The sequence below is a fragment of the Martes martes genome (assembly GCF_963455335.1).
Source record: "Martes martes genome assembly, chromosome: 8".
Lineage (NCBI taxonomy): Eukaryota > Metazoa > Chordata > Mammalia > Carnivora > Mustelidae > Martes > Martes martes.
Genome location: NC_137895.1, coordinates 126900715 through 127124758, shown reverse-complemented (window position 1 = coordinate 127124758; position 224044 = coordinate 126900715). Strand labels below are relative to the sequence as shown.

The window sequence follows — 224044 nt, the reverse complement described above, 5'->3', positions numbered from 1 at the left end:
AATCAGTGGGGAAAAAAAAAATCAGTGGAGTATCTTGAGAATGACTCTCTATGTTTAAACAATGATCTTGACCACCAACACAATGCTAGATATCTATGAGGCATTCTTAAAAACATTACACAGAGGGGGGTGTGGGTGGCTCAGTTTGTTAAGTGTCTGCCTTTGGCTCAGGTCACGATCCCAGGGTCCTGGGATGGAATCCCGCTCTGATGGTCCTGCCAGCAGGGAAACTCCTTCTGCCTGCCACTCTACCTACTTGTGATGTGTGTGTGTGTGTGTGTGTGTGTGTGTGTGTGTGTGTGAACTAAATAAATAAAATCTTAAAAAAAAAAAAAAAAAGAAACAGTGGGAAAAAAATAAAAATAAAAATATTACACAGAATCTTGCTTCATTTCCAGAAATAAACAAACCAGTTATGTTTCAACATAAAACAAATATATTTTCTGAAATGCATACGGAGGGCATCACAGTCTTGCTCACAAGCATCTACACCGGCCTTGAACACCGACACCGGTGACCCAGCTCTAGTGCGGGGCCCCCCATCCACGCACGTGCACTGAGACAGGGGCTGCGCGCAGGTCCCCCAGACCGAGCCTGCGGGGTGCTGGAGCCTCAGGGGCTAACGCGGAACCCGAGTGCTCGGCTGATTGCTGTCCACCATTCCTTGGCCTGCAGAGGCTCTGTCTTCTCACATGACTTCTGGCCCTGTGCTCAGCCCATGACCACAGACCCCACCACTTCTTGGCATTCCCAGCCTGCTCCTGGCCCTGTGCCCTGCCTCCGTCATCCACCACGGCTGAAGCCCAAAGCTTGACAGTTGTGACTAATAGGGGGCAGGTCATCCTTTCAGCTCCGAGATGACAACCCCATCTACCTCATCTGAGCTGGTTTTACTCAAACAAAGGCATTCTCTTCCCAGCCCCAGCAACCTCAAATCTACACTAGACTGTGCATTTGCTTCCTAAGGTGAAAAAGCTAAAGAGAAATAAACTTCCTTCCTAATCCTTAGAAACAAATGGTAGCAAAAATCTACTAGAAATCACTTCACAGTTTGACCCGCCTCTTACCCTCTCTGTTAGCAACATGGCATTTTACTTTTCTAGAACATACGCTTAAAATGAGGAGCTGCACGAACCCTGTCCTCCACCTCTGAGTGTAATACTAGAATATGAGGGTAAAGTCCCAGGCATTGGAGACAGGCCTGCGTTTGAGTCCAGATTTCCCCTTTACAAACTGCAAGCCATGGACAAATGCCTTAACTTTTCTGAGATACAGTTAACGGAGACAGTACGTACCCCCTAGAGTTGTCGTGAGAATTAAATAGGATGATATATCTAAAATTCCAAGTACTTTGTATTAACCCAACTATACACAACATACAAATATATGGTCTGATGTAAATACCTAATGTTGATATTTTTCTTATTGCTCACCTCCGAGCTTACCCTTCAGTTTCATCTTAATGTATTTTAAATAATTACTGTTTCCACGGTCAAGTAGTGTTTGCCTGAACCTTGACTTTGTTACAAAGGTACAAAAATCTTGGTTTTTGAACTTATCCTAACAGAACTATGGTTAAAATAATTGTGGTGCTGTTTTAATTTGAACAGATGGCTTTTTTTTTTAATACAAATTATTTTGGTGACCATCTTTGAACTGAGTATAGTTTAAAAATTTTTAAGAAAGTTCTAATTTAAAAAAAAATTATTTATTTATTTGGGAGAGTGCAAGCACAGGGAGAAGCAGAGGGAGAAGCAGACTCCCCACTAGCAGAGAGCCTGATGTGGGGCTCAATCCCAGGACCCAGGGATCATGACCTGAGCTGAAGGCAGTTGCTTAACCGACTGAGCCACCCAGGCGTCCAGGAAGTTCCAGCTTTTAATCGGGAAGCCAGAATGATTGGGTTGCGCACCAACGAGATGCTGGGTCCCTGCTAGATTAGTGCCACAGGTTCATAGACACTCTTTATAGCAACATTCAAATCAGGCACCCAAAACAGGAAGAGTGCCAACAGAGCACAAAACAAAGAGAATTTTGATCTCACCATAACTCTCAGTTAACTTCAGCAGTTAAGACCAAACAGGTTCTACTCTCCCAGTTAAAGGCAGAGAAGTGAAATCTTAAAGCCAAAACTCAGAATCCAAGTAACTCTGACTTTTACAACATTGAGCTATCATTCTGGGCCCCACTGGGGCCCTCTCTAGGCCTTGCATTACTCAGCTACACACCCAGGCGAGACCAACAGGCCCCTTCTTTGTGTAGCTATGAGGAATAATGAGTTAATAAAAGAAAAGTAAACTTATCAGCAATAGCAAACAGCAAGATGCTTATGATTAATTTGGGGAAAAGAGACAGGCTGAGATGCTTGCCTTCATCACGAACTGCCCTTCTCTGAGGCAAGGCAGCTCACGTTCTAGCATTTGGAAAGTCTCACTGTGAAGTCAAATGTCCTTGAATTGATATAAAATCCAGGGCAGAGTTGATTCAATATAAAACAAGTTGAGCAAGTTTACATGGTGAGCAGAGGCTCTAGAAGAAATTACTAATATACATCACACTGTTCATTCATTCCTACTAAGGTCAACAGAATAATGATCACCACCACCTCCCCCCCAAGATATCCGTGCCCTGATCTCCAGAGCATGTGAATATGTTGCCATTCATGGCAAAAGGGACTTCATGGATTGATTAAATTAAGGATGTTGAGATGGGGAGATGATCCTGGATTGTCTCGGTGGGCCCCATGGTATCACAAGGGTCCTTATAAGAGAGGAGAAGAAGACACAATGACAGAAGTAGGGGGTGAGAATCAGAGAGCCAGGAGGTGCTCCGCTTCTGGCTCTGAAGGTGGAGAAGAGGGCAAGAGCCAAGAAATGCAGGAAGTCTCTAGAAAGTGAGAAGGCAAGGAGATGGATATTTCCCTGGATCCTCTGAAAGGCACACAACCCTGCCAGGGCTTTGATTTTAGCCTAGGGAAGGCTGTTTTGGACTTCCGGCCTCCAGAACTATATGGTAATTAATTCGTATTGTTTTAAGTCTCTAGATGTGTGACAATTTGTCACAACAGCAATAGGAAACTAATACACCTACTAGGTACCACTGCTTAGGTAATAGAGACTCAAAGATGAAAAGGCACATTCCTCCTTGGGGTATTTCTCCAACAAATACTTATTGGTTGCTCAAAGTCACATGATACCTAATGTTTTCTGGGCATCGACTACATGTCAGGTAATATGTTAGGTGCTTTGCGTGTGTTTCTCGGATCCTCATATCCATCCTATGTCAGCATCCTACAGGGTTAACATTTATAGGACATCATGTACTAGCCACTGGCCTAAATATTTAACGTGCATCATATTTAATTCCTATAACCCTTTGATGTAGATAATAATTATTCTCTCTCATTAGACACAAGAGGAAGGCTAAGGCTCATGGAGATTGAAAGTAGTTTCTCTGGGGCGCCTGGGTGGCTCAGTGGGTTAAGCCTCTGCCTGCAGCTCAGGTCACGATCCCAGGGTCTCAGGATTGAGCCCCCGCATCGGGCTGTCTGCTCAGCAGGGAGCCTGCTTCCCCCTCTCTCTCGGCCTGACTCTCTGCCTACTTGTGATCTCTGTCTGTCAAATAAATAAACAAAATCTTAAAAAAAAAAAAAGAAGAAGAAGAAGAAAGAAAGAAAGTAGTTTCTCTGGGTCAGATTGCTGGAAGGTGATAAAACTTTAAACTGGTCTGTTTCCAGAGACTGCCTTGTATTTTCCAGATGAGTAAACTGAGGAAAGTTAAATAATTTGCCAACACCACGCAGCTAGTCAGTGGCAATGTCCAAACTGATTCATCGTCCACTCACCTTCTTTCTGACTCTCCCTGCTTCCTTCCCCACTGGCTCAGAGCCTTCTGATTCTAATCTGAAATCAGTTTAGAAAACCTCACGTAGGGGCGCCTGGGTGGCTCAGTGGTTTAAAGCCTCTGCCTTCAGCTCAGGTCATGATCTCAGGGTCCTGGGATCGAGCCCCACATCAGGCTCTCTGCTTGGCGGTGAGCCTGCTTCCTCCTCTCTCCCTCTCTGCCTGCCTCTCTGCCTACTTGTGATCTCTGTCTGTCAAATAAATAAATAAAATCTTAAAAAAAAGAAATAAAAAGAAAACCTCACATAATGTAGCGACTAGATCCCTCCTAGCCTGATGCCCAGCTGACCAGTTGACCCCACAGAGATCTGGGGGTAGGACAACTCAGGCTGAACGGCTCATCTCCTCCTTGCTGTCATCAGCTCCCTTTTAGCTGGAGCTAACTGAGTTGTCCTAGCAACACTTTCTTCCCTCAGAGAAGAAGCCACTACTCAGAAGAAGCTACCTTCTCTTTTCTCTCCCCTCTTGCCATAATCTCTTCAGGACCAAGAGCTCTCTGTAGCGAATCTTCCATGCAGGTCCTAGAAAGCAATGGTTTTTTAGAACTGTGAGCTCCCAGATGAACACAAACCCCAAGCTGTGAACCTACAAACTGTGACAGAAGGAGCAGAGGGGAGGAAAGAGGCAGATGGGAAGGCTCAGCTGCTCCACTGCCTTCAACACCCTCAGTTTGACAGTATCCCGAATGTTCCATGAGTTGTATTCTTGCTGGTGGCCCCACAGAAGGCCATAGCACCTGTCCCCCCTCCCCCACCTAAACTACTGCACTTCCCATAGTATAGCCAAGCTGACATTGGGAAAAAACAGGGTTAATGAACACCTAAAGGATGACAATAAAGAAAAAAAGAATTAAAAGCATGTATCTGTTTTTAAATATATCTGAACTGCAAGTGTCTGGTGGTGAGAAATGCGTTTTTAGAGAAGAATACTAAGGTGCTCCAGACTTACTATAAATGGTTTGGACACATACCAAGTACCCTAGAAAGGTTTATCTAATTGAGTTGGTTTACTTGAAATCAACTGATTCGACAGTCTGGCCTATTTTAATCTAGACACACCCCTTCCTCCCCTGCCCTCTCTCAGCAGGAGGGAATCCTGTCCCTTCGGTCTCTCAGCAAAGACAAGATGGCTTCCTTATGAAAACGCAAACCCTCTCCTCGTTCAACCCGCCCGTCTCCCAGCTCCCTCAGTTCCTTCCCGTCAGTTCTAGGGGAGAGCTTGAGGGAAATGCCTAGTCCCTGACTGATCAAAACGGGAGTGGTGGACAAATGGAGGAGAATAAGAAAGACTTTCTTCAGTGCCTTGGCCTGGTCCTCTCCCGGTGAGTTCCCGCGGGAGTTCACTCCCCACGTGGTCTTACAAAGTGCTACCCAGCAGCCCCCACAGGGAGAACAGCCCAGGGATCCGAGAAGAGAAGAGCCTTGCATCTCTCCGGGGAGCGAGCACGCCTGGGGAAGGGGTAATGCCGTCCTGGCTTGTGGCCAGAAGAGCAGGAAGCGTGTAAATGGACGCCTGATTTCTCTTCTTGAGTGGATGGCGGGGCAGAAAGAAAAAAACCAGTGACTTCATTTCCTCATTTAAACATCCATGAAACATACTGATTATTTAGTGCCTCTGAGAATTCCTGGGTTCCCTTAGTTTTGGAAGACATAAAAAGAGCTGATTTTCTGCTGGAACTGTTGTAACAAAAACCATTTATAAAGAACGCCCAGAGCAGGACTGAGCCTATCTTGCTCCTTGTATCGCTGGAGGCCAGCATCGTACCTGGAATAGAGTCAGGAGCCCCATCCCTGCTCTGGACCGCATTTATGGAGCTCGCGGATGGTGTCATCATCACTGAGGCTCGTAAGGTGCATGAGGGAAACAACGCATGTCCCTTCGTTGTTTTGCCTACGACGGGTCTTGTTCTTTAGCTGTCAAACCAGGGCAGATTCTCCAGCATCTCAAATGTCAGACAGCTTGCTGCCTGGAGGTATGACAGGAATGTTGTTAAAGTTGGTTTCTCTTCATGACATCATTTCTCATTCCTTGTAGATACAGACTCTCCGGGCCAGCCAGAGAGACCTGTTGGCTGCCTGTGCTCGCGGCTCTCACTCCCTGCTTTCCTCTCCACCAATTCCCCTCTTCTTAGTGACCTCCCTATAGAACAAGGTTGTGCTTCTAGAAACCCTTCTACCTTACTACCACCCTGTTGATCCTTGAAGTCCTGAGTCTTCTTGACTTAGGAAGTGGCTAGATGCATCTATTGGTGTTTCCTATCAGGGATCCTGTGGATCCCCAGAGAGGCTGTAGACCTCAGGAAGGGAGGAATCTATCTCCCACTTCTTTACTGTCACATCCCCGCCGAGACCAGTCATTAGTATGGCCTTCAGTGCTCAGGACAAACTTGACAAGTGGTTGTAAGTGGGTTTGCTCATTACTTCAGGTGGAGAGAGCAGACCTCGGTTGTCCTCCTGGCTCTGTCTTGAGCCACGTGAGTGGCATTCGCTGGGGCTCTCCACCTGCCAGCCTCAGGGCTCCTCAATGATAAGATGAGAAAGTACTGGAATGACCTCTATGGGCTCTTTCAGTTCCAAAGTTCTACGTATTCATTTCTATCTTGGTGGTGATGTTTCCCCCAGCTCGCCCCATCCTTTCCCACCACCACCCTTTGACCCCTCTGAGACTCTCCCAACATCTTAAGCTGTCTGGGGGCACATTCGATGTTCAGTGACAGCCTGGCGAGCCTGAAAATCGGGAGCTGTCTGCGTCCCAGTCATGGCTTTCTGAGCAGATCCATGAAGAAGCTCCTGGTGTTCGATTAATTGTCAGTTGAGGAAGAAAGCAGCCTCGTGGAGGTTGCTTCTTTCCCACCCCTAACCCTAACCCTTGTATCTCCTCAAAACACTTCTGACCCCAGAAGCCCTCTCCTTGTCTCCTCCAGGCATGCCTGCCTCGTGCGAAACACGTGGACACTATTTCAAGTACGTGGCGAAGTAGAATGTCGCCCAGCAAAGTGGGTCCACAGGAGGCCCTGGGTATGCATTGGAGAAGACAGACTGTGACCTCGGGCAAGTGGCTTACCCTCCCTATGCCCCAATGTCTTCATCTGTAAAATGGGGCTACTAAAAGTACCCACCTCATAGGATTCTCATGAGAATTTCAGCATTTAAAACTGGGCCTGCCGCCTAGGAAGAGCTCCGTAGATATCAGCCATCATGATTATTATTACCATTATGAAGGGTCTATCATAAACCAGCTCTCAACAGGGCTTTCATCCGCATGAGGATGGAAACTCAGGCAGAGAGGTGAGCTCATGGCAGAGCCAGCTGGCTTGCTGGGAAACAGAGAAGCCCCGGGTGCCTCACGCCAGTATTTTTAGCGGTGATAGTGAGTCACACGCGTTTAATGTCAAAAAGACTTAAAATTGAAATAGCTTCTAACACCTCTCCGGTATTTTTACCGCACTGTTTTATCTGGGCATTAAAAAAAAATAGTTTTAATTATATCTTGCTCTGCAGGGGAAAAAAAAAAAACCACAAAGGTTTGTCATCTCTCCTTCTTTTTATGTGTTCTTCATTCTTAATGAACAGAGACCTCAACAATGATGGCATCAAGTGGAGGGCGTCTCAGTCAGGTGGCATCGCCCACTGGGCCTCCCTGTGCCCGATGTCATTACAGGAAATGAACGCATTGTGTTGAAGACTGTTTGTTGCCCCATTGTTTCCCAGGGCCGGGCCTGTGTGGGACTGTTTGTCCTCCAGCACACACAGCAGCCATTATGTCCCCTGCAACGTCCTTCGTGCAGCTGTGAACATTTGTGCCCAAGCCAGTTCGGCGGCGGCAGAATTCCCTCAGAAAGGCGTTGCGAACAACATCCCTAGTCAGGGCCTTCCTCCTCTCTGGGAATATCCTGGAGTCTCTGCTTCCTTCTCCCACTCAAGCCAAGGAAATCAAGCAAAGAGAGGCCCGCTTTGATGTAACATACGTACCTCTACTATTCACAGGGGGGTGTTTTTCGGATCAGAATTTCCGGTCTCCACATGGGCTGTCCTTTCACAGCTTTCTGACCCAGAGCCAGGAAAGGTGATGTCCAGGTGCAGACCGTGGCTTTCCCCAAAGGCAACAAAGTCTAATGACTGCCAAGCACTCTGTCCCCCTGTCCACCAAGTGAAGGGATGTGCAGCCTGGTCCTTGATGCCACCATAGCCATGAGACCAACTTGAGATGTGACTGTGAACACTCTGGGGCTTCTTCTGGCCCACCTACCGCCCACCAGAGAACACATATTTAAATCATCAGAGCACGAGGGGCCCCTGGGTGGCTCAGTCGGTAAAGTGCCCAGCTCTTGATTTTGGCTCAGGTCATGACCTCAGGGTTGTGAGATCGAGCCTCGTGTCAGGCTCCGAGCCAGGCGTGGAGTCTGCTTAAGATTCTCTCTCCCCTTCCTTTTCTGTCCCTCTCCCCTCCCCAAAATAAATCATCAGAGCATGAAACCTTGGCCCCCGGGCTAGAAATGGGCTTCAAGGGAGACTGAGGCAGGAAGCTCCCAGACCGACATTTCCTGTGGAACTCGTGACCCCTGTGGGTTTGGATTTGATGGCCTATTTGCCCTCACCTTGAGGCTTGGGTTGGCAAGGGTAGCCCTAGAAACTGTTCATTTCCTCTTAGGCATGACTCCTGCCATTTTGGTTGAGAAACGCTGGTGTTCAAAGGCTTGGTGGTGTAAAGCGAACCAACCATCTGGGCTTTTCCTGGGATCGCAGTGCTGATCTGATGGAACATTTAGCAAGAGGAGCCATAAGTTAAACATTTCCCATAAAACATAGACGTGTATGGGTATGTCTGTGTTCATATAAATATAAAGCTCTGTGTATATACTTATCAGTATAAATCCCTAACAAACACCATTTATCAATGTTTGCCTACGAATTTTAAAGTGGATGCAATTTAGAACATGACTTAAATACATACAAATACATAGGTGTACCTGAAGCTCCTTATTGGCTAGATTGCCAGGTCCCACTGCTAAATGTGACTCTCATACTCATTACCAGGGTGAAGGAGGGACTGAACTCGCTCTGGACTCTTATGACTCTGGAACCTTCTGGAGCTTATGCTCAGCTTCTGTGCAAAGGCTTTGGCACTAAAACCCTTACACTCTTCTCCCTTCTGCTAGAATCCATTGACCTCCCGCTGACTCTCACTGCCCTAGCAAAAGAATGTTGTCTCTGACCGCCAGTCCCTAGGACCCCAATGCCCTCCAGTCCCTTTGCTAAAGGAAATCCCTGTCTCTCTGTCCACAAGGAACCCAGCTGCCAGAGGTGTCTCCCCACTTCCAGCCCCTGAATGCCGTCTCTCTTGTAAGCAACAAAGCGGAGTAGAAAGATATTCATGGAAAGTCCTTCCCCGTGAGCCAATTTTTCCTGGGACGGTTACTCTTTTTCCAATCAAGAAAGAGTTCTCTTGATAATCAAGTTACTGATTTATTCTCAACTCTTCCCTCCCCGCTGATATTTGAGGCTTGGAGTGGCAACAAAAATAACTTCACATGGAAAACTAAGGATTACTCACTAATTATGTTCCTTTCCCACTCATCTTCCTTGCCAAGCAATCTTGAGTTTTGCCATATTTTTCTTTTCTTTCTTTTTTTTGAGGTGGGGGGGAACATTAAAAAGCAGAAGGAGGCAACAGAGAATGAGAACAGATAAGGCTTTAAAATAGGAGTGTTAACGTGGTTCCCTGCAAGGTGTGTTCCTTGTCTGGTGATCAGCAATCTAAGGTCTCTTGCTTAGGGTAGTGTCTGACTAGTAGGAGACTGGGAAGCGTGTGAATGATGGAGGGTGCGCCCAATGAAGTAACCGTCCAACATCATTCTTCTTCTTCGAGGTTTCTGGTGAAAAACACGTCTAAGCAAATGTAAAACATTTACTTTGAAAAAGCAATCTGTGAAATAAAATCCATAGCAATCGGTCGCTCGTTCAGAACGTATTCGCAAAACACTTTACACGGGAGGTTCTCAGACATGTATGCTCCCGGCACTCCCTCCAAAAAAGTCATTTTGAAGAGCTCTGCGCTGTTTTAAAGATAACATCCAGAATTTTTTTTTTTTTAACATCCAGAATTTTTTCACCGGAAGTTTAATTAATGGCCGAGGAGATCATTTCCAGCAGATTGTAAACGTTGATATTTTAAACTAAAAGTGCACACAACTCTCAAATGTGCCTGATGGAAGCGAAGTATGTGGACAATGTAATGACTCATTTTCATCCACTCACAAACATGGGAAGATTCTTGTTTAATATTTGGAAATGATAAAGCCTTTATTTTTCTCCTTGAACCTATATCCGTTCCACTCTGCCGGTTATTTGCATCTTCATGATATGGACACTTATCCTTGAGAATCTTTTATTCACTGTGCCATCACGCTTCTCTGCGACAAGATAGATTTGCAAACTGTGTTTCTGGCTGGAATGCGGAAGGAGGGTTGGAGACAGATTTATGGTCTGAGGGACTGAAGGACTCTAAGAAAGTACTCAGCGGCCTGATTCAACATAGTGCTCAGTATGAATGGAGCAAATAGCCTGTGCCTGGGACCTAGATGTTTCCACAGCTTCATCCCTAGTAAATACGCAGCAGAGTCTTCATGGATGAGAAGAGGGAGGCGTGTAAAAATTGGAAGTGGGTTATCATGCAAAACTCTCTATAAGACTCTGGCGGCACAAAGCAGCCCTAGTTGGGCCAGAGGCATGAAAGCGAGCCCTGAAAGTGGGAGGCAAGTTTTAGCCCTCTTCTGTGTAGAAGGCCATCTCCGCACAGGGCACCACGTGTGGCCACAGTGTGCGTGCCACCCCAGAAAGCAGCACAAGGAATCACCATCCGTACCCCCAGGCCAGCACCCACTCTGGTGGGCAAAACCCACTCCAGAACCAGCCTGAGGGCAACCTCTATGGGCAGCAGCCCCATTGGCAGCCCCGTGATAATGACATTGGTGGTCTCATCGTGGTGGGGAGAGCACCCCGAGAGCGCCAGTGCCTTCCGTGGTTGTGGTGACTTCACCAGCAGCTAAGGGTGACTTTGACCAGGTGTCAGTACGTTTGCTCAGATGAGGGGCTTCGCTGTGACTTCCAGGGCAATGTCCCCGGAAGAAGCCAAAATGGGAAAGCCAACAACGGGCCAACACAGGAAAGACTTCTTTGCAAACTCATGTGAACCACCAACCAGTCACCCCTGAAGAAAACTGGGATGAACTTTCAAGATTCCCAGAATTACTGCATTAGCAAAGGGAAGCCAGAGGTGAGAAAGTATTACTTTTCACTCAACATAACGCCGTTTTTACCTCAGACCTTTGTGACTTGGGCAAAGTTGAGGTTGGAACAGAATCTCCCCGAAACTTCCAGTGGGTCACTCCATCGCTGGACGAGAAGCAACAGCTGGAAAACAGAAGACTCCGAGACTGAATATACCAGGATGGCATCTGAATTTAACGCAAAGTGGGTCTGCCTTTACTTATTCTACAAGGCTTAAAGGGGGAATTCTCTGATGCAGGAGACCACCCAGTCAAATTAGGGGGAAAGAGCATTAGCGTCAGTCAAACCAGGGCAAAGGGTACAGATGGTGAAGGAAAGCGGAAGTTGCCCTCGGGAGGCTACCTTCCTATCCTCATACAAGATAAGGGGAGAAAAGAGCCTAGTGCTGATCAACAGTCTCTAGTCCCTGCCTAGAAAACACCGACCGCCAATAACCGTGACCTGTGTGCACTGCGGAGCTGATGTTAGTTGTGTTTTCAGAGAGTTTGAGGTTCTGTGAATGAGAAGTCACATATATGAGCCAAGTATTTCCCTGATGTGGAAGACAGGAGTCTCTCCATCACCTCTGAGCAGAATGGAGGGGGGCAGGCAGGAAGAGAATTGTCTAGAAAAAGACTCCATGCTATAAAACAGAGGCCTTGCTTCTAATAAATCGCCAAAAATGAAAAATCAGTAGGCAGCCAAGTCTGGCTGCAGCATGTTCTGAGAAGAATTTTCTGTATCCATCAGCACTCTCCCTTTGGTTCTTTTCCCCCAAGAAGCTGAGAAAACAATCCAGAACAGAAACAGCTCTGGGCTGGGAAAGCATCTTGGCACCCGAAGATGAATCAGCAGATATGCATGTTCCCAGAAGCCTCCCACCCCCCACCCCCGCCTAAGACCCCAACCCATATTGGCATGTAACTCCCTAAACCCCCCTCAGCCTGCATGAGGTGAGGCCATCCCTACCCAACACTTGAATCTATAGTATAGGAGTGGCGAATAGGGCCTCAAAGCCAAGTGTGTCACTCTGAACATCAGTGAGTCACGGACTTTGTCCACAGTCCATTACTTGGGTAAGTTCTCTATTACTTCTCTAGTTGTTTGGCTTCTGTCCACGAAATTGCAAGCTCCTTTCTCCTTCCTTTATATCAGCTGTAGTACCTAGGGCACAGGACAGGGCTTAATAAATACGCGGTTTGATTGATTGGATACACCTGATTCAATTGCTGAGCGGAAACAAGCCATTACCAGAGACAGTTTAGGAGAGCCTTGAAAACCTGACCTCTGCAGATGTGCCAAGCCGTTTACAGATGCGACCTCATTTACTGCACATTACAGCCCTGAGAGGTATTCCTTTTACAGATGAGGACATCTACAGTGGAATCAGGGGTAAAACCGGAAGTTGGATCTGATAGACTCTGGGCCTGGGGCTCTTTCCAGTACACCTCGAGTCCTCCTTAGCGAGAGAAGCTTCCCTGGGTCGGCTCCCGACGGCTCACCTCTGGCCCCTGTGGGCAGGTCCCTCCCTCCTGCCAGACCCTGGCCTCCCTCAGCACTGAGTAAGGGCTCCCTGCCCGCAGAGAAGCAGAACAAAAGTATGTCCCTTCTCACAGACCTTCTTCTCTGAACCCCAAGCTGGTCATGGCCTTCCAAACATATTGCATCTATTTATAGAGAAAGAATCAGATAAGAAAGGGGATTTCCTGAAGAGAAGGAAAGAGGAAATCGAGGGATGTCACGTGAGCACACGAGGCGTCCCCTGGACCCACTCTTTTCACATCTGGAGTACTCGCTTTCTTAGGCAAACTCGAGCTTTCTCACCTTGGAAAACAACTAATACAGAAAAGAAAATGGGTCTTCCAGAAAGAGTCTCTGGAATGTCATCTGAGCCTTGGTTGCTAAGGAATTCGCTCCATATCTTGTATCTGATCGCCAGCGTCTGCTCCAGACTGGTCAGTCGTGAGTTTCTTGAAAACCACAGTCACAACCTCCACATCCTGTCATTTGAAATAACAGCAGCAATGATCATAGCAAACATTTATATAATCCTTAAAATGCCTGAGACATTATTTTACTTTTATGCTCTCAGTGACCTGGCGAGGCTGCTCTTTTTGCACCTGCATTTCACAGATGAGGGAACTGAGGCATGAGAGACTTGTCTCTTGCCCAAGGTCAAAGACTAAGCCACGATGGTGCCAGGATTCAAACCTCCACAATCTGGCTCCAGTGCAGGCTTGTGACAACTCTAGGACAGAGATACTATGCTGAATTAGAAGGATATTATAGAAGATATATGAAATGCATCATCAGAAATAAATCAGATATCAACACAGCTGTGATGGACATCACAGCATCAGCATCTCACTTCCTTCTTGCTTTGCTTTTGCAAAAAAAAAAAAGAAAGAAAGAAAGAAAGAAAGAAAAAAGGTGGGGGGCGGGGATTCAGAGCCAAGTGCCCTTAAGGTATAGTGATATCTAGTCACTAGGACTAACTACTCCAACAACCTCTGTATTTAGGTCAAGTTTGCAGAAGAGCCCTCCAAATGACTCCTTGCCCATACTCATTGGCCAGTCCAAGTGTAAAACAACAGATCCTTCAGTTGTTAGCAAGCAAAGAAGTGTTGGGGAAGTCAACCGTGGGCAAGACTTCAGGCAAGAGGGGAAGGCTAGAACTGATGGACGTCTGTCATTTATATCATTTCCTGCCAGGAGGCAAGAGGTTGAGTTTACTGAAGAAAAGAGAAACGCTATATCCCTGTTCTCTGCCTTGCCGAGAAACATTTCCCTAGCAACTCCTTTGATAGCAAAGGATGGCCATTTTTGCCTTAAAAGACTCAGTCTAAAAGCTCGTCAGACTTCTAGTAAAATACAGTGGGCTTAACACAAGCCTGATAAATCTAATACAATATCAATAACAGAATGTCAGAAATAAAAAAGTAAAAAAGTCCAAGAGACCAAATGAATGATATGTTCGTATTTCCTTAGGAGACAAAAAATTTGATAGATGAGATTTTTATGCAGAAAGGAGAACCCAGCTGCCCTAAATGGCTTCCAGAGGGAGAAGGGAGAGAAGGGAGTCAGTTTGCCCCCCCGGAGACCTAAAAAGACTCTGGTCTTGGAGTCACCAAGCAGCGTGGAAGGTTGTGTGAGACTTACAAAGAAAACACAGATAAAAGAATGCAGACATGGTTCAGCTTCTGTCCGTTCCCCTGACAGCCAGACAAATTGCCCACCTCCCCCCCACCAACAAGCACACATATACACATGCATGCACACACACAGACACATGGACACATGCATGGGAAACAAAAAATTATTTTCCATCTGATTCTCTTGATTTAAAAGGGCATTGATGAACACCTCCCACAAAGGACCCAAACCATATATATCACTGGGAAATTTTAGAACATCAAAAACAAAGAGGAGACCCTAAAAATATCTAGAAAGGAAAAGTAAAGCATTTCACATAAAAAGTATCAGGACAGCAGAAGCTACAGGTCAATGGATCATTACCTTCAAAAAACCAGAAGGATTTTTTTTTTTTTTTTCCGGGCATGAGAGTTCTATATCCTGCCAAATTATTAACCACACGTAAAGATGGACTAAAAGATCTTTTTAGATATTTAAATCCTCAGATGTTTTACCTTTCATATGCTCCCTTGTCAGAAAAATACTGAATGATGTTCTTCAGAAAAATATGGGAGGAAACCATGAAACAGAAAGTACAGGAACCAGAAGACCTAACCCAGGATGACCGCTGTCCAGGGGGCCTAGAAACCAACCAGTCCAGGCTGGAATAGTGGAAGGGACGGCTCCAGGGAGATCTTCTGGATTATAAAAAAACAAAACTAATGTACTGGACTGAGAGGAAAGTAGAATCAAGAGGCATATTATCAAGCTACTGGGATATTTAGAATTAAATGATTATGCAAATTGAGAAAAAAAATAGTCAATTAATAATAATGATATTTTAGTTTTAATAATAGTATTTTCCCCTTCAAGGAAGTTTATTTCCAGGTCAGAAAAAGAGAAGCAGAGGCCGGCTCTGTAGGTGGGGGAGGCACAGTGGGTACCCCCCCCCAACCTCCCCCCCAATGGTATCCTGGCTTCCTCCAGGGAGCCTGCCAGGGATGGTGGCAAGAGCCTGGGGCAGAGATGGCAGAGCAGCGAGCCCAGAGGACGCAAGAAAGACCAACAGCCTGCAGACCCAGGTGGGACAGGTAAGGCCCTGCCTCCGGCCTTGTCTGTTGGGGCCCTGGACTCCAGAGGAGCTGGCTGCCGGGACTGGGAAGGCAGAGGCATGAGGACACTCGGCCACCCATATGCGAGTGGAGGTGACTTCAGTGTTGGCAGTTGGGCTTTCCCCGAGGCCCTGGAGCCAGGAGCACATCCCTGGTCTGGGGAGGGAGGGGGCCGGCCAGGCCCCAGCAGGCAGGGGAGAGGCAGCAGCACATCTCACACCCCTCCGGGGTTTGGATCGTGGATGGATGCCCATGGGGCAGGGACCCGGAGACCACAAGCTCCCGCAGACTCACGCGGCTGAGAGGTTAGCCACGGCCCCACAGCACTCGTCCCACGTGTTAAGGCACCAGGGTTAGACAGTTACTGAACTGACAGGTGAAAGCTGGAGGGTGGCCCGTCCCCGTGGGGCCTCTCTCCGTCCTCCCGGCATCCCCAACTACCCCCAACTACCCCCCTCACCCCCGCCACCATGAGGGGGAAAAGGAACAAGGTCCAGGGCAACTGCAAAGACCCAGGGGGACAGAGGCACCTGACTCTCTTGAAAAAGCCAAGGCCTCAAATGGGGTTAGGACAGGTGGGGGAACCTGGAGGGATATTCTAGGCTGGAGCCTCCCTTTTTTGCCACAGCAAAGACAGAAGAAGCAACAGGAGACCACCAAAGAGGCTGGAGACCGTTGGCTGCAGGGGTGGAGGGGGCACTAAGCAGGGGCAGCTGGGGGGTGACCAGCCAGTACCTTGTATGGGCTTGGTATGGGGTCTAGACTGGGTCCGAAGGGTAAGGATAGGCACATCTGTCTGTCCCTCGGCCCTACCTGCTTCCCAAGCCAGGACTCAGTATAACTATAATTCCAGAAACATTTTTTAATCTAAATAAGAAAAGGAATGTAATCCCGATGTTCTACTTAGCTCAGACAAAAACAAACACACAAAAAACCATAGTCGTAATAACGCAAACTCTGAATGTCGATTCACTCAGAAATTATGATATATAGAGGTGCCTGGACGGCTCAGTCCGTTCAATGACTGACTCTTGGTTTTGGCTCCGGTCAAGGTCTCAGGGTCCTGGGGTAGAGCCCCATGTGGGACTCTGGGCTCAGCAGGGGCATCTGCATTTGGATTCTCTCTCTTCCTCTACTCCTCCCCCCTGCTCTCTTTCTCTCTCCCTCTGTCTCTCAAATAAACAAATAAATCTTGAAAAATTATGGTATAAATTAGGAAGAATGAGAATTACTATTAGATTTCTAAAATTTTGTTCATGTGTTACAGTCATTAAAATTAAAATTAATTAACCTTAAAAGGCAGTAGGGACGCATGATTCCGGACATCTAGAATGGCAGATGCCATGTTTTTGTATTTGTTAAACCTTGCAGGGGTTGCTATTCATAGAGAAGGAAACAAAAATGTCTAAGAAACCAATCTTTTGTGGTTAGCCAGTGAAAGGAGAACACTTAATTACAAGAGGAAAGGCACAAAAAAGAGAAAAACCAAAAAGAGTTCAATGAGAAAAGGTGACCAGAAATGTATACGTGGCTTAATCATGGAAATAATCAATATGAGTTTATGAGGGAATTCAAGAGACAGGGTAATTTGGAGAGCTTATTTTCATTTTATATATCCCTGTGATGAAAGTAGCATATTCCATACATAGTTATTGTAAGTCATATCTATGTATATTCTATATATATCTCAAAATATGAACAGAGAAATGTATTATGATAGTTGAATTTGGTATTGTGAATGATCTTGGATTTCATCTCTGCTGTTACTGTTATAATTAGAAAAAAAAACATTTTAAAATGAGTTCTTTTTATAATTACTGTTTTCTGTTTACTTTTCCTTTTGAATTTATAAAATTATAACATTTAGAATTGGAAGAGACAGGAGATTGAATTAAGATGGTTAACTGAACACAGATGCCTAAAAATGACAGAAAGCGGTTACATGTTTAAAATAATAAACCCCCAGTATAACAGGAAAACAGAGATATTCTTGGTGGACCAGAAATAAGAAAGAAGTCCTAAATAAGAGAAGGCAGAGAGGATCGGGATTATAGAGGAAGGTGTTTCTCAAAAACAAAATAAAAGCCTGTTTTAGAAGGAAGGAAATGTTCTGGAATTCTCCAAGACACCAACCCTATGCTTGGAAGTAGCAGCAAGAGGGGAGCCCAGAGGCAAAGCTGGGGATAACTGGTAGAAGCGGTCAGATGAGACAAGGTCTGACTCCTTATTGCCAAGCAGAGTTTCTGCCTTCAGGCAGGGGCAATGAATATGAGCTTTGGAAGAATGTTTTGGAAACATCCAGAAATAAAGGGGAATCCCAATACCCAGAAGACTAACCCCTGGCTCACCTTGCTGCCAGTATGTCCCACTTGCGCATGAGAGTGCTAGGAAGCAGAGAAAACATTCGCAGACACGCTGCAAGGAGACTCCACCTCAACCGCGAGCTCACAGCTAAGAATGGTCCATCATTTGAGAAACACCAATATCCCATGAGTTGTACCAAACTCAGTAAATAGAAGCTTTTTTTTTTTTTCCCCCTGCGGACACAGGGATAATACTCTCAGACAGATAAGAGGGGATATTGCATTTCTGAAACCAAACAGGACCTTAAAAAAAAGAAAAAAAAAGGAAACACTTTGAGGCTTAGAAATAAAAACCACGATGGTCAAAAGAAGACTCTACAAAATCTAGTCTGTATGTCCCTTTCTACTGCATTTCGGACTATCTCTGTGTTAACAGGGAACTCACCATCTTATCAACCAGTCCATGCCCTTGTTGTAGAGCTCAAATTTAAAAGTTCAACAGTTCTGGGGCGCCTGGGTGGCTCAGTGGGTTAAAGTCTCTGCCTTCGGCTCAGGTCATGATCCCGGGGTCCTGGGATCGAGCCCCACATCGGGCTTTCTGTTCTGCAGGGAGCCTGCTTCCTCCTCTCTCTCTGCCTGCCTCTCTGCCTACTTGTGATCTCTTTAAATAAAAATATATTTTAAAAAAAAAAGTTCAACAGTTCTGTCTTACACTGAGTCTCGTCTCCTTGCTCTCAAATCCATTTGTTCTGGATCTTTCTCTGGAGCAAAATTAAGCTTTTTCTTCTGCAAGCACACTTTTCCAATATTTACAGATATTTATTACATCTCTTCTTGTCTCTAAGCTAAATAGTCAGTTATTCAACTATTCCCCACCTGACAGCTTCTTTCTAGATTATCCCCAATACCTAGGAGAGAGGCTCTTTAAAGCAAGCTTGAACCTGCCCATGGTATTTCAGAAGTGGCCTAATTTTCCCACAGTGGTATTATTACTTCCTCTGGTTACTCAGTTGCTATTAATAACATCTAAGCTGACATGAGTGCGGTGCTTTCCTTGAAGAATTCCAGGAAATGAGTAAGTAGGTCTGTTTCTGTAATGTTGAATATTAGGTTCATCTAGCTAGTAAATATTTATTAACCACAAGCTATGTTCCAGAGACTGTGCTAGGTACTAGTGGGTCTCCCAAGATGAGCAAAGCGCAGCCGCCTTCAGGAAGTTTCCAGTTTACTAGGGAACTTAAAGTACACGCATAAGTAACAACGTAGCAGCAGGAAGGGAACACCAGAGGGTTGACTAGGACAGACGCAGAGCTTTGGATCTGGTGGAAATGCATCATCCAAAAGCAGAAATCCTTCCTCATGAGCAGTATCTCAGGAGACTGAAGATAGAGCCCTGCTGTCCAGGTTCTTCGACTGGACTCGGACCCTCTTTGCCAAATTGTCTCTTCCTGATCCCTCCCGCATCCTGGTGCTTGGTGTGTGTCCCTTTGGGTTTGAGAGGCCTGGCTTTAAGAACCAAGCCTTCCAGGGATCCTGCGGTTGGTAAGTGCTCGGAAATATCGAGAGCAGTAATTGGGACAGATATATGTATTCCCATGTTCACAGCAGGACTTGTCACGATAGCTAAAAGGTAGAAGGCTGTGTCCATGGTTGGATGAATGAATAAACCAAGTGTGGTATATACATACAGTGGAATGTTTTTCAGCCTTAAAAAGACCGGAAATTCTGTCACAGGCTATGGCAGGAGGGAACCTGGCAGACATGCTCCTTGAAATAAGCCAGCGACAAAAAGACAAATGTTGTACGGTTCCATATATACGGGGTATCTAGAGTAGTCAAATTCATTGAAATGGAAAGTAGAATGGTGCTTGCCAAGTGATTGAGGAAGGAGGGACCTGGAGTTCGTGTTTAATGGATACAGAACTTGTTTTGCAAGATCCACAGAGCTCTGGAGATGGGTGATGGTGATGATTGTACAATGGTGTGTACTCGGTGAGACTGAACTGTACACTTAAAGATGGTAAAAATGGTTAAATGATAAAACATACGCACTTATGTTTTAAATATATGTACATATATTTTATCACAGTAAGAAAAAAGAATCAGTCTATCCTGGGCCCTTACATATTACAAAATTCAATTCTTCACCCCTTTTCCTGGATCTGATCCACAATTTTGCCTTCGCTTGTGTATTGTGTTGACTTAGAGACATTCCTGACATAGGGCTGCCTCACAGCTGCTGTGCCTGTGACGAAATGCTAGCCAAGGGAAAACTATGCTCCCAGAGTAGGGGCTTGTCTTCAAGGACTACAGCTGACAGACAGATTCTAGAATCTTCTAGGGCAAGACTCACATGCCACTCAGAGGCTCATCCAGCATTAAACCTGCATGGAGCAGGCTCAGGAACTAAACAAGGGCTGGTTTGGCTCTAGTCTGGACTGAGCCTGACATGAAGGATCCCTATCCATGTCTGGGCCAATCTGGCATTTTCCACAGAAACTCCTTCTGAAGGAGGTTTTGCCCAGCATTTCTCCTCCATGCCCAGGAGAGGAGCTCATCTCCATGGTAGGCAGCCACAGCACCTGGTGTTAGCATTTAAAAGTTAGAGAACAAGCTGACAGATTTGAAAAAACTGAAGTGACTGCGTCATAAAGAGTACTTTATTAATTTTGTTGACAAAGGTTGTTTCATTTGAATTATTTATGACGCTTTATAGCCCACTGGAGACTGCCCACAGCCCATTCAATAGGAGGCAATTGGCAGGGTAACCTGAGACCTTGGCCTACCTCTCGACAGTCAGATCCTCCAACGAGGAGACACAGGTCTTTTCAAGAAAGAAGAGTTATTCATTTATTCAATAAATACTTACTGATATTGATATGATCATTTTACGGTGTGTGGTAATAATAGGGTTATGACCATAAATGGGTCTCTGATTGATTACATGGAAATCCACTGGTTCTAGGTCCATAAACATTCTGTTTTCATGTGAAACCTACCTCACCACAATCTTATAAACCCCAGGTTTATGTTTATCTCCTGAGGATTCAGGGAGGCCACTGGTGACATGTTACGGGCCAAACTGTGTCCCATCCCCCACCACCTAAATCCTTGTGTCCAAGTCCCAACTCCAGTTCCTCAGAACATATTTGGAGATAAGGTCTTTAAAGAAGTAGTTAAGGCCAAACGAAGTCCTTCAGATGGGCCCTAACCCAGTATTTCTGGTGTCCTTATAAGAATAGGAAATAAAGACATGGATATGCACAGAGGAAAGATCACATGAAAACACAGGGAGAAGTCAGCCCTCCACAAGCCAAAGAGAGAGGCCCTGCCAGCACCTCGATCTTGGGCCTCAAGCCTCTAGAATTGCCAAAGAATAAATGGCTGTTGCTTGTGCTGCCCAGTCTGGGGTACGTTGTTTTTGGCTCCAGACCAAACTAATTTACTCCACCATTGCCAGTTCACCTCTCTGCCCATTTAATCCCATGACCTCAGTGACATCATAGGCAAGACGTCAGGACTGAACTGTTTGGATTCATGAAGGAGCCGACATAACCCACAGCTCATCAATCTTCCTGGCAACACGGTGTACTTTAGGAAGAAAAAAAAAAAAAACGTGGCGGGAGGGGGTGGGGATGCACCACACTACTACCCAGCGAGCCGCTGATCTACTGAGAAAGCAAATCTTGTATTACTCCCATTTCCTCCCAGAGGAGGACTCTTCCAGTTTAGGAAGGCTCCCCAAGGGCTGGCATGGCTGCCTTAATAGCTCAGCACCCAGGCATCTTTGTACCAGAGTCACAAACAGTTCAAGCAAACTGTGCCGTCTCTCAATAAGGACCTCCCTTTGATCGTGATTTCCGTGAATCTGAAAATCCCCCAACTCTAACCCCAAAAGAAGGATGCCATTTCCAGCAGTCAGAGAATGTAGGTGGTTAGCTCATTGGCTTTGTGCTCCTAAAGTGTCTGCCTTGGGCTTCTCCCTCACTGCCACCTCCAACACCCCCCACAGGAGCCATATGGTCACACCGCCTACTCAGCCTGGCCATGCCAACATTGGCTTTTGCTTCTTTAAGGGAACATGACAGACTCCAGGCAGAGACAGCTCTGGTTCAAACATCTTTCTGATGCCATGGACTCAACCTGTTGCCCAAATTTTCGTGCCAAGATTCGAACGGTTTTCCCAGCTTTTCCCCCTAATTTCCTGGGCCCTGTACGAAGTGTACTTCTTGGTCTGTTTCCCCCTCCCCTTTGTTCCAGGCTAGTCTATGCCTCAGCTGTCTGGCTTGTGGACTCAGTAGCAGCTCCAGCCATTGGCTATGACCATCCAGTTCTCACCTGCTCACCTGGACGGGTGGGGCCTGTGAGTTTTCCTGGTTGAGGTTATAAGCCTGTCTCTGTTATCAATCCAATACGAACCCTACCTTTCCATATCTCGTGAGAACTCCAGGCCAAGAACATGGTCTTAGTGCTTGTCACACCTTTACTCTTTTGCCTTTTACTGCCTGAAGTCTGACCCACGCTTATCTACTTCTCCCTTCCTCTCCTCTTATGGAAGGAATTTTGCCCCCAACTCAATGGCCAAGCAAATTTGGTACTTAGGGCAAGCCAGGCAAAAGATTCCTCCCTAAAGCTTTCTTCCATCAGTCTTACTGATAGCAAATTTGTGTGGCAGACCTAAGAACGGGGGCTACTTTCCGCTTTGGCATGTATGGTAGATGGCTCGAGAAATATCATTCACAAAATCCAAACTAAGGCAAATAATGCCAGTCCCAACCTCTGTGAGAACTCTCATCACAAGCACCCTTTTCTGTCTTGGGGGCTCATCAGCTTCACCACCTGTCTTTGAAATTCACACTCAGGCGGACTTTCACCAGCTCTTGGACTAGATGGCAGGTTTGTTTCTGTCATTCTGTCATATTGATCCCTCCCCCATACCCTCCTTCCCCTTCTGGTTAACCACATACATGCCGTGTCGCCTAGAATTCTGGGATTCCTTTCTTGGCTCTTCCATTTTGCCATACTTTCTTATCGCACTGTTTTAGCTGGTTCAAAACCAGAGGATCATGTGTGCAGAGCTGTTTACGCCCAAGGCTGTGCCTCCCGTTCTGCCCAGAGCGCGGACTCCGCAGAGCGTATCATTGGCATAAGGAACGCTAATTGCCACTCTGATAGATTGAGACAGAAAAATGCCTCTGGGACAATGCCAGACCCATTTTAGAATAGAGATCCTTAAAGTGCATCTCCAGAAACAGTCATTTTGAGAAAAGTATCCTTTTCTCTCCCCCCAGTTTTTACTTCCTTTGGCTTCATCCTCTTCTCTTAGGCCATTCTAGGATTGTTCTCAGCCGGGGCCCGAACAAGGCCAATCAAGCTGAAAAAACAGAGCACAGAATCAAGGTCTCTGCTGTTGTCAAGTTCAGGATTAGCTGGAAAAACCCTGCCTTTCGGGTCCAGTCCCCCTATCATGAAACGCTATTTTCCCAAGACATTCTTGTAATCTATAGTCATTCTCCAATCAGAGAGCGCAGTAGGGTGATATTTAATTCATGTCTGTCAATCACAACACAAAGAAAGGCCTTCAGCTGGCCACCGAGAGAATCCTGTGCGGATGGAACAAAGAGTCGGCGGGGCTCTGTGGTCCCAGCGGCGCACTGCGCTCAGGAGCCGGCTCCTGGCCGCGGCGGCCCTTGCGTGGCTTCCGAATAATTGTGGCTTTGGAAGCAGCAAGGCAGATTAAAGAGATTAAATCAACAGTGCATCCCTGCGACATGGTCAGGAGAGAGAATAAGGTTGGCACTTTCCTGCTTTAGCTCTTCAGTCGCGGATCAGCACGTCCTAGCCATTAGACCTCTGTGTCAGATCCAAATATTTAAATTTTGGAGTAATTGCTACCCCTAACCCTCTCGACTGGGGCTTGTGTTTAGCTCCGTGCTTTTTAAATGGACGTCTCAGCAAAACAGAGGGGTTGTCGTATGAACTAGAGTATGAAAATGAACAAAAACAAAACACAACAAAAAACCCAAAACAAAACAAAAAGCAAAACTTCCCTTCCATGCCTTGCATTTGTCGTTGGAAGTTGGAGGGATATGAATAATAAATAAATGAAATGAAACACTTCCGTGGTGATTGTCCCTAACACAAACACAGGATCCTAAGGCAGGCAGCAGCGGGACAACAAAGGCACAGTTCCTCAAGTTCAAGATTAGAGCATCAAGGATTTTTTTTTTTCTTTCCAAAAACAATCCTTGGGAAATACAGTGCGTCTGCCCTTCTCCCTGCCTCTCCCGTACTAGTAATGGAATCAAAAGGGTTTTGACTGTTAAGGCTAAGCACGGGGACTTATGGAACTCGAGGTAATGCAAAACCTAATCCGTATCTTTCTACTACCAGATATATACCCATCTTTACCTATAAATATATATGTAAAGGTATGTATATATTACATATATACATACGTATATTTACGTGTATTTTACATCTTTCGCTTTCAAAATATTTTCACATTTGTTCGCTCAATTTTAAGGAAAGTGAGGAAGGTTTTACTGGCTCTTTTGTAAACCCCTTTTACAAATGGAGAAACTGTAAGGGAGGGTGGTACAGAATGAGGGATTTGGGAGGGGGGCAAAAAAAAAAAAGCAGATGGGTTTGGGGGTAGGAAGACCTGGCTTTGCATCTCCGCCCTCCAAGCCCTGGCTCTCTGACTTTGTCAAGCTCCCTAACCTTTTTGATCTTCGGTTTTGCCTCCTGCTAAAATGGATATATCGTTCTCATAGTATTTCCCTACAATGAAATCAGATAACACAGGTGAAAGTTCCTGGCCCACAGCAGGCTCTTAAAGAGTAGTTTCCACTTGTCCCCGAGAGAAGGCTGACAGCAGAGTTGGAACTTTCGCCTCTAACCAGGATCCCCTGGACCACTGGGCTAGCTGTTTGTTCTGACAGCTGACTGGCGGTGCTGGCATGGCTCGATCCTCTGGATGCCCGTGTGTGCCCTCCAGGCCCCAGCAGCGGCAGCGGCAGCATCTCTTCCAGAAGTTTCCCTTGCCCTTTTCCCTGTATTTGCTGCCTCTGTCTTGGAAACTTGCAACAGGAGGGGTTTCAGGAAGAAGTTATCCCTGTTAGACCCAAGGGCTTTTATGTTCTACAACATATGCCTATCGTGCAAGGCTATAGTTAACATTTCAAAAGTAGGAAATCTCCAAGAAATGTGTCTACCTCGTAAAGGGTTCATGTTAAATAAAATGCAAGTTGGTATAACCCGTCTTTCCTCCAAGCTCAGTCTGCGAACTTGAAGACCCATTTTGCTTGTCCAAAGCCTCCATGACCTCAGTTGCAAAACGCAGTGTTCGAATGAGAGTGTGTCTTTTTATTTTCTCATTCTTTATGTAACCTCCATTTTAATTACTGGAAAATGGGAACAATACCTCACAAATTAAGGTTATTGAGCCTTTTTTTTTTTTTTTTGGTTGTATTTATTTGACGGAGAGGTAGAGCACAAGCAGGGGGAGCCCAGAGGGAAAGGGAGAAGCAGGGTCCCTGCTGAGCAGGGAGCTGAATACAGGACTTGATCCCAGAACCCTGGGATCATGACCTGAGCCGAAGGCAGACACTTTACCGACTGAGCCACCCAGGCACCCCTTTTAGGAGTCTTAAATGTGATGTTATATAGAGTAGGCATAAATCTCAATCCACAAATTCTGATGTGTTTTTTTTTAACCACATATGCTCTGGGGCGCCTGAGTGGCTCAGTGGGTTAAAGCCTCTGCCTTCGGCTTAGGTCATGATCTCAGGGTCCTGGGATGGAGCCCCACATCGGGCTCTCTGCTCAGTGGGGAGCCTGCTTCCTCTTCTCTCTCTGCCTGCCTCTCTGCCTCCTTGTGATTTCTGTCTGTCAAATAAATAAATAAAATCTTTTAAAAATAAATAAATAAATAAATAAATCACATATGCTCTGAGCCCTAACCACCTGGGTGCTAGAAATTTAACCTTAGAAGTGTCCTTACACATAACCCCAGACAGAGTTCCCGAGCCTTACACAGTACCAGGATGTCGTCAGGAGGGAGGGGTAAGGAATTCTAGTCGGCCTGGGAGATGTCTGTTGCCCTGCCCCACGTGGGCCTTTCAGTCAGCTCTCCCGCCATGCCTGGGATGAGGGGATGTGGGATGAGGCAGGAAAGGCCAGCACCCGCGGTCTCTTTCCCTGTCCGAAGCCTTGCCCCTTCCCTGGGTCTCTACCAGGAAGCAGGTTTTCTTCCCCGTGGGTCTAGAACCCTTTGCTTCCTGTTGCTGCAGTCAATTCCCCACCGCTATGGATGGTGGGAAAGTTTTTCACCATTTGGCCTCTACCTAGTTCTCCAACATGTCTTCTGTCGCCTTTCCACAGATACCCTCTAGGCCAGCCATGCTAAGCAACCACTGGCGTCGAACCATGTCCGCCATGTTTTCTCCCCTTATTGCTTATTATCCCATTCATTGTCCCCTAAGCCTGGAATATCTTCCCGTGCCCTCCTCCCAGCCTAAATCAGCCGCTATTCATTCTTAAGCTTCCGCTCACTTGTTACCTGGTGGAAAAAGTCTTCTTTTATGCTACCTGCAGACACTTCTCCTCACTGCATAGCACACGAGTACCATGGCCCCCATTCCCACTGTATTATAAAGGCCTGGGTGCAGGTCTGTTTGCACTGCTCAGCTGAAGGGAATCTGAGCTTCAGCCCCTACCTGAAAGAGAGCGAGTGCCCGGTGTAGATTTGGTAAGCCAATTTTCTTCGGCATAGCGGCCCTATCTTTTTTTTTTTTTTTTAATTGGACAGAGAGAGATCACAAGTAGGCAGAGAGGCAGGCAGAGAGAGAGGAGGAAGCAGGCTCCCCGCTGAGCAGAGAGCCCGATGCAGGGCTCGATCCCAGGACCCCAGGATCATGACCTGAGCTGAAGGCAGAGGCTTTAACCCACTGAGCCACCCAGGCGCCCCACAGCGGCCCTGTCTTTAGCCTTCCTCTTCCCTCTGTTCTCTCCTTATAACCCTTGCCCTCTGCGCTTGAATCCACGGCAGCGCTGCCCATAGTTGAGCCATTTGAGTATTAACGTGACCACCACGTGACCGTGGACTTGAATGAATCCCATGTTCCCACATTATGCAGCCAGGAAGGGATCTCAGTAGCCAGCCGATCCATTTAGGGCAGGACTCACCCTTAGGGATGGTCACTCAGTCTCTGCTGAAATAAATTCCCAAAGCTTTTATAGGAAGTGGACATGATGCAAACATCATGGAAGACTCTAGCATGTGAGGTCGACGTTACCGAGAAGGGCTCCCGGCACACAGGAGCGGACTGGCTCTGTGGTTGAGGGTAGGGCAGCCCAGAGCAGAGAGATGCTGAGAAAAAAAAGGGATTGTCTGTTTTCTCCAGAGCTTATTTCTCTTTCAGATTACAGCGCAGGTGAACAGGGAGGCTTGCCGGCCCTAATCTTGTGGGCCGCCTCCCGCGCGGGCTGGTGTTGGCGGGCATCCTGCAGGTGAGTAACTACAGCCTTCTGCTCCGTCTGCGAGGAGCCTTTGTTATCTCCACAGCCAGTTTTGGACTCTTAGAGCATTTGAAGAAGAAAAAAAGAGGCGAGGACAGTGGCTCTTTGTGTATCTCAAAGGCGGCACTGTTTCCTTGGGCTGGCACGGCCCACGAACAACGTGCTGCCCTTCACGCAAGGTTGGTTAGCTGCCCCGACGCGAGGTGGGCCCGGTGCCGGCCCGCAGGCGAGAAAGGCTGGGTTCCCCCGCCATGGGAGGCCGATTTACAAAGCAGTCAATGGGGAGCACCTTCTGATGGGTGACTCTTCTGCTGTCCCAAGGAAGCCAGTTTGGGGAAGTCCTTCCTGTCACCCGACCAATTGGTGACTCCCATTGCTTAGCAGTCATCGGTGGTCTTGCAACCAGAAGTGAGTCTCTAGGGATCTCCGCCGTATTTCCTTCACTTAGGTTCATTTTCAAAAGTTGAAAGCCAATAAAGAGTTTTATCTTTGTAAAGAGCGATTCTGCACTGTTCGTTCACTGATACATTTAACAGGCATTGGTTGAGGACCAGTTATGTACATTAACCCCCTCCCCCAACATACACACTACACCTGGTGCCGAGGTACTGACGGGAGCCACTCCTGTCTTCATGGAGTTCACAGATAAGTGGAAGTTCACAAAGATAAGTAACAAAGGGGCATCATGTGCCAAGGAAGTCCAGAGGAAGGTTCCCTGGGAGTCATGGAGGTTTCACGAGGAAGGCAGTGACTGAGTTGTCATGGTGGACAAAACGAGTCAGCCAGGGGCTGATAGTGATGAAAGGCATGCAGTGTTGTGATGGTAGTGAGAAAGTGTAGCACATTCAGAAGACTGGCATTCCATTCAGGAAGGCTGGAGTGTCAGGTGTAGGTATACCGGGGAGAGTGGTGGGCGATGTGGATGAAAATATAGAGAGATTTTGGAAACAAGCCATGGGTGCCGTTTGGATTTTAGATTTTATTCTAAAGGTAACTGGGGGACTTTGAAAAATTTTTGCTGGATGGTGACATGGTCAGGTACAGTGAGCCTGCCAATAAAACAATCCCACCTAGAAGGGAGCGCCTTGCCAGGGGGCCATGCCTGCCCATGGAAAAAGAAAGTCCCAGAAAGCTGGGACTCGTCCTTCTTCCCCACTAGACTGTGTGTTCCTTGAGGGCAGGCAGAGTTGCTCTTACTCCCTCCTGTACCCCTAAAACCTACCTTGGTAAATTGTGGTAAGCACTCAGAAGATATTTGTTGAATGAATGAACAAATGAATGAATGACCACATGAATGGTTCTTTCCTCTTGGATTGGAGGGAGCAAGTATCACCTTTCTTTTATGGGATTTCATATCAGACTTGCTGATACTTGACCACTCTTCTTTTAGTCTTATATTTTCAGGCTCCACGGCCTTAGATCCATCAACTATCTCTCATGCGACGGGATTCTTCTACCACTGTCCTTATGGAATTTGCCATTGGCTGTCTGATTAAAATGTGCTCTTGAAAATGAAACACAAAATTCCAGGTAAGCTCTGGCCTCAGAAAAGGCTCAACGGGCCTCTCCACCTGATTGTTCTTCAACTCAGTTTCACCGGGTTGTTTTGGCAATCACCTAACACTGATGACTCATATTGTGCTTCGAGTAAATTAGAATCTTGAAATATTTTCCATATGTTCTATTTTTAAGGCACATCTCCGGCAAGACAAAAATAAATTCTAAAATATTTCTCCTATTTGGTATATATGGTTTATATCATTTAGACTCAAGTGTGAGATGATACATTAACTCTTTGAAACTTCGACTTGTTTTCTTGGACCCATTGTTGCAGCCTATTAAACCCATATCAGCTACATCTTCCAGTCTGATATCATCTGCAAACATGATCGGTGTTCAATCAATACCCTAATTCAAACCACCAGGGGAAGTGTTTAACAGACTGGATCCCTGTAACATTCCAACTAGAAACTTCCCCCAGGTCAGTGTTTTCAAACTATGGTGGTGATCCTTTAGAGGATGATGAAATAATTTAGGGAGTTGAAATCAGCACTAAAAAAAAAAAAAAAAAAAAAAAAAAAAGCCTCAAACAGAATATATCAGAGTTTATTGCATGTAGTAAAGGTAAGTTGTATTTTGTGAAACTTTTGTCTCAGCCACACACATACACATACACACACACACACCCCCACCCTTCATATTCCCAGGGAGACACATGATAAAATTGCAATTGACCCTCTTGAAGCTAGCCGTGGCCATGTGACTTGCTTTGACCAATAAAATGAAACTGAAACTGTTGTGGGCCCCTTCTAGGAGGAGGCATTTAATGGCCATGGCTAGCAGTTTGGTGTTGCAATCCCCTTCTCAATTTGATTAGGGAAATTCTAGTGGCAAGGATGAGCAAAACCTCCTTGCAGACCCCTGTCAGACATGGAGCCTAGAGAGAAATAAACCCTTATTGTCTTGAGCACCCAAAATATGGGATTTATTTGTAACTAAAACATAAACTAGCCCACCCTAATATGTGGTTTATCATACACATATTTTCCTGTACTTTAAACCATCTTAGTCTTTGTTTTAATTTGTGTCTTTGTTTCTATAGTGATAAATCTTGATTTTTATGTCTCTGTACAGTCTATTGAGCTGTAATAATTCTCTCTTCTGATTTTCCAGTGTTTTGGGGTTTTTTTCTGTGGAAGAGTCACATCGCAAGAATCCTTCTTGAATGAATATCAATAGTGGGGCAGTTGGAAATCATACTTTCTTCATTATATTTGGCAAAGAAAAAATATACTTCTTTTTAGAGGAACTCCACCCTTCAGCTGCAACTCATTACTGTCTACCTAAATGCACTAAACTAGCCAGAAAGCAAATGTTTCCCATTACAAATGACATTTATCAGCTAGTCTCAGGGATAGGTCTCCTTCAAAATTGATCTAGTTTGGAAGAATGGTTATGAGTCACTACTGGATTTCTCAGTGCTTTCAAAGTGAAAAAATGCAATGGATGATATGATTAACATTGACCTAGTGCATCTTTCGTATATATAGATATATATATATCTGTATCTCAACCATAACATTTGTATTTCAAATAAGGCATTTTTATTTTACTACCAATGTTAGAATGCCTTCCTGAATATGTCTGATAGTCTTTCATTTGCATTGATACCTTATATTCTGAAATTTTATGTTTAACATATTCATTATTATATTTTCAGAATCTGTTATTTTATTTTGCATTTTTGCCCAGAAATTGAACTATATTGTTAAAATATTTGTGTTCTTATCATCCAGACTTTAAACCTGATAGAAATATAGTAAGTCCCCAACTTCCACATGGCTTATGCTCTAAAAATTTATAGTCTAATTTTAGGAGCTTAGATGACATTTCCCAGAAATAATTCTGAAATCCATGATTAATTCCCACCCTAGCCACCCAAAGCCAACTTAATCCCTAAAGTGGTAGAGATATATTTTTGAGTGTTTATGTGTGGGCCATCCTAGAAATCTAATCATCATATATAACAATGTCTGGGAAAACCAACTCTGGCATTAAAAAAAAAAAGGCACACATTTATTTGGAGAAAATACTTGTTCCCTTAAACTTTCTTTTTTTTTTTTTTTAAAGATTTTATTTATTTCACAGAGAAATCAGAGCTAGGCAGAGAGGCAGACAGAGAGAGGGGGAAGCAGGCTTCTGCTGAGCAGAGAGCCCGATGCGGGGCTCGATCCCAAGACCCTGAGACCATGACCTGAGCCGAAGGCAGAGGCTTAAACCACTGAGCCACCCAGGCACCCCTAAACTTTCTTATGAGAAGGGAAGAAATGTGGCCGCCCTAGTAACACATTCTTCTTTTTCTTACAGCTATGGAAACAACAGTCTGCTGACTTTTTTTTTGAGCTTAGAAGCATGGGAATCTTTTTTTTTCCTCTTCAGATAGCTTAGGTGAGCCTCTTAGAACATCAGGTATGGCCTGAGATGGATGGTAAAACAAAAAAGTCTTTGTAAATCAGATATTTCTTTCAAAATACTCATACTTAATTTCATGCGGTAGCTTGAAAGATATAGACCCATGTAGAGGCAATGTAATGCAAAATTATCTCATACAGAGTCTTAACTTCTCATTCTGATTTCTCAACCATAAAGTACTAATTACAATCTAATAGGAATACTGACCTAATAATTTTTAGTGAAATAATGCAGCTACAAAACTCATGCTCTAACCAATCCATCCCTACAATGCCACAGAGAGAATTGGAATGACTTTGAAATTCTTCAGTTTGGAGATGTGAAACAAATATTATCTGTTTATTTAGTGATAAATTGTAGCTGGGCTCTGTATTACCACTTTGACCCAAAGATGAACTAACTCAATATTGGATCAGTAGGGATTTTGTTTTTAGGCATTGTTTGCTCCATTTTGAAGGCAATAAAATGTCAGCCCATGAACAAGAAAGTGAAATAAAGAGGAAAACCTCTGACTCAATAAGGAATGATTCTGCCTTTGACCATATTAATATAGTGCTATAAATTCAAAAAAAAGATTTTTCCCTGCTATGAAAAAAAAAAGGAAATAAAGAGATCAAAACAGCATTTGAATTTTTGAAATCTGTTAAACATCCAGTTCCAGACATCCAGTAACACTGACAGGAGTCTTCCCATTATTTCTTGAAGAGGGAATCGATAATCACCCACAAGGTTAAATGGTCTCAAGAAGATCGTCCCATTGTAAAATTGCCTAGGAGACAAATGGAATTTTCTAAAAGTGACCAGGATTAACCTGTTTGCTAAGTGAATGGACAATGCCAGTGCAACAAAATGAAGTGCCATGTAGGAGAGTCATCAGAACCTTGACTTTCGAGTCAGGAGATCTTGGTTTTCATTCCTCTCCTATACTAATGACCTGGTCATTTTGATGATTGTGACTTAGTTTAACCTTCTGCAACTATATCTTACTTGCTCTCTTAGTCTTTTCCAACTTCAATTATATCCATATTTCAGTGACAATTGCCAGTCGGCTCAGTCAGACATTGGCCCTTCTAGATGCTAAGGAGTGGCAGCATCTAGTCTTAAGTAGCAGTAGCAGCAAGAGGCACAACTGTCATTCATTGGAAATAGACTACGGACAAGAGTCTAAGCTTACATGCGTTTTCTTACTTAATCCTCAAAATATCATTAGAGATTTTATGAAATTTGCCTGAGTCCTCCTAGCTATAAAATGCTTTATGCGGGAAGAAGTAAGTGAATATTGATTTTTTTCAACATCTGCTATAAAATTAACTGCCATAGCAACTTTGAATGAAAACATAAATCTAATATACTCATTCTTACTGGAAATTGGTTGTCTTGTATGTATTGGCAATACACAAAGATTTTAGTTTAGGTAACATTTGGATCCATTCAGGGGTGTTATGTGTACTAAATTACGCATAAAATCATACAATGTTAGAAGAATTAGGGGTCTAAAAGACCATCTAGCAATGTGCTGTCCAATATATTAGCCACTAGCCATATATGGCTATTTAAATTTAAATTTTAATTAATTAGATTGAAAACTTACTTCCTCAGACACATGTGGCTACTATATTGGACAGTACATTTATAAAACTATTTCTATCATCGCAGAAATTTCTATTGGACAGTGTAGCTTTAGCGACTACGTTCTAATTCAACCCCTATGGAGCAATTAGGTTGTCTTTGGTCACAAGTAGGAGAAAACCTGGCCCACACTGACTTAACCGAAGAATTAAAGAGTGGGGAATTTATTGGCCCACATAATGGGATAGTCCAGGCCTTGACCTAGAGGTTCTTGGGACGTTCAGGTTCCTCCTCCTGTTATTTGCTCATCTTTCATGTCTTATCTCTCCACACTTCCTCCCCTCCCTCTAATGCTTCAGCTTTGTCTTAAGGCCATTTCCATTCATGGTGACAATGTTCTTGGTGTTAACGGTGATAGAGTTCTAGATCTTATCAACCGACCCAGAGGAAGAATTCACTTTTGGAGTAGTTAGAAGAATTTAGGGGAAATAACTTCTATGAAGCCGCAGCATACACATAGTTTTGTGTCACTGATCCAAATTTGATGATGTTTATCTCTCAGTAATCCTTATGGCGAGAAAGAATATTTAAGATGGACCTAAATCAATCAGGCCCACATCTGGGTCAACCCCACTGCATTCACTGAAATTTCATGACTAACGGACAATGGATTTGCAAAGAGATTCCCCTCAAAAAACTCACAGTACTTTAAGCAAAAGAAGAGAATAGATTATAGTAAGTCATCCCCAAAATATCCACTGCTGCCTTCATTTTTACTCTATCCTCCAAATGATGTCTAAGGATGTGTTAAAACACCATGCTCGAGTTCATAGAACTTAGGCAACAGTATAACCTGGATTTGGTTTTTATATTTCTGAGCAGGACCCTTTCCACTATACTATGATGGCATCCCATCATGATATATATATAAAAGATGTATACCTTTGAGTAAGTATCATAGAAGGTATAAAATTACCAGAGGTACAATAGTAGTGGGAATTCAATTTCAAGAGCTTTGCCTAGACCTAAGGAAGAGAGACTCTAGTGAATGGGTAACCTCCCAACTATGCTACTCTGTAAATGGGCAGTTCAGTTAACTTCTACTGGTTAAACTTTTAACCACATTTCTCTTGCATTCCCTACAACATAAGTCCGTACAATAGCCATCACACACAGTAGAGGTCTCTGAGTCCAAATGAATGTTTTCTAAAGCTCTTTGCCAGATTAGACCAGAAGGTGTTATTTAGGTGAAGAATATTATTATCCAGTTTCACTTAAAGGGGAAGCAAGTGGTGCCAATAGTCATTAGTTACATTTCTTTCGAGTCTTTTCTCTCCGTTTTTAATAAATATGAAAGCTGGGTCTTATTATTTTAAATTTCTAAAGGTTATATAAATGTGGAAAAGAAAAATAACCTAACCTGCTCCTTCTTCAAATATAAATATACAAGGGGAGTATCCATACAAGTCTGTTTACAATTTAGAACAACAACAACAACAAAGATTGAAAAAGTCATGGTGATGAGTCCAGAATGTCCAAGCCAGTTTTCAGGCAGCTGGCCCTTGGGTTGCTAAGTATGTTTATTTTTTCCATTCTCTTCCGAAACCATAGTTGCTACAAAATCCCAGAAACACAACTGCACTGACTCTACAGAGCTCCCTTATTCCATCAAGCCCCAGTCACCAAACTGTGATTAAATGGGTGTGAAGAGTAAAACAGCCCAAGATTTCTAAAATGTCACATATTTGCAATTTGACCAAAGTGGAACCAAGCCTGTAGGCTTGTCTCATTACTTTTTGGCAAGGGAAAAGTGAATATCCATGGAAATGCTCTTAAAATTGTCCTTATTTTCTTCTGAAAAATGGTATCAATTTATACAGTAAATCTGAAGCCTAGTGTGAGGGGTCAGCATACCCACTGAATAGAGACTCTCAAAGAAGAATCAACCTACCCCATTCCCTACCCAGAACATTCTCTCACCTCTATTAGCTGCATAAGAAAGAGCTCTCGCTCCCTCAGAGTCACTGTTCTGTATCTGTGAGGCCCAGACATCAGGCTTTTCAGGACAATATTGCAATTCTTCTCTGAACTAAATGAACCAGACTCTTTGGTTTAAAAGATAACATTCTAATGACCATTGATTATGATGGGGTCAGTTCTCCCTATGTACAGATACCCATCATAGCAATCAGCAAACCCAATATTCTACTCACAGATTCCAACAACAGTTTTTACAGGTAGAACAGTTATTTTCTTGTTTGTCTGTTTTTTTGTCTTAGAAGTTCTTGAAGATGACAATAGCTCATATTGTTGTCCCATATTAACTCCTTATTTAAGACATCAATTGAGACCACAGCTTAACTATCTCCAATGTCTTTTTATTTTCTGGAGAAAAAGTAATTAGTAAGAAAAAGTAAATTAGTAAGTTGAAATCCTCTGAGCCTTTTCTGTACCCCTCATCACATACCTGTGCCTTTTGGGATGAATGTTTAACAACATTGGGAAAGGGGCTGTTCTGGGTTTCAGAGTATTATAGTATACGGATAAAACATTATCAGTATTTAAATATTCTTATATGACTTTCAGATAATAACAGTAAGTCACTGATTAGATGAAGTAGGTAAATACATGTATGAGCCTTTAGTCATGTTTAAACCCAAATAAATATGAGCATATTTAATTTACTTATAGAATTGATGAGGGAAACTTGACATACTCCTTAATTAGTGTCATTGCTCTGATAGAAAGGGAAACCCCTTAATAATATTTACTTATATATTTCATTTCAACACACAATGCTTTATGATGGTAAACAGTCTGAGCCCTTACTCTTCCTACATTATTGACTAATATCTATCATTATATCGACTAATATCAATCATTATACTATCAGGATCCAAGATAAATGTTTTTATAAGTTTCTTAGGGAAATAGACAATAATGAGATGCATAACAACAGTATAGTTCTGAGAACACATAGAATTTTCTGAAGAATGGTAGAAAGAATAATATGCACGGTGGTGTTGGGGGCTGACATCACCCATCAACCCGACATCACGGTCATTGGGGATGAGATCAGGGTAAAGATCCAGTTCTCAAGTTCCATGTTTGTGCAGCCTTGAGAAAGCCACTGAACTCTCTGAGACCTGGTTCCTTCATCTACAAAGTGAGGATAGGGGTGCCTGGGTGGCTCAGTCAGTTGGGCGTCAACTTGATTTTGGCTCAGGTCATGATCTCATGGGTCAGGAGGTCAAGCCTCGCACTGGACTCTGTGCTCAGAGGGGGGTCTGCTTGAATATTTCCCCCTCTGCCTCTCACCCTGCACATGTGGGTGTGCATGCTCTCTCTCTCTCTCTCTCTCTCTCTCAGATAAACAAATAAATCTTAAAAAAAAAAAAAGGTGAGGAGTGCCTGTGTGGCTCAGTTCGTTGGATATCTTCCTTCAGCTCAGATCATGATCTCAGGGCCCTAGGATCGAGTCCCACACTGGGCTCCTTGCTCAAAAGCAAGGGGAATCTCTTTCTCCCTCTCCCTCTGCTTGCAGATCCCCCTGCTTGTGCTCTCTCTCTCACTCTGTCAGATAAATAAATAAATCTTTAAAAAATAAAAAATAAAATGAGGGTAAAAATACCCTTCTTCTCTTTTATGGTTATCCTATGAATCAAATGAAGTTACTCAAATTATCTTCAAGTTTTTAGTGAGGTAGTGATCAAAGTCAATGGCCTTCTCTGTCTTTGTGCTACTCAAACTGTCTATATACTCGGTTAAGTAACTCAAACTCTTTCTTTGTATAACATAATACTCTATCGATTCTACTTCCAACTTTAGAAAATTTTTCTTATCCATATTCTTTGTTGACTTCCTCCTGCCTCTTAAAATTAATGTCCTTTGAAATTGTTTCCTTGGGTTTCTTCGGGCTTCTTCTCTACTCTGTGTACATCTCTCCATCTCTCTGTCTCTCTCCCTGATCTCATTGTTCCTTGGAGCTAAGTATCCCCTTTAGGTGGATGATTCTCAATTTCACGTCCCTAATACACAATTCTGTTCCAGGATCCACAGTTTCCAATTGCCTGATCAACTAATAGAACTACCTAGAAAGTTCACAGGTAATTGACACTCAGGATGGACAGCTACTGCCACAACATAGCTCTTGCTATTAGATTTCATGTTTCTATGGAAAGACACCATTTTTCTCTTTTATTCTTTCTCATCCTCAATTTTTATACTTTACTGATTTTCCTTTTAGAAATCCTGTTTGTATTTATTTCCTTCTTATTTCTATGCCACTGCCATGGCTCACACTCACCTTACCTTATGTCTGAACAATTGCAGTAGCCTCCTCACATCTTTCCTCATGCCTAACTCCTCTCTCTCAAGTTCATTGACTACATGCTGCCAGAAAAAATCTTCCTAAAGCACAACTCCGCACATATCACTCTTCCAAAGCAAACATTCTGAAAGAGTCCCAATTGCACATGACATTAAATTCAGACTTCTGATCTTGGTTCAATTTACTAACTCATTCAATGAATATTTATTGTTAAATACTGGAAATAAAACAGTGAACAAAACAGGCATCGTTCTTGCCCTCTCTGAGTTTTCTGTCTGGTATGGAAGACAAACATTACATGAATATGTGAACAAAAAGTTAATTAGAATTGTGAACACTTTATAAAATGGAAATAAAGTTTATTTCAAATGACGTCACCTGGCCTGGAGGATCAGAGAAGGCTCTCCTACAGAAGTTTTATGCGTATGCATCATATACAGAGAGATTTTCATTTCCTCGGGTCCTCTACTCATAATTGATTTTCGCTCAAATCAAGCATAATCAGAAACCCTGATTATGCATTCTTCTGTGCTTTGTTCATGCTGTAGGTTTTATTTATAATCTATTGCACATATCTTTCAAATTCCACCTCCCTCATCTGGCTTTCTAGTAATTTCCCCAACCAGCTGCAAGGTCTTGCTCCCTTAATCCACCATATCACTTTATGGTTAGCTTTCTTTAAATGTGTGTAAGAGTGATCCAGTGATCTTACTAAAGCCAAACTTGCTTGGAGGATACAAAGATCAGTTGTATTTCTAAGTACTAGCAAGAAACAACTGGAAAATAAATGAAAAGTCCATTTAAAATACCATCAAAAACTATAAAATAGATACTTCTGCTTCCAGCCCAGATTCACTCTTCCACCTGAAACAACCAAGCAACAGCAATAACAAAATACAGACAAACCAAAAACACAGACAAGAGTATGAAATGGGGGCGCCTGGGTGGCTCAGTGGGTCAAAGCCGCTGCCTTCGGCTCAGGTCATGATCCCAGGGTCCTGGGATCGAGCCCCGCATCGGGCTCTCTGCTCAGCGGGGAGCCTGCTTCCTCCCTTCTCTCTCTGCCTGCCTCTCTGCCTACTTGTGATCTCTGTCTGTCAAATAAATAAATAAAACCTTTAAAAAAAAAAAAAAGAGTATGAAATGATGATTTGAAACCACTGAGCATTAGGCAATGGAAGACAATGATCCCTGAGAAACAGGAAATGAACAAGGCGAGTGCTACAATGGCCTACGCACATGACCTTGAGAAAGTCTGAGCGCTTCTAAGTTTCTATATACAGAAAGAAAACCAGTCAAAGCCCAGTAGACTCCTTGAATTGAGGAGATGGAAGTGAGAGTCCAGAGAGATTGTGAGACCTAGAGAGTTCAGGACAGGGTAAACAGAGAGGAGAGTTTTTCACGAAAAGAGAAATCTAGTTATCTAAAGAAAGTGCCCCTCCAGCATGCAGCAGAGTACCGATCAATGGATCTATGTAAGGAAACTACTTGATGCTGGGAAAAAATCCATCCAAAGGATTGACGGAACAGAACCTCTTGCATACACATGACCAGGAGTAGTGACTGTTCCCACTAGACAGAGTGGAAAAACACCGTAATTCAGCAGGTGTTTCGTAGAGTATACAGAGAGAGAAGGCTCTGGCTTCCATAGGGAGGAATAATTGAGCAGAAATCTGGTTCTTCCTAACAAACTTAAAAGTAAGACCCAAATGAGTCATACTGCACCCTGGAACAAAGTTCGAGAATATCTATAATAATATAAAATATCCAGCACCCAACAAAGTAAAATGTTCTATGTCTGGCGTCTGATCAAATATTAGCAGGCATAAAAGAAATAGAAAAAAATAGAATTATAATGAGAAGAAATATTCCCCAATTCAAACTGACAGAAAACCAACATAGATGTGAGGATTGATAGACATGGACATTAAATCAGTAATTACTACTATACTCCATTTGTTCAAAAAGTTACACAAAGGAGGTGCCTGGGTGGCTCAGTGGGTTAAAGCCTCTGCCTTCAGCTCAGGTCATGATCCCAGGGTCCTGGGATTGAGCCCCGCATCGGGCTCTCTGCTCAGCAGGGAACCTGCTTCCTCGTCTCTCTCTCTCTCTCTCTCTCTCTCTGCCTGCCTCTCTGACTATTTGTGATCTCTGTCTGTCATATAAATAAATAAATAAAATCTTAAAAAAAAAAAAAGTTACACAAAGGCATGAAAGATGTATTTTTTTTTTTTTACATGGAAGATATTTTTAAAGGACCCAATCGAACTTGTGGAGATAACATACAATGTATGTATGTTTATATCCAATGTACTCTGGGTGGGGTTAACAACAAATTAGACATTGCAGAAGAAAAAATTAGGGAACTTGAAGATAAGGTGATAGAAACTATTCAAAATGAAAGACAAAATCCTGAAAGACGCCAGAGGGAAAAAGTACCTGATCTATAGAAGAACAGAGATAAGAATTATATTTGACTTATGCTCAGAAAACATGCAAGCAAGAAGAGAGTGGAGTGAAATATTTAAAATGTTGAGAGAAACACCAATTTAGAATGCTGCACTCTGCAAAACTATTTTTCTTTTCTTTTTTCTAAAGATTTTATTTGTTTATTTGAGAGTGCGAGTGTGTGCACACGTGCTCGTGCACAAGCAGGGGTGGGTGGGGCCCGGGGGGGTGGGGGAGGGGCCGCCAGGAAGAGGGAGAAGCAGGCTGTGGGCAGGAACAAGGAGCCTGATGCAGGGCTCAATCCCAGGACCCTGGGATCATGATCTGAGCTGAAGGCAGGTGCTTCACCCTCTGAGCCACCCAGGCACCCCGTGCAAAATTATCTTTCAAAAGTGAAGGAGAAAAACAAAAATTGTGGGGATTTGTGGCCTGTAGACCTGTCTTGCAAGAAACATTAAAAGAAGTTTCTTGAAGAGAAGGAAATACTACCGGTAAGAAATTTGGATCTACATAAAGAAAAGAAGAACATCAAAGAATAAATAAGTGATTTTTAAAAAAATTTGTTTCTTATTTTTTCTTTTTTCTTCTTTTTTTCTTATTTTTAATTGATCCAATAATAGATTACTGAGAATAATAATAGTAACAATGTATTCAATTATGTATGCTTATGTGTATATCATATACACACACACACACAGACACACACATATATGCTTATGTATGTTTATAGATGAGTGAAATGAATGACAGCAACGATACAAAGGACAGGAGGAAGAATTAGGATAACCTTTTTTATTATAAGGTGCTCACATTACTCATGAAGTAGTGTAGTGTTATTTGAAAGGGCACCTGGATCAGTTATGAAAGTATATTTATAATAATTGAAAACAGGGCATAACCCAAATATCCATCAAAAGTTGAATGGACAAATTGTGATATATTCATAGAATAGAGTGTATTTATACTCAGAAAGAAAGAAAGTACTAATATGTACAACAATATTTGTTAACCTCAAACGCGGTATGTTGAGTGAAAGAAGACAGTCACAAAGGTGTAAAACCTGTGTCTTTCCACAGGTGAAGTTAAAGAAGAAACAAGACTAACCCATGGTGACAAGAGTCAGAGCAGTGGTTGCCCCCGGATGTTGAAGATTAACCTGGAAAAAGATATGAAAGAACTTTCTGGAATGATGGAAATGTTGGTTGTCTTGACTGGGGTGGTGGTATATCAAAATGCATGCTTCAGATTTCTGTATTTTATTCTACCTGAATCTTGCTTCGAAAATTAAACAAATATGAACTTTGTCATGTAACATATGAATGATGAGTAACAGTTTACAAGGCTCGTTTGTGTTCCTCAATATTTCTTTAATTTTTTTAAAGTAGCTTCCAAGTTCTACTCATTAAACCCATGTCATTTATTCAAACTTAAAATGCATGTGCTTTTAAAGACATACACGTGTTTGGAAGCACACGCATATTCGGAGCCATTTCTTCTCTGAAGAGTTAAAAGTTTGAAGAAGTGGAAAATTGCTGAACCATGTGTAAAGAATCTGAGAAATTGTACGACAAATGCTGTTGAAACACGGGACATGAGATCAGACCGGCTTCCAGACAGAAGTGAAACTGCACGATAACAAAGATAGAGAACAATGAAGACAGGGGAAAATGATTAAAAATTAGTACAAGAATGAAACACTCTCGGACTGATCCAATAGAAGGAATAGATATGAATAACCAGCAAGCAATCATCGTAACTCGGGAAATATGCGTTACAACTGTGAGCCCTGCAATGACCTTGGGTCCTGTTCTCATACCACGCATACCTCTCATTCCACGGGACACAAATATGCCTTTCATATTAGAAAGAAGACTATTTCCTATATGCTCAGCCTTTCCAGTGGCCATCAACAAACGCAGAGACAGACATTTGGACAGAAGCTACTTATATTCTCTAAAACCTTTATTTCTTCCCAGACAAACTTTACATCATTCTCTGAAGGTTTATCCATTGGACTCATTACGTGCTGTATTTGAGAATAAAATACTTACGTGAGTGTATCATAAAATATATAATTTGAGAAACAAGGGTTAATATAATTAAGAATTGCTGAGCTCTGCTAGAATGGGGGGATCCGATGCTGGCTAGAGCCATTTTATTACAGTTTGTTTTATATCAGACTTATTTGTTAGCTCTCTTTTCTGCTTGGCTGTAAGCAACACGAGGATGGGGATTGTTGCTTTCACTCACCTAGGAATAGCTTTCAGAGCCTTGAACGTGACTGCGGATTAACCTTTACTCTATCAAAATGAATGGAATTGCCTTTCACATTCCCGAGAGCTCCAGGGTCTCTAATCTGGGTCCTTCATTATTCTTTTCAGGGTGTTTTGACGGTGAACACGAGAATATTTTTTATTCATTCGTGCATCTCTTACTTCTTTCTTCCCTCTTTCCCGAGGAGTTCACCAGCTAAATAGATAAACTGTTTCCATTTGTGGTATGAGCCCTATTTTCTCTCTGATTTCCTCCAACAGAAAGAGCAATAAATAAAACGGGGCAAACATGAGCTGTGTCAACACGCAAAACACCTGCAGACCCACAGCTCCGTGCTGACAAAGACTTACGCAACTTTGTAATGGTTTGTCCTGGGTCCAACAGCAAGAGTCCCCGGCAGTAACTCTCTCCCTGCCAAAGAGAGCATGACCCTCCTCGAATGGGGTAGAGAAATCGAGTATAACATGTATGCACTGTTGCTTCTGGGAATGACAGAAATAAAACATGTGGTTAGAATCTTGGTACAGAAAAAACACCGTACACAGATTAGCATATGACACAGAAAACTGTCGCTACGATTGCAATTAAATATATTATAGGATCTGCGGTTTTACATATAGTATAGCCCCTCTTCTGCGCGCACACACACACACACACACACACACACACACCAAACCAAAGGGGTGGCTCTAATTGTCTTCGTGTACAGATAAGGAAATAAGGAAATGGGCGGTGAGTGATGAAGGGATTTAGTAACCAAATCCTGTCCCTCCTTGATATTTGGGACTCCTGCACATTAATCACCTACTTCAATTAATGAAATGTGTAGCATTATTGCCCGTTAGTAGAACCATTCCTCAGCTGTAATACGCTACCGTTTAAAATTCACTGAAAGGACTTCTGGTTTAAATATTTCTCTCAATTGTCCCCTAAAATAGCTAAGAAACCACAGAAAGAGGAATCAAAAATTATCGCAAGGAAAATTAAGACAGGTATACGACTTACAAGAAACTGGGGGAAATCTTGACTAAATGAAAAGTAGATTTGCAAACATAAATGAGAAATACGGAGTGCTCCCCATGTGCTAGACACAGTGCTAAGTACTAGAAATGCATCATAAACAAACACAATGACAGCCAGTCCTTACAGAGCTTATAGTCTAGTTCAACTGACTATAATCTCCCAGACATTGTTTCATAGTACACCTAAACCACTGGGAAAGAGGTAAAACACAATTTTTATCATCCCTGTTATTCCTGTACCATGTTGGTACCAGTTGGAACATTGGGTAGGTGGATCCTGCCCTATGCAGCAGTTGGACTGCTCATTCTTCTTTCTTGCTCACTCTCCTGCCCCCACCTCTTTCTATATTTTTGGATTGTCTGGGATGCTAGGGATAAGGCCACTGTACTTGAGTCAGAATAAGTTCCTATCAGTGTTAGCCATTTTCATTATAGTTTTCATTTTTATAATTCAGAGCTGATCATAATTCTAGAGAGTGATTAGACAGAAGGTAGGGCTCAGGAGAGCTGGTGATAGTATATTGCAGGTATAGACACCATGTGTAAAGTTCCAAAGGTAGAGGGCCAAGATTGGAGAATCCCAGTAAGAGTGCTATGTTAGCCAGCTTCTCCAAAGAAATAGAACCATAGGATGTATATAGAATGAGATTTATTATAAGAAATTGACTCACCCAGTTTTGGAGGCTGAGAAATCCCAAGATTTGCAGTTGGCAAGCTGGGGACTCACGAGAGCTGATGATGTGTTTCCAGTCCAAAACCTGGCAGGCTTGAAGAGCCAGCATTTCAGATGAGTCCAAAAGCAGGAAAAAAGCAATGCCCTCGCTTGAAGGCAAGCAAGCAGAAGCAATTCCCTCCTACTCAGGTCTTTTGGGCTATTCGTCCCTTCAACTGATTGGACAAGGCCCACCCACATACAAGAGAGTAATCTACTTCACTCAGTCTATCCATTCAATATTAATTTTATCTATGTAAACATCTATAACAGTGTTCGACCAAATGTCTGGGCACTCCATGGCCCAGTCAAGTTGACACATAAAATTAACTATTACTGGTACCTCAAGGGGATATTAATTTTTCAAACACTCTATAGTTTCAAAGTGCAAGCAGTGAGATAAGATGAGTAGAATCACAATAAGCAAAAATACTCTAAAAGCTGGCAACCAAACAAGTAGCACTTTCACCCATTCTCAAACAATAGATCTAAGAAGGGAACATGATCTTCCCATAAATGTGGAGAGAGAGAGGCTGGGGCAGTCCCCACTGCTATCTGTTAACAAAAAAGTATGATTAAATTTCACCTTATTCAAGAATGAACAACGGAAGGAAAACTACATTCTATAAAATATAGTGTAAAACTAGGGGAAGAGAGTAATCTCTACAAAGTTTTGAAGAATTTCGGGAATCTCTTTGACTTCCTCAATAGAGTGCAGAAAGGGACGGTTTCAATGAATGGGAGCAGAAAGACCAAAGAGGAAAGAAAAGGACGAAAAGATGGCAGGATGGGATAAAAAGGCAAAGGAAACATAATGGGTAAAATAAGAAAACGTAAAATAAACAGCACAGGTAAAATTGTGTTTCATTTATGAAGATAACATAATGACTTCCCTGAAAATGCATGGGTTAAGATAAGCAGTGTTTCAGCCCTTAGTCATTGCTGTTATTTATGATTTCTCCGGGCATTCTAGTCATGACATAAGACAAAAAAATAAACAGATATAAATATAAGAAAGGGAGGGAAGCAGAAGCTATTAGAGCTAATGAGATGGCTGCATAAGTTGTCCAGTTATAAAATCAACATGCAAAATGGATCATTTTCCCTTATGCCAATAAAGAGTTTGAACACATAGCAGGCAAACATCCTAATCGCAAATCACTATAAATTCTAAAATATCAAAGAATGAAATGAAGAAATAGGCAGAGGTTACATGAAAAAATGATAAAACTTCACTAAAGGAGATAAAAGAAGACAAATCACTGAAAAAGAAGAATCTGTGTTTATGGATAAGAAAACATAATATTCTATTCTTACACACTGAGTGTGACTTTTTCCCATATTAAATTATCCATTTAATACTATTTCAATTAAAATCATAATGGTTTTTTTTTTTGCAATGACCAATCAAATACAAACAGCTAAAAAACAGATTAGAAAAATATTACTCAAGGAAGAGGCTTACAGATTATCACTAATAAAGAATACAAGTAAAAAATAAATTTTCAGGGACACCTGGGTGGCTCAGTCAGTTAAGCGTCTGACTCTTGATTTTGGCTCAGGTCATGATCTCAGGGTCGTGAGATGGAGCCTTGCAAAAGGTTCTGTGCTGAGCATGGAGCCTGCTTGGGATTCTCTCTCTCCCTCTGTCCCTCCCCCACTCCCTTTCTCACACATGCACTCTCTCTCAAAAAAAAGAGTGTGTGTGTATATATATATACACACATACACATATGCACTTACATGTATGTATGTAGTATATATAAATATATTTTATTTATAGTTAATATATTTTATATTTTTATTTTTATTTTATATTTATTTATATTATTATATATTTGGTTTATATATTATATTAAATATTAAACATATAACATATTTATATTTTTATTTATATATTTATTATAATATATATTTATATATAAATGTGTTATCAACATATTTACTTATATTTATAAATATATATTTATATATAAATGTATGTAAATGCATATGTATATGTGTATATGTACATATATATTACATATACACGTACATATATATGTATACATATATACATAGACATAGACATAAACATAGACACGCATAGACACACACACACACACACACACACACACACACACACACATTCAGCTCTGAGTTAGTTCTCAGCCTTCCAAATGCCTGGTGGGCTTTGAAATCCAGCCAGAAATTTGGAATCAACATGTTCAAAGATGTCCTTCCCCAAATTGCTCTCATATAGCCAATTTAACCACAAATCAAATGGATCCAAACAGTCCAACACTTCTCTTCCATTTCCACTGCTTCTACCTGAGTCAGGTTGAGGATTACTACCCCATCCCTAAGCTGTTGCCTGGCATTCACGGCGATCACTCTGACTTCGTCGGCTTCTCCAGACTCTGGCTCTAGGCCAGCGGTTCAGCCTCCAATCATGCTGCTGTTACCTGACTAATCCCTGTAAAGGGGGCCCTGGTCACATGCTTCCGAACTTCTAGCCATCCCCTGGTTGTCTCCTAAATATAATCTAAACTGTTCAGACCATATTAGTCAAAGTTCCCGTGCTTTGAGCCCTTCCCTGTCTACTTGGTTTGATCTCTCACTAACCTCCTGTCTCAACCTGTGGTCCAATCTGCTACTCCTTGGGCACTGAGGATGCATTCCACTTTGCTACATTTGTGATTTTACTAATTCTAGAAAGCTCTTTGCTCCCACCTCTGCATATCCAAATCTACTCCATCTTTTAATCTCACCTGATTTCTTATATCTACAGGTTTTCTTCCCCTCTGTCGATCCTTTGTTTCCTCGTGTACTCAAAGCATGAGCATTTAGAGACAAATTTTAGTCTATTTTCCTAGAATATAAATTCCCTGTAGGACATTGCTTATCCACTTAGTGTGTTTCATAGCTTCCGTCAAAGCACCTGACAAAAAGTAGATAACTGTCTTCTACATTGAACAAATTAATTAATAAACATAATACAACTCACTCAACTGAAAGTTTAACAAAAATTTAGTCCAAAGAAAGTGAGTGACATATTACTGAGCTATAAGGTCAAAAAGACAAGAAATAGAACTGGCAAACAATAATAGCGCTTGAATAAACTTTACTTTGTGGCTTTTCAAAAATGTTTTTATTTGCACAGTGTGCTAAACCTTTTTTTTTTTTGTATTTTCAACCTTAATTCTCCAATTTTTCATCTACTGATGTTGTTTACTTTTCAGAATTAACAGAAAGAAACCCATGCACTCGCATTTCTCCTCTCAAGTAGTACAGACAAGAGGAGAAAAATTCAAGAAATGTTTCATCTAATACTTTTCACTATCCCTTACTCTTCATATCTGGTACATTTTGCCTTTTAAGTATTTCTCAGCATCCCTTCCTTGTTTTTTGGCCACGATAAAGTATTTCTCCTCTCTCCTTTGGACTCTTGCAATGTCCTCATAATTGCTTCCTGTCTCCCCTCAAATATAACCTCCACAATATCACCAAACTGACCCATCTTTCATATGCATCTACGTTAATTGAGTATGAAAGCCTACATCTTAGAAATGAATCTAGATTTGATGATAGACATTGTGATCCCAGATGAAGTCAACCAAAGGACATATGTATACTGAGAAAAGATAAGGGCTGAGGACAGGTCAGTTAGGATCATGTACATTCACGGGGAAACAAAAGAAGATAGACCTATGTTAGTGAATTACAAGTAATCATAATAGAAGCAGGAGGAAAATCGTATGACAGTAGGGCCATAAACACCAGCAGAGCTGTTTCAAGAAAGGAGTCATCAACTGTGTCAAATAGTGTAGAAACTTAAGACAAGAAAGAGAATGCTCACAGGAGGCAGTCAAAAGGTACAAATTTCCAGTGATAAGTCCAAGGAATGTAATGCCCAACATCACAACTATAGCTAATAATACTGTATTACATAGTGGAAAGTTGCTAAGATAGAAAGTCTAAAGGTTCTATCACACAAAAAATGTGTAACTATATGTGGTGATGGATATTAACTAGACTTATTGTGGTGATCATTTCACAACATACACAAATATCAAATCGCTGTTCACCTGACATTAATGTAACATTATATGTCAGTTCCATCTCAATTTAAAAAGCAAATAATCACCCATCTGGATCCAAAAAAATGTAAGAAAGTGAATTACTTAAGTATTAAAATAGTATCTTTAATAGATATGTGATAGCAAAATCAATTACAGTTTTCAGTGAAACCAGATACTGTGACCTAAAAAGCTGTATAATTCAAAAAAGAAAGAAAGTGCCTACTGGGATTAACAATTCAAAAGTCTGGACTCCTTAGCAAGAACAGTTTTTTGTTTTTTTTTTTAAGATTTTGTTTATTTATTTGACAGACAGAGATCACAAGTCGGCAGAGAGACAGGCAGAGGGAGGGAGGAAGCAGGCTTCCCACCGAGCAGAGAGCCCGATGCGGGACTCGATCCCAGGGCCCTGAGATCATGACCTGAGCTGAAGGTAGAGGCTTAACCCACTGAGCCACCCAGGGGCCCCGCAAGAACAGTTTTAGAATGGTCAAGGAAAGACTAAAAAGAAAAGAGGTTCAGATATACATAGACTATTCATTTAAGAAACTTGAAGAGAAGATGACAGTAAATAAATAGTTGGAAGATTCACTTAATTTTGTTTTGAAATAGAAGACTTGAAGACATTTACTTTGCACATCAGTTACGTATCGCTATATAAAAAAACTACACCAAAACCTAGGGGCAATACCAGAAGTTCACCAGGCTGCAGGACTGCTGGGTGGTTTTTCTGAGCTAACTCACGCTCAGCAAATCTTGGCTGCGCTAGCTCATGCATCAGCTATCGGCTTGTAGGTAGGTTGGGGACTGGCTGGTCTAGGAGGATTTCAGCTGAGATGACTCATCTCTGCTCCATGTGTTTGTCGTCCTGCAGTAGGCGAGCTGGACTCGTTCATATGGTGATGGCAGGGTTCCCAGGAAGAGAGTAGGAGCGCACAAAGCTTCTTGAGGCCAAGACTCAGAATGGCACAGTGTCACTTTACCTGCATCTATCGGCAGAACAAGTCACAGGGTCAGGTCAGAGTCAGTGGATGAAGACGGTGTTGGTACACCGTCTCTTGATGGTGAGACTTGCGAAGTCACATTGCAAAGGACATGAATAGAGGGAAAGGGAGAGAATTGCACCACTTTTGTAGTGAGTCACTGATTCATACCCTGTATCATATCCCCCAGAAAAGGCAGGGACTTACCCTGCAGTAAGAGTGGGTTTCTTGGTTAGCCAGTCTGCTCCTGCTGGTGTGCGAGGATCTCCCTCGTCAACGGATCTCAATGGTCGCATTTGAGAGGGGTGTTGTGGAGGCCTCACCTTCTAAGAAGGACCAAGATTCAAACCCCTTATGAACTTTCACATTTCAAGAAATGGTTCAATGTCCTATCATGACAATTCTATAACTTTCTAATTTTTAAAAATAAGTTTGCTCAAAAACACAAGTTTCAGGGCACCTGGGTGGTTCAGTGGGTTAAGCCTCTGCCTTCGGCTCAGGTCATGATCTCAGGCTCCTGGGATCGAGCCCCACATCAGGCTCTCCGCTAGGGGAGCGGGGAGCCTGCTTTCCGCTCTCTCTCTCACTGCCTCTCTGCCCACTTGTGATCTCTCTCGGTCAAATGAGTAAATAAAATCTTAAAAAAAAAAAACCCAAAAACCAAAACAACAACAACAACAAAACGTTAAGTTTCTTCCTATTGTCCATGATCTTGTGAAGACTAAGATCATCCTTTATGAAATATATCCATCTAGGGATGCCTGGTTGGTTCAGTCAGCTAAGCATCTGACTTCCGCTCAGGTCATGATCTTGGGGTCCTGGGATCGAGTCCCGCATTAGGTTCTCTGCTCATCAGGGTGTCTGCTCCTCCCTCTTCCTCTGCCCCTTCCCCACCCAACTTATGCTTTGCTCTCTCTCGGTCTCAAATAAATAAATAAAATCTTTTTTTAAAAAAAAGGAAAGAAAAAAAATTCATCCCTTTAGTTATTCTCAAGGGCCCTGTTGATCTCTTTTACAGAAGCTGAGGAACCGTATTTTAAGCACTTTTATGTTCGTATCTTCCAACACAATTGTTTATTTAGGAGATTTTATTTAGGAAGCAATTTTCGAATGGTTTTATTCCCTAGAATCAGCTGCCATTGATCTGCCATCCCTTCTAGTTTATTTGTATGCATTATGAGAGCATTTATATTAATGCATGTCTAGTTTAAGATATGATTTGTTTTATAAAGACTGTAATACTTTCATTGTAAAATGTCAGCCTTAATGAATTACAATTTTAAAAAGTTTTTTTTAAAAAGATTAATTTTTATTTATTTTAGAGACAGAGTGTGATTGGGGGTTGGAAGAGCACAGGGAGAGGAAGAGGGCTAGAAGCAGACTCCCCGCTTAGCACAGAGTCTGACCCGGGGCTTGATCTCACCACCCTGAGATCCTGGCCTGAGCCGAAATCAAGAGTTGGATGCTTCACCAACTGAGCCACCCAGGCACCCCCACAAAGATTTTATATACACAAAAATAATGTTATACTTTCTTTTCTTTTTAAATCTTATTTATTTATTTGACAGAGAGAGATCACAAGTGAGCAGAGAGGCAAGCAGAGAGAGAGGGGGAAGCAGGCTTCCCGCCAAGCAGAGAGCCCAATGTGGGGCTCGATCCCAGGACCCCGAGATCTTGACCTGAGCTGAAGGCAGAGGCTTTAACCCACTGAGCCACCCAGGCGCCCCATAGTGTTATACTTTCACATAGTATTTCAGCTTATGCTTAAAAGTCAATATGATCCAGGCGCCTGGGTGGCTCAGTGTGTCAGGTCTCTGCCTTTGGCTCAGGTCATGATCTCGGTGTCCTGGGATCGAGCCGCACATTGGGCTCTCTGCTTGGCGGGAAGCCTGCTTCCCCCTCTCCTCTCTCTGCCTGTCTCTCTGCCTACTCACTATCTCTGTCAAATAAATAAATAAAATATTTTTTAAAAAGTAAATATGACCAATGTATATCTGTGAGGACTGATGAATATTATTCTATGCCATCTGAACATCATCCGCTACTCTAAATAGCTTACAAAAAGAAAGACTTGCTAAAATTTAGGGTCACCTATGTTCTTTCCCAGAAGACTGTAACTTATTAAATTGTGTTTTCAGTTCATTGGATACATAATTAGAGTTGTGCCCCAGAGCTATGATATTACATGACATCTCATGTTGAATATTAAATGAAAGTTAACATACGTATATTTTTGATGGACAGGCCGGTACTTGTGAATATAAATGTTAAAAGCCTCAAGGACATGTTAGCCCAAAGATTAAAATACAAAATGCACAGCCACTTCAGAAAAGACCTTATCGGCTGTCCTGATAGCTCTTGTCATGGTCGGTATGGTTGCTGTCCAACAGTGTGAAATAACCCGGATTCCTCTCTGGAATATTGTAGCACTGAGGACATTACCGTCGTGGCTTTCCTCTTGCTTGATCCTTTCGCCTTCCTCAATTTATTCTTCAGCACTTCCTCTTTCTCATTAAAGAATCCTACAATTCTTTTAAAATCAGTCAGCAAAGAAGGATTTCAAGCATAACTATGTAAATACGTGAAAGATCTTGTGGGTTCAACGTTCGGTTACAGTAAGAGCCAAGATTGTTCGTTGTTTTCCTCATTATTCTCCTGGATGGAGCTTGTTGTTAAGGATACAAAGAAAAGTAGCATCTGAAATAAATACAAAATATGATACCGTAGCTTATTTTTATGTTCAGATAGATTCTGACATCCCTATCTCTATTTCTTTTTCCTTATTTAACAGGAATGGTGTGTTTGGTCCATGGACATCCAAACATCCAATATTCTTTGTGGTGATGCATCAATTTTTTTAAAAAAGATTTTATTTATTTGACAGAGAGAGATCACAAGTAGTCAGAGAGGCAGGCAGAGAGAGAGGGAAGCAGGCTCCTGCTGAGCAGAGGGCCCGATACGGGGCTCGATCCCAGGACCCTGGGATCATGACCTAAGCTGAAGGCAGAGGCTTAACCCACTGAGCCACCCAGGTGCCCCGATGCATCAATTTTTGAAAAAAAAATTGTTTTTGTAATGTGAAATGTTAAAAATTTTCAAATAATATAGAAAGATATAAAATGAATCTTTGTCTCCCTACCTAGTTCCACTCTGCTGTTTGTTTATAGTCTTCTGACAACAAATGTTTTTTGTAAATATTTTGATGTGTAAATCACACACACTCATATGTATGTATATAATTTATTTTCCTCCTATGAGATAATTCTATGTCTATTATTGCCTTGCACATCGGTGCACGTATATTTGTCTAACTCATCTTAACAACCACATAATACTCTATTTTAGAGATGTACCGCAATTTGTTTAACCAACCCCATATTATAGCCATTTAGCCAAATGTCCCCTCATAGGGGAGAGCTTTGTACATGTCATCAAACTCACTTTAGAATCTTGTGTTTTATGTGTTGTACAACAAATATGAAAAAATATCAAAATACTTCTTACATTATTTGTAGATATCCTTTAAGGATTAGTGAATGACTGGGAAGTGCTCTAAAATTATTATTATGTTGCTAATGATTTGATGGTCCCTTCTTTGTCATTCACAAGAGAACGTTTTCCATCTTTACACTTTTAGGATGTATTTTACACTTTAAAAAGTACTGTAGGGGCTCAATCAGTTAAGCAACTGACTCAATTTTGGCTCAGGTCATAATCTCAGGGTCCTGCCCCACATCAGGCTCTGCGCTCAGTATAGAATCTGCTTATCTCTCTCCCTCTATCCCTTCTCCAGCTTGCGTGCTCACTCTCTCTCTCAAATAAATACATATAAAATCTTTTAAAAAATACTGTATACAAGTTTTTGGAATAGTAGAGTATTACTAAAAACCTTAGAAGAGTAAATACTAGTAAAACTGGTTTATATCTTGGATTTCGAATAGAATAATGAGGTTTCAAAAGACTCTCCCCTTTCTATATAGCCCTCTTTTCTTAATCTTGGGAATGACTGTAGAAATTTAATATTAAGTAAAGAAAGCGTGTCTTGCACATGCTTAGAAATTCAGAGAATCTGGACCAGATTGACCCATGACTCTGTAAATTGCTGAGACACTTGCATTTTCAGATTGGAAGAGCTTATCAAGCATTTATCAAGCATGAAGAGACGCTCCCCGATACATAGACTGATGACAGCTGGTAATTGCAAGGAAAGTAAAATCCTCCAGGCGGGGCCGGCGTGTCCAGCAAAGGTTACTTTAAAAAGGAAAAAGGGGGTCGGCATCGAATTAGTTTTCGGTCATATGAAATACCACAGGAGAATTAAGCAAATCTTACAATTTTGTGAAACTGTTATTTTTTACTACATTATCAATTTTATGGAAAGCATTATGGATTTTATTTAAGTAAAAATTATTGAACATGTTGTTCGACGCGTTTCACATTAGCACATTAAACCCTCAAACCTTGTAGGTGTTATCCCTGTTTGACAGATTGGGAAACTGAGGAAAGAGAAGTTGCCCAAGGTTGCAAAGCCAGGATGTGGTTAAGTCAGGATTCGGATCTTGGCCATGAAGCAACAGAACTTGCTCTCTCCACTACTACTGTATTTTGACCCATCATAAAAGATAATGTGGAACTTTCCTCTTGCTGATGCTAAATACAATCCTGTACATTATATGTAAAGCAAGCAGAAAAAGAGCACATGAAGAGATTTCTGTATCAACAGCCATTAGGGAAATGCAAATTAAAACCACAATGAGCTATATATATTACTCTATGCTTATCAGAGTGGCCGTATACAGTAAAAAAAAAAAATGATAACGCCAAATGCTGGCAGGTATGTGAGAAACTTGATTTCATACTTTGCTAGAGGGAAATGGTAGTAGTAAAATGGTAGAGTCACTCTGGAAAGTACAGGGGTAGTTTCTTGAAAAACATGTAACTATCATATAACCCAGCAACCAAATTCTTGGATATTTATCCCAGGGAAATAAAAATTTGCATTCATGCAAAAACGTGTACACAAGTGTTTTTATTAGTGACAGCCCAAACTCGGAAATAACTCAGATGTCTTTCATCAGGTGAACCCAGATGTCTTTCATCATGATATATCCATATCGTGAAATACTACTCACCAGTGAAAAGGAACAAACTGTTGACACATGTGTTCCCTTGGCTGACTCTCCAGAGAATTATGCTGAGTGAAAAAAAGGGGATCCCAAAAGGTCACAAACCACATAATTCCATTTACATAATATTCTCAAAAGGACAGAATTACCAAGAATTATGGAGGGATTGGGAGTGGAAGAGAAATGGGGGGGGGAGGTGTTGCTCAAAAAAAGGCAACCTGAGATTCTTGCAGTAAAAGAATTGTCCTTGATCTTGGCTGCAATAATACCAGCATCCTGGTTTATCATAGTTTTTTTTTTTTTTAAGAGTTTATTTATTTATTTGACAGAGATCACAAGTAGGCAGAGAGGCAGGCAGAAAGAGAGGAAAGGAAGCAGGCTCCCTGCCGAGCAGAGAGCCCAATGCGGGGCTCGATCCCAGGACCCTGAGATCATGACCTGAGCCGGAGGCAGAGGCTTTAACCCACTGAGCCACCCAGGCGCCCCTTTATCATAGTTTTGTAGGATGTTTCCTTTAAGGGAGACCCGGGTAAAGGGAGCGTAGGATCTCTGCATCATTTCTTATGCCTGCATGTGAATCTCCAATTTTCCCAAAATAAAAAGTTTAAATAAGAAACAGGTAATGTGTTCCAGTTATGGGATGAGTAAACCGTGGGATGAAAGATGCAGCACAGGGAATACAGTCTGGGATTTTAACAGCATAGTACGGTGACAGATGGTACTCACACCTATGGTGAGCAGAGCATAAGCTGTAGACTTGTCCAGTCACTGTGTTGTACACCTGAAACTAAAGAAATATCCTTGTTGACTACCCTTCAATAATATTAATTAAAAAAGCAAATAAGTAATGTGTCGAAATCTAGAAACCGACCCCCCCTCGCCTGCCTCTCTGCCTACTTGTGAACTCTGTCTGTCAAATAAATAAATAGAATCTTAAAAAGGGGGGGGGGCGCCTGGGTGGCTCAGTGGGTTAAAGCCTCTGCTTCAGCTCAGGTCATGATCCCAGGGTCCTAGGATTGAGCCCCGCATCCGTCGGGCTTTCTGCTCGGCAGGGAGCCTGCTTCCCCTCACCCTCCCCCCACCCCCCTGCCTCTCTGCCTGCTTGTGATCTCTGACTGTCAAATAAATAAATAAAATCTTAAAAAAAATTAAAAAAAGAAATCTAGAAAGCCATATTTGTGTTCAAGGGCAATAAAAAGACAGGCTCATATTCACCACCATAATATCTTTTACAGCAGAGGGGGCAAGATGGGGAGGGGTGATGTCATTCTTCAAATTAGAGTCTAAAAAGATAGGACTTATAAAAGCAAATGAAAAACCTATTAAAATGAAAAACAATATAATAAAATAAAGCTGTGTTAAGACTAGACAGTGGATGATATGACGATTACTTCAAAAAACCACATCTAAGGGACAGTAAAAGCATATTACCAAGAACATTTCCCCCTTCACCTTAAACCCAGATTAATGTTCATTGCTCCCCACTTAGTCCTGGACTGGTCAAGTCCTTCTTGCATTTTAAAGTTGTTTTAGTTTTAACAGTGCTTCAATATTCACTTCAAATGCCCATTAATGGGATTTACACATTCTTCTCCAGGAGAAGAAATCAAGCTTTATGGTTTCAGTAAAGCTTTTGAAGTACTAGGGTTTATTTGATTTTTTTCTTTTAAATGTAACCAGTCCAATTAAATTGAGTTGAATCTTCACTTTAGAAATATTTTCTATGGAAATAAGGGAGAAAGAAAAAAAAACCCCTCGGAAAGGTTGCATACCCTTCTGTACCTCTCAGAAAATCAAAGCTATTTTGATAAGTTTTAATTGCTGCCTCACCCGCCTTGTTGCACTTTATTCAAAACCAGAATAACTCCCTGTTGTGTTGCCAGATGGCTGAAGTGATTTCATGGCGACATCGCCCACATGTGCTTTAATGAAGTCTAAACAGAACCGTTCCCATTTCTGGACTAAATAAGCACTCCTGAAATGCCTTCTGCTCTAGAATACAAGAAAGCCTTCCACACGTTTCAATGCGTCAAGTTTCTGGAGGCTTCTGGGAAGTAGCTATACCCTTTAGCGTTTCCTTGCATCTGGAGCCATGATTACCAGCACTGACCCAGCACTAACTGCGGGATGGGACCACCCCCCAGCCCCGCCAACCCAAAAGAGCTTTCAAAACTACTGATGGTCCCACACCAGCCCCCAGGGAGGTGAATGACTAGCTCCAGTGCCCCCTGAGTCTCAGAAGTTTTTAAAGCTTCCAGAAGTCTGGGATTCCTGGGTGGCTCAGTCAGTTAAGCATCTGCCTTTGGCTCGGGTCATGATCCCAGCATCCTGGGATCCTGGGATCGAGTCCCACATCAGACTCCTTGCTCAGAGGGGAGCCTGTTACTCCCCCTGCTTGTGTACACACATACACACACTCTCTCTCTCTCTCTGACAAATGAATAAATAAAACCTTAAGAGAAAAAAAAAAAAAGCTCCCAGAAGTTTCAAATGTGGCCTAGGTTGAGAAGCACAAAGTTTCATGCTTTTGATCAAACCTAAGGTCAACTTAATCTGCCATGTTTATCAACTCACTTCCTAACCCAATGAAACTGCGTTGTTCAAAAATGTCATTGGAATTCTAAGTCATACTTGACATTCTGGTTCCAAGTTCTAAGTTCTCTCTTCAGTGATCAGACAGATCAATTTTAAATTAATAAAATAGTTGACTTGGTCTTGGTAATCATTCCACAATGGATATGTCTATCAAATCATCACATTATTCTATCAAATTTATCAAATCTATCGAATCAAGTCTATCAAATCATTCACATTATTCACTTTCAATTCAAGTTATACGTGTCAGGTATTTCTCAATAAAGTTAAAAAAATAAAATGCTTCTAAGTTTTACTAATTAAAAAAAAATAAGTAATTCGATATTGTAGCTTGGATATTTCCACACGAACTGGAGGTCTCTGACATAACAGCAGGTTGCAATTTGGCTGAAGCACAAGTTGGAAGGAGATGGGCCTCTAGGTTGGAGAGTGGGTATGTCCATGGCTCGATTCAGTTTCCTAGTATTCTGCTGGTTGTCGGGGGGCTCAGGGCATGACACCTTGGTCTCCCAGTTAGAAATGGCCTCCGAGTGAGAAAGAACGTGTTGGTGACTGTAAAGAGAGCAATTGACTTCTGGTAGGAAGACATACATCAAAACATTCAATTGTAAAATAGTCCCGGGCCCCTGGGTGGCTCAGAGGGTTAAAGCCTCTGCCTTTGGCTAGGGTCATGATCCCAGGTCCTGGGATCGAGCCCCACATCGGGCTCTCTCCTTGGCGCGGAGCCTGCTTCCTCCTCTCTCTCTGCCTGCCTCTCTGCCTACTTGTGATCTCTCTCTGTCGAAAAAACAAAAAAATAAAAATAAAAATAGTCCCATGTTTACGTAACTCATGTATTTACCTCCCCCACAAACACACACACACACACACACACGTGCACGCGTGCGCCCGCACTTATATTCTCCTCCATTTTCAAGAGCCAGTCATGTTTCTGTAGTATATCTGGGGGTAAAGAAAAATCTAGTTTATCTCATGTTTGTCCCCAAATCATGAAATAGCATAGCCGTGGCTTCCCGAGGCCCTCTTCCCTCCCAAGGCTTCTAGCTTTGTACTAAGCCTCTGTTCATTAGCAGCTGGTTGTTGCGGAAGACTTTGAGAGGACCCCATGTTCTTAATCAACTCTTCTACCATCATGCTGGTCAGAGGGGTGATTTGGGCAAAGGGCAAATGTCCATTTACCACTCCAGCCTTTGGTTTTCCACACTATCCCAGCCCGAGCCCATGAGAAGATGTCCTCAAGGTTTGCAACCAACTGGACAGAATTACAATTTAGGCAAAGGAACTTCAAATAGGAGGCAAGCTATGGCTATTCTCAGGCTGAGGCAAAAGGAAATGAAATGCACCAGTTCTCCTACAGCCTTCTCCTGGCCCATTCCAGTCCTTCACCTATCTTCCTTGTCTCAAGATCTACCTACCTATCTCTCTGTGCAGAAAAGCCTTTCATTGATTCTTTACAGTACTGGAAAGACCTTTCCCTCCCTCTGAAATAACTCTTTCCCCCCAGCCAAGGCTATAGCACCCAAACCCCTCAGAGTACGTTTCCCAAAATGGATTTGCAGCACACGTCCTCCTCATTTACTCAAATTCAACTCTACCCTCCTCTTTTAAAAATAGCAAGTAGTGGCAATTTGTATAGTGGAGGTGGTGCTGCTACTTTCTTCTTAAAAAGCTTTTGACCAAAAGTGTAAATGAGCTGGGAAACATGAATCTTATACCCTTTATGGGTAGCATTTCTCCAGGCTTCTCATTTCACTGTGCTAAGGGTAATTCTGCCATTAGATGTGTGTGTTTTCCATACATCTCGGTTCCTAAACATAGGCCAATCATTTATCTGGGGCTCAGTTGAAGAAACACTATTCCTCTATTTCTGGAGAAAACACGAATAGGGGCTTACTGGGTGACCAAATATCCATCCACACTTCCTAATGGATTTTCAAGAATAATGTTTATATGCACTTTTCTCTTTGAAGTGCTGGCTTTAGACCAGAGGTCAACAGACTTTATGCAAAAAGCCAGATAGTAACTATTTTAGGCTTAACAGGTGATAAGGTCTCTGTCACTCTGAACTCAAGTCTGCTGTTATAATATGAAAGCTGCTATAGACAAGATGTAGATAAATGGGTATGGCTGTGTTCCAATAAAACTTTATTTACAAAAATAGGTCGCTGGCCAGACTTTGTCCTTAGGGGGCTAGCTTGCCAACTCCTGCTTTAGACAATAACCTCACATAAAAGGTGAGCTCTGGCGGGCAGAATATTCTAGGGTTGGTTTTAGCATTCTAAGGCTCGCTGTTTTTGCGATCTTTGTACCAAAGTGAGGTGAAAGCCCTCATTCTCCCCGAGGCTAGGAGTCTTTGTGAGTAATGGCAGAAACATGCCCAAACATACTCCGCCACAGATACAATGGCTTACGTCCCCTCACACACATTCGCACACTCTCTCAAGGACAAACAGTTCTCAGAGACAGACAATAGTCTACATCCACATTAAGGGAAAGAAACAGTTTCCTAGAAGCAACAAAATCCGCACAGCTGTCCCTGCTCACTGCGGAGAGCACGTTCTAAATTACACCCCAGAGCATTTCAAACCTTTTCTTCTCATTTTCTTCCTCTGGGCCATGCCAAGGGGCCTCGCTGGGCATAGAAAATGCAGTCCCTTATGATGCCTTTCCAAACAATACAGTCCTCAAGCCCTTCGCTAATTGGACAACTGCCTGGGTTTTTAAATTATGGGTTTTTCTTTACCGTGTTCAAGGCTGTGCTCCCTGCTAATTGTCTCTGAAGGAGAGGAACTGCAGAAGAATTCATTTTGCTCCCCTCATCTCCATCCACCGTGAGCCCCCAGAGGTCATTGCAGCAAGTGCTTGTGGCACTTACAGTTACACCTGAGACCCTGGGGGTTGGTTGAGCTCTTAATAGATATTTTTGATGAATGCCAAGGGTTTGCCATGTTGATGTCACAGGAGAATAGGGAGCATCCCTACTTCTGCGACAAGTACCTGTAACACTTTCTAGAAGCCTTTCTTCATGGGGTCTTACATAGTACATCACACAGAAAGAACACCCTACCTTCTGCCTGTCCTTCTTCCCTTTTTTTTTTTTTTTAAGATTTTATTTATTTATTTGAGATGGAGATGGAGCAGGGGAGGGGCAGAAGAAGAGGGAGAAACAGACTCCCCACTGAGCAGGGAGCCTGGCGGGAATGCCAGTGCTCTAACCCAGGACTCCAGGACCACGACCTGAACGGAAGGCAGATGCTTAACCAACTGAGTCACCCAGGCGCCCCTCCTCCTTCACTATAATGGAAATTTGCTAAAAATATCTCTTCTCTCAGCCATACACAACCTCATCATCACTCTGTCTTTCTATTAACTTCTTTCTCATTCCCTGTCCCCTCACGTCACACAGCCTCCCAGCAGAAAATGGTCACTGAGACTTTCACTCTTGCCTGAGGGCAGAACCAAGCCACTCATTGGCCAGAACAGTTGGCAAATCTGTGTGACACCATTCCTCTCTTTTCTTTCTCTGTGTAAGGGAAAGTCCACAAAACTCCCTAGGAAATACTGTTTTTCTTCCTTTGTTTTTGGTTCCGGTGAATAACATTCTGCCATGTATTGCCTACGTGGTGACCCTCTGCAGTTGAACGTAGAATGGAAGGGTATTTTCCTGTCTGACTGGATCTGAATTTTCTTATAGCCTGATGCAGTGCATAGAAACTCTTACTGAATCAATTATGGGTTTGGTTCAAATGAAATTAGTTTTTTTAAACTACCAACTCATTTTAATAAATGCTTCCAAGCATTATTCTGTGAATGATCGATCACACATATTCTCCACATCCACGAATGACAAAGGGAAAATGCATGCATTTTTAAATGAAAGCAGGAGAGACAAAGATCAGATTTTTCTTCTTTTTCACTTTTTTTTTAAATTTTAAAGGTTTTATTTATTTATTTGGCAGAGGGAAAGAGAGATCACAAGTAGACAGAGAGGCAGGCAGGGGGGGTGGGGAAGCAGGCTCCCCGAGGAGCAGAGAGCCCGATGCGGGACTCGATCCCAGGACCCTGAGATCATGACCTGAGCTGAAGGCAGAGGCTTAACCACTGAGCCACCCAGGCACCCCTTCTTTTTCACTTTTTAAATCAAATATTATTTTAATCTAGAATTAACACATATCTACTACAAAATCCTGTAACATTACAAAAGTATAAAAAGCAAGAAATCGTAGTATTGTCCCTTATTCTACCCACCCTACTAAAAAAAGCCAGTATTTATAGTGAATACTCTTCCCAACTCTAGCCTGTTTTATTTGGGTTTTACTTGATAATATTTCATGGATATAATGGGAGATGATATTAGGTCTATCTACATCTGGTGCTCCTTTTCTAAGGGGTTGTTTTCTGTGTGCAGATAAAAAGTTTGGTTTTTGTTGATCTCAGGCATGGCCCTTGACTATGGCCAAAGAAATGTGAGCAGATATAGATCATCTTCAAGGAAAAGCTTTAAAAGCTAGCTTGTACTTTCATCATGTCTCTCGTTACCCTCTTCCATGAGATCAGAAAATTTTATATAGAGGTCGTTCTATTATGCTGAGTTCTAGAGTTAAGATGATATAAAGAAAATGACGTAGAGCTGATTTACAGTGGATATGTGAAGTGAACAAGAAAAAAAATCCTTTGAGATTTGGGAGTCATTTGTTAATGATAGCTTCAACCAGGCCTACCCAGCCTGATACAAACACATTTACATATAAACACATAAGGCTCTACACATTTTTTTAAGCAGGTGCATGGGATTGCATTCTTTGGATCAGCCATATTGTCTTTAATCAATCCCTATTTATATACATTCAAACTATTCCTATTTTGACAATCTCAAATGAGAAAATTTTGATATTTTTATTTTATGATTGGCCTTCTATCTGAACTCCTTGGTTATGAATAATTTGTCATTTGTTTCTATTGGATATCCTAGTTGCATAACTTACCAGTTCTAACTTTGGAATTTTTACCTCCTCTTCTTCATTTGTGCCTTTTATTTCATTCCCTTGTCAAAATGCTTAGGGTAGAGTTTTCGGAACAATATAAGATATAGTTGAGGAAGTAGGCCACCTACCTTATTGTGTTCCTGTCTTTAATGAAGATACCACTAGTGTCTCGTTGTATCATGACAACAGTTATGTTGAAGAAGTAAGTTTCTAGGTGTGTCTGGGTGGCTCAGTGGGTTAAGCCTCTGCCTTCAGCTCAGGTCATGATCCAGGGTCCTGGGATCAAGCCCCACATCGGGCTCTCTGCTCAGCAGGGAGCCTGCTTCCCCCACTCTCTCTGCCTGCCTCTCTGCCTACTTGTGATCTCTCTCTCTCTGTGTCAAGTAAATAAATAAAATCTTAAAAAATAAAAAGAAGAAAGCTTCTAACTATACTTTGCTAAGGGATTGTTTTTAGAGTTCATTAAATTAAATTTCGATTTTAAGATAACTGGGGATTCACACTCAGTTATAAGAAGTTACACAGGGAGATCCACTGTACCATTTCTCTGGTTTCCCCACTAATAACATTTTGCAACACTCCAGCACAAGGTCATAACCAGGCTATACACATTGATACAGATGTTCTCCTGCTCTTGTAGCCACATCTGCTTTTCCTTTTGATGTCTGCAGGGTCTGGAGTGATGGTACCTTCTGTTTCACTCCTGATATTTGTAATCTGTGTCTTCTCTCTTTTGTCTTTGTTAGTGTTGCTGGAGGTTTGTTAATTTTGTTGATCTTTCAAAGAAATAGCCAAATGTTTCATTGATTTTTCTCTTTGTTTTCTCTGCTTTAATTTCACTGATTTCTGTTTCTACCTTTATTAATTCCTTCCTTCTGCTCATTTGTGTTTATTTTGATCTTCTTTTTCTAGGTTTTTGAGGTGGGCGCTTATTGATTTGAGAATTTTCCTCTTTTGTAATATGTATGTTTTTAGTGCTATGCTTCTTCCTTCTCACCCCAGTTGGAGCTGCGTCTTACAAATTTTGATTTGTTGTACAGTTGTTTCTTGGACACCTAGGGATGCGGTGCCCACCCACCACACAGTAAGAAATCTGTGTATTTGACTTCTCCAAAACTTAACTAATAGCCTACTGTTGACTGGAATAACATAAAAAATTTGTTAACACAAATTTGTTAACACACATTATGCATGTTACATGTATTATATACCATATTTTACAATAAAATAAGCTAGAGAAAAGAAAAAGTTATTTAAAAAGTCATAAGGAAGGAAAACACAATTACAAGTCTATGCTGTATTTATATTAAAAAGTTTGCGTATAAGTGGACCCATCCAGTTCTTATCTGTGTCGTTCGAGGATTGACTGTATTTCCATTTTCATCTATTTTTAGACTTCCTTCAAGACTTTTTCTTTGAAAAAAAAAAAAAAGACTTTTTCTTTGAATCATGCATCATGTATAAATGCGTTGTTTGCTTTCCAAGTGTTTGGGTTTTCTTGTGATCTTTCTATTATTGATTTCTAGTTTGATTCCACTATGATTAACATGCTCTGTATAATTTCAATTTTTTGTAATTTGTTGAGGTTTGCTTTATGGCCCAGGAGAGGTTTTGGTGTATAGTCTGTGAGCACTTGCAAAGAATGCTTATTTGCTGTGTTTTTGTGAAGTATTCTCTAAATATTGATTAGATCCTGTTGGTTGATGGTGTTGTTAAGTTCTCTATGTCCTTGCTGATTAGTGTAGTTGTTCCAGCAAATGTTGAGTGTGTGTTGATGTCACCCACAAAAATTGGATATTTGCTTCTTTCTCCTTTCATTTCTATTCATTTTTGCTTCATATATTTTGGTTCATACATACTAGGCTTTCACTGATACCTCCTGGCTGGGAATGGTAAAAGAGTGTCTTGTTACTACTCTGGGCATGGCTTCCATTGGCACCATATTGTAATGGCTTCATTACCATTGAAGTACTCAAAGTCCCGACGCTCTCTGAAACCTCCTTAGACAACACCTTAGGGAGGAGGAAATATGCCACCTCTTTACTGCAGGATGCGGATGGAATTCCATCCTCCCCAGCCAATCTGCACTGACATTGTGGGCTGTGGTGGGTAGAGTACTCATTACAGCCTGGTGAGTGTGGTCTTCTAGGCTCTCTACACTACCTTTGCCATTTTGGGTGGAGATGTCATGAGGCCACAATGTTTTCTGTGGTGTTTCACTGGAGTGTTTGTTTAGAAACTTTCTTAGTTGCTAGGCTACCCCTTTCCTGGTCCTCTGGATAGAGAGAGCCTCTCATGGGATTTTGTGTGTGTGTGAGTGTGCCTGTGTGTGTGTGTGTGTGTCTGCATCTGTTGCCCTTTCCAGGTTGCCAACTTCTTCAGCTCCACTTGTGGGAAATATGAAGCAAAAAGAAATCCAGGAGGTTCATCATTGTGTAATTCCTAGCCAGTCTTCTTCCTTCTCTCTACTTTCCTGATATTCCTTATGATTTTTATATATATATGTGTGTGTGTCACATATATATTTTTTTCCAGTTTTTTTTAAACTGTACTTAGTGAAAGGAATAAGGGAAAGTACATTTAGTCCATCTTCCCAAAAACAGAAGTCCAGGAATTTTATTAGGAGTGAGTACTGAATGGTTCAGCTGCATCTACCTTGATGTACTAAAATGAAAAGATCTCCTGATTCTGAACAATAGTTCTATTTATGTGATGAACCCTTCCCCCAATCATGAAATATCATGTGATATTTTGCTTAAAGCTAATACTAATATCTTATTTAGGATTTTAAATATCAATATTCACTTGCAAAATTGGCTCAGAGTTTTCTTTGCCTATCATATATTTATCTTTTAGTCTTTAGAATATCATTTGTTGAAATTTTTCTGCTTTATTTGTGTCCTAGAACCATCTACATGGCATAAGAATTATCTATTCCTTAAAGATCTATAGAAAAAATTCTGTCTCCCAGAAGCCACTTGGTAATGGCACTTGCTTAAAAGGTAATTCTTTGAGAATTTTCCTGATTTCTTCCATTATTGTTGGTCTCTTTTAGCATGATTTGTCTAAAGTCAACTTTTAACATTTTTATTTTCCTGGTTTTCAGATATATTATCAAGTTCTTACTTTACTTCTCTTATCTTTCCTCCAGATCTGTGGTCATTTTCTTTATCAATTCTTATTTCCATGTATTTATATTTCCTCCCTTTTTTTCTTATTAAATAATAAAATAATTTATATTATTGCTTGTGTTACAAAGGTTTACTTGTAATTTCCACTGCTTTTTGCTTTCTAATGATTTGATTCCATATGTTAGTTCTGTTAATTCCTTCATTCTGCCGTCCTTAGGTTTCACTTTCTTCTAATTTCTTAATTTTTTAAAAATCATTATTTTCATTTTTTCTTTTTCAGTAATAAGGTGATATAAGGTTATGAATTTTCTTAGAAGTACAATTTTGATCACATTCCTCTGTTCTTATTATCTTTCTTTTGTTGATATTCTGACATTTTGGCTTCAGTCACCTTTGATATAAGAGTTGTTCAGGGGAGCATATGAACATCTCCAAAGGGTTGAAGGCTTTGCTTCCATTTGAGAAAAACAAAACAAAACAAGAACAAAAACAAACAACTGCTTCTAGTTGTACATGATAAAAATATTTTATGCTTCTCACACCTTGTAGAATGTATTGAGATCTTTTGTATGGTTTAATGTATGGTCAGTTTTTATTACTATTTCATGGGAGCCTGGACAGAAGGTAGTCTTATATTTTCAAAAGGAGAGTTTAACAGATGTTTATTATTTCAAGATTGTTAATTCTATCATTCAGGTCATCAGTGTTTTTATTTTTCTGTCTGCTCGATTTGACAAGGACTGAAGAAAGGCATTTTAAACTTGTCATTTCAAAAATAAAAGTAATGCATTCTCATAAATAATTTTTTTAATTCCGAATGGTAAACCATGGTACTTCTTTCCTTCCCTCCGCCATTCTCAGTTCCATACCAAAGACAAATGCTGTTAACAGTTTCTGGTTTTAGTATGTGTTGTAAAAATAGATAGATAAACTGTATGCTGCATCATGTATAAAATATATATGTTATAATTATATGTCTTCAGAGTTACCTTTTCATTTCATTTTATTTTTTTAAAGATTTTGTTTATTTATTTGTGAGAGAGAGACAGAGCACACAAGCAGGCAGAGGGGCAGGCAGAGGCGGAGAGAGAAGCAGGCTCCCAGTTGAGCAAGAAGCCCGATGCGGGACTCGATCCCAGGACCCCGGGATCACGACCTGAGCCGAAGGCAGTGGCTTAATCAACTGAGACACCCAGGTGTCCCTACCTTTTCATTTTAAATAACTGAAATTTTGCAGCCAAACCCTCATTCCATCTCTCTTTCCTTTCCCTCTACCCTCATCCTGAAGTTGATATATATCACTACATGATTTTTATACTTTCATTTTTTAAAGACTTTATTTATTTATCATTTATTTATTTTAAAGAAAGAGATAGATTGGGGACAGGGAGGGGGAGCAGAAGAAGAGGGACACACGGACTTCTTGCTGAGCACAGAGCCCCGATGTGGGGCTTGATCCCAGGACCCCAAGATCATGACCTGAGCTGAAATCAAAAGTCAGACACTTAACCCACTGAGCCACCCAGGTGGCCCAATTTTTGTACTTTTAATTCATATCTATATATTTATAAACAATATATGTTACAGGTATGGATACATATGTATACTATATACACACCATCAGATTGTTCCTCGTTTGACAGTTTGCTTTTTCACCCATCATTCTTTTGCTAGAAATTGTTATACGCTGATGTAGTCATTTATTTTAACTGCTAAATAGATGTGTACTGCCGGCAAAAAACCAATTTTATCCATTCACCTACTAAAGAACAGGTTATTTCTACTTTTCTAGAAAGGTGTACTTTATACATGTCTGCTTCCATGCAAGAGCTTCTCTGGCTGGGCATCCAGAAGTAGATTTTTTGTGTAGTAGAATATGGGCATCCTCAACTTCGTTAGCCAGCGTCCTAAGAAATGGGCTTTCCGAAGTGGTTATTCAGTTACTCTTCAGGCTGTATTTTATTGGGTGTTTAGCATATGCCAGGTCTGTTCTAATCAATAAACAGAAGACTTATTTCCTGTCCTCCTGAGTTTTACATTCTAAACCAAGAAGATAGATAATATATAAAAATATAAAACACCACATGGCAATTGGGGCTTTGAAAAATTATATAAAATACAAGGGGTGGGGCGCCTGGGTGGCTCAGTGGGTTAAGCCTCTGCCTTCAGCTCAGGTCATGATCTCAGGGTCCTGGGATCGAGTCCCACATCGGGCTCTCTGCTCTGCAGGGAGCCTGCTTCCTCCTTTCTCTTTCTCCGCCTGCCTCTCTGCCTACTTGTGATCTCTATCAAATAAATAAATAAAATCTTTTAAAAAAAAAATACAAGGGGTGGACAGAGAGCAGTTGAGCTGGGGTGGGTGAGTCAATACGGCACTATTTTTAACAGGTGGTCAAGGAAGACCTGTCCAATAAGTGACGTTTAAGCAAAAGCCTGAATGAAATGAGGGAGAGAAATCTGGTTGTCTTTTTGGAGAAAGCACCGGGAGAATAGCTGGTGTAAACAGTAGGTCAGCTGTGGGAACTGTGGGACCCGGCCTGGTGCGTTTGAGGGAAAGGAGGAAATTGCTGTCCCACCGGAGCAAATAGCCAGGGGGTGGACAAGCAGGGCCAGTCTAAACCATGGTAAGGACTTGGGCTTTGCATCCAGCCAGTAGAAGGTTTGAGGCAAAAAAAAAAAAAGTGACTTGATCTGACTTAGGTCCTAAAAGGGTGACCCTTGGCTTTGGCGTTGAAGAGCAGCCAGGAGACTGGTTAAAGACTGTCGTTATAATCCAGGTGACAGACGGGTATGAGTGAGAGCTGTGGAGGTCATCAGATTCTGGATATCACTGGGCGGGAGAGCTGCAGGGGGGGGGGGGGTTACTGATGACAGGATGTGGGGACTGAGAGAAAAAGGGCTCAGGGCTGCCCTGGATGTTTTAGTCTCTATCTGCTGAAAGAACAGAATGACCACTTAATGTGGGAGGAGTAGATGAGGCTCTTAAATCGGAGACCCCTACTGGATCCTAAGGTGGAAAAAACAGCCATTTCTGGGTTTTTGCAGACAATCCAGAGTTTGGGACCTGAGCAAGTAGTGTTGCCATCGACTGGTTTTATGAATTTATATTTCCCACCTGCAGTGTGTAAGAGCCTCTGTTTTCATCAACACTTCAACACTTGATGTTGTCACACTTATTTTTGCCAGTCTGATGGGTTTGAAATGGTCTCATTATCATTTCAATTTGCATTATCCTGATTCCAGGGATAGAGCATCTTTTATTATGGTTAGTGGTCACATGTATTTTCTCTTTTGTGAGTTATCTGTTTAACTTTTCTTTTTATTTATTGGTTTATAGGGGCTCTTCATAAATTTTCAGTATAAATCATTTGTGGGGTCTATCAATCATGTCTCTCTTCTGCGATTCTGTGGCTTGTCTTTCCACTTTATTTCAAATTAGTTACTCAACCATCCTGTCTTAAATAACTTAGGAATATCACTTCTATAAACCTCCATAACCAGTGAAGGAATTAGATCAGTTAATGCTCTCTTCCATTTCTCCCTGTTCCGCCTCTCCAATGTTTCTGTATGCTCATTTTTAAAAAAATTTTATTTATTTATTTGTCAGAGGGAGAGCGAGAATGAGAGAGTGAGCTAGGAAATGCAGGGGGTGCGGCAGGCAGAGGGAGAAGCAGGCTCCGAGCCGAGCAGGGAGTCTGATGCAGGACTCAATCCCAGGACCCTGGGATCATGACCTGAGCCGAAGGCAGAGGCTTTAACCCACTGAGCCACCCAGGCGCCCCTCTGCATGCTCATTTTTGTCTTAGTATATTATTACTTCTCACTGTAGTCCTTTCCTGTCAAGATTTATGACACATAAATTTTGTACCATCACAATGATAATCCCATTCTTTCAGCTGAAGCTTGTCCCTCCCATAGTTACTCTAAATCGCCCTTTAGTTGTTTACACTATCATACCGTGTAATTGCTTTGAGGACAGGTGATACAGTCCCCAATTCTCTACATAGTTGTGAGTGTCTTTCTGTCTTTCTACATGGTCGTGATCTTTAAGTCCACATTCTTTTCTTTCTTCGAAACTCTTCTCAAGTCAGTTAATGCTGACAAGAGTTCTGAGATCAGTAAGTGTTTTTCCTTTGGGTCAGAGGTCAGCAAACCTTTTTCTGTAAAGGGCCAGATAGAAATTATTGTAGTCTTTGCAGGCCACATGGTGTCTGTTGCGATTACTGAGCTCTCCTACTGTAGTGTTAAAGTGGCAACAGACATGAAAACAAGAGTGTGAATGTACACCATAAAACTTTATTCACAAGAATAGGTAGCAGACCTGGTTCAGTCTGTGTGCCATCGTTTATTTTTAGATGAGTCACTTCAGTTTGCTTGTAGGTTCCTTTTTTAATACTCAAAGTTTAGTAACTTCCCCCGGCTAATTAATTATTCTCTGTTAATAAATCTGGAAACGTGGTTCGTTCGTCCTTTTCATCTTGGGAATTGCAAGAAAGTTTTCACATAGCAGTTAGAACAAAGGGTAAGTGCCTATACCAAAAAGATCTTAAAAATATCACGGTCCTTATGTAAAGGAGTGGCGACGTACAAAATTATGTCTCTTTTAGGTAACAATGCAGGCACTTGAGGCGTGCTGCAATGTCTCGGCTGTCTGCCACCGGTGACTTTCCTCTCTGGGTCAAAGGCATATGCTCCATTTCTCACTATTTCTGGGAGTGTTCCCAGATAAAAAACAGGACACCCAGTTCAACTGGAATTTCAGATAAACGATGAACACTTTTTTAGTATAAATATGCCTCATGCAATATATGAGATATGCTTACACTAAACATTTATTCATTGTTGATCTGAAATTCCAGTTGAACTGGGTACAGTATTTTTATTTGCTACATTGAGGCAATCGTCATCTACAACCAACCACCAGGAAGGGGGAGGAGGACTAGGAAGGCACAGGTCCAGTTCTTCTAAGACACCTCCAGAGTAGCAGACACTCCTTCCTGCCAACATTTCATTGCCTAGAATTTAGACATGTGGCCACGCCTACTTAGAAGGAAGGCTGGGAGATGTGGTCTAGCCTGTTGATCATGCGCTCAGTGAAAACGGTATTCTTAAGAAGGCGAGAACAGCTCTTAGAGGACATTTAGTAGTCTGCCAAGTTATATTTGAAATACTTTTTTAGTTTCATTAGATGTAAACTCTTTGGTAGAGACATCAACTTCTCTAAATTCGATTTTTATTATTTGTCCTCCATGTTTCTCATCTCTTAACTGATTTCTTTAATTTTATTGTCTTTTTCCTTTGTGTTTGATGTGCTTTTAAAAAGGTTGTTATCACTGGGGGCACCTGGGTGGCTCAGTTGGTTAAGTGTCTGCCTTTGGCTCAGTTCATGATCCCAGGGTCCTGGGATTGAGTCCTGCATCGGGCTCCCTGCTCAGTCGTGAATCTGCTTCTACCTTTCCCTCTGCCTGCTGCCCCCCCTGCTTGTGCTCTCTCTCTATGTCAAATAAATACATAATAATCTTGGGGTGCTTGGGTGGCTCAGCGGGTTAAAGCCTCTGCCTTTGGCTAGGGTCATGATCCCAGGGTCCTGGGATCGAGCCCCACATCGGGCTCTCTGCTCGGCAGGGAGCCTGCTTCCTCCTCTCTCTCTCTCTTTCTCTCTCTCTGCCAGCCTCTCTATCTACTTGTGATCTCTGTCAAATAAATAAATAAATAAAATCTTTTAAAAAAAATAAATAAATAAAAATCTTTTTAAAAATTTAAAAATAAAAACAAAAAGGCTGTTACCCATCCCACTATTTTTCTGCCAGATATCCCTTCTTTTTCTTCCTTATTTCTAATTCATTTATTACTTCTACAATGGTATGATTTTTTCCTTCTCAATGTCTTTCCTTAGCTCTTCCAAATCCTTTTATATCTCATTTATTCTCTTGTCATTTCACTTTTAATATATTTTATTTCCTTCAGGGTGTAAAACATTTGTCACCATTTTATTCCTGCTTATTAGGGTGAGTGTTTTCTATAATATATTCTTTCTTTCTCGTTTGATTAATATACTCTTTTATTTCATCTTCTCTACAACCTCCCCTCATTTAAAAATGTTTACATCAGTCTTTTAATTTTCTTCCCATCCATCTTTGATCAGGATTTCCTATCTAGATGTTCTGTTTATATAAAAGAGAGTGGAGGAGGGGGCGCCTGGGTGGCTCAGTGGGCTAAGCCTCTGCCTTTGGCTCAGGTCATGATCTCAGGGTTGTGGGATCGAGCCCCGCATCGGGCCCTCTGCTCAGTGGGGAGACTGCTTCCCCACCTCTATCTGCCTACTTGTAATTTGTAATCTCTTTCATAAAATCTTTAAAAAGAGAAAAAAAAAGAGAGAGTGGAGGAATTATTTTTGAGTACCTTGGACTTCCCGTTAGATCCAGCCAATGAGGAGCTTGGAAGAAAGCACGAGGTGGACTCATGAAATGTAATACAAGACTGGGCTTTCTCATGGTTGCAAAAACTCTTTTTTTTCTTTTATGTCCCAATTTTTAAAAATTGAAATTTAATTGAAAAAATCTTTTCGGGGAAAAGTTATGCAAGCCTGCATCTTTCATACTTAAGGCCAGATGTGAATTGCCACATACTCCTGCGATCTTTTCCTATCTGAAGAAAGACGCCTTGGTTAGTTGACTTTTGGATTAGTAGGGAATGCAGGCAATTACAGGAATAGAGGAATGGAATCTACAGTGCCAGAGAATATTAAAAGACACCCAGACTTTTAATGAATTAAGTAATTCAGAGGTTTTTCGATGCCTCTCCTACTTTTGCTCTATGAAAATGGAAGGGAAAGTTAGCTCTTTTTTTTTTTTTTTTTTCATTCTTTTGAAAAAGATTCGGTTGCTCTGGATTAGGGCTATAATATCCAAGTCAATTGCTAGCACACTTTCTTAGTTAGAATGGTTAGGACTTAGCCTTCTATTCCAAGATAATAAAAGCATATTTCCATTTTCCAGTAATATGGCTTTCTACCCAGATTGAATGGTATTTTCACAGGATGTTCTAGCTCATATGTAGTTGGGTGGGTGGAAACATTTAAAAAAATGTGTCTCATATTTTAAGGAAAACTGGAATGCTTTTAAGTGAAAATCACGATTCTTAGGATAAAATAGAAACTTGTATATTTTTATGCTAGTGTTTCTTAAAATATGAAATATAATCTTAATAATGCTGATGAATAAGACTACTGTACCATTCAAGTTTAATTATGGAGATGCTGGTGCTGAAAAATAATTTGAATCTGGAAGAAAACATTTGATACATGACTTTGGATAAACTATGGGCTGATATTTTAGAATAACTGACAAAATGCAAGTGACCTTAATTTATCTCATTCACCAGAAGTGAAGTCAAGTAGAGATAGGATGTAGCATTTCTGGAAGGTGAAGGAAGAGCTCTCTTTTGGATAACTCTTATAATTTATACTCTCCATTTTAAGCATATGCATACAGGCATGTACACAAATCTTCTTGGATTCTGGAGAGTTGCTGGCCAGCCAGGAATTTCTTGAGGTATCAATCTTTATCAATAATAGTGATACAATCATCATTCCATTCTTGAATCATTTTATGGTGATTTCTTTTTTTTAAATATTTTTAATTTATTTGATAGACAGAGATCACAAGTAGGCAAAGAGGCAGGCAGAGAAAGAGAGGAAGCAGGCTCCCTGCTGAGCAGAGCCCAATGGGGGGCTTGATCCCAGGACCCTGAGATCGTGACTTGAGCCAAAGGCAAAGGCTTAACCCACACTGAGCCACCCACTGAGCCACCCAGGTGCCCCCATTTTATAGTGATTTCTGTGTGTGAAAGTTGTAGTAGGTATTACGGGGACTGAAAAGAAGTAAAAGCCCTACGAATTCTCCCCACAGAATTTTAAAATCTAGATGGAAAGGGAGACAATATTTAGTTACAGTTAAATGAGAACATAAGATTGTTTATGATCAAGTAAGTAATTCATAGCAACAAACAAATAAACAACAACAACAACAAAATCCAAAAAACCCCAAGCAGAATAGTAATCCAGGGGAGGAAAAGACCACAATAAGCTGAGGGCAGGGAAATTCTTCAAAAATATCTGTTGTGTATGGTACTTTTTTAGGCCCTGTATACACTGAATTAAGTAGTGTCACTCCCCTTTAGATTAGAAATTAATAACTGGTGATAGTCATCCTGGGGACAGAAATAACATCATGTATCTAGCCAAGGCAGAACATTAAATTAATAAATGATTTACATTATTATTGTAAAAGAGATGATGAAGAAAGAAGAATCTTAGAAAACTTATTTATTATGGAACATTACTCCATTCTCTTGATTATAGTAGTGAATGCCTTCCGAGAGAGGTGGGTTTTCTGGAACTATTCAATTCAGCATGAAAGTGTTTTTCCAAGAAATATTAGCAGGTAATATTTTTACTATTAGCAGAAAATTTTCCAAGAAATATTAGCAGGTAATATTTTTACTATTAGCAGAAAGCAGAAGCAGAAGAACTATTAGCAGTGTCTTTTTACTATTGTATGAAAAAGAAGTAAAGTCTAAGTATAGTCCTAAAACCGAAAAAAATGCTTACTCTTCTGAGGGCCATTGGTCTTAGCTGCCTCAGACACATAGTTTTGCAAATGCTTCATCCCAAATTACACATTTCATCTGTGGAATTCACTGGCAAACACTTGTGCCTCTTAGAATTGCCAACTTCTATATTCAGAGTAGAAATCATCCATAGTTTATACCAGAATGACATTAGACCAGGGGTCAAGACATTTGGTCCTATTTATGGCTTTGACATTTTTCCTTGATTGTGGTTCGCCAAAACAATATTATTATGTCATTAACATAGTCAAAAGTTATGTTTTAAGGATATAATCTGCATCTTTAAAAATGTCTTGCCTACATTGTCAGAATTATGATGTACAAGATTGTCTTGCAGATGCTATTAATATAGCTGTATTAATTTCTGAGACTCAATGGAAACTCTAAGAAGCTAGATTTTTTTTTTTTTTTAAGATTTTATTTATTTGTCAGAGAGAGAGAGAGCACAGCAGGGGGAGAGGCGGGCAGAGGGAGAAGTAGGGTCTCCGCTGAGCAGGGAGCCAGATATGGGACTCCATCCCAGGATCCTGAGATCGTGACCTGAGCTGAAGGCAGACACTTAACAGACTGAGCCACCCAGCCATCCCAAGAAGCTAGATTATTAATCAGCTTTGCTCAAAAGAGGAAAATATTAGCCTTTCAAAGTAAAACAAAGGTAGAATTACTGTTAGCTCTTGCTTATCCATGATATTTAGGATAAAGAAAACTATCAAGATATGAACTGTGAAGCCCACAGTTAATTCCAAAGCTCCTTTCAGTTACAGTGGTCCCCAAACCCATTGTTATACCAAATCTCTCACTGGAGCAGTTAACAAGTAGCCACATGATTTAAGTTTGGCTCCTTTTCCTTTCTCTTGCCCTCCCTCTGGTGGAGGTGTTAATGAGTGAAATGCCGAAGATGGGCAGCTAAAAGGGGAGCTCCAAGGGTTTACATTCTCCACTAATGACACCATCAGCCTTTGGAATGGCGAATGACTTGCTGATGACTGCCACTTTGTAGATGCCCAGATAGTGTCACATCTAAATGAGAGCTCAAGCCGTTAATAAAGTCTTATTGCAGCTCATGCCTTCAGAAGGGAATTGACCTCATTTTTAGCTGAGTCAAAACTGTTCCTAGTAAATAAAAATAAAATAAAGAGTATAAAGAGTTCCTAGTTGGGGGAACAGGCTAACCACTTGGCTTTATAACCAGACTGTAATCAGAATTAGGTTTTTATATTTTGAAAGCCCCTTCACCTGTATTATCTCATTTGATGCGCTCAACAGTCCAGTTAGCTCCAGAAGATTCTGTCACAGAGGTCCCAGGAGAGGACTAGGGCCCAGATGTCCCCAATCTTAGTTCTGTGTACTGTTCCTGTCCGTCCAGATAGCCTAACACACTTAGATACATATGATAGCAATGATTCTTAAAAATATTCTCAAATTTCAGAATATCATGATCATTCCCATCCTAACAGAAATAAGATACATATAATACTAACTTCTCATCACGGCTCTTAAAAACATTCCCCAACATGGCACATCATAATCATGCCTAACCCAGAGCTAGGATTCAATTAGTTAACCATAAAGCACAATAATTAGCACATAACAAGCTAACTAAAGGTTAGTTAATGTTGTTATTATTGTTCAAAAACCATGTTAGAGGGAGTACAGTGTTGTGTAGAAAAGCTTGGACTCTGGAGCTGACTCTGGGCTTAATCCTGGTGGTCACACAGTTATCTCACTGAGTTGTGTGTAAAGCTCAGAGGCGGTGCTATATAGATGGCAGTCAGTACTATTACTTGATAGCTCTAATATTTAAACATGTAAGTAGTAATTTACCTTAAGTCACAAGGTAGATGATGGAGCTAGCCTATAGTCTCCATGCTTCTTTTTATCCTTTATAGAAATGTCTTTCTGGGTTATGTCATTTTCCCACAATTTCTAAAATATATTTACCTCCTTTCACGTCTCCCTCCATGGCCACCATTTACTCTCCTTTAGCAAACTGAAAATCTTTTTCAAAATCAACACTTATAAAAATTTCCATTGCAAAAAGCTGAACCCTAGAAGTCCTCCGTTTAGCCATGCATGCCCATTTGCATTTGTAAGGAGCTGTTTTGTGCTGGAAATTGTTTTTTCTTTCTGGACACATTCTATAAGCCCACTAGAGGTAGGCTACTTGAACCCTGCATTTCTATTCACTTCTTTTTAATTTACTCAACAGTATCTAGAACAGGATACTGCTATAGCCCAGTGGGCTATTCAGTAAATTACCAAGTGACTGGCAGGCATTCCCTCTATTTTATTCTTTTTTGTTGTTGTTGTTCTTTGTTATTGGCTGACTAGTTTTGTCAGGAGCTGTCACGAACATGCAAATTTCATGGCCATATAAAGATGATCCAGGCTAAGTCTTTCCTCTAATTGAAGCTGAGGATTTAGTTGTATGTTCTAAATTCTTGGCACCTTCCACTCTGGGGAATATTAAAAACTAAGGCAGGTATTCAGACTCCAGGGGGTGTGTTTTTATGTGTTTGGTTGGTTGGTTGTTTTTTTTTTGTTTTTTGTTTTTTGTTTTTTTTCCCCCTCATGGAGAAACAGGACCCCAGGCAGCGGGCGGGGAGCAGGGGATGGGGAGGTGTCTTAAAATCTTCGGGGGATGGTGTCGTAAGAAAGAAGGAAAAGGTAAGCAGACCCCGTAGCTTCTTGGTTTTGTTCCTTTTTTCCCTCAGGACGGCGGTGGCAGCTGATCAGACACAATAGCTGGCAGTCCCCCGCCGGAGTGAGGATACAAATGACCCTCCACAGCACCAGCAGAAGGACTGGGAAAGGGAGTAGGGGTGTGTCTGGGAGGGGGTGAGGATGAGGGTGACGAGGTGACAAACGCCGCCGCCGCAGCGGGCTACCCCACTGCAGCCCGGCGAGGATGCGAGCGGGGGAGCCACCTCCCCGCGGGTTGGGGTGGGGGGACAAGTGGGGGTGGTTGGGGAGGCGAGGCAGAGGGGCGGTGGCTTTTCCTATTAGGGGAGGGGCAAAGGGTGGAGGGAAGCGTGAGTCAGCAGCCCCTGATTGGCTCGTGTTCTCCCGTCGCGCCTCCGGATTGGGCCATTTGCAGCGGGAGATATTGTGAGGCGCGGCGGGGCGGAGCGAGCGGCCCGGGGTCTGAGGCTGGCCTCGGAATGGATGGGGAGGGGCTGCGGCTGTGCTCTGGTCCCCGAGCCGCTGTGACCTGTAGAGTGGAGCGGCGCAACCACCTTCCCTCGGTTCCGCTAGTCGCGCCGACTTCATCCAACTGCCTGCAGATTTAAAAAAGGAAAAATAATTGAATGAACGCCTCGCTGCGACCCCCTTCCCCCAACACGAGAAGCTCTTTTGCTGTTGGGCGTGAAGGGACACTCCCTTATTATCTTGAAGTCGCACGTCGCATCGCTGCTTCTTTCCTCTCCCGCAGCCAAAAGAAGGGGCGAAAACTTGCCAAGATGCGTTCCCCGCAGCCTGGGACCTGGGACCCCTCAAAGTCGCGAATCCAGCCATAGCCCTGTCCCCCTCTCCGCCCCTGACACCAAGCACCTAGTCTTCCTCCCCGGTTGAACCCCGGTTCCTGGCCGCTCCCGCTCTGCGCTCGGCAGACTGGGGAAGGCAGGGGAGGTTTTGTGTGTGCCTGATTTTAGGGGGGGGCAGTGAGGGCTCGTAGGTCGGAGACGCCTTGGGAGGGGGCTGGCGAGTACCCCCTGCCCCGGCTAATCCCCCTTCTCTAGTGTCGGTTCCCGGGACCGTATTATTCAAGACAGAAAATATTCAGCCTCAGAGCCTCCCCTGGGGAGGGGAGGGGAAGGAGGTGGAGTGGGAGGAGGTGGATCCAGGGAGGAAGAAGCGAGAAATCCGCCCCCGGGAAACAGCTCGGCGCGGCAGCGGAGCGAGGCACTTCTGTCACTTGGCGATCGCGGGCGCCCGAGCGCGGCCCCGGCCCGGCCCGGCGAGGCGAGGGGAGAGTCCGGCGGCCGCCGCCCCGCCCCACGCCCTCCCGCGGCGGCCGAGAGCCCGGGGCCGGCCGGGGCAGGTCGCGGCGGTGCCTGGGAGCGGCCGGCCGGGGGCGGCGGCCTCGGAGCGCGGCGGCGGGCAGCGCCGGATCGTCCTGCCGCTCGGTGCGGCTCGCGCCGGGCGTGCGGGGCGCGCTGCCTGGGGCCGGGCAGCCCCGAGCGGATCCACTCGCCCCGCTTTCTCCGGTGCGTGTCTGTTTTACTTTCCGCCTTAGCCGAGAGGGCGCAGCGCCCGCGGGCGGGTGGAGAGCCCGGCTCGCCGCGGGCTCCCTCCCTTCCCGCCACCTCAGGCCACCCCGCCCGGCGCTGGCGCGGGGTCGGAGGGAGCCTGCGGCGGGCGTCCGGCGGGGGCGGAGGGGCCGCGCCCGCGTGTGCGGAGCGAGGGAGGGCCGGAGGAAGGAGGGAAGGGCACAAAGGCCGGCGGCGGGCGCCGGGGTCCGGCCGGCCGGCCGTGGAGGAGGGGCGCCTCCCGTCCGCTCATGAATATTAACCGAGCCTGCGGCCTAGCGCGTCCCGGCCGGGCCCCGCGCCCGGCCCGCGTCCCCGCTCCTGCTCGCCGCCGCGCCTCGGAAGCTGGGCCCGGCGCGCTGGGAAGGGTAAGCCCCTCGTTTTTTGTCCCCCCCCCCCCCCCGCCCCGGGTCTCCCGACACCTTTTTCAAAAGTGCATATTTGGGCCGCCCTTCCCGGGAGATCGAGATCACCGACCCGCCTCTGGAAGGGGCGGAGGAAATAGTGGTAGGTGGGTGGTGGGGTTTTTTTTTTTTTTTTCGTTGCTTTTTTTTTCTCTCTCTCTCTTTCCTAGGTGTCCCCAGGGAAAGGGAAAGAAATAGTGTGTCGACTGGTAGTTTGGGGAGCAGCAAGTAAATAAAAGTTGCCTGGGCTGCGGCTTCATTTCTGTCGCTCCGGAATAATGCCCCGGAGAGGGAGCTGCGCCCGGGTCCCACCCGCGGCCGCGCACACCTCCCCGCCCAGCCCTGCCGCCGGCCAAGCAAAACAGCCGCCTCCTCGGGGGCAGCCTCGGGGCGCAGGGGCAGGGGTGCGGGCGCCCAGACTCACCCGGCCCGCCAGCGAACGCCGGCGAGCTGGGCTGCCCGCCTCCGGGGCTGACTTTTTGTTTTTATTGGGGGGGGGGGTGTAGGGAAGCGAGCAGGGTTTTTGAAAAAGTATTCCATTTTAATCTCGTGGGGAGAAAACTTCCGTTAAGTGTTCGGATCTGGGTGATGCCCAAGAGCCTGTACACTGTCTCTTCTGCCCAGAAAATACATTAATTAAAATGCACTTGAAGAGGGAATTTTTTTTCCTGAAGGCTGCACACCAACCAGGCGTGTTTGTCGCAACCACCGTGCAGTTCTGATGTTTCTCATTCCCCCCCGCCCCGATTTATAGTTTTTTCCTTTTTTCTTTCTGTTTTATCTGGGAAGATTATTTCCTTTTTCCTGCGGGAGGTTCATCAGCAGGGACCGAATAATCTCTCCGCGTGTTGGAACCGCGAACTTGGTGTAGACTTGTGGCAAGGCTAAGGTCAGCGTCTGGAGAAAGTTCATGCCCTTTAACTATTCCCTGTTCTAGGAGAGATCTCTTTGGGGAGCTGACGCTCGAGCCTTCGCGACCCACTCAGATTCCTCTTGGTCTCCGAGTAGCGCTAGGAGGAGGAGGGGGACCGCTTTCTGCAGTTGGCCTCGTTAGCTGCCAAGAGGACCCGTCTTCTTTGTTTTTGAAGTCTCGAGAAATGGACCAAGACGGTGAAGTCAGTTGAAGTCCGAAGAAATCATCAGGGCGTTTTGAAGGGGCTTCATAAAAACGTTCCATTCCCAGGCACATTACCTGTTTCACCAGCCCTGCACCTCCTCGGAGCCTGGTGTGGAATTCTTCCCTTTTTGGTGTGTGGTGGCATTCCGCCCCCCAATGTGGACTCCAAAGGGTTGGTCCCTTCTATGTCATTTGAAATGAAATGATGGCCACACGTCGGACTGGTCTACCGGAGGGAGATGGTGACAAGCTCACGGCCTGCGGGTCCCCCACCTGTGAGGTAAGCGCAGGGGCAGCATCTCGGGCCACTGTCTACACTGTCTACAAGGTGTCCTGCGGAAAGAGAGTGGGGGGACAGCGGGGGTCAGCAGCCAGGGGCCTCAGGAGAGGCTTTGGGGCCTTTGGGCTGATTTGTGGGAGTGTCCCAGCTTGACCCTAGGGTGGTGCAGTCTTGCCCGTTTTTGCTTCCAGGAACTTAAGTGATTTCTTCTGCAAGAAGGGTTTCTTCACTTCGAAATGCCCCATCTTGCCCCATCACCTCCTAGTAGGGAATTCTCCCATTTCAGGTGACTGGGAATCCTGCAAGTGTCTCTGTTTTCCTTCAGTTCCCATCCGCCAGTGGTTCCCCAGTTGGGCCGGTTAGGAGATGCCTTTGTGCGTTTTGTGGGTATGTAGCCAAAACTGGCTCTCCGAGGTGGAGAGAGGGCAGCTGGTATGCTTGTTGTAACGGGACCTCAGTCTCACTTTGGCTTTGGTGGGTATTCTGGCTTGCTGTTGGTCTGGATCTCTGCTCTGGGTAGAAAAATAGGTCTTTTCCCGTGGACAGTTGAAGCACAGCCTTGAAAAACAGATTCATAGAGTCTGTAGAGTTGTAATTCCAAGTCCCTGAAGAATCTCCTGACATTCCTGTTCTTTTATTTATGCACTTCCTTTCACTGCTTAGAAGTTCTGTGAGCTGCCCTTGGGGTGTCAGGTGCCTTGCTTTGCCTTTGGACCATCATCTTTGGGAGGGCTCTGAAGATTATATGCCAGGCTTCCTGAAATTTTTTCAGCAGGCAGGATAGAAATCAGAAAATCCATTGATTTATGACACCCTTATGCCCTGTTACCTCATATTCTTTCATCTCTCTCTCTTTCTATATATATATATTTTTCTTTATGTTATATTTCATTCTCTAATGACTACATGGTGTTTAATTGGTTTTTGGTGGTTTCTGTAATTTGCTTGCTAAATGTACTGAATATTGTTACCCTTTAAACTTTAAAGTCTATATTGAGCCGTGTATATTTTTATTGACAGATTGAATAGATTATAGTAACTTCCTCCAAAGAGGCTTTACTCTCACTCTTTCTTTTGTACCTTGTAAGTGTTAAATTTTCACTTCATGCCCATCGAAACAAGGTCTAGTTATTGAGTGTGTGAGTTTTGGCGTTTTAATAAAAATGAGTCAAGTGAAATTTTTGTTTTTAAAGCATGCAGAGAAACTTGATTCATGTAGCTCACTTTGTACTGGATTAGGAAGTTTTGTGCAGAAAATACAGCGAGGTGGGTACAATGTGCCATTACTCTACAACTCCTTAGCACTAGACATTTACAGTTAGAATCAGTGTTTTACTTTTTGACACCTGTAAACACCTGCTTGCAGGTAAAAACGTGATTAAGTGTAACACCACAATCCTCTGATCATGGTAAACCATAATAACTCCTTTTGGAAGGCCTACCTGCAACTTGGTGATTGCTTAATGTGTATTGTAGTTACATAATAATATGTGCTGTGGTCCCAAAGCCTCATTTGTCATTGTCTTGTGAATACTTTAATGAGCATGCTATTTGCATTATATTTGCAAAAACTAATGTTATTTGATTTTTTTGGGGGGGTCATTGAAGGGGTGTCCCCAAACCAAGAATTTATAATAGATACATTTTGTCCTTGGCTAGAAAGCAGTGTTTCCAGTTGCAAACTTGGCTTATGTTAACACTGACAGTTATGTATTTTTTTTAAGGGCTGTGAAATTTGTTTTCATTTGGCTGTTACTGCTGCTATAGATGTGTTATGTGTAGTTTGGGAACCAAGAAAACATTATATTGCCTGTAGTTTGCTCATTTAAAGATTATACACAGAACTTGAACTTGATATTAACGTATCATATTGTTTGACTTTTTAAAGAATAGGTAGGTATTTTTTGCTTGTGGGAATAGGAATAAAGGGGCTTAAATGCTTTCAGACAGCATTTTAAAATCTCAGCTTAAGGAGTTGCCTGTTTCATTGTTGTGTATTTAACTCTCATTGATACTTCTGATGCACTTTAAATCTTGTGAATATTTTCTTAGTAATAAACGTAGAGTCACTATTGGAATACTTTGGGTTGATACATATTTAAGTCTTTGAACACGGCACTTGATCTCTGTGTTTAATTTTATTAGAAGTATTACATTCTAGAGTCGTATACTGTCATTCTTTAAAAACTTTTAGAAACCAATAGCTCTGATCCTAAATATGTGTTTGAATAGTAAATTTACATGTGTTTTTTGTAACAAAGACATGAGCACGTATGTCTTTTTTTTTTTTTAAAGATTTTATTTATTTATTTGACAGATAGATCGCAAGTAGGCAGAGAGGCAGGCAGAGAGAGAGGAGAAAGCAGGCTCCCTGCTGAGCAGAGAGCCCAATGCGGGGCTAGATCCCAGGGCCCCGGGATCATGACCTGAGCTGAAGGCAGAGGCTTTAATCCACTGAGCCACCCAGGCGCCCCGAGCATGTATGTCTTAATATTAATGTTGCTAATCAGCAAAAAGGCTTAACTGTGCATGACAGAAGAAATTGGTATAGTAAATTAATAGGAATCTCTGATTCATGACTTACCTAGTTAGTTAATTCCACCTTTTCTAAATAAGGGCTACTGTTCTGTTGAAGAACATTCAGAAACTTCTTGTTCGTCTTCTGTATTAGTCTAATTGTGTTGGTACATGAATAAATATAAGCATCTCTCCCCAAGGATATATTGGAAGGTTAAAAACCAAACAAGTAACAAATAGTCCTCTTCAAATAATGAATTGTGACAGTTCAGTAGAATATATCTTAGGATTGTGCAGTAAGAATGGCACAATTCTGTTTCATGCAGAGCTATAGACTTTGCATGTCTGCAAATAATCTTTCACTCACTCTGAGCCAGTGCGTGCGTTTTGGTGTGTGCCTGTGTACAGTCTGGTCTGTGAAGTGTTCCGATATCTCACAGAATCACTTAATTTAGACCCTGAATCCTTGTTGATGTGATCACCCCTTTCATATCCTATAGAGCTCATCCTTCCGGGATCAACTTGCCTCTTTTTTTTTTTTTTAAACCAGAGGTGAAAACTTAGTCTTCAGCTTTATAGACCACGTTATTTTTCCTATTTCTTTGTTTGTTTGTTTTAAGATTTTTAAAATGTATTTGACAGAGAGAGCACACGAGAAGGGGGAGCAGCAGAGGGGGCAGGAGAAACAGACTCCCCGCTGAGCAAGGAGCCCTACACGGGGCTGATCCCAGGACCCTGGGATCATGACCCGAGCCGAAGGCAGATGCTTAACCGACTGAGCCACCCAGGCGCCCCCATTTTTCCTATTTCTGATATTTATTTTACTCTTTACCTGTAGACCATAGTATTGCCCGGTAACAGAATTTTTAGCACTTTCATTGTCTGTTGTTAAAACAAACATATTTACTGATGCCAATCAGTATTATTTATTAATTATTTCATTTTTTGTCTTGCTTCTTCATCTAGACCAAGATTATCCTAGGATTAAATGTATTATAGCTGATGAAAGATAATCGTCGGTTGATCTTGGAATAGTGTAAATAACACAGCAAGGTATTTTTCAGTGGATGAACTATGAGAATTCATACTTTTGCTCCTCTTTCTGAAATACTGTGCACTTTGCTTTTATCCCAGACTCCCTTGTTCCTTCTCAGGCGCTCTCCTGCTCCCTCTCTTTCCCTCTCTGTCTCCCTGGGGTTCTTCTTCCTCTCTGCCCCTTTCCCGCTGGCTTTACCTAGAGCCAAGCTTTTTGCCATTCCTCTGGGCTCTTCTCTTTCTCACTCCCTGGGTTTCACTTGACGCTCTCCCATGGCTTCATCTGCATGCTGGGGCTCCAAATTTACAGCTCAATCCCAGGTTTTATAGTTGATCTCCAGACGTATGTAGCCTTTTGCCTATTTTACCAGTTTTTTTGTTTTTTTGTTTTTGATCCCCCACAGGCCGTTCACACTTAACAAATTCTACTCCGACCAGCAACCTTCCCCTCTTGCTTCTTTGAGTGAGTAGCACCGCTGTCTCCTTATCTGTCCCAGTCACAAACCAGGTTATCATCCTTGACCCTTCTCTCTCCTCATTCCTCCTATCCAAAGTCCTGTGGTGTCCGCATTCCACATCCCGCCACCACTACTCGAGTTCAGTGCTGAGCTGCTGGCCAGGCTTCCTAACAACTTTCCCAGGTGCCCAGCCTTGAGCCTTGTCACCTGCCAGTGCTCTGCCCATGCCGTAGTGACAGTGCTCCTCCTGAAATCGAAGGCTGATTGTGACGTTCTCCTGTGTAAAAACACTTTTCTGGCTTCCCGATGCCTTTGGAATAAAGTTCAAACTCCCAAGAAGTCTGCAGAGCCAGTAACTAATCCGGCCCGCCCTTCTCCTACGCGTCCTATACTGCCCGGCTGTCCCTTGCATAGGCTTCTCCACTTCTGGACCTTGCAGATGCTGTTTTCTGCCCCCCTTCCTTCCAGCTGCCCCTCCTCAACACCCCTCCCCTCCATGCCTGATTTTCCTCACCATTCTGGTCTCTTCTTCAACATCACTTCCTCAGGAAGGCCTTTCCTGGCCCTCCAGGACTGGATTACTTGCCCCCACAGTGCTCTCCCCAGACACCCTGTACCTTATCAGGAATAGTGCTAGCAAGTTTGCTTAGTAATCCGTATTCTCCCCCTGGCCTGCAGCCCCCATAAGAACAGGCACCGTGCTTGCTTCTCCTGTGTCTGTCTCATAGTAGGTGCTCAGTAAATAGTGTTGAATTAGTGAGTGAATATGTAGGAAGGGCTTTAATTTTTATTCGCCGTTCACTTAGATTCGGTACCCTGTACCTTCTTGGTTATCTCCCTGACTCCTTGATCCCTCCTTCTCACTTCTCAGTCCCTGGATTTCCTCAACTTTCTGGCCTGCTAAATCTTCGTATATGTCAGAGTTTGACCCTCTTTTCTCTCTGTGCTCACTTTCATGACTTTAAACATCAAGTGTATACTGATAATTCATATTTACACCTATGTATTTGTGTGTGTGCTTGTGCGTGTGAGTGTACGTGTGTGTGTGTGTGTGTGTGTGTGTGTGTGTGTGTTGTCTCCACCTGTGTGGTCTGTATATCCCTTGAATCCACCTGTCCACTCAGTCTGCACTGGAATAGTAATGAGGCATATGGAAAACCGAACTCCTGATTCTCTACAACTACTGCTGCGCACTTTCCCAGTTTCCTCCTCCTCCCAAGCATGAGCACTCCCTTCCACCTTCCAGGTCGGGCTTCTCAGAGTGATCTTTGATCTCTCTCCTGCATACCATGCAAATCTGGTCGACTGTCTGCTTGACTGTCTTTCAACTGCTTGCCAACCTGGAGCCTGTTCTCCACACAGTGACCAGAGCGGACCTTCTGCAAATCAGAGCACTCCTTTGCTCACATTCCTCTGATGGCTTCTCATTTCCCTCGGGGTTCAAAGCCAAAGTTCTTACTTGCCCTGCAAAGCCCTGGACTATTCACTCTCCCACCACCTCCCTGATCTCACCTCCTGCTGCTCTCACTGCCCTTGCTCTGTATGGGCCATTCTGGACTCTTGTGCACACACTGGGCATGGCATTCCCCAGAACCTTCCCGCCACTAGCTGTCCCCTTCACTTGGAGCACTCTCCTCCCTCAGGGGTCCACCGGGCTCACTTCCTCGTCTCCTCTCGGTTTTGCCTTGAGGTCACCTGAGTGAGGCCTTTGCTGACCATTGAGTTTATTGAATGCCTCTCCCCTACTCCAGGGCACAAACTGCCCTCTTTCCTTGCTATGGTTTTCTCCCCTGTCACTTACTCTCCATGTGACATGCTTATCTATCTGATCTTGCTTATTTGTTCAGGCAGATCATATATCTAAAATGTAAGTGTTAAGTGCAGTTCGTTTTGTTCAATGGTATTTTCTGTGCCTAGAAGAATGTCTAGCCCATTTTTTTTTTTTTTTTAAGATTTTATTTATTTATTTGACAGACAGAGATCACAAATAGGCAGAGAGGCAGGCAGAGAGAGAGGAGGAAGCAGGCTCCCTGCCGAGCAGAGAGCCCGATGCGGGACTCGATCCCAGGACCCTGGGATCATGACCTGAGCGGAAGGCAGAGGCTTTAACCCACGGAGCCACCCAGGCGCCCCTGTCTAGCCCATTATTGGCAACAAATATTTTTTCCAGTGAGTGAATGAATGAGTGAATCAAAACTGAGAAAAATTCCAAAATGTTATTGAGTTTGTATATGTGTACATATACATACTTAATTTGTGTATGTATGTATACATACAGTACTTAATTTAGATTGTACAGAAGTGTTTAGGGTATGAGTATTTTGTCTTCTAGACCTCCATTTCCATGAGGACTGTTGTTCACATCTTTGGTGCGTTTTTTCTTTGCATCTTTCCTCCCTTTGGGAAGCTGGTTACCAAGTAACAGTAACGCAGACAGTGTGTAGCACACGTGTATGAAATAATTTGCAGTAAGAGGTGAGATAATGGTAATTAACACACCAGTGGATGGGGAATCAGGCTGGTGGGGAAACTATAAAAAGATAACATGCCTGTATTGGTAAAAAAATTTTTTTCTTGAAATGAATGGCTTGCATATTAATGTTCTTTATTAAGTATTTTTTAATATCATAAGCATTTCATTGCAAGTTAAAAATGATCACGACATTGATTCTGACAAAATGTTAGCAGTTGTTAATTCTAGATGATGAGGGGGGATTATGCTATTGTTGTATTTTTCTCTTTTTTGCTTAATTCCAAAACTGATAAAAAGACACCATTTGTAGATTTTTAAAAATAGACAATATGTCACTAGTCTTGTGGAAATCTGGTTTCTAGAAAACCTACACTGCTTAAAATAATACTTAAGTACTTTATGAAAAGGATACACACTACTCAAAACAATACTGGAATATTTTTTTTTTCAAAGTATGTGTTTTTATTCAGGGCAGGCCTAGGATTCATTCTAGGCTCGTTGTACCACCCCATAATAGAACACTATTATTTAACTTTAAACATGTGTTCCTTTGTATACCTGAGTCTGTATGTCAGAATACCATTGCATGGCAAAAGCTTTATGCTGCAGGTTGGGATTAAAGGTAGAACGTGCCAGAAATCAGAAGAGCAGCCGTAGTGGCAGCAAGCATGAAGGGACATTTTGGCAGAAGTCCATGTTTGAATGAATTGAGTGGGACCCTATCACTAGACACAGGCCATCAACAAATGAGGACCCCGGCTGCAGAAGATTTCTCCATACATTGTCAGTGTTCCTTAGCGTTCATTTCTTCCAAGATAAACATTTTGCGAAGTCCTTATTCCTTGGTTCCAGAATCTCTGATCCTTTCTTCCTTTCTTTAGTTTCTACCAGGCCAAATAATTCTAGTGCAAAAGTGATATTCCATTTCTTTTGTTCTTTGCTCTGTGAAGGGGCCTGTCATCTTATGATAGTTAACAATATGGTGATTTCAGCGTGAGCAGCGCGAGTGTGGGTAGAGACGCACAGATGCGCCTCTTGAATGCAGCTACTTTCTGTTACAGAAAGACCATATGGGAGGCCCTTGTTTTTCTTTCTGGTTGATGTGATTAGATTAGGAAACCCAAAGGTTATTGGATTTAAAGATTGTCCTATAATTTATCTAATTTTAATTGACCATAAAGAATTAAATATGTTAAATCTTAGGAGTCTTCTATATGTTCTGTTGGTTTGGAGTAGGAAGACATCTTCATGTAAATCTTCATTTTGGATTGCTTCCACCAGAATAGTTTTTTAGCTGAAGCTTCATATTCTTAAAAAAAAAAAAAAAGTATTGTGCAAATAGTTTATTTCACAATAAAATCTGGAAGCTGGCCTTTTGTACTTCTAAAATAATCTGTGACTGGGCGCCTGGGTGGCTCAGTCATTAAGCGTCTGCCTTCGGCTCAGGTCATGATCCCAGGGTCCTGAGACTGAGCCCCATATAGGGCTCCCTGCTCCACGGAAAGCCTGCTTCTCCCTCTCCCACTCCCCCTGCTTGTGTTCCCTCTCTCTCTGTGTCTCTCTCTGTCAAATAATAAATAAAATCTTAAAAAAAAAATCTGAGACAAATGGATATACTGTACTTTGCTTTAAGAAACTAAATGTGATGGAAATTGTTTTTGTAAGTCCTCTTTTTTCTAGTTATCTATTCATATGCAAGGGATCCCATGGTGTAGATTCGTGAATAGGAGAACAGATTGAGAACCCAAATTTGGTATTTCTGAATGCTCACCTACCTTTGGGAAAGTTTGTAGGCAGACCAGAGCAAACTATTATTATCAAAAAAGGGCAAGTTGGAGAGTATATTTACTTTTCCTCAGTCACACTGGCTGCTCTTGAGTCTTCTGTTTGATCCTGAGTGTGTTTTTGATGCAGAATTGGTTTCTTCTTGCCTTTTCCCCTTGTTGCGCACCCCCATTCTGGCTGCGCATCTGGCGGTCATGAGGAGTGCTGCGTGCGCAAGCCTGCTTCCCATCCCACAACTTCCCTTTCCTTCTTCAAGTGAGGACAGAGTCTCTTGACTTAACACTCTTGTTCACTGCATTCACCTTTAATATATCTTGACAGAACTTCTTAAGGAAATCAAGATGTTCTTTTTTCTTAGAATGTGGAGAGTATCCTTAAATATCAGTAGATAGAAAACTGGATTTATGATTACATTTCTCCTGCATATGTCTTAGCTACTATGATCTTGGGGATTAATAGGCATGATTTTTTTTTTTAAAACCTCAAGATATTTAGGCATCTTTAATCCCCACAAGTTTGCTAATAAGTAAAGATTCTGTATTTTAAAAAACTTATGTTAGGTTGATCAATGAGTCCTACTTTTTCCTCTGGTTCTGCATATTGGCTTCTGGAAATGTATCTACCTAGTGAATGTGAAGGGAGGGAAATGCTCTGGACACCCAGTTTAAATCGAGCATTTATTGTAATGCTTTTAGGAAGCGTTTTCAATTTACTTTTTTTTGTTGTTGTTTAATAATATATTATAGACACCCTTCTCTGCCCACAGGAAGATATATACAATTGACTTTGAACAGCACAGATTCAAACTATGTGGGTCTACTTATATGCAGATATTTTTCGACAAAAACAAGACAATACTGTAAATGTATTTTCTTTTCCTTATGATTTTGTTAAGAACATTTTCTTTTCTCTAGCTAACTTTACTGTAAGGATATACTATGTAGTACATATAATATACAAAATATGTTTTATTTTTTTAAAGATTTTGCTTATTTATTTGACAGAGAGAGAGACAGCAAGAGAGAGAGCACAAGCAGGGGGAGTGGGAGAGGGAGAAGCTGGCTTCCCGCCAAGCAGGGAACCCGATGTGGGACTCAGTGCCAGGACCCTGGGCCCATGACCTGAGCCAAAGGCAGACGCTTAACGACTGAGCCACCCAGGTGCCCCTACAAAGTATGTTTTAACTGACTGTTTCTGTTATCAGTAAGGCTTCCAGTCAACAGTAAGTTTTGGGGAGTCAAGAGTTATCCACAGATTTTCAACTATGTGGGGGTCAGCACCCCTCTGTACATGTGGGTCTCTCTATGTAGATTGATAGTGGATAGATAGATAAAAAGACATATACCTACTTAGACACACACACATACATATATCTTACCAATTTTGTAAACGGAGGGAAAGAAACTTACAAAGCACTGTACAAAGGTATTTTTTAAGGATTGTAATATGGGAAAGAGGTAAGATTTATTTTGTATGGCTATGAAGAGCAGAGCTAGGATCAGTGGATAGATGGATGAGCCCATTCATTCAGCTCAGTCTTCAGAAGAAATAATTTTTTAATAGAAGGTAACTGAGATTGAATGTATTCTTTGCAGATAGGGTGACCTTCACTTGGGGAATAACAGACAGAATTCCTGAGTTGGTAGGAATTTAAGTCAGGCGAATCTGGGTGATCATTAGACTCACTTGGACAACTTATTCTTCTTTCCACCATTAAGCTAATGAATTAGAATCCCTGGAAGTGAGGCTGAAAAACCTTAACTTTTAAAAAGATCCCCTGGTGACCTTCCAAGTTTGGGAAACACAGGACGCAGAGACATTCATAGCTCCTTCCAAAGTCTGAATACTTATGATGGCCTGATTTTGGAATTTTTTCCGACCAAATTGAAATCAGTGTAAAGAAAACATGTAAAAATATGGAGAGAAAATTTAAAAATTGACTAAGCAAGTGAAAATTTCAAGATTAAAATTGTAATTATTTTCTTATATTTGTAATCATATATATTTCTACATGTCATTAGTATTCCTAAGTAATATTCTTTTTGGATAAAATAAACTTCATGTTAAAGAGCACTTTAAAATTCAACAGTGAAGGGCGTCTGGGTGGCTCAGTAGGTTAAAGCCTCTGCCTTCAGCTCAGGTCATGATCCCAGGGTCCTGGGATCAAGCCCCGCGTTGCATTGGGCTCTTTTCTCGGCGGGGAGCCTGCTTCCCCCTCTCTCTCTGCCTGCCTCTCTGCTTACTTGTGATCTCTCTCTGTCAAATAAATAAATAAAATGTTTAAAAAAAAAATTCAACAGTGATACATATCACACATTTTTGTGTGTGTGTTATACTTCAATCAAAAGTTAACATTTTAAAAGTGATAAGCTCTGACTCTGGTCATATTGAAGCTATCGTTCCCTTTTAGGTGTGTTATAAAAATAATTTGTTTAGTGTCATTTACGGAAGGGTATAATAATTTCTCTTGTGCATCTTATCATCAATTGTATTAAGTCTATCAAGAATAGGAAAAGTTACAGTGGAATAAAACATACATACTTACTCTCTCCATATGTGCTCTTTCATATTTATCGTTCATATATATCTGTGGTGCTCCTTATTTAACTATGCGTCATGAAGGGTTTTGCAGAAGATATTCTAACATAAGTAATAATAAACTAATCATCAACAGAATTCTCTCCACATACTCTTCCTCGTTTAACACCAGCAGCTCTTCTGTCTGTCGGTTGAATCAGTCTTGTCTTTCAATCTCGTGGAATGTGAGATGCACCGGATAACACAATGCAGATACAATGTAAGCTAATTACAGAGTCCAGTTGCCATTCTGCAAAAGAAGCAGGATTTCTTGAAGTCACTGAAAGTGATGTTGGAGAAGGAGCAAAGTCACTGACAAGATAAGGACGATCTGGCAGAGCGAGACCAGTAAGCAAATGAAGAAGGCATAACCGAGGTTGATAGGCATCTCGGAAGAGGATGATTTGAATTCAAAGGATTAAGAGAAGCCTTTGAGAAAACTGATACCCTTGAATGTGAGGGCATATATGCTATGTATTTCTTGTCTTCTAGGAAGTGATGTTTAGTTTAGAACCCCATGCTTGAATCTCTGTGTGCCAAGAGACACTCAAAAGCAGGCATGAATATATCAATAGAAGAAAGAATGGCAGTGGTGAATGGATTTCTCTTTTGCTTTTTTTCCTAGGCAGAGACACTGCCTCTGAGAGTTAATAGGAAATCCCAGCTTCCCTAGTTGACTTAGATATAAAACTGTTGAAACCCAAGTCCAACATTGCTTCTTCAAAGGTCCTTCTGTTATAGTAGTTGTTAGATACCCACATATTTTAGAGTTCTGAATATTGTCCATGCTTTGGTTTTTTAAAAAAAGGTATGATTGAGGGGCACCTGGGTGGCTCAGTGGATTAAGCCTCTGCCTTCAGCTCAGATCATGATCCCAGGGTCCTGGGATCCAGCCCTGCATCTGGCTCTCTGCTCAGCGGTGAGTCTGCTTCCCCCTCTCTCTGCCTACTTGTGATCTCTCTCTCTCTGTCAAATAAATAACTAAAATCTTTTTAAAAAAAAAAAAGTATGATATGTAAAAAGCTTACATATTTAATGTGTACAACTCAGTGAGTTTGGGGATAAGTATACCCCATGAAACCATTCCCTCCATGAAGGCCACAATTGTTATTGCTGTTTGTGTGTGTGTGTGTGTGTGTGTGTGTTAAGAATTCTTAAAATAAGATCTATCCTCTGAGCAAATTTTAAGTATGCAATATAGGATTGTTAGCTATAAGCACTAAGCTCTATAGTAGGTCTCCAGAATCTTGCATAAGTGAAACTTTGTACCCTTTGACAGTCACCTCTCCATTTCCCCTACTCTGTAGCCCCTCACAATGTACTCTCTTCTGTGAGTCTATTTCAGATTCCGCATATAAGTGAGATCATATAGTATTTATCTACTTTTCCATGACTCACTTATTTCACTTAGCATAATATCCTCCAGGTTCGTTCATGTTGTCACAAATGGCAGGATTTCCTCATTTTTAGGTCTGAATAATATTATCTTCCAGATCTTGATTTCAGTTCTTTTGGATAAGTACCCAGAAGTGGGATTGCGGGATCATATGATAGTTCTATTTTTAATTTTTTGAGGAGCCCCCGTATAATGACCGTACCAATTTACATTCTCACCGGCGGTGTGCCAGGTTCTCTTTTTTCCACATTTTCACTAACACTTACCATTTGCTTTTTTTTTTTTCTTTTTTTGCAGAAATAGCCATTCTAACAGGATGAGGTAGTATCTTACTGCGGTTTTGGTTTGCATTTTCTTGATGATTAGTGAGGTTCAAAACCCTTTACAAGTACTTATTGGCTATTTGTATGTCTTTGTAGAAATGTGTGCTCAGGTCCTTTGCCCATTTTTAAATTGATACACTTTTTTGTTTTGTTTTGTTTAGCTGCCTTCATTTCTGACTCTCATTAGTTTTGGTTACCTAAAGAACCAACGATGCCTCAACAAAATGTGCAGTTGGTTCAAAATTATACTGGTGGGCACACTATAGACTTGGTGGGAGAGACTAGGTACGCCTGAAGTCTTCCTTGGGGTGATATGAGCCAAACTAGAATCCCTAGTTGGAGATACTGACAGAACTTCATATCGTAATCATAGTTTATGGTTACTAGAACTGCATCTGCTTGAGATAATACAGATTGTCTTCAGTTTAGGTGAGGAATTTGGAAGAAGAATCATTTTTCCCTATTTATCCTTAACTTCTGTCATCATTCTTGGCTGTCTTTTTATTTGGTCATAATCTTGTATCTAACTCTTACTTTGAACTGGTTACTGAAACATTGTGTTTGGATCAGGTGGGATCTCTAGGAAAAAGGTAGGCAGATATTTAAGGCTCTGAAATTTTCATATATATTCAGGATGCATAAGGATAGCAAAAACATAGCTTAGAAAGTGAATACTACTTGATTTTGCCAAACTGTGGTGAAATGTTTAGCATATTCTTGACAGTATGTCTTTTCTAGTTGGCTTTGAATTGATAGCAGACCAGAGAGCGACTTAATGTCGGTCTCTGAAAAGGATTTCAAACATTAGAAATCAGTTTGTGTGATTAAGAGGGAAAACCTAAAATGCCGGTATCAGGAATAAAAAAAGGGGCATCATTCAGAGCCTGCAGACATTAAAAAGATAAAAGGGGACTATTATGAACAACCTTATGTCTGTGAATTTGACAATTTGGATGAAATGAGCAGATTCTGTGTAGGGATTCTGTACCCATTCAGACTTGTTTGTGTACATGGGGGGAGTGGGTCCCCAAACCAAGCTGTTCTCCAACACCAGCCGGGTATCCAACAATTCAACTCAGTTCTGACACTGGCTACCTGGAGACAACACCATAGCATCAGATTCCACAGATGAAGGGCTCAGTCCTGTAGGGCTGCCTCTTCACCCTTTAGCCACCAATTGCAAATCCAGCTTTGTTGCCTGACCCACCAGCTGTAGATCGGAGGTTCCAACCACCCCCTCCTTGGGTCCAGTTAGTTTGGTAGAGTGACTCACAGAACTCAGAGAAACATATTACTGACTAGATCACTTCTTTATCATTAAAGAATATAACTCAGGAGCAACCAGGTGGGAGAGATGCATGGGGCAGGGTATGGGGAAATGTGTAGAGCTTCCATGCCCTCTCCAGGCACTGCGCTCTCCCCAGATCATCTTGGGTTCAGCAACCTGGAAGCTTGTGAACCCTATCCTTTTGGATTTTTATGGAGGCTCCATTACATGTGCATAATTGATTACACGATTAGCCATTGGCGAATGATTTGGACTCCAGCCCTTTTCTCCTCCCCTGAGGTCAGAGGGGTGGGATTGAAAATTCCAAGTCTTTAATCACAGGTTTGGTTCTCTTGGCAACCAGCCTCCCTCCCATCCTTAGGTGCAATCCAAAAGTCACCTCATTAACACAACAAAAGACACCTTTGTTACTCTTACCACTTAGGAAATTCCAAGGGTTTTAGGAGCTCTGTGCCTGCAATGGGGATGAAGACCAAATATGTATTTCTTACTGTAAATCACAGTATTACACCTTGAGAGATACAAATTACCAAAACGGCCACAGGAGAAATAAAAAAGTCTGATTAGGGCCATATACGTTAAGGAAATTGAATTTGTAATTAAAAACCGCCCCACAAAGAAGACTCCAGATCTGGATGGCTGCATTGGCATATTCTATAACGGGTTTGTGGAAGAAATCATACCAATTCCATACAAACTCAAAAAACGAGGTGGAGGGAGCACTTATCATCTCCTTTTTATGAGGCCAGTGTAAGCCTGGTAATTACTAGGCAAGAGCATTATAAGGAAAGGAATTTAGACCATTAACCCACAGGGTTGTAGATACAAAAATTCTTAAGAAAATGTTAGCAAGTTAAATCTGTCAATATATGAAAAGGATAATAATGTCATGATTAAGTTGGAGTTATCGCAAAAACAAAAGATTGTCATTTTAATATATTAATAATTAACATTTAATAGTTTAACAAGCTACAATAAAGGAGAAAATTCATATGCTCATCCTCTCAGAAGATGCAGAAAACGCATTTGATAAAATATAAGACTCTTTCATCATCATAAAATCTCTCAGAAAACTGGAACTATAAATAAATTTATCCAATTTGATGAGGGAGTTCCGTGAAGAATATTGAATACTTTACTACTAAGGTCAGGAACAGGGTAGGATGTCTGTTCTCAATACCTCTCTGTTCAACAGTATTATCGAGTCTCACTTAGTGCAATACATCATGAAAAAGAAATAAAAGGAAGGAAGGAAAAAGGGAAGGAAGAAGCAAAACTCTTTATTTGCAGACAATTGATTGTGCACATAGAACATTGTAAGAGATCTACCAGAAATACTTCCCAGAACTAGTAGATTTTTCAAGGTCATAAGATACAAGGATACAAGGCTACTGTTCAAAAGTCAGTGTATTTCTATATATTAAACAACTGAGAAATGAAATAAAAATAGTAGCCTTATTATTTTAATGTCCTGAAGACAATGTAAATAAATGGAGAGACATACTATGTTTATTAGATTGGAAGACTCAGTATTATTAAGATGTGACTTAGCCACAAATTGCTGTAAAAATTCAACTCAATTCCAGCAAGGTTTAGCAGATTTTTTATTAGAAATAGACAAGCTAATTCTAAAATTTATTTGGAAAGGCAAAGGACACAGAGTAACCGAAACAGTTTTGAAAAAGATTAGTTTTATGTTATTTATATTACTATTTTATAAATACTTACTCAAAACTGCAAAAATCAAGACAGTATAGAATTGGTTTAATGATAGATATGTATAAAAATGGAAGGCAGTGGAGAGTTGGGAGACCCATGTAAACATGATCATCTGAATTCAGTGGGGTGATTTTTGAATGGTGTGCAAACAAGTAGATATTCATATGGACAAAAATGAACCTTTATCTTTACCTTACATCACACAGAAAAGTTAACCCCAATTAGATCACTGACGTACATGTAAAAGCTAAGGCAGTAAAACTTCTAGTCAGGAACAATATATATATGACTTTGGGGGTAAACAGAGAGTTCTGGGACAGGACACAAAAAGCACTAACCAGAAAAAACAAAACAATAAATTGGATTTCATCAAAATTAAAACTCGTGCTCTTTGAAAAACACCATTAAGAAAATGAAAAGTAAAGCCACAGATGGGGAGAAATATTTTTAAAAGATGTATCTGATTGAGGACCTGCTTCCAGACAACACAGTTTTTAAAATGGGCAAAAGTTGAACTACGTAAAAGAAGATACATGAATTGTGTATCAGTGCATGAAAAGATGTTCAATAGCATGAGCTATTGAAAAAAATGCAAATTAAAACTATAGTGAGCTACCACTGTATTCCCACTAGAATAGCTAAAATTAAGAAGATTAAAAATACAAAGGGTTATTGGGTTATGTGGGGCAACTGAACCTCAAACATTGCTGAGAGGGATGTAAAGTGACATAGACACTTAGCACAATATTTTGGCAGTTTTCAGAAGTAAAGCACACATGTATCATGTGGCCCACTCCTAGGTATTTACTCAAGGGGATTAAAAACAATGTCCACAAAAGACTTGTACATGAAGGTTCATAACAGCTTTATTCATAGTATTCCCAAATTTGAAACCACCCCAAATCCATCAACACAAATTATGGTATATCCTTGTAATGGAATACTATTCAGAAATTTAAAAAGAACGTACTGTTGATATGCTCAGCACCACGAATAAATCTCAAAATGCTAAGAGAAAAGAAGCCAGAGTTGGAAGAGTACATGGTTCTACTTTCCATAAAAATTTTGGAGCTGAGTAGACTAATCTACAGTGAGAGCAGATCAGTGGTTGCCTGGAGCTGGGAGGGCTTTGGCTGAAGGAAGCATTAAGGGAGTTGGGGAGATGAAAGTGTTCTTGATGGTATGGTGGCTGTGGTTCTGAATTCACTGAACTAAACATTTTAAAGGAGTGGCCTGAATTCACTGAACTATACATTTTAAAGGAGTGGACTTTCTTGTGTATACATGAAACGTCATTAAAATTTATTTGAAAGAACCAATTTGATGACACCACATTTTGGTAAGGGCGTAGAGCGGCAGCTGGACCTCCGATACATTCCTGATGGGAGTGTAAAATGGTACAATATTTTAAAAAACGTTTTGGCATTTTCTTAAAAAGTTCACCATATACCTACTTCATGATCTAGCATTTTCATTCCTACATAATTACCCCTAAGGGAAGTAAAACACATGTTCACACAAAAGACTTGCTCAGGAATGTTCATAACAGCCTTATTCATGATGGCTCCAAACCAGAAACAACTCAATGTCTATTAATAGGAAAACAGATTTTCACATATTCCTACTGTGGAATACTTTTTGGCAATGAAAAGCAGAAGACTGTGTGTACCTGCAGCAATATGGGTGAATGTCAGTATCAGTATAATAAGTAGCAAGATGGATGAATATTGCCCGTTGGGGGTAAAGGAGGAGACTTCCAGAATGACTAGGAAACTTCGTAGGGGTAATGGAAATGATCTGTCTTTTGAGGTTGGGGTGAATTACTTAGATACAGGCATGTGTAACATATCCTGAACTGTATACTTAAGAGCTGTGCTTTAGGGGCACCTGGGTGGCTCAGAGGGTTAAGCCTCTGCCTTCAGCTCAGGTCATGATCTCAGGGTCCTGGGATCAAGCCCCACATCGGGCTCTCTGCTCAGCAGGGAGCCTGCTTCCCCCTCTCTCTCTGCCTGCCACTCTGCCTACTTGTGATCTCTGTCGAATAAATAAACAAAATCTTAAAAAAAAAAAATTTAAAAAAAATTTAAAAAAAGAGCTGTGCTTTATAAGTGTTAAATATTGTGTGTATTTATGCTTCAATTAAAATATTTGGAAAATAACAATTACTAATACAAAACACTGCTGACTTGAGTAGCCCATATACTAAATTGGAACAACACAGAGAAGATTAGCATGGCCCCTGCTCAAAGATGACACATATTTGTGAAGTGATCCATATTTTTTTAAAGGGGAAAAAAATACAATGAGAAGTTAATAGACAAAACTAAAGGGGTGCCTGGGTGGCTCAGTGGGTTAAGCCTCTGCCTTCGGCTCGGGTCATGAACTCAGGGTCCTGGGATCGAGCCCCACATTGGGTTCCCTGCTCAGTGGGGAGCTTGCTTCCTCCCCTCTCTCTCCCTGCCTACTTGTGATCTCTGTCTGTCAAATAAATAAATAAAATCTTAAAAAAAAATTGACAAAACTAAAAATAATGGCTAAGACATTAAACACCTTGCTCACTACTGGAATATTAGTTCTGTCTTCTCTGACTCTCAAATTCTTCAACCATATATATATATATATATATATATACACACACACACACACACACACACACACACATACATACATATATATATTTAAAGATTTTATTTATTTATTTGAGAGAGAGAGCACACAAGCAGAGGGCAGGGGCAGAGGGAGGGGGGAAACTGACTCTGGCTGAGCAGAGCTCCCATTCCGGGCTTGATCCCAGTATCCAGGGATCATGACCTGAGCCAAAGGCAAACACTTAACCAACTGAGCCACCCATGTGCCCCCTCCCACTCTATTTTTTAGAAAGAAGGAATTCAAGATACTTTTAGTTTCTGTGATTTCTAAGATCTAATTTCAAAGCTCTTTTCGAGAACAGTCAGGGAGAGAGTTGCTGTACCTTTCAGAAAGTTGACTTCTTAAAGTTCTAATATCATATCATGTTGGATCATATCTTTGGACTTCTCTTACCCTCCTAAGTAGTTTGGCAAAATTCTTAAGTTGTGTTTCTCAATAGAGAAAAGTTTTAATTTGTTTTCCTTCATTGTAGGTAACTCTGAAAACTTACAAATAATTGAATATGAAAAATAATTGAAAAATTACATTTCCTATAGATTTTAAGTTACAAAACGTTGATACATCTTGGGTTTAATGAGACTGCAATACAAATATTAGGCAATTTAATTTTATCTAAACCTTTGATTTCTTTTGGAAGCCTACCTAATAAGTAAACTTCTCTGAATACAGTTTGTTAAAAAAAAAAAAGGTAGTTGATTCATTTGCTTATGAAGGTACTATACTTAATTACTATAGTATTAGATTTTTGTGTAGGTAAAAGCCCATGTTGTAACATTTCCCTTAGCTATGACAAATAATTATATTTTTTATTGGTTCAGAAATTCGTGATTAACTTTTTTTTATTGTGGTAAAATACACATAAGATAAAACTTACCATTTTAACCATTTTTAATGTGCAATTAAGTGTACTAAGTACATTCACAGTATTGTGTAATGATCATCACTGTCTGTTTCCAGAACATTTTCATCATTCCAAATAGAAACATTTTACTCAATGAGTTATAACTTCCTCCCCATCCCCCTAACCCCTAGTAGTCTCTATTCTACTTTTTTTTTTTTAAGATTTTATTTATTTATTTGAGAGAGAAACACACAGCGAGAGAGGGAACACAAGAAGGGGGAGTGGGAGAGGGAGAAGCAGGCCTCCTGCTGAGCAGGGAATGGGACTCGGGGCTCCATCCCAGAGCCCCGGGATCGTGACCTGAGCTGAAGGCAGACGCTTAACGACTGAGCCACCCAGGCACCCCTTATTCTACTTTTCTTTTTTAAAAGATTTTATTTATTTATTTGGCAGAGAGAGATCACAAGTAGGCAGAGTGTCAGGCAGAGAGAGAGAGAGGGAAGCAGGCTCCCTGCCGAGCAGAGAGCCCGATGCGGGACTCGATCCCAGGACCCTGAGATCAAGACCGAGCGGAAGGCAGCAGCTCAACCCACTGAGCCACCCAGGCGCCCCCTTATTCTACTTTTCATATGCATTTGCCTGTACTAGATAACTGGTATAAGTGGAATCATACAATAATTGCCCTATTTGCCTGGCCTGTTTCACTTAGCGTGAAGTTTTCAAGGTTCACCTGTTATAGAATGTATCAGAACTCTATTCCTTTTTATGGCTGAGTAATATTCTTTTGTATGTATGTACTATAGTTTCTTACCCATTCATCTGTTGATGTACACTTGGGTTGTTTTCGCCTTGACTAAAGGGAATAATGCTGCTAGAAATATTGTGTCTAAGTTTCTGTTTGAGTTCCCATTTTTAACCCTTTCAATTATATGCTCAGACGTGGAATTGCTGGATCATACGGTAATTCTATGTTTAATATTTTGGGGAACCGCCCAACTGTTTTCCACAGGGGCTTACTATTTTCTATGCCTACTAGCAGTGTATGAGCACTTCAGTTTCTCTACATCCTCACCAGTATTTCTTATTTTCCATTTAAAAATCAGTTTTTAAAAATTACAGCCAGCTGGTGTATGAGTGAAGTATTACCTCGTTGTGGTTTTCGGTTTGCATTTCCATAATGACTGATGATGAACATCTTTTCATGTGCTTGTTGGCCATTTCTCTTGTTTACAAAATGTCTTTTCTAGGCCTTTGCCCATCTTTAAATTGTTTTTTTTTTGTTGTTGTTAATTTGTAGGCATTCTTTATATATTCTGGATATCAGCCCTTTATCAGATACATGATTTACAAGTATTTTCTCCCCTTTTGCGTGTTTTCTTTGCACTTCCTTGATAATGTCCTTTACTGCATAAACTTTTAAGTTTTATGAAACCCAGTTTTTCTTTCTCTTTTGCTGCCTGTGCTTTTGACATCAGAAGTAAGAAATGGTTGCCAAATCCAAGGTTATGAAGATTTTTCCACAGTGTAATGAAGAGTTTTATAGTCTTAGTTCTTAAATGTAGATCTTTGATTCATTTTGGGCCAGCTCTTCTATATAGTATATGGTAAGGTCTGATTTCATTCTTGTGGGTATCTGGTTTTCTCAGCACCATTTGTTTGAAAAACTATCCTTTCCCCATTGATTGGTCCTGGCATTTGAAAATCAATTGACCACATATGTGAGAATTTATTTCTGGGCTCCCTCATCTATTCTGTTGGTCCACAGGTCTTGTACTATACCATAGGGTGCCAGTAGCACACTGTTTTGATTACTGTAGTTTTGTAGTAAGTTTTGAAAGTGGGGAGTGTGAGTCTTCAACTTTGTTACTGTTGTTTTGTCGTCGTTGTTTTCTTTTTTTTTTTTTTAACATTACTCAGTGCTCATCATGAAAAGTGTACTCTTCAATCTCCATCATTTTTAAAAATTAATTAATTGATTAATTAATTAAAGAGAGAGAGAGAGTGAGCACAGATGAGGGGAAGAGCAGAGGGAGAGAGAATCCAAAGCAGATTGCACTGAGCGTGGACCTTGCCAAGGGGCTTGATTCCATGACCACAAGGTCATGACCTGAGCTGAAACTAAGAGTCAGTTGCTTAACCAACTGAGCCACCCAGGTATCCATAGTTTTGCTTTTATTTCTCTTGAGACTTTTCTAGAAAAACTTTGTTATGGCCAATGTCAGGGAAATTACTACCTGTGCTCCCTTGAAGGATTTTTATGGTTTCAGGTCTCACATTTAGGTCTTTAATTCATTTTGAGTTTATTTCTGTGTGTGGTTTAAGAAAGTGGTTCAGTTTCACTCTTTCGAGGGTAGCTGTCCAGTTTTCCCAGCACCATTTGTTGAAGAGACTTTTCCCATTGCATGTTTTTTACGGTGGTGGTTTTGCTTTTTTCCAGATAATATTAACAGGCAAGGTCAGGAAAGAGTGAATTTGTTTCTATTAGATTAACTGTGAATATTTCTAGAAGACTTTGTTTGCCAGGGGGTCTCAGACCTAATTGGATTTTTTGGTTTTAGAGCAAAAATATAGACCATCAGAATAGATTCCTAATAGCTGGAAATAAAATAGTAATTAAGACAAGTACAAAAAAAAATTAAAAAAAAAAAGAGTAATTAAGTCTGTGCGGAGGGTGATATGATTGTTAAAGAGCCATATAGTTTATACTTGTTTTTGCCTAAAAATATGTAAATCAGAGAAAAAATTAATTTGTAGCCCTTTGCTTTCTAGCATGCAATATTTATTTGTCTCCAGTTTTGAGTGTCAGTCTTTTAATATTCTTTATTCCTGTTGCACTTTAGATATTTATACTGTTGACTTTTACTAGCCTTTTAGTTAATCTTAATATCCTTTTGGTAAGTGCTCGGCTGTAATGTTTGTTTCCCGGAAACATACAGTGAGATAAGTCAATTTTAGATAACTTTCCAGAGAACACTGAACCCTTATTAAGTACCTTAAGTACCTTAAAATTTCTGTGTACCTCATTTAATCCTGACAGCCACTCTGTATCAGAGAGTAAAAAGAAATGTTTTTCCGAAGAAAAAGTTCACTTAAACCTGAATGACTGTGACAGGATTTAGAGTACATACACTTCTTCCACATAATGTCTTACTGTCCGACCTGGAAAATTGACTCAAAGCAGATGGCACATCCATTGTCCCTTAAATATTTGTGAAGTCTGAAGTGTTTTCATGTCTGCTCATGTCCATTTTGCCTGAAATGCCTTTCTCATGTCTTGTCATTCATGTAAATCCCACACTTCCTTCAAAATTTGGCTGTTTTACCTGCTTGTAAAACTTTCTCTGACCTTAGTGACCTGATGTGAAAAAGATATTTCCAGTGCAGGATCGATGGTCTTGCTTTCTGTGTTCTTCCCTGTTCTTTTTTCCTTTAGGATTCCTGTTGTCTCGTTATCCTTATTTCCAGTGCTGTTTGTGCAGATTTGTAATCTAGTATCCAAAATTCTTGGGTTTTTCAGAATTCAGAAGTCTTCAGATTTTAGAAATGTAAGATAATGCCAGTTCTGGGACATCACCTAGCTCTGCTGAAAATGTATGAATATTTATCCTCTGGGGAATAAATCAAAGCTTAGAGCTTTGTGTCAGCTCAGAACAGGACAGGTTTCGCCATGAATGAGTTACAAAAAAATGTTTTGATTTTCAGGAATGTTTGAATTTCAGAAGTGTCAATATGGGATTATACATGGGTATTAACTGATTTTTTAGGAGTATAAACTCTATGTTGGGAAAGGATTTCCACCTCCTTTCAGAGGCCTGTGTGTGTATATATGTATTTATGTACTTATATATGTATATATGTGTGTGTGTATATGTATTATATATGTATACATATATGTGTATATGTATTATATATGTATACATATATGTGTATATATGTATTATGTACTTACCCTTCTGGTATCTTAGCTGGTAGATGCAAACGTACGCCAGAGGTTTCGAATCTTAGAGCAGCTCCAGTTGTCCCATTTTTGACCAGTGGTAGCCTCTTCAGGTTTTCAGCTGAGTCCTTTAAACATGAACTTGATTGTCTTTTGTCCTTACTGTAGAATGGGTTGTTCTAGTTCATCTTTATTGTGTACATTTCCTGCCCAGGACCTAGACTCAGCCATTTCTCTTGTAGTGGCGAATGATTAGTTCGAGATCACGTGTGGATGTTAGGGATGTTCCTTGCTCCTGGGTTGCTGTTGTTTATGGTCCTTTTTATATGAACTCTTGGATTTTGAAATAGCTTTAGACCCACAGAAAAGTTGCAATATAAAATAGAGCTGTCTTATATTCTTCACCCAAATTTCTTTAACGTACATCTTAAGTAACCATAGGACGGTTATCAAAACCAGGAAATTAGGACCGCTACGATGTTATTATTATTATACACTGTGTTTAGGAATGATTTATGAAAAACTTGATTACAGGAATGATTTATAAAAACTTGATTATAGTTGGGCCTTGAGCCTCTGGGTCTTATTTATTTATTTATTTATTTTTGTTATGTGCATCTGGGCAGTGGTTCTTAACTAGTAAGGTCTGTCACTCACCTGGGAGCTTCTGAACACCAGATGCCTGAAACCTTTCCTTCCCCTCTCCCAGAATTTTTCAGAATCTCAAGGTGGGGATAGAATAGATGGTGTCAGTGTAGGTTTTTGGGGATTTTGCTAGAATCCTGCCTGCTCCAACAGCTTAATAGGATCATTGAGGAAGGACGCAAATTGCGTTTTTGCTCACAATTGATAATAATGATGACCCTTTGGTTCCCAGGACAAAAGTTAATCTGATTAACTTAAAATGATTCCCATGTGATATTTCTAGTCCCAGAGATTCCTAATATGCTTAGAGTTGTCCTTCCACACTTATTGACTCATTCAAAAAATATTTATTAAGTACCTGCTAAGTGCCAAACATGAAGATATACCAGTGAGAAAGTACAGAAATGGTCTGGTCTCCGCTTCCATGGATATACATGAATAAAGAGAAAGTCAAGAAGTGAACACATAATTTTAGTGCAATTCATGCAATGAATATTGTTGTAGGAGAAGAGCAGGGAGCTATGAAAACAGAGCAGCCAGACTTCACCTAGTGCAGGGATCAGGGCAAGTCTTCCTGGGAAGATGGTGTTGAGCGAAGTCAAGTAGGAGTTAGCTAGGTAAAAAGAAGAATCTTCTGGCAGAGGGAGCAACCTCACTGTCTGGTTATGCTGAGTGGAGGCGGCTAGGGAGAATTTCCAGTGTCTTACTGGAGAAAAACTTATCAGACCAAGGAAGGAAAAAATATAGACACGAGGAGTGGCCTTTATTGGATCTTTTCAAGGCATTCAGGTTTTCACAGAAACACCATCTCTCATTTTTCCTCCTGTGTCATCGGTCTGTATATCATCTAAGCTACATAATAACAGGAACACAAATAAAACCGACATAAAGATGTTTGCAAAAATAAGCTGGTGTGTCAAGTGTGGGTCTCATTTGGTGGGAGCAGAAACAAGTGGTTAGAGACTGTCTTCCCAAACATAGAAGAGTTGAGCTTGCCATGGGCTTCGCCAGTGTTCTGTAACAGGAATTGAGAATTTTGGTTTGTCTGGTAGGTCACTGAGGCAGAGGTCCGTTAAGCCAATGTCTACTGTAATTATGGTTTGGGGAATAGATGAGCTCATGAGAGAGAGGAGAGGAGAGGGCCAAGGTCAGAACCTTAGGGACTACCAGCAATTAAGGGGAAGCTAGAGGAAGGAGAACAAGCTAAAGGTTTCAAAGAACTGGTTAAAAACAAGCGTTCCGGGAGCCGTTGAATCTCATCGTCATGCTCAGACGCTGCGCAGTCCTGCAAATTTGTTTTTTGTTTAGCCCGGCTTTCCCCAAACTTATTTCGCATTGAAAAACTTTTTGTTCACTCGACTCTTTCATACTCTGTATCGTATAGAACAAGTAGGAACATTATTTGGGCAACACTGCCGCAGGCAGAAAGGGGCAAGGAAGGGATTTAGGCGGGGTAGTCACAGGATTAGTCTGTAGTTTCAGAGATTCTTTTGGTAGACCTCGGGAGGTGAGATTCCAGAAAGGAGTGAGGCAGGGTGTTTGGGAGACCAGCTAGAGGCCCTTGGGGTAGTCCGGGAGACAGTTGATGAAGGTCTGAATTTAGGCAGTGACAGTGGGACTGGAAAAGCCATGGGCTCACTCCACATTTTCATTTTGGAAGACAGGATTTGGTGACCGATGTGAGAGGTAAGGAGGAGGGAGTCTAAGCTGACTGGTTTCTGTTTTGGTGACTAAGGGGCTGAGTTGTGCTGCTGCTCGGCAGAGGAGGGGCCGCTGAGCAGGTGCGGGTGCTCAGGGGGAAGGTGAGTTCAGCCGGGTGTAAGGGATCTTACCAAGAGTTTAGATGTGCAGATTTGGAGTTTGGGAGAAAGGGTGGGGCCAAAGAAAGGTTTGGAAATAATTCATAATTATAAAATCATGGGTCTGGAGGATGACATCATCTTGGGACAGCATAAGAAATGAGAGGTAGAATTCTGATGTGGACAGGAAGGGAAGCCCATCTTAAGAATATTAATAATCGTTACTTACCAGGTGTTCATTAGACACTGTTTTTTTTTTCTTTTTTAAAAGATTTTATTTATTTATCTGAGAGAGAGTGAACACGAGTGGGGGAGAGGGGCAGAGGGCCAGGCGGACTCCCCACTGAGCGGGGAGTCCCATGCAGGGCTTGATCCCAGGACCCTAAGATCATGACCTGAGCCAAAGGCAGATGCTTAACCCATGGAGCCACCCAGGTGCCCCTGTTAGACACTGTTTTAAGCATGTTACAGATGTTATTTTATTTCATACTAAAACCCCCATGAGGACAGGTGTTTTCTCCATTTTACAAATGAATGAGTTGCAAGAGAGTGGTAGAAGATACCCAAGACGAGGGACTTTATGAAGTTGTTAGCCGTGAGATGCACTGAGAGATGAAGAAAGGATTCAGGGATACCCTTCGGACTGAACGCAGTCCGAGGGGCATGGTTGCTGCCCCAGCTTTGCGTCGGGAGCTGGTTTTTCATGGGCTGCGGCCAACACTGATTTATTGTACCACCTTCCCAAGTTGTGTCTTCATGGACCTATAAACGCCAGCCCCTGGTTTCCAGAAAGGAGGAGAGAGCCATCATCTTTTTAAAACTCAGATGATAGTAAATATAGAATAAGGCTTTTGTGGAAAGTCTTCCCTTCATGATCGCATAATTTAAATGTACCAGTGTTTAGGAGGATGATGTAGTTCTGCCAGTGAGTTATTGCTGCTTAGACAGGAAAGGGAGGGGAAGCTCGGATTTGCGGCTCCCATCACTGCAGAGCTCTGGTAACCGCTACGGTGCTGACAGGAGCTGAGTCAGAGAGGACATGCAGAGTGTGCTCTAGGCAGCCATGGCCCAGTTCAGGATTTTCGACTGTATGATCAACCACAATTGGAGCTTATTGTGCAATCTGTACTGTGCTTGGAGCGGTCAGGTTTGTTTGATAAATATATATATAAATATATGTGTATTTTTGGTAAATTTTTAGTTAAAAACTGCAATAATGTATAACCAAAAAAAGAAAGAAATCAGTGAAAATGCCGGATATAAAATCAGTGTCTTCCTATAACTGAAAAGGTAATCTTTTAGACTGTTTCTTTTTGTTGAAATACTTACTTAACATGGCGTATCTCGACTCTGATCATCTGAATGTCTCTAAAAGAATTAAATTAACTCTTCAGTTGCACAGATGAGACTTAGGTTGGTAGAGCTTTAAGTGGTGGCGGGGGAGGGGAAGTTAGAATGAATTACTTAAAAAATAAAACTAGGAAAAATTAAAGCAATAAAATTGTAAAACAGAGTAAATGTTCTGTATTTTTAGAGATGTTTCATACTGTGTTTATAGGAAGGCAGGCAGGATTTTGGAAGAAGCTGCTTTTTAGCCAGCTTTTCAATTTTAATGAAATATGGTTCTCGATTTCTTTTGCTATGGGATTAAATGGAACTTCTTTCTTGAACTTATTCTGTTCCTGGACAGGCTTTTAGGAAATAGTTCTTTTGCAATAGAGAAACTTTGCTGGGTCTATTTTTTATGATAGTTGTCAGATGCTTTTGACTTTTCGTTCCTAAGAAGCAAAACCTCTTATTTCTCCCTTCAACCTTCAGTGAACATTGTTATTATCAGGGGCAGACTGCTTTTGTAAGTCATAAATCACATTGTATATTTTCAGCATAATAGCTTCTCTCACAAAATAGATACCCGGTGGTAGCTTTGTTCGAGTTATCAGTGAATCTTTAAAAACTATGAATTAATTACCTTGCAGGTTATTAATCACTTTGTGGGTATTCGTTTTCCTTATTTAAAAATGTTCTTTAGTGTTGTTTGAAATTCAAAAGAAAAACTAAAATATTGAAAGAGTGAATGATAGATGAAATATAACATGCCCCCTCCCGCCCCAAAGAACACGCAGCACCATTTCTCAGTTTTCCCATACCCACGGCATGAACAGAAGTTTATGAGACATGGATTTAGTTCCAAGTGGGACGTTTGGGTCTCTAGTGCTTTACTTTATGTCGTATTATGTCTCTTCTGGAATGGTGAGAGGATATTTTCATAGTTCAGGTTGTGTGCAATAGACTACATATCAGAAATTAGAGATGGAGAAGGTCATTTAGTCTGTATTTCTTCCAGCACAAGATTGATTCGTCAGTGCACTTTCTAGTTCTCTCCTAATGGATTTACATTACCGTAAAAATATGGATTTTGAATGGCTACTTAGAGAATAAAAGAAGATAGATACTGCAATTATCTTTGCATGTAAAATTCATAATATCAGGAACCTACCAAAGCTGAAACTTAAAAAAAAAAAAAATGAGTACTTAGTAACTGGTTCACTGTTATTACTAAACTTACTAGACAATTTTCTCATTTTAGATCTAGGACCTTGTCAAGACTTTGTTCTGGCTAATCCCAAAGGAATATTTGAGTTGACGAAATCTAAGGCTGAGTTGATCCAGTGAGCTTGCAGTAGAAAGTGTTCTTGGACCTGCGTTGGCTTGGATTTTGCAGGATTGCTGTTGCTGCTTTCCCTGTGGTTTGCATTCAACAATAGGCCATTTAGCTGTTGGCATCATTCAGAAGAAGAGTTTGCAGAATTTAGCAGAAAGTAAAAATGGCATGTGCTTACGTCTCCAGGGGCCTTTATGCCACCACTTACAAACTTGGTGCTTTGGGGGTGAGGTGGCAGGTTCCATAAAAGTGAAGAGAGTTGAAAAGAATCAGGTATAAGACAACAGGGGCTAGTGGAGACTGTGGCAAACTGGAGAATCAGCATCTGAAGATCGATGCCCTGTTGGACCTCCTGTTATCAAATCATTTAATTATCAAGAGGAACTTAAAATTAGCCTTCTTATGTGAATTCATCCTAATTTTTAAGTGTTGGTGACTCATTTAAGTTTTTCAAAATACCGAGATCTAAGCAAAATACATCTGTGGCCAAATGTGGCATGTGGCTTCCAGGTGTGTAACTTCTGGTTTCTAGAAAACTTTAGGGCAGCAGTTGATTTTATTTGAGTTTTACTGTTGAAGCTAAGCAGTGCCCAGGATGCTGCTGGAAGGTTTATGATAGAGGTAGGGAATTGTGGGAGAGAAATAAGAAAGGAGTAAAGGACAAGGCGGGATGAAGAGCAAAGGAGGCAGACCCAAGGAGGGCGCCACAGTTGGCACGGTTCTCAGTTGGCCGTTCTTGGGCATACTGCTCAGGAATTCTGATGGAAGGTCTATTATTTATTAACTACTTCTACACTGCTCTGGGGAGGCGGTATAGTGCTGTGCGGAAGGGTACAGACTTCCTCGCCCAAGAGCTGGATTCAGGGCCGGGTGCTGTCCTTGGCTCTCCGACGGCCCCAGTTACTCACTCACCTCTTGAGTAGCGTCTTCGTGGACTGCTGTGAGGATTAAATCCAGTAACCTGGATCCCACATGTAACACAGTGCCTGGTACCATGGTGCTTGATAATGTTTACTGTTCTTATTAATATATTCTAGGCTGATGCATATGTGTAGGGGTGATATCATATGAGATCCATATTGGAAATAAAAAGATGGGAGTGAAGAAGTCCCATTAATTTAATTTTTAAAATTTAAGCAAAATGCACGGTCACTTATAAAAATTGGAAGATATAAATCGATTAATATTTTGATATGTTTACTGCAGTTTTTTTTCCTGCCTGCATAATGCTGTCTTCTTCTATGTGTGTGTATTTAACAAGTTGTAACCATAGTATGCACATCTTGTGACATCGTTTTTAATGGCTGCATAATATTCTAGCTAGAGAATATATATATATATATATCTACTATAATCATTATAATATCCTTAATGTTTATTATTATCTATGTATAGTACATTATCATTATAATGTATTTAGTATTTTATATATTACACTATCAATATATTTAGTTATTTAACTGTTGCTGAACATTTACATTGCTTCCAGTTTATTGCGATTATAAATAAAATATGGTGAATACCTTGTGATTAAAACTGTTTTCCTGTTTAGGATTAGTTGCATAGGATACCATTTCAGAAGTGAAATTACTGGGTCAGAGTAATAACACTTTTATTTATGTATTTGTTTGTGAGTGATAATACTTTTAAAGGATAACTTTTATGAAATACATTTCCATATTAAGAAAATCTTGGAGTGTTCTTAGACTTTGGAGAAATGAGCAAATTTTAGATTTTTGTAGGTTATCATACCATCAATTCGCACAACACCATTAGGAAGGGTGGACCCTATGTTTCTTTCTTGGTGTATGAAATTTCAAATGCTCTAATCAATATTTAGAACTAGGGGCTGAATGTTGAGTGATAGTGGAGCTGAGTCATACAAGAAGTTGGGCATTAAGGCTTCACGTGTATGACATATCCAATAACCCAGTTCTTGGTTTTCCCTCAAATGCGGTGACAGTGCTATTGCATGGCCACATCATCTAGGGAACTCCGAGGGAATGCTGGGAAGCACTCAGCATGGAAGACCCGGGCATTATCATTCTTTGTATATATTTGTGTAGAGCCTACAGTCTGTTTTTAGCTCAGCAGCCAGTCTAATCCTGCTAAACGCTGGAATGTGTTACTCCACTCACAGCGGGCCTCCCCCCCACCTCGCTCCCTGCAAGACAGCAGGAGTCAGTTAATATAAAAGCCAAGGGCCCTTTGTGATCTGTGTGTTCCCCTCCATCATCTCCACGACCTCATTTCCATGGACATTTCCCCACCCCGTCTTCTCTAACCACACTGGACTCCTGGCTCTTTCAGTCCCAGGGACTTTACTTACCGTTCCCTCTTCCTGAAATGCTTCACTCGCAGACCTCCGCACGGCACGCCTTTTCATTTCCTTGAGGTTTTTACTCACATGTCCCCTTCTCAATGAAGGCTTCTGCTCAAATTCATTGTAAAATGTTACAAAGGGGAAAACAGCCACACTGTTAAAGAAGATACATGTTTTTCCTTTGAAAGAAGATTGTACAAATGATTGGAATCTTCAATTATTTATTAGAAATAACCGTTCTGTGTAAGTTGATTTCAGGGAAGAAGAGCCAGAGGAATCTTGGATTAAATTCTCTGAGTTGGAAACCAGGAGATAACCGTACTGGTGACACAGGTGTACATTTTTCATTTTTTCTTTGGGGAAACCAAATGGAAGCTGAAAAGAGAGGCTGCAGAGAACTTTTTTTTTTTTTTAATTGCTTCCCCCTTGAAGCTCCTTCCTCTTCTCCAGCTCCTCTCTTTGCTCCTTTATTGTTAAGAAGCAGTTGGTAGGCTCGGCTCACTTTGTTCCTTCCAGCTGTTAGAACACGCTGCTGCTTCTAACACCAGTTGGAGGAGGCTTTGCATTGATAAGCTGGGAAACTGGGAATAGGTCTTTTGACACCTACAGTACCTTAAATTCTTGCTACTCTTAAGTGTGACCCACAGACCAGTAGTTATCTGTTGTATCTATATGGCCACGAAGTTTGCGGAAATGCAGATTTTCAGATCCCACCCCAGACCTATGAAATCAGAATTGGCCTTTTAACAGGTTCCTCTGGTGATTCTCCTATACATTAAAGCTCTGCCTGAAGTGATGGCAAGAGTTAAATGTGGTTTTGTTTTGTTATTTTTTTTTAATTTATTTTATTTATTTCACAGACAGAGATCATAAGTCAGATAGAGATTACAAGAGGCAGAGAGGCAGGCAGAGAGAGAGGGGGAAGCAGGCTCCCTGCCGAGCAGAGAGCCCGATGCGGGGCTCGATCCCAGGACCCTGGGATCATGACCTGAGCCGAAGGCAGAGGCTTTAACCCACTGAGCCACCCAGGCGCCCCTGTTATATTTTTTTTAGAGATGTTTAATTCAACTGTTTTTCTTTAAATATTACTTTACATTGTTTCTTCCTTTCAAAATTAAGGGAACTGTAAAGTATTATGGTGTTATCACTTACTAGATTATTTCGATAATTATACTTACAAAATTCTAAATGGTTAATTCTTCCTCCTCCTTCTTTTTTTTTTTTTTTTAACCTGGGAGCCTGAAAATGAGGACTCCTGGTGAAGGACCCAGAGGATTTTAGCTTTGCTAGGCAGAACAGTGTAAATTAACTTTTTTCTTGGCTTGACCTCCAGGACTGCCCTCTCTGCAGCTTTGTGGCATGCGTCTGAGTCATCTCTGTCCTCATTATGCTCGCTGCTCCCTTCCATACAGATGGCCTTGTACTGGAGGTGCGTCGGTGCTGTCAGTGGGAAGTAACACGGGAGAAACTCGTCGGCGGGCCGGGCGGATAGGGGCTTAGCAGCAACACTTACCTGTGCCGGGGTACAGCTAACTTCATCACAGTGCTCGGAGGGCTGACTGCACAGGGAGAGTTTGCAGGTGAGCTCAGGCAGGCTGGGAGTTGAAGGAACGAGGCCCCTTAGTCATCATGAGGACAAATCCAAGCAGACCACGGCTGCATTTCCCGCAGCACGACTGGAGAACCCTTGACCTAAAGCTTCAGGACTGCAGCTCTCAGAATTACTGGGCTAGGGCACAGGCGGGGGAAAAAACAGCTCGATGCCCTACTCCTCCTCCATAACGCCGAGCCTCTAAAATGCTGAACGATGTCAGAAGGAGCTTTAGCTCGGTGTTTTGTGAGAGATAAAAATAGCTAACGTTTAGTGGGTACTTACCGTGTGTCAGACCCTTTATGCAGTTAACCCCCTTTAAATCTCATACCAGCCCTGTTGAGATGATCCGATTTTCACACTCCCACTTTACGGGAAGCAGATGAGCCGTGGGGTTAAGTCACTTGCCCAAGGCCGCACTCCAGAGCGGGTGCAGCCCCGGGAGTCCTTGCTTGTTGCGCCCGCGCTCCGCTGCCTCAGCCCTGAAGGCTGTCATGTAGTGGTTGGTGCGTCAGTTTTCAAAACTGGTACCCTATGGGGTGCCTGCGTGGCTCAGTGGGTTAAGCCTCTGCCTTCAGCTCAGGTCATGGTCTCAGGATCCTGGGATCAAGCCCCGCATCGGGCTCTCTGCTCAGCAGGGAGCCTGCTTCCCCCTCTCTCTCTGCTTGCCTCTCTGCCTGCTTGTGATCTCTCTGTCTCTCTCTCTCTCTCTGTTAAAAAAACAAATAAATAAAATCTTAAAAAACAAAAAACAAAAAAACCTGGTACCCTAAAGCTGTATGAAGAAGGTAGAGTAAATGACGAAAAGTATGTATAGATTTTGGGTTGATGGCTGATTTTGGGAGTGTGAGCAGAAGCGGACTGAACAAGGGCTTAGAGGAGCAGGGAGAGGGGAGGAAAGGGAAAGGAATGTCTGGGATGATGCATCCACGGTGCGGAGGGGGAGAGAAGAGGCCGAAGAGAGCAGGGTAAGACAGGTAAGAAAACCGAAGGAGGGAGAACTAGGTTTTGCAATAACTATTGATGGCTGTGAGTTTTGGTGCCTTTTGTCATGTGGGTCGTTGGTGAGTCATTTGGCTCTTCCTTGGTTCTGATATTGAAATTTTAGCGTTGCTAATATGCATGTACGTATATGAATATACTTTGAGTTGGTGACCGTGTGATGTAAGCAATGTAATTATAAACTGAGACTGTGTGAGCACAGCTTAATGTTGAAATAAAGTTCTAAAAAGCAGCATCATTAATGTCACTTAACAATATGCGTAATTGCTTCTGAGCTGAAAAGTGGTTAAGTTGGAATGTGGTTAAGTTAAACTTAGTTTAACTATGTTGACTTAGTTTAACTATGTAGTTAACTTAGTTAACTTAGCTATGTTAACTTAGTTTAACTCCATAGTTCACATCGATGGTTAACATGGAGCCAGCTGCCTCTAGAGCAGTAACTCGAGGGCCCAGCAGCACACTCTGTCATACCCATGTTTGGCCGAGATATTCTTCCGCCTGGGAGCTCTGGTTGATGGGTCAACTCAGGTTTAAATGAATAAGAAAGACGAAATAGAAGTCTCTGAAGGAAAAGACAGATTTGGAAAGGACAGACTAAATGGTGTGTGGATGAATGGAATGGCAGATTGATCTGTTTTGGCCTTTTGATGATAGTTGGACCTAATGACAAGGAGAAAAGGCACTAAAAATACTAGCTTTTGAGTGTCACCTTTCCCCACCTTTGTGGGGAACCGTTTGCTGGAGAAGTCGGACAGTCCCGTGGAAAGAGCAAGCTTTGGGCTGTGTGCTTGGTGAGCTTTGCTGCTGCTTGGTTGTGTGATTCTGAACAATTCTGCTAATTCTCTGGACTTTAGTGTTCTTATCTGTAGACTGATATGATGATTTCAGGGCTGCTTTCTTCCAGCTCTAACAAAAAGTGATTTTTAGAAAAGCAAGATATGTCTTACATGCTGCTATATATTTGAGGAATGAAGTTTTAACTCCTGTGTTGTGCCTTGTTTATTCATGATTGAAGGGGAATGTTGCTCATGTAGAGCACCATTCACTGTGACTTTTAGTTTAGGTGATGAATGGGGAAGTCTGTCATTTAATACAAACTTAGCGGTAGGTGCATTGAAGTCTGGGGTACCTACTTTTCTCAAAGGTGTCTGAACAGAAACAAATGGAGGAACTACAGAGTTTCCTAGTTTTACCAACATAGTGCCGTAGAACGTCCCCCCAAAATGCAGTACCCAATACTCTCAAACTCTAGGTTGAAGAATATAGCATTCAATGTTTCGGCTTTTAAAATGGCAATTAGAAAGCTGCATTCATAACGTGGAAAAACATGTTTCTGATTGATGGCTGATTTAGCGAGTACTGGAGAAAATGCTGCCTGAACAGGGAATAATCAGGTCAGGGAGAAGAAAAGGTGGGATAGGAAAGTGAGGAGACAGAAAAAAGTAAGAAACCAGAAAGCTGCGTAGGGTCTCTCTCTTTTCTTTTCCTCTTACGGGAAGGCCTTCTTCCCTTTATTGCCCCTGTTGTCCCACACCCCCTCTTGCCCCTTCCCCCAGATCCGTTTGCAAGTTCCCTTCACCCATCTTCCAGCAGCTAATAGCTTCAGCTGTGCACCCTCGCTGCCTCACTGTAGTTTGCCTCTCCGGACGTTACTCCTGTCTTCTGCGGGGGCAGGTGAGAGCCAGTGATGGATCGCGCCAGGAACCACACGTTTTATCACCTGTCTCTGCAGATTCCGCGTCGGGCCCCCTGGATGCCATTCTAATTTTTTTTTTTTTTTGCCATTCTAATTTTGATAAACCTTCCTGAATTTCTCCATCTTGACTCTCAAAGTTCGATGCTGCTTCCTGGGCTCTGCTGTTCTGTGATCCTGTCATTCTCAGTCCTCATTGCTCATTGCTCCTTTAGAAGCCCAGACGTAGACCGAAGAGAACTGTCACCCGCGTGGGACAGACGCAGCACGCTGCTGCGATGGGCTCATGACCCACCTGCTCTAATACGATCTCGGTTGCCTTGGGAAATGCGGTGTCCTCGGGCCCTCCCGCGGAATGTGGTCAGCTGGCTGCTTCTCTGGCCCGGCCCGTTAGACCCGTCTAGCATGCCCGGTTCCCTGGCCTTTAGAGCCAGCCGTCTGTCACCGTCAGCGGTTCTAGCATCTGTATTTCATTCAAGGTGGGACGGCGCGTCCGCCAGGCTTCTTGAAGCTGTCGCTGTAGTATATCCGAGCCTCTGCTGTCTCATTCCCTGTCTCAGTGTTAGATCCTGTGTCAAGTCAATGCCTCATCTGAACTGTTATCCAGCTTCCCGTTCTGCCCTGGATCTGACACCCTCGGAACGACTCCCAGCTCTGCTCTCGCGTTAGGATAACCGTATAGGTTGGCCTGTGGCTCTTTTGGCATATAATCCTATAATCCTACATCTTTTCTTTTCCTTCCTTTTTATTTTTTAGTCTTATTTTTAAGCCTTATTAGTGGGATCAGAGCAGCTTTAGTCTGGAGCTCATTTTGCCCCACTGGTGAAGCAATATACTTGGGAGTATTTTACGGGGTGCCCATGACTCATGGGGTTTCCCTGCTCCTTCTGGCGGGAGCTGCCGCTCTTCCCATCCCAGGGGGAGCTGCAGGAGTTGGTGCCTCCAGTTCTCCCCGCTGGCTTCCGCAGAAAGGCCCATTAGTCCTAAGCTGAAGACTGGTTGGAGAGGCCCCGGAGCTAACTCCTGGCCAATGTCCAGAGCTCCCCTCCTGTGCCACTTTCTTTCTCTTTCTTCTCCCTGTGACCTCTGGCCACCATGGCTGCATTGAACTTAGGGACACCACCAGGTGTGCCACGGCCTTGACACTTTCTGTGTGGTACGCAAGGACAGTAGTGCTCATTTTTTCTTTTTCTTTTTTCTTTCTTTTTTTTTCCCCCTGCAATCACTGTCCTTTGTTCTCTGATGTCCAGTGTCTGGAAACCATTGTTTCATGTATGTTGTCTAGATTTTTAGTTGTTTTAGGTAATAGAATGTGTTATCTACTGTGGAGAAACGGATTAGCTACCAAATTCAGTTGACTTAGAATAACATTTTTTATCTCAGTTTCTGCGGGTTAAAATTCCACGCATGGCTTCCCCAGGTCCTCTGGCCCAGAGTCTTTCAGTGTCTTATGAGGCCACACTCAGGGTCAGCCAGAGTGATATCATATCAGGGCTTGCCTGGGGAGGGATCTGCTTCCAGCTCACTCACGGGGTTGCTGGTGGGATTCAGGTTCTCATGGGCTGTTGGGCTGTGAGGGCCTCAGTTCTTTGCCGGCTGTTGGTTGGAGGCTGTCCTTGGTTTCTTGTCACGTGTTCTCTCCGGAGGGCAGCTCACAAAATGACAGCTTGTTTCATAAGAAGGAGCAAGAGAGAAGAGCCAGAGAGAGAGAGTACAGGCAAGACAGAGGTCATAGTCTTTTGTAATCTAATCTTGCAAGAGACATCCCATCACATTTGCTGAATTCCATTCATTAGAATTCACCAGTTTCAGCCCACACTTAAGGGGAGGGGATTCTCTGTAGGTGTGAACACCACAAGGTAGGGATCCCTGTTCTTTCTTCTTTTGTCTTTTTACAGTTGGGGTTAATTATAATCCATTTCAGAATTGGGAAGTATGTTGGGGATCCCCCCCCAAAAACCCTTGGGTTGATGATGTGCTTAGAGGACTTCCAGGATAGTACTAAACTATGGGTTCGTAACAGCCAAGGACACAAAGCAAAATCAGCAAAGGAAAAGGCATATGGGACAAAGCTCAAAGATAACCCACAAGCGTCCAGGAGTCTGCCCGGTGGAGTGACACACAATGCACTTAATTCCTCCAGCATCAAAATATGACAGTATGTGTGAAATGTCTACCAGGGAAACGCATTTAAGATGGTCTGCCTAGCGTAGACCGAAATTCCAGACTTAGAAGGGAGACAGGTATTCAGCAAAACCATGTTGTTTGCACACACAGGTTAGGCACCGTGAGCCACTTTCAGCAGTTAGGGACTAGTGGAGCCCCCTCCTGGAATCCACATACCCAGACGACAATCCAGGCCCCATCTGGTGAGCAGGCCTTTCTTAACGTGGGCAGTCTCAAGCCTGCTAGGTTAACTCTTCTCTGCACAGGAGGGAATGGGAATTTATGTTAAGTTTACCATAAATAATGGTCATCAGTCAAAATTGTTAAATAGTTGATTCGGGGCCCACGCCTAGTGGTGAGGGAGAAAAGGTGCTTTTTCGGGCCTTGAAATTAAAGGAGCTTAATTCAGGCAGTAATCCTAATGTGTAGCCAGCTTAGAAAATGATGAAGTTTCAGCGGTGCATTGATGTGTATCTGTTGCTTCCACAAATATTTATTAAGGACCTGGTTTTTACCTCGCTTCTGTGCTAGGTATTAGCTATAAAATGTTGATCATGTAGTCTGTGTCCTTGGAGATTATAATCAAGTAGGGCAGACAGACTTAAACAAATAAACACAGAAATAAGTAATTACAAATATAAAATTTCCTCAGTGAGAAAAGAAAATTCATTTTCTGTTGATTCAGTGCAGTTTGTTATACGTACCTGCTTTGCGCCACAGTTTTGGTGTGAACAAAACAAAGTTCTTGGGGCGCCCGGGTGGCTCAGTGGGTTAAAGCCTCTGCCTTCGGCTCAGGTCATGATCCCAGGGTCCTGGGATCGAGCCCCACATTGGGCTCTCTGCTCATCGAGGAGCCTGCTTCCCTTCCTCTCTCGCTGCCTGCCTCTCTGCCTACTTGTGATCTCTGTCAAGTAAACTAAAAAATCTAAAAACAAAAACAAAAAAAATGAAGTTCTTGTTCTTATGGACCTAACATTTTAATGGTGGGAGATGGAAGAGAAAATCGATCTATCAGTCAATCAAGCAAAGGTGTTCAGATTGTGATAAGTGGTATGAGGAAAAATAAAGGAGAGTGGAGTGATGGAGAGATAGATAAGGTGGTCAGGAAAAGCCCCCTCCCAACATCATTCTCCAAAAGATGTGTAGGCAGAATCCTGAAGGAATTAAGGAAGCAAGCGATATAAACATCAGCACTTGGGGAGAGGGAATTGCCCTTGGGGAGAGATAAAGCCCCTAAGATGGGAAAGAGCTTGATGTGTTTGACTTGTGTGGCAGAAGCCGGTGGGGGTGGGGGGAGGCAGGGAATTAGGTCAGAGTCCGATCCAGGACCAAGGTCATGAAGGGTCTGTAAGAGTTTTGGATTTCCTTCCCACTGTGATGGGAAACCTATTGTAGGGTTTTTAGCAAGATGATAACGTAATCAGATTTATGTTTTCACAAACATGTAAACATTTTAAATAGAAATATAGCAGTACACAGCATCCATAAAGCATAAATACATAGCTTGATGAATTTTACAGAGTGAACAGACCTATGGACCATTGACCAGATCAAGCTATGGCATATTATCAGCTCCTTAGTAGCCTCTGTTATGCCCCTTGGGGTCATTTTTCTCTCATTTAAAGATAATCACCGTATATTGGTTTGCCTTTTTTGAATTTTATGAATGTCGTCACGTTGTGTGTACTCTTGTGTTGACTTTTTTTTTACTTAGTATTATCTTTTTATTTATTGATTTATTTAATTTTTTAGAGTGAGGGAAAGAAAGATCATGTGGGGGTGGGAGTGCTAGGAGGAGGGGCAGAGGGAGAGAGAATCTTTTTTTTTTTTTAAATATTTTTTATTTACTTATTTGACAGACAGAGATCACAAGTAGGCAGAGAGGCAGGCAGAGAGAGAGAGGAAGGGAAGCAGGCTCCCCACTGAGCAGAGAGCCCGATGCGGGGCTCGATCCCAGGACCCTGGGATCATGACCTGAGCCGAAGGCAGAGGCTTTAACCCACTGAGCCACCCAGGTGTCCCTGGAGAGAGAATCTTAAGCAGGTTGCACACCTAGTGTGGAGCCTTACATGGGCTTGATCTCATGACCTGAGATCATGACCTGAGCTGAAATCAAGGGTTAGATGCTTAACCAACTGAGCCATCAAGGCACCCCCTACTTAGTATTATCTTTGAAGTTCATCCATGTTGTTGCATTAGGTGTAAATTTGTAAAATTGTATTTATAGTAGTCCATTGTATGAATATACCACAATTTATTTATCTATTCATTTGATGGACATTTGGCTTCTTTCCAACTTTTAGCCTTTACAAATAATGCTGCTATGAACTTTTTGAACATAGTTTTATATGTGTGGATTTCTGTTTAATCTACATCTAGGAGTGAAATTACTGGGACACAAGATACACACATTTTATGGCCAAACTTTAACAGATACTATAAGCAGTTTTTCAAAGTGGTTGTACCAATTTATATTCCCATCAGTAGTATCTGAAAATTCTTGTTACTCTACATCCTTGCCAATAATTGATTGTCAGTTAAAATAATTTCTTTTAGGTATTTTGGTGTATGGTTAGTAGTATCTTATCATTTAAATTTGCATTTGTCTGATGACTAATGAGGTTGATCATCTTTTCTTAGCTTAATGACCATTTGGATTCCCTCTTTTGGAAACATTTGTTCAGGTCTTTGGCCCATCATGCACTAGCTCTAAGAACTTGTTACCTAATATCTTTGGGTATACTATTTAAAAATCCATAAAAATGGACTAATATCATCCACTTTTCAGTTCTTTGAGTAGTTTCCACTAGAGCAACCAAAGCAAGTTAGTATCAGTCTCAGGCCTTCATTTATCAGAAGTCTTTAAGAACCGGGATGCCTGGATGGCTCAATCGGTTAAGCCGCTGCCTTCAGCTCAGGTCATGATCCCTGGGTCCTGGGATGGAGTTCCGCATGGGCCTCCTTGCTCGGCAGGGAGCCTGCTTCTCTCTCTGCCACTGCCTGCCACCCTTTCTCTCTCTGTCTCTCTGAAAAATGAACAAATAAATAAAATCTAAAAAAAAAAAAATCCTTAAGAACCATTTTTTTTTTTTTAAGATTTTATTTATTTATTTGAGAGACCGTGAGAGCGCATGCGAGAGAGTGCAACGAGCAGGATGAGGGGTAGAGGAAAAAGCAGGCTGTCCACCAAGCAGGGAGCCAGGGTCAAGCCTTGCTCAGAGCCGAAAGCAGACGCTTACCTGACTGAGCCACCCAGGTGCCCCCTTAAGAACCACTTATTAAATATTTTACTCATTGTCTCCATCTACTTGAATATAAAGGTTTTTAAAGATAGAAGGTCCAGACTGAGAGTGAGTGGAAAATCAGTCTTCAAAAAATAGGACTAGTTTATAAAAAGATAGACTCTTATTTCTTCCTGTGGAAATTGTAATTATTTAGTCAAAATTTGAATTACTTCTACAACAACGGTATCAGTATCATCAACAAAAATCTGGAAACTGATTTGGAAGATGGTTCAGCCAGCTGGTATATAAGGAAGTATACCCCGTGTCTTCCAGTGTAGCTGTAAACACCTGCGCTATAACCAAAGCAAAGGAGTGGAGAGTAAAGGAGGTAGAAAGCCCTCCTTTTAATAGATAATTCCCTTGTGGTTTTTCAGGCTAATCCAAATGATTACTGTTTCTTATTTCTAACATAAAATTTATGGTATGTTGGATTTGTATTTTTTATGACTGTTGTTCATATTTTATAATACTTTAAGATCCTCCTTATATGATATGCAGCTGGTATATTTATGCCTATTTAAAAATCGTAACAGTTTGTATTTTTAAATGGCTTTAGAGGCTTTAAATTGTTTTATCTTTGCTTTTCTGATATACTGTTAAATCATTCTGTGTTTTAGCCAATTAAAGGACTTTTTTCTGTGTGAAAATATTATCTATTAAAAATGATCCATTCTATAATGTAGTTTCCAGAAATATGTTATGTTGAAAGGCAGTTATATTTATAGGACATAAATTACGGAGTGATTAAAATAATTTATTGCCTTCCAAAAGGCTTTCTCCCAGAGTTCTTTTAAATAGTAATCTCCACCAGTGCCTCTAAAATGTGTATAAAACACTTGTTAATATTTAATCATAACTTTTTGCGAACAAATTATAAAACAAGGACCTCTTGCATTTGGAATTTTTTTATGTAGCTGGGTTTTTGAAGTAAATAAAACACAGTTGACTTTGACCAAGAAATAGTGACGCATATGAGGACTGTATATTACTACATTAGAAATTGGAGGGCAGCCCACTGGCTTCATCTCTCAGCCCTCTCTTCCCCAGGGGACTATGGATGCTGTTAGATCACATCATCTTGTTTGCCTTTGCTGGACCTGGCAACCCAAAGCTCGATGTCTCCGCCTGACGCTGGGGTACATCCCAGTGCTCCGATTGCTCTGAACCCGAGACATTTTGGCTCTCCTTCCTTGAGCGTCTTGTCTGCTCTTCGAGCTCTGGGGTCTGTTTCCCCACATGGTTGCTTCTGAGTTCCTATGTATTTTAAGCTTTTTTTCTAGTTCCCAGGGATTTTGCTTTGATTTCTGCAACCATGATTTAAGCTATTACTGTCAACCCTCATTTATAATCTTGTACGAGAAATGTGTTCTGAACTCCAGTGACGACATAATTCTTTTGTAATTGGGTCTTAAGCTGAAGACTCTATTTTTTCCATGTCGTTTATACTGTAGGTCTTTAAGAATAGGATGTTATATGCAAAGATGTTTAGTCTTACGACTAATGAAAGAAGCAAAAATTAAAACAGTAAGAACCACTTTTCATCGTAGCATATTTGTAGAGATTAAAAAATGATTACCCATTGTACGCCGGAATATGGATGTGGCGGGCTCAGATGTTGTCAGTGGGTTGTGACTTTGTTCTCTGTTGCATAGATAGTACTTTGAAATTTTGTATGCAAAACTAAAACAAAACTATTTGAGTCAGCAAAGCCATTCTTAGAAATTTATCCTAAAAAACTACTCATGGTTTTTCATAGGGATTGTCTACCATTATAATAGTAATAATATTAATACTAATAGTAGAATAAGAAAGTTTAGTGAACAGTGTACATACCTAAAAGAGGAAAGAATGAATAAATAAAATGTGGCTTATTGATATAATGAAATATTACTCAGCATTCAGTGTGTGGATAAATATATTAATATGGAAAGACATTCATAACATATTAAATAAAAATAAGTAGATATGAAGAACATTTTTCTAAAGTGTATATTTATATATATATTTACATACGAAAAGGTCTGGAAGGAAATATATACACCAAAATATTGATGTCAGTTTTCTCTAGAGGAGGAATGGTAGATAAGTGAAATTATTTTCTGTTTGCTTAGCTTCATTTTTCTAATTTGTCGTTAGTGAACATAGCATATTATTATATGTTTAATAAACATGAATTATGAAAGGAAAAAGAAAGATAGGTTACCTATTAGCTGTTATCCCCAAATTGCTAAAAACAGTCTATTAGTGGTGTAGTGTAGTGGAAAAGTTCCAAGATTAGGAGACTGGAAACATAGGTTCTAGTCCAAACTATGTCACTAATTAGCTATGAGACCATCGCAAGTCTCTCTGGGCCTCATTTTTAGTATTTGTGAAGTAAATTGGTTGAACTAGATCTCTGGCTTATAAGCTCCTTAACAGACCGTTGGAGTTTCTGTAGAACTAGCAGAATGGAGCAGGTCTCCGCACCAACTCGCCCTGCCCCTCTCCCGCAAGGAGTGCAGCTCTGTGTGTTTGATACTTTGTATACCAAGCTTCTGTTTTAGGCTACCTTTCAACCAAAGGTAAGGGAAAGGGAAAAAGTACCCTATTTCTAAGAGTCAGTAATTCTAAGTACTTTTTATGCTACTTCCTTTATGCTTCACACCATCTTTCTATTCATTGGAGTGCAAGTTCCTGGAGGGCAGATCTTACCTTAGGTATCAGGATGCCCGTGCACTCCTGGAAATATCAGACTATGATGGGCTACATTCATTGAGAGCTAGTGAGAAATGGATGCTTCATGTCTGATGTAATACTCTCTTCCTGACCCACCCTACCTCAGTTTGGACCATAATGAATAGTTTGGGTCCCCAATAATTGTGTAACTTTTGGCAAGTTACTTAATCCCTTTGAGACTCCGTGTTCTATTTTACGAAATATGATGAATGACCAAGTTGGATTATATTATCTCTGTTTCCTTCCAACTCCATCAAATTTTGTGAAATTATATAGTCTCCATAGTTCAGTCTAATGAAATTGAGTCAATTCTTTACGTTTTTTGGCCAGTGTACTGTCACTGATAATCCTAAATTAACTTAGATTTGGAAAATTTATGTGTATGTACATTTAACAAGATGAGTCCTGACATTCTAGATCATTCTAGTGCTTCAAACAAATCACATAACATGGTCTGACCTTCTATACCTATGTCTTCTCTAGCCTGCGTCCATGCTCAGAATTACTTGTATCTGCTCAGAGGGGACTGCATTATTCATTGGTAGCTAAAATGAGCTGAAATTGAAGCTTAAACTAGAGATTCCTGTCTGCCTAAAGGGTAGGGATATAATTGTTTTTAACCTAAAAATAAATCTGGTCTCTGATTCAGAGTAAACAAGATTTTATTCATATCAGAAAATAAGTAGCTTCTGAAAATAACTCATGTTAATAAAGCTGCTTTATAAGAAAATACGTGTAAAAATAGACATCTATATTTGAGTTTATGTGTGTTTCTCTATCTTTGTCTGCTTGATAGAAATAAAGCTGTATACATTTACTGTCTCACTTGAGAAATACGGGGGGGGGTAGTGAACAGGAGCGATTCCACAACAAGATTTTAAAGTAATCATTTTATATTATTTTTGTTTTATGTAAACTCTACTCATTTAATTCTTTCTGTAAGGTTTTTGTTGGGTTCTGGTATAAGACATAGACCCCTCCTCAGGAAACTGCTCAGGATTAAGAAGACAAATGTGTAAACAAGTAATTATAGCATGGTAGGATATGTTCTACAGTAAGGATGCTCTGTGGGATAAAGGGCCTAGGAAACTGCTCCAAGTACTGGAGTACACTGGTTGGGGAGTTCTTTGGCACTGACGGGGAGTGGACCATTCGGCACAGATGAAGTTTTCAGAATGTAACCTTGTAGCAAGGCACGTGCTACACAACACTGAAGGCTGATGGGAGAACTTATTAGCGCTTGCATGCATGTTCATTATACAAAATCTATGGTTTGTGTGGAAACAAGAGGACATTGGCCCTAGATTCCAAAGATTGTGTGTGTGTGTGTGTGTGTGTGTGTGTGTGTGTGTGTGTAAAATAATTTTTACCATAACTCCGACTTTTATATCTTACTTTTTTTCTTAACGTATTTTGGGCGTGCCATTCATTTCCCATGCCATTCACACTTTTTCACAATCGTGACTTCAGTATTTACATCATAGTTGTATTTAACTGTTCCTTTCTGTCACCTTTGTTGGAAAGTTAGTTTCCAGTTTGAGTTTATAATACCTTGGAATGAACATCTTATTATATGAATCTTTACCGTCATCTCCTACTATTTTGCTAGTGATGAGGTTAAAAGGTATGAAATTTAAGTCTCTTGATAAATATCGCCAAATAGGTTTACAGAAAGGTTTTGCTCCCAGGCAGAAGGGTATGGGAATTTGCATTTGATTTCATCTTCTGTAAACTGTAGGACCACGTTGTTGGGTTTTGTTTTTGTTTTTGTTTTTGTTTTTGTAGGTGGGGAGGGGCAGGAGAGGGAGAGACAAAATCTTAAGCAGGCTCCACACCCACCAGGGACCCAGATGTGGGGCTCGATCTCACTGCCCTGAGATCATGACCTGAGCTGAAATCAAGGGTTAGACCCTTAACCGACTGAGTCACCCAGGCACCCAAACCTTTTTTGGGGTTTTTTTTTACTGATCTATTTTAGTGTAGTATCTTTTTTTCCATGTCCTTATCTGGGTAGAGAGAATATTGTTAATAAGAGTCTTAACTAAACTTTAGATCAGTAAAGTAGTTCCCTTCAGAAATCCTTAGCAGAAAAGTGTTTCGGAAATTCAGGGTCTTTCCTTTATGATTTGAAAATCTCATGAAATGAGAATTTGGACACTGACTAACTTCATGTTTAAGGAGACAATTCTAGCAGTATAGTACTGTATTTGGAAAAGAGAGAAATTTGTTTCTTGCCCTAAATGATCAATTCTGTCATTGCATGTTTAATGATTAACAGATACTTTCTGGCAAGGTAGCAGCAAATGAGGAATGTAACTAAAATTATGTTCCTTGATTTTGGTAGATTTGTTTAAAAGGCAGTAGATTATAAATTCTCAGTAGAGCTCAGATAGGCTATGGGCAAAATGCTGGTCCTTGTATAAATTGTATTAAATGGTGAATATTTGCAGATTATAATGCTCTTGTTTTGTTTTTGGGTGCGTGCTAAATGTTGTGACTGACCACTTATGTGTTCTTTTAACTATGCATTTAGTAAATGATTTATTTCTTTCCATTCTTTGGTTTTCTCCTCTTTAGGAAGTTCCATATTTATTAAAATGCAGGAAAGGGAAAAGCAATTAAGCAGAAATTTTAGCACTGGTTAATACAGTATTGTACATGGTTTGTTGGAAAAGTACATGATTCTGTGCTCTTTTAGCTAAATAAAAATAAATAAGTTTATGTAAAGCAGATAGAAATAATTTTGGCATTTCAGTTATGTATAAATCTATTCCTAGCAAGCTCAGAAAGTGTTCAATAGTCAAACTGATAAATTTCTGTGAAGTATAATTTTTCCTGGGTAATTTAGTTTGGAATTTTGTTTTCTGTAAAATCTAAATTATCTAAGGCTTTATTAGAAAGAAAATGTTGGAGCGCCTAGGTGGCTCAGTAGGTTGAGCGTCTGCCTTTGGCTCAGGTCCTGATCCTGGGATCCTGGGATCCACCTCTGCATGGGGCTTCCTGCTCAGCAGGGAGCCTGCTTCTCCCTCTCCCCTCTGCTGCTGCTCCCCCTGCTTGTGCTCTCTCTCTCTCCCTCTGTCAGATAAATAAATACAATCTTAAAAAAAAAAAAAAAAAGAAAGAAAGAAAAGAAGAGAAAATGCTTGAGGAGCGCGTGGTTGGCTCAGTTGGTTAAGCCTCGGACTCTTGATTTCAATTTAGGTGATGATCTCAGAGTCCTGAGGTCAAGCCTGCATCATGCTGTGCACTCAGTGGGGAGTCCGTTTGAGAGTCTCTCTCTTCCTCTGCCCCTCCCCCTGTTCTCTCTTGCTCTCAAAGAAATAATTTTTTTTTAAAAAAAGGAAAAATACTTGAAGTATATTGCAGGTCATCCTTCTCTATGGATTTAAGTATGCCATGTAACATAAGGAGAAGATTTTATTAGATTAAATTAATACTTGAATTAGTTTTATATGTATTTAGTTTTATTTGCTATTAATAAATGGACTGATGAACTTTTTTTTTAAGATTTTATTTATTTGACAGACAGAGATCACAAGTAGGCAGAGAGGCAGGCAGAGAGAGAGGAGGGGAAGCAGGCTCCCCGCTGAGCAGAGAGCCCAATGTGGGGCTCGATCCCAGGACCCTGGGATCATGACCTAGGCCGAAGGCACAGGCTTTAACCCACTGAGCCACCCAGGCGCCCCAGACTGATGAACTTTTTAAAAAATGAAATATTATTTAGAAGTCCTGCAATTTTAAAAATATTTAGCCAACATTCTTTATCTGAAAAACTTAGTCCCAGTTAGGTAACTCAAAATTTCACTCTTAGAGTATATTAGAATCACATTGGGTTATTTTACATTTTGGGATGGAGAGCTGTTTTTTAGAGGAAAGATATCTACAATTGGAATTTTATGTTTTATGACTGTGGGAAAGTCACTTTACTTCTCTGAGCCTCATTTTTAATAAATGTAAATTTATGCCTGTCAGAGTTGTAGTAACAGTTAAATATGGCAACACTGACAACACCATGGGTGAGGCTCTGTAAAGGCTCACTGGATGTTATTTGAATCTTTAGCATCATTTATCCTCATATTTAACTGTAGTTAACACTTGAAGAATTTTTGGTATAATGATGTATTTTTTTTTTTAAGATTTTATTTAAGGGAGAGAAAGAGATTCCACCCGCAAGCAGGGGGAGGGGCAGCAGGAGAGGGAGAGAGACAAGCAGACTCCCCACTGAGCAGGGAGCCACGGGGCTCGATCCAGGACCCTGAGATCATGACCTGAGCCATTCAAATTCAGATGCTTAACCTCTTGAGCCACCCAGGTGCTCCAAAGATGTATCTTGAAGTAGAACTATTTCCACTCTTTATAAAGTAGAATTTAGGCTTTCATTTATTTAGGAAACAACACTGCAGTGTGTGCTGTGTGTGCAAAATACTTCATAAAAACATTTTTCATTTGATTTCTTTTTCCACAAAACCAAAGCTGTAAATTTTTTTTTTTTTTAAATGAGAGATGAGTTTTAAATATTTCCAAAGATAGCACTAAGTGAAACTCTGAGGGGGAAATATTGAGCAGAGTCTATGTGTGTGTTCAAAGAGAGAGAATCTCCTAAATCATATGTCCCTTTGGTGAAGCAGGATGGTAGAAATAAACTATGATAGTGTCTGCTTATGGCCACCGTCCAGATCGGATTTCTGAATTACACATTGGAATTTACTATATTAACAAGCCATCTTCTGGCATTAAATTATAAAGGTAAATACCAGGTAAGTACCATAAAGAAACCATCTAAATGGTATGTAAACCTATGTAAATGCCTTAAAGAAAGCAGGTAAATCCTATGTAAATCCTTCAAAGAAACTATGGTATAAAGGACATCTTTCCAATGGGGAGATGTTCTTAGAGCTTTTCTTTTTTTTTAACTGCGACAGCAAAATAACTGGAAAAAGCCCTATTACCATTTATAGGATAATGGAGAAATAAGATGTGTTATATTCACAATGGAATTTTATACATCAGTGAAAATCAGTGAACCACATTAGAGATTGTGTAGCTGTTCATCAAACCTTTCCTCCTCTTTCGGCCAATAGTTTATAGTCACATTCTCCAGTCTCCCTTAATTACTTTAATGAATATTTTAAATAACAGAATTAGAAAGTAATGGCAGAGACTGCTAAAGAACAAAAAAATGGACACAGAAAATATGCCAGTTAGATACAGTCATACCTGCTTCTGGAATCAATAGTAAGGAGGAATTCTTTCAAATTATACGGAAAGTTTTACAAATGTCAGATGACACATGAGAATTTTCATTCCAGGTGATACTTCGAAGGTGATTTCTCTATTTCTCTGTTTCAGCAAATGAACTCAGACTCTTACCCTGTTATCATGAAGACTTTTTTTTTTTTTAATTAGTCACAAGGAGAACCAAGGGGGGGTGGGTTAAATTAAGTGTCATCTAAACCCATCAGCACTACTGATAAAACAACTCAGAGAATATGTCCAGGATATGGGTCTAAATGGATCATTGGTTTTGAAAAGAAATATACTCTGATTTTTGTCATCTCTTCATTTTATGAGACTTATAATATTGTTACCAGGTTATATATGTCATAAGTAAATTAGAAATAACTTTTCAAAGTCATAATAGTAGTTTAAGCTATTAAAAATTTCTAGAAGTTTCCAATTTTTTTATTTACTTCAGATTTTAAAATAACTATCTTTTATGAAGTTGTAAAATTGAGGAATTAAGAATTTGTGTCTCTGAAATGTTGGGATCTGAAAATCAGAGAGAAGGAGACAGAAGTGAGAAAAGTGCATTTAGGTAAAAAATTACGTTAAAAACCATAACTTTGAATAGAAAAGGAAATCACATTAAAAAAAAATACTAGCTGTTTCAAAATAATCATAAATGAAACCATTTAGAAAGGACCCCTATCAAACAGTCACCCTAGATAGAAGATCCTATAGGAATGTCCAAGTAAATAATAAACTTAAAAAATTAAGAGTTCTATTTTAAAAATGAGGTCCAAGTGTTTAATTTGAAATATTTTAGACTAAAGTCATCTGAATTTTTCAGTTTCTTTGGTCGTCATCTTTTATCTCCTGAAATATTAAAATATTTACTGAAAACTAGAATTAATTCTAAGAAAGCCACATCTAGATACATTAATAATATTCAACATCAGAGTAGTTCCAACTGTTATCCTGGGTTGGCAAAAAAACAAACAATAAAACAACTGTAGGAGAACTCTATAAACAAGCTGAAGTAAAGGGTTGCCAAGCATACTTAGCATATAAAAAAAACTATTCAAGAGTCTTTTTAGCTCAATTGGAATTTAAACAAACCCCTAAAAACATTATATTTCCACATATGTTGAAAAATTTTACATATCAAGGAAGCCCGATATGTAAGGAATAATTCATTACAAGATTAACTCTGTGGTATTAGGACTATAGAGGAAATACTTTTAAAATAAGCAATAGCTAGTGTTCGCTTCGGCAGCACATATTTTAGTAAATAAGCAATATCTAGGGGTGCCCGAGTGGCTCACTCAGTTAAGCATGCTACTCTTGGTCTGGGCTCAGGTCATGATCTCAGGGTCATGACACTGAGCCCTGAGTTGGGCTTGGTGCTGGGCATGGAGCCTGCTTGTGATACTCTCTCTCCCTCTGTCCCTTCCCCTCCTGCTCTCTCTCTCTTTCAAACAAACAAATTGAATTAATTAATAAGCAATATCTAATATCTAAATGATTATTGTGGTTTCCTTTCTGCTCATACCATAGAGCAGAAAGAAGAGGCTAATTCTGTCACTTACTAGCCATTTATTTTTGACAAATTACTCAACCACTGTGAACGTATTTCTCCATCAGACTTGCTATGATCCATGTAAAAAAATCTAGTAGAAAGTTAAATGGATAGTTAAGGTTTTTCGTTTCAGATGGAACTCTGTTTTATATGCTGTTCTCCTAGTATCTGAAAAGTGGTTTCATGTACATTTTTGAAATAAGCCATTACTTACTGGCAATCTCTGCGGGTTTTTTTTTTTTTTAAACAGTTATCTAGTGCTTAGTATGTGTGATATCCTGCTTTAAACACTTTATAAACTTTAACTCATTTAATCTCATCAGAAGCATGTGAAATAGGCACTGTTATTATCACCCTCATAGGAAAGATGAGGCCCCGAGGCATGGCTCTGGTAGGGATCTTGTCCAACCTCCACAGCTGGAGAATCAAGGACCCAGGTAGTCTGGCTCCTGGGTCCATGCTCGTCCCCATGCACACGCCTTCTCCCTAAACAATGAAAGAAAAAAACGTCAAGCCAGATGACAACCGTAGCTATGATAACACTTCAAATATGTGGAAGGGAAAAAAAAAAAAATCTAAGGACCAGACATTCAAATCTTATGTTTCCTCAGCAAGTGACATCTTAAAAAGGCATTCCTTCAGTTTTAAAAAGTCTGGCCCTAAAATAAGGAGGAAAATCTTACTTTAAACAGCAGGCGCTACTAACACTGTCCGTGGTAAGATGAAGTAAAACATTTTCAAAGAAGTAGGAATAGGGCTCATAATCTTCAGTAGAGTCAGTATTAGGATCTTTTAAGGTGAGCACAGAACGGATGCTTCTGCGTGCTTTATCATGAGTGATACCTGCCGTATACTGGGGAGTTCTCTATTCTTCAAGTACAAGTGCTTACAACAGACAGCTGAGGGGTTATGTGTTTATTGTGTGTACATTCCTTCAAAACTCTCATGTTTACTTTCATGACAGCCCAGGATGATGTTTAGACTTTGTACTTTTTACCTGAGCTTTTAAAAAATATCTTTATTGAAGTATAATTTACATTATACTACACTATGCTGTAGTATAGTATAGAATTTTATAGAATACTATAAAATTCACCTACTACTGGCAGTGTACCTTGCAATTGTATTGAATTTATACAGCTGTGAAACCTTGATCACAGTCTACTTTTAGAACACGTACATGATCCTAAAAAGTTCCCTCATGCCTGTTTGCACGCTCTTCTGTGAGGTTTTAATTTCCTTTATTGTTACCTGATTGTTTCCCCCTTACACCTTCTTTTTCACTCCTTTAGGTTGCTTTGTCTAATTCTTATATCTGGGTAGTACTTGCCCTTTATTTTGGCTTCTTTTAACCTTGACTTATTATTTATTCACTCAAGTGACCTTGTTATGAAGTCTTTTAAGGGGATCAAATGACAGTTCTTAATCGACAGGAATTTAACTGCTATTGTTCTAGTTGCTTTTTTTACTTTTTGCATCTGATGCTGTGGTACACGAATTGGTGCTCACGGTGGGGAGGTGAGACGTGTGGAGAGGGGCAGGGATTAGGGGTCTTCTTAGTGGAGGGATCTGTGACTGCTGTGTCCTTCACTGTGTGCCTGTGGTTTGCCCTTCGTATAAAATGCAACAGATCAAACAGCTCTGTGGGTAAGTAGAAGAAAGAGCCGAGAAGGCGCATATGTGTATTTCTTTTCATCTTCTCTTTCTGTGTGGAAAGCAGTATAATCCTCCCTTCTGTCCTATAGGGAAAATATAGGAAGCTGGAGAGGACTCCGTGTAATGTTCTGGGAAGAAAGAATAACAGAGCAACAGAGCTGTGTTGCATTCAGAAATCTTAAAAAGTTTATAGGGATCAAAAAAGGAATTGCCTATTCTTCTTCATCCTACTCTCGCCATTTTTGTGAAGAACTCAGTAGAACAAGACCTAGCAGGCTTTAGTTCAGAACTTGAAGCATGAAATCATAATACAAGACGGTTCTTTCTATATTCAAAGGAAGAGAGAAGAAAACTTGAATATATTTGGGAGCTGTGGGGCCAAGTCATAATAATGCACTCAATATAAAATTAATACACATACAGTTTTTAAAGTGCTCAATTCAGAGTCCTGCAGGAAAATGAAATTTTAAAATATAATAAATTAGACAAAGAGCTTTTGGGGAGAAGGATTTGTGCAGGCTACAGAATAAAAGAGATGAAAAATAAAATGACATAGAGGAGATATGAGATATTCTGGCTTCAGATTCAGGAAACCATGATTTTATTTCTTGCCCAATAATAGTCAGGTCAATCACTTAACTAATCTACGCCTCAGTTTCCCCATGTGTAACATGAAAGGGTTTATTGATCTTAAGACTTAAAGAGTCTTTTGTGCTTTACAATTACATAATGAGATGGCAACCCATGAAAAGATGTTGATTATTATCCATTAGGGAAGTGCAAATTATAATCACAGTACCTGTCACTGCACACCTGTAACAATGGCTAAAATAAAAATAATGACGGTACCAAATGCTGTCAAGGAAAGCAAAGCAACTAGATCTCTCATACATCCGGGGACTATAAAATCTATATTCAATCTGGAAAAACAGTTTGGCAGTTTCTTACAAAGATGTTGGTACCTGTGACCCAGCTGTTGGATATTTATTCCGGAGAGATGGAAATTACGTTCACACAAAACCTGCCTGTGAAGGCTCATAACCTGTTTATTCCTAGTAGCCACAAACTGGAAACACGGAGATGTCCTTTACATAGACTGCGATCCATCCAGAGCTTGGAGTACTGCTCGGCCACATAAGGGGCGAGGTGTTGACATAGGCAGCAGCTTGGCTGAATCTCCAGAGAATTTGCCGAGTGGAAGGAGGCATTCCTCAAAGTGTACTGACTGTGTTATTCCACGTGTATGACATCCTTGAAATGGCAAAATGATAGAAATACGAGACAGAGTAGTGGTTGCCTAGACTCAGAGACTGGGCGAGGGCAGAAGGGAGAGGGTGGATTTGATTATGAACGAGTCACAGGAGAGATTCTGTGGTGATGGGGCTGTTCTGTCTCTTGACCAGTGGTGAATACACAAGCCCACACAAGTGACAAAACTGTAGCCTAGAACTGAACATAATCAGGATACGAGTGAATCTGCTCTGGATGAGATGAATGGATGGTATCCATGTCATTACCCTGTTGTAATATGTACTAGAATTTTCCAGGATGTTACTATTGAGGGAAATTGTATAAAGATCAGGGAGAGCCCTCTGTGTTATGTCTTACCAATGCATCTGAATCTGTAATTATCTCAAAATAAGAAGCTTAATTTAGAAAATGAATTATGTATATTTTATTTACCCTCATATCCTCACTGGGTGGAATAGTGTTGGATACATAGTAGGTGCTCAGTATTTATTTACTGAATAAATTGGGGGGTGGCTTGTGTGCATGTGTAAAAGGATTCTCTCATTGGATTCACAAAAGGAGGATCCAGTCACCACTCTAAATCTTAGCTATTTGGGTAATTCAGCCCAGAATAATAACCTTTATCCTGCAGATTTCAACTGATCATATGATCATGTTGAGACTCAGTTTGACTCTCCCATGTTGATGTTTGCTGTTACTTCCTTTTTCTAGCAAAATCCCTAACTCCTAGAAGGAAGGATAAACTAAACTAACTAAACTGCATTTATGATAAATTAGCTTCAGATGCACAGTCTTCATAGATGGCTTCAGTCTTGATTATGGTGCTTTGTAAGTCTTGAGGTCTTGTACTCCAAGTACACCAATTTTGTTCTTTTTCTAATTTGTTTTGGCTACTTGGATTCTTTTCATTTTAAAGTAAATTTTAGGAACAGCTTGCTAACTTCCAAACAAAAATCTCCTGGGATTTTGACTGGGATTTCATTGAATTTCTAGATCAATTTGGGGAGAGTTGACATTATAGCAATACTGAGTCTTCTGAATCATGAACATGGTATATCTTCCCATTTATTTAGATATTCTTTTGATCTCTCAGCAGTGTTTTGTAGTTGAATAGACTTCACAGATCTTTTGTCAGATTTGTCCTTATTATTTCATATTTTGAACAGTAGTTTAAAAATTTTTAGGTACCATTTGCTTACTGTTAGTATGTAGAAATACTGTTGATTTTTGTATGTTGTATACTACTTTCTTTACATTCCAGTGAATAGAACTTGGTCCCTACTGCCCTCACTGCAAGTGTGGTTGGAGAATGTTACTGTCTAGCTATCTTTCCAGAAACAAAAGAAAATGAAAGTAATAGGTAACAAGTAACAGTCTAGATACTATGTTTTGAAAATATTCAGGATTTAGAAGTCTCTTGGATTTATTTTCTTCTTAGTATAATTTTTAAATTTTAACACCTTCATATGAAGCAAATCATTGTAAAGGAATAGATAGGTTCACTAGTGAAACATAATAAAAAATAAAATCAATTTAAGCAATTCAAGTATTTGCTGTTTGATAAAAGTGACATTTGGAAACTGCTGAGATGAACTTGGAATTGTAATTTACTACAAAATCTTAGTAGTAATGCAGATGTAAGAGATACTTATTAGATTGGAAATTGGAGTCGCCTGTATATAAATGGAGTTTAGAGCATGAGACTGGATGAAATCACCAAAAGACAGAATAGATCTAGAAAAGTCCATGGACTGAGCCCTGGGTATTCCCAAGTTCAGAAGTTTAGCAGGTGATGTAGTAACAAGGAAGGCAGAAGAAATAGACCATGAGTTAGGAATAAAATCAGTATGGAAAGTCAAGTGGAGAAAAATTTTCAAAAAGGGCAGCACAATCCTTGAACCAGTCAATATGTCACACAAGACAAGAACTGAAAATCGGTTGCTCGATTTAGCAGTGTAGAAACCATTATTGACCTTGACCAGGATAGTATCAGGGAATTGTGGAGACAAAAGTTGATTCAGGGGGACCAAGAGAAAATGGGAGGGGAAAAATGGAGAGAGCTACCATAGTCAACTTTCAAGGAATTTTGGTCTAAAGGATCAGCAGACAAACAAGGTGGTAACTGGAGAGGGCTATGTGGTTCCACAATTTGTTGTTGTTGTTGTTTTAAAATTAAAGAATTTATAAAATGTATGTGTTCTGATAGGGTTATAGTAGAGAAAATAGACGATGTGAAAGAGAGGGGAGAATTGTGGGAACCACATCTTTGACTATTAAGAGGGATCTAGTACACAGGTAGAAGAATGGTCCATCGGAGCAGGATTGTACGGGAAGGAAGGGAGGAGAACATGGACCCTGCTGCAGGTGGTAAGTGGTAGATGTGGCGAGTGATTAAGTTCTCATCTCATGCTTCATGTTTTTTCAGTGTAGTCGCAAGCAGGGTCCTTAGCTACAGGCGAGGATGGAGGAGAAGGGATGAGATAGTCACGTAGCATGAGTGGACTGGAGAGAACTGTATTATTATTGACAGACAACACTAAAAGTCTTCCTTGAGGCTAGTGGTTATGAACTTAGAGTGAAAACAGCTTAGTTTTTTTGTTTTGTTTTTTAACGCCAGTCTTGTTCGGCTGCCTAGGTACAGGTCCGGAGTAGGCAATGTTAATTATTTATCCAGCATTAGGTTTTGTCAGGTAACTTTGAAGAAGCACGAGAAAGGTAAAGGAGTGAATTGAACCTAGCTTAGGAGGGAAGAGAGAACATCGGTTGGTGAGGGACAGGGAGGAGGTGGGAGGGCAGCCCCACATAGCAGATTTAGAAGTGCTGAGGAATGAGAGGAAATGAAGAGTGGAATCTTTGATTTGAAATTGCAGAGGGTTTTCAGTTACAATCAGATGAAAACCAAGAGTGGAGGAGAGGAGATCAGAATACTGGATGGCCAGGAGAGTGGAAGGATTATCTACGTGGATACTGAATTTGTGCTCAGAACTTGATGGCCTTGTCTATCAGGTTCTAATCATCTTTTGTTCCTGTTGGACTCATAACAGTTTCAGTGTTCTGCCTTAGTAAGAGTTACATGTCTTTTCTTTCATAGTTTCTTTTTTGTGGTGTTAGCGTCATTCCTTCTATTGCATTTTAAACTTAAGCCATTATAGTTCTAATTTCCAAGAGCTCCTTCTTGCTTCTGATTAACTTTCATAGCATCCCTTTCTAGAAAAAAATTCCGTTTTTGATGCTCTCCATGATTTGTTATAATACGAAGAACCTGATTCCCTTTTCTCCCTTAGGTTTGTTGTCTGTGCTCAGGTGATTATGTGTTTACATACGATTTTTTTTCCCAAGGGAGTAAGTGTATTGAGTTATCGAGTTAACTTTTAAATATCTTCTCATTTTAGGTATCAAAAAGTAAAGATGGAAAAGAACAAAGCGAAACTGTATCACCGTCCGAAGATGAAACATTCTCCTGGCCAGGTCCCAAAACAGTTATGTTGACAAGAACATCTCAAGGCTTTGGTTTTACATTAAGGCATTTTATTGTGTATCCCCCAGAGTCTGCAATTCAATTTTCATATAAGGTAAGAGAAATCATGGTACAAAATAATATCTATTTTCAAGTTACCGAAAAAAGTCCACAAAATATTTTCTGCCTCCTTCTTGTCTTCCTCTCAACCCCTCTTACCTTGTGTATGAAAGCGCCGTCCTTCTGGCACAGGGCATTTAATGCGAATGTTATTGGCACACTTCGGGGAGGGCGGTATGAATTGAGTTGAGCCTTGCTGTGATGTCACTAGAGTTTGTACGTAAATATTCATATATGGCTATATTTTTTTATATTGTAGGATGAAGAAAATGGCAACAGAGGAGGTATGCTATAAAAGTTTTAATTTTTCTCTGAATGTTTATCTACATATTTTTCTGCTCTTGAAGTAATAGTAAATGAGCTGATACTGTTTTTGGAGTCTAACTGTATAACTCTTAGAGGCAAAAGTCATAGAAATCAAATTATTTTACTGTCAACTTCAGAGTTTTGTGGATGCATTGTCTCATCATGATTTGAACATGTGATGACTTTATTTATTTTTTTTTAAAGATTTTATTTATTTATTTGACAGACAGAGATCACAAGTAGGCAGAGAGGCAGGCAGAGAGAGAGGGAGGAAGCAGGCTCCCTGCTGAGCAGAGAGCCCGATGCGGGACTCGATCCCAGGACCCTGGGATCATGACCTGAGCCGAAGGCAGAGGCTTAACCCACTGAGCCACCCAGGCACCCTTGATGACTTTATTTTTAATTATATATTAGTATTTATGTGGAGGAACAGAAATGATTGAGAGGAAGCTAATCTGATATTTTTATTTAATTAGTAATCATCTAAATTTAATAATTCTTTTAGGTAAGAAATGCTGTGTGTTTTATCTAATAGATTTATTGACTCAAATATTGAAAGGTAGAGTGTTTTAGGTCTTCTTGTAGTTAACCTCACTCCTGACTTAAGCTTAAATTTAATGAGTTTAAAAGGAGAATCAGGCTGGGGATAGGGTTATTTCTTAATAACATCCACATATTTTTGTTTTAATTTTATATGAATTCTAACAAGCTAAAATCTACATACAATAAAATGCACCCATTTTAAAAACTTTTATTTCTATGTAATTTGAGACTAAAAAAAAAAGTTGCCAGAATAGCACGGTTTCCATATATCTTTCATTTGACTTCCCCTAATGTTCAACAACTTACATAATCATGGCACAGTGAACGAAAGTAAGATATTTGCATTGTTACGATGCTGCTATCTAAACTACAGACTTTATTTGGGTTTTACCAGTCTTTCTCCTCGCGTCCTTTCTTTGTTACAGGATTCCACAATGCATACAGTTGCTCCCCGGGGACACATGGCAGTATCTGTAGCCATTTTTGACCGTCTCAATTGGTGGTAGTGGGGGCAGTGCTTCTGGCCTCTAGAGTAGAGGCCATGTGCACAATATCCTGTGGTACATAAGACAAGCTGTATTCACCGTCTGGTTGAAGACTTAATCCATGCCAGGCATCGTAGTATATGTTCTTATCCTATTTCATACTCATAATAATGCTGAGAGGTGTGAGCCAGTATTCCCATTTTGTAGATGAGGAAACCCAGGCTGAGAAAGACGTGAAATGACCTCCCCAAGATCACACCACTAAGGAACAGAGCTGAACTTCCAGACCAGGTGTCTAACTCTGAAGTTCATCTGCACTGAACTCTGCCAACTTTCTTCACTTTACTTAACTTTCCTTCATTTGTTTTTGTTTAAAAGTAAAACTGTCTTTTGGGGCGCCAGGGTGGCTCAGTCGGTTAAGCATCAGACTCTTGGTTTTGGCTCAAGACATGATCTCTGGGTTGTGAGATTGAGCCCCGTGCCAGGCTCTGCACTCAGCAGGGAGTCTGCTTGAGGATTCTCTCTCTCCCTCCTCCTGCTCACACGCACATGTGCTGTCTTTCTCAAATAAATAAATCTTTAAAATAAATAGTGCTATCCTTTAAAAAAATAATTTGACTTATGTAAAGTCAGGAATCAGTGGATGAAATAGGGTATATTTAGTATGTTATGAAATTCTGTGATATTTCTCTGCCTTGAGAAAATTAAAAAACAAAGAAGTTTAGGGGCCCCTGGGTGGCTCAGTCATTAAGCATCCACCTTTGGCTCAGGTCATGATCCCAGAGTCCTGGGATCGAGCCCCACATCAGGCTCCCTGCTCAGTGGGGCTGAAATAAATAAATAAAATCTTTTTTTTTTTTTTAAGATTTTATTTATTTATCTGACAGAGAGAGAGAGAGGGAACACAAGCAGGGGGAGTAGGAGTGGGAGAAGCAGGCTCCCTGCCGAGCAGGGAGCCCGATGTGGGACTCGATCCCAGGACCCTGAGATCATGACCTGAGCCGAAGGCAGACGCTTAACGCCTGAGCCACCCAGGTGCCCCAAATAAATAAAATCTTAAAAAACAAAAACAAAGAAGTTTGTTCCATATTTGTGGATACCTAAAGACAAAGAATTCATATAAAAGTCAGAGATATTCCAAGTTTAGAAGCCCTGAACATCTTATGGCAGCAGTCATCACTTACTACTCAATTCTGAATGCCTGGCTAGCAGTGGATTCGGAACATTCATTGAGTTAAGGAGTGCCTAGTGCTCTGCTCCTTTGCCTCCTAGGAACAAGGTTTGCTCCTGTCATCCCATTGGTAGTGGGTCACAGGCTAGTCCGTGGAGGCCTACTTCACTAAACTATAGCACTCATAATACCTTTTCAACTCAACCCGTCAATCAACCATGAGAATATATTTTATGTGAAAAATTTTCTTTATAGATCATTTGTTTGAGAATGCAACCAATTTAGAGGCAAACTACATTTAGTTTATTATTTTAATTCAACTGAACTTTATGATTTTTGTTATACAGTTTTATTTTCTCTTTAAACTTATTTTCAAGCATAGTGAGATTACAAAATCCTTTTATGTAAATTTTGTTTTAATGAAATGGGATCCCAGCCTTCAGTGTAATGATCCAAGTCAAAGCCTAGAGTCACTGGAGAGGAAGTAATTGCCAGACATTTATTCAAACTCCTAAGAGATCCTGTTATAATGCCAAAATTCTGTGAAACAGCTGAAACGTTTTGTTTTAGTGTTCTTTCCTTTTGGCAATTTAGTGGAATCTCTTTTGCCACTTAATTTTCTGATTATTCTCCTTACCCAACTTTCCCATTCTAATATGTTTCTTATATACTATATATGTGTACTGTCTTGTGTTTTAAAATTATTTTTTCTTGTTGATTAGTTTTCTGTATTATGATGCAAATAATATTTACAAGAAAAAGGCCATCAAAGTAGAAAAATATTTTTTGGTGAAAATAGTTGCTTGTAGATAATTGCTGTCTTGCTGCTGTTCTGTTGTCCCTTAAATCTCTGGAGAAGATATTCATAAATAACCAAAATAAGAATAAGTAAAAGTTTATAATTACTATTATTTCTTTTCTACTTATTCCGTGAGTAAAAATTCTGTCTCAGTTTAATTGTAGGGACATTTCCAATGTTTTAAAAATGTGTTTATCATTTTGTTAGGTATTTAAGTAACTGTTGGATTTCTACTTTGGGATTAAAATCTGTATTTAAGCATTAATAGTAGAAAAAAGTAACTGGGGATATTATAAATTTTCTCTGTAGTAAAAATTTGTATTTTGTGATCGCAGTTGTTTCTGACTAGACAGTTTTGTAGCCTATGTTTGGGTTTTTTAACCAAGGCTCTTTTAGTGGCAAGAAATAGAAACTTCCGGGGCAACTGAGTGGCTTAGTCGTTAAGCGCCTGTCTTTGGCTCAGATCATGATACCAAGGTCCTGGGACCGAGCCCCTGCCTGGCAGGAAGCCTGCTTCTCCCTCTCCCACTCCCCGTGCTTGTGTTCCCTCTCTCTCTGTCAAATAAATAAATAAAATCTTAAAAAAAAAAAAAAAGAAATAGAAACTTCCACAAAGTACCTCAGGAAAGATGTGTTAATTCTAAAAAACCATCAAGGCATCTCCAAATTCAGTGTCAAGGGCAACAGGATACCTAGGGAGCCACAAGCACCAGAATTAGGACCTGGAAAGCTACTAAATGCAGAGAGTAACAACAACAAAATCTTGCCTCTGATCTTCCAAAGACCCAGACTCTGGTATTTACTGGAGGTTGTAAATGACTTTGATTCTACCTGGTTTTTTCATGAGCCATCATCTGTGTAAGATACAACCCTGACTGTATGTTCTTCCTTCCTCTCTCATCGTCATACTTCAAAATCCCGGAGCACAAAATCTGATTGGGCCATTTCATCATTTTATGCCAGCTGCACAGTACCCACTGTGCCTAGAGACCAAACAGTCTTCCATTTAATGAAGAGGTAAATTCTGGAAAGCTGAGAAAATTGGGTATATTTTATGCTACTAATTTCCATTAATAGGCTGGAAACCTATTCCCTCAGAATAATATAACACCAAAAAATGGACCTGAAAGTTTGTTGTAAGAGGAAATTCTTATTATGGGCAGTCCATGCTCTAGAGTGTGGAGTAAGGCAATAGAAGCGTGTTTCATTATTTCTAAAAGGTGGCAATACTAAATGAGTTCCATGGGTCTTTGCTGACGTCATAGAGCATTAATTAAACCCCTTGGGACCCATTTTTAACTATATTGACAATTCCAATGATTTGAGTTTCTCTTGTAGGTAGGTAAATATACTAATTAGTTACATATTTTTATTCATTTTTAATACCATTCAGTAGACTATCCACAAGTGTCTGACATTATCTTAAAGTTACTTTAGGAACTAGAGATGATGGTGATGATGTTGAAGAAGAAGGAAGAGGAGGAGGAGGAGCCGGTGGTGATGGTGGTGGTGATGGTGGTAGTGTGGTGGCAGTGGCCGCCCCTGACTTACAGTGTGTCTTGAGATTTTGCACGGACTAACTCATCAACCTTCTGGGGTGCATAGTATCACCTCCAGTTTTTAGATGAGGAAATGGGGGCATGAAGTGTTCAAGTAACTAGCAAGGACAGTATTGGACTTAGGACCTGAAGCCATCTGGTTGTAGGGTTTCCTCCCAGTTTCTACTATGACTTCTCAGAAAATTCTTTTCTCTCATAATTCATCCTTGGAAATGTGTGAGAAAGAGGGTTCTGTTCTCTTCAAAGGTAAAGAGTGTGAAAAGCTTCTAATTCAACTTTCAGATACAGTTTTGGCTAACCTCGTATTAGCATTTCATACTTATTCTTTAATTTTCTTCTTCATCTTCCTAATCGAACATGTCCTGTTGGCTTAAGTCTGCTCAACAGCAAGGATACCACACCATTTGCTTTAATATTTGCAATTGATTTCCATCTTTGATGTTGTTAGTAGTTTTGATACCGATGCACTTTATGACTGATAGAGCTGTTGTTGATATTTTTCACTTATTTTTATGAAATGATAAGGGCACTCATAGGTATTTACTAAAGATCACTGAAACATTTGCCTGCAAAAATGTTTATATAGGGGGCGCCTGGGTGGCTCAGTGGGTTAAAGCCTCTGCCTTTGGCTCAGGTCATGATCCCAGGGTCCTGGGATCGAGTCCTGCATCAGGCTTTCTGCTCAGCGAGGAACCTGCTTCCTCCTCTCTCTCTGCCTGCCTCTCTGCCTACTTGTGATCTCTGTCTGTCAAATAAATAAATAAAATCTTTAAAAAATAAATGTTTATATAGGAGTATTCATAGCTGCTTTATTCATAATCAACAGGCAAACACTGGATTCAATCTAAGGACTCATCAACATATGAAGAGATAATGAAATTGTGCTATATCCATGCAGTGGGACACGCACAGCCTTGTGGCTCAATCTCCAAAACTATTTCTTATATTAGGTGAAATTCACAAAACATAAAATTCACCATTTTAAAGTGAACAGTTCAATGGCATTTAGTACAGAATTAAAGGACCTGTATGAGCATCTACCACCTCTATGTAGCTCCAAAACATTTTATTGCTCCAAAAGGAAGCCCATATCCATTAAGCTGTCATTCACTCTTCTCCCCTCCCCAGAGTCCCTGATAATCACTGGTGTGTTTTCTGTCCCTTTGGACTCATCTGTTCTGGATATTTTATATAACCTTTTCATATGGCTTCTTCACGTAGTGTAATGTTTCTGAGTTTTGTCTGTGTGTGGCAGGTAGCAGTAATTCATTCCTGGCTGAATAACATTCCCTTGCATGTACAGACCACAATACATGTATCCATTCATCCATCAATGGACATTTGCACTGTTTCCCCCTTTTGGCTACTGTGACTAGTGCTGCTACAAATCTGTGTGTATAAGTTTTTGTTTGAGTCCCTGCTCTCAGGTCTTTGGGATACATATATCTGGGAGTGGGATTGCTGTGTTTTAATGGTCATTCTCTGTTTAACATTTGGGGAACTGCCAAACTGCCTTCCACAGCAACTGCCCCATTTTTATGTCCCCACCAGCAGTGTGTGAAGGTCCCAATTTCTCCACATCCTCATCAACGCCTGTTATTTTCCATTTTTGAATTATAGCCAACCTAGTGAGTGTGAAGTGGGATCTCATTGTGGTTTCCTTTGCATTTCCTTAATAACTAGTGATGGTGAGCATCTTTTCATGTGCTTGTTAGCCATTTGTGTCTCTTCTCTAGAGAGATGTCTATTCAAGTCCTTTGCTCATTTTTTTATTAGGTTGTTTGTCTTTTGTTTTTGAGTTGTAAGTGTTCTATATATATTCTAGAGAGTAGATTATTATCAGATCTGTGATTTGCATATATTTTCTCTCATTCTGTAGATTTTTTCACTTTCTTGATAATGCCCTTTGATGCATAAAAATTCTTAATTTTGATGAAATCTAATTTCTGTACTTTTGCTTTTGTTGCTCATGCTTTTTGCTGTCAAAAACATTTTGACGAGTGAAAGAAACCAAGCACAAAAGAGTACAGACTGTCTGATTCCATTTGTATGAGAGGAAAGATAAATCTAAACCAGTTCATTGGGAAGGCACATAAGGGAAGTCTCCAGCATGATGGAGATGTTCTTTATCTTGATTGCGGTGGTTACATAGGATTATACATTTGTCAAAACTTAGGAAGTGAGCACTTAAAATGGGTACATTTTATCATACGTAAGTTGCACCTCTTTAAAGTTGGTGTAAAACAATGGGAACGTACACAACTTTAGTTAGATTTCCCCCCAGTGTTCAGCTATTTCAACCGACGCAGCCATGAGCATTCTTATGCATGTACTTTTGGGCACATATGTGCTTATTTCTAGTGGTCGTGTCTATCCAGGAGTGACATTGCTGAGTCATAGGTAATCATACAGTTACATTTAGTAGATATTGCTAAGTCTTCTTTCAAAGTGATTGTACCAATTTATATACTCAGCCATAGGGTGTGAGAGTCCCGGTCATGCCATATCCTCACTAACATTTAGCATTTGTCAGTCTTTTTTTTTTTTTTTAAAGATTTTATTTATTCACCTGACAGAGATCACAAGTAGGCAGAGAGAGAGGAGGAAGCAGGCTCCCCACCGAGCAGAGAGCCCGATGCGGGGCTTGATCCCAGGACCCCAGGATCACGACCCGAGCCCAAGGCAGAGGCCCTAACCCACTGAGCCACCCAGGCGCCCCCTTGTCACTCTTTTTAATTTTAGTCTTTCTAGTAGGTGTACAGTGATACAGAATATGGGTTAATTTTAATTTTCCTGACTAATGGGGTTGATTACCTTTTATTTGAATTTGATTATTAGGTATGAGTGCTCTTTATTTGGTTATTAGGTATCAGTGCTTTTTTTTAAAGAAAATTAATCCGTAAGAGTTCTTTTAATATTCTTGATGAGGATTTTATTAGTTTTATCTAATATCAGATATCAAACTGTGACTTGCCTTTCAATTTCTTATTAGTAATTTTGACAAAGGGAAGCTCCCCATTTTAATGTAGTCTAAATTGTCAGTCTTTCCTTTTATGACTAATACTTGGAGTCCAATTTAAGAATTTCTTCTATTGCATGGTCACAAAGGTATTTTCCCGTGTTATCTACAAGATGCTGTTTGTGTTATCATTCACAATTAAACCTACAGATTACTTGTGATTGGTTCTTTTTACATGTAGTATGAGGTCAGGATTAACTTTTTTCCCATATGAATATGCATTTAGCCCTGCACTACTAAGTGAGAAGTCTGTACTTCTGTTTACTGCTCTGTAGCACCACCTTGATCATTAAGTATCTGTGTGCATGTAGGTCTGTTTCTGGACTTTCTTTTGTTGGAGGGTTGACCTGTGCCTAACTTCTGTATAGCTTTCGAACTAAGAACAGTTCTATATTTTTAAACAGTAGTTTAAAAAAAGAATATGTGGCAGAGACCGTACGTGTTCTGCAGAGCCTAAAATATTTACTGTTTGGCTCTTTACACACAGTTTGCCAACCTCTTTTCTATTACATTGGTCACCTTCTTTGCAGCAAGATTGCGATCTTAAGTACTATAATTACTATATAATAAATGTTACTATTAGGTAGAGTAAGTCTTTCAGTTTTGTTTTTCACGATTGGATTGGCCATTTTTGTCCATTTGCAATACCATACACATTTTAGAATCAGTTTTCAGTTTCTACACCTACAAAAAATTCCTTTTGGAATTTTAATGGGTTTTATATTAGTTACCATATTTGATTATTTGAAAACGTGAAATAATCGAATCTTCTAATCTATGAACGTTGCATATCTCTCCCATGGGTATGGTTTGAATTTTTCTACATCTTTTGGCATAAACCTTTTACTTTTTTTTCCATTAATCTATCAATATAGTGAATTATATTGACTTATTTTTCCAACTGTTAAGCATTGTGCTATTGGACCAAACCAAGCTTCTCCATAATGTGTCATAATTTTCACATATTGCCACATTTGGTTTTCTGTTGTATTTAGGGTTTTTCCATCTCTGTTCAGGGATTGCCTTTACTTAAAGGTGGACCTTAGTCTCTTTGACGTTTGGTTGAGCAGTTTGAGTTCTCTGAGAAACAGAAGCCAGAACAAGAACAGATGGCAAGACAGCATTAGACATGCCAGAGATTTCTTGGGAGAAATGCCTGTGAAGGAGAAGGAGGGAGCGGGAGACGCAGGGGAAGACTTCAGACCATACTGCAGGTCTGACATCTGTGAAGGAAGAGAGGGAAGGGAGGATTCGGTAGGAAATAGACCAGACTGCAGCACAATGTAAGGAGGTCTCAGTGAGGCCACCGAGGAGCTCCCAAGCAAACACTGCCCTTCAGCAGAATCCTGCTTTGAGCAGGAGTGGGGGAAGTGTGGCCTCTGTGTGACCATGGTGGTGGATCTGAAGGTGTGGCCGCTGGGGCTGTCCCTCAGCTGTGTCCCCCACAGCAGGTTCTCTCAAGGGAAATCTGCACAGCACACCTGCACGCCCGACATGCTTGGGCTTTCTCTTTCTCACCCTCCTCACGCCATGTATTCCTTCGGAGGCCCCATCTGACAGCATATGGTGTTTTCCAGACCCTCTTCCTTGGCTGGCCTCAGATATCCATTTTTGCTCTCCTGGCCCTTTGAGACTGATGGAGGTTCTGTGCAGCTCCTCAGTCTTTCAGCCAGTACTTTCGGAGCAGAAAGAACTCAAGGTGGTGAAAAGCAGTGCAAAACATTGAGCTCTCCTCACTGGACTTTCTTCTCTTTGGGATCTTGTCCCTTTGAGTCCTCTTGCCTTGAAGACTTTCTCTGCCTTTACACAAATGTTGCCTGTACTAGTCCAGCTTTCCTGGTCGTTGCTCATGGGTGGAAGAGTTGATTCTGAAACAAGCTAGTTCACCATCGTTAGATTTAGAAATTCTCGTCTGTTTACATTTAATGTAATTAATTACATTTATTGTTTAATCTACTTTATTTCGAAGTTTCTATTTTATTTTGAATTTCTTATATTTCTTTTCTCTTTTCAGATTAAATAAGACATTGCAATTCTTTGGTGGTTATCCTAGAAATTATAATATGCAAATGTATCAAAGTCTAGTGCTAATTCCTATTTTATTCTCCTCTGAAACAATATAATGGCCTTAAGACATGTTACCTCTACTTATCTTCCCTGTACTTGCAAGTTACTTTCATGTTACGTTGTAGTTCTGTTGGGGTTTTTGCTTGTTTTGTTTTGTTTTGTTTTTCCCTGAAAAGTCTTCGTTTTGCTCTCATTTTTTGGAGAGATTGTTGCTGGCTACAGAATTCTATATTGATATTTTCTTCCAACATATTGTAGTTAATATCCTGCTCTCTTTTGGCTTATATTTTTGCTAGTACGAATTCATATTTTGATTTATTGGTTTTCCGAAGGCAAACTTTATATCTGCTGTTAAGATTTTCTTCATATCTTTGTAATAGGGCCATTTTGTAATAATGTGTCTTGGTGAGAATTATTTTATTTTTTTTGTTTACAATTCATTGAGCTGCTTGTGTCTGTCGACAAGTGGCTATCATCAGCTTTAGAAAATTTTCAGCTAGTGCTTCCTCACGTATTATCTGTCTTTCAATGCTTCCTTCAGTTCTTCTGGGGGTCAATTAAACAAGTGTTAGATGTTATTATTCTGTCCCCCATGGCTCCTAAATTCTGGTTTTTTCCTCCTTTTTTTTTTTTTTTCCAATTCTTCCTCAGCTGCATTTAGATAATTTCTTCTGATAGATGTCTAATAATTTTCTTCTTAGCAGTTTGGGTTTTACATTTTGATTGTTGGAAATTGTTAGAGATTCTTTGATTGTTAGAAATAGTGCACCAAAGTATAAGTATACATGATTGCTTCTCATAGTTTTCTCTTTATCATGTTTTGTTTTTTTTGCTTCTTCAAATATAGTAAGCAGAGTTGTCTCATAATCTGTGTCTGGTAATTCCACTTAGGAATTTTTGTAGGTCTGTTTCTCTTTTCTTTCTTTCTTTCTTTCTTTCTTTCTTTCTTTCTTTCTTTTTTTTTTTCTGATGGTTCTAGCTCAGAGTGGGGTTTTTGTTTTGTTATTTGGGGTTTGTTGTTGTTGTTGTTGTATTTTTTGTATATTGGACTATTCTGCCTTTGTTGACCTTCAAAAATTATTACTGGGAATTTTTTGAGATCTAGAATGGAAACGTTGTTTCCAGGCTATTATATTTTCAGCCTACAAATCTAGGTGAAGTTTGGTCCATAGCCACTTCTTAGAGATTGGTTTCCTTCCCTTTTCCCCCTTTCTTTGCTTAGCACCCAGATAGTCTTTGGGTTGGTAGGAGCATTATTTCAAATTACCCTTATTATTAATGTGGGAGGATCTCCCGATAGATTCGTAACTACACAGGACTTGGGCTTTTCTTCTGCTTGCTGGGTGAAGAAACTCTTAAAATGAAAGGGGCTCATGTTCAGTAGCCTGGACATAGATTATATTATTGATATTAATAGTACTTTAAGATGGGGTTTTCTAGCAGCTTGGCTTACATGTATACGCACTGTGGTTCGGATATAAATTATGCATTCCCCTGTACTAGCTCAATTTGTTAGTACATCGATGGATACCTCATTAGAAGATTTGCTACCCATGTATTTATCTTATTAAGATACCTTTATATTGTGTCAACATAGATAAAATAAAATTACCAAGCTATATGTAGTTTGCTTTTATGGACAGTGTTTCCTAATATAAAAATGTGTAAGGGGCGCCTGGGTGGCTCAGTGGGTTAAAGCCTCTGCCTTCGGCTCAGGTCATGATCCCAGGGTCCTGGGATCGAGCCCCGCATCGGGCTCTCTGCTCGGCAGGGAGCCTGCTTCCTCCTCTCTCTCTGCCTGCCTCTCTGCCTACTTATGATCTCTGTCTGTCCAATAAATAAATAAAATCTTTTTTTAAAAAAGTGTAAGCTCACACACACACACACACACATGTATATACACATGCACACCCATACACACACACACACACACACACACACAAAGATGGTAAGTGATTCTACATTTTGCTATTAATGACTTACCTACAATATATTTATTTTATTCCTCTCCATTTGATAGGTGGGAAATGGGAAATGAGGGCCCCTGGATCCTCTTATGATAAAATAGTCCATGGTCAAAACACAGGGGTATCCCAGAAATAAAGGACAATGATGGCAAGGATATATGTACATTTTAAAACTGTGATGTGTAGTTTTTTTAAAAGATTGCAAGAACATGAAACCTTGGCTGGCCAGAGAGATACTGAGGGCAAGAAAGTGATAGTTATTCTCAACATGTGGGGAAGCATACTTTGTACAAGATGGAATAAGTAGATTGTTTGATGCTTCTCAGTTAATTTCTCTCATTCGCTTCTGGAAAATCCCTACTGATATTTTGGAGACAGTTCATCTGAGTGATTACAAACAAGAGGAGACTTTCTGCCTCCTCCTCTACCTGGTCCTGGGAAGTGGTGGCAGCAACACAGATCCGATATGGGAAAATGCAGAAATAAGAGGGGTGATTATATCCCTTATCAAAAATTAGTCATTAGAGTATGTAAACTGAAGGTTTCGCCCACACGCAGACTGTTTATTGTCTTTATGAAAACAGTGTTTTTATGTATTACTTTAAGAACAAAGGTCATTAAGGAAGGAAACTGTCTTTAATTGTTGAATTTTCAGTGCCTAGTAAGTACCTGGTAGGAGCTCAAATGTTGTTGAGTCAACACATTGCATAAAGGGAGGTTCTGCCACCTGGACTTGGCCCTGGTCCAAAATGACTGTTCCCGAAGCTGCACAACTCCGCATGTTCATGTCTGTGCCTCTGCTGTCGAGGAAGAAAATGATTATCTCCTACCTGCCTTCCTTCCTTTCTTTCACCTTCCTCCCGTTTAACACAAAGCATCAGACATATTTTAAATTTAGAGATCTTATTTCACGTAGCTGCTAAATGTGTAAGCTGGGGCAGTAGGAACAAAAATAGAGTAATCCTGGACTTTAGTAGGAATTTGGGAAACCTCTTCGGAAAGTACACTGGTCAGGTGGTCAAGTTAGATGAGAGGTTAAAAAAAAAAAAATCCAACTTTACTTTTAAAGTTCCAGAAAGCCATTTTCACAGTAATCTAAAGTGAAAGGAATTTGATTGGATTAAGTAGGCACTGTCAGAAATCCAATTTTTGGGAGTTGGTTTTAAGACTTTGAATGGCATGAAGTTACTTTGGCAGTCAAGAAGATAAATGCAATTTTAAGAGTTTCTGGAAGCGTTCTAAAACCTTTAAGAAATATGAAATTTAGGGTCTCAGACAGTTTAATTAGAGATAGCGCTATAAAGGTGAAAAAGTCAAGGAAAGTACAGGACTGGAGTAGTAATGTTCTAGGCTGTCCTCTGGAAAAACTTCTCTACAGAAAACGTTGCAGAGGTGACCCTGTGATTAGGTGATTTGAGGTGTCTTTTCCCAGCTGCTACATGACTTAAGACCTTGATTACAGACACCATCTGGCTGCACAGTCCCTTTTTTTTTTTCCCCTCATTGCTCTCCACCTAGTCTACATTCAAAATATGTGATTCATAGATGCAGTTATTAAGTTAATTGTGATAGTTATGGTCCCTGCTTTCGAAGTCTAACATAATTTTCCAGTACAGAAATATTTGCATAGAAATGCTACGTACATTAAATCTAGAAATAATGTTTCCTGTTATTAATTCATTCACTTAGCAAATATTTGTTGAGTCACTGCCACAAGCAAGTCCCTAATCTCATTGCTGGGAAGGGAGCAGTAGGGCCTCTAACCTGGCTTTCTTCGGGTAGGTGTTCACGTGTCACCTGTTAGAGAGGACTTGCCTGACCCTGTCAGGGGTGCCTGGGTGGCTCAGTAGGTTAAGTGTCTGCCTTTGGCTCGGGTCGTGATCCCAGGGTCCTGGGATCGGACCCCATGTCGGGCTCCCTGTTCAGCAGAGAGCCTGCTTCTCCCTCTTCCTGCGTGTGCTCTCTCTCTCTGAAATAAATAAATAAAATCTTTTTAAAAAAAGAAAAAGAAAATGGTCTTATAGCCTTGCCTTTCGCTCTTTCCCCCTTCCTATTCTGCTCATTATCCTCCCTAATGCTTATCACCACCTCTCATACTGCTTATTGCTTGTTGAACGTCTTCTTCCTCCGTTGGAATATAGAACAGGAACTTTATTTTATTGGCCTAAAACCCAGAACAGTTCCTGGCATGTGTACATTTAACAAACATCTCTGTAAGGTGAAGGGCCTGGTTTCAAGAAGCCTCCACTCTGATGGAGGAGGAAAGTGTAGAAGAATCACATATGTGCAGCCGGACCACAGCACCAGGAATCCTCTCCGGAGCGCCAGGGGAGGGGTCTCTGGAATGTTCTTTGTGCTGTTGGCAGATGACGAGGATTTCATCAGAAGGCAGGAGGGACACCTGGGTAGCTCAGTAGGTTAAGTGTCTGCCTTCGGCTTGGGTCATGATCCCAGGGCTCTGGCATCAGGCTCCTTGCTCAGCGGGGAGTCTGCTTCTCCCTCTGCCTGCTATTCCCCCCGCTTGTGCTCTCTCTGTCAAGTGAATAAATATAAATCTTTAAAAAAAAAAAGAAAGGGAAAACCAGTGTTCAAGAATAGATGTCAGAGATTGGGAAGTTATATTTGCTCAGAGTTGCTGGTAGAGCTTGGGAATGGTTTTTATGTCACCAACTCAGGATGTTTGTGAATTTATACTTAGCTTCTCTGGCAGGAATGAATAGATAGATGGAGAGGCTGTTCACCGTGGGATTCTGGAGGAGAAACATATCCACCTCCTTCCTCTGGGGAGATGGGATTAGTTTGGGAGAAATTGCATTTCTGATGCCTGTAGAATGTTCAGTACCTAGTGAAAAACTTGGATGTGGAGCCCATAGGGAAAGGTGGGGTTGAAAATAGATTTGGAAGTCATTATTAGATATGCTGTAGCTAAGTCCTAGACATAAATGAAACCATGCCAGAGAGCATGAAAACACAGATTAAAGATAGGACCCTAGGGAAGGTAACATCTAAGAAGGTCAGAGAAAGAAGAATCAGAAAGGCAGTGTGAGGATAAGATTTTGGAAGGTATGGAGACAACCAGGAGGAGTTTGATGACCTGCTAAGTGAGGGGCGATCGTTTTTAAGGAGGGGGGTGCGTGACTTACCATTTGTCATAGAAATTTCATTTGGATGGGGACTAAAAAGGGTAATGCTAAAGCCAATTTGACCAGTAGCAAATTGGTTAAGTTACTGAGAATAATTTCGGTACAGTGAGCAGAGGGGATACGGAAACTAAGTGTCAGCGGGTTGGAGCATACGTTAGAGCAGGGAAACCAGATGAGGATGGCAATGGGGTGGGTGGGAAGTTCCACGCTGGGAGGGGATACTTGCTAGTGTCTGACAATCCCTATATTTAGAAGTAAAGAAATGAGGGTGTAGACTGTTCTTCAAGAAGTATGAAAAGGAAGGAAAGGAGAATAAGACATGATAGCTACGTGGGAGGACAGGGAGGCGTTTTGCTGTTCTTTTGAGTTCGGGAAGCTTTGGTCTGTCTCTCAGAACATGTATGTCTGTCCAGTGGAGAGAAGAACGGAGGTTGGCTGAAGTTTTGCACATGAGAGGGGACTGTGAGGGAAACAGGGTCCTGAAGAAGGCTGGTAACTCAATCCTTACTTGAGGTAGAACAAGAGGAAGCAAGGATGCGCAGAGATAGGGATACAGCCACTGAGGTACAGTGATGCCAGAGACAAGGCTCTCCAGATAGTGTGAGGAAATCAAGGCGGGACAGCGAGTTCAAGAAGATCATTAGAAGTTTGAAACAGCAACCTTGAGAGAATGGGGATTAAAACATAAGCAAGAGACTTTAGTGAGCCGTATCTAGAACTTAGCTGAACTTGGGAACTATACATCAGTGGGTTAGAGGTTATGCCGTTTTATTCAACTGAAATACCGGGACAAGAAGAGGAACGGAGTGGGCATGTGGATGGAATTCTCCGTAGTTGGAGACTGGCAAAGGGAATGCTTGGAAAGGTCGAGGGAGGAAGGAGGCTGAGGTTGCTGGGGGATCTTGTTGAAATATTGAGCTATGGGTGATCTTAGTAAGAAAGAAAGTGATTTCTGGAGGGAGACCGCTAGGCTTGAAGAATAGGGAGGGCTAAAGGGGATGGAAGGTCTTCAGAGCAAGTTGAAATAGTTCAGGGGTCCAGCAATGGTAGGGTCAGAGACGGAAGGATAGCTGCTTGTGGTTAGGACACCGTAACAAACTTCCTGGGTTTGCAGAGAAGTTAAAATCCAGCACAACAGGAATGGCAGGGCTGTGAATCCAAACGTGAGACGTCCTTTGTGAAATTCCTGAAACTTTAGAGAGAGAAAAAAATGATGCTGCATAAGCCTCAAGTACTCCAGAACGCACATCCCAGGACTGTTCTGTTCATTGCAGGATAATCGGACCCAGACACATTTAGGAGCTCAGTAAATATTTGTTGAACAAATACCACTCTACCAGTGTCTTTCTTGCCCGAGTATGTGATCATGCCAGACTATTTTGGTTCATGTCTGACACCTAGTGGTATTTTACTCAAACTACTACTAAGTGGCTCCATTTCCCTTCCCGTTTCAGGGAGACTGCAGATCAGTTGCAGTACAGTAGCTTTGGTTCCTAAAACAAATCTCCAGCTTGGTTTTGGCAGTTTTGCCATTGACATTTTCCAAGGCTGTAATTTGAATAAGTCGGCAGTAAATATTTATTGATCATCTACTATGTGCCAGGAACTGTTCTGCGTGCTGGAGTTTTTCACAGAGCGTACGTTCTCCTGCCTGTGTGACCTCACTGAATTTGAACACGTAGGCAGAGCATTCCACTGGGAATGGTTAACTTGATGGGAAACTTAATTTAGGGTTTTGTTGTGATTTCACAAGTGAAGCCTTTCTAAATTTATTTCATAGCTTTTGGTGCTGTCATTTATACATCGTGACATGTTGCTCTTCATTAATGTTAAGTAGGCATTCAGGAAGAGGAAGATAGAAGGCAAGATTATGTTTGTTTATTCAGTTTATTCTTTTTTTTTAACTCAAAATTTTATTTTATTTTATCTTATTAACATAGAATGTATTGTTTCAGGGGCACAGGTCTGTGAATCATCAGGCTTACACATGTCACAGCACTCACCATAGCACATACCCTCCCCTGTGTCCATCATCCAGCCACCCTGTCTCTCCCCTCCCATGCCCCCAACAACCCTCAGTTTGTTTCCTGAGATTAAGAGTCTCTTATGGTTTATCTCCCTCTCTGGTTTCATCTTGTTTCATTTTTTTCTGCTCTTCCCCTATGATCCTCTGCCTTGTTTCTCAAATTCCACAAAAAATGACATCTTGCCATTTGCAACAACGTGGATGGAACTAGACAGAGGGTATTATGCTGCACAAAATAAGTCAATCAGAGAAAGACAGTTACCTTATGATCTCACTGGTATGTGGAATGTCAGTTTATTCTCATCCGCTGTGGAGAATACCACATACTATGGAGAACTATGGGAATGTTTTGTTATCTTTCCTTAAGAAAGAGTAAAGTTCCTATTTCTTGGTGATACGTAGTGAAGTACTTGGAGTATTTATAGATGTCCCTGCACTCTCTCTCAAATAAATAAATAAAGCTTAAAAGGGGGTGTGGTGTGTGTGGATGGCGCAGTCAGTTAAGCATCAGACTCTGGGTTTGGCCTAGGTCTGATCTCGGGGTCATGAGATCAAGTCCCACGTTGGGCTCTACACACAGCATGGGGTCTCTCTGAGTTTCTGTCTCCCTATTCCTCTGTCACTTCCCCCCACCTCACACTCTCTCTCTCAAATAAATAGAGAAATGTTAAAGTATTTGTGAATGAATTGGCACAATATCTGGGATTTGCTTTAAAACACTTTGGGGGGGCGCCTGAGTGGCTCAGTGGGTCAAGCCTCTGCCTTTGGCTCAGGTCATGATCTCAGGTCCTGGGATCGAGCCCTGCATTGGGCTCTCTGCTCAGCAGGGGCCCTGCTTCCCCGCTTCCCCCACCCCGCCCTCTGCCTGCCTCTCTGCCTACTTGTGATCTCTCTCTCTGTGTCTAATAAATAAATAAAATATTTTTTAAAAAAAAAAGAAAGAAAGAAAGAAAAAACACTTCAGGGGGGAAAAGTGAGCAGGAGTAAAACAAGATTGACAAAATTTGATTATTTAAGTTATGTTCATGGGGATTGATTCTGTTTTGTTTAATTTTGTGTACACCAGACATTTTCCATAATAAAAAGCAAGCAAAAATAATTAGCTGGGTGTGGGTTGAAAGAAAGTTTGTCATGATTAAGTGAGAATATGGTCTGCTTTTTAATATTTAACAGATTTTTAAAATTTCATTTTGTTCCATCTGATATTACTTGAAGACCAGGTTGAGTAGAGAATATGAGTTTGCTTCTAATAGATAGAATCTGACTGAGATCCAACATCCAACAGGCGGGATTCTACAATGTCCAGAGGCTTTTGGAATTTGGGGTTTGAAGCTCATAATTGTTGAAGCTGTAGATTAGAGGCTTGGGAGATGTAATTTTAAAGTATTAGTCATCACTCGGGAAGTGAGAGCATCTTTATTAGGAATTTGGGAATATAGATTTAATAAACTGGCATATATTTATTCTTTTTAATTAGTGCTTCTGCCATAACCAAAGGAAATGGAGTACCCAGTAATCTGCCATACCAGTCTTCTGAAATTGGATGCTGCTTCGTAATGATATATATGGATTTTTGGTTGTTAGACAATGTGTCTCTGTTAAGCTCTTAGGATAATTTTGTATGTCCTCAGCAAGCCAAACCCCCAAAATGAAGATTAGAAGTCTGTTTTCAATAATTAAGAAACAGTTATGAAATATTTCAGGCAAACAAAATATAGGGGAAAGTATGTCTTCCAAATACTTGCCACCTATCTTTATCATGTTAATATTTTACATCTTTCCCCCCAGTCCTAACCCTCCACGTTCCCCCACACCTGAGACATATGATTATAAGTATGGTTAAGGCCATTTTATACCACTCCTTTCCCAAAGATAATCACTAGCCCGAGTTTGGTGTTTCTCTCTCCCCATTTATTTTCTGCCTTAAAAGATTCTTAATTCCTAACTTTTGGTCAATAAATTCTTATTTGTGCCCTAATTTTTTTTTTCCTGTGGCAATCTATTACCCATCAAAAAGAAGTTGAGGTCATTTTTCATTATTTAGATTTAACTTTGATATTGATTTCAATCTACATTGTGGTTTCACTTATATTTGGTCTGAAAACTAAACATCAATTTCAATAAGCTATTTAATTGATTTTCTTTAAATAATTAACGCTTGGAGCTTTAATGCTCCATTATATGAAATATTGCTTTAGTTTTCCACCTTTGTGAGGAGTGTCCTTCTTCTAAGGCTTATATAACTTTCATATGAAACACAGTTAAATTTCAGTGGTTTTCTCGTACATAGATTTTTTTTTAAACAACAAAGAAATCAATGAAAAGAATACTTTAAAAAGTTAACTGTCATTATAAAAGAGAAGATTGGTTCCATTTTTTAAAAATTGTTCAGTAGCATCTTCAAGAGCTCAGAAGAATTTAAAAAGCTTAATCTCAGTGACAGCCATTATTTTCTGTTCCTTTGTTTTTGTTTAAAACATGGGATGGAATTTATTTGTATAAAGTATCTATTTTTTCACTCCGTCAAGAAATATTTTCCTCTTGTCCCCAGAACTGTAGGATTCTCTGACTTATACCTGCCTGTTTCTCTGTGGATATTCATTATAGGGTCCTCTTTATAACTGGCATATTTCAAAATTATCCCCTCCTCTTTTTTTTTTTTTTTAAAGATTTCATTTATTAGAGAGAGAGAGAGCGCGTGCACGAGCACAAGTTCAGGGGAGGGGCAAAAGGGAGAGGGAGAAGCAGGCTCCATGCGAGGTGCAGGCCTGGATCCCAGGACCCTGGGATCATGATCCAAGCCAAAGGCAGACGCTTGACTGACTGAGCCACCCCCTGCCCCTAAATTGTCACTTCTTAAAATAATCCATTTACTTGAGTCTGTTTGCTTTTATTCTAAGTTTAGGTTTTGAAATAATTTAAATGTTGCAAGTGATTTTTGGCATTACTATTCTCTAAAAAAAGAGAGTCATACAGATTTAAATAATCTTTCTTCACTGACAACCGCTGTCTGGTTTTGACACCAGTTTCTTTGAAAACAGGTTACGTAGTTCATATCAGAGTTACTGGAATTTGTTTAGTACAGTTTCTTACTTTTGTCTACCTTCTTCTCTTTAGAGTTCTTTAGTCTTGATTTATATTCCTCAGTTTCCTCACATTATGACAGTTACATTTGTAGAGATAATCCTTCAACCAGTATTTGATTAAGCATTTGCAGAGTAACATGCACTCCGGCCTCATTTATCCCTGATCCGTATGTAAACCTTCTAAAGGTTTATTATCAGACGAGCACAGTAATAATGCTTATTAAATGCCTTCTTGTATTAGACATTATATAAGCATTTTAATGGATTATCTCTTTTAATCCTCACAACAGCCTTGCCAGGTGAGACTATGTTACCATCATCCTCATTTTCCAGAGGAGTTAACTGGAACAAGTAATCATTTTTCTAAAATCACTCGGAGGTGAGGTTACAGATAAAATACAGGAGGCCCAATTAAATTGAATTTCTGAGAAACAATTAATTTTTGCAACATTTGATAACCCTCCCTCGAAAATAAATGGCAAAGCTAGGATTTTAAACCATGTAATCTGTATAAAAGGCCCAAGCTGTTAACTACTGCATTATCCTGGATATTGATAGAAGTCACATCTCCCTGGATATTTATCCAGTATTTGGGTGGCAACTACTACCTACGCGTTATTTATTTGCTTATTTGTTTTTTCACTCGTTATTTTTCTCCCAACTGATTTTATTTACCATAATGTAAAAGTATGTGCTCCCCGCCGATTTCAAAGTAATATTCAACTTCAAGTAAATTCATATATGCCATCTCTGTCTTCTTGTTTAAGTCTTTACTGATTGCATATTAAGTAGCATAAAATGGGACATTTTCTGTACCTGGTCATTTTAGCTGCTGTCATTTAACCATTTAGATTATTCAGATTATTGTCTTTACTCCTTTTCTCAAACGTAGAAAGATTTATGTGTGTGTGCTAAAAAGACACATTTTCCTTTTCTTTTGACAAGGTCAAGGAAATGACACTTGAATAAGGTGTTAACAGTTCTTTGCATTACGTCCTATGTGTTCTTCTTCGAATCACTCCTATGTGTTCTCCAAAAAATGAGATATTGTAAAACACAGATGTAGAATTAAAAGAGACTTTTTACTAAGAATTGCCAGGGAAGCTATCTGGCCCTGCCAGATGATAATATAGGGAAGTAAGGAATTTTAAGCAACTGATACTGAAAAGAAACTTTTTTCCATTCAGAGTAATTATAAGTGACTGTCTGCTTGTCTTCAGTAAAGCTTGACAAATGAGTAAGTAGTTAAAATTATTTTGACATAACTGGGAACACCATGTTTGGATTCAGACCTGGGTTCAAATGCGACTCCGCCTTTTTCCTAAGTTACTTAGTCTGTCTCCTCCTACTTACAGTGTTAATCTTAGGATCTTGTTGCCCACCCTGAAGCTTGTTATGAGAATTAAACTAAATAACAAATGTCTTCATTCATTGAGTATTTATTGAATGCCTGTTCTGTGCTAGGCATCACTCTAGGTACTGTGGGTATCAGAGAACATGACAGAAATCCCTGCTCTTCATTTTAATGGGCGGGACAAACAACCAAAATGCAAGCAAATAAAAAGGCAATTTTAAGTAGTGAGTGGTACATTCTATGAAGAAAAATAAAGCCTGGCACATACAAGAAGTTTCTCCCAGCTTTTCGTTATAATTTTTGAAGTACAGCAAAGTCCTTGTCCATCTTGGTTCAACAATTAACATGTTGCTCTCTTTGCTTTATCTATCTGTCCACGTGTGTGTGTGTGTGTGTGTGTGTGTATGTGTGTGTGTGTGTGTATCCAGGGGTCTGGGTATCTTGATTTATTTTTTCCCTCAAACCATTTGAAAATTAAGTTGTAAGCATAATTACAATTACAGAAATATAATAATATAATACAGTAATATATGGGGCGCCTGGGTGGCTCAGTGGGTTAAAGCCTCTGCCTTCGGCTCGGGTCATGATCCCAGGGTCCTGGGATCGAGTCCCGCATTGGGCTCTTGGCTCCGCAGGGAACCTGTTTCCCCCTCTCTCTCTCTCTGCCTGCCTCTCTGCCTACTTGTGATCTCTGTCAAATAAATAAAAATAAAATCTTTAAAAAAAATACAGTAATATAGTGATAACAATTAGTCCCTAACTAATCTAACAAACATCTCTTAAGAATTAGGACATTCTTCTTTATAATAAGTAGGGATTTAACTAATATCAGTTCTCTTTTCCTCCAAAGCTTCATGGAGAAAGCAGTCATGGCTCTCTGTCATAGCTAATCTGAAATGACAAAAGGATTTGTAATATTTTCATGTCATCCGAATATAGAAGACCCTATGAAGTTTCTTTGGGAAGATATCTGATACATATTTACAGTTTTTTAAATTGGATAATAGATACTTTGCATGTGTGTTTTATTACCTTACAAGTTTTTAATTCTTAAAGACTTAAAATAGGGCACTAGTTTTCATTTAAGACCATGAAGAGTGGAAATGTATGTTTATTGAGGAATTATAACACGTAATCAGTTATGTGCTGTGCTGAGTACTTTCACATGGTACCTTATTTAGTCTTCATAGAAACTCTTCAAGGATGTAAAAATATAGAATACTTATCTCTAGATATTATAGAAGAAAAAGTAGTAGTAAAGTAAAAATGTTTACTTAATTGCACGTGGACTGTCCAGTGGTGAAGCAAGGATTTGGATCTGTATCTACCAGCTTCTGAAAACAAGCAATTTAGGGTGTCTGGGAGCCTCAGTTAAGCATCCTCCTCTTGATCTCAGCTCGGATCTTGATCTCAGGGTCATGAGTTCAAGCCCTGTGTTGGGCTCCACGCCCAGCATGGACCCTTGTTAAACACACACACACACACACACACACACACACACACACCCCAGAAACTTAAGCAGTTTCCCCTATGTCCTGTTGCATTGTAAGTGATTGAGTTAGTCATTCGCTTCTTTAGAGGACTGCTTTCAGAGTAAATAGTATGTAAAGTAAATAAGTATGCAAAAGAGTAAATAAGTATGTAAAAGAAGTGACTGATACGTATTCCTTTTTTAAGAAATTTCTTTTGAGCCACCTTTGTGATACACCATGTTTCTGCCTAGCATTGCAATTTAATGAGTATTATTCTGTTACTCCCTGCATATATCTGCTTTCTCAGTCATGTTCTTTAAGAGTCAGGGCTGTGTCTCAGTGGTTCCCAAACCCGAGTGCACTTCACAGTCACCTCAGTTTCTGATCCAGCAGAACTCGGATGGAGTCCCTGAATTAGCGTTTCTAACACATTCCCTGGTTATGTCAACGTGGCTGCTCTGGGGACCACACGTTGAGAACCACTGTCTGCCTCTGCTCTTCTCCCATCACAATCCTCATCTTGGTGCTTATCACTTAGCTTAAATGCCCTCTCGTCTGGGCATCCTTGACTTCTGTTTTATTGAAACTGTCGGTTGTTCTCATATGTCACTGTATATAAGAATCACCTGGGAGACCTGTTGACAAAGTAGATTTTTTTTCTTTCCTTTTTTAAGATTTTATTTATTTATTTGACAGAGCAAGAGCAGGAACACAAGCAGGGGGAGTGGGAGAGGGAGAAGCAGGCTTCCCGCAGAGCAGGGAGCTCGGTGTTGGACTCTATCCCAGGACTCTGGGATCATCACCAGAGCCAAAGGCAGACGCTTAACGACTGAGCCACCCAGGCGCCGCAAAGCAGATTTCTGATTGAACCCCGAAACACTGATGTCTAGCAAGCGCATTCAGTGTTAATGCAGATGATCCATGGACAGCAATTTGTGAAATATTGGCTTACAGAGTTGATTATGTGCTCGTCATTGCCATGACTGTATGTCGTATTTGGCTAGGATTGTTTTTTATACTGTAGTGCCGTTTTTTGTTTGTGTGTCTCTCTCCCTGAAGGGAAAGGACTGCCTTAGTCATAATATAACTTAGTGCTTAGCACAATACAGTGTTAACAAGCAACAGAGTGAGTACTGCCTGTGTAATCTAGCTATGTGACCCTGGAGGATTTAATCTCTCCTAGCCTCAGTTTCCCCTTTTATGCAATAGTGGTAGTAACACTTACGTGCTATGGAAATTAGCTCTCAGGGTGTGTATAGTCTTTAGTGTAGTAATTTACATACATTATGTACCCACGAAATGGACACTGTTACTATTTTGGTGGTGGTTGTGTTACAGAAGCAGAAAAATAATGGTCTGAATTAATGAAAACACCTAAATTATGATTTTACCATCCAAATTCAGAAATATGTGTTTAGCACTTCATTCAAAGTCTTTGCTTAATTGTCTAAAATACCATTTTATATTTTGGTATTTTAATGAAATAGTGTGAAGTAAAATCATGCTTTGGGCTTCTTCTTTCCCATAGGAAAACAAAGAAATCGCTTGGAACCAATGGATACCATATTTGTTAAACAGGTTAAAGAAGGCGGACCTGCCTTTGAAGCTGGATTATGCACAGGTGCTGATACTCTTCTTTAAACAATACTTTTAAATTTCTTTTCTACTTCATTTTGTCCTTCTTCCATATTTCATTTTCCGTATTTTTCTTTATCCCCTTCTGTATGTTTTTTTCCTGTGTCTTCACATCAGTTATTACTATTTTTGAGACCTAGTTATTAGCTGTTTGTTTCTTGATACCCGAATGGGTGGGTTTGGACAGAAATAATATAAATTATAAATTAGTAGCACTTTTGGTTACCACTTAGATAATGGACTCATGGAGGCCCTTTTAAAAGCACCTGTTTAACATACGTAGAATTTTGACAAGGATTACAAAATAGCAAAATGATGAAGATATTTACGGACATAACTAAAACAATCTTGGATCTCCCAAGTTCTCAAAGTGCCTTATCTGCTAGAGGTGAATTAATTGATTTGCACTATGAAGAGTGACTTAGGTCTCCAGTGCGAGGCAAGCCCTGCTTCTTCCGTAGGGTTCCTGGCTGTGGTCTGGTAGCTAGTCTGAAATATTCTGCGATACGTGATTTTAATAAAACCTGAGCAGAGATTTAATACACACACTAAAATAGTTACTCTTTTGTTTTTGAACATTAAGTAATTTAAAGTAGGAACTAGTGAAAAACTATGTTTTACCGCCTTTTGCATAAAATGTAGTGTTTTCAGCTATAAATACTGTAAACAGCGGATGTCGTTGCTAAGATTTACTAGGATGTGTTAATTATCTCTTTTGTCATGGTTCCAATCTCCGATCTTATTAACATGTATATAATTCCAATCTCGTTCCAATCTCATTAACATATATGTAATATGTATATTAGCGTCCATATGGGATTCCGTTACTTAGCACATATCATGTATATTCTAAGCCTCACGAGGTCAGGAAGATGTGGAGACACTGTGATAAGCACACAGAAGATACTTTTTATTTTTCTATTTTCCGGTTTTTCCTTATCTTTTCTCTCTCAGTCTTTTCCTTTCTGCCCCCCTGAGTTCTTATTGGCAATCCAAATGCCCTTTTATTAAAATGAAGAACAAGTTAATATACATAAAGTCAAAACCATGTGCATACCCATATTTCAGTTCTGTAATATAGCACTATTTATAGCATATATAACATATATGCCATATGTTATATATATATAACATATATAAATATATGTATTTATATAAATATATAAATATATATAACATATATAAATAGTGCTATATTACAGAACTGAAATATATATATACATATATATAACATATATGCCATATATGTTATATACATATACATATATGCTGTAATACAGCATATAGAAATGATGGAATAGACAGAGGAATAACTAGGAGTTCTGCAACTGAGAAAACAAATGATAGGGGCATAAAGAGTATACCCATGGTCACTTAGTGATACCTTTTAGAGTTTCTAAATTCATCATTGTCCAGGGCTCTTAAGACATAGCTATATTTCATCAGAAGCTGGATATATTAAAATTTAGATTCATGTTTGTGAAAGACACTTTAAAAAAACAGCGAGCAAGAATGTATAGAAAATAAGTACATTACTCAAGAAATATTTCAAAAGTAGTCAGAAATGACCTTTAAGAAATTCCTCATTTGTTTTTTTACTCCTCTTTGAAGGTGATCGAATTATAAAAGTCAATGGAGAAAGTGTGATTGGAAAGACCTATTCCCAAGTAATTGCTTTAATTCAGAACAGGTAAGATTCTCAAAATATGATTAATTTTGGCCAAAAATGGATATTTATAAATCAGTGGAGCACGCAGATTCAGTATAGTCTTGTCTATATCCTACAATGGGATGGGGAGCTATGGGACTTTCCCTTCAAGTGGGTCATCCATTTGAGAATTGTCAAGGGTGTAGTACCTGGTTATAGCTTACTTGGTGCTTTGCTTCAGCAAATCTCTCAGATTTGTGATTAAAGTCCTTTAGAATCCGAAAGCAACATATTTTAGATTTACCGTGAATTCCTCACTTTTGCTTGAAATGACAATTAAATTTATAATTTGTTATAATAAAAATATAAATAAATGCACATACATTTTATTTTAAAACCTCTTACTCGGATATCTTTATTGATATCTTATTGAATAATACTCATTATTGAATAATACTCTTATTGAGTAATATTCTTGGCTCAAATTTATTCATTTGTTTTAACAAAGACAGCAAGAAATTCTCTTTGAATTCATCTGTCTGCCTACGTACTACAGAATGATAGCATTTTTGAGCTCTCAAAGCAAATAAATATGTACAGAGTAACTGTGAGAACTTAAAGATAACTTAGTCCTACTCTCTTTTTACCACACACCGAGAAAATTTTTCTTAATTATAAATAAATAAATTGAAAGCCAAAGTGGTTACCATGTTGAATTCCTGTCAAGAGCAGGCCTTGACTGGGGTCCCGTTGCCTGGATCATCCCATTGTGATTAAATTGAAGTTCATTATTTTCTGAAGACTTTTATGAAGTTCCTGTAATGATGTCTAAAACAGTTCATGCTATAATCTCAGTTATTTACATGAATGCTCTAATGCATTGTCATTTTTATAATTAGACGATGTGATTGTGATTTATTGCTCTCTGAGTATTCTTACTGTTTTAATATATAATGAAATTCTTAGAGAAAGCAAGTCTTAAATCTTCCCTCTAATGTTGGATTCTAGGTGTTCCTGACAACAATCCCTATTTGATCTTAAGTACTGGAGAAAACAGGGGACTAGTGAAGAATTTAAAGCCACCCCAATTATTTTTTTCCCTTAAAATAATTTAGATCATCATAGAAACACTGATATGTTTTATCAACCTGTAATTTAAGGATTTTTTTAGTGTAATACGTTAACATCTCTTCTTGAAAAATAATATTTTCCCAAAGTAACCATAACTTAATCTTGTTTTCCTCAAAATCCACATTAATTTTTTTGTTACTGGTGCAGTTTATCTTTTGGAGTAATAACACTTTGGAATGACAGTCTTGATTTTTTCAGCTGATGAAGCAATTGGAAAAATAGAAAAACACTATTTTTTCATCATCTTATTTTCTTTTAAAAAATTGTGTTCCTTTTGTCTACAGTTGGTAGCAAATGGATAACGTAGCACAAAGCCATTGAGATTCTGCAGGGTATTAATGTAAAAATGTATCCTTGCAGAAGAATTTATCTAAACATCAGTATATATTTTCTACCAACTCCAAATATTGAAATACAAGTACCTACATATTTAATTATTATTATTTATTATATATTATTTATTATATATTCATTATTATTTATTATATATTTATTATTATTTATTTGAACCTGTGGTTCTTACGGTTTACTGTTCTGAGCATTTATGAACCTGATAAGGGTTCAAATCTAACAAAAAGTGACACCAGTAAAATTATTAGGTTTTGTTTTCTTTTTTGTTATTTGGTTGTTTCTTAATCTCTTGATTGTATTGGGGGAAGAAAAAGCTAATTGTTAGAGTTAGATACTGACTCACTTAACAGGGATAGTCCACTATCCTTGCATTTTCCAAATGTAATTTCAGATCAAGACTAGTATAATTTACCCCTTTGTACTTTTTTAAACCTCGAGAAACTTCTCTATCATTTTTAACTGGACAGTTTATAGTACCAAAAGAAAGTGAGAATTTGAGCTGTTTCTGTAAAGCCTCTAAAATTAAGTCAGAGAAGAAATCCAATAGTTGAGATGCTGTACAGTTTTTTAAAATGAGTCACTTTGATAGTTTTGGTGGTGAACTCCAATTTCCTTCACTTCTGAGGCCAAGAGGGACTATTTTAAAATTTAGATGTTTAATATTACTTAAAATGTTAAATTTGAGAGTTCTTTTGTTATTTCCATGTGAATGTATTTTTAACTTTATAAATAGTGAAAATACGTGGTAAAAATTTACAGCTTTTTCTGTGACTTGAATTAAAATAGTAAATAAATATATACTGAGGAGTTTTATTCCAGGAGTATAAGTAATTTACTTCATGTTCCTAAATTAGAAACATGTTATAAAGAAGACTTACCTACTTAAGAATAGTTCAAACTTATGTCAGGATGTGTTCTTTTCATTCATAATTAGCTTTATATATGAAAGTGACTTCTTTTTATTTTAATGATTTGGGCTTGAAAAATAAAGGCTAAAAAAAAGTTAAACTCATAAGCAAGTTTAAAAAATCCTTCTGCGCTAACCATCTTTTTTTTATGTCTTTTTGATATATTTTCACCTCCCCTAAAATAATTTTTATGTTCCATTTCAGTGATACAACATTAGAACTTAGTGTTATGCCAAAAGATGAAGACATTCTCCAAGTGGTAAGTTTTATTTACTTAAATATGCATTGTTCTATAGTCTCAAATGTTAATAAAGATCCTTTAAAGATGGAAGGGTACTGAATATAAGATTCTGGGGGGGGGGGGGAAAGCCCTCCGGTTCATTTAGCAGAGTCTGGGATTCTCGACATTTTACCAAAGGACAAATGAACAAACAAAGAACTATTGACAGTTTTTACAATTAAGTGACATAAGAATGTCTTATGGATTTGACAGTGAGCTTCTGTTGTTGCCATTTGGAATGAGATTCCTAATGAGTTTGCCCGGATGTTGCATCCTAGGTAGTCCTTTGAGCAGAAGCCAAAGCTCAGGGTACAAGTGTATATCCCCGGGAATTAGAATCTCTTTTTTTTCTTATGAGAATAGAAATTTTGTGGAAGCTATTTCTTAATTTTTCAATATGTATGACTGTTTGTAAATTAACCTACCAAGCAGTTTTGGAACAGTATCAGTTCATTCTGTTAAAAGTAAGGTTCACGGTGAACAGAGTCTGTACTGTAAGGGAGCATTGTGTCAGGGTCTTCAAGAGGAAATGAAACTATACTGAAGATTTTAGCATCTAGCCTGAGTTTTTTCCTCATTTTTAGAAAGAAAATGAATAGAAACCTTGACTCCTTTGTTGAACTTAAATATTGCTGAAAGTAAAAAGAAAGTAACATAAATTCCATTCAAGAAAATAATACTTTTCTTCAATTGACTTTGTAGTTCAGTAGAATAAAACAGCATGAGCAAAACCTTTGAAATAACACATGAAAGCTGACCACTCGATCTAAGAAATGGCAGTGGCCACTGAAAATTGTGTTTTTTTAAATTCTTTTTAGCAAATAATTTTTTTTTTTAATTCAAGTACAACAGGGAACTCAAGGAATTTTTGTGGTGGGAATGGAAATGGTAGTCATGTTTTTCTTTTGTAAGCCGTTTGTTTGACTTTAGTTCAATATAAGTTCTAAATAATCTTCTGCAAACATTTTTTCACAGAAATATCATTAAAGCTGATCCTGATGATTCAGTGTATTGATGTAAAATATAATTAACTGAAATCCATGGAGATCTGCTTTGTGTTTTCAAAGCATGTGGATTTTATTTAGGAATGGCTTTTAGGGCTAATGGACTGTCAGGGGAGGGCTGATTTTAGGGCTAATAAATTATGGCATTGGGGAGTCTCAAGAAGGTGCAACTGTCTGGGGAGGGGGCTGTTTTCCTGGGCATAGAGAGCTAGTTGTAGAGTACCTGCCCTGATAATTCAGCAGAATAGAGAGCCGCAGACATAACCACTGAAGGCAGTGGGAGTCACCAGATTAGAAATAGATGAGGGAATCGACTCTGGTGTTCCTCCTACACAAAGGACTAGGAGAGGAGGCACAGGTGTGGGGAGGCTTTACCTTGAATCCTCGTTGGCAATCCAATGACTCAAAGGCAGAATGCGCTTCCAAAACAGGACTGTTTGCTCATCTTCACTGGACTCTTACCTTGCCAAGGAGAAGGCACCGGTGGGATGCTGTTTACAACAGTGCTCATTTCACAGCATGGCTGGCACTGTCCTGAGCTCCTAGGGCAGGAATCAAGCCCAGAACTGCCATCGCAGCCCACTGTGTGGTCGATGAAGAGCAGCGGCCCTGGAAGGAAGCATTGTCTAATTCCATGATCAGTGGGAGAGAAGGTTAATTCGTCTGTTGTGTTATGTTTTAGTTAAGATACATTTATTTCAAACAAAGGCAAAATACAAAGTGTTGCAAACACAGGAAAAATTGGCTCACTTGAGTGGCACAAACACACATCTTCTCAGTTCATTAGTAAAGGGGTCTAGTAAAATTGTAACAACATTTGTTTTTCAAACATGTTATTTGAATAATTTTAAGTCTTAAGAGATTACAAGTATATGCTCTCAATGATGCAAGAAAACCTGGCTTTTAACCCCAGCCTTCACTCATATTTGAACGCACTGTAATTCACAAGACAATCAAAGGAGTGTATGTAATTAATGCCTACTACGCATTGTTCCTAAAGGACATTAGGACTCGGCAACTTCTTTTCGGCATCAGTGGTTTTAGCTGGGACATCTATGAGGGTCATTTTTTTAAGGCTATTATAAAACACAAAGAGAATCTGGGATTTCAAAAACCATATGCAGAAATTCTTCCCTCTAACAGATTCTAGGGTTAAGATGTTCTATAAGGGCCTTCGGTACTTATGTTGGTCTGTTACCCATAGGATACGCTTTTAAAGACATGTACTGTGAGGTTGAATATTCATCGTAAAGAAAAAGTAAACACAAACATTTTTCCAGCCGTTGCGAACGTGGTTTACTCAAGCAGAGGCTTCTCGTAGTTTGTATGTGTCAGTCTGGACAACAGCAGGACCGTGTGTCCGGGACTTTTCTTTCCCTGAAATGGAATGTGCATCAGACAGTTCTAGAGGTGCTCAGCTCGTCTTCGAGAGGCGGCGTGGAGAATTTAATTTGGTTTAAAGTGTAAGGATAAGTATATAATAATAAATTTCTACTTACAGATGATTGTGATATAATATTGAAAAACCTGAAGTAAGATTAAGAATAATTCATTCTGGTACCACGCTAGTGCTGGTAATAATGCTCCTGTTCTTGGCAGCCTCATTTGCTAAATCAACATATATTTTCTAGATTCACAGTGTGAATAGTATATTACGTTCATTTTTAGTCATTTTTGTATTTTACAACAATATTTTAGACTCTGATATCTTAGACAGTTTCATGTTTTTAAGGTATTACTACAAAATAAAAAAATACTTTCTGTTCCATTTTCAAAGAAACAGAATGGTTTCCTCACCCTTTCAAATGTTGGCTGTGCATGAATGAAATAGCCACCACCTTGGGGCACCTGGGTGGCTCAGGGGGTTAAGCGTCTGCCTTCAGCTCAGGTCATGATCTCAGGGCCCTGAGATCGAGCCCCACACCCGGTCTCTGCTCAGCGGGGAGTCCGCTTCGCCCTCTTCCCCGCCCCGCTCCCTCTCTCTCTCTCTCTTTCTCTCTCTCTCCCTGAAATAAATAAATAAATAAAATCTTAAAAAAAAAAAAAAAAGTAGCCACCACCCATCAAGTCACCTAAATAGTGATGCTGACTAAAGAAAACCCATCCTCGAATGGGCTCACGGTAGAACGAGAGCTGGTCGTTCTTTTCAGTGAATCCATCATTAACACTATTGTTAAGCAACTGGCTCAATGGACTCAAAGCTGAGTTTTCAGCCCATTGGCTCTGATAGCTGTAGAGATTCTTGGGTGTGTCTAGTGTTTGGCCGGGGCACTAGCCTGCTTTGTGCTGTTCTGTGTCAGACACAGCAAGGCTAAACAGCTTTTCTAGGATGACAGAAAGAAAGCAGTGGCACCAGGACGTGACCTGAGGCGGGTCTGAGACTAAAGCCTGTGACTTTCAGCTGGACCACAGTCCTTTCTGCCATTGGGTACAGGTGAGGACTTAAGTGGCTTAGCACAGTCACCCTGTTAGTTAGTGCCAGAGCCCTTGTTCTAACTCATCTCTGGACTCTCAGTCCAGTGCTCTGCCACTCTGTAAATATGTCATATAAATTGGAAAATGTAATTTAACTAAAGTTTTTCTTAAGATTTATTAGAATTACTTTCAAAATAATTACTATGTGTATATATTATATATAATATATATATAACATTAAGTTCCATAATCAATATATATTGCGTTTAAAATTAGGTAACCATTTGTCAAGTGTGCATGAAGGTGGTCCTGCCTTGAGTAGGGAAGCAAGAGTAGGAGTTCTGGAGGGTTCTTTCATATTTTGCAAGTTTGTGTTTGCTTTGTTTTCAAAATCAGTTTTTAAATAATGATAAGAACAGTTATGTGCTTGATAGAAAAGTTACAAATAATTGAGAAAGCTATGTAGTAGGCACACTCTCCCCTTTTCCCACACCCCACGGTGGCATGTTTGGCATGTATTTTATTAGACAGACAGACGTGTAATTATTTTTTATTTTATCGTAAGTAAAAATGGTATTAAATTAATAGGTCAGCCTGTTGAAGGTGAAATGGTAGGGAGGAATTTCAATCTTACCAACTTAGTTACTCTGCAGGGGTTTCTTTGTTGGGGTTTTTTGTTTGTTTTTACCATTTATTTGACAATAATTATGCAATAATAATAGTATTATAATAGTAACAGGCATGATAATAGTGATTTTGATGCAACTCTACTAAAACTGAGCTCAAAGATTATTTTGGGACTAAGTTACTGTTAGATAACCTATACATACAATCAAGATCCAGACCGTTAATACTAAATTTTATTTAATATGGTCTTTATAATTTTAACTGCAAATGCAGAATTCTTTTTTTGCTTTTGAGAGAGAGAGAAAGGAGTAAGCCAGCCCAGGGGCAGAGGGAGAGAATTTTTTTTTTTTTAAGAGATTTTATTTATTCATTTGACAGACAAAGATCACAAGTAGGCAGACAGGCAGGCAGAGAGACAGAGGAGGAAGTGGGCTCCCTGCTGAGCAGAGAGCCCTATGTGGGGCTCGATCCCAGGACCCTGGGATCATGACCTGAGCCAAAGGCAGAGGCTTTAACCCACTGAGCCACCCAGGCACCGCCAGAGGGAGAGAATTTTAAGCAGGCTCCATGCCCAGCCCACCCAGGACTCCATCTCACAACTCTGAGATAATGACCTGAGCCGAAATCAAGAGTCAGACTAATTTTTCTTTAAGATTTTTTTTCTTGAGAGAGAAAGAGAGAGAGCGAGAGAGAGAGCAGGGGCATGGGTAAACAGAGGGAGAGAGATTCTAAAGCAGACGCTGCGCTGAGTGCAACTGAGGGCTCAATCTCACGACCCCAGCCGAAACCAAGGGTCCGTCCCCCAACTGACTGCGCCACCCAGGTGCCCTGAGAATTAGGAACTTTTAAAGAGATAAACAGGCTGTTTTTTACTGTTCGTGAACAGTGAGAATAAGGAAATTCATTCATGCTCTTGAATGAATTCATGTTTTATTCATCTCAATTATATCTGCTTACGTTAGACAGAATACTGTCTGCGTAGAATATTCTATTTAGTTAGTCTGCTGTTAATGCATGGTCCCTGTGTATGTATGTGAGGACCCACTTGGCATAACTTTACTCAGAAATGAGTAATCAGAAATGAGGACCCACAATCATGGGCTATTTAGTATTTAGAGCTGTTATATAGGAATCTTAGAGATGTTCAAAGTATGCCAGATATCTTTTCAGGTTTTTCGTTCTTCCTGTCATATACCTTCCTTATCCCCAAATTTGAATAAAGGCAGGGTCTAAATTATTAGTTCTAAAACTGTACTTCCCAGCAGAAATTTCTAGTTGTATGAAAACCCCTTCGAAAAAAATGGGTTCTGTGGCCGAATAAGCTTGTCATTTCCCTTTGAGTCTTACAACGTACATGAATGCAGGAGAGGTTTTGAGGAGTCGGGAAGCCTGCCAGTCGGTCCTGCGGTACATCATGGAGCAGAGAGCGCGCTCTCCTCCTCCTCCTCCTCCCTTCCCGGTGATGCGTAATAAAATTGCACAAACACACTATGGGAAATACTGTCCCAGAGTGTTCACTCATCCAGACACAATCTTCCTGCCGCGGAAAAGTCTTGGTATGAATATAATGAGCATCACAAAGACAGTCATGTTATGTCAGTGGCATATAACCCAAAATGTGTATTTTGACTGTATTCGTGCCTTAAGAGATATCACGGCATGTGTGCTTTTTTGCATCTACTCATTCAGCTTTTCCACGCATCCTGGCTTATGTTCTCTAATATTCAGTATCAGTTTTAAAGAATTCCTCTGGACATAGTATTTTTATGTCCACCCAGTCATCATTTTCTTCAACCAGGAACACAGGACAGAAGGTACAGGAAAAGATCTTAATTTTTGAGTGAAACGTACTTAACGCAACAGTCATCCTTTCTCTCCCAATCATCGTGTCCAGACAGCTGCAGTCAGCTGACAGCTTGTGGTGGTGCTCCGATGTACAGGGGAAGGAGGAGGTTGTACTATTTTAAATGCATGATAGAGCATTCGTTTCGTCATCTGGGAGCAGAGCTGGAAGAAGCTCAGGGGCGATGAGAGACATCAATGTTGCTCTCGTGGAAGGGAAGCTTCTGGGCGCATCATCACACAGCAGTGCCGGGTGAAGGAAATAGCCGTTAGGAAAGCCTGTCACCACACGTATTTTGCTTTCAGAAATGGTAGACAGCCCAAATAAGAACCAGAGAAAAGCCCGAGAAAAAGATGCTCAGAAGGATACTGAAGTTATCCTTTATGCTCCACTGCCCTTTACTTCTCTTGGTACCTTCCAGGGTAATCAGTATAGATGTATTTTTAGCTTGCTGTTTCCAGCATCAATATGACAACATGATTCTGTCTTTATATCAGTAAGCAGCTTCTACTATGTTTTCCTATTTTCTGCTAGCTACAGTTTACAAAGGATGTCACAGCTCTGGTAAGAAATGCACAGAAGCCATTTCCTTGCTTTTTTTTTTTTAAGTTATGTTCTATAGAGATTTGTAATAAGCCAACCTATTAAAACTGTCAGTTTGCTTAGAGAAACCCTCCATAGTGTGATGTTAATCTTACTAATTTGTGGACTGTGTTTGTGATATTTGATTTTCTTTATTTTTTTTGTTTTTATGTCTGGTTTCTTTTGAATCCTGTGCATAACTGGTGTTAAAACATAATAACATCTACCTATATGTGGATTTTTTTTTTTTTTTTTAAGTATCTCACCCTCTCTCTTTCCCTGGGACTTTGCTGTTGTGTGTGTGGCTGCACTTGAGCTTTGCAAGCTTAGATGTCTAACGCGAAGACAGGATATGATGATGGATGTGAATTAAGCTTGTTTGGTTAGGGGAGGATATGTCACATGATACCACACCTCAGTGTCTCAGATGCTGACCTAGTCCTCAGTTCCTATCAATTAGTTCTGTTTTATTGCATGTCTGTCTTTAATTTCAGTTATTTTGAAGTTTTGAAATACGTTGCTAGATAGCTTCGTAAATAATGGGTAGAACAGAATTTGAGCTGCATGCCTGCCTGTTAGTAATAGAGAAATGCCTCCTCCCAGTAAATAAAAGAGACTAAATAAATGTGTGCACTATAATTTTGCATTAGCTTAAAATAAAAAATAAAAATTATATACAGAAAGATGAGTTACGTTTTTTCATATTTTCGTGCCTTTACTTTTCATGCTCAACTTAAACATGCATGTTTTCTCTTATTTTTAAATATTCAAATATTTAGAATATTTTAAATATTCAAATATGGCTTAGGACTTAATTTATCAAAATGGCTTATTTTTAAGGACTGGGTAATCATTCATTGACAAGACACTGCTCAGTATGTCACATTTAACTTGTGCTTACAGTAAAAATGTATTTGGTTAAGATTTTTAATATCTTCACCCTCACTCTGGCAAAAGATCAAAATGTTCTTTTGCTGAGATTTATCAGGCAGCCATTTAACCTGTCAAATGCTGGAAGATCATAGAATTTGAATGGGGAAGATTTTAGAAGCCAGGGCTATCTCTAATTGACGGGGGGGAAAACTGGTATGTCTCCGTCTTTTGAGAAAACAGGCAGTTGTAATTAATATCGTTGCAAATTCTACAGTTTGATTTCTGAAAGGCTAGCCCTTTTCTGAATGTGTGGCGCATCCTTACGTTGTGTTTGCATGCTTGCTTTAGCGAATGCCACTTAGGAATAAGGTACGGCACCGTAAACCAAAACGGTCCATTGCAAGAATGGAAGTTGTTGTTCTTCTTGTGAATCTTAAATGACACTTTTTTCTCCTTTGCACGTAGGCGTATTCTCAAGATGCCTACCTGAAAGGCAACGAAGCCTACAGTGGCAATGCCCGCAATATCCCCGAACCTCCACCGATTTGCTACCCCTGGCTGCCATCTGCCCCCTCAGCCATGGCACAGCCGGTTGAAGTATCTCCTCCAGATTCATCGTCGAGCAAACAGCAAACCAGTACCCCAGTCCTGACGCAACCCGGCAGGGCCTATAGAATGGAAATACAAGTGCCTCCGTCGCCCACAGATGTTGCAAAGTCGAACACAGCAGTGTGTGTTTGCAATGAAAGTGTAAGGACTGTCATTGTACCTTCTGAGAAGGTTGTAGATTTGTTAACTAATAGAAACAACCATACAGTTCCTGCACATCGAACCGAAGAGGTGAGGTATGGCATGAACGAGCAGACGTCATTGAAAACAGTGTCCAGAACCACATCCCCGTCGTCGTCGATTCCCACCGCCCATCTCCTTCATCAGACTGCAGGCTCCAGATCATTGGAACCTTCGGGAATTTTACTTAAATCTGGCAACTACAGTGGACATTCGGAGGGAATCTCCAGCAGTAGACCTCAGGCTGTGGATTCGCCTTCTGTGTCTGTTAATCACTATTCTCCGAATTCCCATCAGCACATAGACTGGAAAAACTATAAAACTTACAAAGAGTATATTGACAACAGACGATTGCACATAGGTTGTCGGACAATTCAAGAAAGACTAGATAGTTTAAGAGCAGCATCTCAGAGCACAACAGATTATAACCAGGTGGTACCAAACCGCACTGCTTTGCAGGTACGACGTCGAAGCACCTCCCATGATCGAGTGCCCCAGTCCGTTCAGATCCGGCAGCGCAGTGTGTCCCAGGAGAGGCTGGAGGACTCTGTGTTAGTGACGTATTGTCCACGAAGTGCATCTCAAGGAGCCCTGACCTCTCCATCTGTTAGTTTTAGCAATCACAGAACTCGTTCCTGGGATTATATCGAGGGACAGGGTGAAACCTTAGAAAATGTCAATTCGGAGAGTCAAATGCCCGATTCAAATGGAGAACGAAAGCAGACCTACAAGTGGAGTGGATTTACTGAACAAGATGATAGACGAGGGATTTATGAAAGACCCAGGCAGCAAGAAATTCACAAGCCTTTTCGAGGTTCGAATTTTACCGTGGCTGCAAGCGTTGTGAATTCCGATAATAGGCGAATGCCCGCCAGGGGAGTGGGATCTGTGTCTCAGTTTAAAAAAGTGCCACCAGATCTAAAACCACTGCAGTCCAACAGAAACTTTCCAACCACTTGTGGAATGTCACTGCCTCGAGGCGTTTCGCAAGACAGGTCACCTCTTGTGAAAGTCCGAAGTAATTCTCTGAAAGCGCCTTCTACGCATGTCACAAAACCATCATTTAGCCAGAACTCATTTGTTTCTGTCAAAGACCAAAGACCAGTAAATCACTTGCATCAAAACAGTCTGTTGAATCAGCAGACATGGCTGAGAACCGAAAGTGCCCCTGATCACCAGGTGGAGCCCGGGAAACCCCCCTCTCTATCTGGAGCTCCCGTCCCGCCTGCCCCTCAGACCACTGAGAACTCTGGCGCCTTGGATTTAGAATTATCCGTCACTCAGAGAAGTCAGGACTTAAATCTTCGAGAGGCTGACATTCAGGAGTCAGATACTTTAGATAATAGAGAAACTGTCGTCCTCAGAGAGAAACCTCCATCGGGTCGCCAGACGCCACAGCCTTTAAGGCATCAGTCTTACATCCTGGCGGTGAATGACCAGGACACCGGGTCGGACACCACCTGCTGGCTGCCCAACGATGCGCGCCGCGAGGTCCATATAAAGCGGATGGAGGAGAGGAAGGCCTCGAGTACCAGCCCACCGGGGGATTCCTTGGCATCCATCCCGTTTATAGGTGAGCTCATGGTAGTCCGTGGCTACTGTGTCAGATATGTTACACATCTTTCCAGAAAGGTGGTCTTTCTAGTGCAACAGACACAAAAATTTTACACTGATTTTAAAACATTTGTCCTGAGTTTCCTGAACCGTGCTAAAACTAGAGCCCTAAGTTTTTACCCTCAAAAATGATGTCAAGTGGCAGTTTCCTTTTTTATTTTAACATTATCTACTCAATACCTTTCCTTCTTTCTTTCTTTCTTTTTTTCATGAAACAGACTTCCACTGTCTGGGGCCAAGGGACCCAGCAAACCAAATGGTACCTCGTTGATGATCCTTCTGAATCAAAAGCCAAGTTGAACGGTTTTAATAATTCGTAATCAGCCTTTTATTTAAACCGTGCTTTTGACTTTCTTATTTCCTATTTCTTTGGGCTGAATGAATAGACCTCTTCGTTGTCAGGTTACTTTGTTTTGGAGTAAATCTTGGGATAGAGTTGGAAAAAATGACTCGAATTACAAGCATGTGTCCCAGTGTAGAAGAGCTAGTATGTCCCCCTAGGTTTGCAGCTGCTCCCACACACCCGAGGTGTACTCTCCACAATGCGGCCAGTGTGGCGTTTTAAAAATGGAAATCAGGTCATGCCACTGCTCTGACCAGACCCTCTGTTTACTTTCCCCATCACCCAGGGTACAATCCCAAATCCTGCTGTGGCCTGCGGGGCCCTCTGTGGTATGTGCCCCCCACCACCACTCCACCTCTGAGAGCCCATCTCCCGTCTCCGGCTGCCCCAGCCTCCTTGCACTTGTGGGGCACGCCGGGCAGGCCTCGAGGCCCTGGCACTGCTACTTCCCAGCCCTGGGACACATTCCACCGAGAGTCACAAGACTCTCTCCCTCACTGCGTCGGGGTCTGAACTCAAGTGCGACCTTATCAAAGCGGCTGTTCCTCACCAGCCTGTCTGCAGTAGGTTCCCCCCCCCCCCAACACGTACACAGCACCTGACATCCTCTGTCCCCGTCTGCCACTTTATTTATCTTCGGATCACTTATTTCCGCTGGACATATTTTTGTTTCATGTTTCTTTGCAGAGCTAGAATATAAGCTGCCTGAGAGCCAGGCTCTTAGATCTTTTGTCCGCTTTTGTAACCTTAGTACCCAGAGCACTGGCTGGCATGTAGCAGGCACTCAGTAAATACTGGTTGAAATGATGAAATGATGGGCAATGGTAATTTTTGAGTTGATGGTTAAGTATATACCAAAATCAAAAGAAGAGTTCTAACAAAATTTAAAAAAAAAAAAAAAAGAAGAGTTCTTAGGGTAGTTACTGTGCAGCTCCAACGCGTAATCCGCGAACAGGCTTATCGTATGTGTCCTTAGTATTGCCTTTATTTAATAATGAGAAATTTAAGCTGTAGAGAGGTTAAATGACTTCCCTAAAGTGACACAATTAATAAGCAGTAGAGACTGACACTTGCCCGGCTGATTCAGCCTCCCAGAGCACAGCTCCAGAGGGCACCATGTACATAGATGCATTGTGAAGAGCGCCCCCTGGAGTTGTGGGACGCAGGGCCTTCTTTTGAGGCCAAGGCCGTACTCGTCCTCACCCCATTACCCTGTGAGTTCATGAGGAGCTCTCCATAATCTTACAGTATAGTGTGCTTCTCTTTGAGCAACATTTCAAGTTGCTCAAAGAGAAATTTTCTAAATATACTGAGCTTATTGGACTGTCAGGCAACACTATCAAAGTCAGCTTTTGAGGAAGTTCTATGGAACTTCTTTTTTTTTATAAATAAGAGATATGCAAGTTGTAAACATTTGTGGGGAATCGCAACCTAAATCGTACTCATATTTATATCCGTACCCTTAAATCTAACCTCAGAAAATAGAACTTTGCCAAAAATGGAACCTTACACATCATTTAGATATTTTATAGAATTAACTGGGGACTAATGATTGTTTTATGCTTTTTTTAAGAAGAAAATAAAAGAGGGACGCCTGGGTGGCTCAGCTGGTTAAGCGGCTGCCTTCGGCTCAGGTCATGATCCCAGCGTCCTGGGATCGAGTCCCACATCGGGCTCCTTGCTCAGCAGGGAGCCTGCTTCTCCCTCTGCCTCTGCCTGCCACTCTGTCTGCCTTTGCTCGCTCGCTCTCTCTCCTTCTCTCTCTCTCTGACAAATAAATAAATATTAAAAAAAAAAAGAAGAAAATAAAAGAACTTTTAGATTTCATTAAGTATAAGTTCCATAAAATAAAAGAAACTTTTAGTCAATAGAAGAACATTTAGATTTCATTAAGTGTAAGTTCCATAATTTAATCAGTATTGAAATCCTTTTATTATTGAGCTTTAAACTGTTATCTGACCCATAGGTGTTTCTCTTTCCAATCTATTTTTTAAATTATATATATGTGAATATATATTATAACATATAAAATATGAAATCTTATTACATATATAAGTTGGATATAGATATGTAATTTTATATATATAAAAAACTGGAATAAGACATCAACATTGAAATGGAGTAAAAGAGACTGTTTGCAATGTTTGCCGATATATTTTCTAGGAACATTAATTCCATTTGATTAAGGAAGAAAAAAAATTAGTGATCAAATAAATTGAGAAATGCTGGATTTAAATACCTAAATAAGTTTTGTTTGTCTTTACCATGGGACTCTTAGAATCATAAACATGCTACTATGTATTTCCCAGGTGTATTTTCTTTTTTTTTTTTAAGATTTTATTTATTTATTTGACAGATAGAGAGCATAAGTTGGCAAAGTGGCAGGGATGAGGGAGAGGAAGAGGGAGAATCAGGCTCTCTGCTGAGCAGGGAGCCCAGTGCAGGGCTCGATCCCAGGCCCCTGGGATCATGACCTGAGCCGAAGGCAGATGCTTAACCGGCTGAGCCACCCAGGTGCCCCGCAGGTGTATTTTCTAACACAATTTTTCTCAGAAGTATTTGACCATGAATCCTTTTATTTAGAGGATCTCTGTGTAACATATATCATAAAACACACTTGAGAGAATATACTTTATGCCATCTCATGGAACATTTAATTAAAAGGAAAGAAAGTAGGTTTGCTTTTGTATTATCACATTCTAGAATCTTATATTCTGTGATTTTAATAATTATTTTTTATCATTTGAAAACATTCTAGATTAATGCAGAAAAAAAGAAGAATTGGAACACCTGGGTGGCTCAGTGGGTTAAGCAGCTGCCTTCAGCTCAGGTCATGATCCCAGGGCCCTGGGTTCGAGTCCTGCATCGGGCTCCTTGCTCACAGGAGCCTGCTTCTCTCTCTGCCTCTGCCTGCCACTCTGCTTGCTTGTGCTCTCTCTCTGAGAAATAAATAAAATCTTTAAAAAACGAAAAAAAGAGAATTAAGTGCCTTGGCTTTATTCCCAAAATACCAGAGGATGGAGACAATTCATTTGTTTAGTCATTTATAATAGAGAGCAAATGTCTTACAGAAAGAAAATTTTCCAACATTTTGTTACACATTTAATGTCTAATATTTCTTTTGGTTCACAAAGATTTAGAGAAATGAAAATAAACCATTTTATTTGTTTTTAAATTAGGAATATCAGTCATTGGCAGTATTTTCTTTACCCCCCACAGGCAGTTTATAAAGCTTCATAGTAAGTACTGAAAATACATTTTTACTTCTTTTATGAGTAAACACAAAACAAAATGAGTAATGAGTTCATAACTAATTTGACATTTACTAGGAGGATTTAAGATGTATTCTACAATCTGAACTTCCTACATTTCTTTATACTACTCTTATAATTATTAATATGGAGAAACTATAGCTGTATTACCCACACTCAGATTTCATTTCAAATTCATTTTCTTCCCTTTTTCTTGCATTTTTTTTATTTTTTAATTTTTTTTGAATTTTTTGAATTTCTTGCTGTATCTTTAATACTCTTTTCTCATCTCAAAATTGGCCCATAAGCGCGTACTTAGCGTTAGCCTATGTAAAATTGAGTTAGATTTGTACAGCCTTACTGGTCCTGCCTTTTTAAACCAACTTAGCAGGTTTAAAGCTTGTGAGATATATACCTAGATTACAGGATCTGAAATTTACCCAGCAGCAGTGGGAGTGGGTGAGTGTCCCCTTACACCCAGCTTCTCCCTCTAGGAGCTCTAGTCTCCTAATGCCAGTGGTGATATTATGGGCAGTGCACTGAGTGCCCGGCCCTTCTTTTATACTGATACTTACTGAGTCTTTCTACAAACCATCTGATCTATAAAGACAAAAATTATACTCATCATCTTACAGTCTTTTTCATTCACCGGCATTCCCACAAGATGTGACTCCATTGGCACTTAAACTTTTTAAAATTTTTACTTCTATTGAGTAATGGGGTAGAGTTCATTTTTAAATATAATAACAACAACGAAATCCCCAAACTTCTGTAGTACTTTATAACCTAACAAGTATTTCATGTACCAATCCTTTTAACAGCCCGGTACAGAGTGTAGGTCAGGAGTTAGGTGTGTATCCATAAAGGACCCACTTTATAAAGTTAAGTCGTTTGCTCAGGGTTTCTCCGCAGGTAACTGGCAGAGTTGATTCTCTGCTAGCTCGGAATCTCCTATTCTTTGGACAATGCCCTAAAAATGTGCTACAATTTAAATCCTGGATTTCACTCTTTTAAAGCTAAACCCAGAAACGAATTCTACATTCAGTATTCACCATTCTTAACTCAGACTTCGTAAAATTGAATTAGCCTCTTTTCAGTAAATAAATGAATGTGTTCCGAGTTTGTTAACAAAGCTGTACCCCATGGAATAATTTTAGATGCCCATTTACCTTCCTTTGGCAGTAGCATTAGCTTTTATCCTGAACTATTTCAAATTTATCTACAGCACACCTTGTAGAATACTATACTGAATTATTTAGGGGGGGAAAAAATTTAACTTAGCTCTATGAAAACTACAGAATTACTTCCCTCAAGTTAGACTTTCTCGATTTTCAGCTAGTTCTTTCATGTTGAAAACAGCACTAATAGTAACTACACTCTCAGCTACATCTGGCAGTTTAAAAAAAAAAAAAAAAAAATCCAAACCTCAAAAGCCCCCTGACAGATCCCTGGTTTAGAAAAACCTACAGGTATTTTAAATTACTACACAAATGATCATTTTTCACCCTTAGTGGATTTATTACTGTAGGCCTCTTGACCAGAATTGACTCTCTGGATATTCCTCGTCCAGTTTCGGGACTTTATAGGTAATGAACTCAATAATCCAGGGAAACTGAGTGGCTTTCACCCACTCAAACAAAACAGGACCCCCTGCCCGGTCTTCCCTGTTCCTCATAGCTTGCTTCTTTTCTGTGTGAAGATTACTCATTTGAAAGAAAAATTGGTGCCTCGTGTTTATTGACTGTTTTTAAACTAGCTGTCGGATTTCTTGAAATGAATACTTCCAGCAATTGTCAGCTAGCAAGCTGGGCCGATTTTCATACCCACGTGCCCCCGCCCCAACCCACACCCACACCCACACACACACACACACACAGAATCTTAAAACCTTGAGTTAACCCGTCTCATCTCTGGGACGGCAGGAATTCAGCAAAGTAAATGGAACGGTTATCTGTGGTATATCTAAAAGTAGGCTCCCACTTGGCCTCTTTAAATGTGGATCACTTGCTGCGCAAACATGGTTCATGCTGTCCTGCCCGCTCGCTAACCAGCCCCAGCACGGACCACGCGGCCACACACATCCCCCACTTGCTTCATCTACCCACTTCCTGGTCTCTACTGTCACAACAGTTTGTCTTCGATTTACAGATACACTCCTTTTCCCTCAGCACCACCTGCCAACTGCAAGCAATCGTAGAGCATCAAAATTCTGCTCACTTCCTGATCTTTTAAAAAAAATCATCTCTCTCCTGGGACGATGGAGCATTGGATTTTGGGCGATGAAAATAACCAAATCTCAAAATAACCTTCCCAAAGCCAAATGTTTACCTAAATGCATGTTGCTGAGCTGATTAGTAAAGAAGCTTGGTCATGACAAATCCTATTATGATAATAAGTTGGATTATTATTAAAAAATGGGAATATTTGGACCAGGTGATGGTACCCTTTACCAGTTGATATAAAATTTAATAGAACCTACTGTTTCCAGAGCTCTGTTTGTAACTAATAAAGAGTTTCAGTAAGTAGAAATCTGTCACTTGATGATCAGAGATGAGAACCTCATGTTAATATATTATTGGCTTATTTTTTAAGCATTATTTCTAACCAGACCTCTTAAATTTAAGGTATGTGGAGTTTCTTGAGCACGTCATCTTTATCAACCCCAAAACTTTTCCACCCGATGTTGAGTAACTGGTATTGCTATTAATAGGGTAAAGTAAAATTTTCCTAGGGAGTTCAGTTTTTTAGAATAACTTTATTTCATTGTGGTTACATTAGATTTAAAAAAAAAAAAAACACCTGCAGTATCACCAAAGAGTAATGAGTTGTTACTTGTTAGTCCATAAGAAAGAGCTCATGCTTGCCTACTGGTAGGAGAATTCAGCCTGATGTAACTGCTGTACATCCCCTTTGATGTACACTGAGTGTAAATATCTCAGAAGGCCAGTAAAAAAAAAAAAAAAAAGACAGTTTTCCCATTTGAATTTCTTTGTAAGAAAAAGAATCCATTTGCATTATTTTATTCTCCTTTTCCTTAAGGACAAGGAAAAATCTCAAAGGTTTTTAAATACATATTTTGCTTGAGGTATAGATTGACTTTCTAGGTCATTTGTAGTCAGTGTCCCTTCTTGTGGACTTGGAACAGAAGCAGTTTGTTCAATCCATACTTTTAGTAAAAATTACATATGCACACTCATGCTGTTTTGGAAATATGCCCAATGCGGGGTTTGAACTCACGACCCTGAGATCAAGACCTGAGCTGAGATCAAGAGTCGAACACACACCTGTCTGAGACACCCAGGCACCCCTCCATATACATTTTTACATTAGTCACCATTTCTTCCAACTTATACAGATTTACTCCTCCCCTTGCAACATATAGTTTATTCCGAATCATGTTTGAATATTATGGTGCTAACATTCCTTAAATGATAGTGTAATTCGGGGAGGGGTAGGGTTACCTCTTTCTAGCAGAGGTGAAATGAAAAGCAAAGGTACTTCCAGGAATGGACTGTTTAGCCATAGTCTACGACCCAAATTCCAGTAATTTCACTGAGTTTTATAAAATGATCCTCAACTATAATTTTAAAATACAGACTATGTTGATGTCATGCTTTCTTTGCGTAATTATTTGAACGGTGAGAAAAACTCCCCGTAACCCAGCTCGTTTTAGAAGAGGCCCGTTGTGCTCTGTTCTAACGCGCAGCTCTGGACAGTACGTCTCATGAGGAGTCATGCTTGTTTTTGAAGGGGAACTGGAAACACTGTGTGTTCTGTGTTTGTGTTGGTTGGAATTCTCTTGGTGACAAATGATAGAGAGTTTTTTTTCATATTAGCTCATGCCAAAAAGGAATGTCGGCTCACAGTGAAAAAGTTTTGGGGTAGACCTAGTTCTGTGCATGGCTGGATCTGAAAACTCAAGTGATTTGGCATCGAGATTGGGTATCTTTTTCTCAGTTTTGATTTCTTCATTCTCAGATACTTTTTCTCCACATGGTAGAAAAGATGGCCTCTGGCAGCTCAGTTTACTGATTTTTATAGTTCTTGTTCCCCAAGGAAGGGAAGAAAAAGACTGTACTTTTTTCAGTATCCATATATCAAATCCGATGGAGAGACTATGACCGGTCCTGACTGGATCAGCTTCTTCGCCCTTGGCCCGTCACTGTGGACTCAATGAGCGAGGGCCTCATGCGGGGTCAGGCCTGGCACATCCACAGAAAGGCGGGCACTCTGGTAGCCTCGCTGAACCCCAAAGATAGAGCTGGGCAGCTAGCAGCATCGATTCTCTGCAGTCATCTTGCAGAAGATGGAGAGGAACAACCAGGATAGGAACATCATGAGATGAAAGTATCTGCCAGGTTATGAGATGAAAAACAGCTGTCCAATTTTACTTGGTTTCATTTTGTTATTTCATTAGTAGTCAGGTTTTCTTGAGGTTTTTTTTCACATTTTTATTAGGTTTTTGCATTTCTTCCATGATTTGTCTTTTCATGTGCTCTGCTCTTCTTCTGTTACGATTTTAGTTGTTCCTATTCATACGAGCTCTCAATATGTATTAGGGCTTCCATTTTTTTTCTTTGTTGTTTGAAAAGCAATTCTAAGAGTTACACATAAAGTTTTACAGTATGCTTAACTGATTCTGTACCTGTCTATATTTTTCTTTTTTTTTTTAAGATGTATTTATTTATTTATTTGAGAGAAAGAGAGAGAGTTGGGGGGGGGGAAGGATAGAGGACAAGGGAGAGAAAATTCCAAGCAGACTCCATGCTGAGCAGAGTCCAGTGAAGGGTTCGATCCCAGGACCCTGAGATCATTACCTGAGCCAAAACCAAGAGTCGGATGCTTAACTGACTACGTCACCCAGGTGCCCCTATATTTTTCTTGATTTGTGAAATCTTATAGATGTTCTTCTAGAATTTTAATTGAAAGAGATAACAGTGAAATTTTTTTTTATTCAGATATGAATCATCAGCTTAAACATAATAATTTGTAGTAGTCTCCCTTTGGAAAAAATCCAAATTGAAACATGGAGTATATATTTTCTGTGAGAATTCATTCTTTATCTATTTTTGGAAGACAGTATTTTCCAAAAATGAAATAAAGATTTGGGGCATTTAGGTCTGTCTTTTTTACAGATGAAGGTAGAGTGATCACTTTGAATTTGAATATATAACAATCTCAGTGTCCTCTCCACCTTTTCTTTATTGTGGAGAGCTATGGGGCTCTTAGTGAATAAGGTAAATTAAGGCCTCAGATGTTCAGTCAGTCCTTTGATTATGTAGTTCAGGAGGGATTATGCCACTTGATAATAGCAAGTCTACAGCCTTGATAGATCAGAACTGTGTTCTGTGTCCATTACTTAACATCTTAATGTAGCATGTGACATGCCTCAGAGATGATCAGTTGTTTTCATCTGACAGAATATTTAAGTTTGGTGATTAAAAATATAGAAATTTGTCGAAAATCTGACGGCCCCCTGGTTTTCTCTTTGGACAACTTAATAGTGCACATTTTCTTACAGTGGAAAATGAGATAAGCCTGAATCATTCTTGTTTGCACATAGTCTACGCATTGGTGATCATGAAAGCATAGGTTAAAATTAGGGCTTTAAAATTCCAATTAATCATCACAACAACAATGGTATTTTTAAAATAATGGAGGGTGCCTGGATGGCTCAGTGGGTTAAGCCTCTGCCATTGGCTCAGGTCATGATCTCAGGGTCCTGGGATCAAGCCCTGCATCGGGCTCCCTGCTCAGCGAGGAGCCTGCTCCCCCCAACCCCCGCCTGTCTGCCTAATTGTGATCTCTCTCTCTCTCTGTCAAATAAATAAATAAATAAAATCTTCAAAAAAAATAAAATAAAACAATGGAAAGTTCTCACATTTTTACAGCAAATGAAGAATTGGATTAATAAAGTACAATTCATAAATGTGAGGTGATATAATTCTTTGTATTTTAGAAGTATAGCTAGCTTTTCCTCATCTCACTTTAACATAGTAATACATATATATATTCTAAAGAGTGCAACAGGACTAAAGTGTGTGAGCACAGGGTGCTAGGCTCCCACCCAGGCCTCTCCATTCACCCTTGCTCCCTGGAGCAGATAGGTGTCTGTCCCAGCCCTTTTTGCACACATATGCTTAAAGCAGAGATTATTCCAACTCCGTGTAATACAGAAACTTCCTCCAAAATATAGCAAGTCAAAAGAGATTGAATACATACCTCTGGGAAGTCCAGAGTCACAAGAAAAAATTGCCTTTGAAATTTTGTTTAATACTTAATCCATGAACATTGTGAATTTCACTCTGTGATATTTAATTCTAATAAATAAATAAATGTTGAAATGTTTTAAATTACTTTGCAAGGCCTAAAACTGTCTTGAAAGATTTCTCCCACAGCATTTCCTGGGCACTCTTTGACACACATATTGCCCACCACTGTTGAGAATGTTTTCTCTCCTGCTGTTAATGCTTTCAGTACTACATATGCCACGTAATTTCTAAAGAATACATATTTTCCCATTCATAACCGTGCATCTGAATCCATAACAGATTGGTGTCCCAAGCAGACCCCAGAGGACCCAACTTACTTCATACACATGTATCATTTGAAAAAGTTGATTAATTTGTGGTAATTTACATCATAATAACAGTTTTAAAGAATATTATAATCTTTTTTTTTAAGATTTTATTTATTCATTTGTCACAGAGAGATCTCACAAGTAGGCAGAGAGGCAGGCAGAGGGGGTGGGGGCGCAGGAAGCGGGCTCCCTGCTGAGCAGAGAGCCCCATGTGGGGCTTGATCCCAGGACCCTGGGATCATGACCTGAGCCGAAGGCAAAGGCGTAACCCACTGAGCCACCCAGGTGCCCCAAGATATTATAATCTTTAGTAAAATTAAATTTTTATCCTTATTCAGTTGATTTAAAATTAGTTCTCTTCTTTTGAAGAAAAGAATCATTTCATGCTCACTAACAGGATATTTAGTTGTCATGTACTTGATTCATAGAGAAATCAGTAAACTTGATTCATAGAGAATTTTTAAAAATGTTTTCTGGTGCTAAAATATAAAGAGCTGCTTCTAAAGGCTTTGTAAAAACATAAAATAAGCTCAAGGTAGTCAGACTTTGTAGATTTTAGCTGTAAATGTTAGAGTTTACATCATTATTAGTTATCTTGATGAAAATGCTACCCATTAAAATGATAGAGCATTCTTAGAATTTGGACAAAATTAAAATAGTTTGATCATTTAAATCAAGAAATCAAAGTCTGTGTCATCATTATAGTATATTATTTATAAAAGGTGTTGTTATGATTTTCTAAGACTTAAGGCATTTTATTTTAGGGAATAGAGTTCCAGCATTCTATTAAATTACACTCTCCTGGCCTAGAATGTTGGAATTTAAACCATTGATGTTTGTATAAGAGTAAGAATTTCGAACAGAGCTATTACTCACCAGTTTGGAAAACAAATATAGTTTACACTTCTGGATTAAAAATTCTGGCATCAGACTCTCTGGGTCCACATTCCATCCCTGTGGGTCGGTAACTTTACACGAGTTACTTAACCTGTCTGTTTTCGCTTCTTCGTTGTAAAATAGTACTTACTTCATAGGGTTTCATAAGAATTAAGTGAAAAATATATTTAAAGTATTTAGAATGGTGCCATTACCTACCAAGCTCTGTGCATATGTTAGCTGTTGTTATTAATGTGTCCGGGCATATAGCATTTCTGCTCCTGACAGATAGTGACAGGCTTTTGAGAAGCTTGAAATTCATAACATCTAAAACATCTATATTTCTACAGGGGCACCAGGGCATCTGCTCAAGGGGGCAAGTGGGGATTTCTCCTCTGGGCGAGGGCCGACATTTGCTTGGGAAGAGGGCGGCTATTCCTGATTAGCACAAAAGTGCCAAACAGACAGCCTGTGGCTATCTCAGTCCATTTGGGCCTCTGAATACCACAGACCGGGCAGCTTAAACAAGAGCCATTTATTTCCCCCAGTTCCAGACGCTGAAGGTCCAACATCCAGAGGCCAGCAGACTTGGTGTCTGATGAGGTCCCGATTCTTGGTTCATAGAAGTTGTGTCCTCATATGGAGGAAGGGTCAAGGGATCTCTCTCGGGCTACTTTTTGAAGGGCGCCTAATACCCTAATACCATTCACGAGAGCGCCACTGTCCTGACCTTATCCGTCCCAAAACCCCACCTAGGATTCCATCACATTAGGGATTCGGTTTCAAGATGAGTTTTGGGGGGAACGCAAACATTTCATCTATAGCAGCAGTCTTGATAATGTGTAACTTTTTCTGGAAGCCATAAACTGTCCTTTCTCATTTTTCCACAAAAATTGAAGATACACTTGTGTGTTTGTGCACAGGAAGGTTTTAGGACTTGATACTCTGAAAGGTAAGCCTCAGCCAGGTCACCTTGCTTAGCTTCCTGAAATGAAGACATTTAAAATTAGGAAAGTAATTCTTTTAGGGTGGTACATGATTATTGTTCTGCTTTCGTAGGTTCAGGTGCTAAATACCTATAACTTCAGTATCTTGATTATCTGTTAATGAAGTTATTAATTGTTGGTCGAAGCAGCAACTTATTTAATTTCTGAGACCACATTCTCAGAATTATTTGGAATTACTAGACTAATAACTGTACAAGATTTTTAACAGACAGATGTTTTCTGTATTGGTACTGTAGTGGCCAAGTGTTAAAATCGATATCTTTTTTTTTAAAATAATGCATATTGATTATTAATAATTAGGTCATTTAGCATTCTGTTTCTTTTCTTTTTCTCTTTTTCTTTTTCTTTTTCCTTTTCTCCTTCTCCTTCTTCTCCTCCTTCTTCTTTTTTTTTTAGGTAAGCTCTAAGCCGAGCGTGGGGCTTGAACTCATGACCCTGAGATCAAGAGTCACATGTTCCACTGACTGAACAGGCCAAGTATCCCACCAATATTTATTTTCATTTTATTTTCTAGATGAACCAACGAGCCCCAGCATTGATCATGACCTTGCACACATCCCCGCTTCTGCTGTCATCTCAGCCTCCACCCCGCAGGCACCCCAGGCGCCCTCCATAGCAATGGTCCCACCCAGCCTCACCACATCGGCTCCTTTAATTCGCCGCCAGCTCTCCCATGACCAGGGTACGTTTCAGTGAGTGGCTGTGCAAACCATCTCTCTTTCTCACTTTTCCACACTGTGACAAATCTCCTCATTATGAAAAGGATCTGGAAACCGCCTACAGATGTCTAAATGGTGGCTTTTGATTACAGAATCTGTCGGACCTCCCAGCCTGGATGCCCAGCCCAGCTCAAAGACCGAAAGATCAAAATCCTATGATGAGGGCCTGGATGATTACAGAGAAGATGCAAAATTGTAAGTCTTAAGCATATCCTTTTAAATATTTATTTGTGGGTGTTCAGCATGACTTTGACATATAAATACTGAATTTTAATGATTTCTTTTATACTTTTAACTTTATAACATTAGAAATGCAAATTAAAAATAAAATAGTTATTCCGTAATATATTCAGTTGAATTTTTAAAATTAACATTTAAAAATCAGTAATACACAAACATAATGCAAAAAATATTTGTATTAAACAATCATTGCTACTGTAGGCCTCTGGCTACCCAGGTCTCTTCTCGGACATAATTACGTTACTGTTTTCTGAGCTGTTCTCTGCATAAAATCACATAGAGACATTTACACAGGCTTATATGTGTGTGTACATATTCTAATTATTTTTATAAACAAATGATAGATGCCATGCACAGTGATCATGGCGATTATCCAGTGTGTCTATTCCTGGCTCAGCTTTCTCATGCTTGTTTCATTCCCCACCAAATAGTTTTACCAAAATATATTTAACGGTTATTCTATATTCTATAAATAGGCATTTAGACTGATTGAATCTTATGCTGCTGCAAACAATAAATACTTCAGCGACTATATTTGTATATAGTTCATTTAGTGTATAAGAGTATGGTTGGAAGAAAGATTGTTACATCAAGGGTGTGTACATTTTTTATATTAATAAACATTGTCAGCTGCTCTCCATAAAGCTGATACCAAATCACATTCCCACCAACAGTTCCCAGAAGTCTCTGCCTCTCATCAGCCCAGCGTGTTATTTAACATTTGATTTTTTGTAAATCCAATGGTACCACATTATAGATTTTTTTTCTTTTTGAAAAATTTCTTATTAATTGACTATCATTTCATATATATTTAAGAGATATTTATATTTTCCTGTGAACTGCTTGTTCATATCTTTTGCCCATCTCTGTACTGCTCTTCCTTATTGACATCTGGGGGCTCTTTTATTAAAGGAAACTAGCTCTTTCCTGAGACGAGTGTTGAAAGTCTTTTCCCAATTCAGTATTTTTCATTAGATTTTCTTTTTTTTTTTTAAGATTTTATTTATTTATTTGAGAGAGTGAGTACATAGGCATGAGTGGGGAGAGAGAGCAAAGGGGGAGGGAGAAGCCGACTCCCTACTGAGCAGGGAGACCGACACGCGGCTCCATCCCAGGACCCTGAGATCATGACCTGAGCGGAAGGCAGCCGCTGAATGGACTGAGCCACCCAGGCACCCTTCATTGGAGTTTCTTAAGTTTTTTTTAAACTGTACAAAAATGTTAAACTTTTTCCTTGCAGTCAAATTTAGGATATTTTTTTAAATGGCCTTCAGATTTTGAGTCATATTGAAAAAGCCTTTCCTCCCAAATTACAGCAAACTCCTTCTGTTTCCTCTCAGATTTATGCTTTTCTTTATCTGTGTGTGTGTGTGTGTGTGTGTGTGTGTGTGTATTTATAACTTTGATTCATCTGGAGTTTATTTTATTCCAATTAGTGAGATAAAGGGCCGACTTTGTGTTTTCTAATGTCTCGCAGTTTTCCCCAAAGCATCTATTGAATGTTACATTTTTCCCACTGATACTTCATCTTTACTATATACTAAATTACTAAATGTACTTAGTTTTATTTTTAGCCTCCATTCTGATCGGATGATTTATCTGTGTACTCATGTACACCAGATTCTTTTCATTGTAGTGGTTTTATAATGTCTTTACTATTGACCATTCTCTCATTACTTCATGTTTTTTTCTAAATTCTGGCTGTTTCTGTTTATTTTACTACTTGAATTTTAAAGTCAATTTTCTAGTTCTTAAATTTTTATGGATATTTTTAGCAACACAGCGTTTTAATTTATACAGTTAAGGAACATTGACATTTTATGATTTTTAACCTTTCAAGGAACAGTTTGTCTTTTTTATTCATGTTTTTCTATCGATTTTCTGAAGCTTCCGTTTGATGATGACTTATACTCCAATAATAGCAGTTCTTCCCAGACCAGCTACACACGGGAAGTTTGTGTGGAGCATGGCCGCGGCAGTGGTCCAGACTAGCCGGAATTGTTCCGATGATGCAGAGTTGAGTTTGTGAGCTCTTTTAGGCTTTACTTCTTCCTCACTAAAAAGATGACCAGAACAGCCGCATTTCAGGGTCTGCTTCACCCTGCACCAACCGCACACTGCTTCCTGCAAAGATGACAGGACTGTGTGTTTTCCTCCTTCCTTCTCATACCCCCTGATATCGAGGCAGTGAGTGAGGCTCCTGTGGCTCCCGCACCCAGTTTCCCACAGTCCCAAACAAGGGAAGCTTTTGATCTTCAGAGAGCAGTGCAGTGCAGTTTGATCTGAGATATGCCATGAGTGGTCTCCTCCCTCCCTGTATCCAGCCTTTCCTTCACCGCATTTAAACCCCCCCCCCCCCATCTTCATGTACACGGATCCATCGCCGCCCGGAGTTATAGGTGTCTCCTGATCGTGCTGGGGACGCAGTTTGCTTATCTGTTTCTGGCTGTCGTGTTTGGGGTGCTTTAAAAGGGGAGGGCAGTCACATCTTGCAATCCTAAATTCCCTAAAATGAATTTTGAATTAAAAAAATAAGTCTTGGGCGCCTGGGTGGCTCAGTGGGTTAAGCCTCTGTCTTTGGGTCAGGTCGTGATCTTGGGGTCCTGGGATCGAGTCCCACGTCGGGCTCTCTGCTCCTGCGGGGAGCCTGCTTTCTCCTCTCTCTCTCTCTGCCTGTCTGTCAAAAAAAAAAAAAAAAAAATATATATATATATATATATATATATATATATATATATATATATATAATAATAAGTCTTGGTGCGCCTGGGTGGCTCAGTTGGCAAAGCGACTGCCTTTGGCTGAGGTCATGATCCTGGAGTCCCCGGGTCAAGTCCCGCATCAGGCTCCCTGCTTTGCAGGGAGTCTGCTTCTCCCTCTGACCCTCTTCCTTCTCATGCTCTCTTTCTCTCACTCGCGTTCTTTCTCAAATAAATTTTTAAAAAATCTTTAAAAAAAAAAAAGTCTTTGTCCCCTAAAGTTAAATTGTTTTGAATAGTTAACGCAAACCTATCTTCAGAAGCCCTAAGCCTTTTCAGTGGCAGCAGCTGGTCTCATACCGAAGCATCCCGAATGCGGTTGGCAAGAGGAGTGGTGGGACCGGACTGGCCCTGACGACGCTCTCCCTGCCGCATTATCCATCATTATTAACATTGTGGAGCCCTTAATAGAGCATTGCAACTGGGGCGCCTGGGTGGCTCAGTGGGTTAAGCCTGTGCCATCGGCTCAGGTCTTGATCTCAGGGTCCTGGGATTGAGCCCCACATTGGGCTCTTGGCTCAGCAGGGAGCCTGCTTCCCCCCCCCCGCCCGCCAACCCCCACTTGCCTCTCTGCCTACTTGTGATCTCTGTCTGTCAAATAAATAAGTACAATCTTTTAAAAAAAAAAACAGAGCATTGCCACTAGGGTTAACTAATCATTTATCCTAAATCTCAATGTTTAGCCCAAGTAGTTTTTTCTTTCATCTAAAAAGAAGGATAAAATCTCCCACTTCCTGCAGAGACAGTTTCAGTTTACCAGATGCACTAAGGAAGCTTGGGCTGTGGAATCCAGAGTTTAAGTACTGATACGATTCGCTCGTTTCCTCATTTGCATGGCACGGTGAATATTTACCACGGTAATGGTGAAATGTCAGCTTATCACTGACAGGTTACTAGTAATGTTCAGATTGTTTTTACTTCTTCAAGGTGTGTCATGTACTTACTGCAAACACTTACATGCTTCTTTCCAACAGGTCCTTCAAGCACGTCTCTAGCCTGAAAGGAATCAAGGTTGGTATTCAATATTTGTTTACGTATCAGCAAATGATAAATATTTCTGTTTACCTTAGATTATTACTTTGGCTCATCATAGGGAATTATTTCTGTTACCCTATACTCTGTCAGGTTCAGATACATTTGGAAAACATTACCTGTTAAGTGTTCTTTTCTAATTTCTAAACATACGCATCAAGTATATAATACTTTACACACATAATGCTAATTTTTCTCACTTCCTCAGTCAACGGCCAAAGATCTGACTACCCAGCAATCCTGTATATGTCGTACGCGTGCGTTTCTCTCCTCAGAATTCCTCTGTCAGGCCTCGCCTCCACCTTTCTCCGTGCTGTCCGCCCCTGTCCTGCCCATCTTCTCCTCCCTTGTACTTCATTGAAAATTTCCTTGTTTTACGTTCTCCAAAAGTGTCAGCCACCTTCATTTGTGCCCGCAGTTTCTGCCCTCTTTATTCTTAGCCCGAGTATCTGTACTTGGAACGTGATCCTGCAAAAAACCTACTATATCACATTTCTTCTTTGATTCTATCGCTTTTCACTTTCTCAAGAACCCTCTCCCCTCTGCAAAATCGCTCTTGCCAGTGGCTCGTTCACCATCACAGAGGCACATTCCACCGTGAACTATATATTGTTTAAAAACCTCCCTTAAATCTACATCCCCCTCGATTTCCTATGCCTGTTTTCTCACAGCAAAACTGAAATTTTTGAAAAAAATTGTCTGTCGTGTCCACTTCCTCACATCACGTCTTTGTCAGCCCGTGCACACCAGAATGACAGTGCTCACGCCAAGGCGACCAGGTCCTTCAGGCTCCCAAACTAACGGTTATCTTCGATTTGTAACTTCTTTGACCTCTCAGTAGTCTCCAGCACAATTTCCCACTCCCTTCCTAAAACATTTTCTTCTGCTGGTTTCCATTTCTGCCTCTGCCTAATATTTAAAGGGGTGGAATGTCTTGAACTGGTTCCGACCCTCTTTCCTCTCTGTCTGCCCTCATTGCCAACATGATCTTAACCAGGGTCTCTCAGAGTTTACACCGCCAGCCTTGGCCTCTTCCCCAAGCTGCAGCTCAGGTAGGCTGACGTCTTTATGGGGGTGTTTAATAAGCGATCACAGTTTAATGGCCAAAGAGACCTGGGTTACCCCCAGACAGGATTATCTACCAGTTTTCCCCGTCTCACGAAGGTCACTTGCCCCAGGTGTTCAAGCCCCAGATCTGGGCATTAGCCTTGTGGCTTCTTTCCCCCGCTCTCTCGTAGCAAGTATTACCCACTCGACCTTCAGGACACACCGTGAAGCTCTGCATTCCTCCCCGACCTCACTTAAGTTAACTTTGGTCCAGGCCACCATCGGGCCTCACCTGGATCCCTGCAGTAACACCTCTTCTTGGAGAAGAACCCATTCTCCAGGTGGCAAGCGGGTGACCTTTGAACTGGGACCAGATAATATTGTTCCTCCGATTCATCACCTGATCACTTCCCATCACACTTCCTACCAGGTCCTAAAAGACCCTAAACAGTCTGTTCATTAGCTGTTTCACTCAAACTGAACAGCGAACATTTAAAATGAGAATGGGTAAGCAGCACTGGGGTGGCTCAGTCAGTTCAGCATCTGACTTCGGCTCAGGGCATGATCTCAGGGTCCTGGGATCGAGTCCCATGTCATGCTCCCTGCTCAGCCAGGAGTCTGCTTCTCACTCTCCCCCTGCCCCCCGACCCTGCTCATGCTCTCTCCCTCTCAAATAAAATCTTAAAAAAAAATGAATAAAATAAAATAATAATGGTAAACATACTTAATCCCTAACTATACATCCTCTCTGAACTTTTCTTTTTCCTGACCTTTCATGGATGGCCCCTTTTAAGATTTTTCCTCCACATTTTCATGTTTTAAAAATTCTTTCTTCAGGAGGCCTTGCCATAGCAGCCCCAACTTCGAGCCACGACTCCGTCATTCATTACCGTGTCTCCCTGTTCCTCTCCCAAATGGTACTAATCGCAGTCTGATCATTTTCTTGTCTTTTTCATTCTGATTTGTCTTTTCTCACTAAAATATGAGCTCTTGAAAGCAGGAAAATTATACTGTTTCTGTTATTTTTTAATGATTAAAAATTCCTGCAGACTTTTAAAAAAATGATGGTAGTCAATTCACTGGTTTTTTTAAAAATGAGACCAGAAATTTTTCTAATGTAATTGGTAAGGGTAGTATTTTTTTCAAAAATAATCCTTCCTTTGGAATATTAAAGATTTTTTTTTTAGCTAATTAATTTCAATGTGCAGACGTTGATAAAGGAGAAAGCTGGTGTTTTACTGTATTTTCTTGGCCTTTTGTGTAGATGGTAGACAGCCAGAAGTCATCAGAAGACTCTGGATCCAGGAAAGATTCTTCCTCAGAGGTTTTCAGCGATGCTGCCAAGGAAGGGTGGCTCCACTTCCGACCACTTGTCACCGACAAGGGCAAGGTAGTACGTTTTCTCAGCGGCTGTGGGTATATGAAATGCAGTCCCTGTAAAACAGCACATGAAGTCTGGATAGACAAATGGCAAATTACCCAGAAGAGAGAAGAAAATATCACTTCTCGATAGCTTTTTCTGCATAAAGGAAGTAAAAATTTTTAAATTCTAATCGATGATTTAATTTTATATTTTTCATCCTGTGTATCAAGTGCAAATAGAATATACAGCCCTATATTTTGCCAACAAAAAAGAGAAATCAGGGTATTTAAGAAGGAACTCAGCTTTTCTTATTAAATAGTTTATTAGCCATAGATTTTCCCAGAGTCTTCCTTTAGGGAGTGGCAGTTCTCCATATTAATAATTTAAAATTTTTAATTTAGCTTGTCCCAGTTTTTCCTTTTAAATTGCCTGTATAATTTGCTCCTTTCACTTTATTTTATAATATTGGGTTATAAAAATGAGTATCACAATATTTATATGCTTCATTAAGTAGATTTCAATACAATAAAAACTTTGCCATAAAATTGCTTACAATATTTAGGCAGATAAGTTAAAAAAATTTTTTGATACTGTCAAAAGAGTCTAATTTTTAAGAAAACCCAACATGCATATGGATATTGTTGCCTGACCATATAAAGTTGATCAGTTTTGTTAGTTTCATTCATTACTCATGCCTGTTGTTTTGGAATCTCCTTATGTAGTGTTTGTCAGTTGCATGATCTGGGGCTTGTCTTAAGCCTTACTCTCACTCAAAATATTTTTTTTTGATGGATTTTTTTTCTTATTTTCTATTCTCTTAGCATTTTTATATATTTTATATGTTTTGCTACTCTTCTTTCACCTTACTTTATTCAGTTTATCTTATTTACTTTGTTCATGAACAATACAACAGGTTTTTGGTTTTTTTTCCCCAGCCAGATTAAAATTGATTTTGGTTAGGAATACCTTGCCCAGCTTGGTTTCTGCTCCAGTGTTTGTCATTCCTCTCCTAAGAAGCGGGTGCGATCGCGAAGCAGACACCCGCTCTACCCGCTGCGTGTACACGTGCGCGCGCGCGCGCGCGCACGCGTGTGTGTGTGTGTGTGTGTGTGAACAGTGTTGCTTGATGTGTTTGTCCTGTCCCCGAGACCGAGCCAAGCATGAAGTGTCCCCGAACTGTTCCGTGTTTTCCAGCGAGTTGGTGGAAGTATTCGGCCGTGGAAACAGATGTATGTTGTGCTTCGGGGGCATTCGCTTTACTTGTACAAAGACAAAAGAGAGCAGACGACGCCATCCGAAGAAGAGCAGCCCATCAGTGTCAACGCCTGCTTAATAGACATCTCTTACAGCGAGACCAAGAGGAAGCATGTGTTTCGGCTCACCACGCCAGACTGCGAGTGCCTGTTTCAGGCCGAAGACAGAGACGACATGCTCGCGTGGATCAAGACCATCCAGGAGAGCAGCACCCTCAACGAGGAGGTGTGTGTTCAAAGGGATGTAAATAAAACCAGACTCTTTCATCACTTTTTCTTAGGAAGACTGAAAGAATCTGATACATTTAAAAAAAAATTAAAATATGCTCTTTTCCCTTGAAAAATTGATCAAAAGGAAAACTCAGGTGTACCTGTTTTATATTATTTTCACTTATGTGGGATCAGCATTACTGAACTACAAAAGTAGATAATTCGTATATTTTGCTTACTTTCTCAGAAGCAGGATCAGGACTAGTCCTGGTCATTACCTTTATGACTAAATCATTGCAGATCTGGTTCCTTATCTCAAAGACAGGATTATTGTGGGGCTTACAGTGTAGTAAAGAAACTTACCAGAACAAATTACTGTGTAAATGCAAAGAGATACAGATACGAGGATTTTCATTCACGAGATACGCACTTGAGAATATAATAGAGCCTGCTGTCAGACAGTTCTGGCTTCGAAGAAAACTTGCATTGTCAGAAATCATGCGAAAAGCCAATTTTTCTTTTTATTAAGGAGTGTTTGGGGACTTGAGAGTTTCTGGCTCACAGCCATCGAGATATTTTTTTACAACAGGAACTTCATTGGTAATGTAGTATCTCTAGCATATGTAATTATAAATTTGACAGAGCAAATTCCGCAGTGATTAAGTCTAGCTCTTGCTCAAGAGTATCTTTTAATATCATTAACACAGTTTTTCTTACATGTTGTTCTCACTTCTTGTGCTCATTGTTATGACAAAAAAAGCGCGCAGTGTTCTCTTCCCTTAACTCATGGGACAGGGACACCCATGTTAACTGTAAGGTTGTGCAAAATATGTTCTCTAATATAGTCATTCCAGTTATGTCCAATTCAAATTGTGAAAACTTAGGTCATAGGAAAAATAACTGTGCCCTTTTTCTCTGATAGTTTACACCCCTGCCTTGTTTGTGGTTAAAAATAAACACCACATCTGTGTCAAATCAACCTTTGTTCTCTAACCAGCACTGTAAAGAAGGCATCGGACATGCATGTTTTCAAAGTAAACAGGGAAAATAAGAATGTTTTACATGAATAAGTCTCAGCAACCATATGAATGTGTCCTGTTACTGTCATCACCATTTTGCAAACAAGGACACTGGCAAAGAGAGGTTATGTAATTTCCATAAGGTCACACAGCTGTTAAGTGTCAGGGCCAGGGATTTAAATCCCGGCAATCTCAGTCTAGATCCTAACCCTATGATCTCTCAGCTGATAGGTAGGAAGAATATTTGAACTGAGATTGTTTGACTCCAAAGCTTATATCTGTAAATTTTATTGTTCGTTATAATCAAAATGAAACAAGTAAAAAAAAAAAAAGTTGATGCTACATGTCAATGTATAATTGGAATCAGTAGATAAAAGTCATCACTTCATGATGAAATCTGAGCTTACCATATAGCATATTATAAAAGCTAATCTACTGAGGTTGAAATGCCCAGTTTTGAGCTTTTTCTCTTCTGATAATATCAGTGCCGCTTCTGACACTAAATGACCCTCTGTCTTATTGCTCCTGTAAATTCATCATTAACAAATTTTGACAGTATTTTTCCATCTTTTATCCAACTGTCTTATTTTGAAATGCTGATCAGTCCTTCTGGGATTAGAGAGAGAGGAAAAAAAAAAAAAAAAACAACTGGCCTGCTGCTTCCCAGTCGTTTATAAAAAAATGTCACATCAGTAAGTTTGAGCACCTGCTGCTTGCTGGTACTATTCTAGGGATTGTAGGGGTACAGACAAAAAACAGAAAGCTCTTTTGGCAGTGGATGGGGGGTACTTGGATCATTTCTTGCAGAGTGATATTGGATGATGATGTGGAACAGTTAAACAGTTACAGTTAAACAACTCCACTGACAACAGTTAAACAACTCCAACAACAACAGTTAAACAACTCCACTGAGAGTCTAGGGGCTGAACGGGCTAAACAGTGCGATACAACAGAGCCTCAGAAGAGTAGGGATCCCGACTCATGTTTCGAATTGACTTTCTAATCTTACCTCCTGTTTACTCTGTAGGACACTGGAGTGACTAACAGGGATCTAATCAGCCGAAGAATCAAAGAATATAACAGTCTGATGAGGTGAGAATCCCACGACGCCTACAACTTAATTTGGATGTAAAATGCCCTACAGTTTTTAAGAAATGTTCATTTCTTTCAGCAGCAAAGCAGAACAGTTGCCAAAAACACCTCGCCAGAGTCTGAGCATTCGGCAGACTCTGCTTGGTGCTAAGTCAGAGCCAAAGACCCAAAGTCCGCACTCTCCCAAGGAAGAGTCAGAAAGGAAACTTCTCAGTAAAGGTACTGATAGTAGTGTTCTGCATAAATTTAACAAAGACGATGGTTTAAAGTTGGGATTTTAAAGGTATTTCATGGGGCGACTGGATGGCTCAGTTGGTTAGGCATCCGACTCGATTGTGGCTCAGTTCATGATCCCAGGGTCCTGAGATGGAGTCCTGCATCGGGCCCCATGCTGAGCGTGGAGCCTGCTTAAGATAGTCTCTCTCCTTCTCTGTCTGCTCTTCCCGGCCACTTCTGTCTCTTTCTCTCTCTATAAAAAAATAAAAATAATAAATAAATAAATAAATAAAGGTATTTTATGTTTTTCTGTACCATTTCTGCTGACCTCAGCCCAGTGCGAGCTAGCTCAAAGGTCACCTTGGGCCCGGTCTAGGCTATTGGGGCTTTCCCTTAAGGTGAGTCTTTGTCTTGTAATAAAGATGAAATGAAGGAAGATATACGTCTACATAAAAGGCACTACGGATTTAATGCAGGGGATCCAGGCACTGTTACTTTGAGATAAAACCATCATGTTTCCTTTTGCTAAAATCTCACTAGTGAGATGTCACGCTGATCCTGTTTTCTTGACTGTTTTAAAGAAAACCATAGTACAGATTGTAAAAGGGTAGAAAAGCATAACTGATTCCGAATTAATTATATGGGAGGTTAAAAGGAATGCTATATTAGGAAGAGAATATAATACAATATTTTTGATAAATATAGGATCTGTCATTTATAGTACAGGACTCTGATGTATATAAATCTTGATAAAAGACTCTTAAAGTCATGATTTAAACATGCTTGTTTCCATTTTCTTTCTCTTTTTTCTTTTTTTTTTTTTTGCATAAAATCAAAAGATGATACCAGTCCCCCAAAAGACAAAGGCACGTGGAGAAAAGGCATTCCAAGTATTATGAGAAAGACATTTGAAAAAAAGCCCACTGCTACTGGAACATTCGGTGTCAGATTGGATGACTGCCCACCAGCGCATACCAATAGGGTAGGAGACCCCAGCCGCCCGGACTTCCTACGGTCATTAGTTCAGGTGTAGGCCTTACAGGACCTGAGCACACAGCTCCTCAGATGACACAGAGTATCTGTTAATCTGATGAGTATCTTCCTCTTCATAGCAGACCCAACTTCCCTGAGCATTGCTGACGCATAAGGCCGTGTTGAGTAATTTCATCTATAATGCTCTTTTTCTAACATATTGACTCTGAAATAGAGTAATGATTCGTCCATTAGGAATGTATCTGAAATGGTAAGAGTTCATTTTCAAATCCTGTGTGTTTCTGCTTGTAGCACCTTAAAAGAAGGATGAGAACAAGAACCTGATTAAGAAAGTATAACACATGTAAATGTGCGTGTGTGCACGCACGTGTGTCTCTGTGCGCATGTGCGTGTGTATGGCGTCTGTGTGAGGATTCGTGTCATGAGTCGCTTGATGTTATTCTCTCCCCACTTCTCCTTTGGACTTTACTCCCCTTTGTTCACCGGTGCTGCTCCCACATTCTCTTTACTTCAGACTTGCCTCATTTCCTCTTCGATGTCCATCTCCCTGTCTGGACCTATGTGTTCTCCTCCCACTGTCCCAGATCTCTCTTGCTGCTTCTGCTCTATGCCCAGCTCTGCAATCAGTGTCTCTCTTCTGCATTTTCTCTCTGTCAAATAGCAGAGATGTATGTATTTTGTCTCAGATGGAAAAGGGCCTCTTAGCTACGATATGTATCTACTAACAAATAGAAACATTTGTGCTGTATTAAATAAAATATTTATTTCTTGTTTTGCAGTATATTCCATTAATAGTTGACATATGTTGCAAATTAGTTGAAGAAAGAGGTCTTGAGTATACAGGTATTTATAGAGTCCCTGGAAATAACGCAGCCATTTCAAGTATGCAAGAAGAACTCAACAAGGGGATGGCTGATATTGACATACAAGATGATGTAAGTGTGTTTATTTCTGTCTGAATACCTGATCTGTGGGTTTTTTCCCCCTTTGATGGTATCGACTACAAAAACGCCACGTTTCTATTTTACCCACCTAGAAATGGCGAGATTTGAATGTGATAAGCAGTTTATTAAAATCCTTCTTCAGAAAACTCCCTGAGCCTCTCTTCACAAATGGTGAGTGAACTCCCACAAAAGATACCAGTTGAAACAGTTTAAAATTACGTTGTTGGAAAGCCAAAGAATATTGATATTTTGTCAAAGGAAGCTGGAGATTTTGTTTAGTTGTTACTTCTCTGTAAAGCCTAATTATGCCTATTTTTTGTCACTCGGATTTTTTTTCTTATGGATAAATTTCAGTGAAAAATGAGAATTTATAATGTTACTTAGGTTCAGTAAAATATAAGTTATCCTATTCATCCATATTTGCTTGTCAAGTTAAAAATATATTATTATTCGCTCTCAAAAGTCTTCAGACATAATAAAGTACAATTAGTAGAAAAACATTTTTTCAGTCAAGCCAAATATTTAACTTATATAAGACACTGTTCTTGATGTTGTGGTTGGGGGATAAAAGAGAGTGGAGACTAGAAATACAGGATGATACTCTCAGAGAACTCACATTTTAAGGGAATTTTATTTGATGATAAGGCTTGGAGGGTCATTAAAAATGGTAGCTGTTTTGGAGACTTACATTTCAAAGGCCATTTGGGGTCATCCCTACATTTAAGTTTTTGTATTGGATTTTGAAGCCGAACCTTAAAGGAAATCTCGATCACAACTCACCTAAGCAATTTGAGATAAACTTGTTTTATTCTTCTTATTGTTGTTGTCAGATAAATACGCTGATTTTATTGAGGCCAATCGTAAAGAAGATCCTCTAGACCGTCTGAAAACATTAAAAAGACTAGTAGGTATTATTTTATATTTTTGGAGGTGCAACTGAAATTCAGCCTCTAAATCCATCATGAAAATAATATGTTTCAGATTCACGACTTGCCCGAACATCATTATGAAACTCTGAAGTTCCTTTCCGCTCATCTGAAAACAGTGGCAGAAAATTCAGAAAAAAATAAGGTGTGTAAAAGTACATATTGAAGAAGCATGCTTTGGGGGCTTTAGTTGAAAAGATACGCGTCATTGCTTCACGCCAATTAAAATCATGGTTATAATTCAACAAAAACTCTCAAATACACACTGTTAGCCAGTGAACCCCTCTAAAGATCACTTTTCAAAGCAAAAGATCCCAAAATATCAGTTGTTACCATTTTCACTTGATCTTAGCCAAAAGGCCGAGAAGCGATCAATTGTCACCATTTTGAAGACATTTCCTTTTCTGTTTATCCAGCAAGAAAAATGAAGTCAAAAATTTTACTTCCTTTATTTTTCATCTGTCCATTTGCCGTACTTTTGTGCAATGCAACAATCAAATTGTACCAAACAGTATACAGGGAAGACTGACAGACATGTTCTTTTTTTGTTTCGTTCCGTTTTAAGCAGAGAGGACCTTCTTGTTTGTTGTTTGTTTGTTTAACAGAATCACATCGCCTTTGTCAAACACCAAAATGTGTTATCCCTTAATATTATCTATTACTCAATTCATGTTCAGTTTTTCCAGATTGATTTCAAGAAATGTCTTTTCATCCCTGTTTGTTTAAATCAGTATCTAAAGGTTCACACAGTGTGTTCGGTTGATATGTTATAATCTTAACTTTGTATCATTTTATTCCATCCTTGATGGTTGTTGCCTAAACCAATCATATCTTTAGAGGTTGCAAAACAATGATTTTCTGAATCTCAGGCATTACCTAAAAATATAGAAACAAAGTCATTTTGGTGTGTGGAGAAGAGAAAAAACAGAATACCACAAGCTCAGGAACACTGCTGTCACGTTTTCCCTAAAGGTCATGCCTGCTGAAGGTCGAGCAAAATGCATTCATTCAGGTCAGTTTAGCATCTGTCATGTTCCAGAAGACAGTTGCTCACAGCTGTGTTAAGGCTGGGGTTTGAGAATGGGATCAAACCCTATTACCTGCATTTGAGACGTTTATAAGCAATGTTAATAATATCCCTTAGATCTCAATTTTCTCAACAGTGATAGGACATAAAAGGAAAAAGGAACAAAAGAGAATGAGAGAAAGAAAGAAAAAAACAGTATCAGTTAATGGTACTGTTTCCAGAAGTTCATCTAGAAAATTCTCAGTATAATTGTAGCTGAAATATTTTCTAATTATTTCAGCATTTCCCAAAGTGCATTACATCATTCATCACTTTTGCTGGACGTCAGCAGTCCAGGGGACATAGCATCTGATGGTCTCATTAGTTTAGAAAGCACCAAATTAAGCAAAATATAAGTTATATAGTGTTACATAAACAATGTAATTTTTATAAACAAAAATTCTTTATTGTAGAATTTTTTCGTGGCTTTACTGTATTAACTAACACTGTGACTACACATGTGGGATGTCTTTCCAGAAGTACAGAATTTGCCTTAGGTAATTAATGAATAAATAGATAATGAACTACTTATGTTACCAGCTTTAGGTAAGAGCCAGCTAAAACGATATACCCACATAGTAAATATGACTGTATACACATAGATAATAATGTGTGCAATTATTAGTCTACAAAAACTGAAACGAAATCATAGTAGAGAAGAACCCAGTAAAAATTTTGCAGCAGAACTTTGAGGTGGACTTGATTTTCTGAGCCACTTTTACCAGTGCAGATTTGGGAATAAGATGACATCCTCCAGCAGGAGAATAAGAAACATGCCTGTGCACCCAGTTCAAGTCAGGCCTTCCTGCCGTCAGATTTTCTTTCCACTAGGTCAACTTGCTCTGAAAATACTGACTTTGATCACAATTTCTCCTTATATCTCTTGTCGTGAGCACAGTGTAATGATGCATGTGTTATGGTAGATGACATATTTGATGCAGAACAGTTGCTTCAGAACAGGAGATCTGTGCATTTTCTGCTTTGCACCATACCTGGAATATGTGTGTGTACACGTGTGGGCATGTGCGCGGCTCTCCCAAAACAGGATAGTAGTGTGCTTCCCTAAACCAGTTCGACTTTTTGAGTTCTGCAGTGATTTATTTTATTTATTTATTTATTCATTTACCCCCTGGTTAAAGCTATTTGACATTTTAATCAAATCCTGACTTCAAAATATTACACCAGATACTATAAGATACAACAAAGGAAAACAAAGGATCTATACCTTTGATAATTGTGTAATTAAACAAGGATTACAAAATACCATAGAAATGAATGTCCAAACATAGAAGCATGTTATATCGAGGTGTTCAGATTGGCACAAGGATAAGCAAAGAGCTTTGGAAGTTTTTGTTGAAGTAAAAATTGGTCAAAAAAATAATATTTCTGGACATTGGGTTTTTAAGTATTAGTACTTTTGATGTACCATGGAGACAAGTTTGGAAAATGTAATATGTCTTTGAACATTTTTTTCTAGTTGTTTTTGGGTTGTTGTTTTGTTTTTTGTTTTGTTTTGTTTTGTTTTGTTTTGTTTTAGTTTTTGAGGGGAAGAGGGTTGCCCTATTCTTTGTGAGGTTTTTTTCCCTTTGATTTTAATATTTTTGTCAGTTAATGCAGCTCTTGTATTACTAGTCTTGAAGCAGATCAATTGCTTGCAATCAAAGACTTCATGGAAAAAATGAATGCCAGTTAAGCACAGTACATTGTCATTAAAGCAGGAAAAGGATGTTAAGTGTAGATTAGCTTATAGAAAGCCTAACTAGGAAGCATTAGTTTTTTTATACACAATCAGCCAACCGTTCTTCTTTGAATTCTTTTTCATCAAAAGAACCTTTCAGAAATAAAATGCCAAACACACAATGGGAATTTAAGCCTACTTTCTTAAGAAAAATTCTGATATCTTTCAATAACATCCTTTGTTCCAGATGGAACCAAGAAACCTAGCGATAGTTTTTGGTCCAACTCTTGTGAGAACATCTGAAGACAACATGACCCACATGGTCACTCACATGCCAGACCAGTACAAGATCGTAGAGACACTTATCCAGCACGTAAGTTCAGGCTTCATCCCATCAAGAAAATACTTTTCTTGTGAGCAGCTGGTGTTTGGTAGGGCAGAATTTGGTTGTAATTTTTGTTTTCTAAGAAAACTCCTCCCCCCAGTATTATCCTCCAAAATATAGATATATTATGGGGTCCTTTAGTTTCTCTTTTCACCTTTTTTTATTTTAAATTTTAGCATGACTGGTTTTTCACAGAAGAAGGTGTGGAAGAACCTCTTGTAAGTATCGTCCGTCAGCCTCCGTACTGACTTGTTTTCATTCGGGACACAAGCTCCTGACCCAACAGCGTCAACTTCCTGCTTTGTATGCAATTGTCCGCTTTGCACCCCGGAAGCAGGTCTATAGCTCCTCAGTTTCCGGTCAAGTGAAAATACAAGTATGATGCTTATTTCGTAGTTCATTAATGACATGTAAACAATGTAAAAAGTCAAGCACGTGTGCTCCACTCAGTAAATGTGTCTTTTACTAAATGTTGTTTGAATTTTAAAGAAATGATCTTTGAAGAGATGATGAAGAGATCTTTGTTTATTAACCATAGACAACAGTGCAGGAGGAAAACACAGTAGACTCCCAGCCAGTGCCCAACATAGATCATTTACTCACCAACATTGGAAGGACAGGAGTCTCCCCGGGAGATGTATCAGGTAACTGTTGCCTGGGCAGTATCGATCTCTAGGTTAAGCTAAATCCTCGTAACACGAAAGAACGAAATCAATCATAAGTAACAATTCACTATGATTTTTTTCCTTTTCTTCTCCTTTTTTTTTCCCCCCTTTCTACTAATAAAAAAACTGAATCTTCCTTTTCTGATTGATCTCAATTATCTTCCAGTGACTCTAATGCCCTTGGCAGTGCATGGAATTGTAATGCTTGTCAGAATGGAAATCTGAGGGAAATGAGCATGCAAACCACTGTTTTGTTCTTTTTTTTTAATTCACAGTTTCCATGTAATAGTCATCACAAGGTAAAACAGATACATGCTGCTGAATATGTGGTTGCTGTGATGGCAGAAAGTATGATCGAGACTGTATAAGTAGTTCTTATTCTTGAGCTAGACGTTCTGTTTAAAAGCAGCAAGTGAAAAATGTCGAACTGCTAATGGGCGCCATTTTCATAAATACAGCATATCATTTGTCGCTGCAGATGTCACAGTAGAAGTCGAACCGATTTGACATTTTCTTCTGTTCTCTCTTGCCGCCCTAACGTGTGGTTAAGTAGCAGTTTTCATAGGCTCTTTTGCTGACGATTTTCTCCCGCCGAACTGTTGCACTATATCTAGCATGTTATTTCACACGCTGTTCTCCCTTTGTCTCTAGTTCTTGTTTGAGTCCTAAAGGGTTTTTTCAGCACTTACTGACACAGGCAAATCTATACTGATGTTGCACAGGCGAAGTGGGAGGAGTCTATCACACGGTAATGTCGCTAGTGGATTCTGTGGTGGCCCTGATGGACAGCTGGAGCTGTAGGAAGAAGGAGGACTGCTGTCCACACTGTAGCTGCCTTGTCTGCAGAAACCCCCGATTCTTGTAAATGCAAACACGGTTGATCTGTGGTGTAAATTTTCTCGTAAAGATTATTGTAAACAGATCAATACTACTTTCTTAAAAGTTTTTCTGCTGTTTCTTGTTATTTCTGAAGCAGACCGAGAGGAGAAATAGCATGGTATGGTCTACCAGTTCTTAAAGTCATAAAGCATTTAGCCATGTGTTCAAAGGGGCGTGGCATGGGGCTCAGCTCATTAACCTTGAAAATCAATTTCCCTCAACTTGAAAGACAAAATTTCCCAATTGGTCTTCTCCTGACTAGTGCTAGCCCCTTCCTACCCTCTTTATACTTGTATAATCTGAGTTTTTGCCAGACAGTGAAAATTATGGTCTCCATTTTTCCATTTCCATAATAGCATTTGTGATAGATAACTACGAAACTGGTAGCAATTGAACCAAACTAGTCAAAAGGATCCCTGACTGCACAGATGTGAAACTGGGCTCTGAAGGCCAAAGATCAGCATTATTGAAAAACCAAAGTGACCTGGAAGCAGGGTTTCCTAATGCATCCAGATGCATGCAAATGTATGCTTACAAAATATGAGTCTGACAGTCTGACAAAAATCAACGTAAACGCACCGAGTATGAGTGTCTCGATTTGTAGCTAGGACAGCCAACCATCTTGAAAGTTCTACATTGTGTATCAGTTTCACATACAGGATGTGGCACATGGTACAATTCTTTAAAAGGTCTTCCAGCTTCTTTACTGCGAGATTTAATATTTAGAAATCTTGATAAACACTAGTGTTTCTGTTTTTGTTTAGTACAGGGCTCCTTTGCCATTCCTCTCATTGAGCTGATTCTGCCTACAATTCACAGCATCCTTTCATGGCGGTGGCTTTCTGTGGTGCAGTTTGCATCTTTGTGAGCTCTGACTATCCACTGTGTTCTCGTTTTGTTTGAGTTTTGCTTTCTCATTTCGTTCTGTGCCTGTCTTTTCCATAAGTTTTGCATTGTTTGTTGAAAGCAGCAAAGATTGACTGATACTGACCATGTTTTGTTTAACTTCTCACAGATTCAGCTACTAGTGACTCGACAAAATCTAAGGTAAATGGTTTCATACAATTCTGGACTATCTGGCAGTGGGGGAGCTTCCTTCCGGCTGATTGTTAGGACTAGGCTCCAAGCGCATCCCTCTCTGTGTCAGATGACACAGACCTACAAAGTCTTTGAGAGGGAAAAATGAGTTCGCAGACTGTGGTAGAACAAGGGATCGTGCGTCGGAATGTTGGGTTTCTCTCGGCATAGTTTAGCCTAATACAGAGGAGTAGACCCCTGTTTCTTAAATTCTTAAATCTGAACATTTTCTCACGTACACAAAAGCAGAGAGAATGGTATAATGAGTTCCCCATGCAATCATTATCCATTCTCAACAATTAACATGTGGGTGGCCATCTGGTTCCATGTACATTTCACCCCCACTTCCCTCCTCCTAGACTACCTTGAAGCAAATCCCAAGCATCATGTTTCACCTGTAAATATTTCAGTAGTAATACAGTTTTCATTATCATTACACATTCTTATGAAAATATATATTCTTGCCTGCCTTTCAGAAAAATAAGTAATTTTACATAATTTGTATTCTGTTGACACCACCAATTACAAATTTTGAGTAGCTCTTGGAAGTTCTTAGTCTTAGAAGGGTTTTTATTAATACAGTTTGTCCAAACTTTGATCTGCTGAGATAGTAGCAGCTAGAATTGTCAATAGATTTCTTACAACATCGTTCTATTTGGAGGTGAGACATATATATCATGTTTAAATATCATAGTGAGGTTGTCTATGATTAAATTATAATTCTTGCAGGAGATTTTACAAAGTGTTCCAGTCATATCATTCATTATCACTCACCCTGTATTTTTTACTGGCTTTTTGCCCCAACTTTTTATTTTGAAAAGTTTTAAACCTAGAGAAAAGTTACAAGGATAATAGTTAGCACCCAAACCTTTTGCCTTAGATTGTTAATTTGGTCCATCTTGATATATATCATTTGAGGAGGGGGAGGTGACTATTTGAGAATTACTTATAGACCTGAAAACACTTTACCCTAAATGCTTCAGCGTGCGCATCCTGAGAACGGGACGTTCTCCTCTATAATCACAGGGTAGTTCTCATACCCAGGTAATTAACATGAGTACACAACATTACTATTTCTAATGGAGTCTTTACCCAAATTTCTCCAATTGTCCCAACTCCCAATAATGTAAATGTAGATTGTTTTTTATTTTCCTGTACAGGATGAAATTAAGGATCATCCCTTGCATTTTATTGTCTTTTTTTTTTTAGGGCTGCTTTTAATTTGGGACTGTTTACTTTTTTTTTTTTTTTTTTTTTTTTGCCCAAAGATAAGATTTCAGATTTAGATTTAGATTTGGATTGAGATTTGAGAACTGTTTGAAATTTCCTCCTTCCCTCTTATTAGATGTGTATTTCTTAACATGTCTTAGTTTCTCTCTTTAGCAGAAGCTGTTAAAATGCAGATAACCAATTAAGCAGTGTACTGGATAATCAGGGAATCCTTTCTTACTTGTAGAAACAAAGTTCTGTTAATCTGCAGTTTCATTCTGGTGAATCCTTTTTAGTACAGCAACCTAAGTTTTTACTTTTTCAAGACTTCAGTATAGTAGTTTTAGTTTGTCTGGGATGTTTACGACCGTTGAGAAGTCAACTCTCTGCTTCTCTTACTCAGCATACTCCCTGCCTTCCTGCTTGTCATACATGGTCTCTGGTTATCCAGCAAGTGTTACTGACTCCCCGCACCATTCACTTAGCCGGTAGGCCTCCCCAGCAAACTAATGAAATAGTCCTCCTCAAGGGCCTATCACGGCAGCTACCCAAGCCAGTAGCCTGCACTACAACTTTATCTAGTGCTCCCGTGGTAAGGGTTTAAGATCCTCAGTTGACCTTACGTTCTTTGAATTTTCTGATTTTGTTGTTACCTTGAGATAAATGAGACATTACCAGCCTGATTTGCCCAAGGCAAGTCTGAAGATCGAGTCTGGCTGACCTGATGGAAGACCAGAGAGTTCCCTTAGTGAGTTTACCCCATACAGTGTGTGTGTCATATGGTGTCTGTAATTAGGAAGGGGAAGTCAGTCATAGCATTGTAGTAACCTATGTCAGGACATTATACTCAGCTATGCCAGGATATTAACTCTTCAACCTGTGTTCCAGATTAAGGAACCTGAAGAATGTGGAGCCCCAGGAGCAGGGGAAGTCAGGAGATGCAGGGAAATGAACGAGAATAGGAGCGCTAGACAGCTCTAAGCACAAAACACGTCTCTGAAAGGTGGATGTATATGGGGCGTGACGCAGCCGCTAAATGCAACCAGTTGCCAAGAAACGGACCTAGTTGAATAGAAGTAACAGTCTACCTCATGAGCAGGTTCCAAGGAGGTATAAAAAACGACGTTCTGTCCGTGCTTCCGGAGCTTTAATAGAGTTAATGCAGTAAGAAACGTTTGGGGGAACAGCTTTTCAGAAGAGGAACTCAGCGGTGTGCCTGTGTTCATAGTCTCATTTCTCTGATTTCTCGCAGGGTTCTTGGGGATCTGGAAAAGATCAGTATAGCAGGGAGCTGCTGGTGTCCTCCATCTTCGCAGCCGCCAGTCGGAAGAGGAAAAAGCCCAAAGAAAAGGCACAACCCAGCAGCTCAGAAGACGAACTGGACAATGTATTTTTTAAGAAAGAAAACACAGAACAGAGTCACAATGACATTAAAGAAGAATCCAACAAAAAAGAGAGTGAGACATTGTGCAGAAAACAAAGGATCGCCGTTTCCAAAGAAAACACTGCTAAGAAGGACCCCGGGGCCCCAAAAGACGAAAAGACGCCGCCCCGAAAGCAGAGCGCCGCGTCGGAGGAGCCCTCCCCGCCGCACAGCGCCAAACCCCCGAAGTCGCCGGCGCCGAGCTGCCGCTTCCCGGGGCCGAGAGAGAGCCCCCGGCCGCCCGGCGCCCCCAGGTCCTGCCACTTGGAAGAGCCGGGCTCGGACTCCGGCTCGCAGGCGTCCCCGGCCGGGCTCTCCGCCGGGAAGTGCGGCAGCCCGGGAGCGAGGCACCGCGGCTTTCTGGCCGCCGCGGGCGCCCTCGCGTCGGACTGCCCCGGCGCGCACCCCGCCGGCCTGGACGGCAGCCGGCTCAGCCCCGACGTGCGCTCGGTGGCCGAGAGCCGGGGCGACGAGGCGGACGACGAGCGCAGCGAGCGCGTGAGCGAGGGCCGCCCGGTGGAGACGGACAGCGAGACGGACTTCCCCGTGTTCCCGGGCGCGCTGGCGTCCGAGCGGCTGCTGCGGGGCCCGCTGCAGGAGGCCGGCAAGGCGGGCCGCCGCAACTCGGAGGGCAGCGAGCTCAGCGGCACCGAGGGGAGCCTGACGCCCAGCCTGGACAGCCGGAGGCCGCTCTTCAGCTCCCACAAGCTCATCGAGTGCGACACCCTGTCCAGGAGGAAGTCGGCCCGCTTCAAGTCCGACAGCGGCAGCCTGGGGGACGCCAGGGGCGACCGGGACAGCCCGGCCATCAGCAGGGTGTTCGACGTCATGAAGAAAGGCAAGTCCACGGGGAGTCTGCTGCCGCCCACCAGGAGCGAGTCGGAGAAGCAGGAGCCCACCTGGAAGACGAAAATCGCGGACCGGTTAAAACTCAGGCCCCGGGCGCCGGCCGACGACATGTTCGGCGTGGGAAGCCAGAAAGCCGGCGCCGAGGCCGCCAAGCGCAAGAACATCAAGCGGCGGCACACGCTCGGAGGCCACCGCGACGCGGCCGAGCTCAGCGTGCTCAGTTTCTGGAAGGCGCACGAGCAGGCCGCGGACAGGGACGCCGAGCTCTCCGCCGTGCACCGGCTGAAGCCCAAGTGCTCCGCCCAGGACCTGTCCATCTCCGACTGGCTGGCCAGGGAGCGCCTGCGCACCAGCGCCTCCGACCTCAGCGGAGCGGACGCGGGGGACCGGGCGCCCGACCGCGGTTCCCGCGCGGTCGACGCGGCCGCGCCCGACGCGCCTCCGAGTTCGCAGCCCGTCGCGGGCGCTTCTCCGGGTCCCTTGGCTCCAGCCCCCAGGCCCCTTCTTTCCATACCGCCACGGTCACCCGACCAGATCAACGGAGAAAGCTTCCAGAACATGAGCCAAAATGCTAGTTCGGCAGCATTATAATGCCCAGCCTCAGAAACGGGCCGAAACCCCAGGCATTGGAGCACCGTCTCCTCCCTGTCTTTGATCTGGGGCATGTCCACTATAGCAACTGAAAAGCTACTGTTACACGTTCCAGTAACTCTGTAAATATTTTCTTGTACCAGAATTGTTATTATGCAGCCTTCATTTGGGCTGGTTTCATCATTTTGCACTGTGGAATAGCTTTACAGTGCATTACTACAGCCAGAAGAACATATATATATATGTATGTGTGTATATACATGCATATATATATATATATATATATTTTACAAATGTTGGACAGTTGTATACAAACGAGCAAGGTATTTGTTGCAACTTAACCACACAGTGTATACCCGAGATTACTGAAGCAAACAGCTGGCATTTGTGTGCAGCAAATTTGTCCTTTTGGTTTCATCACTAACAAAAGTGCCTCATCATAAAAATCCATTTGGTTATTAGGGTGCCATATTGTTAAAATTAGATAACTTACGTTGAATAAATAAATGCATTTTATTGGTAACAAATCTCATGACATTTACCAGTTTTAACACAGGTGGATACAGAACTAGCATTCTCTCGTCATTCCAGGTGGATCTCAGTTTTATACTCAAACTTTTAATACAGTTTTTGAGTTTTGTGTGACTTGAATTTTTAATCTTTCTGTAAAATACGTAACTTAAATGAACATATTATATGTGTATCTTTTCTTCAGATACCAGATTTGATATAAATGTTGTAACATAGATGTGTAGATAGTGACCTGGATGGAACTGGCTTCTTTATCGAGAAGAATATAATTCTGCATGAGGACTTAATGAATCCAAACCTGTGTCATGCCTGTGTGCATACCCAATTAAACACTGGAAATAAAAATTGTTTTGGTGAACTTGGCATGTCTTGAAACTCACTGTAGTGTATTTTTAAATGTTACCCCTTTATAACTGCCTTAATTGGTCCTGATTTTTAAAAAAAATATTGCCTATTCCGGGGGCACCTGGGTGGCTCTGTCCGTCAAGTGTCAGACTCTCGATCTTGGCTCTGGTCTTGATCTCATGGTCATGAGTTTGAGCCCCGAGCTGGGCTCCAGGATGGGCGTGGAGCCTACTTTAAAAAAAAAAAAAAAAAATTTTACCTATTCTCTCTATATTCTACTTCTCTTTTTTTTTTTTTTTTTTTTTTTTTTTTTTGCTATGGCTGGGTAGGGATCTCTTACAAATGTTTACACTGGCCTAACCTCACTTCTGTACACAGATAATATTTAACTTTTCTAGCTCAAGTAATATGTATTGTTTACTTTTTGCTGGCAATAATGAGTGAAAAGAACATGCATCTGGGAATCAGACCAACTCTACACTTCCTAGATACGTAAACTTGGACAAATTATTTAACTTCTCTGAATTTATTCCTTCATATAAAAATGATAATAGTATCTATTGTAGGGGTTATTGGATTTAAATGAGATACTCCAGATATAGTGCCTGCCGCACTTGACTTGCAAAATATGTCAAACCTATTCTAAAAAGCTAACGGGTACTTAAAATCTCAGAAGGGTAAGACTGGAAGGGCCTTAAAAATCATCAAATCTAGTGGTTTTCAACCCTGCCAGACCCAATATTCTCATTCTGTAAAGAATAGTTTTTAATTTCTCCTTTACTTTTCTGAAGTGAAATTCACAGATAATGTAACCTACCTGTATAACAAATCTACATATATAGTTTTCATTTTATTCAATATAGTATGGGATGTACCTGATTTTCTTACTATTATAGAAAAGAAATAAAAGTGATTTATAATAAAGGAATAAACATTTCAGTATGTGAAGTAGTCAGATATTTGCACCAATATACAGTCACTAACAGTGCAATAACTTCATGTCTCATGAATAGTTTTGCTATCGATGATGCGATTTTCTTAAATGATGGTAAAGTTCTGAACAAAATAAAAATATACTCTTTCCAAGTTTGCATAATAGGTGCATTACTGGAAAAGCCATGTATTTTTAAGATCATCAAAAATGCTTTTTGTATGTAAAAAAGAAGTTAGGCTCAAGGCTGAAATAATTATATTTTATTCATTTCTGCTCTTATATTTATTAGCTTCAATTTTCTTTGGAACCTCAGACATATCCTAGCTCATTGATTTCCAGGTTTTTGTTTGTTTTTTGGTATTTGCTTTTTAAAAGACTATTTGTTTTATTTTCATTTATTTCAGAACATTTTCTAACTTCTGTTGTGATTTTTTTTTAACCTGTGAGTTATTTATATGTATATTGCTTAATGTCTAAACATTTGGAAGCTTTCTACTTTATCTTAAAAAAATTATTTCTAGTATAAGTCACATGATTATTAAACATACTCTGGTAGTTTTAAGCTGTTTGAAATTAATGGAGACATTAATTACATACACCATTACATAAACCAGCATATGGCCAATTTTTATTCAGTGTTCCATGCCCACTTGAAAAGAATATGTACTCTGAGACTGGCTGCTTTATTATGTTGACTGGGTCAGGTTTCTTAATCGTGTTTTTTAGATCTTTTATATCCTTATTGATTTTTTACTCGGCTCTCAGCATTTCCTGAGAGGTGATAAAGCCTTATGTTAAAATTACAGAGTTCTATGTCCCTTATTCGTCAATTTTTTCCTTATACATTTTGAAGCTAGCTTACTAGGTGGACATAAATTTAGAATTATTTTATCTTCATGGTGAATTGACCCTTTTCTCATTATGAAATGCCCTTCATTATCTCTACCAAAGCTGCTTGTGTTAAAGTTTAATTTTATATGATATTGTTGTGTCTGTACCAGTTACTTTTGGTTAGTGTTTGCCCAGTAAATCTTTCTCATCCTTTTGCTTTCAACCCTTTTGTGTTTATATTCAGTTTTTCTCTTACAGCAGCATATAGTTTTCTTTTAATGTAGTCTGATAATCTTTGTCTTTTAACTGAAATGTGTAGTCCAATTACTTTTAATGAAATTCCTGATATATTTGGATTCATAGCTGCCATCTTACTTGTCTGTTTTCTACTTGTCTCACAAGTTTTATGTGCCCTTTTCTCTTGTTTCTTGCCTCTTCTGAATTAATCAAATATTTTTATTATACCCTTTTCCCCTTCTATTAGCAGGTTACTTATTATTTTACTATTCTTTTAGAGACATTCTTCACCTAATAGAACCTAATTTAAATTAAACATTTACTGCTTTCCACATACCACTTATTATAGTAAATTATATATATCCCCATACCTTGTAAGACATTATTATTTCATACGCTTGAATATTCTTCTGCGTTTGCCAACAATGACCATTTTTACCGCTCTTCATTCTTTGCTGTATTTTCATGTTTTTATCTGCCGTCTTTCTCGTCCTTCCTGAAGAGCTCTAATTATTATGTGGATCTGCTAGTGCAGTTTCTTCGCTTATGTGTGTTTGGAAATGTCTTTATTTTGCATCCTTTTTCCAAAGGATGTGCTTACTGCCTAGAGAGTGCTGGAATTTTCTTTCAGCGCTTTAGAGATGTTCTGTTTTCGTCTGGTTTCGATCGTTACTATTGAGAAGGGAGCTGTAAGTCTTCCTGTTGCTTCGAAGGTAAGTCTGGGTCGCCCTGCATTTGCAGGTGGGGTGGAGCTGGTAAGTCAGGCTTGTAGTCTCCGTGAGACGGGGTGTGTCTGGCTCTGTCCCTCTCCTAAGGTGTCACTTTTCAGGTACCTCAGTGTTTGGGGATTTGCTGTGGCCCCTCCTCCCGGGCATGTCCTGAACCCCGCTGTGTCGCTTGTCACCTCAGCCTCTGAGACTGTACCAGACACACCAGTCTGTTTCCTAACTGGCCTTCCGCCCTGAATGGTTGAAGTACCGGCAGATGCTTATAAAAGTAAAACTTTACACCAAGTATGGGGTTCTCCCCTCTATGATTCACTTTGCTCGGGGATTTTGTTTCCCCAAGTCTTAGCCCAGACTCAGCATCCCACACCCCTGGGCATCTTTTTACTTAATTACTTTGCCACTCCCAGCCCAGTTCAGGAAAATGGAGGAAAGCCCGCTTCTGAGTAGCCCCTGTCCCCCCAAGCCTGGCTTTCGTTTTAGCTCCCTGCCTTAACTGCCTGGACAGCTCTCCAGTTCGTTTGCTTATGGACTAGCAGAATGGCTGGTGGTTATTTTCTCCAGCTTTTCTCATGGTTCTCAGTACGGGTCTTCGTCAGCTATGAGCTATTCCACGGTGGTTGGAAACAGATGTTCCCGAAACTCAAATCATTACACGTCGGTTCTTCACCTACACGGTGTCAGACAGAACGATAAAACCCGTGTGAGATACGAGCTAACCCTTTATCGTGTGGGAATTTCGACCCTTGTCTTACTGGAGCCTCCAGGGTGAAGCTATGTTTCTTCTAACAATAGAGGAGGATGTACTGATACGCTGAAATAGTAAAACAAAGTATTTTCTGAAAACTCTTAGAAACAGTGGATTCTCTAAGAGCACCCAGATCACCAGGTAGCCCCTCTTAGTTCATCTGATTTTCAGCAGTGCGTGTAGTCACTGCAAGTGCCCTCAGTTGAAGTTACTTCCCACTTCAGTAAAAATGTCATGGTTAGACTAGCTTATCCGACAGGCATTGTGGCTACATTTTGTTTCTACTTTTTGATGAAACTGTTCTACGGATTTTTGGGGTCTCGTTTTGAAAGTAGTCTATACAGCTTCATTACTGAAACCATTTGTTTTGGGTTCATTTTTTGAGAGACTGGTGAAGTGCTTGCTGACAAGGGAAGTGCTTGTTGACAGAAGGAACATTCCACGGACATGCTGGAGGTTCTTCCTTCTTGATTTTTAAATGAGATTGTATTCTTCAAACTTGAAACTTACTTCAAACCTACCTGGAGTGCTGCAGTGGATCTTCAGAGTACCAGCATAGAGCCATGACCTGATGCTGGCCAGCTGTGTGACTTTAGGCAAGTTACTTTACCTCTCTGAGCCTCAGTTTTTCCACCTGTAAGAACGAATTAGAACAGATGATCCTAATGTAATATCAGCTCCACCATTTTGATTCTTCTGGAGACTCTAATGCTAGAACCCTGAGATACAGCAACATTTCTTTATTTTTAAAAGAAGTAGGGAAAAATATTTTTTATACAGATTTTATTTATTTATTTGACAGAGAGCACAGCAGTGGGTACAGCAGGCAGACAGAGAGGGATAAGTAGGCTCCCAGAGCAGGGAGCCCGATGTGGGGCTCGATGCCAGGACTCTGGGATCATGACCTGAATGGAAGGCAGACGCTTAACGACTGGGCCATCCAGGTGCCCCAAGAAGTAAGAAAAAATATTGACAACAGAAGAATAAGGGGCACTTCGGTGGCTCAGTCAGGTAAGCGTCTGCCTTCTGCTCAGGTCACAATCCTGAGTCCTGGGATCCAGCCCTGCCTCTGGCTCCCTGCTCAGCGGGGAGCCTGCTTCTCCCTCTCCCCCCCTGCTCATGCACTTTCTCTCTCTCTCTCTTTCTCTCTCTCTCTGTGTCTCTCAAATAAACAAATAAAATCTTTAAAAAAAAAAGAATATAACACTCTTTATATTGCCCTGAATGAACAAATACCAACATTTTGTAATCTCTGCATCAGCTCTTTTTTAGGAGGACAAATATTCCTGTTAAGCATTGACTCCGCCCCGTTACCCTTTCCACTCCCCTGCCCTTCCCCTCTCCCTGCAGACAAACATCATGAGCAGATCTTCCCAGTTACGTTTTACTTCTATTATATACATAACCATAATTATGACACAGTGTTCTATTTTTAATTTACATAAATCAGCATAGTATCTAGCTTGCTTTGTTTCACTTCATATGTTTTTGAGATCTGTCTTCATTGGACCATGTAGCTCTATTCTGTTTTCCCCTTTTCCTGGCGGTGGGCATGGTGTTTGCTTTCTTAGTACTTGCCTCCTTGCACACGCATAGAGGGTCTTAAAGCCCTTAAAGCTTCTATGCCCCATTCTAACTTGACTGTCAAATTAACCTCCAAGTTGACGCCGTCAGCAGCATATGAGTTCTCTAATTTTTTCACATCCTCGTGGATGCTAGATATTTTGGGGATTTTAAATGCGTGTTTTGGAAATGGATACGTGTGAAGCGGTGTCTGACCATTGCGCCTTTTCTACGTTACTGGTCAAGAGGGTGTTTCTGTCATTGGCTTTTTCTCAGAGATTTTTATATGATCTGGATACGAATCCTCTACCTGTTGGGTAGATTTCAAGTATCTTCTTTCAGGTTGAAGTTTTTTAAACCTTAAGGTATTGGACGGTATATTTTAAATTTGTTTTATTTAATCAGAGTTACTAGCTTTTATCTGCACACGTTGAACCCCACCGAAGAAAACCTTTCCCACCCACTGGCATCAGCTGTGTCCGTTTTCTGATGGGTTTCGCCTGTGGTTTTCAGTGTTAGGGGTTTCGGTATCTGGGATTTATTTAATGAATGACGTGAGGTGGTATGACAACGTTTTATTTCTCCTACGGTAGTTACTGCTGAGGTTTTTGCTACAAAACTCCAGATCCACAGGAATTCCTTTTTTTTTTTTTTTTAAGTATAGTTGACATGCCGTATTACATTAGTTTCAGGTGTAGATCTAGACAAGACAAAGAAATGTCCCTACTGGTCACCAGCAGGGATGACAGTTTAGCAGCTTGTTTTGTGCCCAGAGAGGACAGTAGGAGCTGGGTTTTTGTTGTTGTTGTTGTTGTTTTTCTACCATTTTAAATTTCAATTTCAATTTTTTGTTATTTTAATTTTTTAAATTTTTTGTTATTTTAATTTTTTGTTATTATGCTGTTAGTCACCATACAGGACACCATTAGGTTTTGCTGTCGTGTTCCGTGGTTCATTGTTGGAGTGTAACACCCCGTGCTCCATGCAATCCGTGCCCTCCTCAATACCCATCTGGAGGAGCTGTTTGTGACACTGGCTGCTCAGAAAGGAAGTAGAGCAGTGGGTGGTGCTGGGGGGCGGGGGGAGTGACACCTGCTCTCTGCTGCCCCCCACCTCACAGCGCCCCTGCTGAGACAGCAAAGGTGAGAGCCAGAGCCGTATTTTAGAAGAGTCAAATGAAATAGAAAAACAAGAGAAAGCGAAGACATCTCCTAACCTTCCGATTAAAGGAGCTACAAAAGGGAAAATATTGGGGAATGCAGATAGAGGTTTATCAATTGTCTGCTTGGCTATGGGGTTCCTAAAGATGCTTTCTTACAGACAGAGAGCAAAAAAAGATGCCTGGAGGCCTTTACCTTTTGAGAGTAGGATTAAGATGACAGTTACGAAGATGTGCCAACAGAATTGAGCGAAACACCAGGGTCTTGCGTGCTGGGTGCTGAATTTCACAGAGATCAATCAGCGTAAGATTTTTGAGATACGGATACGTTTGTTCTGGTAGGTGAACTACTTTGCCCCCCTTCTTGACTGCACTATTTCTGTGCCGATCTTTGGGTCATCTTACAGTGATGTTCACAGTTTCGTGGTGGGTTTTTAAATTTACATTTTGAAGTCAATCTCCCTTTTCTACAGAATTACCCAGCAAATATTTGAAGACCTTTATCATGTCTCCCAAACCTTATCTCTTTCCCCTTTAAGCCTTCTAACTGCTTACCATGGAAGAGTGGTCAAAAGCTAGAAGCAGGTGAATATTCTCTCCGTGTGAGGAAGGGAATTCTGACCAGTCCTGTTAAAAGGTGAATTGAGTAGACTTGGCAGAGTGTGGAGGGGCCCCCACTGCTGACAGCAGCCGGATGTCCCGCCTCTCACCCGCCATGTTTGCAGTGTGGATGGTTCTCCATCGTGCTTCCTTTCAGGCGCCGGTTGCTGGACGGATGTTAAGTAGAAGGTGGATTTTGGAAACAGGTTGTTTGCAGGCTCTCGCAGACGCTGTATCCTCCTTACTGAGTGTTGTTCACGGAGACCCACACTCCCCTTTCTGCTTAGATCTTACCTCAGCGACCTGGGAAGCACACCTTCGTGATCACTGCCAAGGACGTTTGTTCATTTGAAGAAACAAGGAAATTCTAATATCCTGAAAACAATCATGTCTACTATTGCCTTTGGTCCGTAAGGGTTTTCTCCCATCCATAGGGAATAATTTAACCCAACTTTCTTTCATGGAAAGTCACCTAATTCCAATCTGAATCCTTATATGCTGGCCATTGTGGAAGGCAATAGAATGTCCACTGTGTCATGCTTCTTGTCACAGTTACGAGTGTCCCTTGATGTGGCCGTGAGCTTGCCTAGCGTTCTGGCAACTCTTCAGACTTTAAGCCTCTGAAGTCGTAGGCTCCCTTTAACAATAGTGCACGAGGGCCACGTAGGTGTTCCAGTAATCTCTTGCTGAATGATTAACCGCTCCAGAATGCCGTGGCTTCAACGTAACAACGTTTAAGATGCTCCTGTAGGACTGGGTGGCTGCATTAGCAGGGGGGCAGCTCCCACCTGAACACCTGCCTGGGCTCCGCATCCGGCTCACTCAGGGCAGTCAGTGGATGCTGGCTTTCAGCTGGGAGCTCGGTGGCGCCCGTGGACCAGTCTACACGTGGCCTCTCCCAGGGGCTCGGGCTTCACACAGCATGGAGGCTGGGTTCCAAGCAGGAGCATCCCAACATCAAGCTGCTCTCAGGACAGTCGATCAGAAGCTGCCAGGCTGCTTGTGACCTACGCTCCGAAGCCCAGAACATTGCTTCTGCTGCATTCTGCTGGTCAAGCAAGGCACCAAGCCCAGACCAGATGCAAAGGGAGGGAAACCAGACACTACCTCTCAAGGCAAAGGACAGCCAAGCATGTGCGTGGTCTTCTTTAGGTGAACTCAGGGTGCGCTTGTGGGTAAACTCGCATCTCCAGCTTACGGCACTGCTATTCTTTTGTCCTAATGTTTCATCTTTGCCTTATAAGTTTTACCTACCTATACCCTCGGTTTCCTCAAATACTTACTTTAGTATTAGTATTTGTATTTTTGGACCCCCTTAAAAGGTATTTTCTCTAAGCAGCAAGACAGACAGACACAGTTTCCAGAATCAATCCTTCCAGGCCTCTCCTCCCCCACTCATATGTTTAAAAACATAAGCACGGTCGGCTCTGTTTCCGTCTCCCAGGCCCATTCTTCCAAAACTGAATGCCAAGTAAGGATCCCATAAGCAACCCCCCTCAGTAGCCCCAATCTCCTTGCAAAGCCGGCAAAGGCGTGTGGCTTCACTAAGGTTTGCCTGCCGGACCCCTCGGGATGAGCTAGACCCGCTGCGGCGGCAAATCACAGGTCCGGGGCTCACAACAAACCAGGCTCCTTTCTTACTTGCTTTCGGCGACTGTGGGCCACTGACCGCCGCTCTGTCCCAATCACCAGTCACTGCATTATCAGAAAAGAGAACCGCGCAGACCGCCTCGGCTAGGGATGCCCTCGCTCTTGGTGGTCAGAGCCAGAAGGGCTCCTGGCTTCTAGAGGGCGAAGGGGTCTCCTCTCGAAGCGGGACATGGGAAGCTCTACCACTCTCCGCGCGCGTCTTGTTTAGCTCATCGCATCCCCGTCCTGGTGCTAATGCTCCCTCCTGCCCTAGGAGGGACAGAGTTTTCCAAAGTGGGGGGGTGCAGTCCTGAGCCTGAGCTTGTTTCAGTAGAAATAACCACTCTGTTAACTTCCTAATATTGTTGTGACAGATCAGCGTAGACTTAGTGGCTCTGCACCGCACACATTTAGGCTCATCTATTTCCGGCAGTTGGAATTCACTGGGTTGAAATCAAGGTTGCTGCGGTGAGGCTGTGCCCTCAGAAGGCTCTCGGGGAGACTCTGTCCTGGTCCCAAGCCATTCAAAGATCTAGGTATATTTTATTTCCAGTTGTCCTATCTCAACTTATATACTATCTTTTCCAGAATTTATCACTTTCCAGAATTTTATTGTTATTCTTTACTCCATACAGTGGACATCGTTAATGTTTTATTTTTATTTTATTTGTTTATCTATTTATCAGAGAGAGAAAGAGTGTGCACAAGTGGGGAAAAGGGGCAGAGGCAGAGGGAGAAGCAGACTCGCTGCTGAGCAGGGAGCCCAGCACAGGACTCGATCCCAGGACCCCGGGATCATGACCCAAGCCGAAGGCAGCCGCTTCACTGACTGAGCCACCCAGGCGCCCATTATTGCTGTTTTATAACGTGAATGCAGTGCTGACACTCCCGTATTTGCCATTTCTGTCCATCGCTATGCCGTCCTGCACCGCAGGCCAGTTGCCCGGGATCATTCTACCTGAATTAGATACTTAGATCCTTCTGAAGTTTCCGTAGTGAGAGCTGTTGGCGATGAACATTGTCAGCTTTTATCTATCTTTAAATGTAATTATTTTGCCTTCACTCAGGAGACATGGTTTTGCTGGATATACAGCTATAGGTTGACAGCAGTATTTCCCCTCCGCGTCATGAGAGAGTAATCCATTCTCTCTGGACTTCGGTGTTGCTGTGGGCTGGGTCTGTGTAGGTAATCTGTTATTTTTACTGTCTCACTAGCTTAAAAGTCTCCTTTAGTGTTTGGTGTTCGGACCCTTTGCTACAATGTGTCTAGAGTAGGGATTTTTTTTAAATTTAAATTTAAATTTTTTTAAAGATTTTATTCACTTGAGAGAGGGAGAGCAGGGTCAGAGGGAGAATCTCCAGCAGATTCTGCTCTGAACATGGAGCCCGATGTGGGTCTCGATCCCAAGACCCGGAGATCAGGACCTGAGCCGAAACCAGGAGTCGGACACTCAATCAGCTAAGCCATCCAGGCTCCCCTAGGTATGGGTTTCTTTCTATCATCTTTCTTAGAATTTGGTTCTCTGAAACAGAACCGACATCTTCCATCCATTCTATGAAGTTTCTCAGTCATTTCTTAAAATTTCCTCTCCCCCTTTGCTCTGTTATCTCCTCTAGGAGCCCCTATTAAATGTCTGTTGAATTACCTCACTCGATCTCTCCTTGCCCGTGCTCAGAATTTACACCTCACTTTCTCTCTGTGTTGCATCCAGGTAAGAGGCTACTTTTAGAGCTACTTTCCAGCTCGGTGTTTGACTCTCAGCAGTGTCTCATCTGCAGTGTCGTCTGTCCATGGGGTTTTCAATTTCACTTTTCTCTCATTTTTAGAAGTCCTGTTTTTTTTTTATTCCAAAACAGCCTAGACAATGTTGAACTCCCTTTTTGTTTGCATCAATCACATTTTATGATTTCTTTTATTTCTATAAACTATTAAGGACGTTTTATTTTAGCATGAATTCTGGAACCGAACTCCCTGGCTTCAAATCTCAATGAATTTGAACAAGGCACCTAACTTCTCTAGGTCTCTGTCTCCTCACGTGTGGAATGAAGGAAATAATAATTCCCACCAGGTCTGATTCTCTCCCCCTCCCCCTCCCCCTCCACCTCCTCCCCCCCCTTTTCCCTCTTTTTCCTCCTCCTCCTTCATTTCATTTCTCAAGCAGCCGGAGAGAGCTTTAAATTTGTAATTTGTTCATTATCTCTATTCATTTTAGCCAAAGTGATAGATTCAAAGAAACCCATTAAAGTTTCCCTTAGGCTGCGTTGACATTTTTACATTTTAACATCCCCAATTTTGCCTTCTCATGAATTCTTAGGAGAAATATCCAATTATTTTCTTCCCATTTACCGTGACGACCTGTTCTGAAAACCCAAATAGAGCCCATCAGGACCCCTTCGCTGTGGAATCAGGAGGGACGGACGCCAGGGCTTTGATTTCCAGATGCTCGCGGTGCCTGGTGGTTGATTATTAGTGGTTAACACCACTTCCCATTCCTACCCCAGGAAAACATCATTCGAACAGGGAAGGATTCATCCCCCATCAAAAAAGAAATGGGCAAGGCCATTCCCTGTGCATGTAGCTTTCTCGCTGGGGGCAACAGAACAAAAACTCAAACAAGGTGGCTTCGCAGACGCAAACACAAAAGCACAAATGTGACTGTTCTTTTCCTTTTTCTTTCTTTTTTTTTTTTAAGATTTTATTTATTTATTTGACAGACAGAGATCACAAGTGGGCAGAGAAGCAGGCGGGGGGCGGGGGGGAAGCAGGCTCCCCGCTGAGCAGAGAGCCTGATGCGGGGCTCGATCCCAGGACCCTGGGATCATGACCTGAGCCGAAGGCAGAGGCTTAACCCACTGAGCCACCCAGGCACCCCAACCTTTTTCTTTTTTTAATGAACGCTCTATCATAGTTGTAGGATAGATAACATTTTTAATATTGGGGAATGGTAATCTTCCCATTCCTCTGCCCCCCGGAGCAGACCATCATGCAAACAGAACTTAAACCCTGACCTTGTCGCTTTAGCCCTCAAACTTCCTCGGGCTCCTTACCCCGCTGTGGAGGGTCTGCAGACCGAGGAGGGTGCCGCAGGCCAGCCCTGCTGCGCGGTCCCCCTGCTGGCCGGCTACGGGGTCCCCCTGAGCTCGCCTCCTATGCAAGCTTGCCTCCCATTTCAAAAGCGTGCCCTCCAGCCCTGGCTCCTGATTGCTTTCTCAGCCTTCCCCTTACCTAATTACTTTCATCTCATGTGGTCTTAACAGACTGATTGCTTGCCCGTGGCCGTGACAAGAATGGCCAAGGTGAACAAAAAGATCTGTCTCATAAAACTTCCGATTTTTTGAAAAACTGGAAGGGCCCACTAGTCCCACTTTCCAGCACACTAGGGACAGGGTCGTAGCCATCTGTAGACAGGGCTGGTGCTCTCTGACCCACCCAGGCCCCACTGCCTCCCCCCACCCGGGGCCCTCGCCTGGGCCCACAGTTGGTAATAGAGTCTCTGCTCGAAGCCTGAGTTAGCCCCCTGACTCCAGGGGCAATGACATGTCCTGAATAAAGAAGGTATAACCCCTTGGCCTTTCTCTCCAGCCCCAATCCCAGAGTCTAATCAGGGATAAGAAAGAATAGAAAAGGGGTGCCTGGGTGGCTCAGTCGGTTAAAGGGTCTGACTTCGTCTCAGGTCATGATCTCGGGTCCTGGGATCCAGGCATCGGGCTCTGCACCCAGCAGGGAGTCTGCTTGTCCCTCTCCCCCTGCTCCTTCTCTCTCTCTCTCTCAAATAAATAAATAACCAAATAAAATCTTTAAAAAGAGAAAGAAAGAAGGAGGGAGGGAGAGAGGGAGGAAGGAAGGAAGGAAGGAATGAAAAAGAAAGAAAGGACCACTGAAAAGGGAGCTCTTTTGATGAACGTTTCTCCAATGCCAATCTGCCCGTCTCCACCTCGCCGGGTGCGATGCTACGAGCTCACATGAAGTGAGCGGAGACCGAGGGTCAGGCTACCACCTCTCTACGTGTTTTCCACGCAATGACACACTGTTTCCCACAGTCGCCCTGGGAACCGATTGTGGCACCGTCTTGCTCATTTCCCAGCATCCATCTGCAGACCACACCTCCCAGCCCGTCTCCCAGCTGGGGGTGGCTCTCGCCCCCAGTCCAGAAGATGTGTTTTGTGCAACTTCCTGCAAGTGTCTTTAAAAGGACAGGCAGGTGCTGCTACAAGCTTTCCTCTTTCCACTGTCGGGACTCTTCTTTGACTCAGCCTCTCTTTCCTCTTCGGGGCTTCTGGGCTTCTGGAAGCCTCCACTGACATTGCTGCCACCCTTCCTGACTTCAGAGCCACGCTGGCTACCATGAGATCACCCCCGGCGTCTCTGTTCTCAGCCTCCTCTCCTTGCTTCCCCGCCCCCCCCCCCATCCCTGGAATAACGGCCACCTCCCCTCAGGTACCATTTCCCCACTCTCCTCCCACTGGGAAAGATGGGAGGCGAGGTCTTGGGGAAAGTGAGCTGATCTGGTCTCTTACTCAAGGCAACGTCTGGTCTTCCCCATTCTGTGGCAGGAACACCGCCTGGCAGAGAGCCATTTCTAGTCCCATGCCTCCACGGCTGTCACTGAGAGGCGGAGTGGGGGCTGGGCAGCCTGTGCTCCCCGGGGGGCCTGCCCCTGCCTTCACACGTGTGTCGACTTGCTTCTCAGCCGGGCTGCGGGCCGTGCAGGTCTCTCTCTCGGAGGGTCTGTGCTCTTCCTCCCAGAACAAGCTGGCTGTCGCCACCGCAGGGCTCACCAAGTGCGGCGACACGAAAGGCAGGACAGCTCTGGCAGTGACTGGAAGGGGGCAGCTGGACCTCGGGGATGGTAGATGACATGGTTACCCCCGGAAGAGCGGTTCTTTGAGGCAGCTGGGAAAGGGTCCGGGCATCTGCTGGGAGGTCTGTCCTCCTTTAGGCTTCGGTGTGACTGAACTTGAGAAAGTAATTGAGTTCATGCTTTAAAACTTTGTTCCATAGTTTTAAAAAAGTGTGTGTGTGTGTTTAAAATACTGTCAAATTTTCTCAGTGCCAGGATTTTGCC

General features: G+C 40.8%; 1 protein-coding gene across 3 annotated transcripts; it reads left to right on the top strand.

Moving 5' to 3' along the window:
• Positions 1 to 78666: 78666 nt before the first annotated feature.
• On the top strand, positions 78667 to 210565 carry ARHGAP21 (Rho GTPase activating protein 21; the record flags this gene model as incomplete). Of its 3 annotated transcripts, none has more annotated exons than XM_080810705.1 (24): positions 78667 to 79126; positions 135103 to 135282; positions 135547 to 135571; positions 159813 to 159905; positions 161531 to 161609; positions 164162 to 164216; positions 172047 to 173943; positions 186556 to 186723; positions 186853 to 186955; positions 190734 to 190770; positions 193103 to 193228; positions 194396 to 194680; positions 196711 to 196775; positions 196858 to 196994; positions 197831 to 197973; positions 198764 to 198919; positions 199021 to 199099; positions 199759 to 199832; positions 199910 to 199999; positions 202846 to 202971; positions 203160 to 203201; positions 203522 to 203627; positions 205543 to 205574; positions 208066 to 210565. In XM_080810705.1, the coding sequence occupies 24 exons, from the start codon at positions 79049 to 79051 to the stop codon at positions 209674 to 209676; spliced, it is 5787 nt and encodes a 1928-aa protein (XP_080666831.1). In that variant the 3' UTR covers positions 209677 to 210565. The 3 variants fall into 3 exon arrangements, with proteins under 3 accessions (XP_080666831.1, XP_080666830.1, XP_080666832.1); XM_080810704.1 differs by having other exon boundaries at positions 196855 to 196994; XM_080810706.1 differs by lacking the exon at positions 78667 to 79126 and adding an exon at positions 105632 to 105715 and having other exon boundaries at positions 196855 to 196994; positions 208066 to 210564.
• Positions 210566 to 224044: the final 13479 nt, after the last annotated feature.